Source organism: Candoia aspera, chromosome 3 (genome assembly GCF_035149785.1).
Source record: "Candoia aspera isolate rCanAsp1 chromosome 3, rCanAsp1.hap2, whole genome shotgun sequence".
NCBI lineage: Eukaryota > Metazoa > Chordata > Lepidosauria > Squamata > Boidae > Candoia > Candoia aspera.
In genome coordinates, this window is record NC_086155.1 from 73,264,424 (window position 1) to 73,552,781 (window position 288,358).

Below are 288,358 nucleotides of genomic sequence, written 5' to 3' on the forward strand. Positions count from 1 at the left end.
GCTAAAGGAAACAGCTTATAATCAGAAAAGTGCCCATGTTTTTTCCATGTTTATGATGTTCATTTTGTTTTTGTCTTTTAAAGCAATGATGTATTATTTCCTTGTTGCACTTTCCCATTATCTATATCAGTGTTTCTCAACCTTGGCAAGGTGAAGACGTGTGGACTTCAGCTCCCAGAATTCCCCAGCCACCATAGTGGGAGTCGAAGTCCACACATCTTCACGTTGCCAAGGTTGAAAAACACTGACCTATATCTTTTTCCATATTTCTTTTGTAGTACACTTTCTCTTATAATGGTTGGTCTTACTTAATGTAAACCCACTGAAACCACTGGAAATTAAGTTAGTTATTATTCATTCCAAGTAGAATCAAAGCCAGATTTAATCTTGGGTTTGGTTGCTTGTTCCAGCAAAGTCTACTACTTTTTCTTTTTAATGGGCTACAGTGAAGAAGGAGATGCACTATTTTGACATCAGGACTATTGTTATTAGATTTCAATTTACTCTTTTTTAAGAACAGAAATGCAAATATGGCTGTGTTTGTGGAAAGAAGAAAATCAATAAAAATGATTGACTTAGGTCACAAAGGTATAACTTGTTTTTTGTCCATAACAAAATAAGAATTCTTATCAAAAGATAATTAGAGAAGGCAATTAGGGGAAAAGGGGAAAGGATCTAATGTTCTGACAGGTCAATAAATTATATTAATTTGTTCACATTTTCTCTCATGAAGAAAGCACTCAATTCCCCCCTCCCAAATTAAGCTATCCATTAATTAAACTATGTTTCTTTGTTCTGTATAAGATTCTGGCTTGGGAACTATAGAGTTCTTCTTTTAGTGCTTTAATAATAATAAACACTTTTCAACTCATTGGACAACTCTTTGAATTTATATTTGTCTCTACTGAGATAATCTTCTTACTTAATTGTATCTCAGTTGCTTTGACATGTTTTGCAAGATATCACAGATCCAACCATATGACACTATTAACTGCTCAGAATATGAATTATTATGCTTTAGTCATATACACTTCTGCATTTAAACCAGTTAACCTACACAGAAAAGGTAAAGTGGTCCTATTACTTTTACTTAGAAATAGAGTTCAGATGTTTGGAGGACTCTTGTGAAAATGCCTTCAGTAAACATGCTACATTTTAAAATTCAAATGTTGATCTAAAAAAATAAAAAAATCAAAAGAGCAGGAGGAAAAAAGGACAGAAAAAGGGCAAGAGGAAAAAGCACAAAAGCAAAAACTAAAAGAACAATCTAGAAGTATGCATAGATACTTTCATTATCTTAAGAAGAAATATAATTATTTTAGCTAACTGTATTCAGAATTTCTGGTGAAAAGTAATTGAGGAAATTAGAAAAATCACTTGCATGGTATATAATGCTGTTGGTTTATTGTTCATAATTTCTAACAGTAACATAAGTAACAGATTAATTTTTTCTTGTTTACTGCTAGGTTCATTATCATGAAACACTGGAATATGAAAATGGGACCAGTGGTATTTAAAGTGTTGAACCTGAAACATTAATACAACAACAACAACAACAACAACAACAAGAATTCTGCAACCTTACAGCAAAGGACAATTTTATTCAAATCAGACCACATTTGATAGCTGTATCAATAATCTTTCCCTTTTTCAGTACAAATCTTGCCTATATTAATTATGAATATTTGAATATTGATATTTAAATTGCTTGTATTTGCCTTAACATTATCTGAGTAGGTACTGTGTCTGACAGTGTTTCAAAGGTGCACAAAGGAAGCACCTTCATTGAAGTGTTGAGGTAGCTGTGCTCTACAGAAGATTTGACTTTCCCAGGTCATATTTGCATACATATCCCAACAGAAATTTGGTCCCATCTGGAAACCATTTCCCTGAGACTTCTAAAATGCTGTCTTGGTGCTTTGAGAAATGGTGTTCCATTCATGCCTAAGGGCTCCAATGGGTTCCTTTCAATATTTTGCATGCACCTGATGGGGCTCAACAAAGCAGAAGTGCTTTGCCTAGAAAAGGAGCTTAGAATAACTGTGGCAATCTGTTCCACTTCAATACCTTGATTAGCCACATCTAGGCAGGAATGATCTGTCTCAACCAGCTCCTGAAGAACTGGATACCTCCTCAAGAAAAGTAGTTTCTGTATATATGCTCTTACAGAGCAAGGGAAGAGGCATTCTGCCTGGGTGGGATGTATAATTTGAACCTTTGTCAATGTGAAGCACCCTTTTTTACAGTTCCTTTCTAAAAGAAAGAATGAAAACTTGAACATGGGTATATCAAGCTTTTGTTTTATCCCCTTTCACTTGTTTTTGTTTCTGTCTATGGTTTATTTTTATTTTTTAATCGCTGTACATTTTTTGTTTTTGTCTTGTTTCTTTAACGAAAAAAATAAGAAACACCCCAATTTTCTTATTTGTTTTCCTCCATAAATATTATATTATGTACATTTATTCACTCTACAGCACTTAGAGTCCATGGCGGAACTGGTACAGAGATCTCATTTATAAATAAATTTCCCTTCTGAGGCTCAGAGACTCTGCAACTTGCCTTGCTTAGATCCTACTGCTTCAAAATTCCATCTTGCTACTGCTCTGCTTTACTTGTAGAAGCTGGAATGGGGAGGCATTGCTTTGTAAAGCAATTTCAAAGGGGCCACACAACCCTTTGTTGAAGCAAAGCATGCCTTCAAAACTTTGCACAGCCTAGTGCAGCCTTTCTCAACCTTTTGACCCTGGAGGAACCCCTGAAATATTTTTCAGGCCTCGGGGAACCTCTGTACGTTCAGGCTCAAATATAGACCAGAAGTTACAAAATTATTATATTTGTTTCATGCATAGGCCTGTAATTAAAGAATGAAACTTACCTCTTTAATGTGAAGTTGCCCAAATTTGAAATAAATTTTAAAGAAATTGTGATCACGCCGGCTCCAAGGCTTTGAAACGGAGATGAGCACCGCCCCCTAGAGTCGGACACGACTGGACTTTACGTCAAGGGAAACCTTTACCTTTACCTTAGGGAACCCCTAGTGACCTCTCGAGGAACCCTAGGGTTCCACAGAACCCTGGTTAAGAAACCCTGGCCTAGTGGGTACATTTAAATTAAGATACAGCTATATTAAAAAGGCTGTAATAAGGCTATAAAAGGGGGAAATGACACCCCCTTTCCTTCCACTGTTAAACAGTTCTTTCCATTCTAATATACAGCCAGCTTTACCTTGATGAGAGCTTAGCACCATGTAGGCAACATGATTTGCTTTGTTGAGGCAAGGAGGCAAGACAACTCTCTTTCAGCTGTGTCACCAGGAGGACTTGTCCAGCAGTACCATTAAGGGAAAGAGGCTTATGTGTCAGTTTTGCACATGCATAAAAATCTTACTCATTGCACTTTCGATTGGTGCTGAAAAATATCAGAAGAAGCTTCTCTGCACATAGAGAAGACTCTGATCTTCCAGCTATTGAAACTGCCTGAGGATGCCTTAGAAACAAAGCTTTGCATCATGAAGGTAATAATAAGGCAAAGAAGCAACATGAGTCTCCTTGTCAAGGTACTTTACATTGCCTCAGGACTTCATCTGGCAGTACCATAGTCACAATAAGGAAGTGTTTCTCATCCTTGGCAACTTTAGGATGTGTGGACTTCAACACCCAGAATTCCCCAGCCAGCTTTGTGGAATTCTGGGAATTGAACTCCACACATCTTAAAGTTGCCAAGGTTGAGGAACACTGCAATAAGGTTTTGTCCATGTGTCGATACGATCTAATATCTTTCCAGCTACTAGATCTGCTGGATGAGGACTCAGAATGAAGCGAAGCCACATGGCTACGTCACTTTAATTTGCTTGTAGAAACAGGCACTACATTGCTTCACAGATCAGTTTTGAAGGAAAGGGTTCACACAGCCTTTATCAAAATGAAGCACAGCCCTACAACACACACATTACATTTCATATATAAAACTATATCATAAAATGAAAGTGAAGGATGAAACTTCTTATGGTTGAGAAACCTCCCTCTCAGAGGAGCTGGATACACAGAAGTGTTTGAAGTTTTCTTTTCTTAATTCTCTAGTTGTGATTGGTTGAATTCATCAGATATGACAGAGGCACTTAAAACAAAGACCTAAGAAAGAAAAAGAAAAATGAGCAAGCAGATACAACAGTTGAGTCCATAACCAGCCAAAGTGAAGCAGAAGCTTAAGAAATATAGGTGGAGTCTTGGGGATGGAAAAATTATACATATTTCAGAAGAATGGAAGAAAATTGGCCATTAAAAAGGCCTTGTTTTGAGTACTGTATTGAACAGTATCTAGCCATCATTCACCTGGAATGAAGTAGAGATTTGTCTCAATCTTTTTGACAAGGAGGTCCAGCACAGAGAGGAGAGATCTAAGCTTGAATAAGAAGGACAGGCTTGTCCATTCAAGAGAATTATAAACGCCTTGTTCATTAAGCACTGCTGTCAGAAAGCAATATCAGTGCTGACTTCAGAGAAAAATAATCTGACAAATCTGCAAAAAATGTGACTTTTTAAAAGGATAACATCCCAGGCAGATTCTGCAGACAGACAGTGAATAACAGACTGTGAGCTACATGCAACTGCTCAAAATGGTATATATTGTGAATGTTATCTAGAGTTATCTAGATCACAGGAAGGAAGGACGCTAACTTATCAGTCTTGGTATCAAGTCCATTGTCTATAAGAACAAATCATTCAATGATAAGTTTTACAACTTGTAACTATCAAGTAATATTTTAAGGGGTCTAGTGCTGGTCATCTATGTACTGAGATAGCTTAGGGCAGTCCTGGCAGAAGTGCAAGGCTGATCATTATGATGCTGATATTTAAGGTTGATTGCATGCACCTTTTTTATACAACTAAAGCAAATAATTAAATTTGTATGAACTGGAAATATTCATGTCCAAACAATACATCCACATGTCTCTTTCCCTGGGGAAATGAGGAAAGGGTGTCAACAAATGTACACGTTTGGTATGTTGGTGGGCTACTTCTGCCATTGATCCCCCCCCATGCAAAAATGGCTTAAATAAGCATCTGCCATGGGTATGAAACTTCTGACGCTTATCTGACTTATTTGGATAAGGCCTGTTTATTAGTAAAATACCTGTAAAAATAAATATTCCCTCAAGTTGGACTCCTGATTTTTGCATGTGCTCATTCATGTTGTTTTCTTGGCAGGGTTCAACATTGCCTTCTTCAGAGATATGTCAGATTAGGTAAATATATATTTACGTCCTGGACTACACTGCAAGTCTGAAATTTTTCGTAGGATCCAAATATCAGCCAAGATTGGCTAGGTGCTGCTATAGGATGTCAACATACCTAGTTATTCTGACATAAGCTGAAAACATACCCCAGTACTGAAAGTCTGTGATTTAAAGGCTATCCTCTGAATGTATTGCTGTGATTCAGTGCCCAAAAGTTGCCAACTGATGTTACTGTTTCATGTTCAGCATTAGCTGCATTGTGCACATTTATGAGATATTTAGATTTGGAAATGTGTTTTGAATGAAACTTTAAATAGAAGTGACTTTCCAAATGGAAGTACTAAAGTCATTCCTTGTCAGGAAGAAAAGCTGCCTTTGATGTTTCCTCTTCCTAATAATACATTAAACTCAAAAAAAACCCTTCCCAAATAAACAGCTGTGCATTTTATGGCAGCTCAACTAATTAAAATGTCTGTTTATCATTTCAGACCCCCTCCTTCAAGTGACCAGTCAACTAAGGCTGTGGATGATTAATATCTTAATAATAGCTTGTAGCTGTAGTGGATTTCATATTTTGTAATTCAGTCTAAATGTTTCATAGAGTTGCAGGTGAATTTTTGGTAAAACAGATACTTAGGTAAACCAGTCACACTCTTTAAACCACATATATTTGGGGTCTCTAATACAATTTGGTCTCAGTATTTATTACAATACATACTTTACTAATGAATTTGCATACTATATACTTTTTGGGATACAATATGTCTCTAATTCATAGAAGCAAATATATCCACTTAACTAAATTTATGGGTGCGTAGAATGTCCACAGTAATTATGATTAAACTGCTGGTTCTAAACTACTTGCATGAATGTTCAACTTTATTATTAGAAAGAATTCAGTTGCATTCAGTACAAGACACAAGCATTTGCAGGATTAAATATTATAAATATGTAAAACTTGTCTTAAAAGCACAAGGAAAATGGGCAGTCAACAAGTACAAATGATTAGATTCCAACAAGAATAACATTTTGTAATCTTTGTCAAGCTTTGCAATATCCATTTAAATGATTTTGTCAATGACATTTAAGACTGTTTTATAAAGATTTAAAAATATATAGCACTTTAATAATTTGCATGTTTTTGTTATATCTATTTTAAGCAACACGCACACACATGCACACCCACCCACCCACACAAATAAATAAATATAAATAATCAGATTTATAAAGGCTGCCCCACTCAGCACAGACTCTAATTTCTGTTGCAGGGAAACTCTATGAATCTAGTAATAAATAAAAGATGTATGTGATATTTAGATTTGGAAATGTGTTTTGAATGAAACTTTAAATAGATGTGACTTTCCAAATGGAAGTACTAAAGTAATTTGAATCATCAATTCAAATTGGACACTTTAAATAGCTTTGGATGTTTCAATGGCTTTAGTACATATGTAAATGTTTGCTGAACTGATTTGGAAGTCAAAATTGATTTGATTTGACCTATCAGTACAAATATGTGAATCAAAATCAGACCAGTTTTCTAAATCTGACTGATTTGAACTGGATCACCTCAGATCTGCATAATCCTAATAAATAACAGCTGAAATTAATATGGCTTTTAAAATACACAACCATTATTTTGTCAATGACCATAACTCTCTTTTCTAGATTAGAATGAGGGAATCCATGCTTCACTCCAAACCAACTCTTTTTAATTACTGTCGGAGATCATTATGATCAGGCAAAGTTCATGACTCAAAGCCATATGATTGTGATTAAAACGATAAAAGCAGATACTACACTTGATCTTAGCCAAAAGGCTGAGAAGCAATATGATGACAAGACAGCTAGTTCCTATTGATAATGCACATGCACCTAAAAATCAAACATCTATGTACCTACACTAATAGGTGGTTTCCACTGAAAATACGTGTTCTGTATACACGTAGACATAATACACCAAAGCTGTTATTTGCACTGGGAGAGAAACATCACTTGGTACTAATGGAGTCTGCCAGTACAAACAGCATCACTGCTATGTGTTGATTTCAGCCTCGTGTGTATGTATTTGTTTTTAAATTGAGGAAAGCTGAACAAAGATTCTGTTGAAATGGGGTGAGAATGAAGAAGATGGATAAGAAAGGAAGCACAAGCCTGAAATCAATTGGCTCCCAGCTCACAAGTTGCAGGGGAATTATGTCCAGACAGATCAAGTGGTATAGTGGGGATAATTTATTATAGCTACCTGTATATATGTAGTGTTAAAATTTGTGCTGGATGTTGTCCAAAATATAGTCAGAATAAAATGTCCTTTCACTTTGACAGGGTTGTGGATGTACCTGTTGACTTCCTATCAGCCTGCTAATGGTACAGACCCTCTGCATCATCTATCTTTTTTTCTTGGAAGAAGAGATGGGATCCTATTGGTAGGAGATTTGTTACTGAACTGGATCACAATGGCTTTGATTAACAAATGCAGCCACTCACCAAGGAGTGCGGCAAATTGGCACACCCTTTAAGCTGCAGAATAGCACATACCTTGCCTTCTTGAACATACTCCTAGGTAACAATCTCTCATTAGCTGATAAAGTGCAGTTAGAGACACTTTCTGCACCTTTAGCTCCTGTGTCTTCAATCACTACCATCTGTGGCATTTCAAAAAGTCAAGTGGGGAGGATTAGTCTCAGCTGGGAAGAAAAATAACTGCAAAGATAACAAACACCAATCATTTATAAGGATAGAATCAACTATTTTCCACACCCTGGTTGAATATTTGCAGCTTGAGAGAAGGTGGATTCTTCAAATGAGCAAGAATTGGATTCTTGAATCTTTTATTTCTTTATTATTGTAAAAAATCATCAGTATAAAGAAACCTATTTACATGCAGAATGGAGCTGTAGTAGCTTTACTAGTTGAATATGATAAGACAGACCAGGTGTTTAGGGCATTTGTGGCAGTTCCCTAGATTTTCTGAAGAAGTAGAAGTCTGGGTGCTTGGTTAACAAATAGAAGTGGAAGTGACACAGCAGAGGAAAAAAGAGGCTGAACCTGGGGACCATTATCTCCTTTTAAGGAGCAATGACAAATCTCAATAAAATAGTTAAGAGCAGAGACATCACACTGACAACAAAGGCCCACATAGTTAAAGCAATGGTCTTCCCCATAGTAACATATGGCTGCGAGAGCTGGACTATGAGGAAGGCTGAGCGAAGGAAGATGGATGCTTTGGAACTGTGGTGTTGGAGGAAAATTCTGAGAGTGCCTTGGACTGCAAGAAGATCAAACCAGTCCATCCTCCAGAAAATAAAGCCAGACTGCTCACTTGAGGGAATGATATTAAAGGCAAAACTGAAGTACTTTGGCCACCTAATGAGAAGACAGGACACCCTGGAGAAGATGCTGATGCTAGGGAGAGTGGAGGGCAAAAGGAAGAGGGGCCGACCAAGGGCAAGGTGGATGGATGATATTCTAGAGGTGACAGACTTGTCCCTGGGGGAGCTGGGAGTGTTGACGACCGACAGGAAGCTCTGGTGTGGGCTGGTCCATGAAGTCACGAAGAGTCGGAAGCGACTAAACGAATAAACAACACAAGGAGTAACTGATTTTTTAAAGATCCGTCTAATGCAGGTTGATCATGTTGCTTCACAGTTTATTGAAACGGCATGATGATCTTGCTGAACACTTAAAATAAAGGATTGCTAAACTTTGTTATGAAATCTATGTTACAATTCCTACTGGTTGGAATCAAATTGTTCATCTTGTTTGTCTGGTATTAGAATCAGTGTTAGCTGTTTGGCCATTGTTGGAAATAAAACCCAAAGTTAGTGAGATTCTCAGTCTCATTCCTCTGGGCTTCTAGCTAATGATAACTTTGGGGTTGTTGTTAAATTTGTACAAAAATAGGAAGAAAATGAGGATATTCCCCATTCCAGAATAACTTAGTGGCCCAGAATGCTGAAAACTGAATTTAAAAAGGCTAATATTGTGTGGAAGGTGAGGGGAATATAATCCAATGGCTAAAAAAATGCCTGCATATAACATATATAATCATCTATAGCAGAAGTACCATTTTTTGATTTGGTCAGGTTTTTATTCCCAGCTAATGTTCCACTGTGTAATTGGAATAAAAAAAAAACACAGGGAAACGAATTATAATGTAACAAGGATTGAGTGCTAATGTGCTTATCTGTTCACCCATAAAACCCCAAGCTCTTATTTAGTGTGACATGCATGATGTTCAGAGCTTATGAGTGGGCAAGAGTGAAATAATGTTGGCCTCATAGTGTAGTTCCTGCTGTATACTATAAGTCAGATTGTGATAGTTTACTCCATAATCTTGCACTGTAGGCCAAAGGTATTAGCTCCTCCCCTTCCCCTCAGGTTGATGGTTAGGCTAAAGCTAAAAGAAAAAAAACAAAACCCTTGTCTGTATTCTATGGTGAGCAGAACTGGATTGCAAAAACCCACATGGCACTGGATGGCAGCAAAGACTTAGAATTTTCTGTCACTCTTTGCTGTCATCTAGTGGATGTCTGGATTTTTTTGCAGTCCAGATCTGGGAGTCAATTGTATTCTCACTTACAATAAGAATACGGCATATAGCTCTGCAGTTCTCCAGCATAGCTTATTATTTTCAGACCACAGATGAAGCTATTTAAGTTCATCCCTTAAATGTCGCCATGGGCTAAGCCAAGCATTCATTTAATTGCATGTGGATGTCTCATGCTTTTTGCATTTGCCTGCAAATGAGTTGTGCTGCTAAATATGAGGAAAGTGTATATGTTTCTTTTGCACCCAAGGAGTAGTGACTAGCATCTTTGATGTTAACATATTTCATAATACCCTTACCTGCAGTCTCAAGAAATATATGTTCCATGAGGATGCATGGTGAAGATTATCAAAAAGCCTGATTGCTATGCCTTTAATAGCAAGCTCACCTATATAGGAGTGTCAATAAATGTTTTGTTGCTGTTTATTCATTCAGTTGCTTCCGACTCTTCGTGACTTCATGGATCAGCCCATGCCAGAGCTTCCTGTCAGTTGTCGCCACCCCCAGCTCCCCCAAGGTCAAGTCCATCACCTCTAGAATATCATCCATCCATCTTGTCCTTGGTCGGCCCCTCTTCCTTTTGCCTCCCACTCTCCCTGGCATCAGCATCTTCTCCAGGGTAACCTATCTTCTCATTATGTGGCCAAAGTACTTCAGTTTTGCCTTTAATATAATTCCCTCAAGTGAGCAGTCTGGCTTTATCTCCTGGAATATGGACTGGTTTGATATTCTTACAGTCCAAGGCACTCAAAATTTTCTTCCAACACCACAGTTCAAAAGCATCGATCTACCTTTGCTCATCCTTCCTTATGGTCCAGCTTTCGCAGCCATATGTTACTACAGGGAATAACATTGCTCTAATGATGTGGACCTTTGTTGTCAGTGTGGTCTCTGCTCTTAACTATTTTATTGAGATTTGTCATTGCTCCCAAGAATTAAACGTCTTCTGATTTCCTGGCTGCAATCAGTGTCTGCAGTAATCTTTGCACCTAGAAATACAAAGTGTAATGGTTGCCTATCCCAAATTGTACTCAGACTCACAAGCAAGCGCTTGAATCAAATCTGGTTTATTTAAGAATAGTATGCAAGTACAAAGAAAGCTGAGAATGAGCAAAAGCACGCCAAATACAAACTAAAAACCCTTGGTGCGAAAGTAAGCCCTCCCCCCGTACAACCGTTTCAAATTCCCCATCCCAGGTGCTCTTAACGAGTTCTGCTAATCAATGGGTAAAAAGACCTTGAACACAAACGATAACCCAAACACATTCCATCCCCATGAAAACAGATAGACAGCCTGGTACAAGGTCTCCCAGCAGCTCCCTCCCAACCGGAATGCACGTCAGCACGATAGCATGCGAAACGTTACAATGTACATCAAACATTGCAACGGCGAACATGACACAAAGTCTGTCACTGCCTCTACATTTGCTCCCTCTATCTGCCAGTTATCAATCAAGCTAGTTGCCATAATCTTCGTTTTTCTGAGGTTTAACTGCAACCCAGCTTTTGCACTTTCTTCTTTCACCTTCATCATGAGGTTCCTCAGTTCCTCCTTGCTTTCAGCCATCAAAGTGGTTATCGTCTGCATATCTGAGATTGTTAATGTTTCTTCCAGCAATCTTAACCCAGCCTTGGATTCATCCAGCCCAGCATGTCACATGATGTGTTCTGTGTACAGGTTGAATAGGTAGGGTGAGAGTATACTACCCTGCCGTACTCCTTTCCCAATCTTCAAGCAGTCCGTTGTTCCATGGTCTGTTCTTACCGTTGCCACTTGGTCATTATAAAGATTCCTCAGGAGGCAGACAAGATGAGTTGGTATCCCCATACCGCTAAGAACTTGCCACAATTTGTTATGGTCCACACAGGCTTTAGAATAGTCAATAAAACAGAAATAGATGTTTTTCTGAAACTCCCTGGCTTTTTCAATTATCCAGCAGATATTGGCAATTTGGTCCCTGGTTCCTCTGCCTTTTCTAAACCCAGCTTGTACATCTGGCAATTCTTGCTCCATGAATTGCTGAAGTCTACCTTGCAGGATCTTGAGCATTACCTTACTGGTATGTGAAATGAGTGCCACTGTTTGAACATTCTTTAGTGTTTCCCTTTTTTGGTATGGGGATATAAGTTGATTTTTTCCAATCTGATGGCCATTCTTGTGTTTTCCAAATTTGCTGGCATATAGCATGCATTACCTTGACAGCACCATCTCACAAGATTTTGAACAATTCAGCTGGGATGCCATCATCTCCTGCTGCCTTGTTATTAGCAATGCTTCTTAAGGCCCATTCAACCTCACTCTTCTGGATGTCTGGCTCTAGCTTAGTGACCACACTGTCAAAGACCATCCCTGACATTATTATCCTTCCTATACAGATCTTCCATATATTCTTGCCACCTTTTCTTGATCTCTTCTTCTTCTGTTAGGTCCTTGCCATCTTTGTTTTTGATCATACCCATTTTTGCCTCGAATTTACCTCCAATGTTTCTAATTTTCTGGAATAGGTCTCTTGTCTTTCCTATTCTATTGTCTTCTTCCACTTCCACACATTGCTTGTTTAAAAATAATTCCTTATCTCTTCTGGCTAACCTCTGGAATTTTGCATTTAATTGGGCATATCTCCCCCTATCACTATTGCCTTTTGCTTTCCTTCTTTCTTAGCTACTTCTAGTGTCTCAGCAGACAGCCATTTTGCCTTCTTGGTTTTCTCTTTCTTTGGGATGTATTTTGTTGCTGCTTCCTGAACAATGTTGTGAACTTCTGTCCATAGTTCTTCCAGGACCCTATCTACGAAATCTAGTCCCTTAAATATATTCTTCGCCTCCAATGCATATTCCTTAGGAATATTAATGAGCTCATATCTAACTGACCTGTGGGTCTTCCCTAATCTCTTTAGTCTGTTCCTAAATTGTGTGATAAGAAGTTCATGATCTGAACTACAGCCAGCTCCAGGTCTTGTTTTTACTGACTGTATAGATGTCCACAGGCCCGCAACTAGGGTGGGTCACCCAGGGCAAACATGGATTCCACACCCATTTTGGCACCACCCAGTGCTCATTTTAGCACCCCCAGTCCTCATTTTGGTGCCCCCCAGCACTGTGTCTGGAGCACATGACCCACTTGTCCCCCCCCCCACCAGTTGCAGCCCTGGATGTCCGCCACGTTTGGCTGCAAATGATGTAGTCAATCTGATTTCAGTGTTGTCCATCTGGTGAAGTCCATGTATAAAGCCATCTCTTAGGTTGTTGGAAGAGAGTGTTCGTTATGCAGAGTGAGTTGTCTTGGCAAAATTCTATCAGCCTATGTCCTGCTACATTTTGTTCTCCCAGGCCATGCTTACATGTAATTCCAGGTGTCATCTGACTGCCCACCTTAGCATTCCAGTTTCCTGTGATGAAAGCAACATCTCTTTTAGGCATATTGTCCAGTAGGTGCTGCAGATCCTCATAGAACTGCTCTACTTCAGCTTCTTCAGCATCTGTGGTTGGGGCTTATAACTGTGATGTTAGATGACTTGCCCTGAATTTGAATTGAGATCATTCTATCGTTTTTTGGGATTGTATCCAAGCACTGCTTTAGCCACTTGACTATTAATTATGAAGGCTACTCCATTTCTTCTGTGGTCCTCTTGTCCACAGTAGTAGATCTGGTGGTCATTTGATGTGAAGTGGCCCATTCCAGTCCATTTCAGTTCACTGATGCCCAAAATGTCTATCTTTAATCTTGACATCTCACCAATAACCACATCCAATTTGCCCTGGCTCTTACATTCCAGGTTCCAATGGAGTGTTGATCCTTAGAACATTGGATTCGCCATTCACCACCAGCACCATCGGCCGCTAGCTGTCCTTTCAGCTTTGAGCTAGCTGCATCATCACGTCTGGGGCTAGTTGAACTCATCCTCTGTTCCTTCCCAGTAGCATGTTGACCATCTTCCGACCTGGGAGTCTCATCTTCTGATGGTATACTGACATATTTCTGGTTGTACTGATCCATTTAGTTTTCACAGCAAGAATACTGGGGTGCGTTGCTCTTACCTTCCCCAGGGATTGTGTTTAGTCTGACCTCTCTGTCATGACCTTCCCATCTTAGGTGGCCCTTCACGGTTTAGCTCATGGCATCATTGAGGTGCTCAAGCTCCAGCACCACGATAAGGTAAATATCCTTTGCTGGAGGCCAATAAATGTAGCCTGTTATAAAAATGTTGTAAAATGCCAAGGATATCCCTACAGTTGATTGAGGATCATGCTCACTCAGTACCCACTAAACATTTGCTGGAAAAGGAAAATGGAAAAGCGGTGCTGAGGGGAATAGAATGGAATGCTGTGCTGTTGCAGTACTGAATACTTTTATAAAACAGTATTGTGTATGTCTCTGAGGATCACTTCTTGGTTATTGGGTCTAAGAATGTGAAGTATAGGACTGCAAGTAGCAAAGCATGGTTTTATTGTAAATGTTCATTCCTCAAGTCCCCTTTTGTTCACCAAATAAAGTTATTAAGACCTCTAATATAAAATGTATATTAAAATGAATTCTGTACTGCCTATATTGTGAACAATGGCAGAGTTGGAGGCTGGAGAAGTGGCTGGAGGAATTGAGAGAGAAATTGTGTAAAGAGGCAAGAATCCATCACCATATTTTGTCCTCAGCTTTTAAAGTTCAGCTATCATGCTGAAGGAGTAATTATAAATACTAAACATACATTCCTTCAGAGGGAGTGTGATCACTTCCAGATTTCTGTAAAATCCAATGTATCAGTTTCACCATTTCTATTACTACTCATTGCCAGCCATCAGCCTCCATGCTCTTTGTAATATCAGACAGACACATTTGCAGATCAACATAAATATAATTCATTTTACCCACTGCATTAGTAAAACAACATTCCATCCATGAGTCTGGTTTCCAGATTTTAAAGAAGAGTACCATTAAAACATATGGATCCATTTCACTCAAAGCTTTCTCAAATATATGTTGTTGTAAATTTCCAAAGAAGGCTTCTTCAAGTATGTTCACTATTCTTCTGTTGATGATCACTGTTATGTAAATTTCTTCTTTTTTCCATAATTCATTTTTCTGTGTTCTTTTTTTGGATGTATCATTAATAAGCATATTGCATATATGTGTGCCATATATTGGACTAGAGCAACAGTGGACCTTATTCAACCCCATTCATTTCTCCTGCTCTGTGGATTCATAATACTATGTTGTTCCATGTGCTAAGCCCATCAGTTTCCATCACAACTTTGTTTGTGTGAGGACATTGCTAAAAAAATCATAAACCTTGTATTCAATGTGACTGTGTATGTGCTTCATAATGGTATCACAGAACAAAGGAACACAGGAAAAACTGTACTGTAACAGCAGTGTGAAGCAGAACCTATTTTGATGAAATCTGATCCCACACACATTTGTGGTACATTTATTTTTATCCCATATGCCATGTGTAAACTTAATATTTTAATTCCATCCATGTATTAGTTTTGACAATAGCTAAGCAATCAATGCATGGCATATTTTGATGAATCAATTTCACTGTCACACTAATAGAACCAAATGTCATTTTTTGTCAGTCATTAAAATTATAAAAAATTATATCTGGTTCTCAACAAGAATATTTTATTATGAGTTCACCTCTCCCACAAAGTCAAGTTGAATGACAAATAGTTCCCTCAGTGGGACATTTAGAATAATGCAATTTCATGTTTTTTATAAAAATGTAGCTGTTTTGGCTAGGAGTGAGAATATCCACCATTATTGGTTTCTTAGCAACAGACAGGCACACCTGTTTCACCACTGACCTGCTGCTAATGCTGTACATCATTTAGAAAGAAAGTTGTATTAATTATCAAGAAAGAAGAAAGTATAAAGAAAGTACATTGCCCACAATCCCAGTAAATTGTGTTGAAATATTTAGAAGGGTGCCTGCATTTTATAAATTAAAATTAGGACAAAACCTTTTTTTAAAAGAGCCAACAGAAATAATCCATTTGGCACTTAATTAATTTTCCTATAATTAAAATAAAGCTTAACAGGGCTTCAAAGCAGCTCTCAGTTTCCCAGAGTGTTTGGTTTATAACTAACATACTATAATTTATTATATGGCATTCTACCATATTTGAGATTCTTCTCTTGCATCTTATAATGCAACATTCCTTAACATAGTCCCTGTTAGACATTTAGGATTGCCACTTCCAGAATTCCTTCAGCCATACTAGCTATGAATTATAGGAATTATGTCAATAGGTGGGCACCAGGATATACTGTATAAAACAAAGCTTTTGGTGATCAGAAGCTACTACTGTCAATAACACAGCTTCATGCCTTTGTCTCTTTTCTACCCAGTTTGGAGTTTCCCATATACAATAGAATAGATTGATTTTTAAAAAAAATGTATTTATTTATTTATAAGATCTATAATCCACTTTATTCCAGAGCCTCCAGGCTCTACAAGACAAACACAGTGCAAAGAACAATATAATAATAATAATAAAAAATAAAGATATGGAAAGGGCAGCCTGGTTTGGAAAATAAGCAACTCTGAAATGTTCATTTACAATAGTAAATCAACAGCTATTCAGACAACTGCAGTGGAACATAATATCACAATTTTGAAATGAAACAAATATAATTAATAATGCACCTATTTTTATTTTCATTTTTATTATTATTATTATTGATGGAATCAACTTTATAAGATGTTGCCAGATGGAGCCAATGGGTGTATTTCTATATCAACCTTCAAGCATTCGGAGCACTATTCCCCCTTACTATGGGGGTGGCCTGTGGGGATCATTATTTACCCAACTATAAACTCCTACCCCTCTGTTTTTTCAGAAAGCCACAAAGCCTGGCTATTCTAGAGAGCCTTGGGAGTTGAATTATTTTTAAAAATTGCCAAAGCATTCTCGGTGACTTTTTCAGTTCTGAATTTCCAATGAATTTTTGAGGAGACCAGATTTGAGTTGGTCTGTTTACCCTTAAAAGAACACAAGCAAAGTTTTCTTGGTTAGATTATCAGTCTTGCCTTGAAAATGAGGATTTATCAAAATGGGTTAGGATTGTAAGAGGAACAATTGGAGTAGGGGTTTTCTTCTTCTGGGAAGCCCTCTTTCAATTTGGGCATCTTCTGAACCAGTCCAATTCTATTTGGGATTCAACTGAATCCAATACTTCTGTTAGATATATACCACAGACTATATAACACTTTGTTTTAAATTATTTCATATTTATCATCTTTGGTTGCACAATCCTTCAGGCCTATATTTACAGTGAATGACACAAATGAAATAAATCTGAAACTATATTTGCTTAGTAAATAGGTCATCCCAGGCAGTCTATAAAGAGCAATTCCTTCTTCAGCTTGAAATATAATCTCAGTCACAACGAAATGGGAAGCTGAAGTTACAGCTCTCAGTTGCATAGTGATATCTCATTAGTGTGAATTTACTAAACAGATTTAATGCACATTTTACCTTATCACTCAAGCCTGCAAAGAAGTAATCATAATTCAAAAAACTTTCTCTAACACATGTTCACAGAGATGTTTTAAGCATTAGGCAAAACTTTACTATGATGTATAATTCACTTAATTAGATGCACTCAAACAGAACTTAATTAATGCTGCCACTTGTTTGATCTGTATTTCTAGATCAGTGTTTGCAGCCATGGCAGTTTCCAGATATGTGGATTTCAGCTAGAATTTCCCAGCCAGTATGACTATTTTTGAGATTCTGGGAACTGAAGTCCATACATCTGGAAGCTGCCAAGGCTGGGAAAAAAGACTATTGTAGAACAGTAAGCCTTTAACATATTCCAAAGATTTAATCTTGTGTTCTACTCCGACTGGCTTCCCTTTGCTTCTTGTCAGTGTTTTTGCCTCTTATTAGAAAACTAGGACAGATAAGTCTACCCACAAACAGTTCTCTTCTTTCTTGGATTAATTTAGTTCTTATTCCCAGAGAAACAAGGATGGGAAATAATAGGTTCTGTTGGCCAGTGCAGTTGATTTCAGTGGTACCCAAATGTAAAATGTATATGATGGCTGTCTGTGATCACCTGAGACGATGAGAGATGCCATAAGGAAACAGTCACTATTTCTTATTAGCTTACAGATCTGATCAAACTGGTGCCACAGAAGCATTGTTCAGAGGATTAAAATAGGCTCTGTTTCAAACAAAAAATGTGTGCAAATGGCCTCATGAAATTTTTCATCCTATCCATAGGATGGGGTAATTATTTCAGTATATTTTTTTCAGGGCAGGAACAGGTCTTCAATAATTTCTTGGAGATGAGGGTTACTATTAGAAGCAGCAGGACCATGCCATTCTTTTCTTTTTATTCCTTTTCTTTTGCATTAAACTGTGTTTGTTTTTATTGACAGTGGAACAGTGTCACATAATTTGCACAGAACCCAGTGAACTAGATTTCCTTTGAAATATCCACTTTTCTAACTTTTCTCTCTAACTTTTTCTCTCTCTCTTGTCCTTTTGCTGGTTGGTGGGTTGGTTAGTTTTGTGCTGATAGATAGATAGATAGATAGATAGATAGATAGATAGATAGATATGAATTTATTTTAACCTTTGTTTTTGCTTTGAGAATTATATCTTGAAAAGTGAGTTAAAACTTTATTTTTTAAAACAAGGTATTGGATTCAATTGTCACACATTTTTACTATTTATCAATTGATCACATATTTCTCCTTTTTGTATGTCAAGTTAATATCTTAAAGTGTGTGGGGTGGTGGTGGTGATAGTTCAGTTCTAAGCTGAGTTACATTGTGGTTTATAAGAACCACAAAAATAATAGTATGTTTACAGTTAAAATGATATGACTTACTGGATATGAATAAGACACATTTCAGGCCAGGCCAGAGCAACTGATAGAAGTCAAGAGAGAAAATAGAAGTGTGATGATTGTCAGTGCATATCATATACATTTTGCTGGGTCTTGGCCATTGTACTTTTCAGATAGTAATTCTAAGCTGTATCTAAGCAATTCTTTCAGTTTCTACATTTCTATTCCTTATAATGAATTCTTTATCCATACAATAAAGACTGTATTGCTTTCATCTTTAAATGGTCTGAAACAAAAAAGGTGTGCAATCTTATTATGCCTAGAGCAACAATTGGCATTTGAGTGGTGAGGTGGAGACAGCTCTCAAAAAAAGTGATTGGCACTAGAACAAAAAAATGGGAAGAACCAGAATAAAAACTAAAGTTAATTTGCTATAGAGTGAAGCAAATGTTATTTTTAACAGTATAATCTGGGAGACTGTCAAAATAGGCAGCGTTAAAATTCTATGCACACTTATACAGGTGTAATCCCTGTAGCTCAAAGAGATTTACTTCTAAATTAATATGCGTAAAACTGCTACGTAAGACAATAAGGAAACCATAAAGCACTTCACAAAGATTGTTAAATAACAGTTGGTAATAACATCTCTTCACCTATATGTGGAATACTGAAATTCAATTTTCTATCTCTAGTTCTGTAGGAGATAACCAAATAAAGTCAGTGAAACTGGTGGAGCAGATGCAGAGAAGGTAATTGCAGGCAGAACAGGGGAAACAATAAACAGAGCCAGGGACAGGGGAGCTGGGAACCATAATAAACAGATCAATTTAAAGAGGCAAGTAACTTTGGTATTATAAGCACAAGAAAGGGGAAAGACATGTGACACACACACACACACCACTTTCCATATTTGTGGAGCTTATTTTGTATTCCAGTATCAGGGAGCAGTGTGTTCTAACAAAAACATACACCCCCCCCCCCCAAATCACAAGGTCAAGGAAGATTTTGGTGATCTGATCCATATCACAACAAAGCATTCCTTTAATCCTACGTTTTCCCACATTATCAGCAGATTTCAGTTGGAAGCAACAATACTCATCTGAACCCAATTTTCAAGTGGGTTGACAGTTCTCTTGAATGTTACTAATTTTCAAGATCAACAACAGCCCATCTTCTGGGTTGATTTTCAGACAGAAACACTACTAGATATAGATGGGAATAATTTATTTGATCTGCCCTTTATTAGTAACTGACCAAAATCTGTCTTCTTGAACTGAATCAGAACTAAGGTGTTCTTTTTTTTTCATTTTTGCAGTTCCCTGATTAAGAAAAAAATGTAGACAAATGTGTATATAAATGGAGGAAATTGTATACCAACAAAGTAGGGAATGTTGGACAATTAGTGTGGGAAATTTCACTTTATTTTGCACCCAACACACTACCAGTTAATCCCTTATCTATCAGAGCAAGCACATGCACTACACAGTTCAGCTGCCAAAAATATGCACTGATTTTATTTATTAAATATCAGCAATAATAATAATAATAATAATAATAATAATAAACAGTTAAATGGCAAAAAGGAAAAAAAAGCAAGCAGAAGCAGGACAGAAGAAAGATATGAACAACAGGCAAGGCAAGGGAAAACCATCAGCAGGGACTCTGTGCTTGAGCCTTCTTCTTGATGGCCCCTTGTTCCTGCCTCTGGAACAAACTACCCAAAGATATTTTGGCCAGCTATTCCATATTATATTTTCAAAGAGCCTTGGTTCTTCAGAGAGAGAGTACAAACAATTTTTTTTTAAAAAAAATGTTTGTACTTTGAAATAAATGGGAACTGAAAAAAAAATGGAACGAAGATTTTAAAATCCCACTGGAGAAAATAAATAAGCAAACATCTTCTGTAAAAATAGATCCTCTTAATGGTGTTCCTCTTCTACCAGGCTGATACTCAAAATGGAGAAGTTCAAGACTCCTGCATTTTACTAATTGGAAAGGACAGGTAAAAAGTTGGCACTTTGCCTTCTGGCCCAATCAAAATGCTCAGTGGTGGATAGGTGTCAAATGGTTTATTCTATTGCTTGATTGGGACTTGTTGGCTTTTTGCCGAGGTGCCCAATTAATGCTCACTTTCTGGATTACTAAAGCAGAATAAGAAAGATAGTCATTCTTCCAGCTTGCATTTGTTATGTTGTTGTGTGTGTGTGTGTGTGTTTGTTTAAAGATTTTACCTTGGTTAGTGATAGCAGCAGGAGTGGATGACTAATTAAATTTACGAGGTAAAAAAGCAAGAATACTTGAATATAAAGATGGGGAAGGGTGAATAGATTCTCAATAGATTCCATTTAATGAAACCATTTAATTTCCTGTGTGTGACAATCTTTTTAAATGAAATCCCAAGTATTTCTGGACACATTTTATTTAGGCTTTGGACAGAGTAGATGAACCAGAAATGTATTTTACAAAGTGAGCCCTTTAAAATATGGGCTTGGTAGACTTTGGAGTGCATGGGCTTGCAATTTGCATTTGATAGGTTTTGTACCTTTTGAGCTTCTTTGCTAAATCAAGAGATTGTTCTCCAAAGACAGTCAGCTGAGTAAATGTCAGGAGCTCAAAAAGTAAATTATACTGCAAACAGCTTTGATATTTCTATGAAATGAAAGTAAAGCATACTTATTTCTAAAATACAGAATTTTATTTAAAGTAAGTGCAACACCCCCACCCCTTTTCTTGTGACCTTTATGAGATTCCAAACAGTGACGAATTTGGTCATTACAAATAACCTTTTCCCAGCAAGTGCTTTACCAAATGGGACATTCTCTCGAGTAATGTGTGAATTCATTTCCTTCAGCAAAACAGTACTAAAAAAGAATAAGAACCCTTTAGGTTATCTTCAGAACAGCAGCTTTTACTAACACCAAAAATAAAACAAAATGAATGCTTAATACTGAGTTGCTGCTTTTAATATAGTTTTTAAAGAGAATCATATCACAACTCACTTATAGGTGGGTTGTGGCATGCTGGCACCTTTGTTTCCAAGTAAATTATCGTACATGCACAGACACAAACCCTCTCATTGTATGGCAGCCACTTAAAACATGACGTTGCCTCTGAAGAAAGGTTAGTGCCCACAAACTAAAAGGAACTCCTTTTGAACCGAGTTGACACCAGATGATCTTACAGCGTATCAACCCTGGAAACCATCTCAAGGAAATCTTCAATATCTTTAAGCAGTTTAATAAGCATTTATTTCCTTTTCTCCATTGGATTATTGGGCTGGTCTTCTCACTTTGATAAAACTATTTTTTTTAATTATTCCCTCTTTCAGAAAGTGTTTTCACTCCCTTGATTTGAAAAATAGCCCTTTTTGGATCCATTTGGAAGCCATCTAATGTAATTCAGAGACTGAATCTGAATCTTGATTTGCAAATTTGAAGATTTGTGCTTTTCAGTGACAGTGGAAATTTATAAATAGCTCTAACTTTTAAATAGAGTTTAGAACTGGATGAAATTTGCAGACATAATAATACCTTATGAAAAGAAGCCTTCTAATCTTGAAATAAATAAGTTGAGGACTTTTTGTTCTTTTTTTAAATAATAAAATGCTAATTACTTTAGCAATTATATGACTTCTGCGGGAATAATTTTTCCTTCTGAACAAATAGGATTTTTTGTAGTATAATAACACTTGCGGACTGAAGATCCCTCCTTCAAAATGCTTATTCTCCCATTATTATTTGTAGACAACTGAAATAAAAATGCTATAAAGAGGAGATAAGCTGATAGTTAGGAAATCTGATAAAAATATGCTAGTAGCAACATTTTCTGTAAGGGCAATATTCAAACTGTGGGACGATGACATGTTTTCTCTGTGTATGTATGAACAATCTGTTTGAAAAAGTTCTGTATTAGACAGTCCTATGGAATTGCAGAAGGATATAAATGCACTAAACAAACCAATAAATAATAGAGGAGATGATGATGATGATGATGATGATGATGATGATGATGATGATGATGATGATAATTGCATGCCACCTGATTCTCAATAACTCTAGGCAGCTCACAACAATCAAACAAAGGAATTACAATAAATATCTAGCATTTCCAAGTGTTTGTCCAATGTTTCACTAGTCTTAAGAAGCACAGAGTCCTTAGAACTCTCTCAGTGTTTTTGTCCCTGGAAGAAAGGACTAACAAAAGTCTTTGGCATATCCCGGCAATTTGAAAGGGATTTTAATTTTTTTGTCTTTTGTTATTTCTTTAAGTGTTAACTGCCCAGAGTTATTTTATATAATATGGGTGGCCATACAGATCTTTTAAATAAAATAAATACATAAAAAGATCTCCCCAAAACACTTGGTTGAAGAGGGAACCCAATCACCAAGCTAAATCTTCACCTCCCTTTCCCCCTTTTCTTCTGTTTTGGTGGTTTCCTTATATGGAGAGTTTGGGGAAAATGTGTCCATTTTTGCATGAATATATTTTGTTTCATTGTGTTTCTTTAAATCTCTAAATCCAAAGGTAACCTAGGTTAGATTTACTTAGTATTTAAATGGGAGGCAACCAAGAAATTCCAGGATTGTAGGATAGAATGTAAAGTCAAAGAACATCCCAAAAGGAGACAGTGGCAAATTGCTTCCATATTATTGCCAAGAAAAGTACATGGATGATCCATGAAGTTATCAGGAATCAAGCCTGACTCAAAGAAGATTTGATTTATTAAACTGCTAATGAAACATTAGATGGTTTAAGGTTCAGATTGGTCAATTTTGGGAGAAACCTAGATATCTTGTGAATTTTCACAAATCAGTGCAATGCAATAATATATTCAAGTTCACCAGAATCCAAAGCTCAACCCTCCTTTTTCAGAAAATTGTTTATTTTCCTAACACTGATCCCAAAAAACTCTAGCTCCAACATTAACAATTGGTACTCACAGAAAATTGGACACTCACAGTCCTTCCAAATTAATTTAAAAACACCAACACCAGTGCCAAAACATTTCAGTGCCCACAAATTGCAATATTTTAAATCATATGAGAAAAGAGTACACTCAAATATTTCAGCATTCTCACATAGTACAAGATCACATTGTACAAGAGGGCTAAGACTGCTGAAATGTGGTCAATACGCATTCATAGTGCACCATTTGAAGACCAGAAACACCAGATTAAAGACAGATCATCATGGAAAAAAATGATCTATATGTGTATGGTTGCTAAGAGTTGACAATGACTTGATGGCACATAATCAATCAATCAATCCTACTTGTCAGCATGTATATTTGCATTTTAATAATCATACAATGTGTTTATAAAATTTTGTGGGCTCAACCAATTCTCTTATTTGTTCTGAATTCCAGAGTGTCAGTTACTTACTGATATATTTAGTTGGTATATGTCTCCCATTTGGTACTGGAGAAACTCCTGAAAATACCATGGACAGCCATGAAAATAAACCAGTGGTTCATTGAACAAATCAACCCAGACTTGTCACCTGAGGCCCAAGTGGCCAGGCTCAAATTATCCTACTTTGAACACATTATGTGAAGAACTAGGTCTCTGGAGAAGGCTCTAATGCTGGGAAAGGTGGAAGGAAAGAGAAGAGGACAACCAGCAGCAAGGTGGAGGGACTCAGTTACAATGGCAATGGGTGCCCCATTGGAAGACCTGAAAGACCAGGTTAGGGAGAGATCATTATGGAGAAAATCTATCTACGTGGTTACTAAGAGTTGACACCACCTTGATGGCACATAATCAATCAATCAATCAATCAATCAATCAATCAATCAAGATGTCTCCCATGGCTTTAAATAGTATAATACTTTTCCATGCTTTTATCTGTAAGAACTTTCTGGTTCCTACTCTTATGCATAGGAAATATCAGCATACTAGCTCAGTCTGAACAGCATGAAATAGGGTAGAACTATTTTAGGCAACCCTTCCATTCTGCAAGTTGCATCGTGACATCAATCTACAAATACAGCAAATTGCAAAGACATCGGTTGTGCCCACAGTTGCTCTGTCCTTGCAGGCAACTGGCTCTTCAGTGATGTCATAGTTTCACTTCCAGGGGAAGGGGCTGCTTAGCACTGCTTGCCTGGTGATTCTATCCCCTCTTGTATTCCTTGAACAAGGCTAAACGTATCTGGGATCAGTAGATTTGATCATTCTTTTTATTTTGCTCTTGCTCTCTCTCCCCTGGTCTAACTTTCCTAAAGGAGGACATGGACCAGAAGCTCACCGCTGAGATGTTTAAACACTGACCTTCAGGAAGTGGGATGTTGATTCTAAAAAAAGTCTTGAATGTGAAATATAGCTGCGTTTTTTTTTTTCATGCTAATAGGCTCACAGCCCGGCTAGGCCTGCTTCACTTCCTGTTCTAGTGAATTCACCCCTGTTCTTACTCACCGGTTGGAGCCTTCTCCACTTTTTAGATTACAGGTAGTTACTTTTTCATCACTGTTGTAACTGCAAATATTTGCTAAACGAATTAGTAGCTAAACAAGTACTACCTTTTATTCACTTTGCACAGGAAAAAATAAGTAGCAATGGCTGCTATTGTTTTTTGCTTGGCCTTCAGTGGGTATTCAGTTTAAACATTATGTTTGGCAGCCCAATTGCCCACATGTGTGCACATACATTTACACTATATGTGTGTATGTATATGTATATGTGGACGGGTATGTATATATGTGTATATGTATGTCTATACATATACATACACACACACAAAAACATACATAGATACATACACACACACAAGGACACACACAGTCTACATATACCCCCCCATACACACACACACAAACAGAAATCTCCACTTATGAATCTTGCACAGTCCATGAGGGCATGCTCTTATTTGTAAATAGAATTGTTTCATTTTCAGAGCCCACATTCATGGAATCCCTTCTTTTCTTTATATATTGATGTGTGATCTTTTTTCTGTTTTGATTCTCCTTATCGTAAGGCTGGAGACATGTCTCTTACCAATCATATTTTCATGTTTCTCCCCTTCTAGTCTTTTTATATGGATAGTATTATCTTCCTGTAAGTATATTTTTGCTTTCTTCTTCAAATTTTTTAAATATGTTATATGTCCTTGATTTCGAGAGCCAGTTTGGTCTAGTGGTTAAGGCAACGGGTTAGAAACCAGGAGACTGAGAGTTCTAGTCCCACCTTAGGCATGAAAGCCAGCTGGGTGACTTTGAGCCAGTCACTCTCTCTCAGCCCAACTCACCTCACAAGGTTGTTGTTGTGGGGAAAATAGGAGGAGCAAGGAGTATTAGGTATGTTCCTTGCCTTGAGTTATTTATAAAAATAATAAAGATAGGATTAAAAAATCTAAAAAAAATAAAACAACACTGTATAACAATATTATGGAGAAGTAAACTGTTCAAAAGAATCTATCTGTGGAGTCCTTGGTGCTCTCTGAGCCTTGTTGTTTTCTTGCAGACATTTCATTGCCAGACTAGGCAACATCTTCAGTGTGAAAGAGGAGTGGGACTTGCTCTCTGTTTATATACCATCGTTTGTCCTGCTTGTGTTGGTGGAGGTGTTGTTCTCTCCTTGGGGGTTCCTTGATTGGGCTGTGCTTGCTGCTTGGTTGATTGACTGAGTTAGTAGTTCCTTGATTAAGGTATAATGTACTGTTTGATGGTTCATCTGGGGTTAATCCTGACGTCAATCTTTGCACATCTAGGTGTTGATTGATGGTAAGGAATCTATCTATCTATCTATCTATCTATCTATCTATCTATCTATCTATCTATCTATCTATCTATCTAATTGAGCCAGTCACTCTCTCCCAGCCCACGACATCAGGCTCAGGCGACAAGCGGGTTGATCAATTCCTGTCACAACCAATGGATCAACATTCAGTTGATCTGAAAAGTGGATCCTGCACCTGCAGGACAAATGCTAGGAAGGAAAAGAAAATGTCCTTGACTTCTGGTGATGTCTAGGCAGTGCTTCTTCTTCATACTGGACTCCTGACATGTTAGCTGTGGATACATCATTCCCATCTACTAATTTTTATCCCTTTATGGAGCAGAGCAGAGAAGGGATCACCTGGTGTCCTACTTTGTATCTTTATTCTGCTACTGTCATGTGCATAAAACGGTTAAGGCTGGAATGACCAAGAGCCACTTCCTTTGGTACTGTCCATGTTAATTTCCCACAGTATTGTTTCCAGGGGTGCTGGAAAATTATGTACCTTTGGTATAGATAGCTATAGCTATAGATAATGTAGATTGTTGATATTAAATCTTCTGCTTTTTATCTCTTGCCTGTTGTTGATTTCACTCTCTTCCTGCTTTTCTCTGCTTTTTTTGTTCACAGTCACTCATGTCCTCGTGACCTCCTGTCTGGATTACTGCAATGCGCTCTACATGGGCTGCCCTTGAAGAGCATTCGGAAGCTTCAGCTGGTGCAAAATGCAGCTGCACGGGTAGTAAGTGGAGTCAGATATTCAACACACATAACACCGCTGCTACAGGAGCTCCATTGGTTGCCGGTGTGCTTCCGGGTGCAATTCAAAGTGCTGGTTGTCACCTTTAAAGCCCTTCATGGCTTGGGACTGGGTTACCTAAGGGACCATCTTCTCCCAGTTGTTTCTGCCCATCCAATTCGATCTAGTAGGTTGGGTATGCTGCAGGTCCCGTCAGCCAAGGAATGTCGGTTGGCGGGAAATAGAAGGCATGCCTTTTCAGCCATAGTGCCTGCCATCTGGAATCTTCTCCCTACAGAGATTAGGATGTCCCCGACTCTGTTGGCCTTTCGTAAGGCTGTGAAGACCTGGTTATGTGCCCGGGTCTGGGGCCCTGAATGTGTGAAAGGTCCCATTTCTTGGTTATATTAACATCTATGCACTGCTTATTTGATGGCCATGTATATTTATTCTGTAATTTAATTGTTTTAATTGAAATTGTTTTAATTGTTTTATAGTTTTTATTGTTGTAAGCCACTCTTAGTCACTTGCTGAGATGGGCAACGATACAAATGGAATAAATAAATAAATAAATGAATAAAAATAAATTTTGCCATTTGTATGGTCTTTTTTTTTTGGCCAATGTTTAATAAATAAATATCATGGTGTAATTTTGGTAGCTGCCCTGAGTGGTCTGTATGCTTGCTGTAATCCAGATATAGGGTTTGACTGGGAATGGGTTGGGTGCAACAATAAACTGAAAATTACCTAAAGTAATTTTCCAACATTCACAGCATTTCATATATATCAGCTCCGTAGTCCTAATAATAACTCAGAAGGTAGATCAATATGTTGCAGCTTCAGGATGACTATTACTTTGTTTAAAAGATGATGGTTAGCAACACAATCACATCCATACAGTATCTCCTCAGAAGTTGGTCCCACCACATTCAGCTGGAATGTCTCTCAGATAAACAGGTATAGGACTGTTGTCCTAAGTTCCTAGTTTATGCCTCATCTATGGGACTTATTGAGAAACCAGTGTCACACAACCTGTGCATGGGTGAGGTATAAGGTGGGGAAGGGCTGCACAAAGCTGTACCATTCTCCTAATATGCACAAATCTTCATTCCATCACATGCAAAGTATATCCCAACACATTAAATATTGTTTTACCACATATTTCTGTCATTAGTTTTATTTAATGTGACAATCATTCTAAGAAGAAGAGACTTATACACTTTTTCTGACCATTTTTTAACTGTTTTCTTGGCCTTGATAAATAATTTTATTCTCTTAAAACACATAGGGGGTGGCTAGACTGTTCCTATTTCCATACCTGAATTTTTCAATAAATGTAAGATTGCTGAAGCAACTTTCAGCTTCTCCAAAATCACCAAGGACGTGCAAAACTTCCGTAAGCCTATGCCAACTTACCTGAAAATTATATGAAGGAGGTTTCATTTTAAAATCTTATTTACTAATATATGTGAAGGGAGTTCATTCTCTTTTTGAAACAAACAAATGAAGAAACAAAAATATTGTCTTTTTTAAATACAATTTTTTACAAAGAAAACTCCCAGATCTGGGTAAGAGAGTGATGAGGCAGAAATCAGATATCAGAAATCAGAAATCAGTGCCTGCCCACTGGAACAGCATCCCCCCAGAGGTTCATATGGTTCCAACCCAAAAACATCCAGAAAGTCATTGAAAAATTGACTGATCTTCCAGGCCCTGGTGCAGATGGTGACTGAGCCCCTGTAGGATATTTTGTTTGTAAAAGAGAGTAGATGTTTATGACCTGTTTCTTTCTTTTTTTCCTTTGTTCCTTTTTTTTAAGTGTAAGCCACCCAGAGTTGTTTGTAGTCAGGCTGCCTTTAATTGTAAATCCTCCTCCTCCTCCTCCTCCTCCTCCTCTCCATGGATAACCCCTTGTTGTGGGGGAGGAGCTTGTGATGCTCTGATGAGGTTGAGAGCTATGCTGGCAGTAGTGTATTCTACCAGAAGGGTCACCCATGCCAGACAGGTCTCAGCAGAAGAGCCAGACTAAGTGTATCCATCAACCCACTCACTATGGTGAGAAAACAGAAAAAGAATTCTATCAACCCATTTGATGTGAATGAAGGCCAATACCAGCTAAAGGACTGGCAGCTGTGATTTCATATTGTTGTGTTAATAATAATACTAATAATAATGAGGGACTTGATAGATGGACAAAAATGCCAAATCCAGTCTAAAAATCTGGGTAACTATGCGACCAACCATGGTATTATAATACCCATTTGGTATTGCTTTGTGCCTAGATTATCTTGTCTTTTGTGGCAATAGGCCATGGTTGCAAGATTGCAGAGAGTGAAGTAAAACTATGAAACAGTATCAAAGTTACAATTTTTTTCTAGTCTATGAAAGTTACAAAAGCCATAATGAACCAGAAAAAGTGAAAGCAATAGTTCACATTCAGGGCCCCCGGGTCTGGGGCCCTGAATGTGTGAAAGATCCCATTTCTTGGTTACACTGTTCACACTGAACAATAATAAATGTGGAGTGTAAAAGTACTCTACACATGGAAGTACCACCTGATAGTTAGGAAGTAAAATCCAATGCCACTTACTCTCCTGCAAAAAATAGAGGAGAGCAACCTACATTAAGATTAATAAGACTATTGCTTCATTATTTTCTAAAGAAAATATTGATTTATGGATACCATTTAAGGATGTTCCTTTCTCTTAGTGTTGTGTAGCTAAATCTGAGAATTAGGCTGGGGAACCCAACAGACTAGAGAGGAAAACTGAATTAGCTTGTTTAATCTGACAAAAATGGTTCATGGCATAATGCATATTTTTCACCTGAGTTAAATTCTGGGAAATTGGGCTTCAGGAAAACAGCCACCAGTGGTCGCCTTTCAGGCCTTTGACAGGAAAGTCAATCAACTTATTGTATCTGGTAAATCTAAGTTATTTTAAATTAAAAAACAGGAAGCTGTACTTAATAGACTTGCCTTTTTTCGGAGCCGAAATGTCACCTTTTCATGCTGCAGTAATCAAGAAATCTCTTTTTTTTTTCCTGGTGTCAAATATATGCAAACTAAAATCCATCACTTTTACCCATTGTTAGTTGTCAGGTACAATTTTGGTTTTAATCACTACATTCAAAATCACTATGCACTTCACACCATCATTTTAATTTAAATGTCATTTATCTGCTAAAGGCAAAAAAAAAAAAAAGAATAAATAGAAAATAAGTGAATTCATTCTTAGGTGTAAACCTTTCCTTCCTTAATGTGCCACTGTTGGAGCTTTTAAACAGTCTGGCAATCAGACTGATTTTATGTTGCTTAACTTGCAATTATTAATAAACCTTGGCTGGTTCCTCATGGCAAAATGCACAACAGCTCACATGTACTGTAAGGTGGATTTGTAAATCTTCACAGCATATAGCAACACTTCCTTTTGTGCTATAAAACAGTGATTCCACTATGGAAGATAGGTGGTCAAGTATAATAACTAAGATGAGAAATCCTAATTATTTCCTGTGTTACAAATCTACTCCTGTAAACAAGATGAAAATGATCTACTAGTCTGTCAACTTGGTAAAAGGGTATGTTCCAATTCATGCATATTACTGAAGTATACCTTGGAAACGTAATGCATGCTGTGGTAGTTATTTCCAAACTTGTGTATCATGTTGTCATTGTTCCTGTTTTCATACCTGAGATTATGTTTTTTTTAAAATTGTGCATCAACACGAATCCAGTACAAGCAGAAGCAGTGATTATAGCAAGTTACCACATAAACTCCCTATCACTTATACTTGTTGAGATCAGGGGTGTGGAAAGAGTTACAATTCCTTTTCTTCCTAAGAATAACATTGGGTTGTCCTATGCTATGCTATGCTATGCTATGCTATGCTATGCTATGCTATGCTATGCTATGCTATGCTATATATATCCTATACTATGCTATAGTGGAGAACACCATTTAATCCAGCAATGTCTAATGAAATAGGAGTTCAAAGATAAACTGACTTAAATAACAAACTGACTACCTTAGTTTTAAACTGAGACAAAATTCTTTGGACAAAGAATTGTAATTGTCTACACTGCAAATGGGTTGAATAGGCATGTTAATCACGACACAAAAATAAGGCAAGCCCTAAAAAGGGGTCACATTTGAAAAAAGAACATAGTGCCTAGGTGTTTGTATGCCAGTTTATGAGCCCAGATAGGAGAGCTAATGTCTTGGTTGTAAACAAGAATATAGATTTATTGATAAAACTCACAATTGTAGAATTAGTGGGATACATTCATTCCTTGATACAAACTGTATGAAGGAGGTGATGTTGATTATATCAAAGAGGAGATAAAATCTAACATATTCTAAAATACTGGAAGTCCAGATTCCCTCAGGAATCCCTATGGATGACAATATCTGTCAGCAAACATAAATTACATCTAAAGGTATGCTATGGCTCACATAATTAAAATGCAGTAGATGAACTTAGGATGGTAAAAGAAATCAAAGACAAATGCTTGTAATAATAGAAGACTGCAGATACCCTTACACAGAGTGGATATGTTCATTTCTCAGGCCATGACAGCAATATATGGAGATTGCAGAGAAAATGAATGAATGAATATTTTTTTCTTCTGTCTTTACTACAGAACAATAGGATGGATACCTGAGACATTACTGACGTTCTTAGGGAGGGAATGGGAACAACTAAACAAATTACAGATAACAAGAGAAGATATTCAAGGATATAGTGAGAAACTACACTTAACAAAACATCAGGTGCTGATGGCAACCCCACTAGATTTTTTAAAAAAATGAAATTGTGATATCCTTGCAAAAATATATGTGTCTCTCATATTGCACTCATTGCACATATTGGAGGATTGAAAAATAGACAATGTGACACCAAGCTTAAAAAAGATCCAGGAAAGATTTTGGAAATTATAAGATGTTCAGTTTAATTTACACCAGGCAAATCTGGGAAATAGTAATTAAAGAAGAAGAAAAAAAAAACCCTCAGCTCATAGAAGAACAAGCTTAAGACAACCTGTGTGGGGACTGGTGTTTTTTGAGTTGTTCCTAAATCATCTTGATTTGGGGTAAGCAATGAGTTGGCCAAGTTTGCATATAGTACTAAATTATTTAGGGTGGTGAAAATCAAGAAAGATTGTGAAGCAGTCCTGGTGGATTGCTTTAAATTGATTGAATGCTCAAGCAAATAGCAAATGTATAAAATAATGCATCCACTTCCCTGCAATTCACAAATATATTGATGTATTTGTTTGTAGCTAGCCAGAAAAAAAGATCTTGGGATCATAATGGATAGTATAATGAATATCCCTCCCTCCCTCCCTTAAGACAATCAGATTATTTGGAAAGAGATTAAATATAAAACTGCCAACATTGTTAGCCCTTATATGAACCTAAAGTACACCCACATCTGGAATACTTTGTACAGTTCTGGCAGTCACATTGAATAAGGATAAAATAGAACTGGAAAATAGAAGACAGCAATCAAAATAATCAGAGGGCTCAATCACCTTCCTCACTAGAAAAGGTTTTAGAACTTTTTACTTCAGAAAAAAAAAAAGGCTGATTGAGGAGAATAAATCTATGCATGGTATGAAGAACATGGAAGGAAAGAGTTTTATTCTCAAAACTCTAGGTTTAGGAATTATGCAATGTAGCTCATTTGAAGGAGTTTGAGAACAAAGTATTTCTTCACCAAACATAAAATGTAGATATCATGGTAAAATAACATGACCCAATTTTACCATTGTATCAGGGAAAGCATTCCTCTAAGTACCAGTGATAGGGAACAATGGTGGGACAGATGTATATTTCCATCACCTGCTTGTGAGAACCCAAAGGCAATTGGATATACTTACTATACACTAGTGAGAAACAAAATGTTGATCTGTTCTTATGATTGGGGTATGGAGTCACATCAACCGTTGTCATTTCCTAATTGCTGCTGATACAGAAATAAACATCTCTCTCTCTCTCTTTCTCTCTCTCCCTCTTATCTATCTTTAGTCCTATAGAGGTATGATTCCTCATTCTATGGAATAAAAGGTCCACTGCTACTATATTAAAAGACTTTTCTTAAGTTATGCTGTACCCTCAAGTACATCAAAATAACACTGTTGCTATTGTTAAAGGTGTGAATGTTAATCCGATGGGACTGTACTTCATGTAAACCTAACTGTGTTTGTTAGCAAAGACTCATTTTCCTTTTTCAATGATAGAAATACATTTTATTATTTTTGTAAAGAATTTCTATTTACTTTCTTTTTCTCAAGTCTCAGCTTTCCAACCTTTGAAATTATTTTAAATTGACTAGCATAGTTTGTTTGTTTGTTTGTTTATTTATTTGTTCTATCCCACCTTTATTATTTATCATTAAAGGCAAATCAAAACAGTCTATTTCTATCTTCTTGGGTCACAACGGCTAATGTATGACAACTGCAGGCACACATCACAATTTTATTAAACCCAAATTCTAATAAACTCCAACCACTCTCTATTTTGCCACACATGCCACCATAATGGGACAAGAGATATAAAGTTAAAGGGGAGTATATCTTAATAATGGGAAAAGTGGAGATGTCTTTGAGGAATGGGGCAAGGCAACAGCGAGATATCATTCTACAAACTCGTCTGGTTCAGGAGTATTCTGGATTGTTGTCCTAGAAACTCTGGAAAAATTTAAAGGCAGTCTTGCAGGTTATTGATCTTCATGAAATATATCAAACTGAACTGGATACGTACTTCTGTATTGCTCATTTTTGTTCACTATTTCTGCTCTTTTTGCTTTCTCCAAGTTAGACTTTAGATTGTTATGTCCTTGGGGCATCACCTTAGGAACCAGCTAACTAACTAATATATTTGACATCTTTCTTCTATTGCCACTTGCCTACCTGTGCTTCTTTTTGTCCCTATATAGATCTTGATCTCCATGTTACTTTTTGGTGCTGCCTGTCAACAACCTATCTTAACAATTACTGAGAGAGTTGAAGCCAGTTTTGTTCCAATATTAGCAATCGTAAACCATATTGTCCATTTATGAAGATCAGTTATCTTGTTATGGAGTTGTAAAGCGTTTTTTAAAATACATTTCATAATTATAATGGCCAAAAAATTACTCCCTATGCATATGGCATTATGTCTTTGATTATTCATTCAGCCACTCAATATACTGAATTAACATTTGGCAATTTCTGTCTACACCACTGCCCAGCTGTCCTGAGTATAGAGGCATGAGGCTATTCCTATAGCAGACGGAACTCTCTGAGCAAGCAGAATGATTTGGATGGGTTCTTTTGTTTTTTCCAAGTTTTGTCCATAATTGGAGAACCCTGTTTCTGGATGTCAAGCTTTAATTGCATACAGTATATGTGGAAATAAACCAGGTCAAAAACTGCTTTGCCAATTAAAACACTCTTTTCATGTTCATATTAATTATGATATTTAGAAAAAGACCTTGATGTTGACTATAAATTGGCTAAAATATTAAATTGCCCATTTGCAGGGAGAATCATGTGTACAAGCTAACATATGGGATACATGAGTTCACAGCTCAATAATGAGTAGGATTTGGAAAGACTCTTGTCTTGGTTGAAGTCTTGAAATTCCAGTGCCAATCAGTATAGACAAGACATAATTAGATGGACCAATAATCTGATTTAGTAAAAAAAAAACAACCCTACTTCAGTCATCAGCAGTATAGAAAGTCAAATAAATAATATAAAATAAATATAAAATAAGTATTTTACTTAATACTACATCAATCTACAATGAATAGAATATATCTAGGTTGTGCTAAAATATTGATTACAAAACTCTAATATTCAGCAAAGAATATTTTCCAGTTTGTACCATATGCATAGTTCTGCCAAGACAATCAAAAGATAAAATATAATTTACAGCCAGGGAAGTAAATTCACAGGTAAGAAGTAAACAAACTGTAAATCTCTGCATTCAAAAGCATTATACCACATTTATTAAATAGTAATACAATTTTTCAGACCACAGCTGACACCAATTGTACAAAAGACATAAGCAGGATTAACATTTAGCAACATCTGCAAAAGCCATGTGATCACCATCAATCTGTATTTTAGAAGAATAAGCAATGCTCCCATAGCCAGGTGCTCTAGTTAATAAGAATTCCTTCTGTGAGGCATTCTGTTAAAAATAAATGTTGGGACATTTTATGTTCAAGCTCCTGTCAGACTGGATAAACAAAATTTTAAAAGAGAGAGAAAGAGTGGGAGGGAGGGACAGAGGGAGACAAGACTGAGTTTTGTCAGGAAAGCAATGAATATTGAGCCCAAACTGCTAGAAAAACCAACGCCAATGAGGTTCTATAAATAGTAATGCACAGAGCTAAGAACAAAGCTCTGGGGAACTACATTAACTTCAGCCAAATACTTCAATGCATAAGATACAAATTGAGATCAGTTAAGTAAATCAGTCAAAAACTAGGTAAACACTGAACTAGCCATGTTTCAATTGATCTGGAAGAACTTTATGATCTCTCATATTAAACACAGATGACAAGGCAAAGAGTTTGATTCTCAGATGTGCAGGCAAGCATGTCTGCATAACAATGTTCAGTATGTCAAATCTGAGACACTGGTTCGTATTTTACAGTGGCTATTGTTAATACATTTTCTACTACAGATTAAGGTTACTATGGTAACTAATCATTTTGGCCAGGTGAAGAGGTTGAATTTAATTGTCCCTTTTTCAGATGTTAATTTTTGCACCTGGGGAGAAGAACTTGCCTGGACTTGTTTTAGTTTCAGTTTCTCTTCTGTGTAGGCATGTAGAGAGTTAAGCAGCTCTCACTGAGAGCCTGTAAATATGTTTGCTTTCTGTAAATAAAATTATTTTTATAGAAATGCCTGGTGTGTGACTTTTCTGATCTCTCCTGGGCCAAAGGCTTTCCTAGCAATCTGCTAACAGGTTATGGGCCCAGTAAGCAGCCCAGTAAACCCAGTAAGCCCAGTAAGCCCCAGAGAGAATAGAGAGATCAGCTCCACACCTCATGCACAATTTAATGGCAGGTAGCAAAGACCTGTGAAGATTTTCTTTGGAGCCACCTGGAGATTTTCCAGCAACTGCCAGTCTACAGGACAAAGAAGCCAGCTGAGGTGACTTGCAAAAGAAGGAAGAAGCCATGGCTACCTCCCAGCCCTCAGTGATGCCTCTGGAGCACCTATCAGAGACCAACTATTTGAATTGGGCCCTCAGGATGGAGATGTATCTTCACAGAGAGAATCTTTGGCTGCCAATTGGTGAGCAAACCCCCCAAAATCCCAGTGCTGAATGGCTGAGACAGGATGAGCGGGCTAGAGCCACCATTATCCTGGGAGTTGAGGACAATCAGCTAGTCCACGTGTGAGGTATGCAGTCTGCAAAGCAACTTTGGGATGCTTTGAGAGACTTGTATGTAAAGGCAACAGCAGGGAGTAAAGTTACCCTGACAAAAAAGCTGTATAAAGCCTACCTTGCAGAAGGAGATAGCCTTCCTGAGCACCTGCATTATATTCAGCAGCTGTTTGTTGAGTTGCAGGAGAGAGGAATGGAATTTACACCTCTCACAAAATCCTATATCCTCCTGTCCTCACTGAATGAAACGTGGGACATGCTTTGTACCCTGGAGGCTATGCCTGAAGCAGACCTCACCCCATTGTATGTTACACAGTGCTTACTCGCTGAATGGGAGAAGAGAGAGGAAAGATCCCCCCCATTTCTTCTGGAAAGCTGCAGTACCAGAAAACAAGGGAAAAGAAGGGAAAGGAAGCTGAGGCCACAGCGCTAGCCAGCCAGCGATGCTTCACTTGTGATTCAGCTGGACATTTGCAGAAAGACTGTGCCTTGAGACCCAAGAGTAGAAAGACAGAGAAGAAGAACACAAGGCCAACAAAGAAGGCTCTTCAGACAACCCAAATTGCACAGGTTGCTGAGAAGGGTAATTCTGATGTATGGGTGTTAGATTCTGGGGCCAATTGTCATTTATGTAATTGTAAAAGCTCTTTTGTGTCACTGTCTAAAACTGAAAGACAAAGTGTATCTTTGGCTGATGGGTCTGTGACCAAAATTATGGGACAAGGTGACTTGTATTTATCCTGCTTGGGAAAAACTGTAAAAGGTGTGTTGTATGTGCCAAATTTACAATCAAACCTTTTATCTGTGGCACAATTGGCTGCAACAGCATGTAGAGAGTTAAGCAGCTCTCACTGAGAGCCTGTAAATATGTTTGCTTTCTGTAAATAAAATTATTTTTATAGAAATGCCTGGTGTGTGACTTTTCTGATCTCTCCTGGGCCAAAGGCTTTCCTAGCAATCTGCTAACAGCTATCTTATTTCTGTAACACTACTCAACCTAAATAAGGACTAATCTTCACAATGCTTTCATATAATTACTTTTTGCATCTGGTGACTTTGTCTTCATTTTCACATTGTGTTTCATTGGGCTAAAAGACATTGTCTATGGCTTGCAGTGCATTCTCCAAAGCTGTGGTTATGCAGAAGCTGATGCTACAAATTGCCAATTGCATCATTATCCACTATGGTGATGTCATTGGTGGCATGCTAGGCACCATGCCGATATCTCTGTATTTTGCATCATCAATAGATTGCCAGAAGGGCAACAACTCTGCTGTATCTCAAGTCTGACAACACCATCTAATAACCACATGCAGCTGGAAGGAATCCAAAATCGATAAAATCCTGTCCTATCATCCTGTTTCATGCAATGGTCAGAAATATAGGAAAAAATACATTAGAAAAGCTTCAGAAGATAAAACTGAAAAATCTGTGAATATTTTTATTACCTTGATGAAAACGATATCAGAGAAAATTTGTTACCAGGTAAGTGAACAGAAAGAAATCTCGTACATACTAAAATATACTATTTTATCTACTATGCTTTTTGGTGTGCTACCTGATTGTTTCATATAGTTCTTGGATCCTTTAGTACACAGTATACATAACAGCTTAAACAGAGATGCCGAACAAAGAAACAGCAAAGGTTAGAGCACAGAAATTATGGAAATTAATTTTAGGTAAAATATTCTGAAAATTACTGTTACTTATTTCTTAAAACATAATGCACAAGGAGATGAAATTTAGGAAGGCAGAAAACAACCTATAGGACTACTGTATTTTCCCCTTCCCAGTTATCATCATCCATCTGGCCCAGTGAAAAAGCCCTATGCAACTGATCATCCCAACGATATGGCTCCTTCTTTCACATATCATTGCAGTGGTATGCCAGATCAAAGACTGACAGTTTCCATACTACCAAGAAGAGGGATGCAGCTTATACTTAATTCCACATAGAAGGCAAGTCCTGCAATGACTGGAACAGCAATCATATTATCCTAGAATCCCAGAATCATGAGGTGGATGGGACTTCGGAGGTCTTTTAATCCAATCCCCTTCCCAGTGCAGAAGTCCTCATACCATAACACCACAGACAAACGGCAGTCCATCTTTTACTTGAAAATCTCCAGTGATGGAGCACCCATGACTCCAAAGGAGAGGCTGTTCTATTGCTTAATACCTCTCATGGTCAGGAAATTCCCTTATTTTGAGTTCCGATCTCTCTCTTTAAAGCTTCCACCAATTGGGTTTGTCTTACCTTCAGGCACTATGGAGAATAAATCCACACCACCTTCCCTGTGATAATCCTTCAAGTACTGGAAAACTGCAATCATGTCTTCCTTTAGTCTTCTCTTCTTTAGGCTAAACATATCCAGTTCCATTAACAATTCTCCATTGGATGTAGCCTCGAAGCTCCTCAACCTTCTTTGATTTTCTACCCTGCACTCTTTCTACTTCCTCAGCATCCTTCTTGTATTGTAGCAGTCAGAACAATATTCCAGTGTGGTCTGATCAGGGTAGCATAGAGTAACATTTTATTGATGCACTGGATCTCAGCTGTAGCATACTGATTTGTGGTTAAAATGTGGTCTACCAGGACACCCAGGGTGTCCAGCAACTAGAACTAGGACCCTGCCACCTAATCCATCCCTGAAGCTGTTTAGTAGAGAAGGATGGTGATAGAAGAAAGTGAAATCGGGAGATGAGAAGTGAAGGGAAAGAAATATCAGCTTTAGTACACTGTCAACTAAAGCTACCCATTATATTAGGCAGAAGGTAGATGTTTATGAGTGAGATGGGCAAAAGGGGCAGCCATATAGTCATCTTCCATTGTCTTGAGCCAGTATCTTTCACAACTCCTATTTTCACTGCCACCGTTATCTAAGCAGAGCAAATGTTGATGATGGTGGGAGAGAAGGATGTCTCTGTAGCAAATTTACCCTATCTCAACTAACCATAATCTGCAGGTTTTAAAATAAGAAATGCTTGCTAGGGAAGTACAGTTCAGATGTCTTTTGGATCTTGTCAGCGTCACATATATTCAGTTTTCATTCTGTGAAGTTTCACACTGTTCTATGAAAGAAAATTAACACGTACATTTGCATTTATTTTCATATGCAATATTCATGTCTTTTTATGCATCTTATGCCAATATTTGTGTATTTATGCTACTTACTCAAAAAAGACATTTTTACACACAGCCTTGGAGCTGATTGAAAATGCTAGCAGATTCTGCTTGTGCTACAATAGATTTCACTTTGGCAGGTAGGACTGTTTCACTTGAAACCCATGAGATTTTTTTTTTCAACCTCTGTATTTCTTTATGCACCATGGACCATTCTTGAGTATTAACTATAGCCACCCAGTAGTTCCGATGTTCCTGATGTTTCAAGCAGAGGTATCTGCAGAGGAGGCAAATAGCAGAAGCAACATTGCCATCATAATGGACACCAAGCCCTTTGGTACACATGTGTACTGTCATGATATATATACAAAAGGGCAGAGCTTGTGTTGTGACAGTGGGATGCTGCCTTCATCATTTGGTTCTCCTTATCCCACCCCTGAAGATTCCTCTGTTTCAAATAAACAGCAGACACTGCTGCATTATAAGTGTATTGGAGACTGCAACCTTTAATTTCACCCAAGACCTGAAGCCAGTATCCTACTGCATAATGTGGGCCTATATTTTGCTTCATGGTCATGCTAGAATTTGAGGAACTGTTGAAAAACAGGACAGAATACAGTATGTGTTTATATAAAAATAATAATTCATGAAATTTGCTGAGGAAAAAGCTGAGACAGATCAATGCTCCAGACACAATATTTATCCATGTCATCAAACACATGCACAGTTTATATGTGTGTCTGTGTATACACACACATATACTGTATGTGTTTGTATGTATGTGCATTATTTATACACACATATACACAAGCATATACTGTATACACATGCATGCATAGACACACAATTGTTAACGTACATCCATGCTCACAATTTCAAAACATCAAACAGGATTTCAGATAAGTTTGTCCTGAATCAGGGAAGGATTCCATTAATACCTAAATGTACATCAGAGACATTAACAAAAGAAACACAAAAATGTTTCTTTAAACAATGTTTCCCTTTCTACCTTCTTTTGCTTTCTTTCCCTTCCTTCTCGCTCCACCACTCATCCAGTTATCCACAGTATATAGAATAAAGATAAAAGAATATAATATTCTTCTATGACTATTCTAAGAGGAGCAGTATCAAACTCCTCTGTTGATAAATATTTCTGATTTATATTCTAAAATGTTAGATAGCTTCTATCAGTTTGGGTCTCTACTTCTGTTATCCTTTTGTACACCATTACACATTGTATTAACCTCACTGAGAGATATGCATGACACAGTTATATCTCCCGTCAGTTCCTTCTTTATTTGATATATGAACAAATAGCTTTTTAAACTTATTTAAAGTGACTGTGTTACATGGACTAATTTGCTTGATTTTCTGAATATTTTTGTGTCAGAGACTACCCATGTGATTATGCTTCTGTGTATGGAGAATGTGTTTGTGTATGTGTTTGTGTGTCTTTTTGTATCAGAAAATTTGTGTAGCTTCTAGCTGGTTTAGTCTGGTATAATATAATATAGCCCTGTACAAAGCTAAACCTCATTAACCTTAAAGAACGTTGTTAGTGGTTCTATGGCAAATCCAAGCAGTGATGAGAATCTTTCTGGATGAATAGAATTACAGGTAGTCCTCATTTAGGAACTGCCTCATTTAGCAACCATTCACAGTTATGACAGTGATGAAAATGTAACTTTATGACCCATCCTCGCATTTATGACCTTTGTAGGCCTGTAAAACAAAGAAAAGCTGAAGTAAGATCATAAGCACAGTTGTTTCACTTAACAACTGCTTCAGTTAACAACCAAGTTGCCAGTCCCAATTGTGATCGCTAAATGAGGACTACTTGTATAGTTTATTGAGGGGATTATTTACAAGAGGGGATACAAACAGAATGGATGCTATATGTGCACAACTGTCTTCCTCTGTGTTCACCCTTTTTTCATTGCTTTGATTTTCCAGGTTGATATAATTTTTAGTCCCTCTATTCCTTTCTCTCTTTCTGCCATCTTCCAGTCCTAAGCTCTAGTGTGAGCTTGAAGATTCACCACTGATTCTTTCTACCTCAGCCACAAGTTCTGGCCTTCAGATATTTTTCAGCAGGCTTCTCTCAGACTGGAGACCTTTCTTCTCTCTCAACTCTGATTTCTCTCTCCACTGCATTTTCACAGACTAACTCACCAAGATTTAAGTTTTTACAAATTGACTTAAGTTCAATTTAACATTTTCTTTTTTTATAGTAATTTTATTGACCATTACAATTAAAAAGATAAGACCTAATACAAACTAAAAAAAGAAAACAGAAAAGAAGAAAAAGAAACAGAAAAGAAAGAAAAAAAGGGAAAAATATATAAAGAAATGACTTCCCCTTTATAACAACAAGTTTAAACAATTTTAGAAACTTAACACTCTCTCTTAAAATTCCACAAATGATCTCCTCTGCCCATATCTTCTCTTATCTATCAACAAATCTTTAAAGCCTCATCATTCAGTCCTGATCAGCAAAAGTCCATTAAGTTTACCAGAGATAACAACATATCTATTTTAACCTTGATCAAATAAACAAACTTTATATTCCTTCCTTTTATTTCTAACAATCTTGATCTTTAGTCCCTTCAAATAATGTCCTAGAACTTTATTTCTTTTCATTTTTTCTTTGTCACTTCTCACAAAATTCTTCAAAGCTTTAGCAAGCCTATTTTGTATATCCAATATAGGAAAAGTATCCAGGTCACTCTCTTGATTTGTTATTTGTTTATCCCTTTTAGTTACTAAGACATCAGCCTGTTTCTTTTGTAGCTCCAGTGTAGCATCTTTTTTCCAGATCATTCTTGCAGCCTGTCATTTTTAAATCCACTTTCAAATCAGTCTCAATCTTGTCAGGTAAAATGCATTCTTATTTCATAACATTTTTGAAACATAGTCTATCTGTAGAGGCAGACACTCTTAAAATTAACTTCTGGGTCCATTGTTCAAAAATATCCTTCAGTATGTCCAGTGTTAAAATATTTTGCTTCATTCTGTATTAGTAAGTTAAATTTAAGTGTTCTTCTCCTTTAATTGTAATCTTTAGTTCCTTCTGCTTCCTTCTAGTATCCAACCTTCAAAGTCTCATCCTATCATTTTTTTAAAAAGAATTCAAAACAACAGCATTTTCTCCCAGGGAGGATTCTTATAATTAATTCCAAAATCTTATTTCAAATTTATCTGGACCCTTAGTCCATTTATAACTTTCTAGAATCAAAATTATAATCATCCTTTTGCTGTTTATTCCAAAAGAAAAAATAATTAAGTCCTCAAACTTGTATTTAAAACTAATTTCACCAAGGATTAAAGGAAAGTTACCCAGTACAGTAAAACTTGTTGATCCAAAGGTTCCTAATAGCTGAAAAGCAGTTAACAAGCAATTTCCAAAAGTGATTAGAAAAGGAAGTATGCAAATCCAGTGTCCTTTTGAAGGCACTGACTGTGGTTTGAGCAAAATGATGTCTATTTCTTCATCTCCCAGAGGTCTAAACCCACCAAAGACCAATGTCATATGCTGTCTTTGCAAGGAGCAACTGCATGGAGCACTTGTGGGCAATCTCAAATCCTCTCCTTCTCCGGAGAGGAATTATGAAGACCCGGTCTACTCACAGGCTCTTTATTCTGCCATGGTCATGGGCTCAGCTTATAGTGGAGCCATTTTCTGTTCACCATTTCTTTCCTGGAAGTCTCCAATTTATTTTCTTGTTCCATATTCCTGGCTAGAAACTTTGACCAATCATGTTCCTTAAAGGGCTAACTATCATTGCAGATTTGTTGCTCTCTTGTCCATTTCAAATCGTATTTTACCATCTCTGAGTCATTTTTAAAGCATCACTTGAAACCTCCCTTCCATAGCAACAGTAACCAAGGTAACCACACTGTCTCATGCCCAATGCAGAATAGTAAAACAGGGCCATTGGCCTATGCAGTTATATTATAACCCCACTCAGAGGTCATTCACAGACACAAATATCACAACGTGTAAATAAATACAAATATAGTATTTCTTCACAGACTGGAAAAAGACAGGTCAGCCTTTCCTATTCTGAGCTCACAAGGCCAACTGCATGCAGAAGTCCTGTGTGTCCAAGAAGAAAAAAAAAGGTGTAAATCCCTACTAAGTAATATGGAGAAAATACTGTATTGATCAAAGCATGGAATTCTGTCAGCCAGATTCTTCTGTAAACTGGCAAGCATTCTTATTTTGGAAAAGAACATGGCGATGAATATTTACATAGAAAAAGTTACGATTAAAAAAACTGTAAATGGTTATAAAAAATCTATAGATTTTTGATCAGATTACCTGAGGATCAGGATCTTTTGGGGGATTCTGCAAATTAATTGACTGAACACATTCCTTTAAACTTTCTATCTGAGTAAGTTGTCTATTAGCTTTATAAATGACATTGAAACTTTATGTTGGAGATGTCCACTGAACTATCCTAGAATATGGGCAGTGAAGCTATAAGGGACATGGTTTTGCTGGTTAATCTCACACATACTTGATCAAACAGAAGGCAGCATTATGTTACATGGAATAGTTTATTACATCAGCCAGAGGTGCATAATTTCTTTTTTTAAGCAGCGACTTAACACTTGGTCTGTCAGTGTTGTGCTGGGACCACACTTAAAAAAAAACACTGGCTAAGATGAGGTACAAATTAAAACAGTTTTCTTTTTGGCTGTGTTCTCACAAGTTAAGCCAGGAGTAAGCAACAGAGTATCCATGGGCACAGGATGCTCCAGATTCCTATTTTGGTGTCCAATAATCTCTGGCATCACATTTACTTCACCACGGAACTGAGAAAGTCTCATTCTAATAGTTGAAGGTGTCATGAGGAAATCCTGGTTGTCTTCTATTAAATTAGTACTTTGGGACTGGCAAAGCCCATCAAACAGCTTTTTTGCAAATAGGCAAGCCTCCCATTGTAATCATTTTATGGATGTACCTACCTCATACTCTTCAATTATACCCCCCCCCCAAGCTTCTCTGCCTCTGTGTCAAACCAAGAGGACTGCTTAATGAGCATTCCTCAGTTCTTCTGCCCTCCCCACCTCACCCATTTGTTGCTTTTGAACTAAGGCTTCACATATCACCTGAACTTGAAATAGCTATCTTTGGGATGTCTACAAACTCACAAGTTTTGGCCTCAAACTCCAGTTTCTGGAAATAACAAATGGAGGCTGTTTCAAGTTCAAGGAAGAATAGGTATTATGTCTAAATTTGTTAATGAAAAGCTACATTTGATGTAATTTGATGTGGAGACAGACAAGATGGCAGCATATTTTTAAACAGGTTTTTGGACTATGTCTTGCAAATAACCCTTTGTTTGCATATAAAGTTAATTAAAATTAGAAGTAATATAATTACTACACATTCATCTAAATAAATAATTTCCCTTTTCTGCTACGTATTCGTACTCACATGCAAATGTGAGTAGATTAATTGGTACCGCTTCGGCGGGAAGGTAACGGCGTTCCGTGAGTCGTGCTGGCCACATGACCCGGAAGTGTCTATGACAACGCCGGCTCCAAGGCTTTGAAACGGAGATGAGCACCGCCCCCTAGAGTCGGACACGACTGGACTTTACATCAAGGGAAACCATTCGTACTAGAGGTACACATTTAATTCAAAAGCCTAATATTGCCAGTGCAATGGAATGGTTAGAGCGTTAAACTAGGGCTGGGGAGACCTAGGTTCTAAACTACCTTCGGCCATGAAAGTTCACTGGGTGACTGTGGTGACCTGTGGCCTCCATTCAGCCCAACCATATTGCTGTGAAGAAAAATAGGAGGAGGGAGTGCTACTTATACTGCATTTTGCTCTTGAATGAAAGGCAGGATAGAAATGTAACAAAAAAAAAAAAAAAAACAGTAGACATAGGTACCTTACAACCTGAGTTGAATACTTTTCATACACTAGAAGCAAGACAGGTAAATTTTGATCTACATTTATTAAGCTAATAAAATGGATTAAAAAGTTGCAAAAATGTCTTCAGCAACAACTGGATTTCATATTAGCCCAAGTGGATTTAGTTATTTAAGTAATTATTAAAACAGATTGGCACTAATTAAATATACATCACTTATGACCTTCTTCAGTGAATAGTTTAAACAGAATTTAAAGTCATAACAATCTTTATAATTTCTTGGCAGAATAGCTGAAATTAAAATGACTGTTATTTCTAAAATGTTGATCCTGCTTCAACATTTTCAATTCCTTTATGTATTATTTGCTTTTTGTATATGCCAAGGAACAACAACAATTCTTCCTTCCTTCTTCCTTCCTTCCCAAAATAGTAGATCAGGGAAAGAAAAACTTAACATAAGATAAAGTATGGAGATTTATGTATATCAGACCTGATACATTACTTTTATGTTTTTCAACTGTAACAATAAATTCACATTACTATTCAGAATTCCAAAAAATACAAGGTGTTAGCACTAATTCTCACTCTGTTATGGCAAAACTATTCTTCCTGAATATTAAAAAATAAATATCTACTGTCCTAAATCTTAAACTCATGAGATATTATCGATCAAGAAAATAAACAAAGATTTTTTAAAAAAATATATCCACATCATTTAACATCAAAGGAATATCTTAATTATTATATATAAATATTATATCAAATATAATAGGCTCTTCTGGAAGACTTTAAAAAGTGTGAAAAAAAATCTTGATATGTAACTTGTTGATGAGTCACCTTTGAATTCTCTAATTCCCTTTAAAACTATTCCAGGAAATCCTCAAGAATTGACTGTAAAATTGCATTATGTAAGTACCTTTATAGACTGTGATATAATTAAATCAATACATATTACCACCTCTGATAGCAATGTCCATATTATTCAGTTTGACTAAAGGTTTTTGAAGAAATTGAAAACTATTACTCAACAGTCTTTAATAATTAATTCTAGTATAGGTTTAATATCTATTTTTCTCAGGAGATACAAAATGGGGCAACACAAGAAATTATTTATGTTGTTTTTGTTGTTATCAACTGGCAGATTTACTATATCTATGCAATGAAAATTTAAAGTACATCTTTGTCTGAGTTAATGGTGTTTAAAGGTATGGGAAATGACATTAGCTAAAAAAGTAATGCATGAGTGAAGACTCTGGGAGAACCTTTGAATGAATTATTCTTTTGTTCACATTCATTCTTTGTGCTTGAAAGATATATGCAAAGTAATTTCCAACACATTACTTCATCCCTACCTGTATATTTTTAATAGAAATATAGAATATGACTATTTAATTTTTTTCTCTATCATTTTAAGATGATAAATGAATGTATGCATGTATTTATTTATTTATTTCCAAATTATATGATTATATTTTCGCTTGGCTAATTTTGCTTTCCCCACTTTTTTTTGTTTAGGATGCTTTTTTGAAAGCAAAGCAAAACAAAACAATGTATTATTGCTTACCTAGTTTCTTTTTTAATGTAGTTGGATAAATTAATATTAAAATGTGAGGAAAACAAATTCCCTTTCCTTATTTAGTGGACAGTGAACTCCAAGGACTGTATTTTTCTTTGTTCAGCCAAGCTATACAGCTTCCATCCTTTAACTGATTATTTCTTCATTGTTCTATATGTGTATCAGACCATCCATCCAAGTGAGCTCAGTTTAGTTTAACTGATTTTTATTGCAGTCACTGACCAGTGCTCACATGCATATACACAACACAGACAGTATAAAGTTCAGATAAATCAGTAACATAAGCTTAAATGGTTATAAAAGTCATTACTCTTTTTAATTATACCTCATTCTTCCCTTGACAATGAACCCAACTTACAGCTGGATAGAATTTTGCAACTTGCCATATAATTTTGGGATCTTGGTCTGCAAGTATATAATGTAAATATTATATGAGTCACCATAAACATTGCAAAAAGAGCACCATGAGCCAGATATTCAATTATATCCTCTCTGGAAGGGCAAATGTGACTCCTCTGAAAGGACTCCTCCTTTTGGAGGAGTCTGAAGACCTGGTTCTGCTGCCTCGCTTGGAGTGGAGAGGGGAATAGATCTACATGGGGATGGCTGCTATAGACCACTCCTCCCACACTTGGACTGTTTTAGATTCTTTCGCCACTTGGACTTTTTGTCTTTATTCTTATTTATATTATTTATTATTGTAATTTTATACTGTATATTTTATGATTGTTGTTTTAATTGATTGTTGTAAACTGCCCAGAGTCCCCCGATGGGAGGAGATGGGCAGGGACAAGTTGGATAAATAAAATAAAATAAATAAAAATAAAAATAAAAATCTTCATAATAAGGCATTTTAATGCCTGTTTTCTAGAACTGCTGAGAGAAGGATATTCTACAATATTTCACTATAAAGATATCTTCCAAGTATCCTGCCACCCAGGGGTGGAACATCCTATTCCAGTTATTAAATGTATGAAAATTTTACCATGGTCTGACTATGTATCAATATTGATTATCCTCTGCTTTAACACTGCTGTAGCTTCTTCATATCCCATTCTCAGGGGCTTAGCTGTAAATAAGTACCAGTGGTTTGTGTAGCAGTTCTATGCTTATTTACCAAAGCCCAATTCTTTCCAAGGTAATTTCATAAGATTCTGCTGAATGATGTGTAAATAAAAATATACTAGCTTTGTAGTCAATATTCTGTATTTTGTAAAATTGATGCATCCTTGCCTGACAACAAGTACTCAATTGTACAGGTTGGAGATTGAACTGATATATTAAAGATTCCCTACACTTTCTCCAGAATGGAGGTACACAAAACTACATTAAAAGTACAGAAGAGAACCTGGACACTAATATGCTCCTGGGATGTATCATACAAAAAAGATAATGAGCATTTGCAGAGATCCTACTTGTGATGTGATGATCTCATACTTCATTATAGTTTGAAAAGGCATAGCCTATTTTGAATTAACAAAACTACTCACTGCCAACCAAATCTCTGTTCATTTATTTATTTTTAATTCCTGGGTAGATTTCGATGAGTTAATAATATAGAACTTCAAAGTTGATATTTAAACCTAAATTGTTATATCCTTTTGCTCTGATATTTTTTCTTTTAAAGAATTTAAACTCAAGTGGTTCTAAAGGGGTATATTATTAACAGCATAACAGTTGGGATATCAGAAATGTGAGTAAGATGGTATTTCATAGCATGCCAAGATACAGTACTTACAAAGATATATGCTTACAAATACGATTTTCAGCCTCTTGTCATCTATATTTTTCTCAGAAAAGCTGGTGTTTGGTTTTGTTTTTTTGGTCAATGCCAATCAACCAGATTTCTGAATGAAAGACATACATATGAATGTGTTGTTCCCTGGTGTAAAATTTTACACTGCAGATTAAATTAGCTTATTTCTCCTTGAATTTATGAAGTGATAAATGGAGATACTTATTGGCAATAAATATATCTTCAATATTTCACACAAAAGTCTGAATGTGTGCACATCAGTGCAATAATATTCCATATTGTATCCCTTTCCCCTTTAATTTTTAATTAAGCCCTAAATTATACTTCTCCAAATTCTCCCTTTCTTTGTTGACCTATAATGTCTTTTATAAAACAAGTGCTTGCCTTTCATCCATCAATTCCAGCTACTCATAGCCATCTGACTGGTGTTTATCTCAACTTACAGGAAAGGTGTCAAGAGCAATTATGAGCAAATCTGAGAAATTATCCCCACCATAGTTTTTCTCCACTCAACTTTTTTTCCATTCTATTTTATCTTTTGAAACTATCTCCAACAGGATCTGTGACTTCACTGGTTATTTCTTTTTTCTGCTTTATTTAGAAATGAGAAGAAGCCTAGTATTTCCAGCACTGGGTTAAAAACCAATTGTTGATAATCTAATTCTGACAAACTTACTTAATTTACTTTTTTAGAATTACTTTTGTCAGAAAGGATATTTTCAGCACCAAGGCTTCTTTTTCAAATATCTGCAATCCTTGTCTTTTCTTAAATTAAGGTTCTTCATAGAAAGGAAGTTGTGTCCAGAACTAGAAATAGAGGTGAGTCACAGATAAATGCATTGTGCTGGGTCATATTTAAAGAGATGAGTCACAGGTTGAATTAGGGTCATATTTACTTAAGCTTAGAACACATTTTGAGACCAAGTGAATGCCAGATCCATCATGTATAAAACCAGCATGCAACATCCGTGCAAGTGAATTAATAGTCTAGCAAGAAAAAAGAGTATGTGACTGGCTTATAAGACATTTAGAGTATTTGAGACAAAGGTCTTAATTGTTATGCCATATGTTTAGGGACTGTTTGGAAAAGGACAGAATATATTAATCCAAGCACTGAAAGGAAACCCTTGAGGAATTCTCAATTATTTGATTATTCTCAGGTCTTGCTAACAAAACAAAATTAAATATTAGAAAATTATTGTTATCTTCTGGCCTATTATGAAGTGGTAGTGCTTCAGGACTGGCCTATTTTCTTTCTTTCTTTCTTTCTTTCTTTCTTTCTTTCTTTCTTTCTTTCTTTTTTTCCTTCCTTCCTTCCTTCCTTCCTTCCTTCCTTCCTTCCTCTTCTCTTCTCTTCTCTTCTCTTCTCTTCTTTTCTTCTTCTTCCTCTGGAATGGTAAATACTAAGTTTTCCTGATTATTGTCAGGAAAGAGGTTTGCAATCAGATAATTATTGTTTAAAATCCTTTCTGAAAGATTACCTTTAATATGTAATCTTATTTCCACTTACTCTTATTCACTTCAATAAAATTTATTTATGAATGGTCACATATAAGATTGCAGGAATGGTGGTATTTATTCTGTAACTTTTATTAAAAATTTTCACAGAAGTAAAAGGTAAACATGAAATAATATAAAGTAAGATTTAGGAAAAGAAAAAAGAGAAAAGATACAAAAAAGTGTGAAGAGTAATACAAATAGAAAAAGAAGAAAAGATAAATAAAGAAATGACTTCAGACCTTCTTTACAGCAGTTACAAACAAACTTATTATTTCTCCTCTCTCTTTAAAGTTACATCATTTCCCTTCTTCCCATATTCAATCCTTTTTAATCAGCAAATCCATAAATCACCATTCTGGAAGTTTATATGGCCACTCATCTCAATCAAATAATTTTGTGTGGCTAATAAAGGCATAAAAATGATAACAGTGAAAACATAAAAGGAATAAAAAGAACAATTAAATATGCCAGGTAAAAATTCTCAATTCCTCATTCAGTGTAGGACAAAACATAGGAGCTGAGCTCCACTAACATCCTGACCATAAAGCCTGAGGGAAAAGCAAAGTTTTGCAGGCTATCTGAAGGGGTTGGGGCCATCTGAACCTCAGGGAGAGGATTGTTCCACAGGGAAAGTGCTATGACAGAGAAGGCATGCCTCCTAGGCATAAGATGACATTGTTTCACAGAAGGGACTTGAGCCTGCCTATTCTGCCATGTCTGCAGGATGGGTAGAAACTACAAGAGAGAGGTGGTCCTTCAATATCCTGGTCCTTATCATGTAGGGCTTTAAAGGTAACAACCAAAACAACCAATAGGTTGAATTGAAACCTATTGGAACCTGTGCAGCTCACATGGCACAGATGTTACATGAGTGTACTGCAGTATGCCTTAAACTGCCCATGCTACCACATTCTGGATGAATTGCAACTTCTGAAAGCTTTTTAAGGGAAGACCATGTTGAGCGCATTGTGAGGTGACCAAATTATGAGTGACTGTGACCAAAGACCAATCTAGAAATGAGCACAAGTGGTGCAGAAGATGGATTTGTGCAAAGGCCGTCTTGCCCATCGCTGCTCTTTCAGGAGCCATGAGTCTCAAAGGCCCCCCAGACTGTGTACCATCTGTTTGGGGGAGTGGTACCCCATCAGATCCAGGAGATAAAACCCATGCTATCTCAGTAGGGTTGAGTCAGAGCCTATTCCCCACTTATCGAGACCTTCACAATCTCCACTGGAAAAGAACCTCTATAGCATCCCAATTATATAGACATACATAACTGAGTATCATCAGTATACTGATACTTAACTCCATGGTAAAGGATGACTTCATCCACCCCCTTCACTTCATCCAACAGTGTCCATTTTCTCAGGACCAACAGGCTCAACACTGCCCAGATAATTGAGCAAGGCCATGCCTCAGCCAATTTCATAGCAATTTGGATCATCAGAATCTAACTCTGAGTGAATCCAAGTGGATTCATCCAACATATGTGGAGAATAATCCTCACAACGACCCCATAGTGGGTCTTCTAGGCTCTCCTTACCCAGAAGGTACTGAGTCTCCTGAAACAGAGCTGTTGGCCAGTTATGCAGATGATATAAAAGTGGAGATATACTTATGTTCAGTGATCTTGTCACCACAAGGTATTTCCTAATAAAGCCTCTTCCTATACCCAGTCTGATTTGTTCTTTGTTTTCCTCCTGTGACACTCCAGACACCTCTTGTTTTAGTAATTCATATTAGGCCAGCCCTCTCTTCCATGATTAAATCAATTAAATGATTAAATCATGGATGAGGCAAGTCTTATTACACACTGACCTTGCATTCAGTAGCAGCAGCTGGAAGCTAGGGTCACCAAAATTCTCTCTGACATTTTTTAGAATGTTCAAAACTCCTACAGAGTGTTTTTAACATTGATAATCCATATTCTAAAAACATATTACAAGCGTGTTTGTCCATTTCCCCTGAAAGTTTATTGATTCAGGTACTGGATGTATTGCCAAGTCTACTTTTCAATCTGTATTGCAATTTGCTCAAGATGAAGTATCTCAAGAAGCCAGCAAACTTGAAACCCCTGGTGGATTAGTGAGTTCCAAACCAGATTGCTTGAGTGAGGTTGTTCCTTTCTAGAAGTCTTACTAGACCAATAAGACACTGGATCATTGAGATACAGCTCCCATTTACAATAGAAACGGATGAGTTGCACTTTAGTTTTCTAAAATTTAAACTATTAGGGTCTAAGGGTACTTGAGGGACCGTCTCATCCCTATCACATTGTCCCATCTCACCCAGTCATGCAGAGAGGGCATGCTATGGACACTGTCAATGAGGGAATTCCATCTAGCGGGGTCCAGGAGGCGAGCCTTCTCTGCAGTGGCACCTGCCCTTTGGAATAGTCTGCCCCCAGAGGTGAGGCAGGCACCTTCTCTCCCGGCGTTCTGGAAAAATGTGAAAACCTGTTTCTACCACCTTGCCTGGGATGGGAAGGGCAACAGCTCTTCCTGGGGGTGGTTGGCACCATGGTGCCCTCCCCATTGAATGAGAGCTTTTTGCCACAATGGATAATTTTCATTGTAAATTAGGTTTTATGGTTTTAAATTATTTTGTTGTAAACCGCCCAGAGTCCCCCTTGACAGGGGGACAGAAATTGAAATATAAATAAATAAATATTACATATTTATAATGACAGTGCAACACCCTGGCTATTCTGGAATGTTCCAGCATCACTTACTATTGAGTACCGTCTGCTCTCTTAGAACATATTGAAAGAGATACTTTATTTTCCACTCAACCTGATACAGTGGGAATGTGGTTTTGTTTCTAATTTCCTTTTTGCTGCTATTGATACTATTATGAAAATGAAGGTAGTATTTTGGTACTTGGGCATCAAGACAGTTTATATCATACATCTAGTTAAGAAAGTAGAAGAGAGTTAACAGCTTAGAAAACGTAATTCAGAGATGGCTTGAGATATATTTGATGGCTATGTATTCAGTGATTTTTATTTCTTGGTTCTCACTCTAATCTATTCCATAAGTTTGGATTCTAAAAACATAAACACATGAATAAAAGCTGTTGGCTATAAATGGATCTCACCTACAAGTAAAAAGCTATCTTTCCTCAACAGTATATTCATATCTCAGAAAGTGGATGCTGGCAGCTTTTGTACCAAACCCATACCCCGCAGGAATTTTTAAATACACATGGTGCAGCATCTAATATATGTAAATAAGCAGGCTCCACTCGCAGAAGAACCCTAATTAGCAAGTCCTAGTGTGGTCCTGGCCAAGATATCTTTGTGGTACCTTTAAGGAAAATGCTATTTGCATGCTACTGCTGAAGAATCATTGATGTCAATCCATAGATGCCCAAAGAATTTCATATTTTTCATCTGAATAAAGAAGTAGAAATAACATAGGGTACTTGACACTGCACCTGCAATTTTACATCTGAGTGATTTTAATACTTCAAATAGCAGATATCTAGCATCATCATTCAATTTTAAGAAAAGAATGGCTTGTAGTGCTATGATTTTGTCTGCAATTTAGATTCATGAACAAGCAATTTATATTTTGCTATGGTTGGAATCCAGGTGAGCTGTTGTCTGAATTCAGCACAGCATTCATAATGCGAAGAGTATAAATTGTTTGAGCTTAGGCTAGTGATCCTCCCTGGCCTGTACCCTTTTACAAAGAATAGCCAGAAAGATTCTTGAGGAGGCTTAAAACACAAACTGTCCTATAATTTATATATGCAACAATAACTTTTTGAAGTGGGTTTCATATTACAAATCCATACATTAATGCTTGTATATTTGTCTCTAAAGGTGCCTTCTATAACCTGAGGCCCTAAAAAAGATAGTCATCAGCTCCTGTATTGCCTAGCCATTAGCCATGTCAGTGGAAGGCAATGACTTCCTGAAGGCTGATCTAATGGCAGGAGACTGTGATAATTAGGTATCATGGCATGTGAAGATATATTGTCTGTAAAAGAATTGCTAATTACTTTTTATGTTGAATGTGAGAGTTTGTTGGTCTTCCTATGTTAATTTGCCTTAGCTCTGGATTGTGATTCTGAGATAAATGTCAGGAACTGAGCAGAAGAGAGGAGCTACAAATGAGCTCAGAAGTTGTATGGTTGAACTTCTACATTTACACATGGCTGAAAGACTGTAAATGAGAAAATTTCAAATCTCAGCCAGAAATTTACCCATTTTTAATCTGAAATATGGCAAGAAATAGCATCTCTGTGATTCGGTGGTTTGCTAATAAATTTTGGTGGTACAATCTCTGGGAACTCTAGCAGCTGCCCAGAAAAACTGGGGGGAACTAAAGTTGTCCAATTCAGCATTTCATATGTATATAAATATGCATATTGACTTGTTTCATTTGTTTGCCAAATGCATAGGGAGAATGGCAGGCAGGATTGGAACAATTCAATGTCATGGCTTCAACTTCTTCCCGCATGCTTTATAACTATAGGTATGTAAAGCTCCATGTATGAGCTACATTCAGTTTGTGAGCTGAGGCATGTCTTTCAACCATCTCTCCCCACCTTAATTATACAGATGTTTGGATATGAAAATATTTGAGTGGAGATGAATATACATAGGATCTAAAGACTTTCAGGCAATTTTTCTTTATGTGTGAAATGTCTCTTCTGACTATCACCAGTAAATCTTGACTCTGCAATCAAGGCAAGCATTCTGACTTTACCTCTCCTTGAGGGCTGGCTTTGAAAATTGTTTACTTTAAAATTAAATGAAGACCAATATACTCTCTTCAATTGTTTGATTGCCTAACAGATTAACAATAAAACCTCAGCTCTGTCATGTTTTCAAGCCACTCATGGAGTCTACATACATTTAAACATTTTCACTCATCTTTGGTTCCCCTCAACTCACTCTGTTCTGAATGAAATGTTGAATAATTAAAACTATTCAGAAAAATCAGTGAATTACAAAGGTTTATTTATTTGTCATATATCTTTACCACCCAACTTGTATTATAACAACTCTCTTACCTAGACTATTGTGTAGAAGAAATATATTGACAAAAAACTAATAGATATTTATTTCCATGGTATATTTACCATAAATCAATAAGAATAAAGTCATCTTTAAGAAATCAATTTCGACTGCATTTATTATTCTATTCTATTCTATTCTATTCTATTCTATTCTATTCTATTCTATTCTATTCTATTCTATTCATGACTATATAATATTGTTGAAAGACACTTCACTTTGGAAGCACCTTAATGTTTTATTAAAATGTTTCATACATTGAATGAAGTAGAAAAAAATGTAAGTTGTTATTCTGTGTTGAGTATGCATGCATTTCAGAAACAATTGGGAATCATATAGAATCCATGAAGAAATACTAATTTATAGATGTGAATAACCAAACCATGAAGAACTCAATTCTACACTGAAAAAATTACTATGTATTAAGGTCTAATGTTTTATATAGAAAGAATATTGTTCAATATTTTCTATTTATTCTATTTATTATTTTATTTCTATCTGTGTTTATAAAGAGGGGACTTTAAAAAAGAACTACCCAGATGATATTTCAAGCAAATCATTTACCATTTTTTATTTAATTTTCCAGCTTTCTCGAACATATAGGCCACTAGGTTCTTTATCACTGGCTAGAAAAAGTCACATAAGATACACTTGAGAATTCTCCTTGATTAATTTTGTCTTAGTTGATTGAAAGAATTAATAAAGTTTGTGTAATGTATGATGTGATAAATATGGGTCCCTTTTGGTTGCTGCCTCCAATTCTGGCAAACACCTAAGTGAGCAAACAAGTACTCAGGAAGTTAGAGCAAATAATACTAATGAGGGTTGGGGTCAATCAGTGAGAGACAGACCTACCAGATTAGTGCTGAACCAAAATGTTTGGCTCACTGCTTTTTCTGTTAGAAAAAGTTGAGAAACTGAGCAGAAGAAAACAGTTTATTTTAGAGCCAGGAGAACTTCTTAAAATATTCAGTCCCTGGGAGGAGCTTATTTTAATATCTTTTTAAACTTTGTAGAATGAAATTACTATTGGTACCCCGGTCATCATATCTTTTCCCAATGCTTGTTCAAGTTGACTTGGCTGTTATTGTAGGGTTAAAATTGGACACAACAGTGCTATGTAGGCTACTTTGTGTTCCTGGAGGAAAGATGGGATATAAATATGGTAAAAAACAGATATTTTATTTATTTATTTATTTATTTATTTATTACTCAAATTTAGCCACCTCCCATCTCTCCCAGAAGAGGGACTCTGGGCGGTTTACAATAAAATCCCACATAAAACATAAACATTAAAATCACATAAAACAATTATGATAAAACACAATAAATAAATGAAATCCAAGAGAGATGTGTAAAAGAATAAAAAGAATAAAATATATGTCTATGTTTAAAGGTTCACATAGTCCTCATGCTATAGATCAAATATTATATCCTTTTTAGCTTTTAAACCGTGGGGTGGTCATTGTTTTAAGTATATTTGATGGTTTATTTAGGCAGTTTTGAAGGTTATTTTACAAGCCATCGAGCAAAACAGCAACCTAAAATACTAAAAAGGAAATAATAATAATGCACTGCAGTGCATATTCTGTTCTGTTTGGGGAAAGTTCATATAGTATTCATTTCCATCGTGAAAAGACTGACATAAAAAGGAAAGGAGTTTTTTTGGGTAGCCTTAAAAAGTACCTTCCTTCTGCAAGTGTTCACTTACTCAAGAAACTTTCTTTTCACTATAAATTGCATTTCTGAATTTTCTATGATATCCATACATAGCCAAGTTGAATGGCAATAGATTGCTTTAATGTCATCATCTTCATTATGAGATTATTGTCATGAATAAGTTGGGAATATTCATATGGCAGATCCAAAAGGATTCTTCTTCTTCTAAGTGAGTTTACAGTATAATTTACCATCTAGTATAATTTGCAGTATAATTTACTATCTTTATGTAGTCAGATCTGATTGTTGATAGAGCATCATGATATTGCCCCATTATTTTAGTAACCCACAAATGTACAGAGATTGTCCAGATGAAAATTCCAAAAATAAGATGAATAATGGCTACAAAAAAATAATAATGGTGAAATAGCAAAAGTTATGAAGGGCATCAACAAAATGAACAGAATAGTTTTAGTAAAGTATTTTGGGATAGGTGACAGGGCATTTACATCTGACTTTCAAATTGAAAGAGGTAAGCCTTTCAGACCTCTTTACTTGAAACTGAAAACTTGATAATTTGTTTCCTAACATTTGATCGAAATGGGCTTCTTTAGTATATCTCTTATATATGCATTTTTAGGGACATATAAAAAGGCTTTTCCAAAATGATATAGTTTCTTCTAAGAATATGCAAAAGATAAAGTATTATATTCAAATAAACACATATTCCTGACGAAAAAGAAATAAGTGACATTCTCTTAAGCTTCACCCTCTTCTCAAGATGCTACTGATGGGAAGGGAAGGCTGTTGAAAAGGTAGTCATGCTGCAGCTTCAGAGAACTCTGGAAGATGTAGATTGTCTGGACCCCTTTCAGTCAGGTTTCAGTCCTGGGTACAGAACTGAAGCAGCATTGATTGCCCTTGTGAATGACTGGCAGGATAGGATGGGAGTTGGCACATCCATTCTTGCTTTCCTTAACCTTTCACCAGCCTTCAATACCATTCATCATGGTATCTTTCTGGATCTGCTTTCAGGGTTAGGAGTAGGGGGCTGTCCTGACTTGTCTCCTTCCTCTGGGGTCTGTTCCAGTTGGTGGTGATAGGTGGGGAGAGATTTAGCCCAAGGCCCCTTCTCCATGGGGTCCCCCATGGTTTGATTCTTTCTGCACTCTTGTTTAATATTTACATGAAGCTGCTAGGTGAGGTCATCTGACAGCTACATGTCTCTGTGCCTGGCCTAGGAAACACTGCTGTGGAAGTTCTATCTCAGTTTCTGGTGCCAGTGGAATTCTGGATGGGGAAGGGCATCCTTCAGCAAAACCCTAGCAAGACTGAATGACTATGGGTGTTAGGGCCTCTGGGTTCCAGAGATTTATTTCTGGATGGGGTTGCAATATGGACATAGGTCGATATACCTTTGTAACACCTCTGCTTCGCAAGCAGCACTTTCAGTATGCTTCTGGGTGCAATTCAAGGTATTGGTTGTCCTATAAAGCCCGACATGGCATGGGGCTGGGGTATTTGTGGGAATACCTCTCTGCAATAGTTTCTTCTTTATTTATTTACAGGACATATATGGTCACCTACAGTATCTCATACAATAACTCTAGGCAGCTTTAAACAATCCAGTTGTTGTTGTTAGTTGCCATCGAGTCATTTATGACTCCTGGAGTCCCTACGTATAACAGAATGAAATGCTGTTCTGTCTTGCGCCATATGCCTGACTGTTCCAATGTTTGTATCCATTGTTGCTGTAATTGTATCAATCCATCGCATTGAAGGTCTTCCTCTTTTTCCCCTGGCCCTCAACTTTACCAAACATGATGTCCTTTTCAAGCGATCGGTCTTTCCTGACAATGTGCCCAAAGTATGAGAGTCTAAGCCTAGTTATCTTCACCTCTAGGGAACATTCTGGTTGTATTTCTTATAAAACTGATTTGTTTGTTCTTCTCAATTGCCACATATGCCTGTGAAAGTTGGACATTAAAAAAGGAAGATAGGAGAAGAATTGATGCATTCAAATTGTGGTGTTGGCGAAGATTATTGAAAATACCATGGACTGCCAGAAGAACAAACAAATCAGTTTTAGAAACAATCCATAAAACATAGTAAAAAACAAAGGTACCCTTCCCCCCAGGTTCCAGACCAAACATCAACCCCCGACCTAGCCCAATGCTTGGGAGAAGAGCCAGGTCTTCATAGCCCTCTGGAATATTTAATGGGTAGGGATCCCTCTGATCTCAGGTGGGAGGCTGTTCCAAAGGGCTGGGGCAGCCACTGAGAAGGTGCATCCCCAAGGTCCCATCAGGTGACAACATTTAAGGGAGGAGACCTGAAGTGTACCCACCCTCCCTTTCTACTCATCCCACAAATTTGAACAGGAGGCACATGCTATAGGTCCCATCAATCAAAGATTGTCACCTAGTGGGATCCAGGAAGTGGGCCTTTTTGGTTAAAGTTTTGGTTAAAGTGCCAACCCTTTGAAACATCAAACCCTTAACATTTGACTTGTTCTGGTCCTGCCAGCTTTTCAGAAAGCTATTAAGATTTTATTGTATACCCAGACATGGGGGTTAGGAGGTTAGTTAGAGTCCATTAAATGTTGTGGTTTTTATTGCTGTTGTGAATATTGCCTATGATGGCCAACTAGGTATATATGATATGGATTTGGGGCTGCACATTTTGTTGCTTATGAGGCTTTTTCCCCCCATTGTTTTTGTATATGCTGTTAGCCACCCAGAGTCACTGTTGTGAGGCAGGCAGCAAAACAAACCAAATGAACAAATGAATGAACACATAAACAAAATTATCTTGTTTTATTAAAGACTATGCTCAAATTTTACAAAATTTCCTACTAAGTTTTTATATAAAAAACAGATTTTCATGAATTTTGTCTTGGTTCATAGTGCTACAGTATGAGATATGCATATGCACAATTTTATTTTTCTATCAGAAATGCAATTTAGTTACTCTTGAACCCATATGAAAGTTATAGTAGAGAACTGCTCAGACATTAAGGCTTGCACGTAGATTCCAAAGAACAAGAAGGGTTTAGATCTGAAGTGAGGCAAATGTTTTTAAATGGTTGATCACCATAATTATCACCACCATTATTCAACTAGATTATGTATGAAGTATAAACCAATTATGTTATTAACAACTATCAATGAATGTTCCATAGGTTAAACTTAAATTCTGCATGTAAACCCCCTTCAGGGATTACAATCTGAAGTGTTCACATGTGAGTATTCTCAATAAAGTTTGTCTCTTGTTAGTATCACTTAAATGATTGACTTCCTGCAGGTATTTGCCTAGTCATAGAGACTATCTGAAGAAGAAAAGCCAACTTGTTTACAGCCATCCATTTGTTGGCTTCCATGCAAGTCAGACTGCATTGTCAGAGACTTGGCCAACATGGAAGTCAATGCAGCTTCTTCCCAGCAGGCATTTGTGCTGGACAATATACTTATGTCTGCAAGAAAGTTGATTTCATTAAAGGAGTATCAATGGTCTTCTCTGAAGTGCTCTGGATTTATAATACCCAAATAAAACTATTTCATAGAAATCAATGACTCTTTCATGAAGGTTAAATTAAATAACATTGTCAAATGATCATATACAGTATATGCCAAATACCAAACCCCCCCCCCCACTATTTTTTTGTTTTTTTATGCTAGTCATCATTGCCTGAAATAAAGACCTATTGATTTACTATATGACAAAGTAACTTATCTTTGGGCACTTTTTCTACTTAATGCTGCCTATTCATATGCAGGCTGTTTTAACTTTCCAAGCCAGAAACACATTTCTATGAAAAATATAAATTAAAAGACAGCCAAACATGCTGAGTTAAACCAGTGTATACACCAATATATACAATATATACAGCTAATAATTATTCATGTTGGCAACATCACTTTAAAAAATAACATTTTGCCCCCCCCTCTTCCTTTTTTCTCTATTCTTCTTTTTTAATGATAAAGATCTTCATGTTGCTCCTGCATTATTCAACCCTTGATTCTTGTCCTCTTCTGATACTAACATTACATAACATTAGATAGATGAACAACGGCATGATTGGTCATTGCTTATCTCAGGAACCTGACATACAGTAGATAGCATTCTCAGTTATTTTTTTTTCTTTTTTGTTCTTTAATCTAACTAAATAAAGAAGTATTTGCCTGACAGCAGAAAGTCAATAAAGAAGGGTAAATAATTCCAGCATCAATGAACCAAAAATTTGACTGATCTAAGGAAACTTCATCAGTTCACAGGTATGTGGGATAGAAGGAAATACCAGTTCTAGTGAGTATATTTCTTCTTCTTTCAGTCTCACTCCTGGCAAATGCTTTCTGAAGAGAGAAGGAAGGAAGGAGCGGGATATGCTAGGCCAGGCTAGGCACGCTCAGCCAGCAGAATATGATGCTATTGAACATACAGTGAGATGAGCAACACTGATTGTACCAATCTATCTATTTTGATGGACAGTTATCAGATCCTACTTTTTTGAGGACCTATTTAATTTCAAATGTGTAGAAATTGCCAACACTTAGCATTTGTAGTCATGCAGTATGTTTGCCCTCCCCATTCTCAGCTTCTTCACCTCATTATTGCCATCATTTTTTCTTGCAGCTTTTTTATTTTTCTTCCTGTTCATGGAAGCACTGAAGAATAGGGGAGGTGTTTTCCATGTCATTTGCCATTCCCAGAAGCCATATTCTTCAAAGAATCCAACTCTGTTGTCAGTATGCTGTTTAAAATTTAAATAATATGATAGATCCTTTGGCCACCTCATACAACTTAGATACTAAATGAAACCCTAATTTGTCTCCAATGCAGTTCTTCTCTGCCTTATATCTACTGGCAACAACATTTGCAAGTTTAAGCCAGGAGATTCACTATGGAATTCTTTTTAATCCCTAGAGAATGACAAGGAGAATTCGGTGGGTTAACCTAAAATAATTTCTTAGTGTCACTTGAATATTCTCAGTGAATATCATTTTGGAAGCAAGGCTCGTTGAGGATATTGAAATGATAAGTTGACAGCTTGTGAAGGATAATTAGTATTGCTGGACGAAGTAGGAAGAAATGGTTAATGCCTATATTTTAAGAAAGACAGATTTTATTTTCTTCCAGGAGCCATAAACACTTTCTGATGCAGTGAGCTGTGGAGCTCATATCTGCTTTTCTCTAGTTAGAAGGATCATGGGTTAGGCTCACACATGGTAGTTTGGATTTCCATTAGCACTTCAAACACTTCCTGCTGAATTAATGGGACTAATTTTTTCCTACTTTATTTTTAAAGAGATGCTCACTGCTGAAATAGCAAGGTTGCTTCAAATTAACTCTGAGGTATGTTGGCAGAGCTAGAGGTAGGGGGCAAAGTTCATACAGTTCCTGGCAACTACATCCCTAACATTAGCCAACGTTCTCATTGTCTCTTCACAGTTCTTGAAACCCCTGTCAATTCAAACTAAATTGAAAAATAAAAAGATACCACTATTGCAGTTCTTGGCTTTATAATTAGCTTTTCTGAAGGCTAGGAATATTCCTTAATACTGGCAACACGTCTGTAAAAACACGTATTATGATCCAGCCACCTTCCTACTCTGACAGCTGTAAAACTGCTTGCATTATGCACACTTGTATTTTGGGGGGGAAATACAAACAAAGCTTAGGCCATATGGATCTTCAGCATGCCCTGATTATAGTCTTCAAGCTGACTGAGCCAGACAGGCTAAATTTCCAGGCTGGGTTTGGAGTTTTTGACTGTCATACCTGCTCCTCTGTTCAAGAAAACTGGTGCCATTTCATCATCATTCTTTCTTTGGGCAAGGACTTCTTAGGTACATTAGAAGCCCTCAGACTGACACAGTAAAAATATTTACAAGGAAATCAAATCAGTTGTTGCTGCCTTTGGTGAATAGTTGGAAAACAATTGCTACCGTGTCTCCTGCAATGATTTAACTATGTAACAAACAGGGAGCCTCAGGCAGACTTTAGATGGTAGGAAGCTATCAATATTCATATTTAATATATATGTATTAAATAGCAAAATATTTTCTTCTTTACTTTTTTTCCACTTTGCTTCTTTCTAGTTGCTGGAGAGGTAGACATATTAAAATATTAATTTTCCGCTTTACTGGAATGAGTTCAGAGTCAAGTGGCATTAAAATTCTGAATGTAAATATGAGAAAGGAAGATATGACTTGCACTAATACTCCTCATTGAGTTTTCTTCTAAAAAAAAAATCTTATTTATTTACACCAGAGTTTTAAAAATGCTGCATTTTAAAAAAGGATTTTCAAAAAGACTGCATCTGTTTTTCAAAGGGCTTGGTAGTTCTATGAAGTACTTTTTTTCCTTCTATTTTTTGGTGGTAGGAATAGCAGGCTAGCACACATCACAGCTTTTTAAACTCCACTTTGCTGGATATTTAATGTTTTCTGCTTATTTGTATATATTTCCTAGGTATATGTTCCTAACAGTACTTTTTGAACAAATACGTGCTGCTGAGATAAGTTTTTTTTTTTTTTTCCTGATGGCACTGTCCTTCAAATTTTGTACTGTTCAGTTTTTCACACCAGAAAAGTAAGCAACACTCTTGCTAAAAATAAAATAAATATCCTGTAAGTTAAATGTTCTGTAATGACTGAATATAATGCTGACATTTCAGTTACAGATATTTTGGGAACAGCCATTACCCCACGCTGTGACTCCTCAGAATTGAGGAAGAATGGAATCAACGGTACCCCCATGAGGCATGTTGGCTAAAGATTTCATTTTTCCTTGGGAACAGTGAGGTAAATGGTATTGTGCAGCCTTCTCTGTGCTACTGTGGCACCAGTAGAGTATTGGAAACCACAATAGCTTTCTTCCAATCCCTCCAAGTTCAATGGCACTAGCACCATGCCACCCTAAAGGCCAGAATCTACCTGTTTGGGAACAGTAGTTGCTCTCCAAAAAGGGCAAAACGTTTAAGGCCAGTCTATCTTCCACTACTCATTGTTTGGCCAAGGTACAGTATAGACAGAGGAAAAATTTGCACCTATCCTGGCCATCTGCTTGTACACTGAATATCTTATTAGCATGTTGTTGTTTATTTGTTTAGTCGCTTCCAACTCTTCGTGACTTCATGGACCAGCCCACGCCAGAGCTTCCTGTCAGTCGTCAACACCCCCAGCTCCCCCAGGGACAAGTCCGTCACCTCTAGAATATCATCCATCCATCTTGCCCTTGGTCGGCCCCTCTTCCTTTTGCCCTCCACTCTCCCTAGTATCAGCACCTTCTCCAGGGTGTCCTGTCCTCTCATTATGTGGCCAAAGTATTTCAGTTTTGCCTTTAATAACGTTCCCTCAAGTTAGCAGTCTGGCTTTATTTCCTGGAGGATGGACTGGTTTGATCTTCTTGCAGTCCAAGGCACTCTCAGAATTTTCCTCCAACACCACAGTTCAAAAGCATCGATCTTCCTTCTCTCAGCTTTCCTTATGGTCCAGCTCTCGCAGCCATATGTTACTATGGGGAACACCATTGCTTTAACTATGCAGACTTTTGTTGTCAGTGTAATGTCTCTGCTCTTAACTATTTTATCAAGATTTGTCATTGCTCTTCTCCCAAGGATTAAGCATCTTCTGATTTCCTGATTGCAGTCAGCATCTGCAGTAATCTTCACACCTAGAAATACGAAGTCTTTCACTGCTTCTACATTTTCTCCCTCTATTTGCCAGTTATCAATCAAGCTGGTTGCCATAACTTGTTTTTTTTGAGGTTTAGCTGCAAGCCAGCTTTTGCACTTTCTTCTTTCACCTTCATCATAAGGCTCCTCAGTTCCTCTTCGCTTTCAGCCATCAAAGTGGTATCATCTGCATATCTGAGATAGTTAATGTTTCTTCCAGCAATTTTAACTCCAGCCTTGGATTCCTCAAGCCCAGCTTGTCACATGATGTGTTCTGCATACAAGTTGAATAGGTAGGGTGAGAGTATACAGCCCTGCCGTACTCCTTTCCCAATCTTAAACCAGTCCGTTGTTCCGTGGTCTGTTCTTACTGTTGCTACTTGGTCGTTATACAGATTCTTCAGGAGGCATACAAGATGACTTGGTATCCCCATACCACTAAGAACTTCCAACAATTTGTTATGGTCCACACAGTCAAAGGCTTTAGAATAGTCAATAAAACAGAAAGAGATGTTTTTCTGAAACTCCCTGGCTTTTTCCATGATCCAGTGGATATTGGCAATTTGGTCCCTAGTTCCTCTGCCTTTTCTAAACCCAGCTTGTACATCTGGCAATTCTCGCTCCATAAATTCCTGAAGTCTACCTTGCAGGATCTTGAGCATTACCTTACTGGCATGTGAAATGACTGCCACTGTTCAGTAGTTTGAACATTCTTTAGTGCTCCCCTTTTTTGGTATGGGGATATAAATTGATTTTTTCCAATCTGATGGCCATTCCTGTGTTTTCCAAATTTGCTGGCATATAGCATGCATCACCTTGACAGCATCATCTTGCAAGATTTTGAACAGTTCAGCTGGGATGCCGTCATGTCCTGCTGCCTTGTTATTAGCAATGCTTCTTAAGGCCCATTCAACCTCACTCTTCAGGATGTCTGGCTCTAGCTCACTGACCACACCATCAAAGCTATCCCCAATATTGTTATCCTTCCTATACAGGTCTTCTGTATATTCTTGCCACCTTTTCTTGATCTCTTCTTCTTCTGTTAGGTCCTTGCCATCTTTGTTTTTGATCATACCCATTTTGGCCTGGAATTTACCTCCGATGTTTCTAATTTTCTGGAAGAGGTCTCTTGTCCTTCCTATCCTATTGTCTTCTTCCACTTCCGCGCATTGCTTGTTTAAAAAGAATTCCTTATCTCTTCTAGCTAACCTCTGGAATTTTGCATTTAATTGGGCATATCTCCCCCTATTGCTGTTGCCTTTTGCTTTCCTTCTTTCTTGGGCTACTTCTAGTGTCTCAGCAGACAGCCATTTTGCCTTCTTGGTTTTCTCTTTCTTTGGGATATATTTTGTTGCCGCCTCCTGAACAATGTTACGAACTTCTGTCCATAGTTCTTCCGGGACCCTATCTACTAAGTCCAGTCCCTTAAATCGATTCTTCACCTCCACTGCAGATTCCTTAGGAATATTAGTGAGCTCATATCTAGCTGATCTGTGGGTCTTCCCTAATCTCTTTAGTCTGATCCTAAATTGTGCAAGAAGAAGTTCGTGATCTGAACTACAGTCAGCTCCAGGCCTTGTTTTTACCGACTGTATAGATGTCCGCCACCTTTGGCTGCAAAGGATGTAGTCAATCTGATTTCGGTGTTGTCCATCTGGGGAAGTCCATGTATAAAGCCATCTCTTAGGTTGTTGGAAGAGAGTGTTTGTTATGCAGAGTGAGTTGTCTTGGCAAAATTCTATCAGCCTATGTCCTGCTTCGTTTTGTTCTCCCAGGCCATGCTTACCTGTAATTCCAGGTGTCATTTGACTCCCCACCTTAGCATTCCAGTCTCCCATGATGAAAATAACATCTCTTTTAGGCGTGTTGTCCAGTAGGTGCTGCAGATCCTCATAGAACTGCTCTACTTCAGCTTCTTCAGCATCTGTGGTTGGGGCGTATATTTGGATCACTGTGATGTTAGATGGCTTGCCCTGAATTCGAATTGAGATCATTCTATCGTTTTTTTTTGGATTATATCCAAGCACTGATTTAGCCACTTTACTATTAATTATGAAGGCTACTCCATTTCTTCTGTGGTCCTCTTGTCCACAGTAATAGATCTGGTGGTCATTTGATGTGAAGTGGCCCATTCCAGTCCATTTCAGTTCACTGACACCCAAAATGTCTATCTTTAATCTTGACATCTCCCCAATAACCACATCCAATTTGCCCTGGCTCATAGATCTTACATTCCAGGTTCCAATGGTGTGTTGATCCTTAGAACATCGGATTCGCCATTCACCACCAGCACCTTCGGCCTCTAGCCGTCCTTTCGGCTTTGAGCTAGCTGCGTCATCATGTCTGGGGCTAGTTGAACTCATCCTCTCTTCCTCCCCAGTAGCATTTTGACCATCTTCCGACCTGGGGTTCTCATCTTCCGATGGTATACCGACATATCTCTGGTTGTACTGATCCATTTAGTTTTCATGGCAAGAATACTGGGGTGGGTTGCCATTACCTTCCCCAGGGGATCACATTTAGTCTGACCTCTCTGTCATGGCCTTCCTGTCTTGGGTGGCCCTTCACGGTTTAGCTCATGGCATCACTGAGGTGCTCAAGCTCCAGCACCATGACAAGGTAACAATCTTTTGCTGAAGTAGCATGTTGCAAGCATTCAATTAAACAAAGAATGAGAGGTTTTACTGTGAAAAATGTAACATTTATTCCTATACATTTAATAAAAAGAAAAATTTATTGTATGCTAATTTCCAAGTTTATATATGATTACTTTTCCACATTTCATATACAAAAGCCTATGTATTCCTTCTTCTTTTCTAGTTTTTCTGAACATAAGATCAAACCCTTTGTAAATATTTCATCCAGACTAAGGACAGTAATTCTATATCACTTACAAAATATTAAGTTCCTGTAGGCTAAATTTCTTTACTGATTTATTCTCATTGGTATAAAATCAAATACTGAAGTTTCTTGGCAGTTTATAGTAAAAGCAAAGTTAAAATCAAAACAATAAAAACCATATAAGCCAATACAAATATCAGTAGTTAAATGCTAGTTAAAAATATATTTTTCAATGGCTTTTTAAAACAATAATAAAGAGATTAGGCCTTTCAACTCTCTGGTGAGTTAATTCTGAATAACTGGGGCAAAAACAGACAAGAACTGATCCTGAGTTGCAGCCAGATAAGCTTTGTAGGGAAACTTTTTCAGATGATCAGATGTTCATATGGAAAGAGGCATTTCCTCAAATAGCCAGGATCTAACCCACATTGGGCTTTAAAGTTAATAGCTGGGACTTTGTTGTCCAGAAACAAATTGTCAGCCAACACTGTGGTTTCAACCCAGATGTAGTATGTTCTCTTTGCATTAATTAACTCTTCCCAAATTCAGTCAAGTGAATTTGAATTCACAAAAGCTAAAGAGAGAACTTCCACACTGATCAGCCACTGTCATTGTTTACTATAAACACTAACAGCCTAAATATGTTGGATACTGAAAGGTGTTCCATAGTTCCATACTCACAGTGTGTCTGCTACACACACACACACACAATCTGTGAGGTTAGCTGGCATGATATGCCTCCTTCGTAGGAAGTAATTAAAACTGATCCAGTCTAACTAGATAAGTTGCACATTCAGATACTTGTGCAAGAAATGTCACAACAGTCATGTCCAAGTCAGATTAAACACCAGCAATTTTATCAGCAAAGTGTTTTGCAAACTGATTGCAGCAGGCTGTTGAGCTGTGTAGGTTAACGTGTGTGTGTGTGTGTGTGTGTGAGAGAGAGAGAGAGAGAGAGATGTATGATATGGTAGCTCTGCAAAATAGCACTGAGCAAATGCAGATGGAAAAAACTGTCTTTGCTATATCACTACACCCACAGATGTCTTCAAATGAGTTCTAAGCTTTACTGAGCAAGATTTGAAGCATACGTTCTTCTACTTGGATTCTTTTTTTAAAATGTATTTGTCAGATGCATATCCTATCTTTCTTGCATAGTACTCTTTCCTCTCTTCAGCAAAGGATCATTACTTTGTCGTGGTCTGGAGCTTGAGCACCTCAATGATGCCATGAGATATACTGTGAAGGGCCACCCAAGATGGGAAGGTCATGACAGAGAGGTCAGACTAAATGTGATCCCTAGAGGCAAAACTAAAATACTTTGGCCACATAATGAGAAGACAGGACACCCTGGAGAAGATGATGATGCTAGGGAAAGTGGAAGGCAAAAGGAAGAGGGGCCAACCAAGGGCAAGATGGATAGATGATATTCTAGAGGTGATGGACTTGTCCCTAGGGAAACAGAGGGTGTTGATGACTGACAGGAAGCTCTGGTGTGGGCTGGTCCATGAAGTCACGAAGAGTCAGAAGCGACTGAATGAATAAACAACAACTCTTTCCTCTAACTTATCCCAAGAACAGCATGGTGAGGTAACTTGTCCCAAATTTCCACTGAGCCTTCAGGGATGAGAAGGACTTAAACCCAGGTCTCCATAGTTTTAGCTCACATCCTTACCCACTCTACCACCAGGTTCTTTCTAGGTCTTTTGATAGGCAGAGAAAGCTATTTAGTTAGAAGGTTCTTCAAAGTAATTTTGTTTTTGTTGTCTGTTTTTGTTATGATTTTTCATCTGTTCCATATGCACTAGCTAGGTCGATGTCCCATCTACTAAACTGGATGGGAAAGAATAAAATTAAGATATTTAATTAATGCAAGTAGAGTAGGTGTGAAAGTAATAATACAGTGCACACACACACACACACACACATGCATACACAAACACAACAAGCCATATTCAAACAGTCAAAGGAAAGACTTAAAAGATCCGAAGGCATAAGACACATCCACACACTGACACATACACACAGAGAACAAGAGGGTGTGGCAACGGAATGTAGATGTCCCCAGAATGGACAGTTGCACAAAACATAATAAAAAGCCTCACAGGACATATTACATGCTTTACTGACTTGATGGAGGCTTCAGATGAATTTGTGACTGAGACTGAAGTCTTATTTCCCTTCCTCTTCCTAACATAAGGAAGCACTTTCTCAAGCAAACAAGTCTTTCCCCCTTAAAATAAAGGGATATAAACATGGACAAAAATAACGTAGATACCTCTATGTAATTCACCTTAAGGTCCCAAAAGAATATTAATATTCATTAATATTAATTCTGTAAGCTTCCTGGAGTCACAGTGTGAGAGTTGGGCAGCCATATAAATTTGTTTAATAAATTAAAGAAATAAAGAAATAAAGAAATAAAGAATTTATTTCAGGGACTATGTAACAGCTGAGTGGTTCCACACATACCCCACCCTCCCCAAAAAGTGATTGGGGTCATATCATGACTGGATCCTAACTGGGATAGAGTTGCTTAAACAAGTTTAAGTGAGATGATGTGCATACCTGACATTGCTGATTTCCCTTCAGTACCGTAGTTTACTGGAACATCCAACGGGGAAATTAACTTTGACCCCTTTTTAATTTTTGCAGGCCTATTGGTATAGTATAGATTCCTGTTCCAAGAGCTTCTATTAGGGATTCTGCATAGTTGTTCCAGGAAGAAATCATGAAAAAATATATCATGCTGCTATAATATTTATGAATTTAAGATTAACCATTTGTCAACTTATTTGCCGTATTTTGAAATAGTAGTAAAAGCTTTGAAACACACACAAAAAATAATGTTCTATGAAAGATGAAACCATACCTTGTGTGTTAGGATAGATTCTAAAAAGAATAAAAATTGAAAGTCACATGTAATCTTAGATCAATTCAGTGAATATTTTATTAATATCTATAATGACTTCTTCGGTTCAAGGCGATGTGTAACTGACAGTTCAGATTGGTTTTGGAATTAAAAGAAGTCTCTAGCGGTTTCCCAAAAGGTTGATGGTGGGGAAGAGAAGAGAGAGCGACACTATTGAGTGAATTGTAAAGGGCATAAACATCAATATAGTGCAGCCACATTATCAGTTATTAGGCAAACAGTATAAACGTTTCCACAATGCATCTACTGTGCTGAGATAAAACTTCCTTATTCCTGAAAAAATTCAACACAGCATGAAATGATCTCTGCTTAGCAAAACAATGAAAAAAGAAACAGGGGTGCTCAAGAATCCAATTTCCCTTTGAGTGACATACTGGGATTGGATTCCAAGAAAAACATGAGAAGGGGCACAACAAAGCTCAGTTTTATTTTCTTTGATTTAAATGGATGTATCGATCAAAAATATTTAATATGATTATTTTTCAATAATTTGTGTCATGAACTCCTGACACATATTAACTATCCTTGTTTTTCGGTTTTGAACTGAGAAGTAGATGAGGCATCCTGAAAGACTAAATATATGCATGAATGTCAAGAAATCATGACTGTCAAATAAGTTTTGCCACTGTTTGTTTGTTTATTTATTCAATTTATATAGCCACCCATCTCACACCAATAACTCTGGGTGGCTAACAATAATAAAAAGCAGTCAAACAATTAAAACAATACAAAAAATTAAATATAAATACAGCCAAGAGATATCAAAAGCCATTGGTGTCAGCACAACCATGACACAGGGCCCTTCATACCCTTGGGGCCCCAGGCCTGGGCACAAAGCCAGCTCTTCAAGGCCTTCCAAAAAGCCAACAGGGTTGGGGCCATCCTAATCTCAGGAGGGACGATGTTCCAGAGGCCAGGTGCCACGGCAGAAAAGGCACATTTCCTGGTCTCTGCCAGATGACATTCCTTGGCCGATGGGACCCAGAACTTGCCCATCCTGCTGGACTGGATTGGATGGGTAGAAACAACTTGGAAAAGACGGTCCCTCAGGAACCTGGTCCCAAGCCATGAAGGGCTTCAAAGGTGACAGCCAGCACCTTGAACTGCACCTGAAAACACGCCGGCAGCCAATGCAGCTCCCGAAGCAGTTACTTGTAAAAGTAGTTTGTCTCATGGGATGGGGCTTATTTGTAGCTGGGGCAAGCAAACTTCATCAAAAGTTAACTGAGACCAAAGAATCTTACTTGGTCCAAATCCTTGGCTCTAGGCCTGGGAATAAAATGGATGCAAACATTTGACCTTTATGTTTGTTGTCTTCTGCTTCCTTTAAAGAAGATAGTAGGGACATAGAAAACACTGTGGGGAGTTAACGTCTGATGAACTTGCATTACACCCCAAAACAGACCTTTCCAATGAGATTGGGAAGAGATTGGTAGATGGTTACTGAGAAGACAAGCAGATGCTTTCTTCTAGCTGTAATATGATCACTGGGTAATTATACAGTACTTTTTATATGGTCACTTGTATAACCTAGCCCTTGACAACTAGCATCTAGGTGTTCTTTGTCCCAAATGTACTATACAGAGTAAACCTTAAGAATACCATGTCATCCAAAATTGCCAGAGAAGGAAAGTTAAAAGAAGCCACAGGTTCTTTCTCTAGCTTCTTTTCACAAAAGAGACTATTACATTGTATTTAAATTACATGGTAATTTACAAACAAAACATGAGCATGTTCGCAGCTAAACCACAGTTGCCACAGCTGCTCAGGTTCTAGTTTTTGAGAGATTTAAGCTGAAAGAGGAGGAGATTTCAAAAACAGTATTGACTAAATTGCTTTTGAGTTTCCAGGGTATTCCATGCAAAGTGAAAAGTGAATACTGATAGTATTCAACATTATACTGTAAGGATAATTCACTTTTTCAATATATTAAAAACTCAGCTTTTATTCCTATGTAGTTGATTTTTTCTTTATAAAAGTTATCTCTGACTTTGCAGTTTACATTTTATTCTAACCAAACAAAATGAATTGTGAAGAGAATATGCTTTAGCTACTACAAGAGTAAATGAATCTCTTTATATACGGTAGATCATTAGTTTTTTGTATCTGATAATTTAAGTTTTCTATATCTGATCAAAGAACAAATCATAATCATTTTCATTTGCTTATTTTTAGTGTGGTCAGTATATATATTGCTGTAATTTTAATTAAAAAAAAAAACTTTTGGAAAGAATAGGGAAGATTTTAACCCCTCAAAAGCAGCAGTGATATATGGCTCAGAAATGAGAAAGGCACACAAGAAAATGTAAACACTGAGAAATGTATTTAGAATATCCATCCATCCAATAATAAAAAATCAATTTTATAAGACTTAAAAGTGAGATATTTTGATTTCCCTTGTAATATAATTTTGATTCATGGTTCAGAGATGAACATTTAATATGAAACTATCAGTTCTCCCTACAGTTTAATATAGGATTGAGTTATAATTAATTGCTATGGATGAGCATCAGTTTTAGCAGAATCCCAAATCTCAAGTCAAATCAGTCTATTTTGTATTGCTTTGCAGTTCCATGAGATGATGCAAGATCTCCATAAAGCAATCTGAACTGAATTGGGATCATAAAGGGGCAAATCAGCATGTCTGAAAATTAACCAATGTTAAACTAATTTTTTCAGTTGTTTTCCCCTTTAGGATGGGACAAGGGGTGAAAGAGAGGAGTTAGATTGACAGTGACAAATCTGCCTTCTAAAACAATCTGATCAATGTTTTAGGATAGGGATATGATATGATATGATACCCTTGAAGAGTATCTGGAAGCTACAGCTGGTGCAAAATGCAGCCGTGCGGGCGATCTTGGGTTTCCCAAGATCAGCACATGTCACCCCTTTGCTCCGTGAGCTGCATTGGTTGCCAGTATGCTTCCGGATCCAATTCAAGGTGTTGGTTATCACCTTTAAAGCCCTATATGGCACGGGTCCAGGTTACCTAAGGGACCGTCTCCTCCCCACCACATCAACCCGTCCCACCTGGTCATGCAGAGAGGGCATGCTATGGACCCCGTCTGCAAGAGAATTCCATCTGGTGGGGTCCAGGAGGTGGGCCTTCTCTGCAGCAGCTCCCGCCCTTTGGAATATCCTTCCCCCAGAAGTGAGATTGGCTCCCTCCCTCCTGGACTTTAGGAAACAGCTAAAGACCTGATTCTGTAATTATGCCTGGGGCGGGAGAAACAGTAGCCATTCCTGGGGATGGCTAGTTTCCAGAGAAGGACCCTGATCTGTGTGCAAATCATAAAGAACCTCTAGCCATCGAGGTTTTTATTATATTTATTTTATTATGTATTATAGTGTTTTACAGTTTTATACAGTTTTACGGTTTTATATTTTTATTTATGTTTTATTGTAAACCACCCAGAGTCCCTTTTGGGAAATGGGTGGTGATAAATTTTATTAATACATAAAAATAAATAAATAAATAAATATTGAGTATTTTTGCCTGCAATTGTCATCAATTTTGTCTAAAAAACCAAAAGGTACATGAATTCAAAGAACCATACCTATTTTCCATCTGAAGCGCTTCTTACACTCAAATTATAATCCTATTTTATTAAAATATTTAAGTTACAGATTTTTTTATGCTATTTAATGGGACACAGAAAGCTTCAATGTCCTCTTTTAGATTTGTGAATTTACTTTGATGGGCTGAATCAATCACAGCTCATTTGAATTGAAGCACCCTTTCACACCTTTGCATAGCCCTAATGACAAGCAGTTTGAAGTTAACAATTCCTTTTTCTTTCCCCTGGCTCAGCATCCTGATATTCCAAGTGGCTTACAATAAAGACAATATTCATGATTATGATCATGTCTGTAACTAGTGCTGGAGCTTTTTGGTGTTCAACGGGAGCTTGGGAGCTTGGGCTCAAGATCTGAAGGTGGAAACTTGCAAGGTGAAGGCAGTTGGAAAGCCTACTGCTTCATACTGAGGTCAAGATTGATCTGATTATATAAGAAAAAGTTATATTTTGTCAGATTTAGTCCCATATGCATTCCAATTTTCATTCCAATTAATACTGGAATGGAAAAAAGAAAACCAAGATGAGAATCCTAGACTATGTGCAAAGGACTTCTTCTTAATGTTTGTTTTGGGCTGACAATATGCCATTGTAAAGCTCAAAAGGAGACTTGAAAACTGAGATTGATAAAAATCACTTAAGAACTTTATTTAAAAATCAATTTTCCCCTACAATAGAAGCAAAAAAAGAGCAGACCATCAGAAGAGTAATGTAAAATGAAGTGATAATTTCAGCATAGATAAAAATATATTTTGTAGCATTTTGTACATGTATCCATTATCTTACCTTACCCACCTTTAATCTGCATAGCAAGATTCAGTCTTTTGCCCCTAATGTAAACTTTTAGAACTTCAGGTCTGTTTATAACCTTTCAACCAGCAAGTGGAATGTTGCCATCTGTTAGGGTAACTCAATACATGAGTCTGATTAAATTCATAAATCAAACAAATTACAAGACAAATATTAAAAATGTAATATTAAGTAAAAAAAAAAAAAAACCTTCCAGTAATAAAAGACATTCAGCAATGTCACAGCTTTTCTGGCACTAAAGACCTAGCAAAAAAGCTAAGTAGAATGCCAGCCATAGAATCTGAGAATTTGAGCATACCAAATAGTGTATTGATTTGGATATAGATGGCAATGAGGGAATACACTGAAGAATGAGACAAAATCTGGTCTGAAAATATGGGCTTAGTGGCAGAATAGATAACAGAGAAGGAAAATGGTAGGAAAGATAACCAGAAACAGAAAAAGCCAAGGTAACCCTAGGAACCTATGTAAGTATTTGTCCACATTTTGCCACATGATCAGAAGAAAAGTGTTGATCCTGGGCTAAAAGCATAAAAAAAGAACAACCAAAAATTCAGGATTGGACAAATATCGGTAGCTTGGGTAGCTTTCTATGATTTAAACTGTTGTTCTGCTATGAGATGGCATCGCTTCATGATTAGACCATATTTTATACCATGGTTATGCACCTGGCAGTTTAAAGGTCCTTATTAGTTGACCAGGGATGGTACTTTCTAGCTGAGGAAGCATTTGTCTGCATTTAAACTCCCCAAGCTTTTATAGATTTTTAGGAAGGCAACACCTTTGATTAGCTTACAGTAAAGAATACATAAATCAATGAATTTTAATTACAGGAAATGAAGATAGCCTAAGGAATTACTGATAGGATCCTTTTGTTCAAAGATGTCATGAGCACTTGTACAACACTCCTAGTATGTAAAGTAATAAGAAAGAGGCACAGTTTGTGGCCAACAAAGTCCCAAGTGTAACTTCCAAGCTAGATGCCACTGAGTATAGTTAGGTTTAATGTGAAAGAGAAATTATTGAAAACCCAGGGAATAATCTCATTTACCATAGTTAACTATTTTACATTAATGTCACATAAATTGGTATTTCCTTGGAATTAAACCAAATTTAGTTTTTTGTCTTGGCTGTATCCACTTGTTTGCCCTGGCTTTGATCACTTTAAGACTACATTCCCCCTGTCCCCCAACACACCATTCAATGGTCAGAGGCATATTTAAGCCCAAGAAATGCTGTGCATCCATGTGCTAGGGTGATACACAGACTGCACAGTTATGAAAAGCAACCGAGGATGTGCATCAAAAGAATGCTGTCCTTTCAAGGGCTGACATAATATAAAAGCAGAATATCTCCAGGCTGTTGGTTTCAAAATGATAGAAGATGAGGTATTTTACAGACTTATATACACTTGGAAGGTGTTTATATACATAGTTCAGAAAATCCAACTACACAAATACAAAGAAAAAAAAAAGCCTAAATGACAAGGCAGTTATATTGCTGAGAAGGATCTTAGGATTATGTAGAGGAAGATCCAGTGAAGAACATCCATGCACAATAACATAGTTGATAAAAGGTTTAGCAAGGGTTTACAATGCAAGAGACATAAGAGGGACTGAAGGAAGCGGGTATGTCTGACTCCGAGAAAAGAAGATTAAGGACACAATCCCCTGAGCCCTGGTCCAGTCCGAGCCCTATTGAAATGAGTTATTTTGTGGATTGAATTTAGAGGAAGAAAACTGATAATCAGTTTTGAGACTTTAGATAGGATGCAAAGAGAAGGCAGATAATCTTGCTTGCATTTCCCGAAAAGGCATGAGGCAGAGTGCTGAACCAGAGTGACATTTTGTAATAGATACTTTATAAAAGGAAGGAAGAAGGAAAAGGCAAAAATTAAACAGGTTTGGAAGTTTAACTTGAGGAATTCTCTTCTTTTATTAAGAGTTCCAGCCTGTATTCCTTGGAATGACCAGGGAGAGGCAGAGTAAGTGAAGTAAGTATCCAATAGATAAGATATTTATATGCTGATGTTCATGCTTGGAAAGTCTAACTATTGAACCTGCAGCTTCATTCTTACTTTGCCACAAAATGAAGATCTGCTTCATTTTGCCAGTCTGTCCTCTATTTGCTTTCTTTTATATAGCTACTTTTTCAAAGAAAATCTTTTTACTATAGTTTCCCCAACTGTTTTCCTGATTGCAATTTGATCGTACACATGGTCTATGTAGCAGAGACAATTTGATCATATACATGGTCATGGTATACATGGATTTGCTGCAACCACATTTTAAACAATCTCAAACCTACCCAAAAGCAGAGATGCTCCTAAGAATAAGTGTTTCATTTCTGACATTTGAAATATGGCTATTAAGCAAGCGAAGCAGCTGTTCCAAGTCACAGATCTGGGTTCCACGAGGGAGGCGACTGCCAGGCCTGTAGGCTTCTTCAGACATAAACACAGTCAGGCTGGGAGTGATAGTCCATTGTCGGTGCCTGTCTGTTGACTCTGCAGCAGATAATCCATAAGGTGTGATGAAGAGGGAGAGGGAGGGAAGCAGGGACAGAATGAACTAGCCAAATGGCTAATAATCAAGCAATACAAAAATATTTACCAAATTAAAATAATTGTGGTTTACTGGAAGAGAAAAACATACAAATCCACCTTTGCCAGTTGACGATAATGGAATTTTTTAAATCATAGAAGACAGAAATCAATTGGATAAGATTGCATTTTTTTCTTTTCCTTCTAGGATTGTTCTACAGAGAATGTTGATGACTGTATTGCAATGGCATTTGGCTTCTGACATTTAAAAGTTTCAGTAGATGCCAACATTTTGAAATACAGGGTGAAAAAAATAAAATAAAACCAAAGCAGCAATCTTAAAAATGCATTTGTTTCAAATATTTGAAAATACCCCTTTCAACTCTAGAGATCTACCACTGAGGTAAAAGGGATTGGTAAAAAGGGAACTTTATCTTACTCCTGTGTCTATGCCAGTATCTTTACTCAGGAAAATCCCCTTTGAGTTCAACAGAGCTTTGTCCCATGAAAGCAGAAGTAGTATTGCAATGGATCACTGCAATCTAATGCACGTCTGCAAAGAAATCAGTATTATAGGTTAGTGAAATATTCTGCCAACACCCTCAGCACAGGATTGCAGCCTTAATCAGTTGTTCAGAAGATATTCTGAACTCACAGCACAAAAGTCATGCCAGGAGTCTTAGTCTATTGTCTTGTGGATGGAGAGAAAGCTTAAAGAAGAGAATTGGAAACGGTAGTAGTTGGGACATCTTACATGTCATTTCAAGCCCAGAATAAATTGGCTGAAATCTGTGGTCAAATGCTGAGAAAATTATATTGTGGAAGCAGCAAATGCATCAGTAGGATTTTCAATTTTAGCTGATGAGACTGCATATTGTCGAGAGAGAACAAATGTCGCTGGGAGTGAAGTTTGGTGAACTGAAGCGTGGAGTGTCTGAATTTATGAGGATTTTTTGGGTTGTGTCCCAGTATTCTCACTGAGTGCAGCAGCCATAGCAATAAAATATTCCTGATCATAGGCTTGGCCTCCAAAATTGCTCAGTCAAGGAGTACGTTGCTTTCTGTAATGCAGGAGGCTTTAAAAAGTAGATGTCAAAAAAAGAAATATCTGACACAAATGGCTTCCGGTGGTGGTGTGTTTAAAATTGCAGTAGTAATGAATAGAACTGTCTAAAGGAAATCAATTACACAAGTGGAAATGTTGAGTTTTGACTTAAATTTTAAAAAATATATATTCAAAATTATTTATCTTCCAATGTAACACTTTATCACAAGAGTGGGGAATTTGTGGCCTACCCAGATGTTTCTGAATGACAATAGCCATCAGATTTTGGAAGCCTGACTAGCAGTAAAGACTGGTGGTGAGTTGTAGTTCAAGAACACAAGAATGGCTAATTTCTGCTTTCATTTAAAAATTGCAAAGGCAAGCATAAACCAAAGGCTTCTATATTTTAGTTTGACTACACAATGGCTGAGTTGATTGTTAAAAATTATAAATGTTGTGGTCCAGTTTGCAGTCCAGTTCTATGACTGAAAGGAATATAATTATTTTGGCTGGGATTAAAATTATACAGAATCAACCAAAGACCTGAAAAATGTCCTGGAAGATCTGACATTTTAGGACAGAGAACTCAGATCCAAGAAACTGAACAAGGGCAGCAAAGACCACAAGGGATCTTTAGAGAAACCCTCATGGAAAGTGCAGGAAGAGGAAAGGTATATTTGAGTCTGTGAAGTGAGGCAAGAATATAACACAATGTTCACAGGAGGGGTAGTGCACTGCTAGAAGGAAGGTATTAGCCCAAGAAAGAAATTAATGAAGCAGAGCATTCATTGGTTACATGCATAAATCTTCAACCTTATAGAATGATTGTGTCAGTTGTAGCTTCTACTGTAACTGCAGGTGAAGCTGAATTTCATACATGGATTTGAACTTTTTTTTTTTCTTGGCCACAGCCTTCTTGTTGTCTATGTACTTTTCAGAACATTTTGTACAGAAAACAATTAACACTGAAAGCTTCTAGCCAAATAATTGTGTGTAAGCTTAAATACATTTGAACAATTTAGGCCCACTCACCCACTGCTTCTTGGCCTCTTTGCTACCTAAGCTTTGCAAGGAAACAATATTGAAATGAAGCTATCACTGGTGAAAAAAAGAAAAAAAATGAAAGAAAAAGAATTAAATCTCTCCAAGGATGTTTATTATACTTTAAGCCTCCCTTCTTTGCTTTCCTGTTTTTTGCCTGCCAAATATGAACAGCCCATTCTTTCTCTGGGACAGCTGTATTCAGTCTGGTGTTCTCCAGATGCACCAGGACAAAAACATTCAGAATTTTGAAACAGCTTGCCAACTCATCTGAAGAACAAATTGGGTAAGTTTGCTCTAGGCCACATGTAGACTTTGTTTCAGTCCTGCCTTCTGTTTGACTCCTTGTTCTGTAGTTCTTTTACAATGACTCAAAGAAGTAACTGAGCCAGAAAGCATTACTGTATTGATCTATCAGGCAATCTCCTTTGGTTAAAAGTCATTGGTTCAAGGGATAGAGAGAATGAGGTTGAAGGGGATTGTTGAATGTAGAAATCATAATAGCTCCATCCCTGTTAATGTTCCATAAGTCCCTCAAGACCTGGCTATGTCATCAGGCCTGGGGTTCCCAGGGGACCAATGACATTCTAAGATGGCTCCATTATTGTGGTTAATATTTACTGTCTTCTGTGCCTGGTGGTCTGTATATTTTAATAATGATTGTTTATATTTTCAACAATGATTGTTTTTTATATATTTATTATTTTTCTTAATTGTTGTATGCCACCCAGAGTCACTTCTTGTGAGATGGGTGGCCATATAAATGTAAAAAACAAACAAATAAATCTACAATTAGCTGCAAAAGTTGTTATATTTTATAATATTAGATTTTATCAATACAGTTATAATACCGTATATCTTGTTGCTATCTGGTGTGCTTGCTAGCTTATCTGACTTGAATATTTTTATCTTGAACAACAGGTTGTCCTGTTGTCCACCATTATTCCTCTGAGACTATAAAACAAACTTCAAGTCCTCTCATATATAAAGCTACATCATTTTCCAACTGCATCCTGTAGAATGAATTCTTATAACCATAAAAGTTCTAACATATGAAAAATTGGCATTTTAAAAAATAATAAAATAAGGACTAAACTCAAATAAAAGAGATTTTCATCCATGAAAGGGTAGACATAATTTTTTAGGCTGGAGCGATGGTTTAATTTTTAAGAGAAAAAACTGTTCTGAAGGCCATGGGTATGTGTCTGGTGATATAATAACATCAACAGAGCAGGTGAGACTGAAATTTTCTCCCTGATATGTAGGTGGATTTTATGGTTCAGGAAAATGGGTTTCAAGTAAGAAAGATGTATTAAAACTACCAGCCTTAAAGTAACAAGCAACATTGTTACTTTAACAACAACAGCAAAAACCCTATCCAAAATCAGCATTAAGGCTGTCATCAATAATTTTATACCTCTAAGGGTATTCTGCTTTTCTCCAAGGTTGTTATGACTCTTGGCATCAAATACTTTTTTCAGAATGTTTAATAGTGTGTACTACAGATGGGTCTTCTTGCATATATGGTCTCTTGTAATTCTATATTTTAGGTATTCTTTGTGAAGTAAGACTTCACAGTATTAGTTATACAAATACAAAGATAGGCACCAATATTACTCATTGATGCTCCATTTTTTTCTAGAAACTGAAAATTGTAAAATAGCCTTCTCCAATCTGATGTCTTCTAGGCTGCTAAACTTCATATCCCGTAATCTGCCGATCAACAGTTGTCTTGACTGTTTTTCCCTTCTATGCAAGAAACAAAAATAGCATCTGTTTGTTGTTTACCATAGTCTTTCAAATAATTACTTCTCTATGAAACAGAGAACAAAGGTGCCTTTAGTAAAATATGTTTTCTTAAAAAAATGTATTATAACATGTTAACAAAGGAAGAACAAGTAAAACAATTGGGATTAGCAGCCAAGATAATTGGGGCAAATAGAAAAGGTTTGTGGATCTAGAACTATGTGGGTCTTCTTTGTTCTTCAAAAAGAAGACAATGCTTTCTGCTGGGAAATGTGATCATGGCCATGACCATGTTTCACCAAAAATGAAGCATGGTGTGATTACAATTCATCTGCTGCCTTATTACTGAAACATAAATTAATTAAAGAAATAAAAGAAAAACAAATACATCAATAACGATAATTAAAAATTTGTGGGGGGGAGGGGGATGAAGGAAAAAATGGAAAAAGATAAGATGCACCCTCTCATGCCAAAACCCACCTGATATCATTTGAAGTATCACTGGAACCAAGGAGGTAGTGGTTGTGTCTCATCCCTATATATGAATTGCCTCCTCTTGCCTCCTCTTGTTTTACATATATAAGCAGGCAGAACTATATTATTTATAGTAGTTTTCTGAATTACTTGTTCAACTCAAAGTAATACATTTTGAGTCAAAATAATGTATTTTGAGGGAGCAAATCCCACACTCACTCACACTGATGCTACCTAGTCGGGTAATGAAACGTCTGCAAGCAAACAGCCAAGCTCAGAGAACACCAAGGACTCCCCAGTTCAACCATGAACTATATATATTCTCTTCTGTTGGATAATACATTCAAGATGAGTAACCACAGTAGCCTCTTGCAAAAAGCAAGGGAATCTTCCCAAAAGATCCTTTCTTATTCATCCCTAATGTGAACGTGGCCTGGCTAATAGTTTCATTCGTTTCATTTTCTATTTTTGTCTGTTTAATTTACATAACATTTAATTCACATTATGTATGAAGTCAAGCTGTTGCTGTAGCTGGCATCAGTAGGCAGCAAACAGTTACATCATGCAGCGCTTGACAAGTGTCTGTCATGAAAAGATTAAGGACAGAGAACAGAATCATGGTGAGACTTCTGAACCACTTCAGACTTCATACAAGGTGACATCATCTCCTCTGTAAGAAATCAGCTTCAGCATAAGTTAACAACTGTGCTATGGTTTTATACGTCATTAGGCTAATGTTCTGTTTAACTACAGCTATCAATCATTTTGTGATTAAACCATTTTATGCCTGGTAGCAAATTAGAGAATTAAGCCCCTTATAGCTATATTCTAAATGGATGACTATTGTTTTCTTTTCTCTGAAGATGACTTTTTTTGTTGTTGTTGAAGGAAATAACTCTACTGATTCTTAATGGGGAGTTCAACTCATTTAAAAGAGAATGCTTGCTATTGCTAAATTCAGATGAACTATTTTATAGCATAGTACCTTCTCAGTATTGAAATTCCTGTTGACTAAATGAGTTAGGTACATAAACATGCAATGGGATAGTAAACTGGTTTTATCCACTGGGAAAATCCCAATCAATGTTATTCCACAAGTTTCTCTGAGCTTGGCATGCTAAATCTAAACATTTACTTTGGGATCTGTACAGTCCTGGCACAATTCCAGAAAACCAGATGTAATATCACAGTTTTATGATGGATTTTGGCAGCCAGTCTTTTGCTTAATCCAAAGCAATTATTTTCTGTACAACAGGTCTTAAGAGGAGAAAGACCCTTGGAGCATCGTGGCCAAGTGTATATAATTTTTATGCACTATTATTCCTTTTTTTCTTTTTTTTTTTAAAGGGGGGGTTGAATCATGTGTCTTTGTTTCCAACAAACAAGCCCACATTAGTTGCTTCATTTAAAAATTGTTCTGTTGTCATGGCAACTAAAGCCCTAACTAGGAATACCCTGTAAACAGCTGTACTGGATTGTTATGTTAATAGAATTTTAGAAGTAATTAGCTCACAAAGATGTTTTGTTTTGTCTAGTTCGGAGCTCTGTGAAACTCCACTAAACAAATTATTGTGAAAAGAATAACTTGTTTATTTTAATAAGGCATTGTCATATGAATCTTTTATCAGCTGTCTTACAATGTTCAATCATGTACACATGGCAGAACTGAACACCACTAAATTGTATAACTTGCTTCTTATCAAAACATGGTTATTTTAATTTTCTGCAATTCCATTCTGCTTTTGTTACTGCTAAAATGGGCTAAAATTATAGGTTCTGGGTGGATTCAAATGCTGTAGTAGAAGTCGTTACAGTTAACCAATTCTACTTCTCAAAAAGTCCTGCTGGATATAACTTTCCTCTCAGTCCAGCTCTTTGTATTTAAACTCAATATAATGAGGCAGTGAATCTTGTTCAACATGTTCCACCTATTTCAATTTGATTGTACTTTAGGTGAGAGAGCAAACCTACCTCTTAGACTTTGTAGTTATGACCATAGAAAGCACATGAGACAAGCTAATGGGAGGGAGGGGTGAACTGAATTTTTAAAAAAATGCAGCCAACCACCTCCTCTCATGCTTTTGCTGGGGTAGAATGAATCATTGGGGCTTGGAAGTGGTGGATTAGCCACCATTTTGTTTCTTCCATCTATATTCCTCTTACAACTATAATGCAAGTCCCTCAGTAACTAGCAGCCTGCCATTCTTTTCTATTTAAGAGTGTTTTTTTATAACTACCAAGATGCCTCATATTAGTGAAGCATTCATGTGTTAGGTTTTTGTCTGCATTTTGCTTATACAGGAAATGGAAGCAAATCAACAAACTCTTTAGGCTAAGCTGTGAAGAAATCCTTTGCTTTAGAAAAGAAATCTGAGCTGGAGTTGTTATCACCAGTCACTGAAAAAAATATATTTGCAAACCACTAGGGAAAATATCTCCATTTCAAGATTTGTGTTGTTGTTTGGTTGATATGAAAGTTATTACAAACAGTACAAGTCAATGATCTAAAAAAGCTTTTTTTAACTTAACGTTCTCCAGATGTGCTATACTTCCATATCTGATACTAGGCTTGCAACAACCAAACAACAATCATAACTATCAGCAGATTATGACTAAGGGTGAGAAGTTTCCTATATTCTCATCCTTATTATTTGTCTAGTCTGAACTGCCCTGAATCCAATTTAACTAGCCACCCAAAAGGACATCTTTTTGGGACAACATTCATCACTGCATGAGAATGTGCTCTGTCACATGTTTTATGAAAGCTCAGAACTGCATCTGTAAATCAATAAAATCCCATGCAGAAACTTGTTGCCAGTAACACATAACATCACATAAACTATTATTTAATGTTACGTTTCGCAATAGTTTATCCAAACACATACCGTTATTTAAAAGTGGTTTAATGTGCAACAATTAGTACAATGAGTTGATGCATTGTTGTTAACTGTTGTGGTTATTGTTGTTATATTGCTGTTTTTTGCTCATCCTTCAAAATCAATTTCAAAATCGATTGTTTTATTCAAAATCGGAAAATATGTGGTTTCTATTTCAGCTCCTCAAAACTTGTAGCATTCTTAGCATGTAATAGAGCTTCAAAACCTGACCTGTTTTGTAGTGTTTTGTTTGGTGAATCAAAATCATTCTCAAAAATCTCCGTAATTAGAACTGTTTTAACACAGCTACCTAAGTCTCTTGTATTGCAGTTAACATTTGTTCTCCTCCATCAACGTGGAACTTTACTTTGAAACAAAGGACAGAGTACATATAGCTCTACAAGATCACTAATTAAGGGAGAAAGGAAACTCACTGATTATAGTCTTTGGTATATCATGGATAGGCTTGTGGAACAATTAGTGTGAAGTAGCATAAGGAGATGCTCACTAATTATTGAGAAAATTGGATGTATAAGGTATGTAGTCTTCAGGCAATTTAAAATCCTGCTTCCTAATTCTCTTGCTTATTCAGTTCATAACATAAATTACTGAGTCAATCTTACAGAATATAATAAGTCAACATAATAATATAACTAAGAGTTTCGTTTTCTCTGAACAGTTGTTTAAAGTAAAAACTTTCATAAGTGAACATCTCCAAGTGAATTTCTCACTGGCTCTTTATGTGAAGACCCAGCTCTCTGGAAAAGGTTCTAATGCTGGGAAAGGTGGAAGGAAAGAGAAGAAGACAATGACCAGCAGCAAGGCTGATGGACTCAGTTACAGCGGCAATGGGTGCACTGTTGGGAGATCTAAAAGAACAGGTTAGGGATTGTCATGGAGAAAATCTATCTATGTGTCACTAGGAGTCAAAAATGACCTGATGGCACATAATCAATCAGTTAGTAGATTGGACTGAGACATTTCTGGTGTTCATCTAAGTTGTGTCAAAAAAAAAAGTGTGCCTGTTGTAATTGCAAGCAGAACTAGGGAATTAATTGCAAGGTTGGAAACAAAGAGGATAAATGTGATAGACATTTGGATCTGGATACAGCCCTGCTTTTTCAACTAGAAAGGTTAAAGAACCCTTCCATATCTGATTGGCATGAAGGTAGATGGACAATCCTTCCTTGTTTTTAATCTTGAAAACTTGAAGTCAAACTTGTTTTCAAGTTCATATATTATCAGACATCTCTCACAATAAGAAGGTATTTGTTGGGTTCAACATTTTCATAAACTTACCTATTTACAGTAAATCATTTTGAACAAATACATACAATGAAATGAAGTTATTATTCAATATTTATACTACTTCTCCATTAAAAAATCATACAAAATGCATATATTAGCAGAAGGTTCACAGTATTTGGTGAAAATATGTTTAAAAGAGGTATCTGATCCTCTTCAGGATGCATTAGATATAATCTGACATTTTTATTACTTCCCTTGAATGTCTGATTTTTAAGAATATATAATATTAACATTATATACATTTATTTATTAGATTTATATCCTAGCTTTATTGTAAGATCTAAAGGCATAATACAGAGCAGTCCCTTCTCCATTTTTTTTTCTTGCAACAGTAGACCTTCAGTAGGTAGTCTGAAAGAGTGTGGCTGGTCCATAGTCACCCAATTGGGTCCCACAAATATTAAATCTAACATATTACATGCTATATTATGCTGCTTCAGAATTCCACATTTTTGGCAAAAGGTGCAGTGCATGTAAACACAAAGGAGTTACAATGTTGGTTATATTTCCTCTGAAGAATCATCCATCAGAATTATTAAATAAATATATAATGCTTGGACTTGCAAATATATAGAAAAAACCAGAATGTCCATGCAAAAAGAAATCTGCACATCTGCAATATATATGACTTTAAAATATGACTAAAATGTGTATTGTTGAGAAAATACATGGGAAAGTACTTGGAAAATTCCATGTTATTATGGAAAAATTGCTTGTGAACACAGAGTCATCTTCAGCTGAGGAAGAGGACCAAGGCAAGATATTCAGAGTATCAAGTCCTTGAAACAACAGTGAGATGACTCTGATTCTTGTGATTCAGACTCTGAATCCAAGTCCCAAGCATCCAGTTCATGCAAATGCCACCTGTGGGAAAGGCAGAGAATAGGGAGATGGAGAAGTGTTTTGCTGCACAGAGGAAGATTTGGTGTAAGTCAGTCTACACTGTAACAGCCTGGGGCTGGAAAACTGAGCTGATGTTGCCGACAGTGCTTAGATAGAGACTGAGATCATCCTATATTTAAAACTTCACCTCAGTGCTGTCTCTCAATTCCAACTTAACTTTGTATGCTGGATTCCATTTAATTTTGAACCATACCATACTGCTGCTTTCTTGGAAAGCTTGATTTTATTTGATTGTGTCAATGAACCTTGCCTTGCCTTGTGAACTTTGGATGCCAGTATGAACTTTGGATTCAGATTGTATTTTCCACTATACCTTGGCCATCTCTATTTCTAGCCTTAAAAATGTAGGTTAGCTGCCTCCAACCTGAATGGACCAGGTTAATATTTATAAGCAGTACATAGGAGATTGTGGATGAATATTCATGCATTTTTTTCTTATTTTTTAAAGTAGATCTAGCAGAATTTGTAAGGTTATACGACTGCCTATCCCTACTTCAAGACACATATGTTAGTTGAAAGATTTCTCAAGTCTGAAACTGTATTATAGTTTGGACTTATGAATCAATGATAAGCCACCATTTAACACAATAATTATAGACTTTAGTTTTTAGGGATGCACTGGCTCATATGCTTTTTAAAAGACCACGTGCCTGCTAGCAAACCAAGAGAGCATTTCCATTGAATCAGAAGGTTTCAGAACAGGCTAAAATTGCAAAGGATTTCATAATGTTTCACTCCTCAGAGTCCATTCATCTCTTCTTTCATGGGGAATTTATGCTGTTAACTCCTATTACTGCTAACAGGAGTTACGAGTGTAAATGTGACACATTGCTGGGCGAATGGACTGCCTGCATAAATGAAGCTAATTGTTCAGAGCATTTGGCGCTTGAGATAATAGTAATGTCACATTCTACATTCCAGTCACTGGACCAGTTTCTTGGAGATAATGATGAGCACCTGCAACTTCCTTTCCTCAGCCAATAGAAATCAGAGGTGCTTAGCACCTCTCAGGATTCAGTCAATTGATTTTCACAGAACTCTTAAATTGAACACCAGTGCAGAGGCATCTTGTTAATGGAAGGGAAGAAACATCTTATATATCTGGGTCTTGGGCTCACTAGACCTTCCAACTGCTTTTTATACTAGTACTATTGTCTGCAGACAGCAGAAGACTTGTCCTCAACAGTTCCTTAAATCAGGCATGTAGAGTATCTTCTCCACCTACACTTGATGGCAAAGATGGTATCTCCCTTTAATTGCCAAATGTTTAACAGGCAATAATTGTTGTTTTTTTATTCCTCCTGCTTTCACAGTTATCATATCCTTTCTCTACATGACTCAGTGTCTGTAGGCAATAAAGAAAATCTAGATAGGCTGATATCTTGGCATGAGTCCAGGTTACCTGTGGGACTGTCTCATTCCCATTACACTGACCCATCCCAGAGAAGGCACATTATGGGCCTCGTCCATGAAAGAATGTTGATTGGCAGGGCCCAGGAAGAGAGCCTTCTCTGCCATTGCCCCTGCCCAAAGGTGAGGCAGGTCCCCACTCTCCTGGCCTTCCAGAAAGGGGCAAAGATCTGGCTCTGCCATCTTGCATGGGGTGTGAGGAGGGGTAACCAACTCTGGGGGTGGTTAGCACCCTGAAGATGTTCCCATGAATTAAGAACTTTTTAACATCTATATGTTGGAATGTGTGTGTGTGTGTGTGTGTAAGAACACTGTTGAAATATAAATATATAAATAAATTTTCATTAAAACAACAACAACAACAAATCAGAAACCTTGGATTTATCTATGCTTAAGATGTTAGAGAATTTTTCCTGGATATAGTGAACCAACCTGGTTTTGTGTAAAATGGTAAGTTTTTATTAAAAGGTGTGCCTTTGGAAGTCCTGGAAAACTAATATTTGTTCCAACTGTTTCTGTTTATGCTGGGTAAAGGAAGAATTTTCACTTACCAGATTTTTCTCACTTCATTTTATAACAATCATGAAAAGTTGACTGCATATTGGTCTCTACCTCTGGACAAATTTCCCTTGTTCCTTGAAAAACAACCATGTGGCATCACATATTAAATAAGGCCCAGTTTGAGTTAGAGCAGGCTACTATAGATCACAGTAGATTATTCTTCAGAAACACTTGATTATTTAATCAATTGTGTGTTCAATGACTTGTATAAGTGGTTGTATATGGCATGAGGCAGCCCAAACTATGCATTACTAAATACATTTGTTTCAAGAGTTATAATTTATTTGTGTCATTCAGTTTTATATCCCATCTTTCTATCACACAGGGCTCAAATTGGCATCTTCAGAATGTATTATCCTGCAGAAAAGCTTGTAAAAGAAGAGGCGCTCACTCAGTTCATCAGACCAAAAGCCAGGGACACATAACTTTTGAGGAATCATGAGCTGCATTTTGACGGGAAGGTAACGGTGGAAAGGATAGTGACCCATAGTGAGAGGGGCCTGAGACTTGGAAGGGAACTGGGGAAGAGGTTGTATTTTAAAAGAGAACATCACTATTTTAGAGTTATAGTGATTCTGGAATATTCAGTAAAGAGATGTCTGTGCCTCTTGGCTACAAATTACTCACCTATGCCCTAGACCAGTGCTTCTGACATTATTATAAAATGGCATAGAAGAGAAAAACACGGGAAAAGGCACTTGAAAAGATGCAGTGTTTCTGCAGTTTCATCTTGAATAGTTTCAGAGCAGTCTACTGAATATGACTATAAATCTTGCCATGGACTATCCTCCTATAAACACATATTGAACTCTGACATACTTCTTTTGAAGTAATTGGGATTCATTATTTAATTGATCCCATTATTTGGTAATTTCCCACAAGAAGTGAGTGTCTGCAGAGGCTGTTAAAAGACAAAACCTTGTTTATTAGATTTGGTGTGGCTAAAAGGGTTTCATTTCATTCTTAGGGATTCATGATCAAAACTGGGTTCACCTGTAGCCTCCTTGGTTGCAGTTCAGAGGTGCTGTTGTGCCAATACAAAAATACTTCAATATTTTTTTGGAACATATGGGTTTCCTTTAGATAGAATAATAGGTTCCTTCACCAGAGTTTGAAAGAGACCAGGAATTCTTAGCACAGTCTTTTAATGTTTTGTAAGGGCAATGGCACGAAGACTATTTAATAAAGCAAAAAGAGTTAATTTAGAAGCAATTTTGGAAGTTCCCATGTGTAGCAAATATTCATCTTAGCCTTATAAGGCACCCTAAATTTATGAGAACTAATGGAAACCATTATGTTGTGAGAACCACATCACCAAGATGTCACCAGCATAAAAGAAGGGGTAGGCTCCCACCCCAATTTATGGCAGTTTTTCCACTTGCTTTTGACTGTTCAGCACCTCTTAACAGAAGGTTGCTCCATCAATGAGTCTCCTCTCAATGCTACTGCTGCTGGCAAGATTAGCAAGCCATACGCACTTCTGTGATGAAGCATACAATGTGATAGATTAAGAAGCAGAGGGACAAATTGTTTCTTATATATCTGAGGGGCCACTCTCTTATTTTGCTCACAATGTTCCACTTCTAAATTTCAACTAAGGTAATTACTACCAGGGACTTAAGGGACTTGGTGTAGATTAACACTCTAAAATGGCAACCCAATGAGAAGACATATGTGCTAATGAGGGAGTAGAATGAAGATTATACACACACAAATCTATCTATGTACAGCAGCCTTTCTCAACCTTTTGACCCTGGAGGAACCCTTGAAATATATTTCAGGCTTCGGGGAACCCCTGTACATTCAGGCTCAAATATAGGCCAGAAGTTACAAAATTAGTAGGCCTGTATATATGCATTAACAGTGTTCTTAAACTAAAAATAAAGAATGAAATTTACCTCTTTAATGTGAAGTTGCCCAAATTTGAAATAATTTTTAAAAATAGTGATATCCCAGGGCACCCCTAGTGACCTGTCATGGAACTATAGCGTTCCACAGAACCCTGATTGAGAAACCGTGATCTACAGTATCTAATTACCTTGAACTTTTTATCAAAACAACATTGGATCAATAGCTACTACATGCTGTGTTCTGATTTACTCAAAGTGACACTACCATCACCAACTCATATAAAACATAATAGTTGCCCTAGATAAACTTTCGGTATTAAAGGCATCAGAAAAAAGATGTGGTGATGGAGAGAACAAAGTCTAGTAAGAAAAAGCAGATTGTTGTTTCCCGAGAGAAGCTACATGAAATATTTACTTAGAATGACTCAGTGTAATCTGCATAAATGTACTTTCCAAATACTGTACAGTTATCAGCACTGCTGATTCATTATCTATCTATCTATCTATCTATCTATCTATCTATCTATCTATTATCTATCTTCTATCTATCTATCTATCTATCTATCTATCTATCTATCTATCTATTCCTTCTTTTCAATGATAAAAGTGTATAGAAAGGCATTTGAATCTTTCAGGGAGCTTTGATTCCTGTGATTAATATTCACTGTTACAAGACAGGGAAGAGAGCAGAGCAGAATGGAATCAAATACACCATTTTTTATCATCACTTATCCAGGGATAAATCAGAGTGTGATGTGTTGAATTTGAGGAAAGTATCACCATTGGGGATCATGTTGCCAAGAAGAGCTCAAATTAATACAAGATTCCAGAAATCTCTGTATATTAAATAAAAAGTGCCATATTTGCATTTTATTTATTTATTTATTTCTCACATTCACATGGCCACCCATCTCACACAAGGTGACTCTGGGAGGCATACAACAAGTTGAGTAAAAACAGCAAATAAGTAAAAAAACAATAATTATAAAAGAATAAACATAATGATTAAAATAAGAATATTATAATATATATATATATATACCAACCCTGTGGAGAGAGCAAGAATGTCAATCATAATGGAGCCATCTAGCAAGGTCTACCTTCCCAAAGACCCCCAGGCCTGACAACATAACTTGAGGGACTTCCTAAATGATACCAGGGAAGAAGCAAGCCTAATTTCAGAGGGGTAAAGTTCCACAAGGAAGGAACCATGGCAAAGAAGGCCCGCTGCCTGGGACCCAGTAAATGCAAGTCCCTCACCAATGGAACCCGTAACATGCCTTCCTTCTTGATCTAATGGGATGGGCTGATGTAATCAGGAGAGGCAGTCCCTCAGATAACCTGGCTGAATGACATGAATGGCTTTAAAGGTCAAAACCAGCACCTTGAATTGGACCTGGAAGCAAACTGGCAGCTAATGCAGCTTGCAGAGCAGAGGTGTAATATCTGCTGTTCTAGGAGCACACACATCTGCCCACGCCACTGCATTTCACACCAGCTGAAGCTTCCAGATACTCTTCAAGGAAAGTCTCATGTATTACAGTAGTCCAATCTGGAGGTGACCAAGGCATGAGTGACAGTAAGCAGAGCCTCCTGATCCAGGAAGTGGTGCAACTGGTGCACAACACAAAGCTGTGCAAAGACCCTCCTGGCCACCATTGCCATCTGCTCTTTGAGCAAGAGTCATGAGTCTAGGATGACCCCCAGATTGTGCACCAGATCTGTCTGGATCAGTGCAAGTCCCAGAACTGGCAGGACCCAAAATCCAAAGCAGTCTTGCCAGGGTTCAGCTGAAACCTATTGTTCCCCACCCAAAGCCTCACAGCCTCCAGGCACCAGGATAAGGCATTCAAGACATCACTTAATTCACCAGGGGCAGAGATGTATAGTTGATTATCATCAGCATACTGATGATACCCCACCCCAGGGCGATGGATGAGTTCACCCAGAGGCCTCATGTAGATATTAAATAGGAGAAGGGAGACCACTGAATCCTGCAGCACCCCGCATAGTAGGGGCCGAGGGTGGGACCTCTCCCCAGTCATCACCAACTAGAATCAACCCTGAAGAAAGGAGCATCACAACACCATACCACCCAGCCCCAATCCTCTGGCCTGGTCGATGCTATCAAAAGCTGCTGAGAGGTCAAGAGGGCAAAGATAGATGCACTGCCTCCATCCCGCCCATGCCAGAGATCATCCAAAAGCATGACCAATGCCATTTCTGTCCCATACCTGGGTCTGAATCCTGATTGAAAAGGATCCAGATAATTTGCTTCACTCAAGGCCCTCTGAAGCTGTTGCATAACCACCTTTGCAACCACCATGCCCCCCAAATTGTCCAGTATGGTAGAGTCTAGCAATGGCTTCTTGAGGAGGGGGCGAACCAAAGCCTCTTTAAGAAGTAAAGGAATAACTCCCTTATTCAAAGAGGAATTGCAACCACTAGAATCTACTCACACGACAACCCCCTGGCTGCTTTCACAAGCTAGGAGGGGCTTGGATCTAGAGAGAGGGTGGCTGAGCTCATATTCCTAAGGGCCCTGTCCACTGCCTCAGGTCCAACTGGTTCAAACCATCCCCAGATAAATGGGCATCTCCTCTGGACCTGCAACAAGGCCAGTGTCCAGCTGTGAGTGAATCTGAGCAATTTTATCCCACAGTTGCTGAGAAAATTCCTCCGCACATCCCTGCAAAAGCTTCCCTGAGCCCTCTTTACCCAAAAAGGCTTATGTCACCCAAAACAGGGCTGTGGGGCAGCACTCTGGGGATGCAATAAGGGTAGAGAAGTACTGCACTTTGCCTCCCTTAACACCACAAGGTAGACCTTAATAGCGTCTCTAACCCATGTTCGATTGAGCTTGTCCTTGGTTGAACACCAGTGATGCTCTAGATATCTCTTTTCTCATTTTATCTTCCTCAGCTCCTCTGTAAACCATGGGGAGTGATGGGACCCATGAGAGGAGAGAGGTTGCATGGGCATGATCTGATCCAAGGTCTCAGCCACCCCCTTATTCCAAGCAGCAACCAAGGCTTTGAATGGACTGTGCAGAAGACTAGCAGGAACAATCCCCAGCTCCCTCTGGAACCTATCCAGTTCCATCAGTTGCCAGGGGCAGACCATTCTAATGGGTCTGGCCTCCCTGTAGTAGATAGTGGCACTAGAAAATCCCATGGAAATCAGGGTGTGATCCAACCATGACAAAGGAGACACCAAAAGCTTCCCCAATTTCAGTTCACATAGCCACTGATCTGACAGGAAAACCACATTTGGCTGTGACCACTGTCCTGTGTTGGGCTGCGGATGACCTGGGATAGGTCCATGGCTGTCATGGTGGCCATGAAGTCACGAGCCACCTCAGGCCCCACTCCGAGAGAAGGCAGATTGAAGTCCCCCGGAACCATAAATCCAGGGAACTCCACTGCCACCCCCAAGATGGAGTCAAGGAGCTCAGGCAGGGAAGTTGCTATGCAGCAGGGAGGCTGGTACAACAGCAACAATCCCAGCTGATCCCTAGATCCCAACTTAATGAACATGGTCTCACATCCAGTAACCTGTGGTGCAGTTCTCCTGAAAGCCATAAGGGATTCCCGGAAGACGATTGCTACACCCTCACCCCTGCCCCAAAATCTTGACTGAGCCACACCCGAAACCCCACTGGGCATATCTCAGAAAAGGCTAACCCCGCTTCTGGACCCAGGCAGGTCTCAGTAATACATGCCAGGTTGGCCTTCACGGCAATGATTAAATCATGAATGATGGAAGCCTTACTACAGACCGACCTGGCATTCAGTAGCAGCAGCCAGAGGCCAGGGCCACTGAAGGTCTGCTGACTGGGTACTGGGGCTGAGATAAAGGAGCTGGAAAGGGGACCAGTACAAGACACCAGTCCCGCATTCCCCTGGAATGGCCTGGTCCCTGTCTCCTACCATGTTTCCACATGCCCATCACCACCGTTATATTATGGCTCACCTCCATCCCCATCCCCACACCCAAGCCCCCCAAGCCTCAAGTCTGGGAACCTCCTAAAATCCTCCCCAAACCTTCCTAGGAGGGGAAGCCAGGCACCCTGAGGCACTTTAGTTGCAGAAGCTCTTAGCGCCAACAGGGGACCCAGTCCCCACTCACTACCATACATACCAACACATTCATACCCTCCAGCAATCACAGGAGCCCTCCCCTGCTGCCCTCACCAGCTGGTAGGGGCTCCCTACCAATCATTCCCTACCAATTCTTCTGGCTCTCATCCAGAAGGAAGAATAACATCCAGACACAGGCAGGAGATGAGGCCAGGCCACTTCCTCTTTCCTTCCTCAATGCCTTTCTGTACAGGGCAAGCCTGGGGAGACAGGTGATCTCTACAGGGGAAAGGGGTCCACAGCAGCCTGCTGTAATGCTCCCCCCAACCACTGCCCACACCTCCAACCCCCACCAAGAGAAGAGAAGCAACACAGGAAGGAATAGTCAACATCAAAGTGTCCAGAATCCAGCAGCATCCAACAGCATCCTGCAGCATCTAGCAGCACCCACCAGCAGCAATAACAAGATGTAAAGATATAAAGCGGACCGTCTCCATGCAGCTGAGCCACCTGAATCAGGCACCAGGCACAACCAAGTCCATGAACCCAGTGGTAGAGCAAGCAGGAAATCAGGCATGAAAGCAAACCAAGAGGCAAGCCAAGCTCAGCTTGGTCTGTCCATCCTCCAGACTGCCCACAGCCCATTCCCTTGGGAAACAGCCCCCAAACACTGTGAAGTTCAAAAAGCAGCCCAAAGCCACTGATAAGTCCAGGCAGGCCACTGACGAGTCCAGGAAGCCACCATCCAGTCTAACAAGCCCCAAACAGGAGCAGCACAGAGAACAATGCTGCAAAGACACCAAAAAGCAGCAAATACAGCAACTGACAGGTATGGCTGTCTTCTGCTTTGCATCGCTCTGTTCTTCTCCAACTCCACTCATTTGACCCGTGCCGCCACTCTACAATCCAGACAAAGCCAGGCAACCATCCCCAGCAGCATCCTCACAACAACACAACAACAAACAATCACAGGGACAGCCCGGCAACGACTCCCTTTCTCCCCGCCATCTTAAACCAGAAGAATTTCACATTTCATTCATTTGATTGGAGAAGAACCACTCTCAATATTATTGGCCACCTGAACTGGTATAAATATACTGGGCTTTTTGAAGTGATACTATGCACACAGAGTTATCCCCATGCAGGTTGTGAAATACACTAGCAACAGTTATTCAGTGCAAATGGACTTTTGTTCTGGTGCTTTAATTATAAGATAAAGTAGGAGAATGCTGGGCTTTAAAGTCACTACATTTTAAGTAAGATTTCAAATGACAACAATTTCAAATGGCAACAAATAAAAAATGAACTCATATAGTTATTAATAGATATAAACAGATGCCCAGCTCTGTGGTTGTTCTAGGCAATACCCCATGATGAAATCTGCTGAATTAAGTGTAAGACTTTCTGAAATTAATTTGGAAGTAGTATATGTGCCACAACATTGTGTTCACAAGTACGTTTTGTTCACCTTAGAGGTTATGAAAAGAGGAAGAGCTCAAACGGGCACTTATTAAATTAGGGGAAGGGAAGGGAAGGGGAGGGAAGGGACACTGATATCCTATTTAAAAATATGAACAAAGTTTGGAAATCACAAACAAAAATCTTAAATGCAAATATATTTTTGCCACTATGCCAACAAATCATGCTGATTCATAAGCCCAACATTCAGAGTGACCTTCTACTTAGTAGAACTTTGTAAAGTAGTAGTAGCATTAAACATATAGTGAATGCCTACACAAGTCTGCTGAGTGCCATTGAGTGCCACTGGTTTATGCTTAGGAGGGAAGGTATATAGTTGCAGTTTTGGTAAGGCTTTAAAGCAGCAGAAGACTCCCTGTTGTTCTGTTGCAATAGAACCAGATAGCTAGACTTCTAGGCAAAAGTGCTTTGATTAATATTTATTAATATTAGTGTATTTGTTGAACTGTGAAATTTATCAGTACAAATAATAACTGTCAGGCAGAACGCCCACAGCGACAGTTCATCAAATGCAGATAAAGAAATCTAGTGCTGATTTTCAGGAAAAGAATTAGTAACTCAATGTCATTTAAAACTATTCTGTCTTCTCTACAGTGGTCTCACTTCACATTTTTCTTTTTAGGAAAAAAAGATGAATATCTATGAAACCCATAAGAAGTAACTAATTAAATCCCGTGTAAAGTGATTATTTTGCTTAAGAACACCCCCCTTTATTTTGAAGCCAAATGAAGAGCTAGTAGAAGAGATAAAGACTTGGCCAGTCATGTTCGTGGGAGTTTAGTATGCACAAACAAAACAACAAAAAAGGGATGTTTAGACTTCTGCCATGTGAGATTGCAAAGAACAGTTAGTCATATCCCTGTGTGCTTCACCTTACATTTTGAAGACTACTGCTCTAGTGTGTTCATCAGAAAATGCTCATTTTCTATACGTAGTGATCATGAACAAAATGACAGCAATTAGGGACACAAGTTCTGCTTCAAATGAATTTTAAAAAATGCCTTCAATTTCTTCCCTGGCTCCAGGCTTTATGCCAAGGTGATACAGAGTCTTACTTGTGTTCTAAATGGGGTTAGCTGTGGCTGTTTTACTAGTATGTTGGATTGCTGCAATTGACTGGCGGTGTTACGACTTTTCTTTTTTTTTAGTTGCTTGGCAGCCATTTATGAGCCAAATTGTATTATTTACCACTTTCAAGGAGTTATACTGTAATCAGATGACTTGTTCATAGCACTTTCTCTGATGTATGCATGCACAATAAAATAATGGAATCAACAGATATGATTTGGTGATGTTTTTGTTATGCATGTTCGTTTTTGTTATGCATGTTCGTTTGATTCCTTGCAGAACAATGCCATATTTTTCTATTGAAGAGTGGCAAGTGAAAGGCAAATGGATATAAATAGAAGCAAAAGAGATTCAGACTTAATTAATAACTTCTTACTTCAGAAATAATTGGGCAAATAACGTAAGTGGTGTGATGAAACTATGGGAATTGAGAGTTCTTCCTTTCTAGTGTTAAGTGTGCACCAATGGAATCTAGAATGAGACTTGAGGAAGATCTAATAGCTTTTGAAAAAAATGGGGAAGAAGTGAAATCACTGGGAAGTAGTTTGTAAACTAGGGCTGTGTGAAAATTTGGAGATATGCTTCATTTTAATGAAGCTTCAGATTAAGCACCTTGTCAAGGCAGATTCATGTAATAAACCTGGACACGTCTCTTTTCTAACTGGGAGGGTGGAGCAGCTGCATGTGGACAATACCACAGGCATCTCCCCAGGTACATATATAGCCTCTCAAGTGTTAATACCCTTGAGGAGCGCTATCACATGCATCCAAAACTGGTTAGGCCAGATGTCCCTTGACTGATACTGAGAGGGCTTTGGAAGAGGTGCTCTTGGGGCTTCCTTAAGTTCCTAGCCATCTAGCCTATGCCACCTCCTTTCCCCAGGAAGCCTCTATCAGCCAGCCCATACAGGCCACAAAATCTCTCCAGAGCCTCCTAAGCAGCCACAGAACTAGTGGTCGCTATATCAGATTTCCCTTGACAAACCAATTTGGATTGGAGGAGGAAGCCCAAAGCCTGCAGCATTGCCCAAGTGATTCCAGGCTGGGCAGCTTTGGGATTGCCCTCACTGTTCACAAAGCTTCATAGAAGACCTCTGGTGTGTGCTGAGGTGGCTCCAGGAAGGGCAAAGCCTCTTGCCTCCAGGAATGGGAAGGAGGCAGGGAGACAGCAGGTGAAGTCCTGACACTAGTTCATCTTCTCTGTGATGTGCTGGCCAAGATCTTGACCAGCAAGTGCTGAAAGGAGGTGGACAGATGGCAAATGAGGTATAAGGAGAAGGCTTAAGACCGTCAAATGCTTCATTGGTGCAGATTGTTCGGCTTCTTCATTTGGAAAACAAATCAGCTCTCTTCCTTTAGCACCCATAACATTGTCAAAGTGAATCTTAGTTGCTCTGCACAGATTTAGACTACACTACTTTGCCAGTGGTACTGGTTCCTTGGTCTATTGTTCAAAAAGGATGCAATTGTTTTGATCCATTTTATAATATTTGTGCCCAGACACTACTTGAAAGATGAGATCTGGTAATTTGACATAAGGGTGAAATATTAATTTTATCCTTGATCAGATATGAGGATCAGATGTTCTTCTATACTGAACAATTAGCAATGCTTCCCATAAAAACACTGGTGCCAAAGAAGCACATTCATGTGGAAGAGAAAATATTTGCAAAAATAATTCCCCAGTTTTCCTAAATCCTATTAATATGCCTCTTATATAGTAATATCTTGGAACCTTTACTGTAAAAAAAGTTTCATATTCTTTTCAAACTCTAATTGTAGGGTTCATGCCTACAGTAGGCTGGGAGTACTATTAGATTGTGAGGTTACTACACTAATTATTCTTGTTCTTAAATAGTAGGATAATTACTGGAGCAATATTCTATTCAAAGTGAAAATTAGATACCACCCCCTGGCAGACTTAAATTAGGATTTTTTTTTCCTCCACTCTCTCTCACACACACTTTCCCCCCATCGTTCCACTTTTCTTATCCTTCAAACAAGCAATTTAAGTTTGGAAATGGGTTGGAGTTTAGAGCTTTCTAGTTAATTTCTTGCTTTCCTGAAAATCTAGTGAAACTTTTTGCAGTTAACAAAGAATTTATTTTAGCAAAAAAGATCTGAGGGCAGGTAATGTATATAAGGAGAAGGGTATTCATAATGTATATAGAGAAATGTATAATTGGAGAAGCTTTCCTTCAATCTCCAGCATGATGTACCTACAAGAGCAGGACTTACCAGCTACAAGCTTGATCTATTTTGCTTCCTGCAAAGGCTAAAACAAACAAACAAACAAAACAAAACCTGAAACTGATCACTCACAGCCAGGATGGATAGCAAACCACTTTTGAACCATTCCCTGCTGAATCTCTTTTATTCCATGGTTTTTAATCTAAGCATAGATTATATTAGCCTTCCATAAACTAATGCATGCCAAAAGTACCCTAATCCCCAGGCCACTTCCGAGATATTATTTAAGAGAAGAAATCTTCAGTGCACAAAAAGCAAATCACTCAATCCTAACAGAGTTAGAATACGATTTTCCCAATGAGGGTACCTCTTCTTCTTCTGCAAATAGAAGATGCATAAGACAACTGACATTTGTCTCTGACCCTTACTTTATTGGCTACAAAATCACATTGAATAGAGATTTCCAAGGGCAAGAGGTTACGACACCACTTTTGAACATGTTTAAGTCACTAAAATCAACTAATCCCAATGGGCGTCTAAACATAACCGAAGATACACTAGCCTCACTCACATCTTACCTCTTAGGCCTGGTTCTCACTGAGGTAGTAATATTTAGCAAAACATAACAAACCCTTCCAATAAATTATTTATTAGCTTATTTTTGGTAGCTTCCAGAGAAATCTTCAGCATGTCTAGCTGAAAGTAAGTCCCACTGAGATCAGTGGGACTTATTTCTTAATAGGTTTGCATAGGGTTGCAGTTTTAATGGACTTATATTTTAAAATTTGATTTAATGTATATTTTAGAAAAGTGAGATGAGCATTCTCCCACTTCTCAGAATAAAAAGGAATCTAAGACAGAGCTGAAAGTATCAGTTCTCCACAAATATAACTGCATCATTGCATAGTAAAGGGGGAAGGACAAAAATAAGTTATTATTTGAAAATATTTTTGTTCTGGGCCACAGCAAAGACCAGGACTAGCAACTGGCAGAAACTTCTCAGCCCATTTTACTCCAAGTTCAGAAATATTACCCATGTTTGTTTCATACCCTAGAAGTTATGACAGATGATTACTATTTCTGGGCCTCTGTTTGCTCTTTGGACTCATGATACATGTTATTTTCATGGATTCATAGCTTGGTGGAAGTTGTGCATTTTATGGAAGTTGCTGCCTTGGATAAGTCTTAGCATACTTCTTGTGCAAACTTGGAGATCTTGTGTGTATGAGGTGAAAGTTCAAGCTAATTATTTCAGTAAAAGGAATGTTTTACAATCTTTTAACCAGGGAAAGTCAAGCATTCATTTCACCATGTAAAAAAATTCCACAGATCAGGTGGAACTCTGCTGCCACTGAATGTCTATGTGTAATCATGGTGAGGCACCAGGCTAGAAACCAGGAGACCAAGAGTTCTAGTCCCACCTGAGGCATGAAAGCCAGCTGGGTGACCTTGGGCCAGTCACTCTCTCTCAGCCCAACTCACCTCACAGGGTTGTTGTTTTGGGGAGAAGAGGAGGAGGGAATATTAGATATGTTCCCCACCTTGAGTTATTTATAAAAAAATAATAAAAGCAGGATTTTTAAAAAATCTAAAAAAAAATGAAAAAAAAACTATTATTAATAGTCAGGACTGTTACATTTAAAAATGTGTAGTGTAGTTAAGAAAAAGACCTATACTAGGTCCACTATACTAGGAAAACTAAAGCTTCCTGAGTTTTATAAAGGACTGTGTTTTAGATATTTTGATGTTAAATATATAACCATTCCTCCTCAGACTTATATCCCTGAGCACTTAAAATAAATGGTTGGGTTTCAAAGGCTTTACTATGTAATAAACCTCTCTGATAGGAGGCCCCCAATGGTGTCTTTAAGAAACATTTTTAGTGAAGTTAAAACAAATACTCTTAGGAAAGAGTTGCTCAGCTGTGCTTTGTCTTAAACTCTTTGGGCTGCTAATTTATACTTGCTAAGGAGTTTTGCTTCCATGTGCTAACAATGAGGTCAATTACTTTTCCCTAGAACAGATTATATCACTCTCACTGGTTTTTCTCATCCATTATTTTTATTAGTTGTTGTCATTACAACAAAGTAAGGAAACGAGAGAACACTATGTTTACAACAAAAGATGACTCTATATTATTGATTAATTCTGGGCTGTCCATGCATATGCAAAAATGTTTGATTCCATATAATTCCTGAGAAAAGTAATACATAAGTAGAAATATTAAGTTGCATGGAAGTTCTCCATATGATATGGACCACTCAAGCCTGGTCACTTCCTGAGTGGATTACTGCAATGTGCTCTGCCTGGGGCCACCCTTGAAGAACATCTGGAAGCTTCAGCTGGTACATGGACACACCTCAATATGCCCATGTTATACTTCTGCTCCATGAGTTGCAGTGGCTCCCAGTGTACTTTCAGGTGCAATTCAAGGTATTGGTTTTCACTTACAATGCCCTTTATGCATAGGGTCAACTTATTTGTGGGATGGCTTTTCTCTGACTGTTTCTACCCACCCAACTAGGTCCAACAGAAGGAGCATGCTCTAAGTCCTGTCCATCAGGGAATGGCATCTGGTGGGATCTAGGAAGCAGGATTTTCGGTTGTAGTGCCTGCCCTCTGGAACACCATATCCCACAAGATTCTCATCACTCTAACTGGCATTTGGTAAAACCTTAAAAATATGGATGCTTTCCTGTATATGGGGCTTGGGAAGTTAATTTGGCCCCCAAGGTGAATGTTTATTTATGGTGATTGTTGTTGTCTCAGCTGTAGTCATCCTCATTGTATTGTTGTTGTTTGATTTCATTGGATTTTTAATTTTATATTAGCTGCCCAGAGTTCCTGTTGTGAGATGGGCAAGCCATATAAACTGACTGAAATAAACAAACAAACAAAGGTTATACCAATCATATATCCCACATGTCTGGAATTAAATCCCTAGCAGGAATAAATTAAACACATGTCTCAGGTATAGTACAGATGTGTGGGGTGGAAATAGAGATGGAAGAACATCTTCTCCAGGCCAGTATATTTTTCCTGATCCAGTATTGTGTAGTGGGTTAATTGATGCAGAATTCAGGTACATATCCACATTGCCTTCCATCCTTCACAGGAATGGGAAAATCTGCCACTTACTATTGGTCTTTCTTCCCCCGTATTGTTGACATTGACTGACCACAATCTCCAGAATCTTTTCTAACTCTACAAGGAATTGGCAGGAATTGAACATGGGGCCTTTTGCATGCAGAACTTGTACTTTAACACTAAGCAATTGCATTCTGATTCACAATGTGGCGTGCATTGTAACATATAGCAGATGAGCAATGGGATGTGCATCCAAATGGGGAACTGTTTGTAGGAAATGAAGCTATTTTCAACAGTATCGTCACTGAAACCCTGAAAAGCATTTGATGAACTCTAAGCCCAGTTCCAAGTGAGCAGATCCTTCACATCCTCCCAATGAACTCATAAGGATCCATTTACTAGTACCAGTGATTGCTGTAGTAGCAGAGGCAATGTTGACAACAGTTATAACAGGGAGAGATTGTAATCCAATAGAAGAGAATATATATAGGTCAGGGTTGAACTGTGGTGTCCTTGGTGCTGTCTGGGCTTGGCTGTTTGCTTGCAGACATTTCATTACTCAACTGAGTGACATCATCAGTGCTTTACCCAACTAGGTAACATCATCAATGCAACACGAGCACTGATGGTGTTACTTAGTCGAGTAATGAAAAGTCTGCAAGCAAACAACCAAGGTCAGAGCACCAAGGACTCCACAGATTGTGATCCTTCTAATCTTCTTGGAATTGAGTAAGAAATCTTATTTTTGAGAATTGGAGGAAAGTGACTAGGTAACTTTGAGAGGACACTGAGAAATAAGCCTTCGAAAAGGCTCCAACATGTTCCATTATACATAACTGGCTTTTTCTACTGCCCTTCTCTCCCTGAATCCACCTGCCTATCCATTTCCGTTTCTGGAGGAGGGAAGAGAATAAGGTGTACTAATTGCCCAGCCTTAGTAATACTGCTTCCTATCTCATATTGGTTTCTTCATTCCTTGGTATTGTGAAGGCTGGGTACCCATATGCCTCAGTTTACCCTTTTTTCAATTCCATTTTGTCATGAGGGCAATGCTAGGATATTTTTTAAGATCTTAAGTCAAGCCATCAGATAACCAGATCTAGTTGGATACATGATGGCAGTCAATAAATAAGACAGAGGGGCCTGCAGATTATAGCAGCATACATAAATGTAAGATCACATTTAAAAAAAAAAAAGCTTTTCAAATATTTTTTTCACTCTTTGAAAGCTCACCTTTCAGCTTGAAAAGCATCCAGGCTGAAAATTGGGAACCACCTCTCTTATTCTTACTAAAAAAAAAAAAAATGTGAGGTGGGGAGGGAGGTTTGTTAACAGATAATTCAACAATATGATCTGAGCTTGTTCATCAAGTTTGCGTTAGGGTGTGAAACCAGGCTTCTCTTGCATAAGTTTCAGTCCAGAGTTCTTCAGATATTGGTTATAAAAGAAAATACCATAATATAGACCCCAGGCCTTACAACTCAATTCACTATGATCTGGAAGGGAAACGGTCATCATCTTGTTGATTAAAATTACAGACAGAATGTTGTTCCCTTTTTGTGGGGGGGGAGGGGGAGGAAAGAAAAAACCCTGTTATCTTCAATCCTGAAAATTATTAGATGAATGTGTACATAATACGTCTAAGAAGAAGGAGCTGTATACGATATACTTAACTACCAACCGGTGTTGGATAATAGACATTGTTCAACTATATTTTATACATCCTATTCCATTATACATTTTACAGATTCCAACTCTGAGGAAGAGAGAGGGTGGGGGTGTTTTCAGAGAGGTGAAAAAAAATCAAGATGATGGTCACACCCATCAATTGAAACCCTGCCCTGTTTTCCATGTGTTACAACCCACATAAAAAGGGAATGGTGGTTTAATCACATGGGTATGACTGTCATCTTCATTTTTTTGACCTCATTCCTATGGACACCTCTGAGAGAAGGGAAAATACATATATGGATACATTTCTAATATTCTCCATGGCTATTGAAGATAATGCCATTATCTAGGATGGAGATGGACAAGATACTTATTTCTGGTTGATGTTCATTTCTATTCATTTTACTCCCGTTATGTTTGCTTTACAGTGGTTTCATCTGTGATTTTTTTTAAAAAAACCGCTTTTTAAAAATGTTAAATAAACAAACAAACAGTTAAATGTATATATAAGTATATATTTAAAAAATTCAAAATGCTTATGTAAATCTGGAGTCTCCAGATCAAGAGAATGCTTAGAATTCAACAGGTTTTACATATTTCCCTATTTCCCAGGTCCTGTTATATACATTGAGCAGGAAACATGCACAATCCCCCTTTTATGGGCTGATTATTTATTTCTCATACTATTTGGCAAATGCATGCAGTGGCTGGCTTCAATGCACATTAATCATATAAAACATACTAATCTAATAATAATAACGGCCCTGAGATCCAGGGCAACTATGATACTCTACACACAGTGTGAGGTTATAGAGTTTAGCATAGCACAATTAGGAAACAAAACTGCTGTTTTAAGACTTGCAATAAAGATATGCTGCTTTAATGATCTGAATCATTAATGCAACTGCAGCTGGCTAGCACAGAAGCCATGGAAGAAAACATGCTTGCTTACTGAATAGAAGAGAGATACTGTGCTTATATAAGGTCCAAAGCACTTCTTCCACATCACTTTCTAAGTGTGCATAGCTTGACTGCCAAGCTTTTCCACCAATGGACTTTGCTACAATAAAAATGAGGAATTGCTTCATTTAGTTTATAACTCTGCAAGAGAAGATGCATTTTATGGCCACTGTTACAAATACCTAGTGCCTATGCTGAGATTATGTACCACTGGCACTCAAAAACAAAAATGCTGTCTTCCTTTAATTGAAGTGAAGCAAATATACTTGTTATGCTAAGCCTGGTTTACTCTCCTTTTACAAGATATACTTAACTAACTCATAAGTCCCACTCAGAGCTGACACAAGGCAGATATGCTGTGTGCCACTGCCCTTGTTTAATCAATCACTTTAATCTTTCGGCAGTGACTCAAAAGTGAAGAGAGACTGAATAATTTAGGAGAGACCAATTCTTAGCAGCTGAATTTATTAAGGCAAGGAATTACACTGTTTAAACAAAATAATCTCTAGAGATAGGGAAAGAACTCAATTAGTATTTAAGGCTAAAGATGCCATTTTGAAATAATTCATTTTAGCTGTTCTGCTGAAATCTGAATATAAACCACTGTATATTCTATTTCTGGAACCCAAGTGCCCTAATATTTATCCTTCATAATTAAAAGATGAGAAACCTGGACAGTTCCTTCCTTTCAATAAGGAGGAGGAGGAGGAGGAGGACAAGGAGGAAGCAGCTACTGTTAAATAGGGGTGCATTTTTGTACCAAGAAGATAAAAGCATATTCTCCTATGACCTGCTGTGTTATTAATAGTGCTGCCAAAGTCATTATAATCTAATTTAAAGACACATCTAGCAGAAACACATGAAGGATAATTTAACATCAGGGCTGACAGAAAATTGCTTGAATCTTGATCTAATTACTCCTCAACGTTCAAATTTGAGAGCCATCCTTTGAAAGTGCATTTCTGCATTATTACAAAAAGATTCCAATGAAATGAAAAAATATGTAGGGGCTTATTTCTCTTTGGGTCTTTGTCCTCTGCTTCATGTACATATTCAATAGTAGGGCTCCATTCAGACCCCACCAGCAGGACCAATGATCATGAGTGATAAGGACTGCAATCCAACAACATCTGGAAGAACATAGACTGTTGCCCCTAGCTAAGCTTTCCACAACTTGTTTAAATCTCTTTGCATCTTTGGATAGAAATTGACCCAGGATTACATGTCCTGGAAATACTGTAGATGCTACTGTTCGAAGGGCTCACAGGCAGGTGCTGCACTTCCATTCCTACATGCTTCAGAGCACCTCTTCCAAACTGAATCTTAAGCCTTGCATAGCCCTATTAAATTTTAATTGGAAGAGACTATTCTAGCAAGAATTGTTCCCCATAAATCCATGTTGACTACTGTAATTACTACTGTTTACAAAATCTGTTTCAGTACCCTAAAATGGAACAGGCCTGTTGCAGATCTAAACAGGAAGTCAAGAGGTCCTTCCTGACCATGTTTCTATCAATCTCAAATTTCAGTTCTGCCTCTTCATTTTGGTCTTCAGAGCCAATACAGGAGTTAGGAAGCCTTGCCTTTTCCTTATTATTGGTAGCAGTTTGCCATCCTCACTGATCAGCTGATGTACAGATTCTTTTATCTACTCTTTATATTGAACATCTATATTGTTCTTAGCACTCTTCATCAATCTTCATCAGCTTCAGTCTATTTGTATGTAATCCTTCTTCAGTTTTTAATTTACCTTAAAATTAAGAACTCCAGCATTATATAGTAGGTGTGCTTGCTACTTCCACTGTACTGACTAAGTCTCCCTTCAGTGGTTCTGTTAAGGGAAGGAGATGCTGATCCTCTTATGCCTTCTTCTACTCTCTTCTACTCCCTGAAGGAGACATTTATCAATAAGCCATCTCAGGTATTTCCTCAAAGAACCATGCTTGGCAGAGTTTATCTTCCGAAAGATAGCAGAGTAATTAAAATGGCCTATCGCTACAATTTTGTACCACTGTGAAAGATGTGCAATTTGCTTTTGGGAAGCATTATTTATATCTGTAACTTGGTGGGTGATATTAAACACCTGTAACAGTATTGCTTTTATTTGGTCCTTCACTGATATGAATTCAGAATTTCAGATGTTGTCTACAGTAATGCCAAGTTAATTTACTTGGACTTCTGGGTAGATATAATAACATCTAGTGGAACTCCTCCCTTTTTTTACTGATTCTATTCCTTTTGGAAAAAAATATGCCTCTTTCAATTACTATATTCCAGTAATGACACTCATTACACCACATCCTCATTATGCCTATTAAATAAAATCTGCTTTCCTTTACTATGAGTTCAGGTTTATCTTGTTCATTTCCCAAATTCTGAGCATTAATCTATAAATAACAAATATCATGAACTTTATGAGCCAACAGGCTTTCAGATTTTTCACTGAGTAAAACAAATTAACACATTAAAAAAAAGAAGCTGGTAAGAACCAAAATTAAAGATTTATCTATTATTTCATAAATTTGATCAATCCATCTTTCACCTCCAGGTATGCTTATTCATACTTCAAGAATTTCATTGTTTCCTGCTGAAGGTTACCCTGTCATCTGAGTTACAGAAATTAGCTACCAAAAATGATCTTTTTGGAGGTGGCACTCTTCCTTTAGAATGCTTTTCCTAGACATCTACCCTGATGTCTTTCCCGTGCCCAGGAAAGATTTTTAGAAAGGGGTCCAGTGACATAAGGCAAAGTTTAAATCTTGTTCATATTGGTGTCCAGGCTCAAGTTATCCTACTTTGGACATATTATGTGAAGACCCAGCTCTCTGGAGAAGGCTCAAAGGCTGGGAAAGGTGGAAGGAAAAAGAAGAGGATGACCAGCAGCAAGGCTGATGGACTCAGTTACAGTGGCAATGTGTGCACCATTCGGGACTTGAAAGAAGAGGTCAGGGATAGATTGTCATGGAGAAAATCTATGTGGTCACTAAGAGTTCGAAACAACTTGGTGGCTCATCATCATCATCACATTAGTGTCACAGATTTTTAAGTATAATTCCAATCTATTTTAATCTGTTAAAAACATGGAAAATCTGGATTTATTGTTGCTTACCACCTACCTAAAAGCCAGAGTTTTATTTGCTTTTAGACAACTTTTTATTGGACCATCCCCACATATACCCATTGTAGTTTTGAATGGAGAGTGACAGATGGTAACAGATTCGATTTCTGCGAAGCATGGCAGATTCCATTTTACAGATGCTATCAACATGCTCCTGTTGAAATCTACTGTGAGTTTCTCATGTAGCCCTAAACTGACGCAGGAAAAGTCAATATGTACTGGATAGTATGAACCTTCCGCTGGTCTCTATTTTATTCAGCAACAGAAACAGCAGCAGCAAGAAACTACAGTAAGTACATAATGAAGTTTTTAAATCACTAGATTCTTTGAAACATTATGGTGAAAAATGCAGTGGAGTACATTTAGTATCACTTTTCCACACTGAAAAAAATCCAAGAGCTTTTATTCCAGAATAGGTTGGAGATCATTAGAATGACAGGTGTGGAGAGGAGGGAGGATTTGAAACTCAGTTAGCTGAAGAGCAGATCAATGATTATTCATGCCTAAAGTTCAAGCATGCTTTAAAGCTGCAATTGAACTTTTTAACCTCTACCAAAAGCTTTGCCGGCCTGAAACCAGACCAAAAGATGAATTTGCCCAGTGCAGTGGGCGTTTGAGTAATAATCATTCAAGGACCTGATATGTACTATAATATTGCTCTTAATTAATGAGACAATTAAGCTTTGATTAAGATACTACAGCACCGTATTTTTTTAAATCACTTCTGACCCACTCTGGCCAATCTAGTACTTTTTCCTTGTCAGTGCCTGCATTTCAGCTGTGTCTGTTTTACAGTCTTGCAGGTTCTAGTCCACGTAGACTGATTTTTTAAAAAAATGAATCTGGTTTTCAGCTCTCACAAGTGGCTTACTGAGTCTCATTAAGTAGGCTGAAAAAATAAATATCGAATATTTATTTATTAAAAAAATAAAACATGTATTGAATTTATTTAATCTATAGACTACCTGACTCCTAAGCTGTTTTAAGCTCTTAAACTTATTTTATAGGCTGCCTGACTCCTAAGTACTTATCTTTGGTTATTTTTAGCTCGGGTCACCTTTTTTTTGTTTTGTTTGTTTTTAATTTTCTTAATTTAGTATTTTATTTTGCAAACCACTCTGGAGAGGGTGGCTATAAAAAAAATTAATGAAATAAATAACTAAATAAGTGACTCTGGATAGCATTACAGCTAAAAAGCCAATATGTAAAATATACAACAGAGCAGAAGAGCAAAATACCAACACAGATCAAAACAAAATAACACAAAAAGAGGCTCCACAATTACCCTTTCCTCAAGGCTTTTCTTCATGGAGAACAAATGTAAACATTTAGGTTGTTTTTTAACATACAGAAAAAGGACTAATGACCAATAAATGATACGAATTAGGTAGTCCTAGACATGTCTACTCAGAACTGGCTTATTCCCAGGTTGGTGAATATAGGACTGAAGTTTTAGCAAACAAAGGGAGAGGAGAAGAATTAGATTAGCATTACATCCCCTTCCTTGTCTTTATAGCATGTGATCTGACTGACCACAATCCTTTTCCCAGTTGTTAAACCTGGAAAAAAAAAATTACATGGAACTCACAAGGTTTCTTCTGCTAAATTGTAGTAGATTAGAATACTTTTGATTCATCTGTGAATTTTTTGGAAATTCCTGTTTTGTTGTTTTTGTTGAAAAAAAAAATCCCAATTTTTTGGAAATTCACAAAAACTGTGAAGTTTTTGGAAAGCAGATTTGCTTTGCAATTTATTTTGCGATTCAGTCCAACTGAGTTGGACTCAATTGTGATCTGCAATTCTCTAGATAGGGCAAGGGTATGTAGGTAGGCAAGGTACTGCCCATCAGATGTCGCTGAACTACATCTCCTGGCATCCCTCATCATTGGCCACATTAAAGGACATATTTCAGCAGCTCCAGCTGACATGAGACAGGGCCTAAGGTAGACAAAGGGAAGTTGCAGCAAGTCCCACTTCTGACCTCCACTGACAGTTTCCAGGGACCCAGAATCTTTACATTAATGCTCATCTTATCTTTTCACATTGTGTACCATCTCCTGATAAGTGGTTCAAAGTGGCTAGTGATACAATATGGGTCTTTCATTCCATTTGGCTCTTCCAACCATTAGCCAGTGATGAGCAACTAAGAGAGTCTAGCTCAGGGTTTCCCAAACTGTGAGGCCATACCTCCCTTGGGGAGGTGCAGACAGAGTCCAGGGAGGTGTAAAGAACCTTTTGGTTGCGTTGTTATAATACATCCACCTCTCCCAAAGTTTCGTTGTGTTGTTTTCCTTGTTCCTTTGTGTTCCTGTTGGTGTTTGGATTTTTAGGGGATGTGGGTAGATTAAGATTACACCAAAGGAAAATATGATGGCAAAAAGTTTAGGGACCCCTGGACTAGAGGAATAAAAGTCCTGTCACCCCAAAAGATTGTATTTGGGGACTGTTGTGGGAGAAGATTGAGAGGATTCTTCTTTTGCAATGCTGGCCAAACTATGTCCAGGCTGGGGGATCTGTCAATTGCTGTGGGTGTCTCCAGTGTGTGCTGGAGCCCCACAGCCTGGAACATTCTTGGAACATGCTGAGAGTCTTCTAGACTGGGTGGATTTGGCAAACATTGCAAGCAGTCTTGAATCTACCATTCTGGAAGCACATAGGCCAGCCTGGTGGAGAAAACTGAGAGAAGCAAAAACACGAAGTGTTTTGAGACTAATCACATTTTCCAGGGGAAGTGTGCGGCCTTGTCATTTGGTGAGGCAAATCAAGTTAATTTTATTTTATTTATTTATCAAATTTTTATCACCTCCCATCTCCCCCCACAAGGAGGGACTCTGGGTGGTTTACAACAATGAAAGTTGCTTTCATGACCCAAATGACTTAATCAAAGTGAATCAATGTCACTTGACTTAGGCCTACTAGGCAGTGGTGTTCTCAGGGGAGCCATGAATGATAAGGCAGTGTTGCACTAATGGAAAATAAACGCTGTCTCTTTTGCACATGCTTCACAATGTTGCATGCATGCATGAAAGGGTTGGAGCTTCTGTCATGATGGTGTGATGCTGCTTTTGTCATTTTGACAAAAGTGATGGCTCCTGAAGACACCTCTGCTACTATGTACAGTAAATTGAAAGCTTTGTGGTAACTTAAAGTGTTGATAAATTTCAGAAGCCTTGTTCTGTTCAGTGTTCTTATCACCCCTGGGAAATAAACCTTCCATGGTATATAAGTGGGCACTGTTCAGACATGGTGCCTTGCATCCAATGATTCATATTCAGAGGTAATGTGGTGGTATATTTTTCCCTGCCTGTTGGTAGATCTAAAATCTTCCATTCTGAGATGCAGTGCAAGGAGAACCTCAAAATTTCTCAGTGGTCTGCACTTGATCCTTACCTTACATACCTTTGGGATAAGGAAAAGTTAAAAAAGAACACACTTCCATTTCTCAGTCCCCTAAACATTTATTTTATTTCTATATTAGTTTCAAATCCATTGGGAAGCATCATAACATTCAGAAATGCATTTATCACTGCCCCAAACTAATTCTTGCAAAACTTCTAGAAAGGTGGACCTCTGTTACCTCTTGCTATATTGCTCTGAAATATCTTACTGTAGTAGGAAAGCAATGTTCGCTTCCCTTGCAGATTCATAATAGCCCAGAGGATGGAAGATTTACCTGACATTTCGACTATGTAACCTCAACTGATCTAGTCCTATAAACTGCAATACTGGAAGCCATTCTGTTCCCTTCATAGGAAAAATGTGTTAAATATTTTAACTTAAAATAAATCATTGTCTTAGGTTAGTTTTGGATTGCCACAAGAAAACTAGAATGTTGTGAAGTTGCAACCCACAGATTTAAAACTCTCAACAAGTATTCTACAGTATTTCTGGACTGTCATACCATTTATTATGAGATAAATCAACATGAGGAAGATATAGTTTGTCATCAGATTTTTCATTATTTCAGAAAGCTATTATAGATAAAATACACATGCACACATGCACACATATCCCATCCCTACCAAGACCATTTGTTCTAAATGTTTTCAGCAGACAGTCTTATGAAATATATTTACTTTTGAGAATAATGTATGTGGCACACCATTGATTGACAACTGTCCTTCCTTAGCTCACCAACAGCTGACAGCAGAAGGAAAATTGCATTTCATTTTAGCATGTTTCCTGCATTTTAACTAAATATATCTTGTAGAAAGTATATTACCTGTACTAAGGAATCCAAATATCATTAAAAAAATTGGCCTAGGAACAATTAATCATAATGGTAAAGCACTAAGGTAACATGGTTTCTGGTTAGGACAGTTTTCCCTTCTTGCTGCTTAAGCAGAAAATCCAAACTCAGGCAAAAATAATGAGCAGTTTTACATCCACAAACTAGTTCCTATTGGACTAACGTTCTTTTTATAAGTGGCATAAGAGATAGGATTATACTTGGAAGAATCAGGACTGTCAGAAGCCAAAACCATCATGCTGGAATGTTTCTCTGTGACTCTGTGTCATTCTGCTATTGACTACACATAGGGCAGATTCCAGGGAGGGAGGCAGAGCTAGCATTGCAATACTAAAGGGAAATTCCCATGTTCTGGGGGATACTTTCTGAACACCCACAAAGATAAGGGACATTCATTAGATTTTGGTTTTGAGACAGTGCATTTTAGCTGCAAATGTGAGTGTTCCAGCTGGTTTCTCGCTGTTCTAAGGTGATAGATTTCTGAATGAATGTTTTCGGGGACCAACTCAAGGCCTTCGTTGAGCAATGGAATGCTGAAAGACCATGAGCTGACTGCCTATCTGACAGCTAGAAGGCTTCTTGTGAGATCAGAAATTTATTAGAACAATATTGAAGCCTACTACTTTTTAGATATTTTCTGGGTGGCTATGGATTCATTGCCATCTACTCAGTAAAATCTATGCAGAAGATCTTAGAGGTCTTCTGTGGCAAGAGTGTGAGGTACTTGAAGGGTAAAATCTTTTGCCTGTGGTGCTTCTGGACACTGAAGGCAGCATTAAGAATATCCTATTTTGGATACATTTGGCCTTTGGCAGTTGGATGTTATTGCTTTTCTGCTGTAATTGTATGTGGCCATTTCTAGGTTATTGGTCTGGTTTTTATTGTATTTTCTCATGATATTACTGCTCCTGCTTTTAAGTCTTTATTGCAATATTCTTAGCTCTTAGTTATTTATTGTCATTTTAACTATTCTTTTCAGCCACCTCAGATAGCATAAGACTGGTAAAGCATCAATCAATAATTCAAAGGAGGAAATAAAGAAAATTTAAAATGGCACATTCCCAGCTTCTTCCTTTCGTTGCTCCATACACTTGGTTCTTGGAAAAAAAAGACACATGGAAAGCTACTGCATGCTTGAATTAAGTGTGCTTTAATTAGGGGAAATTGGGGGTGGGTTAAAGGGAAACTAAAATTCCATTAGCATTTCACCAGGTGCATTTCGCCTTTAGTATTCTAAATGCAAAAACAAAGAGGGTCCATTAAAAAAAAACGTCAAAGATATAGGCATTGCTTTCCCTCTGTGCTTCTAGAACTTTTTCCATGTAGTCAGGACCCATGAAAAAAACTCAGTTAATTATGACACAGCCAAGGCTGACTGATTATTATTTTCTTTTTAAAGGTTGCATGAGGAATATATGTTTGTATGTGTGGATCCTATGTTTGCGCAAGCCACTAGATCTCCAGACAGGATAACCAGATCTGTGTGACTGCACTGAGCTCCACCGTATTGAATACATGCTATCCAGACTGCAAGCAGTCCATTCAGAATATGCAGTCATTGCCTGAGAAATGTCTCTGTCTACAGTAAAGCAATACTGTAAATGTTTTGCAAAATTAGCACCATGCTAGAAATATTTATAGGGTGTTGTCAAATTGTGGCAGCCTAAAAATTCTGAAAAGAGTCTTGTTTGAAACCTAGTCATATACCATAAGATCCATCAATCCATTACATAAAACTTTAATGAAAATAAGACCTGAAATTCCTCTCCCTTTAATGATATTTGCCCTTATTCCAGCCACCCATCATTTCTTATATAGAGGGGGGGGAGGGGGGGGAGGGCCTACAAATAGGGATATGGATTTGTGAATTGGTCACTCTTTAAAAAGAAAATGTAATGTGGAATCCCCACGGTGGCTGCTTAAAACTTATTTACTATATGGCAGGTGCCTGAAACCTCCATACAGTAACAATTGTTCACAGCCTCCAGTAGGTATTGGAAAGACCTTACTGTAGAAATGGAGATGACAGATTAATGCCATTTCTACCATTCCTGAAGATTCCCAATCAATTCCTTCTGCTCTACCAAAACTCCCTATCTTCCCAGCCAGTGTTGGCCTTATTTTATTCATTTCTTTATTACTGAAAATATGTTTTCTGCTTTCCTACTTTAAAAGCATTGAAAAGGACTAATAAGATAGTTAAAATGGTATTAAAAAGACAGGCAGTGTTTAAATCATGGTTTTGAAAAATACATTGGCTGGGTATGAAATATTTAAAACGTCAATCAATCCAAAAAGTAAAACGAAGTTAGGGAATCAATAGATACAGCCAGGGGGGTGGGGGGGGAGGGGGGAGTCAAGGGATTTCTTTATAGTTTCTATTTTCTGCTTTTTAAAAAATGGATTTTGTTCTTAATGTTGTCTTTAATGTTCAGTGTTTTGTTGATCACTCTGCAGGTGTGTGTTTTCCTCCTATGTCTGAAAATGGAATATTGGAGCTAGCTAAGCGCCAGCAGTTGATAAGGACTTCTACAAAAGGGGAGCACTCACTGAAGTAAATATGTGAATTGTGTGAATATGTGAACATTAATCTAGCTTAAGAAGAGGTGGCAACTCAACAGAAGGGCTCTCCAACTGTTATAGGTCTTGTAGATTTTTGTCGGAGCTGGTAGTACTTTTCGGTTGGAGTATGATACTTTTTGCACTGGTTTTAGCATATCTTAGATCAGTGTTTCTCAAGCTTGGCAACTTTAAGCTATGTGGACTTCAACTCCCAGAATTCCCCAGCCAGCAATTCTGGCTGCAGAATTCTGGGAGTTGAAGTCCACATAGCTTAAAGTTGCCAAGCTTGAGAAACACTGTCTTAGATTATTCATTGGACAATCTGGAGGTTTCTGTACTGTCCTTCCCTTATCTTGGTCTTAAAAGAGGTACAAGTGGAACATTTCAAAAATGTATTGCAGTGAAACCTGTGAAGGTGTCCCACTGAAATCTGGCTGGGTAAATATCCTCTGAAGAAAGTGAATTTCACATCACAAACTCAGATCGAATCATTGATTGATTCTGATTTTGTGCCATCAAGTTGGAGCCCATTGCCACTGTCACAGAGTCCATCCACCTTGCTGCTGGTCATCCCCTTTTCTTTTTTTCCAAATTGAATCTTGCCCTCTTCAAATATCAAATTTCCAATTCGAATTCAATCAGGGCTGATTTGCATGAACCTAATTTTAACCACCCACCTTTCCATTAACATTTCTATTTGCTGTCTGCCTAGGTCTCTAAAAAAAAATTACATTAATGCATGAAATGAAAATGTAGTACATTATATGATGATGTGATCATTTACATGGGCTCATTATCATAGCAATCAGAAACAGAATAGCAGCAACAGTACCTTACATGCAAGTAGCAGATTCTTTAGCTAAAAAGCTAAATGGCTACATAACCCACTCAAGGGAGAATACAGAATGATTATAAACAAAGATTATAACTTCCCCAAACCTACCCAATGCAGAGGAAACAGGCTTAATAGCCATATAATATTGGGCAGGTACTGAGGAATGTGTGTGTGTGTGTGTGTGTGTGTGTGTGTTTGCACACAGGGGGAGGAATAAAAAAATCATCTGAAAGGAGATGTGATTGGCTCCTTGCTTGGAATCCTAAAAAGAAATATGATCCCTGCAATATTTCATTGTGAGTTCAACTGCTTTTGATTAATGGCCATTCAATATACATACAACTGCATGCAGCTGTGATAAAACCTCCAAGAGGAATGCAGGAAGAAGGATAGCTTATCTTTCAATATCATCTGCCCCTGGCAAAAATACAGGGAAAGGAGGCCTGACTTCCTTACCTTTAAATCCACAGCAAAAGGGATATATTAACTGAGAGGGGGCAAAGTATTTTTTCCCTTTTAAAAGGGAGTGCTTGGTTTCAACACATCTGCTGATTTTTCTCTCCTCAAATCCATCTATTCAGATGGAAGGGATGAGATGTTATGATTATCATTGCTCTGAGGGAGGCAATGCTTCAAATGTATTATGACAAAAAGCACTTCTGGGAATTCTCCGTACCTTCGATGACCATTTTAGAAGGCTGCTATAAATTCAAATGAGTCTATGCATTCTGGTTTTCCACCCAACCCAAACTCTTTTGTGTCCTAGCGTGGTGGGAATGGGGACAGGTTGAGGAATCCCACCTCAAGGGTACATTCAGGCTGGGTTTATAGAACAGGCTAAACCCTAAATCTGGGTTCACAAAATAAAGTTGCTATTCACAACTGCAAACAAATAAACCATATTATGACTTAGTAAGTTTGCCTGTTTCCTTTGAAGATTATAACACAACACACTTAATCATAAACTACCTAACCTTTTTTTAGCTTAGACTAGCATCTTGTGTGAACCCAACCACATCTATACCTAAAGCATCAATCTCTAGAGGTTGGTGGTCTCACGTCTATATTTTTCACCTTTTTATACAATGTCTAAATAGAGATAGCACCTATGTGGTTGCTAAGAGTCGACACCAACTTGATGGCACTTAATCAGTCAAATAGAGCTAGATAGGAACACTAATATATTCCAACTGAAGCAACAATTTATCTATAGTTGTAAGACTCACAGTTTCATTGCTGGTAATATGGAAGTTGCCAAGTCTTAGGAGGAATAATTGGTTACACAGCAGACTCAGCTATCACACTTAACATGACAACCGTGTAAAGTAAAACCTCACTTTAAAGGAGTAAGTGGGGAAAATTGGTATTTGTTATTCATGAATGTCCATTAAACACCAAAGTAATTCATTGTGATTTAGATCATTTGAGTGATGATATCATTGTGTAAATGCCATCAATTGCCACAGAAATCTGGTCAGCTGCATGCATAGTCCATTGTACTGAGGTCCGGTAAATCAATGTTTCACAGATCTAATTAGGCCTCTGATCTAATTTACTGAGTGAATTCTTTACAGAAAAATATTCTGTTTCATAGACACAGCCAACATAGTGAATCCTGCTTTAAAAGTCCCTGCATTAAAATGTCCATAAATTTGCATAAACACATTGCAGATATATTCCTATCTCTCTGTGTTAATCTCCATATGTTATTTCTCAGAGTCACTGGCATGTTTGGATCAATCACCTCTTATACTCAGAAAAAAAGTCCTCTCTTTCTTTAATATTGATGGGAAATGATTGCTCTTGCACACTGCTGATACAATTTTTTTTTCCTTCAGGAATTAAAATGCTAGCTTGTGTTTGTTGCAGCTGGGACAGCCAAAGTTTCAGAGACAACTACAGAAATTAAGAATGTATTATTTATACAAACTTTTTACAAGTACAATACATGGTGTTGTGATTTTTAAAATCCTAGTGATGTGGGAATGAGGTCATACCTTGTTCAATCAGCCACATTTATTATAACCTGTCTTCCTGAGTTACTCACTTTATTTCTCCATTTTTTTTCACCAGAAAAGGGGTCAGTCACAACTTTACCATATGCAAATTTCAGTGCTTAAGCATTTTAATATTTTCTTTAGATAACTGATATACACTTTTATTTTGCAGTATCTTGGGGCTGCTTTAGAGTGTTTTAAGTTGGGCAGAAGAGTAGTTTGCATCCTAGAGGCTTGGTACTTTCATCTCTATCCTTAAAGCTCTGGTTTCTGGGTTCATTTCTACCCTAAAACATCCCCCATATGGGCCACAATGTTTCAGACCAGTCCATTCCAATGACTTGGCCATCTCATTGGGAAGTCTTCTACAGGTCTCCAGGAGGCCAGAAGTGTGAATTGCAGCCTCATTTCTTTAATATAAGCACTCAACCCTCAGTAGATTACTCCTCTTGATGCACTTGGTGGGACTTTGAATATGACCTAGATATAATTCAATTTTCTTCATGTCCCTGTTTTCTTCTGGCTCAACTTCAGGCTGCTCTTGAGGTGTGATTGTAGTCCCACTTGAATGAGATTTTCTCAATTTTATTCCTTGAGCCATTGTGTCAGATTCCCCCGAGGGTTCACAGAAACCCTTATCAGAGCATCTACCATCATTTCCTTCTTTAAGGAATGGAATCCGTGTCGCCAGATGGGAGGGGGGGGTGAAGTTGGTGTGTGAAGTGGTTTATTATGGCTATGGAGGACATCAAGGACACAGGATTGAGATATGCCAGGAATACCATCTGGATGGGAGGGGTGTGTGATATGGTTTCATGGGAAAGGGGACTAAAAGAATGTAGTTTTTAATTAGGTTTGAGCGGGAAATCTTTATTCACAGCTTGCCTTCTGTACCGTTCGTTACGCTTCATTAAAACAGTTAAAGGAATCCCAGCCTCCTGACTTGATTGTGTGAACGCTAGAATGATCAGGTGCTGACACATTGAAGCAGTTTACAAGCAAAAGTCACTGCTGATTCACACTTTTTATTGCTGAACTTGAGCAGACACTCAGAAATGATTAAGCAATTTTACTAGGGATTGATATCTAGTTGGTTTTCTGCAATATTCACATTTTTTTGTCTGAAGCACATTTTTCTTTCTGAATCTGTATGTGAAGCTTTGGGTAATATGTTCATGGAAAGGAAGGAAGGAAAATGTTTTTGCTATGCATTGATTTAATAAATTAACAACAGCAAAGGTGAAATATAAGATGGACAAATGCAAAGTACAATTAAAAATAAAGAACAGAACAGTCTATCTGGCTAGTAGCAAAATGTGGAATGAATAAAACAGTTTGCTTACCAGTGGAAAGATAACCATCGTCTTCTCTTATATTTTTATCATGGAGCGAAAAGAAGGATTTTTCTGAAAATGGCAAAATCTTATGAACCTAGGCAGGCTATGCTAGGAGAGATTGACTTTCTTGTCTCACGCAGCTACATTCCCAGGACCCGGACTAAGCTGTCTGTTGCTGTGCCATTTACTGATTGGGCATTCAGCAGCAGGCCATTAACCTATTTTGGCATCTATTAATCCTGATACACATTTTTCTGAAAACAATTTTCCCAATGCATACATTTTTGTAGACAATTTCCTCTAATGTGTGCACTCATTACTCAATCTGAGAACTGCATTGCAAAACTCAGAGAGCTGCAAAACCTGAAAGGGAGATTGCACATTGGGTTTTACTTTGTCCTTTGGAAAGTGTGGATTAAGTTGGTGTGTATTAATATATGAAGAAATTATATTTTCTCTACCCTCCCCATTCGCTCCTATAAATATGCTGCGTGTGAGCATTTCTGGTTCTGGTTCAAAGAGAGCCCTGTCAGGCTTCCCATGCATTGTAAATCACTGTGGAAGAAATACTAATTGCTTAATCTGCAAGTGCAAAGAAAGAGCATGAAGATGTTTTGCACTGCAATGCCTTATTCCTTTGCAATATCCATTGGCTTTGGTATAAATAGTTTGATTGATTTGAGAGGCTAGAGGCACTGGGAGTTACTTTTGCACAACTTGAACTAAACTGTAAGAAACATTGTAGTCCCTGGGAGATTGGCTAAATGTTTATGCCACACTCTTTGGGAACATCCCAAGAAGGGAAAAATATTTGTAATGTGAAGAAGATACAAGCTTGGTCTCTTTTCCTTTCTTCACTGGGCGACAGGGAGTCATTCTTACGTACTACATCTTGCTACAATATGTTGGGCATATAATCAACTCATCCATTTTGCTGTTTCACCTCTTTTCTATATGTACGTCCACCCTCTTTTCCTTCTCACTCAGAAGCAGGGAAATACATGTAAATGTATTCAAACTATCAATTACTGGTGACCTTGCAATTGTGAGATGCAGTGCTATTTTTCATTTGTCAGGCTTTTAGGCTGTGCTAACTGCTGCACGGAGAGATACAGCCGAAATCTCTGCTTAAAGTTTCCCAATTATACTCTATATGTCCAGGTATTTGTAATGGAAATGGAAGTTTAATTTCATCCATCATAACCCAAGCATTGTTCTTCTCTTCGTGTTCAGCTTTTGTAGATGCTTTATTTTAAATTTTGCCGAGTGCTTGGGTGTCATGTAAAGATCAGCAAACACTTCAGGGTGGTCACATGGGCAGCTGCAATCAGAAAAGTCAGTCTCTCATTGACTGAAATGGAAGAGAAATCTTTCGTCTGGAAGCAACAGTCGCAAAAGGAGATCTGGGAAGTGCACTACTGCAGTGCCTCGCTGTTTTCTTTTTGTGCTTCAGCAGCGAAGGCTGGATTTGATCAACTGAATAGTGATACTAATTGTGATTGTGTAAGAAGTATTGCAAGCCTAACCACCAGTGCTGAGGGGCTGCTCAACAATCTTAGAGCCGCAGGAAGCTGCACTGATGAAGTTGAATTACACCTTTCGCAAAAGTTGTCTTTAGCAGCTATTCCCCCCCATCCCCCAATTTCATGGAAATGAATTTTAAAATCCAATCTCTTCAGAGCAAGAGGAGAACATTTTAGCTGTACTAAAGCAATTGGAGCTTGCCATTTCAACTCTAATATGGAATATCGTTTCTTGGAGCATGTCTAAAGAATTACAACGGTGGATTAAGGCTGTTTGTCTCATGAAATCAAGGTTACAGTTTCATGCACATTTATCTGGGTGAATGCCCCATTGAACAGAGTGAGGCTTACTTCTAAGTAAATCTTCTTAAATTTACATTGTAAAATTATTATTTAGAATCTATAAAACACAAATGTTGCATTTAATGCTAGGTTTATTTTATTCGAACTTCACCAAGTATTGATATTCTATGCTTTATGGTCAATGGTGTAAACACGCATTTTTCAAATTCACATCTTCTTTCAGTTAATTTAATTAAGAAAGCTTTTGAAAAAAATGACAACTTTGAGCTTAATCTTCTGCTTACATGCATGACAGTGGCTCTTCATGGACAAAAGAGGACATACTCCTGAGTAGGCATGGACATTTAGGATTATACTGTTCACATTTGATTTCAGTATCTAGGGTTTCCCTTCACAGCCTCAAACATGTGAAATCTTTTTCTTTAGTGTTAAACAAGGATATCTTGAACAATAAGGCCAATACATATTCCAAGAAGAGTCATTTTTAAAATAGGATTTTTTTCACTTAGATCAAATGATTAGGTATCGGTTCCCTTATATCTGTAATCCAGTTGTTTGGTATAAATTTTTCAGGAATGGAATGTCTTCATAGCTAGAAGATACAAGTATGGTTTGAGGGGGATCATTCTGGGCATCCAGAAAGAATCTGTGTGTCTTGGTGGATCCAAAGCTGAATATGAACTCAACCAACAGTTTGATGTAGCTGTGAAAAGCAAGGCAAAGCAAAGCAATCCTGGGCTGTGTCAACTATAATATCAAGAACTATAATATCAAGATCAAAAGAAGTCATTATGTCTAATGCTCAGCAATCATGGACACAGCCAAGATGAGAAAAGAGGTCTGGAAGGAAAAATGGTTGGTGGTATTGAGTATATTTAGCCTGCAGAAGAGAAGATTCCAAGGGAACATAATAGCTATATTCAAAGAACTGAAGGAATGTTACACAGAAGACAGGACAGAATTGTTTAGGTTGTTTCAGAAGGCAGGACAAGAAACACAGAGTTTAAATTATGAGAAAGTAGACTTTGGCTGGACATTAGGGAAAAAAAAAACCTGAGAGAAAGAACTATCCAATAACGAAACAGAGTGCCTTGAGAGGTGGTGGTGGACTCCCCTTTCCTGGATCGAAGCTGGATAGCTATCTGTCAGGTATGTTGTAGTACTGGATTCCTTCACTGAGCAGGTGGTTGGACTAGAAGCTCTCCAAAATACATTCCAACCTTTATATTTTATGATTCTATGAAATGAAAAATGAAAGTGATTTTTATTTTGGGAGAAGTACAATAATAAAAGTACAAAAATCAATTTTAATAACAATGGAGCAAATTTAAAAACAGCGTAAGGAGGACTGAACAGTCACAGAATTAGAGGTGTACAATATTCAGATCCAAAATAAGCAAAAGTTCTTTGGTTCTGGTGTTGGGCACCTTTGCGATTCTTCTTGGCAGATCCTTAAAGGAGCCATACTTTTCTGAGCTCATTTACTACCTAGAGGCTCAAGAAAATACACATTTGAATCCAGGAGATGTTACAGAGGTTGTTCGTGTTCATGTCCATCACCCTGTCAGCATACTCTTAACACTTCCTTAACTCAAACACATATTTTTCTGAGCCTGGCTGTCTATCATGAGAGTCTAGGAAAAGTCATGGATTCTTTAACGAGCTGTTGACAGGTACCATGAGGGTGCCCACCCTGGATCCAAATGCTGTACACCAGTACACAGGAAGTTGATAGCCAGTTAGGAAGAGAAAAAGAGATAATATAATGAAAAAGGAGGGATTGTGAGGAAAGAAATAGAAGTCTGCATAGGACCACTATTATTCAGTGTGAATACATTGCAACAGTTGTTGCCACTCCCATGTTGCCTATTCCATGTCTATTCATCCAATCATTGAGCTGAATATTGAGATGTCATTGATGTCATCTCATTACCACCCCCTTCCCTGGGACTATCTTCACATTGCTAATTTTTCATTCCATTAGTGTTCTGCTTTCTTTGCCAACTGAGCATTTGGATGTTACTGACCCTTAAAGAACTTTTTAAAAAAGTAAAATAATTTAAAAGAACATATATTTCTGAAGGAAAAAAAGGAAAAAAAAAAAGCCAAATGTCTCAAACTAATTCTACCCCTTCAGGTCACTAGTGTCATATTACAGGGAAACTTACCCTGTATGTTTGATTATGTGTTTTCCTTAAAAATATTTGTTTCATAGTGCTTTCTACTAATCATTCAGTTCAGAACAAATTACTGGGCTCAAAATGGTAAAACTGTAATAACACAACCTATGCATGCCCAGTCAGAGAAGTATGTTCTATTCAATTTCAACATCATTTACTGTATAAGCTCATAGTGAACACATACACGTTGAACAATACTGAACACGTCATGTATTAAGAAATAACTAATAATTTAATTGCTGCCAACAAAATGTCTCATAGGTATGGAAGAAAGGAAGGAAGGAAGGAAGGAAGGAAGGAAGGAAGGAAGGAAGGAAAGAAGGAAGGAAGGAAGGAAGGAAGGAAGGAAGGAAGTCCTATATGTGCTACTTTTCAACGAGAGAGACAGAATATCAAGGATTATTATTATTATTATGGTTGATCACAGTCAACCAGATGTTTAGACTGGATTGGCATTTTTGTCCACTTATCAGGTTCTTCCCAAGGACCTGGAATAGGCAGATGTTGTTGTTTAATAATATTAAAGGTATCATCACAGGATGTAAGCTGTTCCAAGTAAAGCTGCCTTTTGCAATTGGCTGATGGTGATTTTGTCAATGCCGATGGTGTTCAAATGGTGCTCCAGATGTTTTGGAATTGCTCCCAAGGCACCTACTGCTATTGGTACTACCTTTGCTTACTTTTGCCAGAGTCGTTCTACTTCTCTTTGCAGGTCTTTATATTTTGTGATTTTCTCCAGTTCTTTCTCTTCTCTTCTGCTATCTCCAGGTGTTGCAGTGTCTACTATCCAGACTTTTTTGTCGTTCTTATCAACAACCGATAAGTCTGGGCTGTTGTGTCACTGATGCTTGTCTCTTTGAATTCTAAAGGAGCTAGTTGCTGCAAGAAGATCGCACAGCCTGATTACAAACAACAGCAGGACAAAGTAGCAACAACGGTGCATTGGAATATCTGCAAGAAATACCACTTGCCTGCAAGCAAGAACTGGTGGACCACAAAAGAGACAAAGGAATAGAAAATGAAGAAGCTACAGTGTTCTGGGACTTTAGAATTAGATGATGATGATGATGATGATGATGATGATGATGATTGTTATTATTATTTTACCCTATCTTTTATATGTATATAACTTAAGGCAGCAAACAGACCTAATACTCCTGCCTTCTATTTTCCCCACAGCAACAACCCTGTGAAGTGGGTTGGGCTGAGAGAGAGTGACTGGCCCAAACTCATCCATCCAGTTTATACCTTAATTAATCAACTGACATTACATTATCTGCATGGGTATACAATGGTCAGTGCTGGAAGGCACAAGACTAGCTTGTTTGCAGAAATGTGTGACAATAAGACTTCATGAGGAAGAAATGGCAGACTGAAGATGCGGAGCCAATGACCGTGGTAAAGAACGAAGAGCTGGTGAGTAGATGGGCTCTTCAAATCTCTCTGGACAGAGAGGATGGGAGAACACTAAGCGCTCCAGACAGTTACTCACAGTGAATTACAATGAGACTGCATGACAACAGTCTTCAGCAGGCTTTGTGCACTGGAAGACAATGGAATAGCCATCTTACTGAAACCATGGTTGGCACCTTTAAAAGGACACCACATTTGCATACTTCCTTTTCTAATCACCTTTAGCAATTGCTATTAACTACTTTTTAGACATTAGAAATCTTTGGATCAACAAGTCTAAAAACACCGGGGAAGTCTGCCTTCAATCCTTAATGAAAGAAAAATTTAACTACAAGCTTAAGAACTTTTAAAAAAATTGAAATCAACAGTAAAAAACTAATTAAGATTTTGATTTTAGAAAGTTAAATGGATTAAGGGTCCAGATAAATTTGAAGTAAGATTTTGAAATTAATAATAAAGAATCCTTCCCATGGGAAAGTCAACTTGTTTTGAATATTTTTTCTACGACATAAAAGAGATAAACAATTTAAAAAATTGGACACTAGAAAGAACTAAAGATTTTAATTAAAGGAGAAGAATACATAAACCTGATTAACAGCTACAGAATGATGCAAAATATTATAACATTGGAAATACTGAAAGATATTTTTGAAAAATGGAATCAGAAGTTAATATCAACAATGTCAATAGTGATGCTTGCTTCTATGGATAGACTGTCCAAAAGATGTTGGAACAAGTTTTATCTGACAAGATAGAGACTGAATTGATTCTGAAAGTGGATCTACAAATGACAGGCTATAAGAATGACATGGAAACAGTTGTTTCATTGGACATACAAAGGAAATTGGTTGATGCTTATAAATCAAAAGGGAATTGCAAATAATAAACCAAGAGAGTGACCTGGATAATTCTTTTACATTGGAATTACAAAAGAGGTTTGTTAAAGCTTGGATGAATCTTGTAAGAAGGGGCAAAATAGAAATGAAAAGAAATCAAGTTTTATGACATTACTCCACACAACGGTTCAACAATAGTTTGGGCCTTCTGGAAAGGCAACTTATTAATATTCTCACTTTTTCCTTGTTTTTTTTTTCCCCTGTAGAGCCAAAAATTGGCAAGGGACTCACTGAGGACAAGACAGCTGTTCCATAGAAGCAGCTTTGGAAAGAAGGAGTGAATGGAGCAGGAGAATCCACTGGTGAATGTTTGCTGATAGAAATATATTTTATCCAGAGGAGCAGCTTTGTTGTTTATTTGTTTAGTCGCTTCCGACTCTTCGTGACTTCATGGACTAGCCCACGCCAGAGCTTCCTGTCGGTCGTCGACACCCCCAGCTCCCCCAGGGACAAGTCCGTCACCTCTAGAATATCATCCATCCATCTTGCCTTTGGTCGGCCCCTCTTCCTTTTGCCTTCCACTCTCCCTAGCATCAGCATCTTCTCCAGGGTGTCCTGTCTTCTCATTATGTGGCCAAAGTATTTCAGTTTTGCCTTTAATATCATTCCCTCAAGTGAGCAGTCTGGCTTTATTTCCTGGAGGATGGACTGATTTGATCTTCTTGCAGTCCAAGGCACTCTCAGAATTTTCCTCCAACACCACAGTTCAAAAGCATCGATCTTCCTTCTCTCAGCCTTCCTTATGGTCCAGCTCTCGCAGCCATATGTTACTATGGGGAACACCATTGCTTTAACTATGCGGACTTTTGTTGTCAGTGCGATGTCACTGCTCTTAACTATTTTATCGAGATTTGTCATTGCTCTTCTCCCAAGGATTAAGCGTCTTCTGATTTCCTGACTGCAGTCAGCATCTGCAGTAATCCTCGCACCTAGAAATACAAACTCTTTCACTGCTTCTACATTTTCTCCCTCTATTTGCCAGTTATCAATCAAGCTGGTTGCCATAATCTTGGTTTTTTTGAGGTTTAGCTGCAAGCCAGCTTTTGCACTTTCTTCTTTCACCTTCATCATAAGGCTCCTCAGTTCTTCTTCGCTTTCAGCCATCAAAGTGGTATCATCTGCATATCTGAGATTGTTAATGTTTCTTCCAGCAATTTTAACTCCAGCCTTGGATTCTTCAAGCCCAGCATGTCGCATGATGTGTTCTGCATACAAGTTGAATAGGTAGGGTGAGAGTATGCAGCCCTGCCGTACTCCTTTCCCAATCTTAAACCAGTCCGTTGTTCCATGGTCTGTTCTTACTGTTGCTACTTGGTCGTTATACAGATTCTTCAGGAGGCAGACAAGATGACTTGGTGTCCCCATACCACTAAGAACTTGCCACAATTTGTTATGGTCCACACAGTCAAAGGCTTTAGAATAGTCAATAAAACAGAAATAGATGTTTTTCTGAAACTCCCTGGCTTTTTCCATTATCCAGCGGATATTGGCAATTTGGTCTCTAGTTCCTCTGCCTTTTCTAAAGCCAGCTTGTACATCTGGCAGTTCTCGCTCCATGAACTGCTGAAGTCTACTTGAAGGATCTTGAGCATTACCTTACTGGCATGTGAAATGAGTGCCACTGTGCGATAGTTTGAACATTCTTAGTGTTTCCCTTTTTTGGTATGGGGATATAAGTTGATTTTTTCCAATCTGATGGCCATTCTTGTGTTCTCCAAATTTGCTGGCATATAGCATGCATTACCTTGACAGCATCATCTTGTAAGATTTTGAACAGTTCAGCTGGGATGCCATCATCTCCTGCTGCCTTATTAGCAATGCTTCTTAAGGCCCACTCAACCTCACTCTTCAGGATGTCTGGCTCTAGCTCACTGACCACACAGTCAAAGCTATCCCCGATATTGTTATCCTTCCTATACAGGTCTTCTGTATATTCTACTTCAGCTTCTTCAGCATCTGTGGTTGGGGCGTATATTTGGATCACTGTGATGTTAGATGCCTTGCCCTGAATTCGAATTGAGATCATTCTGTCATTTTTTGGATTGTATTCAAGCACTGCTTTAGCCACTTTACTATTAATTATGAAGGCTACTCCATTTCTTCTGTGGTCCTCTTGTCCACAGTAGTAGATCTGGTGGTCATTTGATGTGAAGTCGCCCATTCCAGTCCATTTCAGTTCACTGACGCCCAAAATGTCTATCTTTAATCTTGACATCTCCCCAATAACCACATCCAATTTGCCCTGGCTCATAGATCTTACATTCCAGGTTCCAATGGTGTGTTGGTCCTTAGAACATCGGATTCACCGTTTACCACCAGCACCGTCGGCCGCTAGCCGTCCTTTTGGCTTTGAGCTAGCTGCGTCATCACGTCTGGGGCTAGTTGAACTCATCCTCTGGTCCTCCCCAGTAGCATTTTGACCATCTTCCGACCTGGGGGTCTCATCTTCCGATGGTATACCGACATATCTCTGGTTGTACTGATCCATTTAGTTTTCACGGCAAGAATGCTGGGGTGCGTTGCCATTACCCTCCCCAGGGATTGCATTTAGTCTGACCTCTCTGTCATGACCTTCCCGTCTTGGGTGGCCCTTCACGGTTTAGCTCATGGCATCATTGAGGTGCTCAAGCTCCAGCACCACGACAAGGTAACGATCCTTTGCTGAAGAGGAGCAGCTTAGTTTCTGCCTATTCCCTCCTCTCTTTGAAACTCTGAGTATATTCCAGAAGTTGGGAGATCTTTCAGAAAAGTGTGGAAGGTGTCATAAGGGCCACCTTAATGTACACTGCTTATTCCTCCTTTAAACTGAAGGTCATTACTAGAACAAAGACTTTTCCGTTAGCAGAGAAACATCTTTGGACCAGTATCTTTAGAACTTCTCTATCCTATGTACGCCGTATGCATATAACAGCAGTGTTAATAATTTACAAAAGGAAAAATAAGGAACCTCAACAATGCAAACAAGAAAAGCAGAAACTTTTCCTCAGTTTCTTAATTTTTTTACCTTGGATCCTTTTTTTTTTTTTTTAAAGTATTTTGAAACCAGTGACCTGAGGGGCAGCCATTCAATCTTACTGAACCACAATTTGCTTCCTAATAGGGTAATAAATATTTTGTTTGTTGTGGGTCAATTATGAGCATTGAATTAATAAGCATTCTCTGCTTTTTGAATGTAGCTGATAAAGATTAAATAAATGGAATGGTTAGCTGAAATTGCTTTCAGCAGAATCAGAAGTTGAGGAAATGTTGGAACTGGCACAAAGCTGTTTAAAACAATGCTTATGACACTGATGACAGCTTTTATTGGAATACTGCAAATTTTAACAGTGGATAATGCAATTATTATGGCTGCTTTATTTTTGTATTTAGCATTATTTTAGACACTGTTTTAGGTTTTGCAGAAAGTCGCAATTTTTTCTTACACTTTAGAATGTCTCCTAGTCAGAACCCTTCGAGTGTTTCATAAATAAAGCTAAAACCATTAAATAAAGATATGTATTTTATATACATAGCAAAAGAAAATGTCAACTTTAGAAAGTAATAAAGTCAATATACATTAAAAGTGTAACTGACACAGTGGAAGAGTCTTAAAAATTCTTAATATCTATTTAAAGCTAAAGACTGGGTTCTGAAAAGAGATACAATAAATAAATAATAAATCAGTATTCCGCATAAAAATGAATGAAAATGTAAACTATATGTTTAATGTATTCTGTAAACAATACAGAATGAATTTCAGAATATTTAAACAAATCGTCTTAAAATCACATCAAATATTAAGGCTGCAAGCCTATGTTGTCTGTTGTTGTTTATTCATTTAGTCGCTTCCGACTCTTTGTGACTTCATGGACCAGCCCACGCCAGAGCTTCCTGTCGGTGGTCAACACCCCCAGCTCCCCCAGGGACAAGTCCGTCACCTCTAGAATATCATCCATCCATCTTGCCCTTGGTCGGCCCCTCTTCCTTTTGCCTTCCACTCTCCCTAGCATCAGCACCTTCTGTATGTTGTCTGTATGTATATCCAAAGCCATATTTTGGATTTCTGTCTTAAAAATCAGACACACACACAAACTTCTAACTTCAGAAGGAAAATGTTTATTTAAGTACAGAATGTGGGGAATGAAATAAAAGTTGTAAACTTTCATGTTTTTCTGGATATAAAAGTACAAGTAGCACCTGAGATATCAAAAAGACTCTATTTACTGTTGGCAGAGTGCTAGGAAAGCATTTGGCCCAGGAGAGATCAGAAAAGTCACACACCAGGCATTTCTATAAAAATAATTTTATTTACAGAAAACAAGCATATTTAAAGGCTGTTTGCTGAGAGGAGAGATTTCTCTCAGCTGCATACTCTCTGCAAGCCTACACAGAAGGGAAACTGAAACGAAAACAAGTTCAGGCAAGTTCCTCCCTTAGGCAATGCAACCATTAACACGTGAAAAGGGGACAATTAAATTCAACCTCTTCACTCGGCCAAAATGATTAGTTACCATAGTAACCTTAATGTGCAGTAGAAAACATATTAACCTTTACCACCCTTAGTGTGACAAGGGTAGAAACAGAACAGGATTTTCATATTTTGCACCCTTCAACCTCAGAGCACCTACTAAGGCAATCATGACTTTTCAGCCAAGCTTTGTGACTTGTACACAACTTTATTTTTATCTTTGCAGTCTCTAGCAAGGAGGGAAAACTGTTTTGTTCAGTTTTGAGAAGATCTGCCTTATTCAGTCCTGGGTCATAAATTCTGTTGAAGTCCAGTTATCTTTTTCTTACCTGGGGTTCCTTATTTCCATCACTGTCAGACATTATTTTCCTATATATCTGCTTATTTCTCTTCAAGATCTCCTGTCTTATGAAAGCCTTTTTCAGTCTCCCAAACCTCACTTTCTTTTTTCTTGACTATGCTTAATCAAATTTAGTGAAGAACAAGGCAAGTGATATAGCAAAGAAACAGTTCCGATTTTACCTCAGTCCTTTTTTTCACACTACATTCATGTTTTTGTATCCCTTCTCTCTGGAATATGAAAAGTCTTAAAACATGCAAAAAACCTGCATTTGCAAACAAATGTATCCCACAATTGTCCCCACTGGGGCTAGAGATGCAGGTGTTGCATCTATGGAGGAGCCAGATTAGACTCCTTATTGATTATATACTCACTATGGAATCTATAAAAATATGGCCTAATATATACTGTAAATTAGCAATTGGTATTTCCAAAAAAGTTTCCATAGTTATTGTTAGATCTTAATTTCCCCAAATTAAGCATAGTTTTTTGCCATTCCACCATGACCTGCTAAACTGGAAATGACATTTATTGAAAGATAAAAGAGAGATCTTATTATCCTGCAACTGGTGAAAGTAAGTGAAGGTCTCATTATTGTACAGTAGGCATTTTTCTGGAGCTTACCCATGACAGCACTCAGGCACACTAATATTGTGGCTTCTCCCAAGAGCACCTATACTTCAGAAAATGATAAATGCTTTGGTAAATTCTGAACAGCTCTTCATTATTCTCTCAAAAACAGCATGTGTTGATATGCTTGTTTCATAGTTTTTCACTAGAAGACACAATAGAAATATCTGAAAATTCTGTGAATATTTCATGAAGATAAAAGGTTAGGGTCTGATCAACAAGCCAGGAGGTCCCAAAGTTTGGCATGTTGGAGTAGAAGCTCACACTTTTCAAATCCTTGGTCAGCTATGGACTTAATGAATGACCTGACACTTTAGCCTCATGACATCTTATCATCAGTTTCGTATCTTTAATGTAGGACTAGTGGCTACTGATAAACAATGGTTTGGGAAGCAAAAAAGGTATCAGCTGTAAGGTTACTCAGAACCTTGATTACCTTTCTTTGATAAAACTCAGAAGAATGTGAACGTGTAACATGCAGCATATAGTACATTGCCCTTAGAATGAATGTATACAGTGATAAATGATAAAGAAACATTCGTTTTCTTGCATATTGCCCTAAAATATGTGGACTATATGAAAAAGCTACATTTTCCTGTTATGCATATTTTAACACAACATTTTGAAATAAGCATGGCACTATGCTTCTGCTTCCTATTATAAGCACCATTTCAAAACTCATGATGACCAACCATCATGTTACCAACAGGAAAGTACATATATATAACTAATATATACACATTTTCATCTCTATTACATTTGGCACTATATAGTTTTACACCAAACCAGAATTAAATCTACTGCATGACCTATCAGATGTGACATTATTATTTATTGACAGAAAATGTCAATATAGTTGATGTTAGACAGGGTAAAGAGAGGGGTTCAATGTCCTATCTTTGTAATTTATAACAACATTATTGATTTATAGTTCAATGACACAGTTTTCAGAAATTCACAGTTAATTTACTCTTATTTGCATAAGGATACAGTGCAGGCAAGAGTATTACCCGGTCTACATTCTTCAAAAAAATAGCAAAAACCTGTATATTTGATCGCTTACTAATTACTCTTGCAGATTTGCTAGCAGAGCCTCTCTAATTTACCATTGTAATCAGTAATCTAGAAGAATGAATATTGAAATGAATTGAAGAAAATACTAAGCAATGCAAAATTTAGAGAGAGTAAATGAAAAGATACAGTATGACCCCACTAGAAACTATGACAAACTTTACAGGTAGTCCCCATTTCGCAACTGCAATTGGGACTGGCAACTCAGTCGTTAGGCAAAGCAGACTAAGTGAAAAATCACATGACTGTGACTGTGCTTACAATTTTACTTCAGCTTTCCTTTTCTCTTAAAAAAATATTTTTTTATCCCACTTTTATTATTGTTTTGTAAATAACTCAAGGCAGCAAACATGCCTAATACTCCTTCCTCCTCCTCCTATTTTCCCCACAACAACCACCCTGTGAGGTGAATTGGGCTGAGAGCGCGCGACTGGCCCAAGGTCACCCAGCCATCTTTCGTGCCTAAGGCGGGACTAGAACTCAGAGTCTCCTTTGCTTTACAGCATCAGAAGGATACAACCCCAAACAGCTGGGTGAGCCCAAGTGGTATGGAACTTGACTCATGAGGAAGCTGGGTAAAAGGGCAAATCTTACAGCCCTTTTTCCCCACTCCTTGCCCTTTGACGCGGTGGCGCTGCGGGTTAAACCGCTGAGCTGTCGATCGGAAGGTCGGCGGTTCGAAACCGCGCGGCGGGGTGAGCTCCCGTTGCTCGTCCCAGCTCCTGCACACCAAGCAGTTCGAAAACATGCAAATGTGAGTAGATTAATTGGTACCGCTTCGGCGGGAAGGTAACGGCGTTCCGTGAGTCATGCTGGCCACATGACCCGGAAGTGTCCTATGTACAACGCCGGCTCCAAGGCTTTGAAACGGAGATGAGCACCGCCCCCTAGAGTCGGACACGACTGGACTTTACGTCAAGGGAAACCTTTACCTTTACCTTTACCTGCCCTTTGAAGTGCTCACCCGTGCTGGGATAATTAGCAAGAAGAGAATTGAAGTTTGTACTTACGTTCATTGAAGAGTAAGAGACTGCAAGAGAGTAAACTGGCACACAATGGGGAATACACATCTAAAGGAATGTGCTAGTGCCGCTGTTTGCCCAGTGGGCTCACCACCAGCTGCTGACTGGGCAAACAAAAGCCTTTAGTGTGAAACTGATGAGGGTCTTGTCAGTGTCAGAACCCTCCACCCTCAATGTGAGCTGGTGGAGGGTTCTAATCAACTAATTAAGGTCACCGAGCTGAGCTTGTTAACTTGCAGTTAGCACCTTTTAGGGATGTGCTGCATTGCAGAAAAAAACAGGAAAAAATTGCTTGTTTAGGCAATCTCTTCATTCTGCAAGGGAGAGAAAAAGGAAAAAAAAAAACCAGGTCAGGCACAGGACAACATGTACTAACTGACTGTAATGGTGAACACGTGACTGAGAGAAAGACACTGCAAAGGTCATAACTTGGTCACTACATTATTTTTTCATCACTGTGATAACTGGAGTGGTTGCAGTCTGAGGCAATCACTAAACAAAGACCCCCTGTTTGCCCAGTACACTTCATACAGTGTAGAAATTAAAAAGCAGACGAAGGCAGAGTCAGAAAAACATTTCTACTTCAGAAACAAACAGTAGTTCAGGAATGACTTTAGAAGGGAGGAAATCCGAAGCACCCCTGTATCCTTCCAAAACACATTCATTAGTAAAGCTTATAAGAGTTGTTAGATCAGGTTGTGACTGTTCAGTGAAAGAAACACAATTGGAAACAGTGAGAGAGATCTGCTTATCCAAGGCATAAATAGTTTCCTTGATTACTTGGCAGATTTGATGCAATGGTTTTGCTCACATTTCATGACTTACTTACTGTCAGGGGACCTGCAGCACACCTCCTGAAGTAACAATCACACGTGCCCTTTGATTTCAGACAGAGGTGACAACTACTGTAATATGGTTCTATTTCCTTTACTGAGAAGCTACTTTTGTCGTCTTCTCTATGAAAAAAAAAATGTTGATTTTTTTTTCCTACCAAAAAAATTAAAGTTTTTCATTGTCAAATCAGCAAGTGAAAACTATTGGAGTTATAGTTCAAAACACATTAAATGTATCACCAAAAAAAAAGAAAAAAAGACATAAAACTCTGGCATGGCAAGTGTCAATACAAGGAAGTTACAGAATATAGTCAGTATAGTCAATATAGGAAGCTACACAAGGAATTGCAGTACACTCCTTCCACCTTTCTTTGATTTTCTTTGCATCAGTTACTATCTGTTCATCGGCATCCTTCTGCATACCAATTTGAGGTTGTGACTTCCTTCTGAGTTCTGAGATCTTTTGTCTTTGCAGATGTTTTGTAATATTGTAAAACTGCTTCCAAAAGCTCTCTGATATTCTTTGTTAAGCTCCTGAGATCATTGTCTTTCTTGGCTTTGGATTCTTTTTCTTTTCTTCGCAATTTCCACCATTTCTTCTGACATCTAGTTTGCTTTTTCTGTTTCTTAGTCTTTGGCAGCCCCTCTTCACATTCATTCTTAACAAGCTATTTGACACAGGTTCTCTGGTTCTTATCAATGAGGTTCAGGACTACAAAGCACCTTCTTGGTAGCAGTGCCTGCCCTCTGGAATGAGGTTCTCCCCAAGATTCAAATGTACCACATCCTACTGGTGTTTTGGAGGGACTGAAGTGTTGGCAGAGTGCTAAGAAAGCATTTGGCCCAGGAGAGATCAGAAAAGTCACACACCAGGCATTTCTATAAAAATAATTTTATTTACAGAAAACAAACATATTTAAAGGCTGTTTGCTGAGAGGAGAGATTTCTCTCAGCTGCATACTCTCTGCAAGCCTACACAGAAGGGAAACTGAAACTAAAACAAGTCCAGGCAAGTTCCTCCCCTAGGCAATGCAACCATTAACACGTGAAAAGGGGACAATTAAATTCAACCTCTTCACCCGGCCAAAATGATTAGTTACCATAGTAACCTTAATGTGTAGTAGGAAACATATTAACCTGAAGATCTGGCTCTTTCCTCAGGCCTTTGGTGAGTGTGGAGTCCTTGGTGCTCTCTGAGCTTGGTTGTCTGTTTCCAGGCATCTGCAAGCAAGCACCAAGCTCAGAGAGCACCAAGGACTCCACAGTTCAACCCTGAGTTATAGATATTCTCTTCTGTTAGAACTACTTTGGTGAGTGTGACTGAAGCCACATTTTCTTCTTCTTCTTCTTTGTTCCCACCTGGGTTTGCTATTTCTCCAATCCTTTTTCCTTTTGTGTGTGTGTGTTGTGTTTTCTTGTTTTTAAATGTTTTAAACAATTTGTAAACTGCTGAGTTGCTGGGAGTTGTGTGGCATAAAAAATTAGTAATTTATTAAATTGTTGTTAAAGCAATTTCTTATGTTCTCCTTGAAAACAGTGGATATATGCTCATGTTCATATTTTTGATTGGCTTTCTTCTTCCTATTTAGCTTGACTTAGAACTTGTAGATGAGCAGTTCATGATCTGTTCCACAGTTAGTCCCTGGCCATGTCTTTGCTGTTATAACTGAGCTCTTCCACCTCCTTGTACCAATATAGTCAATTTGATTTCTGGGTGCTACATCTGGTGATGTCCATGTATATTGGTGTGATTTTAGTTGTCTGAAAAATGTGTTAGAAATGAAGAAATCATTGGATTGGCTAAAATTGAAAATTTATTCTTCTGCTTCATTTCCGTTTCCTAGATCATACAGTCCAACTTCATTTTCCTCCTTACTGTTTCCAACATGGCATTCCAGTCTCCAACCACAATCTTGCTTGCATGTTCTGTTGATTTCAAATTGAACTTGACCCTAAGACCTGTGAACCTCCTCTTCTCCTGCATTATTGGTTGGACCATAGATTTGGATAACCATCATATTAAAGAGTTATCTGTGGAATCTAAAGAATATTATTTGGTCAATGCTTGCACTGTACCCCAAGTATTGTCTTCGCTATATTTTGTGTAACTATAAAAGCAATGTCATTCTTTCTGTGTTTTTCATGTCATGAATAGTAAACAATGTGATCTTCTTACTAAAAGTGTCCAAGTCCAATCCATTTTAACCTGATGATGCCTAAGGTGTCAATATGAGGCTGATTCATTTTGGTTTTTTTACTCTGTTGAGCTTTCCCATGTCCATGCTTATTTTGTTCTATGTTCCCAATGTATTTCTGTCTTAGCAGATTTGGGTTTTCTTTTCCTGCATGACAGCATAATCAACTGGATGTCCCAAAGGCTTAAATCCAGGCTCATTATAAACATCATTAGTACTCCAAAGCATCCTCAGCTCTTCTTCAGTAGCAAGTTGAGTGCCATCCAGTCTGAGAGGCCCATCATCCAGCACTGTATCACTGATTACTTTATATTTTCTATCCATGTAGTTTTCTTGGGAAATAGTGGTTTACCACCACCTTCTCACACACAATATGAAATGACACCTTTGCTGTTGTCAGTAAAGTGATCATTTGCCTCCCGAATCTTCCTATATTGATGCTGTCCAGTATAGGAGTCTGCTTCTTTAGCTGGGCAGCTTCATGGCTTGGTGACCTGACTGGGAATATATCCTCTTGCTGTATACTCCTGGCATTCTTTGCTCATCTTTCAGAGGAATACCTTGCACTGCCATTACAAGGTAACATAGCAAGACTTGGTGGGGGAAGGGAGCTGAGGGAGAACTATAACCAGCAAAAAAAAAAAAAAAAAAGACATCCTGAAAGAATAATAAACACACCTAGGGTCTGGCAGGAAGATCCGAGTCTTCAAGGTTCACATAAGCAAGGTCAGATTAGGGCCTTTCCAATCTCTGGAGGGATGCTGTTCCAGAGCTCAGGTGCTATGACAGACAAGGACTGCTTCCTGGGTCCCATCAGTTGGCACTGTTTAACCAATGGGACCCAAAGTATGCCAACTCTGTCCAATTGAACAGGACATGCAGACACCATAGGAGAAAAAGTCCCTCAAGTAACCAGGTCCTATGCCATGAAAGGCTTTGAATTGCACATCTTAAATTGTACCTGGAAGCATACTGACAACCAGTGCATCTTATGAAGCAGAGGTGTCACATGAGCATAACATGGCATGCCCTTTGCTGCTCATGCTGCTGCATTTTGGACCAAATGCAACTTCTGAATGATCTTCAAGGGCAGTCCCATGTAGGATGCATTACGATAGTTCATCCATGAGATGACTAAAGAATGAGGGATTATGAAGTCCAGGAATGGGTACAACTGGTACACAAGATCAATCTGTGCAAAGGCCTTCCTGGCCACAGAGGCCACCTGATCCTCAAGCAGGACCTGCAAGTCCATGAAGTTCCTCAGATGGCACACTAGTCCCAAATGGGGCACTGCAATAACATTCAGGACAAAAGATGGATAGTTCACAGACCATTTTAAATGCCCTGCACTTTTAAGAAGATGAAGTGTTAACAAAGCCCTCTTTGCAGGATAACAAGGGGATTCATCTCAATGAGTTCAATAGCTTGGTATTTAAAGTTATTCTTGTACTTGTGTGACATTGTCTGTTCATTTGTATCATTGCTGTTTATTACAAATAGAAAAGCTGTTGTTTGTCCACCATCAGAGATTTTATTTTTTTAAAAATTGGGTATGCAGGAATGGTAGAAGGAAATTGCTCCCTTAAAGCCAATCTCTCTTCACCCCTACCCCCACACCAAACTAGTTTGAAACTCAGAACTCAGTTTAAAGTTACTTGCAAAAGGGCTAGAAAGAACTCACTTGAAACTCTCAGGGGTGGGGTGGCTTCACCAACTCAGGACACCTTTCTGTTTAAAGCATGTGTAAAGCTTTGAAAGGGTACTTTGATTCTGTGAAGCTTTGATTAAATCACCCATTGAAGCAAATTCACAAACTGAACCAGAGACCTACAGTAGTTCAATACAACAAATTGAATCAGGTTGCTGTGAAAACACTTTACAGCCTTGCACAGCATTTTGCATCCAGAGTTGTTTTTTTCTGCTGCTTCTAGATAATATACAATGCAGATAATACTGTATACAATGTTGTAACTTCATTACTATATATGGATGGGGGCCCGGGGAACCTTAAGTGGTGCTGTGGGATCTCTGAGATTAACAAGGAGTTTTACCACCTCCTTCAACTCTCTATTTGAGTCCATTGCTATGCTTCACTTTAAACTCTCAGTGCCTTTAATGTGGCCAGCCAGAAGACTTAACTTGGTTCTCTTTTATGTGAATGGAATATTACATTTCCTTGCTGGTCCAGCCAAGGAAGTTCAACAAAGCATTCTGCACTCCAACCTTGGGTTAAGCTTGACTTTTAAATTCTGCATAATTGGGGCAGGTTTAAAACTCTTGACAAGGAGTGAATGAATGTTAGGCTAATTAAATTGAATAAAATAAATAAATAAATCCAGGCATTGCCCCCAGCCTTTACTGTTTACTGAATGGGGAGGGCAGGTAGCAAGGCTGCAAATGACATTTTTATTGTTCCATCCTCCTTCTCTGTGGACAGTCTGTCCCCATGGCATAATATCTCACTGTGCCAACCTGCTTCTGTTGCTTGCCTGCTAACAGAAGAGCATTTCCAGCTAGCTCCAATACAACTAAACCATGCCCAGAACAAGCCACATTTTTGCCAATTATGTCCCATTCAGCCTGGCAGTTCCCTGAAACCCATGATGAGAAGGCTCTTTCCCAGGAGGGCCAAGCTTGCCAACCAGCTAGGCCATTCTCCCAGGAAGCCCAGTGAACAGAAGCAACAAAGCATGCCACCCTTCAAGGACATGTCATGGAGCATTCTTCCATCTTATGTTGCCTGGCGCTGCAGAATGAAATGAAGGGGGGAAAGTTACAACTTAATTTTTATAGTTTTTAAGATATTAAAGATTTTATTTATTTATAAGCCATCAGACAGTAACAGCAGCTAGCTGACCTTGTCCTGGCTTGGAAGCCAAACAGAGCAGGCATGGTTAGTGCTTGGAAAGGAGACCTCCAGGGAATAACAGGATTATAAGCTAGACAGGGGAGACAAAAAAAAATCCCATAAAAAGTCAAACTACTTCTGTATTTTTTGAATAAAACTTGATGGACATACCCATGAAGTCAGAAGTGTTGCACTCTTGACCCAAAGCAAACTTGAACTTACTTTAAGCTCAGCTTTAAGTGCAGATGTTTGTGCAAAATTTCAGTTGCACGTGATTTTTCTCAGATGCTTTTTCTGCAGTTTTCTGATCATGGAATGAGGAAATCAAAAGACTGTTGCTGACATTTGTGGTGTTATGACATCTGATGGCAGCAGAATGCCTACATGTACTCTAATTTGACATGTAATGGAATTCACTTTCATCCCACGTCTCCCCTTCATATTTGCATGATAAGCCAGACTGGAAGACATCATAGGTGTCTCTAGCAAGGACAAGAGGAGGACAAGTGATTAAAGAAGTGTCACAATATTGCAATGCATATCATAGGACTTATGTACATAAATCCAACGTTAGAAGCCAAATACAAAAGCCTGGGAGTTGTGCTGTGATGCACATTGCATTATTTTTCATCATTGCAGTTAGTTCTGGATTACCTATGGAACACAACCTTTATTGGTTTTTGGAGGTAGAACTGACAGTGACTCCATAATTAATAACTTTAAGCCTAAATATGTGATTAATCCAGGATCACGTTTGCATTTATGGGTAAGGAGAGGCTATAAAATCAGAACATGATTTACCAATTGATCTAGATCAGTGTTTCTCAACCTTGGCAACTTTAAGATGTGTGGACTTCAATTCCCAGAATTCCCCTGCCAGCAAGAATTCTGGGAGTTGAAGTCCACACATCTTAAAGTTGCCAAGGTTGAGAAACACTGATCTAGAACATGGTGAAAAACCTATCCACAGGTTATGGCAAAAAGCCAAATCAACTAGCTGAATATATTTCTTTAAGAAAGAAGCAAAGGCAAATTTGGAAAGTGACAATTGACTTTCAGAAAATATAATGAAACCAAGAATTAGTTGAATTATGAGGAACCTACAGTATGCTTTAAGATTAACTGAATATAATAGATTTCAGACAACCTGGATTCCTGAAGTTGGGGAGAGAGGTTTCTGTAGGAGGCAAATACTCCTACAGGCAGCTCCAAAATTCATAACAGTCAGTAGACTGCAAAAACCAGATCAAGACACCAGGTTATTATTCTATGTTCTGTACCTTGCAGAATAATAATGTAGATTATAGTATAATAATGTAGATTATAGTACTTACAGATACTAGTGCAGTATAGGTAAGATTTATGGTCAGAAGGGAGGGAGAAGAAGTCTGTTGTTCTCTCTCTCTCTCTCTCTCTCTCACACACACACACACACACACACACACAACCCTTGTGTGCTTGTGACCTGTGCCCATATAATGCAGTGTATAAAGCAAGTTAAAAAGCATTGAAAACATCTCATAGTGGGAAAAGATCAAAGGTTTTAATGAGTTATTGTGAACTTGCCATGCTTCTGTGAAGCAGCTTTATTCTCATGAAATGAGTCATCTTGTAGTGACCAGTAAATTGTCAGGTAGACCTCTGTAATTTGTGGAAAGTGAATGATTAATTCATAATTCTCAGCAAGCTTACCTTTTGCACCTTTAGAATTTCCTTAAGCTTGGTTTTGCTTTCTTCCTCTTTCTTTTCCCTTCCTTTCCATTCAAATAATAAATCACCACTCCAAGTCCCTTCATTTCTAAATTGCCAAGCAAGGCGGGGCTATGACCTTCTAACATATACTTCTCTAGTGGCAAATTTACTGCTGTTGCTATGGTAAAAGGAGGTCCCAAATTGTTGAACCTTGGAATTGTTTATTGGTGGGGGAGGTAGGGATAATTTCCCATAAAGGGAAGCTCTGTAAATCATCAGATGAAGAGTTCAAAAATCATTGCAAATTAATCTGCTAATTTGAAATAGTGTTAGCCCTGTGTTTATGACACAAAGGCAAGGAGGCCATAATATGTCACATACATTGTGCACAAAGGGTGGGGTGGTGCAGAGACCAATAAATGTAAGAAATAAATATGACCAGATTATCTGTCAAGGAAACTGAAAACTGCCTTTTGGGATTTAATCAGCACTGTAAGAATGCAGCTGTGCTTTCAGCCCATAATGTCTGAGCTGGTATCCAATATGGCATCCAAAGACATGGCTTTTGATGATGGGGAACTGCTGGACCACCAGCCCAAAGCAAATCCTTCTTTTAAAAAATGCTTTGGGGCTCCATATCATTCCAGAGGTATTTTTAGAAAATACAAATTATGTTTTGTTTGGAGGTGTCACCATCTGACAAAGAAATATGAGACTTGTGGGAGATGATAAAGAGTGCTGAATAGCATCCACACCTGTATGGCTTCTGATAAATGTTTTATGGCATGCCATGCCCCATCATGGCAGCTTTTTTGTGACAAAGCCCATAATATGTCCTCAGAATTCCAGAGGTGTCCGCTGGGTCACACAGATTGGGGAACCTATCCTAATTCCTTTTGCTACCCACAGGCATAGCTGAGAGTGTTGTCACCTGTGAAGTACACCAATTGGCTTCTGTCTATGGAATGAGAAATAGTATGTTTTTTTACCCCTTCAGGCTTGAAAACCCTTAACAATTCTACTTTAGAATTAAGGAGGGGTAAGTAATTTGTTTGGTTTGCATTTTAATGTAAACTGACCCAATTAGCACTAACCGGCATGCTATTATTCAGTTTTCACACATCTTCAGACCTAACAATACAGTTCTCTATTTATTTATTTTTAAAATACAAAAACATGTGAAATAAATACATATATTAAGGAAATATGCATTTGAAATGCAGGCAGATCTTTATGAAAACAAGAATATGCCTGGAAAAATGTACAAACTTTCACAAAGACATTTATAGGAAAGAAGCATATTATACTACCCAAACTATGTGCCAGAAAAAAAGCAACATATGCCCTCAACTTAAAGTATATTGGTAACTTTGTGCTTGATGACAGTATCCACAAATTCAATGTTCCTGAAGATCAGATCTATAGGCCATTTAAACAGTGACCATTTTTACACTTCCAAATGTTGCATTTTCCTGGGATCATGCAGCTACCAGTCATTATGGAATGTGTCCCCAAGCATATCAAATCATTTTGTCCCCTTCAAGTCTGGATCACTGCACAGCCCTGTCAGCAATATTGCACTGGGTAGCATTAAGGGCCTAAAGGAAATCTTCTGTTTAATTAAAATAATTACTGGATTTAAAACTGAATGACTAGTTCATGGTGGACCTTCTAAACTGGCCATTAAAGAAGTGCAGTTCTTTAGTAAGAGAATTATTACAGTTACAGGGAAAATAACAACTTACATTAAGAGGCTAGAATTTACCTGGTTACTTTTCACACAAGAAGGTATGGTGTTCCTCTCTTACTTCTCCCTAAGAACTTCCAGACGAGCTCACAGTTTTGAACATGACATATATAGGACAGACTTTTATGTTAGTGAAACACTGCCAAATCAGCAATCTTTTTGTGTTTATTTTGCTCATTAGGAATTATGTTTATCATCATCATAAGAAAGAGAAATGTGAGGAGAACAGTTCCTTCTCTGGATGCCTGGGTGGATAGTCTAATCTGAATCAATGATTTTAGGGGTTCGGGAACTTATGCCAGTATAAGGATAGGCAAGCTGATGCTATCCAGATATGTATGACTGCAACTACCATGATTTCAGGGTTTATGCAGAGTTGTAATGTCAAAGGTGATATAAATAACATTTTGATGCAATTTTATATGTGCCTGGAAAGGAACATTAAAAAGATATATAGTATGACTGACTATGTGCCATCAATTCGGTGTTGAAGTTTCTTAGATTCTTTATTGGGCAATCTGGAGACTTTGGTACTGTCTTTTCCTTATCTTTGTCTTTAAAAAAGTGCAGCTGGAGCATTTCAAAAATATATTTCAGTGCAACCTATGAAGGTGTCCCACTGAAATCTGGCTGGGTTGATATCCTGTAAAGAAATTAAATTTTGCATCAGAAATTCAAGTTGAATCATTGATTGATTTTTATTGATTATGTGCTATCAAGTCGGAGTTGAATTTCAGTGATGGATTTTCTCCATGACAATCTGTCCTTAACTTGGTCGTTCAAGTCTTTAAATGTTGTGCCCATCAACACTGTAACAGAGTCCATCTACTTTGCTGCTGTTCATCTTTTCTCTTTTTCTCTTTCCTTTGAAGGGTAACATGGCAACACTTTTTAAAATATATGAAAGTCCTTTATGATACAGCAGGTATATGGTTTATTATTTCAGAGGACAGGACTAGCGGGATGATGGGCAATCATTTCCTGGAGCTCAAGGGTATTATCTAGCTGTTTGACTCTGATTTGGGTCAACAGGTTGTTAAATAGTTCTGTTGCACCTTTTAAAACAGTATAAATGGGGATAGACAATCTTCTTCTGGCCTGGGGCTACTATAAAAGGGAGAGGTTCAGGGACAGTCAAGGAGGCACCCCAAGTGACTGGGACACTATGAACAGAAACTGCCTTATTTCCTGGGTGGACTCCTTCTGTCAGCATTCCAGGTAAACCAGACAGGAAACACGATGAGATGAGCTAATTCTATTTTAATTTATGGCTACATGAACAGAATCTTGCAAGTCTGAAAGTACAAGTTTCCTGCCCTCCCTATTTATCACCTGAGTTGTTAGGACAGGCCCTTCCTAAGTTTCTTCCTCTGACTGTTACTCTGTTGAGGGCTCCTTTCTCTTTTATCTGATCGTTCCCTAGGCGGCATCTCTTCTCCCCATCTTCCAAGGTCACCCTCAGATTGGTACGCATGGTTCCTTCCACCCCAGGACCTCTCAGTAACGTCGGTAACATGTGATGATAGGACTCCATTTGACTGAACAAGAAAGTGCAGAGAAGTGGGAAGCCCGTTTCCCCACTGAATTTCCAATGGGGAACTTAGAAATAACCAAGGTAATACAAAACGTGGCTAGAATAAACATCACCTATCTTATTGCTGATTGCAGGAGGGCAGCCTGTGGCTGGCTGGCTGCAGGAAGGTAGGATGAACAGAAAGTAACTGGGTGACTATTGTTCCAGGGCAGTGGCAGGTGAACCCCAATGTGTATATTCACCCCTATTCTGCATTGTGGACAGAAGGTTTGTAGCAAAGCTTGGTGCCTCTACTAGGGCCAACTCATTTTGGAGGAGGAGGAGGAGGAGGAGGAGGAGGAGGAGGAGGAGGAGGAGGAGGAGGAGGAATGCTTCTCAGCAGGTCAGCCTCAAAATGCATCTACTGACACTAAGGAACCAAGAGCCAAAAACCTTTGCAAAAGCCCCAGTTTTCAGAATATTTCCACTTTCTCTGGCCTGGGACCTCTAGATATGTCTGATTGCATCCATCATCTCCAGCCAGCATTACCATAATACCTGATGAAATTATTGTCAGAACTGTTTTTTTGGGGGTGGGGGGCAGGGCTGATTTATATAACATCCCTGCTGGAAACATTCAGACATACTAGCTGGATGACCAGCTCCCTGGGATATTATAGCTGCAATGCCAAATTGTTGGACTAATGATTTCCAAAGTACCTTCAAATTGTAAGCTCCTTAAAGAATAGGATTCTCTGTTTCAAACATTGTAGAGTACCCCTTACTGTTTCTACCATTAAAAGCAAAGACTAATTCTTTCAAAATGCTGCTTGAATTAGCACAGAAAATGGCTCCATAAACTCTCCAGTTAAGTGCATAAATAAGCAAATACCATCAGAGTGTTACCTTTAGGTGCCTGGAGGTATCTAAGCATCTGAGTGGAGAATGAGATTTGTTAAGTATGAAATCACACTAAAGTTTCATTTTTCAAGATATACACCTCTCCTTCAGTGGATGCTGTTGCTTAGCAAATGATATTTAGCAATGTATGTAATTGCTGAGCTTATTGCTCATTACTACTTTTTTTGAAAAAAGCACAGAAATAGTCACAGGACTTTGATTTCCTTAAATAAGAAAATAATTTTCATTATGAAGGTTGCAACAAAATAAACGATATTTCTTCTAAATTAATGGTTTAGTTACTGTTTCTGTGTGATATTTAAATTTGTAGATTAGCATCTCAATTACAGTTAAGTAGACTTTTCAAAGGCTGACTCAAAAGGTGAACTATTAATTTTATTCTGCAAAATGATCACCCCCACACACATTTCCATATAAAGTTTTCTAGAAATCTCCTGAGACAAATAATGTCAGATTAATTTAGCAAAATAATTTGGTTTTTATTTGTGCACCATTTAATGGCATATAATACAGTTCAGCTTTTCATCTGCTGTTTATGGAGATGTCCAAAGCAGTTTGAATTTGAATAGCTTTTCCCATTTTGTCATGAAACTGCCCTGAAAGACTAACGGCATGCTAAGTTTAGTGGAGTAGAATGTGGTAATTATTAGGTATTAACTATGGCTGAGCATGCTTCAGAAATGATGAGGAAGAAATGCTTCAGACTCTATTGGAGCAGATTATCTCTGGGATTCATTAAAGTAGGCCAACTTTTTTCAGGCTTCTGCACCAAGTGCAAAAAAAAAAAAGGTGTTGCTGCTTTAAGAGTGCCATTAACTATAATGAGTAGATTCCTTATGTGCCATTAACTATCATGAGTAGATTCCATAAACCATTTATGCACTGCATTTATATATACTTACATAGAGCTATCATATCTGGGTGGTAAAACTCCTATTTTGCTGCCATCTAGTGATTATCCAGATTCTTTCCTAGTCCAAGACTTACATATATCAAGGGTGGCTAATCTGATGCTCCTCAAAAAAATGGCAGATTAGTAAATGCAATATTTTACTGCTATTGCTTTGAGAAGAGATATTTGTGGGAAGGGACAAAAAGGTCAAGGTGGTGGTAATAATCAAAGACTCACCTGTCCTAACAGCCAGGAACCACGCTGAGACAAGGAATAGGTCTCTAGTGTTTTATTACTGCTACATAACAGAAAATCCTAACAAACTGAAGAAGCGTGGGAAAAACCCAGACATATAAACCCCAAAGACTAAGGCGGGCCCGATCTGTGTCTCTTTGAATGGCCACCTAATTCCTCAGTACTACACCTGAGCTTTACAGCCTGAATGGGAGCCCCCTGCTTGCCATCCTCACTCATGACATCACCCCTTTTATGTGCATCATGTTCTATCTAAAAGGGGGCTTGGCTTCAGTCACATTGTCAAAGTTACCATCTTTACTTTTTTTATCTTCCACAGAGATATCTTTGTTCATTCCCCCACTTTTTTTTTTTTTTAAGGATGGATGTGTTAAGGGAAAGGAAGTTAGTAAGTAGAGGGGAAAAGTCCCTTTTCAAAACACAGTCAATGTTGCATGTAGCTTATTCAGATGAATAATGTTTCATGTTGTTTGTATTTTGCTGTATTTTATTGAGGTTTCTTATTTCTTTTTAAGTCTTTCTGATTATGCATTTTAGTCTCCTTGTAAGCCTCCTTGATTTATTACCACTGGATTTGTACATAAATCTATTAAATAAATAAGAAATATTGTGGCAAGAATGGTTGGATTATATTTACTAGGGATACTTTTTTTTTCTGGAAAAAAAAGATGAAATGTAACATTCAAAGCTGTGGCATGGTTTAACCCTAAGTTATGAACTAAGGAAAAAAATGCCAGAGGAATGTAAATATTTTCGCTTAATAGAAGGCAGCTAAAGGAGAAATACATGTTTAATTAGAACAATTTTTTAATCTCTGTCACCTAAATATGAGCTACATACTAAAAAACCTAAGGGGGGAAAAATCACAGGAAGCTTCAGGGAAAAAGAAAACTTGGATATTATGACTGATGATGTCACTCTTACATTTTCCTTCAGCAAAACTGGGGAAACTTAAACTTATTTTTAAACTTAATCTGGTTCTACCATAAGTCTAAGACACAGGTGGACAACATTTGAAGGACGGAAGAATCACAATTCAGCCTCCTTACCTTTTGAAAAGCTTTTCAAAGCTGTGCTTTGACATCACCAGAAGGGGCACATCAGACATTTTGCATCCTGTTTTCATCCCATTGATGGAAGGGGAAGGTTCAAGGATAAGGATTGGATCTGAAAGCCTTCCTTAGAGAAATTGCTCACATTCCCATCTAAAATTTACCGACTGCCTCCCCAGTGAGCAAACACGTGCTGCTGAAATTCAGACATTCTGTTGCTGAATTTCAGGCTCTTAGGCTCCTGATGTGACAAATGGGCTGATGAGGACTACAAGCAGCCAGTGGTCCATGGAATGTCTATTCCTGGTCTAAGGTGATCCAGGAGCAGACCTTGAAGCATTCTCAAGCAGGGCTCAAGGTGGCCATCTCTTCTGCCTTCATTCTTGATATGTTCCTGACAGTACACATACGTCTAAACAATTTGCAGAAGGCAGTATTACTTGGAATTCAGAAATCTGACCAGGATTGAACACAAATTTATGGATGATCTAAAGCACACATGATTTTATAGTTATGTTTGATCCTCACAATAATTTAATAATACATTCCAGCTTCAACAGTGTAAACCTCTATAGCAAGGAACTTGAATTCCCATATTTCCCTTGAATTTCCCTGGTTGTGATCACCAGGTCATGATTATTGAACTTTACCTCTTAACAACATCTAATCACAACATCTGTCTGTCTGTCTATCTATCTATTTACCCATCTCGTATAGGTGACTCTGGGCAGTTTACAGGATTGAAACTCACAAATCCACCTCACATAATTCCCTGTTGCCCAAGGATGAACAATAACCTCACTCACCATCAACAATAACAGAGCTCATCTACCCACCTGACAGTAGTCCTTAGAGCCCTGGAAATCCTCCCAATGTCCTTTTGCTTCATATTGTAAAAACATCTGGCAAATCTCCCAGATGACTTTTGGTGCTGCCATGCATAATTCCCTCCTTTGCCTTCTTTTTATTCATCTTTTGACACTTCCCTGCTCATGTTACCTTAACTGCAAGATATCAGAAACAGGGAAAATGGGGAAGGAAAAGATGCTCTGCAAACTTGTTTCTGATGCAACTTCCTCCTCATAGATACCTAGGAATATTTAGGAATATTTATTCCTATTTAGCTGGGTGATGGACTAATCCTGTCCTGTCATAAATGATTTGCCTCTGGTATTCTTCTCTGCAGGTGAGGGAGAATGGACTCTTCCAATGCTGTAGCATTAATTTTCCATATTTTTTTTTCTTCTTTCTCTCCTTTTGTAAAAAAAAAAAAAATCTATTAACTCCTTTCCATACTTCCTAGAGTATATTACATTTGACAGGAGAGAATGATCGCAAGTTATACATAAATGAAGAAAATAGATGAACTTCTGTATCTTGCAGAATTTTTACTAAGGGTGGGAAAAAGGATGGCAACAGAGTCTACATAGCTTGGTCAAGGTCGTCTTCCTTAACTCTCTACAGAAAGGTTTCGGGAATACTATACGTAAACTAGTTTCTGCTAAGTTACGTTTCATTTTTGTTATCTTATGCCTCTAACTTATTTGCTATTTCTTACCTCTTTTCTCTGTTCTGCATAACACTACTTATCCTGAAAGGGAATAGCATGATGAATATGTATGAATGTGCCTCCTTAATCCTAACACACACACATGCTCCTATATTCCCCCTTTCTCTTAAAGCTGTACCCTGGAAGGGACAGAGGAGGACAAGGAACAGCTGATCTTCCCCCTTCCCTGGAGACATCTTGCTATGCTGCTGCAGATCATGGAAAACTTAATCAAGCAACATGCATGTGCACTGGGTGCTTATTACTGACTCACAGGAAAAATACAACTACAGCAAAGTTCCTTAATTCAAAGCAGACTAATGGGTTATTAATACAGAGGAGTAAGAAAATGAAGTTATCTGAAAACCCTAAAACCAGGATGAACAGAAATGTGGGTAGAAAGAGTTGTATTTTGCTTTTGATATTGTGTATTTTCTTTCATAAGTTAACTTACGAGATGACATTTGAGTTCAATGAAATATATTCAGCTTATGTGGAATGAAGACAAATGTAAAGATACCTAAAAGAAAATAAATCTGTTTAAGCTATGGATATGAAATATATTATTTATCATCGTATGTTCTGATGAAAATAGAAATTCTGTGGTAAATCTAGCACTGCTACTGACAATATCAGTGTTTTGGGGAAGCATGTACATATGGGATGCTTGTAGAATCAATCATTTGCATGTGTAAATCGGTACTTACAGTTTAAACATCAGAGGCAGAAGAGAATAACTTCACAGTTGTGCTTTCAGTTTTTTCTTCTTCCACATTCATTAAACAAAACAGAGCAAAACATATCATTTGCAAAGATATGTGTGAATTTTGGAAAGTTCTTATCATGAAATGAAATTCTCTGCCAGCCACAAGAGCCCAGTTCAACATATACAGCCATTTCCAGTATGAGTGAATCAGGTTGTGCCTGCCTGCCATGTAGAAATCTGCATACATACATGCAGACATACTGTTTCCTTTCAGGTTAGATATCAGGCTGTTTCCTTTCAGGTTAGACAACATTATGCAAAGCATATAAAAAGAGTCACAAATAGTAAGCAAAATAAATTGAAGGCAGGAGATGAGAAAGAGGAAATATAATTATATCTAGCTTACACCAACATCGACATTATACCTCTCCACACTTTTCTTCCATTCCTTCCACCATGCCCTATATTGCCTTTCGTTTTCAAACTTCTCACTTTTCTTTGAGGTTCTCATCAATTTCATCCAACTGCGACTTTCCCAGTTTTCTTTCCTGCCACACCATTCACTCTTCCTTGAAATATTTTTTTATTATTCTTATTCATTCTTTCTCTCTATTTGACCAAACAACTTCAACAGATTTCTTTCATATTAGTTGCTCATGGATTTGTATTTAATCCTTATCTTTTCTGCACCCATTCTACCAGATGCTTCTGAAATAAATAATTCCTATGGTGTTCAACTCTGATGTTTCTTCCAGCATACCTCTTACTTCCATATAGCAAACTGAAGAAAAACACTCGTATACAGTACATCCATCATCAAGAATCAGTTTGGTGTAGTGGTTAAGGCACCAAGCTAGAAACCAGGAGATTGTGAGTTCTAGTCCTACCTTAGGCACAAAGCCAGCTGGGTGACCTTGGGCCTGTCTCTCTCTCTCAGCCCCAGGAAGGAGGCAATGGCAAACCACTTGCAAAATCTTGCCAAGAAAACTGCAGGGACTAGTCCAGGCAGTTGCCAGTAGTCAACAATGACTCAAAGGCACCCAGAGGGGGGGATCCATTATCACTTCTTTCAACATACATTAATACATGTCTTCCACTACCTTTCTATCAACATTTGGACATTTTAACATTCTCTGTCAAACGCTAATACCTTGGTGTTTAGTGTACCAATTGACTGATTGATTTGCAATGGTTTTACATAAATTGTATGATGCAAGGAGAATATTCATGACAGTTTATGTAAAATCATCGCAAATCATTTGGACTGTCACTGAATTATGTGGCATTGTCTACCTACAAATGTATACACACATTCATGTCCCCAACAAAACACCTCTAATACTATCACAAGCATTCCTTTATATATTCAGCCAAAAATTAATTACACAATCTTTGTCTTACTTCTTGCTCATTATCAAACAATTTGCTAAGCATGCATTTTTTAACACATGATTTACTTCTCTTATGTACCACTCCTATCATATTCAGGAGTAGGGGCACCTGCAAGTGGGGGAGGAATGGTCCAATAAAATCAAGATGGCTGCTGCAAGCTTGATCAGGGCTGCCATCTTGATTTTATTGGATCCTCCCTCTAAAACTCCAATTCAGGAACCAGCTTTCAACTCTACAGTCATGCCAAAGTTTCATAATTAAAGTCTATTAACTTTGGCTTACACTTTATAAAAACCTATAAAGCCAAAATAAAATTTAAAGAAGTGTATGTATAACATTCATATAATTAGATTACAAGAGTAAACAATGCTCTGGTATAATCCTTGGAAAAGACACACCTTGAAGGAATTGGCAAGAAGTAGTCATATATGAGCATCCCAGGCACTCAAAAGCACCTTTTTCTTTTTTCAGTCTGAAAGTCTGCACAGTCCCAATGATTATCAATGAGACTCCAGCCAACATTAGCACTTCCAGAGATTAAGCACTTTCACCAAACTATGAACTGATATCTAGAAGGCAGAAGGGTCAAACAGGCACCTATGTCATCATCTTCAGTTGCCCACATTTGTTAGGTCTTTATTCAAAATGCAAGGTAATGCTTGCTAATATTGTTGTTTATGAGATCAACACACACACTCATATGCTTTTCAGTGAAACTTACACTTGGGAGGAATTCTCAAAAATACAAACAGCCATGATTTATAGGCTTGCCATATGGTGTCAGTAAATAAACTTCAGCAGGTATCTTGTATTCCCTGAAACATACATCAACATATATAATTAAATACCAATTAAATTACTATTTGAAAGCAGGTGCACAAGAAGCAGGTTTCCCATTAGTCAGCTGGAACTGGCTGGCTCCTCTTGCAATGTATGCATGATGAGTGACCATTTCAAATACATGCAAAGAAGACAGGGAAACAGTAGTCCATAAAAATGGTTAGTGCTATAACTTCTTTAGTAGACTGATGAGACCATCCACTGAAATTTGAATGTGGCTTTCAGTACAAATGAACTGTGGCTATCAGAAAATAAAGATGAATAAACTCACACTTAGAAGTGCAGAAGTCCATAATGGCTTATAAAATTTCATTTCTGTTGTGATGCTTAGGTAGAAAGCAAAACGGTCATATTGCCACAGCGCAGCATATAAAAGTAAAGCTTGTTTGCACAAACAGTGCCAGAAAATTGTTGAATATTTGGAAAGACCATAAGTAAATCACCCACTCTCCATATTGGGCCCCGTTCATTAAAAGCATGTGTTAAAAAAACTGCTCCCTGGGGAGACGACACCTGGCACTTTTTGTACTGTACTGACTTCTTTATTGCCTTCTTTTGTGTTTGTTCCATATTTTAAACAGCTTTAATGCTAGGCAACAAGTAATTTCAAAAATACATACAGTTACGGAATTGGTCCTGAGTAAATGAATATGACCCATTCTTTTGCTTCAGTAGAAACCTTTCCCCAAGCTGATGAGAGTGGTGCCCTCCACATGACAGCTAGTAGAGTAGGCCAAGAACATAACAGTTCACTCTACCCTCAGCTATAGAAACTCACTGGCTAACTTGGGTTTAGCCACTCTCTTTCAGCTTAACCTGAAAGTTGTTATAAGGAAGAATTGGGAGGAGGGAATGCTCTTTACATTACTTCAAGTTCCTGGAGGAAAAGCAGGATGGAATGGAAATGGGAAGGGGAAGGGGAAGGGGAAGGGGAAGGGGTGGGAGGGGAGGGGAGGGGAGGATCACAACTCTTGGAAGTCCAGGGCTTTGTGCTATGGCCTGGGTATTCTATGAATTGGAGAATGTGGCCTGATGATCCAGGCTTGGATTTATAACATGAAAATATCTATTATATGTTATATTTGTTCGAATCAATCTTTTGAAATATAACGAAGTTTACTCTAGCTTAATAGCAGCGTAGCAATGGTGTAAAAATGAATGTAACCCAGGTCATGATCTGCATGTATGTCAGTTTATAACTTGTCTTATCCCCAAGGCTAAGAAAGAGTAAATCAATTATATATAAAATACACAAGCCCCTGTTCTTTGTAATGCCATTGCTCACTGTTCAGTGGAATAAATAAAAAACTGAATAGATAAATACTGAAAGATGGCATTGACAAAGAGCAAGGCTGGCTCAGGCAGACCAAAACAACATAAATCCAGAAAGTATATACACAGTTATCTCCCACTCAAACCCCCTAAAATTAAATTAACAAAGGGATACTTCAGACCCAAATACTCCTGCAACAAAAGCAGCAATAATGTAATATATTCTCTCCACCTAGCCACATCAGCCCACACAACAGTTTTCACATATGCCTTTTCCAAGCACCCCCATTTTGTTCAGAGTTGATTATCACATGTATTTATTTTGGCATTAAAAGGCATTAAAAACAAATTTAAAATGTACAAGGTGTGTTTTAGAATAACTGGCCTGATCTGCTAATAGACATTTGTCCTGTGTGACGTGGCTGTGATTTGCTTGGAGGAGGTGTTTTGTACCACATTTTTGTTGCTGTTGTTTTGTTTTCTGCCTTCAAGTCAATGTTGACTCCTGGAGACTGCCTGGACTAGTCCTTGCAGTTTTCTCGGCAAGATTTTCTGAAGTGGTTTGCCCTTGCCTTCTTCCTGGGGCTGACAGTGAGTGACCAGCCCAAATTCACCCACCTGGCTCTGTGCCTGAGGTGGGACTAGAGCTCACGGTCTCCCACTTTCTAGCCTGATGCCTTAACCACCATACCAAACTGGCTCTCAACCACATGCCTGTTGCAATTAGCCTTCTTAGTCATAGCAGTTCAAAGATAAACTTTCTCAAGGTGCTTTGTGGTGCTTCTGGGGCCAGCTTCAGCACACCCAGTTCCTCAGTGGAAATGCTAAAAGTACTTTCCTGTATGTGCAATGCACATGCAGAAGCCTCTTCTGGCTACCAGAAGAGCTGGAGGATGTTTCAGAGGTGGCATGAAGTGAAGAAACAAGGCAGCTTTGTTTTGTTCTTTAGAAATGGAGGCTTGAAGTCAGTGGTGTGCTTGGAGCCGTCTCATACCAGCTTGCAAGAGATTGTTAAATTTTCTTGAATTTTTTGAGCCAGTTGAGAGCACTGCTGAACCCTGCTGCCTAGTGAGTCGATCAGCTAGCAGCCTGACCATGGAGCTGGCAGAGTCGATTGTTATACATTTACCAGCTTGAGGTGAAGATGTGATGATAGTCAATAATGAGGGTGGCTTCAAAAGGATTAGATAAATTCATGGAGTACAGGTCTACTTATTTTGAAGGCTCAGTGTTACCTCTGGATCGGGAACAGCATGGTTCCAAATATCAGGTACAGGATAACAGCTGGTGGAGATGAGATATCTCTGTCTCCTGCATCTGGGTAGGCACTGAGAGAAATAAAATGCTGGACTGAGATGGGCCCTTGGTCTGATCCAGCAGAACTGTTCTTCCATTATGTTCTTCTCTCTACCCCTTTCCTTGAATAAACATGCATTTTTCATGAATCTCAGAAGAAAATCAGATCGGCAATTTCTACCAGAGAGAAAACATCAGTTAATCCCTTTACAACATGAAAAACAGGAAGAACAGCAACAATAACAACACTTGTATTCCATTGTGCTGAAATCTGTACCTGCTTGTGACATTTCAGGAGACGGCTCCAACTCTTCACTATCCCACTTCAAAACCATCCATGAAATAACACAATTTGTCAATTTCTTGCCCTGGTGGTCATATAAAAGAAGAATAAAATTTATGTTTATTTTAGTGTGTATAAAACACCATGGTTGGTGTTTAACAAGAAGGGAGCATGGATTCAGGGATAAATAAGCCCATCCTTGTTCTCAGGTCATTAATTCTGGGTGGGTGGTTATCTAGAAGGGAGCAGATTTTTTTAAAAAAATGCATGTTCTTGATCACTTTCTAAGATTAAAAAAATAATATACTGTATGTTATGTATATAGGTGTGTGTGTGTGCATATATATATATATCTTCTTCATAAATATGTGTGTGTGTGTATACATATACATATATATATATATACACAGAGACAGTGAGAGAGACAGTTAGTGAGTGTAAAGGTGATTTAAAAACAATTCTATAGGGTTAAATCTACCAGCAAGACCAGAGTGCCATTGTTCCTGAATCATGTTTCAGGAAGAAAAACAAATAAAGATAGAATATACTCAGGGCCACCACTGAGAACATTGGATTATAGCTTGAAGGAGTGGATCGGGCTGTCTGGGCACAGCCATAATAATAGGAGTAGTAGTAGTTTCTTCCAGTAGTCCTGCAGCTACTGGTCCTGGTTGCTCAGCCAGCAGTCCTGGGTCCTGTGGCCCACTTGTCACCAGATGTCCAGGAACTTCAACACCTAGCGCAGTCCTTGTAAACCTGGTCAATGACAATATATTTTCTATATGTTACGTCTCTCCATATTGTTTATGGGAGACCCACTCTTTGTCTGGCTCCTCTGATGAGACCCATCCAGTATGGTTAAACCTCTGGCATAGCTCTCATTTCCTTCAGTGCAAGCAAGCCCCACAGCCACATCAAGGTAGTGCCTCACTGGGGGATGATGTCAACAGCATAAGGTAACTGTCTGTAGTATTTTGTGAACCTGCAGCACTATGAAAATGCCTTGCTATTGTATATTAAGTCGGGTCTCTTTGTTCACTTAGAAGGTTATTAGAATTTTTGGGATACAGGGGTAGGCAATGCAAAGGGAAAATCTCTATAAATGCATAAAATACCACACACAGTGATCTGAATCTAAATTGATATCTTAACTGGTGTTCTTGGGTTGTATTTCTTGAATCTCATCATGCTCTCCGAAGCTCATGAATCCTCCAAGGCTCTCCTAATACTATGGGCTGTTCCTATCAGCTAGTGCTCTTTCCTGGATTTATGGTTTATAGGCATTGTCTGCATCTTGTTGGAAGTTTTTTTTTTAAACTAAATGACATGTGCCCATGACATTTACAATGGAAAGAAGAAATGATTGGTAAGATATATTATTATATTTATTTTGAACACAGAAGAACTTAAGAGAAATTCTGATCAGGAAGCTAGATCAGAATGTAATTGTTTCTCCAGGAAGAACCTTAATTAAAATGCTGGCTTATGTGTTGTTGTAGAGAAGCTGTAGGTGTTATTTTCTTATCTCTCTGCTTCAAATAGATTTCAGATTAGAACAAGAGCTGGTCTAAACAGCAGGCTATATAAACAGTTACAAAATGATAGTGGAATGAATCACCCAAACAGTCAAAGAAGAAATGGGAGGTTTAAAAAGAAAAAGACATTTTTCTTTCAATGCCACAAGATTTACTATGGCACTCCATCCAGACCTTCTTGAGCACCTGTCCTTTAAGTTGTCCAAGCATTTTTCTTCTTGTAAGCCTCATCAGCTTATGATGGGAACAACTCTGCACATCTAAGAACATAAGAGTAACCTGCTGGAGCAGGCCAAGGCCTACTTCAGTCCAGCTTCTTGCTTCTCCCCTACAACTGGGGAGAAGCAAGAAGCTAACACTGAGGCTTCTGCTTCTTTTTGTAATGACTGCCTATTCAAATCAATAACCTAGAGGTCTATGGAAATCTTATTTAATGATGAATAGTGTGCAGAAACACAGGCAAAGCTGAGAATACCAAAAGCGCGGGATTTCTCCCAGTTAAACCACAAGCGATCCCAGACCCCTCCCCCCATTGTCAGTGCAACTTCATTCCTCTGCAGGGGTTCAAACGGTTCCTGGCAATCTCCGGGTAACGACCTTGGCCAGGCAAGATAGCCCAAACATGAATTCCTTCACACTCACATCATCCATCTCTCTGCCTGGTACAAACTAGCAGCAGGCCCCTCCTGTTCAGCAACACGTGTCAGGACCAACATGGCATAGAGACTTGTTATGATGTTTCAGGAACATTGGAACAGGAACCAAGACACTTTTTCATCTTCCCACTTCCTGAAGGGAGCCCTCTTAACTTTTACAGTTTCAGGGATAGGACTATAAAGCCACATTACTCTCCTTCTGGATTTTGAACGAGTCTTTCTTACATAGCAGATTACATTCTAGTTGAGCTCCATTATTGTTGTTTTTAATAACCTCTAGGCATTAGGAAGATATTTGTCTCTCTTCACTTTTCCTTTTGCTCTCTATTTCTCCAGTCCCCAGATTTTTGAAATAAATTTCCCCTTTTGTTATCATATATGACTGTGTCACACTCTGCTGGCAATTTGCCACTTGCATTTATGCTAATAAATGTGTGGAAATCTATAAACAAGCAAACAAACAAACAAACAAACAAACAGATATTGTATCTTCATAATTAACGGTGTCCTGTTGATTCAAGATTTCCATCTCTAACCAAATCATGGTCCCCAGTTGGGATTAAATCTAGGACTGCCTCTCCTATAGTTTTCCCCAAGACAAACCATTTTAAGATGCAGTCTTTTACAGTATCTAGACATTTGATTTGAATTACCCAGTCTATCTAAGGGCAATTGGAGTACCCCGTTATTGCAATTTATCCTTTGTATTTCTCCCAGGTTTTTTTTTTTTTTTACAATCTCAAGATCACTTTCAATATGTTGATTAGGTGGGCAATAGTTTATTCCTAAATCTAATTTACGTTTGGGGCTAGCTATTACCCACCCATAGTGAATCTGTAGAAATATCCAGTCTTCTGATGTTGTCATATTAGATTTTATATAAACAGCAGCACTGCCCCCTTGTCTGTTCAATAAAGTTTGTAACCAGAAATTGCCATTTCCTCATGATTCTTGCCATTCCAGCAAGTTTTTGTTGTAGCAACTATATCTGTATATCTGTTTGCAACCAAACACCTTAATATTTCCATTATGGCTTGGGGATTTCTAGTATTGGCATAGAAATAACTATATACCATGACCCTTTCAAATGTAAATATGAGCCATTTTCACAGCTTTTCAGTCTCCTTTTTCTCTTCTGACTGTGATGTCCACTGATTAAGCCATTTCTAACATTGGACTATTTTGCACAGTAGCCTTAAACTGTTGGTCCCCCATGCTGGAAAGGAAGTCGGCTTAAGAAATTGCTGCCAGGATTTCAGTCTTTTCTTCAGTTTTGACAATAATGCTAGCCAGGTGTTTTGTTTGAACATTTTTTATCACCATCCTTGATTGATGGATTCCCTGCTTCTTTAATACACCCACCAATTATTTTCCATCCTGTAGATGGGTCTTTAAGATATGTAGTTTCTCTTGACAGACATTCTGGATGAGCCCTCTTTGTTGACTCCTCACACTTGGACCCTGCAATTGTTCCTTCCATCTGGCATGTCCACTGGTGAATTGGGAGAAAACCAAAATGAAAAAGCTACCATGATGTTATTGTTCTTCCTGTCATCCTCATTGTCCATTTGGGAATGGTTAAAAAAAAAATCAGGGTTTCAGTGGTCTACCAGTCAACAGTGGAGACTCAGAAGAAATACATGCAATGCTTAAGACCTGCAAAATCAGATTCAAACTTTAGAAGGGCACATTCCTCTCTTTGGATGCAGTCACCCCAAAAGTGGCCAAAGAGGGCAGTAACCAGTACCAGAAAGGAGTGGGCATGGCAGCAGGTTGTTCAGCAACCAATGGGAGTGCAGATATTGACTTAACTGAATAAAAGTGCAGCACAGAAACCCTGTCTCAGGCTCAGGCCGGCAGAAGTTGGAAAACACCACTTTTGAAGCAGAGCAGAAAAGCACAATTGCAGGCTACCTCCAGGTGATATCAGCCCTTCAAGCTCTTTTAATATCACCACTGAAGTTTTGCCCATCTCCATTTAGTGGGTCAGGTGAAGAAGCCCATTGACTCAGTCCCTTCTATTGTTTTCTGTAACATGTACACCTTCTGAATTAGATGCTGCCTAGAGCCAATGCTGTCTCTTTTTTATCCCATTTCTGCAATAAATGCAACTATCTGCTTAATGCAGACTTCCTAACTCAACTGCTAGATGTATAAGAATTGCAGCCCACACAGATTTGGTGAGAAATTCTGGAGTTACAGTTTCATCGTATTTAGACCAAGCCAATATCTACTGCTAGACTTACATCCCATGAAATTATCACAATCCTTGGTCCTTTACATAGACCAGGTACAGAGAATATAGTGCCCCTTTGTGCCAGAGTGGCTGTGGAGAAATATTTTGGACCCCATAAGATTCTCTTCGCCATATGACTTTAATTTTTAAAAAATCAGAGTTGGCAAAACAAAGCCTGAGCCACCAACATCATATTTATTTACAAGAATGCCTTTGGACTCCATTCAGTTTCACAGGAACTGAACTCTCTAGTGGTTGCTTTAATAGGGCCCAGCAGTGATAATGGGATCTCACTGGAGCACAGCTACAGATCTCATTGGAGATCCCATTATCAGCCAATTAGTCAGTCTGATTAACAGGAATTGTATATACAGTACTGCCCCCACGAAAAGTATGAATCCTTTCACAGATGTTGAGTTAGCTCAAGAGGAACTGTCCTAATGACCAGTCACTTAAACAGTACAAGATATTTTATACTTGGTGCCCTTGATATTTATTAAAAAGGGGAGATTTAACCATGGTGTGGGCAGTTATTCTACTATATTAATGGAAGAGCAACCCCCCCGCCCATTCTATCCTTTCTACACAAGAATGTATTGTTTAGTAACTCCCAGCAAAGTGGAAAATTGGCTAACACTGTTCCTAATCATCATATGTAGTTCTACTAGTACAGACTGTTTGTGCCTTGAGTGCTCTAGACAGAACAAAATTGGTTCTATATGTTGCCTGCCACTTAAATTCCTGTCATAAAAATCTGCTTCATTCAGAGTTTTAGCCAGACATCTCCGCTATTGACAGTGAAGAATACTTTTTTTAAGGCAAAAATTCATCTCCTATCTATCTGCCTTCATTAGTCTGAGGTTCTAAAGCTGAAAGTGGACAGGCATAAAAGATACAGTGTTCCAGGGGAGGGGGAAAAACCTCATATAACTGACTCCTATCACTGCTAATAGTAAATTACAAACGACTACAGCCTTCCTGGTGCTGTCTGTTTTCTGATATTAGCATGATATCTCTTATGGCTTCCTACTTAATTCTGGCACTTGAGTTTTAAATCTGCTTGGATTTTTTAGACTTTTGGAAGCTTTTATCCCACGGGTGCCAGTGACAGGACAGTCGACCTTATTACACATAGTTTTGTATTCCAGGTGTCACCTGCAGTATCTAGAAATAGATATGAATAAAGCATATTAATGATCAGATCCTAGCTATAACCTAGCTTTAGGATTAACAATGGGAAAAGATAATTAGATTAATTCAGAATGCAGCCCACAGACCAGCCAGTAAAAACAGAGCAGAGGTTGAGAGAAGTGGCTTTCATAATGTGCCATGTGCAATCTTACATCATCATCATCATCATCACCATCACCATCACCATCATCACCATCTATGCCTAAATGAGGGATTTCTTTTCCAGTACAGATCTAAAAGAGAAGAGGAATAGATGAGCAACCTATAAGTTCCACTGAATTTGGGCAATCATTCACAAGTAACAGAGCTGGCAATTTTGGCGGAGCTCTGGCCTGCAATGTTTTGGGTAAGTTTTGGTTGACTAGTGAGCAAACAAGTGACACCAAACTCTCAAGTGAGTGGGTGGGTCTGACTTTCTAAGTGGATGGTGTTTTGGATTTGGATAGATTAATGTGTGTTTGTATGTGTGTGAGTATCTGTTTAAAAGCGTACCCAACAGCTTGTACATTGTTTTTACTTTCTTCTTGCCAAATTTATGAAAATATGCCTCTATTGTTAAGCAGTTGGCTGACATCTCCCACCAGCATAATTTCTGTGCAGCTATTAAAATGGAGTTGAAAGGCTGTTCCAGCCATGTGCCAGGAATTGTCTTCTCTTTGAAGTATGTAAAATATAGCTTTACATTACAGAAACTAGACATTTATGCAACATTTAAAATACTGAACCAGCTTTATCTATGGTGTGTGTGTGTGTATGTATGTATGTGTGTATATATACACACACACACACCAAACTAGCTCATGTGCTCCAGCAATGAGGCTTAAAGCTAGTCTCAAGATGGAGAATACAGACTGAATGCTTTGTAGACCAAATGTGGATTTTGATTGGTCTAAAAAAAGGGTTAATACAGAATTATGTTTTGGGGGATTTGTGTGTGTGTGGGGGGGGGAGTTCTGTGTGGAGCTTTTATGAATATTTTAGCTGCTACCTAAATGAAAATCATATTTGCCATAAGTTGCTGAAATGCAGAAAATGTCCTACAAGAATGGCAGAAGTTGTAATATTGTCCTTCCCTGTAGATCTTTGATAAACCCTCAGTGGTTTCCTGCTGTATAATTTATCATTTGGTCCTTTAACAGTATACCTCACACATATGGTAGATCTAAGCAATTGTGACCTATATTTCTTCTTATCTCTGGAGCCAAAAAAAGGAGAAATAGCACTGATAGCAAACTTCTAGTACATAAAAAGGCAAAGGCGGTGCTCTTATGAAATGTAAATTTCCTACTGTCAGTAGCCTTTTCAGAATATGTCTATGGGCTGTTACCAGTGAACTAGGGAAGGACCAATTGTATGAAATCAAATTGCCAACTGCATAGAAAGCCAATCCACTGTAGTATTATTTGAATGCTGTCCCTTGGGTTGCATCTGAAGCGGGAGATGGGGTAGATGAACCTCGTTCATAGAGCTGAATAATAAGGGAGCACAGAACTGTATGAAATCTTAATAATGCAACAACTAGGCACTGTGTCAAGCATTTAAGACACATTATTGTTTCCTGGCACCTGCCCTGGGTAATAAATTAAAAGGTGGTATTTGGCACCAAATAATGATGCAGTTTGCAGATGAATGAGAAAATGCTTTAGGTGGTTTCATCCAGTCATCTCAAACCTCTCCATGATGATAAAGCATGATTGTTTCAGATAGTCTGAGGTGCCATAACCAAACCAGACATTAAAAAAAGAAAAAATCAAATATCTGTCATTTCACCAGACTTGAACTGTTCATTTTAATTTATAGGCATTCTACATGACCTTGTAATTTTAAAAAAAATCCTAGTTATGATTTATAAAATTAAATACTTATGAAAATGCTGAAATAAAAATAGTCAATTATAACTAGCTTCAGTGCTCCAGCTATAAGCAAATAAAAACAGATCCAGATTGATGTGGTACTTGAGTCCAAGATTTCAGCTGGTAGTATGGTCTTCTCTGAAGCCCTTTGTCTTGGAGGTTTCAAGGAATTAATATTCTGGTGGCAACAGTCTTGCAGAATAGAAGTGAGAATAGAAGTTCTCTCTATATTCTTCCTAACATTAAAAAAAAAAAAAAAAAGTTCCAGGACAGGGTGGAAGAGGAGGGCATTTTAGGATTAAGGGGGTTCCAGTTCCTTCCAGCAAATGCCCTGTTGATCCTGCTTGTAATATCATATATTGCTGAGAAATACGTAAACAAAATAAAACCTGTTAAGCACAGCAGGGTCAAAGGAGTCTTACATGTGATCAAGCTGATTGTTCTGTTGTAGTAATATGCTTTCTCCCACCACAATGAAATATTCTCAGACAACTATTGAAAGAATATCTAAATAGTGCATAATTTATAAAGCAACGAGAACCAGAGCGAACCTCTCTGTGTGTATAATATAAATGTTTCACCTTTACTTTAAAATATTGTGACTAACTACTGATACCAATTCAGGCAAAAAAATGAAGCATTTTATCAAGGAGTAGCATTTTTTTTTCAATGAGCCATCAAAAATTCATGGGATAAGGGGATGGACACATCTGTAAACTTTGCTTTCTCTCGTGTCATTAAAGTGAAAAAAAGAAAAGCTTCTTCCTATCAAGCTTAAGGACAATTTTACTCTTTTTTTAAAAAATAATTTTATTAAGTTTCAAGACAAGGGTAAAAGCTACGAAAAAAAGAAAAAAGAAACTAAAAAGGGGTGAAAACAAAAGAGAATTTTATTTTTTCCAAGATTACAGAAAGATGTGACTTCTGACTTTTAAAAGCAAGGATATATAAAAAATTTCCATAATCAATCAATTACTCTATATTAAACTAAAACTGCATTATTTCTATAAATCATTCCACTTTAGAACATTATAAAAATCACTAACTACAGTTACTTCCCCCCTTATATTAAAATAAAAAAGAACAGTCATATAGGCCTCCTAAACACCTCCCCCCCTTATTCCCTTCCTACTACTGTTCTATACATTTCTGTCTATTATAATAAGAATCAAACTAAAATGCACATAAATTATCTGCCATTATGCTTAATAGTACAACAGTTTTAATAATCTTAATAAACCCAAAAAACAAAAACCCAAAAAACTATTCAAAACAGTAGCCTTAAATCAAATCCTTAAAACCATCCAAATAAACATTTTTAATACCCTAATAATCTAAATCCAAATTCTTAAAAGCAAATAACATCAGTTGAACCCTTAAAGCAATCCAGATAAATTCGTTAACCCTTATTCCACTTCAAAATAAACCAGAGCATTTACATATCCCAAAATATGCACGGAGCTTTTCTCTTGAAAAAAATCAAGCATCCCAACTGCCCCCCTCAAAAAATCCAGCTTCTCTTCAAAAAAATCCCATACATAATGATCCCTTCTTTTTCATGGCATTCCACCACAAAGTCAATTTCACTTACTGCTTGCAGATCAATCTCTCCCTTAAATTTCTCCAACTCAACTATCCAATCTTCATCCAGCATCTCAATAGAAATCTCGATCTCACTCTTAGAAGAAACATTTCTATCACTATTGAATTCCTCAATTTCATCCACCACATCCCCAACCTGATGGCACATTTTAGACCTCATATTTTCCACAATGTCCTGAATATCTTGCATAAAAGCTTGGTAGAAGTCAGAAGAAATCTGTTTAAAATCTTCCATGTCTCACACAGTAGGTTATAACGCCCACTAGGAGCTTAACCAGTGAAAATCGAAGATATGGAAAAGTTCCAAAATGTATTTACACAAGCAAGAGTGAGATAGGAAGTCAGTTCTCATGGGAAAAAAAGAAACAGAAAGCTGACGGTTCAAATCAGCTGATTCAACATATAGGAAAATGCTAATATCTTCAAATTTAGTACAAAAATAGTAACAGAAAGACAATTGTCTACTCTCAATCCTCCTTTATATTTGGAAGGAAAACAAAATCCAAAACTTAAAAAAGATTTTTTTTAAAAGTAATCCCAAAAATAACAATAAGCACCAAGACAGCCAGCTTCTCCTTGAGATAGAAAGCCTCTCTTAGGTTACGCATACTTAAAAAAACCATAAACTTCGTGATTTAGAAATGGGGTGGCCGGTCTTAGTGTCCCTTTAAGGCTCCAGTGCAGGTTGGAAAATGTCCTGCCTCCCAGCTAGCTCTTACCAGTTGAATGCAAAATTCTGTTTGCAATCTTCTGGCTACAAGCAGCTGTCTGGAGGACAGATGGGATGATTCTGGGTGTTATCCTTTTTCCAGAGAACATTCCTGGGCTTCAGTAAAACCTGCCTGATCCTGAAAATATTGCCGCATTGTCAGCTCCACCCACTACGCCCATGGGCACAGCCGCTCAGTCCTCCATGTCCCCACCAGAAGCCAATTTTTTTACTCATTTTTGAAAGTTTGTTTAAAAAGGAAACTGGAAAAATCCTGCCCCCACTCTAAAATCTTTGAAAATAGATTACCATGAAGTCTGTGCTTGTTGGCTTGGATTGCTCCTGATCTAGAGTTTCATCCTACAAAGGCAATGCAATTTCTCCTCACTGAGGCAGAGACAACGTGATCTGGTCAAACAAGATAATTTGCATTTTCACAAAGACTTGAACAACAGTTGCAGTTGCTGGAAGGGGCTTTTACAAGCCTGAAAGCCTCTTTTAGTTATTGCAACTGCTGAAGAACTGCTCACAAGGAGAAATAAAGCAATATAGCCATTCCACTTCACTTGTGAAAGAAAGGATTGCTTCATAAAGCAGCTTGGAGGGGCTTCTAGCCTTCATTGAAGCAAATTGCCCCTTCATAACACCACACAACCTTAATCTTCATCACCATATAATTGTAATCCCAGAAAGACATTCATGCGAGAATTGTAGCCCATACATGAACTAGACTGACCTCTGTTTGGGGATTTTCACTGGGAACATATCTTTCTTGGTAAGGAGACTGTCATGAGTACTGATGGTAAGCAGGAGGGGGCCCCTATCCAGGGGGGAAAACGCAGGCGTAGTAGCGAGAATTTGAGCTGTCATTCAAAGAGACACAGAACAGACCCGCCTTGAGTTTTGGGGTTTATCTGTCTGGGTTTTCCCACGCTTCTTCAGTTTGTTAGGATTTCTGTCTAATGTAGCAGTAATAAAGCACTAGAGACCTATTCCTTGTCTCAGCGTGGTTCCTGGCTGTTAGGACAGAGACAGCATCCTAGCCTTGCCATACTAATGTAGAAGGAGTTGTATGAAGATATACGAAGAGCCTGTTTGTTGTAGTGGCTAAGGTGGTAAACTAGAAACTAGGAGACTATGAGTTCTAGTCCTCCCTTAGGCATGAAAGCTGGCTAGATGACTTTGGGCCAGTTGATCTCTCTGAGCCCAACCCACCTCTCACTGCTTTGAGTTATACAAATAAAGGTAGGATATAAATCTAATAAGAAATAATGCACATGATCTATGCACAGGAATCGGACTTGACAGTGTCAACACAAATATTTCCAACATTATTTATTTACTTATGTACTTACCTAGTTATTTGTATCAAGGCTTTTATGCCACTTCAGTCAATACAAATCCAAGTAGTATACAATAAAGCAATACAAGAATAATCAATATAAATCAATGATGATGATGATGCTTATGTGCCATAAAGTCATTGTCAACTCCTAGAAACCACAATGATAGATTTTTTCCATGATGATCTGTCCCTGACCTGTTCAGATTAGGAGACAGCCAGGAAGGTTTTTAGAAGAAATCCTTTATTTACAATTAAAACTATTTACATTGAATACAAGTCTGTCAATTAGACAAATGCAGTTCAATCAACCAAACCGGGCAGTGGAGGAGAACAAGGCAAGGCTGCAAGACCAGGCTTGAGTAAATATTATGTTGAATCCATGAGGCAATGTGTGGAGGAAGTTTGTGGCAATATAGCAAGGCAGAACTCGGCTAATTCTCACAACGAAGCAACAAGGCAGGGTGTAGCGAGAGCACATGGCAAGAAGGGAGCATGACACTTGGCAGAAGCTGGTGACGAGGCAACAGGGCAGGACTCAGCTGAAGTGCAGTGCAAGATGACAGGACAAGGCTCGACTGAAAGGCACAGCAGGGAGGCAAGGCAAGACTTGGATACAGAGGCAAGGCAAAACTCTACCGGCAAGACAAGTCTTGGCTGGAGTGACAAGCTTAGGCTCAGCTGAAATGGCAAGGCAAGGCTGAGTCAAAGCGACAAGGCAAGACTTGGCTGGAACGACACAACCAGACTCGGCTGGAATGGCAAGGCAAGGCAAGGCTTGTTGGAAATAATGAGGTAGGGCTCGTCTTGAAGGCATGGCAAGGCAGCAAGACAAGACTTGACTGAATCTCAAGGCAAAGGGATGGGGCGAGGCTCAGCTTGAGATGAGTGCAATGAATGCAATTCTGAATTGGTGAAAAGCGCTGACCCTGATTCCATGGCAGCTACATGGCAGGCTCTTGAAGACGGTTCCAGCTCAACTTCTGCTGAAGAAGTTGTTAGCTCAGTGGAACTGTTGTCTCCAGTGGCTGGTTTCTTACGCTGGTGCCTTTTTATCCTGTTCCCTTTGTGCCTTTTCTCCTCGGGGACCAATCAGGCTTCTTTCTGCTTGGCGCTCTTCTCAGCTTGCCTCTCCTTTGCACTGATTGGCAGCTTTGTACCTGCTCCCAGTTCTGGACCAATCAACTGTTCAGAATTTTCCCACTCTGCTGAGTCATCCCCAGTTTCAGTTTCCTTTTTTCTCTCTCTATAGGTTTTGATTTCCTTCAAACATAAGTTTCGATTTCCCCTTGCTTAGAGTCAGAGTGAGACTCAACCCTTACAGTCCTTAACCTGGTCCTTCAGCTCTGAACTTAGCCTATTCAATACTATTATTATAAATTGTGTTCTAATGATGGATCTCAAATCCTCTTTAATAGCATTGCATCTTTACCGTGACACCATTCACCTCAGGCACTCACATCCCTCATTCAGAAGAGCCTAATTTTAAATAGTTTCCTAAGTGCCAGGTGGGAGGGAGCCACTCTTTTATACAGTGGTAGGGAATTCCAGGAGACCCCCTGAAGAAAATGCTTGTCCTTGAGTCCCCTCCCATCATATTCACTGGGGAGTGGGGATCTACCATACACTCTCTGAAGGCATGTCTTGGCTGGCCAGTTTCTATCTGGAATAAGCAATGACACAAAAAATCAGGTCTCAAACTACACATGACTTTAAAGATTATAACCAGCACCCAGAACCTATCTGGCAGCCAATCTAACTCCCACCATATTGATGTTACATGGCTATACTGAGTAATCATAGTTTGAATGTGGGCAAGTGTATTTTTGTATCTGATGCAATTTCCAGATGGTATTCGAGCACAGTTTCATATACAGTGGATTACAGTGATCTCACCATGGGGTAACAAGGGTGTAATTAACCACAGCCAGCACTTCCTGCTCCATGACTACAATCGATGCACCAGCAGAAGTTGCCTTGCCACAGTTTCCACCTGCTACATGGTTTAAACATAAAGACTGGGCAGCCATTTGTCCAAAATGGTATGAGGATTCTGCACTGGGCAGGCAGTTGGACTAGAAGACCTCCAAGGTCCCTTCCAACCCTATGATTCTGTTTTATGTTTAAAAACATAAGATGTTATTGACCTCATCCAATTCAAAGGATGCTGAAAAGTGAGAGAAGATAATATAACCATTGTACTGGACTTGCATGTCAAACTCAGGGCTGTTCAAAAAGACAACCCAACTGCACCAAATGTTTTGCATGATATAAAGATGGAATTTTAAATATTGAAAAGTAACTTTACAAAGTACCTTATATTCAGCCAGAAACAAAACAAGAAGATAAAATGGATGATACAGCATTGTTGGATGGTGAATTTCTTTTCCAGTCTTCCATTTGCAACAGTATCTTTGGACTGTTCAGAGTCTCCTTTTAATAATTTTAAAAATGCATGCTTTGTTCCAGGTGTTAAATATCACAAGAACCTGGTTAAGACAAGGGAAAGGTGGTTTATTTTCCATGATTCATCAGCTCTTGAAGATTTTGTTGTTGTTTTTGTTGCAAAGCCAAGAGTTGCCTATGTTCACATGGAAGGAGGATTGCAGGGATCCGTCCTGGGGCAGAACTCTTCAACGTCTTCAGAAATGACATAGATGAGGGAATAGAAGGGATGCTCATAAAATTTGTGGATGACACAAACCAAGGGAGGATTGCTAACACCCCAGAAGACAGGCTCAGGATTCAAAAGGATCTTGATAATCTTGAACATTGGGCTCTATCCAACCAAATGTTGTTCAGTTGTGAGAAATGTAAGGTTCTGCATTTAGGGAGGAAAACTAAAGATGCACAGGTGCAAGTTAAAACTACAGGAAAATGTTAACTGGCACTTAACTCCAAGAATAAAAACTGTGCAACCCTTCTTCTAGTCCATATCTAACCATTTTAATGCTAACTGGACTTCATTAAAGCCTTTGTGATGTGGGGGGCAAAAGTGAATCTACCAGGGCCCCTCTGCTGTCCACCCAATTATCAGTCACCCTTAGAGAGGATCTTGTCCTGATTGGGTAGTGCCATTGGGTAGACAACGCAGGGTGGCCAATCTATGATAGTTCTGGGGTTGTAACTCAGTCACTAGGCCTTCCAAAAGGCTAGAAGAAGCTATCTAGTGATGTTGTAATGTCACTGAATGGAATGGAGAGGGAAAGAGATTTTGTTTTTTAGGGGTAGTTTGGAGTTTTAGGCTAAGAAAGAAGTGGGAGGCCTCAGGGAAGCAAACCATTCCCACCAAACAAAATAAAACCAGCCCTAAATAACGCCTAGTGTAATGAAGAACTGACAATAATCAAGGGTTTAAAATCATGCAACCAATTTGCAAGAATAGAATAGGCTTTCTGAGGCAGACATTTGCCTTCAAAATTCTGCTAGCAGGCACAGAGGGGGATGGTGGGATACCGAGCGTGCATGCTTGCTCCCGTGTGATTCTAATTGTGTGAGAGAAATTAATGAAGCTAATTGTGTGAGAGAAATTAAATATTCTAATTGAAGAGCAGTGACTGTGTATCAGCTGTTAAGAGTTCCACCCCCTCATTCTTCCAGGAAGGTCAAGGCAGTCTCTGTGGGAGTGTTCCTTTCTGACCTCATTAGGTCAGCTTGAAGGCCAGGCTGATGCTTGCTTTAAGCCATTCATGAGCAAAAGAATGTACACAGTCTAATGAACTGAAGTCTAGTCTATAAAAACATTGCCATAAATCTGTTAGTCTTTAAGATGGCATGAAAAGCTTCATTATAGCATTTAGTGAGGGGTCTTTGGTTTCCATGATTCTTGCACTTTTCAGTACAGTAGATCAACCAACAAAACACACTTAATAGCCTTCTGTTTTCCCAAAAGCTATTAGAATTCCATTAATGCACACCAGCTTCTTTGGCTTTAAATGAAGTATGTTAGAATGACTTGAGCAGTACTAAAATTCTGTAGTTTATTGCATAGTTATTCAAGGTGTCAGGTGGCATTAGAATCCTTGTTTCTGGAACACTTTAGTTAAAAGAATGGAAAGATCATGAATCTATCTTCAGAAATCTTAAGCTGAAAGCAGGGAAATTACTTATAGTATAATGTCTACATAAAAAAGTAGGGAACTTGTTGCCACCAGATATTGTCAAATACCAGTGGCTAGGGAACAACTATCACCCTCATGTCAATGTGTGAGCCTTCTGAGTTGCACCTGCTCAGCCACCCTGGGACATCAAGTGCTGGTCTATTGGGCCATTGCCTTGATTAAAAACTCTTAAGTTTTCATGATCAGCTCTGAATATCTAATTCAGTTTCTGAGCAGTTAAGGGTATTGTTATTGACAGAATGATTTTCTTTACACTTGATCAGTCTGCTTCTTAGTAAACATATAAAGAGGCATATTAGATTATTAGCATCCTCATAATTTCATATGATCTATCTGACCTCATGGACATAGAGCTAACATTTTCTTATGAGGTCAATAGGCTAAAGGCAATAGGATTAAGACTATCATTAAAATGGCTTTTCATTGTTCTTTAAATGTAAAATACTCAATTATATCCATAAAGTAGGCATTTGTACTCCCTTCCCATAAGCAATGCAATTAAATGATAAAAATACAATTATTTCAAGAGTAGTTTAGCTTTGTTTCTCTTTCAACTCATCTTTGGGTATCTTGGAGTTGGTGAATAAAGGGATTCTGGAGGTAAGCTTTGTTGAGTTTTTAACTGAGAATTTTAGGGATGATAAATGTATACCATACCAAAGTGCATGTGAGCTATACTTTATTAGTGCAATACATCTGCAGGGCTCTTTAATCATGCCTGCATACCTTATCAATATCAAACAAACAAGCATGTGGCTTCCAGCGTGCTTTCACACATCTCCAAATATAAGGGGAAGTAACAGCACAGCAAGTAGCTGGGTAGCTAATCTTCTTATGGAAGCCCAGCAAGGTCAAGTATTTGATCCTGCTAATGTAAACCTGTGGCTAAATTGATTGTTCAGAAATCCACTAGGCACCCACCATAATAAGGAGAAGGAAAGCTGCATAAATACTAGGGTGACATAAGAAGGAAGAAACGTTTTTACTGTAGTTCAGCTACATACCCAACTTTTCAAATATTTCATAAAAAGCAAGCAACAGTTCACTTTCACAGGAAACAACAGTTGATAATCATAAATAATTCAGAATAGTACGTGTTATGGGTGTGCAGACCATGAGCGATCTGCCTTGATGAGGTACTTTGCCTTACAGAGAAGTGTCACCCCATCTTGACAAAGAGTCAAGGCAGGCTGATCTGCCTCTGTCAGGAGATACGCCTTGTGAATAATGGTTTGTGAATAGGCACTGCCCACTGAAGTAGTGTGTATACTCTTTTCATTGAATGGGACCAGGGTACTCCTTTAAGGAAATATTTGAAGGAGTCATTCACTTCAATATCCATTGAAGCAAAGCACTGCTTTAAATCTCTTCACAGCCTTCTATGCATAGGAGAGACCAATATAGGATCCAGTTGGATCCTAAATTGATTCAGTTTTATTTGGTCATATGTACAAAATGTCTGAATGAAAACTGAGCTGCTATGAAGTAGATGAAATCTGACAGTGAAGACTACAACTGAATGGCCTATAGGATCAACAGTTTTTAAAAAGCGTTCCTTAAACCTGCATTTTTCCTTTATAAACATTTTTCTTTTCATCCCTTCATATTTATTGGATGAATATGTGTGAAAGAGTGTGGTCATTATGCTAGCAAAGCCCCACAGCTACTTAGATATTTTATAACCATATTCCTTCAGTAAGGATACATCTGGAAGTGAGCTTCCCCACAATTCTGTTTGTAGAGAATTCCAAAAAGCAATGCTATTACAAGACTGTGTTGTATGACAACGTTGCGAAATTAATTTTATACATAATCAGTAACAAATAATACAAATAACTATAAATTGCACTTCAGGTACAGGTTTAATTGGACAGCAACTTCCTATTACAAATGCTATATTGTTCAACCCTGTCCTGTTCAATCTTTCAACTACACAATTCATAGTATGTATACTTTCATTCTAACCTGCAAGTTTGGCTCCTTGACTTTCCAATGTATTTGCTATAAAACAATAAAAACTATTTCCTCTATTTTCTCTCTCCTCCCTCCCTCAAATACTGTCACGACTGGAAAGTGTGGAACAACTATCTCACAGAGTCTAGCTTTACGTTTATTTTATTTTATTTTTTATCTACTTTTGATAGATTTACAACATTGCTAGGAGCCTAAACTCACTAGCAGTTATACTTCTGCACTGATGAGTCATCACTGGGCCAGATTTTTCGGGGAATCCTTGAGGAGGCTGCATCTTGTCTGCAAAGGCTACAGGAAGTGGTGAAACTGCTTCAGTAGCAAGGCAAGTTCCTTTAGTGTTGAGCTGAAAGTGACAAGTTTCACCAATAAACCAGGACTGCATAATTCTTTCTGGTCCGAGGGATACATCTCATGTTAAGTAGTGAAATGTACTCAAACAACATTTGTTACACTTTATTAAATGTTTAATACTGCTCTCCAGTCATGTGTTTAATAATTTGTTCTCTCTGTCACATTAAAAATTACAATGGTGACAACTTTTGAAGAATTCTGAGGGCTGTATCCATAGATCTCTGGGCCTCATGTTGTGCCTATCTCATTTTGCCTGATCAGTGCCTGTTTCCCAAATCATCAGGATATCTTTTATGAACATTTCAATTGTATTCCTGTCCTAATAAATTCAATGTTCATTCATTTCCCAAATAAGTAGACACAGACTGCAGCCTCCAGTTCTCTGCTGTTCTAGGGCTGGTACATATTTGTAGTTGTGATAGATTTCAGGAATTTATTCTTTTACTACAATTTTTCAGCATATGTACTGTTGAATACTTGTAAAACAATTACAATAAATTAATGTTAATGCTTGCTAGTTGAACAAGTCCAGCTTAAAGTGTTTTTTTTTTTAAATGATGGATTAAAGCCTGATTACTTTTCACACATGAGAATGCAAGTATGGTTCTTCCAAAGGAGATGATCTAGCATATATTTCTTTTCAATTGTTTAGTCTGGGAGATCTGACAGCTCATTAGGGAGTATGCTGGTAGATGAGTGTGCCTTCACTGGACTTGTATTAACTTCCTTATGCCTAGAACTATTAGAATCCAGCTCACAAAAAACTATTAAGAGCTGGAAATTCTAACACTGGCTACATGCATTTGCCTTGTGTAAAAATAGTACACCTCATTCATTAACTTCTAGTTTTACACAAATTCGGGGAAATTGGCTGGAGCAGTGTCCCAAAATATGCAAGGAGTCAATTTATTTTTCCTTAAATATTGAACAGATGTTGAGACCTTAGTCAAGATATTAGAGTCTAATAATACTGTTGATTTATTTTTTATGTTTCATATGGGTGCTGCTGGCATAATTTCTCCATCACCCTGTCCCAATAGAACTTCAACTGTTTCTATTGCCCAGAAAATGGCCAGAACAGTTCTACATATCTCTACACAGAATTTCTACTGAGCTTAATAGAATTTCATCCCAGCTAAGGTTCTATATGATTACAGCACTGAAATGTTTTTAGTATTTAATAATGAGAGACTACACCAAACTGGCTCTCTGTATCAAATATAGTGTATGAATATATATGAGTGAAGATAGAGATAGATCATCTGATATAGGAGCTATAGGTGATATAGATATAGATCATGAGATATAGGAGATATTATGTACCATCAAGTCGGTGTCAACTCTTAGTGACCACATAGATTTATTGGAGATATACAGTAGGCTATAAGATATAATTAGACAGATATATCAACTAAACACAGCCAAGGACTTTTACAAAATTCTTCTTGGAAGTGCCTTTTATTTTCAACATTTTGTTGTTCATTCCTGATTCTTCAAATCCTAAATGGACTGAAATAACAATAATAATATCACCCCATCAATCTACTGTATAGTCTGGGTGACCCAGGAGACAGAAGGAGATGATTATGGGTTTGAATCTAAGTTTCGCAAGGAAAACAATGGCTGGCTGTTTATAGAGCTGGGGTGGGCAAGCAGCCTTCCTCTCTCCACATGAGGTCACCCAGCACACCTTGAAGTGCTCAGTACTCTGAGACTGCACAACTGAAATTTGGTGGAAAAACAGTCAATTTCAGTGGTATGTGTTTTCCCCTCCCCGCCCCAAAAAGGACAGGAATGGGGCAGAAGGCTTCTAGGAGGCACAATCTTCCATTCCTTCCATTAAGCCCCCTCAGTCCATCCAAACAATTCAAAACCAGATTACCAAAATTTATTTGCTGCAGAAATTTGGCTGCATAAATTTTGCCCAATTCTGGAGTTCTTGGAAGGGTTAAGTATGGAAATGGAAATTGTTTGCACCAATTCCCACCCATAAACCTGACCAAAACAGGTTGCAAAATTCAGTCACTCTCTTTCTGATGACTTAATCATGTTTGTGACAGATATCCTATGGCTCCCAGATGATTAAGAAAGTGAGTTGCTCCTTCCAGTCCCCCCATACAACTCTTTATAGTGATGATCTCACCTCTGCCTTTCCCTGCAGTCCTGCATGGCTATCGGCTTGTAAATTCAACAGATGGATTTTAATAGTTGTATGAAAATGCTCACAACTGTGCATTGAACTAGAAGAAGTAGATGATTTAATTGAATGTCATGCCACAACAAAGGAGTTCATTTAGTATGATATTTCTGCCAGACATGTTCTTCTCAGGTGGGCAGATAATTTGGCTTACTCAGAAAGCACAGTGTTTATTGATCTGTTCAAAGCAGTGGGAAGTAAAAAGCCACTGGGCAAACTGGGACCACCTGACCATCACTTCTATACAATGGCCAAATGTTTAATGAATTGGGACAATACAAGTCCCAAATAACATATAATTGATGTTGAATGTTTCCACAGCCATTGCTTCACCTGAAAAATGCCCTTTCTGATAAATTTCTTGGAAACATTTGTTCCTTGAGATTGCAGTTCAGAAAGATTGGATTTCACATTGTTCCTTTTTATTTCCATATAAAAACACATCATGGATTTGGAATGGGCTATGGAAGCCAGCCAAAATAAACAAACAAACCAAAAAAAAAAAAAAAATGGAGGATGCTCTCTGTTGAAAGTGTGTCTGTGTACATGTGTATGTGTTTGTGAGTAGAGGAGGGGTAGTACTAACAGTAGTAAACCTGATTCTTGTTTGCAAGCCAAAGCGACTAGGAGTGACCTTTCATGCTGGCATGACATTTTGTAGCCACATGCCATATGGGCAAAATGCAAAAGGCTTGTTATTATCCTGAAAGCTCTATGTGGCTGTGATGTAGGCTATTTGAGACAAAGCCTCTTTTTCTCTTCTACCTGCCACTTATTGAGATAATTGAGGCTCATGTACAGGTCCTGCCCTACTTCTTTGGAATGTACTGCTTGCTTTAGTTAAGGAGCATCCCATTTTTGTTAACTTTCTAAAAGGCCTTAAAACACATACTTTTCAAAAAGCCATTTAATTGTTGGTTTATTTCTAACATCCCTGGCTCTGATTTTGGTTTTATTGTAATCCAGGAAGAGCACTTAGCATGGATGGTATAGTAAGCAAATGAATGTAAGGAAAAGGGGTCTAGCTACCTATAGGAAAGGCTATTTTGAGGCCAGGAGTATGAGAAGTGCACTTTCTACCATCTCTTCCCACCTAGCAGACATTTTGGATTACCCAGAAACTCTGAAAATGTACATTCTTCTGGGGTATGCCAGGCAACCCTAAAAGGAGGGTGGGGCCGGCATCAGACAAAAATGTTTTTCAACTCTTCTTGGATGTGTGAAATACAGCAAGTAGTGTCACTTCAGAAAGCAAGTGGAACTTACATGTTTAAGTTATTCCTTCATTCTGTAAGAAAATAGGTAGTGATGACCAAGGGCATCACAAAGTCTTTTTCCTAATATGCTCAAGTTCCCTTTGCCATTATTTTAAAATGGTCATGATCATTCACTCATGAGAGTCTGCATCACTTGTTAGATCATCTCAGGAAGAAGTAGAGCCAGTTCTTTTTCTGTTCCTTTTCACATGCAGCAACCAAGGTGATGATTGCTTTCTGTGCCACTTCCTAGTAATGCTACTTCGTGGACTGGTCTTTGACAGGAAGCGTTTAGAAATAGAATAACTCCTGAGTACTCTAACATGTTAAAAAGGAATGCTATTTTATCTCTGAAATTGTAGCAGATGGTAAATGAGCTCCCTCTGGTTCAGATGGTAGAGATAGTAGTTCAGATAGGAGACATTAATCCTTCTATCACTGAATTCAGGTGACTGCAGGCCTATCAGTTTACTGGTATTCCAAAAGTGGTGAAATGCATTCCTTTTTCTCCTTTTTCATTTTCCATATTTACCATCCATTTTAATCCAGGAAATTGTCAGTGCTCATTACCAAAGTGGGAATTACTGACAGCTTTGAAAGAGGCCATTCCTGGTTCCAGTGGTGTTGGATAACTATTGGCCAGTCTTCAACCTTCCCTTTGTAGGGTATGTTGTTGAGTGAATGGTCGCAGATCAACTTTGTAGCACCCTAGAGGAAGTGGATTATTGGAACCTTTTCAGTCTGAGTTCAGGCCTGAGTTTGGGATGAAGATGATGTTGGTCACTCTCTTGGATGACTCATGTTGACACCTGGATGGGGACAGTGCACACTCTTGGTCCTACTGGATCTCTCAGCAGTTTTTGATAGCATGAACCATGGTATCTTATTAGACTGCATGCAGGGGTTTGGGATAGGAGGCATTGTTTTACAACAGTTCCACTCCTTCCTCAGTGGGTGATTCCAAACTGTGGTGCTGAGGAAGGAGAGATTGGCTGGTGGCCCTTGACATTCAGGGTACAGCAGGGATTGGTTCTCTCACCCTCCTTTTTTAACAACTACAGTATGTGATGCTGCTGAGGGAAGTTACTGAACTGTTTGATAACATAAGTATCCTGATGATACCCAATTGTACAATGCTATCCTGGGCTATTTTGTCAACATTCTTTCTTAATGTCTGGAGGCTGTCAGGGACCGGACAGAAGATATTGAAACTGAACCCTGGTAAGTTGGTGTTGATGTTGATACATCAGAGTCCTCTATCGCCATTGGAGTTATTCCTTGATGGGCAAGCACTACCCATCAGGAAACAGTTTTGGAATGTGGGAGTCTTTCTGGACTCATTGTTCCTGCTGGAACAGCAGATGGGAGAGGTGGCCACAGGGGTCTCTGCCCAGCTTCAGCTGGAATGCCACTGGGCAGGAGGATCTAGCTGGAGTAACTCATGCTCTTATAACCACCCAGATAGACTACTGTAATGTGCTGTAACTGGGGCTGTCCTTAAAGACTACTCAGAAATTATAATTGGTCCAAAATGCAACAGACTACACAATTTTTGGCTCCCAGTTTTGGGAGCACATAACCCTGTTTTATAGACTCTGAGCTGGTTGGCAGTTGGCTTCCAGATACAATTTAAGATGCTGGTTTTGACCTATAAAAGCCTTTATAGCTTGGCTCCTGGATATCTGCAGGACCTCTTTCTCCAACCACTACCCACCCAACTGATCAGACAAAACATAGAGAAACTGGTAAAAATCCCACATTTTCAGAAGGCTTGGGTGGATGAAATGAGAAGGCACTGTTCTCATATTTGCAGGGCCAATGCTGTGGAATAACTTCCTGCTAGAAATTAGGCTCACAATTTTTTGTTGATAGTTTGATAACTGTTGAAGACAAAGTTGTTTCAGACAGCCTTCTCCTGATTTTATGATGCCATCTTTAACCTTCAATTGTATCACCTTTTTGTTGTTTTTGGTGTGGTGCTGCTTTTATAACTGTTATTTATGATGTTTTGGTGTAGCTTTAGATGTTACCATGGATGCTACCATAGATGTTTTAAATTCTCCTTTTATATTCAATCTAACCTCCCAAGAATCTTTGTGATTGCAGTGGAATAGAAATACAATAAATAAAACAACCAACCAACCATTGGATAAAAGTAAAACCAATAGCTAGACTGATCCACATAGCCTAGCCTGTGTTCATAGAGAATAACATTTGAATTGCCTATGACAATTACATGGGAGATAAAGTAAGAGATACATCTATGGAAATAATATACAGATATATATTTTTTTTGTAATCATGGATTGGAAGTGAGCTCCCATAAACTTGTCCCAGCTCCTGCTAACCTAGTAGTTTGAAAGCATGCAAATGCAAGTAGATGAATAGGTACCACTTTGGTGGGAAAATAACAGGGACGTGAAAGAAGCCCCTTTGGGCATTCCCTGGGCAAAGGAGATGTCACCGGCAAATCCTTTCAATACAGAAGCACCTCGGTAGGTGCTTCTGACATACACACACACACAAACACACACACACACACAATGGATTGGAAAACAATTACATCAAACCTAGCTTGTATTTGGATAATAGGTGTTCATCTAGCAAAATGAGATCCCTTGCAAATTTTCAGGACAAGTTTCTCTAACTCCAATGATGAACCAGTGTGGATATCATAAATCTAGCCTGCTCTGGGCCACAAAACTCGATTTCCATGCAAATGTCATTCTCTGTATTTATTTCTACATCAGTGGAACATAATGCTCATGGTTCCCTTTTTCCTTATCCTTTCTTCAAAAAATAAAAGCAACTTTCTTAGTGTCTGACTAGTATCTCTGAAATAGGTTAAAAGTACTGAATGAAACAAAGTGATCTTTTCTTTTCAGTGTCATTAGTCATGGCTCCTTGGGGACAGTCATGCTGGTTTGCTGTTCTGCGACAACATGGAGAGAAGAGTCATTGGCGTTTCTGTTGTTGCTGACTTGCCAAAGATACAGACATTGCTTTCACTGTATCTATTTTTTTTTTCTTCCTATCCTTCTACCCCTTTGTCTCTGACTGAATAATGAGCAACTGTTTTAGCTGTAGTCCTCTAGTGCTTTATCCTGTCAAAATAATGTTGCCATTGGTGCTAGTGTAAGTTGCGTTCCCATGCTGTTTTCACTGGCAAGTGAAGTTAAAATGCAGCTATTATGGCTTATAGCCATTGGTGGCTGAACCACTGAGGGCCTTCTGGGCAGGGTGGTAACCCCAGAAGGCTTAGTTCTGATTGGATGCATTTCACAGTTTTCTGATGCTTGATCTTTGCTGCTAACATTGGAAAACATCAGCTAGTTATCTTGCAAAAAGAGAAGAAGGGGCAGAAGGAGAAAGGCATTTTCAAAAGGGTTGCTTATTAGAGATATGCACTCAAAAGTGTGTTTGAATTTTCATGCAAATAGTTTTTGGAGTCACAAACTGACATTGAAACAGCACTAAAATAAACTTTTGATCAGAGGGTGAAAAAGAAACTGGCACATTCATCCTTTCTTAGTGTGGATTACTAAATAGATTCCAGTGCTCATTCTGTTAGTATAATTTTACTGAGCAAAAAGGCTGGGCTGTTTGTGATGTTGGAACAACTTCTATACAAACTTTAAATCAGGGATAGAGAATCTTTGGCACGCCAATTTTGATGAACTACAATCCTCAGCTTCTTATGATATTGGCCACGTTGGTTGTGAGATGTAGTTTAGCAGCAACTGGAGGACCAAAGGTTCTGCATTTGTGGTTGAAATAACATTTATTTTCATGCCCAACTTTTGAGAGTCAACTCCCAAGAACTTGAGGAAAACTGAGGTTCAGGAAAAAAAAAAACTGAAGATCACTTGATAGCCTAAAGAAGGCTCAATTAAACAGAATTACTGTAGCAATTACACTGAATACTTGCCATTAGTCACTGATTCAAAAAGTCCCTTTGGGGAACACTCCCATTAAAGGTTTTCTGTAGTTTATTTTCTTATCTGCCTGGAAACGCTTATCCACAAAATCCAAGCCGGATCTAATTTTGCCATGCATGTACATGCACCAGACTTCTTGTTTCTCATGTCTGTATCCAACCTAGTCCTGCCCAGAAATTTTGTACCATGGTCTCTCTTTTTTTGCAATAATTTAATTAAACATTACAATTTAAAAAATAAAAGCTAATACAAACTAAAAAAAAAAAAGAAAAGAACAAAAAGTAAAAATAGAAAGTGCAGAAAAAAGAAAGAAAAAAGAAAAATATAGTAAAGAAAAAGAAAAGAAATATATAAAGAAGTAACTTCCCACTTCATCACAACAAGCATAAAGAATTTTAGTAACTTATTATCTTCTCCTAAAATACAACAAATGATCTCTTCTTCCCTTATCTCATCTCTTATTTATAAACAAATCCTTAAAACTTCATTTCAGTCCTGATAAGTAAAAGTCCATTAAAGGTTACCAGAGACAGCAACATATCCATTTTAACCTTGATCAAATAAACCAACTTTATATTCCTTCTCTTTATTTTTAACAGTTCTGGTCTTTAATCCCTTCAAATAATGACTTAGAACTTGATTTCTTTTCATTTTTTCTTTGTCTCTTTTCACAAAATCCTTCAAAACTAATAAGTCTCTTTTGTAAATCCAATATAGAAAAGTTATCCAAGTCACTCTTCTAGTTTGTTATTTGTATGTCCCTTTTAATGATTAAGACATCAGCCAATTTCATTTATATATCCTGTATATCATATTTTCCCAGATCATTCTTGTAGTCTGTCATTTTTAAATCCATGTTCAAATCAATTTCAGTCTTGTTTGGTAGAACTTGTTCTGCTTCCATAACATCATTTACACACAGTCTATCTATAATGGCAGACATTCTTAAAATTAACTTCTGAGTCCATTGTTCACAAATATCCTTCAATATATCCAATGTTAACATATTTTGCTCCATTCTCTGTTAGCAAGTTGAATTTATGTGTACTTCTCCTTTAATTGTAATCTTTAGTTCCTTCTGCTTCCCTCTAGGGTCCAACCTTCAAAGTCCCAGTCTATCATATTTTTTTTCAGCATTTTTTTAAAACAGCCATTTCCCACTGGAAGGATTGTTATAATTAATTCTAAAATCTTATTTCAAATCCATCTTGACCCTCAGTCCGTTTATAACTTTATAAAAACAACACTCTAATCCCCTTTTGCCATTCATTCCCCCCAAAAAGATTTTTTCTAAATCCTTAAACTTGCACTTAAAACTTCTTTTGCTAAGGATTGAAGGACACTCATCCAGTGAATGCCCTAACATTTGCCATTCTGAAGGTCTTAATATTTGAAAAGCAGTAAAAAAAGTAGTTTCAAAAGTGATTCAGAACTGAAGCTTGGCTGAGCTTTTGACTGTGAGCTTAGTTGGAATCCCTCAACTCCCAGCCAATCAGCTACCCAGCCAAGTGCAGAAACCTTGGTTCCTGCAGTCTACTCATGAGGAGCAGCTATCCAGAGTACATGTGGGTGATCTCACAATCTCTCCTTTCTCCAGAGAGATTTTGCTGGCCAGGGTCCACCCTCCAGCCACCACTCTCTGCCATAATACTGTCTCTGCTTCTTCAGGGATGTCTAGCCCCCACATCCTCACCGGAAGTACAAAACCATAGAAAATTTTGTCCTATGGTCCTCATCATCTTTGACCAGTATAATGCTGGCTGTAGCTGATGGGAATAAAAACAGAAAAAGCCATTGTAGTACTACTTAAGATGAGCAATGAATGCTTTCACCCAACCAACTTCTATCTTCTTCCTTAACTTTTACTTAACTCCTCACCCACATTTTATCAAACCTCCTACCCCAAACATACCAAACGAAGCTCTTTGTAACTATGAAGTAGTCCTATAGCTTAATTCTATTATGAATGTTTCTCACTCATTTTTACGCATGCGCTGTGATATTAATTGGTTGCTTTTACCAACATACATTAGCATCATTAGGGACTGAAATCTGAATCATAAATATTTTCACCAACAATGATAAATTTCAGCAACTTATTCTACTAAATGAAGCAGATAGTAGTTGAGATATATTTGTATATAAGGCATATTATAAATTCAAACTTACACTTGTCATGCCTTCTGGAATCAATATCTCATAAAGAATATCTTATAATTGTACATTTATAGTAACCAAATTTAGATCCAACATAGAATTCTATAAGGGAAATGTTATGATAGCTGTTCTTGATTTCTGCACTTTAGGATTTGTACTGGAAAATTGATTTTCTGGCTCGGTTAGGGGTTCATACATTTATGACTTCACATTATTTGTCTTGGATTTCAATATAGAAAATTCACATACTACTTGCCAGATTGAAAACATGACATTTCTGACACAAATGGATCATTTCTACCTGAAACACCTTTTTATGGAAAATGGCAGTGTTATGCCTAAAATGACAACAACGTTTAAAAATCAGTGTGTAACCTGCTATTATCCAAGACATGATAGTGGATAATAAAATAACATGACTGTTTGGAGAGTTACCACATCAGTACCTTCTTCTGTGTGGGAGCATTTCCATCTGGTCTACCTGCATTTCAGTTTACCTTGCCTGCCCAACTGTTTTTGACAACAGGTAATTTGATTATTAAAAGTAATCTTAATTGATGCGTGTGTGTGTGTGTGTGTGTGTCTATCTTTATTGTATGCTAACTGTTTAAAGTTCACATGACAGATATAATGAAACGTTTGGTAAAAGAAAAATCATACAGTAGAGAGTTCGACATAATTACTTGATGCGGTGCCTAAAGTACAAAACAGATTTGCTTAGCAGAAATCAATGAGAAAGAAAACTGAAAGGATAGTGTGAAAAATGAAAATTGCCATGTAGATGTAAATCCAAAGGCAATGCGTGCACTTCCAGGGAAGGGGCAAGCTACTAGATATATTGTATCAATTGACGATGAGGTTCTCCCTTGGAATAACTGCATCTTTTTGCAGCAAACGAGAATTTGGGTCTTAGTAACAAAAAGGTTGATTTTCCAAAGCAAAGTGAGAAGGCATGAGACATGGATCACTGCCACAGGGGACCATTATCTCTCTTCCTGCAAGAGGGGGAGGGTGGAGGGAGGCAAGAAGTGGAAAGGGAAGAAGAGAAATTAGAGCAACAATGTGAAAGTGAGTTTAAAAGGGTGGAAAGAGGAGGGGAGTTAAAGTAGATTTAGGAGAGAGCTGAAGCTGGAAGGCGAGATTGCAAGGAGACTGGCAGGAGGAGGAGAAAGAAAATACAAAACAGCATCTTAAGCAGAAGCACGATAGATACAGAGCTGGGAGGCAGGGAAAAAAAACAGAAAAGGCCCAGCAGTCTGAACCTCAGGAGATTTAGATGAAAAAAAGAGAAACCAACCAAGCAAGAAGAGTCTCAGGAGAATTAAACAGACTGGAAACAAACTATTCACACCCACTCATATCTATCCTTTCCTGCAAGATATTAGATCTGGTGAGCAGAACTTTGTCATAACTTATCTGAGCTATGGGTGCTGCTACAGCCAGTAAATGGTCTTCAACATAACCACCTCAGAAAAACAAAAGAAAGAAGGCTGGGAGGAATTTCCTTCCATTTCAAGACCTTTCAGGAGACATTTGAAGAGCTGGTAAAATATTGTGCCCTACTTATATAGTATCCCAAGAGATGTGGTCAGCCTTAATGAAGGGCTATGCAACCTTGGGAACCACATTAAGAAAAAAATCTTCCTTTGGTGTATGAAGCCAACAACCTCATTTTGCTTCTCTACTTTAAGGCCCCTAGATGCATGCATTGTAATAAGAGGGCTAAGACGTTTTTTGAATGGCTTTGAGAAATGTTAATATTGTCTCAGAATGCCGTGTCCTGTTATTTGTAGATTATTGTAATTTTTAGATGATTATTGTAGATTGAGCAACCTTGGAGACAATTACTTAAATACTCTTGATTGTCTTCCTTGCAATAGTACATGGGTGGCATTTCCAGGTGGTCCCATTTGAATGAATGGAAAGTGAACATTTTTGATTCTAGGCTGAATCCCTTATTATATCAGAGTTTAGAGTAAATCCCATTCTTACTATGAAATACATGTTTGGCTTCTTTCTTCAAGCCAGTATACTTTCAGAACAAATCTTACCTACTTCTCAGAATTGAAATGGCTGAATTTCAGAATTACAGATCAGGAATGCAATGTGCAAACGATTGAAGCTGGTACAATTACATTTCAACTGGCTAAGCCCCATTGGCTTCAATGGGATTGGATATGCATTAACTGATAGTATAAATGGGCTTTAGATTGCAGGCTGCATCTTCTATCAAAATTTTTTCTTCAGGAAAATGGTTTCTCAGAGGTCAGTGGAACATTGGTGGGATTATTCCAGCTCAAGTGGTTGTGGATTTGCAGTCTGAGCATCCCACAGAGTATAAAATGTAAAAGGTTGTGCAGTATTTAAAAGGGCTTAGACTAGCTCCTCTATACCCTGAACCTTTGTGGGTGATAACTGTGTCTTGCTGGAAAGCTGGAAATCATCATTTAGAATATATCAGCATGCAACTTCCAGTTCTGTTGATGTATGAGATTTCAAGTACCCCATGGTGACATATTTTTATGTCAAAACCAGATTTGTAGAAAACAAAAGTTACAGAGTGAATATTAGAGAAAGAACAAAAACAATGGACAACTCCAGTGAAATTAGAGTTTATTTGGACAGAAATGTCATAATTTGTTCAAAGTTTATTTTGAGGTCTACATACCTATCCTCTGCTAGCTCCCCAGACCTAATAAATTTGGAGTTCATATATTGAAATTTTATCCTATATTGATGTTGTTGCCTCTTTTATCTGTTTTGTTTTGTTTTGTTGTTTTCTGGTAGCATGCTGTCTTAGATGTGTATAGTTGATGGGGGGAGGCATTATGTCTCCCATTTATTCAAAGGACAAATAAACAATTTGAACAATTATAATTTATGAAACAAAAAAAAGTGTTATGAGCAGATAGTATAGAATATAGTCCTCTTCTTTAAAAAGTTTTTCAACAAAGCTCTTTCATGCTTAGTTACAGGGTAAATGCCTTACCTTGTAGCCTGACTGGTTACAAGAGTTTATTACAGTCTCCTTTTTATTTTCTTCATGTTATTTGTTTTCTTTCCTTTTCCCAATTTTTACTTTTTTTTACTATCTTATCCTCTTCTCTTCAAGTAGTCTTCATTTTTCAGCTGTCTCCCTTATAAGAAGTGATGTTAATTCTTTCTTTGCATTCAAAGAGAACAACACATTACTTTTCTTGATGCTGTCTGAGCATTCACCTTTAAAGCCCTACATGGCATGGGACCAGGATATCTGAGCGACCGTCTCATCCCTATTACATCGACCCGCCCCATCTGGTCATGCAGAGAGGGCATGTTGAGGACCCCATCTATAAAAGAATTCCATCTAGGGGATCTCAGAAGCGTGCCTTCTCTGCTGTAGCTCCCGCCCTTTGGAACATCCTTCCCCCAGAAGTGGGACAAGCCCCCTCGTTCCTGGACTTTTGCAAAAGATTAAAGACCTCATTTTGTCTGCAGGCTTGGAATGGGAGGGGGAATAATTACACCTGGGGATGGCTAGCCCCGTAAAGTGATTCTGAGGAGCCTATTACACTCAAGGACTGATCTTTTCGCCATGTAGATTTTATTATATTTATATTTTTATTGTATTTTTAATTGTAATGGTTTTATATTTTAATTTTGTTTTATTGTAAGCCGCCCAGAGTCCCCCTGTTGGGGAGAGATGGGCGGTGAAGTTTATAAATAAATAAAAATAAATAAATAAAAAATAAATGGTTGTTTGCTTGCAGACATTTTATTCCCCAACTAGGTAACATCATCAGTGTAAGTGAGTGTTTTGCTGCCTGTTTATATATAGTAGCTTGCCCTGCCAGTGTTGGTGGGTTTCTCCTTGGTGGTTCCTTGATTGGAGTATTGGTTTCTGCCTGAATGTTTGTCTTGTGTTGATCCCTGCTTATTTGAGTGTTGGCTGCTGGTGGGGATGTGTTCTAATCTTTTTGTTTCCTTCCTAGGTGTTTTATTGTCTCTTTTGAATGGTATGTAAATGTGGCCTATCTCTACATGTCTGTTGATGGCTGATTTGTCTGAATGCCAAGCTTCCAGGAATTCCCTAGCATTTTTGGATTTGGCTTGATCTAAAATACCAATAGTTTCCCACTTGAAACTGTTGGTTGACTTGTCCATGTGTTGTGAGATTAAGGAGTTTTTGTCACGTCTACTGACTGCTAGTTGATGTTCATGGATCACTCTGCTACTTTTCTGCCTGTCTGTCTGTCATACATAGTGGCTGTTACAGAACTCCACAATTCAACCATAAGCTACATATATTCTCTTCTACTGGATACTCTTCTACCCAAGAGACTACAATACTCTTATCCCAAGTTCTCATGGAAGAACTTTAGAACTTTAAAGAGTAGATGTTATAAAGGTATGTTACCTATTGGGATTGTAACTACCCACTGCAGCAACTCCAAGACTTCTGATCAATCATGTTTTGCCTAGGATTCTTCCAATTTTCAATTGTGGCAGTTAAACTTTGAGTGAACTCGGTGACATTCATGGTAATAGAATAGACCTGAATAACTATTATTTCTCAACTGTTCATAGGCAGTTGTTTCAGGACTGATGATGAATGTTGAACTAGAACCATATCTAACTTATAAACATCAGAAGTATTTCGCATTATCATATAAATCCCTTTCTCGTTATAGTCCAAGCCATGCTGTGCCATTCAAATATAAGTATAGAGAGTTGAGTCTTTCATACTTCCATCCAATATTTAGTTGAAATGTTCCGCTGCTTTGGAGAAAACAGTCCATTGGATCCTAAGCCCTTTTCATGATATCCTTCCTTAAATTCCAAGCTGCCTCTTTGGGAACATTCCTATATCAGGTTGTTACTGGATTTTAAATTCATATTATTGAGACTTTAATACATCTTCTTTCAGAGAGAGACAGAGAGAGAGAGAATTTTGATTATAATAATAACATCTAATACAAACTATAGAAAAAAGAGAACAGAGAGAAGGAGTAAAAAGTGCAAGGAAAAAGAAAGAAAAAAGAGAAGAAAGAGAAAAGTAAAAAATATAATAAAGAAAAAGAGATATATAAAGAAGTGACTTCCAACCTTCATCATAACAAGTATAAACGAATTTAGTGACTCTTCAGGCCATCTAAGGTCACAAACATTTAACTCTTCATCCCGTATCTCATCTCTGATCTGTAAACAAATACATAAAACATCATCTTTTCAGTCCTGGTGTCAGCAAAAAGTCCATAAAGGGTTGCCAGATTGCAATCCAGCTTTTGTCCTTGAAGGGGAAATGAAATATATATGTGGCCCCAGGAATGCTGACTGGGATTCCATGGGATTGCAGCAAAAGTAAGAAAAGATTTTTATACTGCTGACACTTCAGCCAAAGGCACCTTTGTCACATAGAAGATGCTGTGACTGTTTTATAGAGCATCTTTCATTGGGAAAACAAATAAGAACCTGCCAAACCTTTCTCATTCTCTATTAAAGATGAGTCGACTTAGGGATTGCCTGAGCACTAAATTGTATTTATAGACCACTTAGGATTGATGAAAAGTCACAAAACATTGACATGATATTTCTCATGTGTGTATGTGCATTCAAATAGTTCTACCTGGGCATATGGACTCCAGTTTTTTTTTTTTAGTTGATTACTTCACCATTTTGCTCATCTTTCCCAACAGACATGATTCAGTACCTCAATTGCTTTAAGAGCAACCATCTTCAAAAAACTTATCACTTCGATTTTTCACACATTCTGTTTGTGTGTGTTTAGTATTTCACCTTTATCTCATCTCACAGACCACTGCACTAAGCCAGTATTCCTTAACAATACCCCATTTTCAATCTCCAACCTAATAAAAAGGGGAAATTGTGTATTACAAGAAAAGAAAGTTGCCTTTTTTATTAGTACTAAACCTCTCCATTGTTTTGCTGATAAAAAGACCACTGTTTGAAAGAATTAACTACCTTTGTATTAGTTATGATCATTCTGGCTCTAATGAGATTTTCTTTTTTTACCCTAGTTTAAACAAGTCCCAATGACAAATCATGAATGTGAATGATATATTTAGATCTTTCACTCCCACTGTTCTACCTTGGTGAGGCAAAATTTATTCATATTTTCATTTTCATTGTAATCTGATTTTCCCTTAGCAAAGAACTTTGACAGTTGCTATGATCTATGTAAAAATATACATAAATATGCATAAAGCCACAGATAAGAAATGGAGTCACATGTCATCATTCATGCTACTAGACCTGATGGCTAGTAAGGATAAAATCATTCATTAAATCTTACTTAACAGAATAAAAATCTACTAAAACCTAAGTAAATATAATTCCAAATGTTTCTTATATTATATTGTATTTATCTAACCCATAAAATTTAGCAGGCTGCATCAGGCTATTGCTGATGTCATGGGGGATACAATTCTGACTGAAGGTTAAAGCTGCATGTTGTCTGAAAATTGTTCAGAAAAAGTACTTCAAACCTCCTATGAGTACAGCTACACACATTTCTGCTATTTATAAAAGTAGCCTGAATTCTTCAGGCTTCTGCAAAAGTCTGGGGGAAAAAAACCCTACCGCTTTAAAGAGTCACATTAACTTTTATAAATGGATTCCTTAAAACAATAGCCTCTTTTCTTTTTTTAGGAAGTCTGAAAAAAGTTGGACAGCTTTAATGAAGAATAGAGAAGTATTGCAATTGCATGAGGTCTGAAATACATCTTCTGAATCATTTCCAAAGCATATGCAATCCTCCTGGAGCTATCCTAGCCCCAAATTCTACTGCAAGCTTTATTTAAAAAATACTTCTCCTCCCTCCACCCAAAAGCCTCTCTGGCAGTTGCAGGTTGTACGCCCTGATCCTACAACTGTGTACTGTTATGAGACTCAGGAGATGATTTTTGGCCAGTCAGTCTCTGTACTCCACCTTCCTTGAACTGGGAATAAAACAGATGGAGAAATAAATTATGCAAAATCATGTGAAGAGCCTTGAACCATTTGGAAGAATGTAATAAAAGTGTAGTAGAAAGAGGACACATTTTTGTGGGTAACAGGAGGCACGTATAATCAGAGGAGAATTGAATCAGATAAAGTCTGAGTTCCAGTGATGCTGTGCTGACAGCACTGAAAGTCACCTTCTGCTGTCTTGGCTACAGTTCTACTCTGGAATCATTGCCCCATGTAAGATGGATTTGAACTGTCCAATTTCATTTTATCCCTAATAAGGTTATATATCACAACAGCTGGATGAGTTTGGAGAAGACAATACAATCAGAATAGACAATACATAATTAAAAGGGCAAAATAGTCTGATATGTCTTATGACAGCTTGCTTATGGACTTTGCAGATGTCCAGCTTGAACGAAACAATAACAGGAATAATGCAAACAGGGAGAAAAGCAGTCATCACACCAAGTAGCACTAGACATCTATATTGGTGGGCGGCGTGAAGCAATGATTCAGATAGCTGTTGCCATGTGCAGTGCAGGACTGGCTCCTGTTGCCATTGCCTGCAGTAGGAAAAGGTGTGCATAGGAAATGGAGGAAAAGGAAGTGTACAGGTGAAGCAGTTAAAATTGGGCCTAAGGCTCTGGGACTGGGAGAAGTTGCCATCAAAGCCTTGCAGGTTAGTAGGCCAAATCAGCTCCACTGGCTGGAATTTTGCCAACCCTGCCATGCCCACACAGAAACATCATGGAGCTATATGATCTTGTTACTTTGCCACTCCCACTTTCATATTCTTTTGCTTCCTAACAACTTGAATTACTTTGGGTAAAATGCTAAGCTCTGCTGAGTTTATGTTCTTTTAACAATAAAGTATGCTTAAATTCTGTCCTAAAAATGAGCAAACTGGGGAGACTTGAGGATTAAAAAAGGATGAAACTGGCTTCCCTTTCTCAGCTTTATGAACAGAAATTTTCAACCTTTTTTGTCTCACGGCACACATTGCATAGGCAGGATTTCTGGGTCACAAAACCAGAAGTCCAATGATGTCACAGGTTGCTGGGACTCAGAAGGAGAAATGGAGGCAATCCGCCCCGATGATGTCATGGAGGCAGGGTCTTGGCTGATGCAGCTCACCTGCAGACCTTTTGTGGCACACTAATGTGCTGTGGCACAGCACTTAAAAACTGCTGCCATAAAGGATAGCAGCCTTCCAGGATGGAAGCCACTAGTATGTACCATATTTGTTTCACCAGAATGTTTTGGAGAAACATGACATTATGATTTGCTTACAGTTACATCCAGTCAGACATTCTGGGCACCATGAAGAGATGTTAGCCTAGAAGTCTTTTGAAGTAGGGCTAATAATAATAATAATAATAATAATAATAAGAAGAAGAAGAAGAAGAAGAAGAAGAAGAAGAAGAAGAAGAATAGCAGCAGCAGCAGCAGCAGCAGCAAAGGAGAGAGATGCATAGTTGCAAATTTATATTTTTGATTCAGTGAAGCTTTAACTGAAATGGCCCTCGGAAGAGGATCAAAGCAGTACTTTCTTTTGAACCCAATGGACCAGATGTTCAGCCTATATGACTAAGGGGGCTTCTAGGATTTCATGCACTGAGGTCACTTCCTACAGACCAAAGTGGCTGAATTGAGTTTGTACATTTTGTTGCTTTGACGTGAGGTGTTGAGGGACAGCAACCCTATTTTTCAGATCAAGGTTTATATTGAATTGGATTGTATTTTTTCACTTTTTTGTTAAAGCACTTTTTATGTGTGTTTTTTTCCCTTTAACAATGTGTGTATTTCTGTCATAATTACATTTTTCTTTTCTTTTCTTTTTCTTTTTTTGTTATTATTTTAAAAGCAATAAAAATTAATAAAAATGGTGTCAGGTTGATAATATTATGCTTGTATGTTGATGTTAGTCCCCCTGCCCTTTAAAATGACTATAAAATGAGAATACTGGGAGGTAATGCATCTGTTTTATGCCTATGTAATATGTAATGTCTTCCTTAGAACAGATATTCAAAAAAGTGTATTTGCTGTTTTGGCAGTCACTATGGACATATTCTTTCAGTGTTGAAAGTGACTTGATGTTTGTTTTTAAATGGGTGTATAATTTAAAAAGCAATGTTCCATGTGTCATAGTCAACAGGATTAAATATAAAAAGTTATATTTATATCATAGACACATAACTTTTTCAAACATGTAACATGTTGTTCTAACAACAGGGTTAAGAAAGTTGGATGAAAGCCTTGTGTTGAAAGCAGTGAGTGGTAAGTGAATCAATTAACTTCTAAAAGCTAAGAGACAAACCAAAACGCTACTATTGAGTGAACAAGTTTCAAAACTTGGGACACCCTCAGCACAACAATAAATCGGGCATAAGGATGTCAAGACTATTAATCTATTAACACAAATTTTCAACCTTAGCTCATTTGCCCTTCACTGTTCTAGAAATACCAAACAAGATTCTTGAAGTTTGCATTTCTTCTCATCCTGTGTGATTTAGAAAGACTTTCTCAGATTAGAAACAAGCTTCAGCTACCTACAAAGTTCCTATTTTCCATTTTGTTCTCAAGCCTTGTTCCCCAAATGGGTAAACCATACTTTTATACGTACGTTTGTCTGTTAGCTTTTAGAAGTTAACTGATTAACTTAAGACTCTCCCTTGTAGTTGGATGCACCTTTTCAGCCCTTGCAGGTAATGTTTTATTTATTTATATTTATTTATTTATATTTCAAATTTCATCACCGCCCATCTCCCTCAGAAGAGGGACTCTGGGCAGCTTACAAAAAGGCAGTTTTGCCTTTCCAACTATTTCATTGATATCAGCAATGATAAAACATTGAAAAAAGCTGATTGTACATACAACTGACCACATTTCATCTCTTTTTGACTAGCTGTCTTTGCTGAAACAAAACATTGTCCAAAGATGGCATCACAGAAACAATGCAGTATTAGATTTTCTTTTGGATTGTTTTGAATGCAAACCTATGAACATGTTCAAGGTATTATGGCCCCATAATACTAAGGTATTATGGCCCCAGTTTTGTATATATTTTATGGCACCATATTCTTATAAAAACTATGAATATGTCCAATACTTAGAATGCCACCACATTCTTATAATACATTGATAACACATTTTGAAGCAAAGAGTACTCTGACAATTTTGTTGTTTATTTGTTCAGTCGCTTCCGACTCTTCGTGACTTCATGGACCAGCCCACGCCAGAGCTTCCTGTTGGTTGTCAACACCCCCAGCTCCCCCAGGGATGAGTCCGTCACCTCTAGAATATCATCTATCCATCTTGCCCTTGGTCGGCCCCTCTTCCTTTTGCCCTCCACTCTCCCTAGCATCAGCATCTTCTCCAGGGTGTCCTGTCTTCTCATTATGTGGCCAAAGTACTTCAGTTTTGCCTTTAATATCATTCCCTCAAGTGAGCAGTCTGGCTTTATTTCCTGGAGGATAGACTAGTTTGATCTTGCAGTCCAAGGCACTCTCAGAATTTTCTTCCAACACCACAGTTCAAAAGCATCTATCTTCCTTCTCTCAGCCTTCCTTATGGTCCAGCTCTCGCAGCCATATGTTACTACTGGGAATACCATTGCTTTAACTATGTGGACCTTTGTTGTCAGTGTGTTGTCTCTGCTCTTAACTATTTTATCGAGATTTGACATTGCTCCTCTCCCAAGGATTAAACATCTTCTGATTTCCTGACTGCAGTCAGCATCTGCAGTAATCTTTGCACCTAGAAATACAAAGTCTTTCACTGCTTCTACATTTTCGCCTTCTATTTGCCAGTTATCAATCAAGCTGGTTGCCATAATCTTGGTTTTTTTCAGGTTTAGCTGCAAGCCAGCTTTTGCACTTTCTTCTTTCACCTTCATCATAAGGCTCCTCAGTTCCTCTTCGCTTTCAGCCATCAAAGTGGTATCATCTGCATATCTGAGATTGTTAATGTTTCTTCCAGCGACTTTAACTCCAGCCTTGGATTCCTCAAGCCCAGCATGTTGCATGATGTGTTCTGCATACAAGTTGAATAGGTAGGGTGAAAGTATACAACCCTGTGGTACTCCTTTCCCAATCTTAAACCAGTCTGTTGTTCCGTGGTCTGTTCTTACTGTTGCTACTTGGTCGTTATACAGATTCCTCAGGAGGCAAACAAGATGACTTGGTATCCCCATACCACTAAGAACTTGCCACAATTCATTATGGTCCACACAGTCAAAGGCTGACAATACCTCACAGCAATCAAAATACAACTGTGCATGTAGGATAAATTCTCAGATTGTTAGATGGAGTTAGAGTCTGATCCAGTGGATAGGGTCATCATCAGTCCCCCTGGTGGCTTCATTAATGGCATCCAGTAACTATTTTGGCAAGTGTGTGACTTCCATCATTTTAATTTTATTAGTTTCTTGGAAGAGCTTCACTCTTGAAGCAGCAAATAACATATGATTTGCAATGCAGGAACAATAAGGATATATAGAAATTAAAATGGCAGAGCAGGACTCTGATTTCACAATGACAGGAAGGAACTCTAACAAGTTTGAAGATGCAGTATGGACTGGTAACTGCAGACTTTTTTCAGCAAGACCTCCTGTGTTGTTAACATCTGAGCAATAGCAGAAATCCAGAATATTCAGCGCTTCCTGAATCTAAAGGCTGATCAAAGTCCTATCTCTTGAATTTCAGCTTGTCATAAAGCTTGTAAACACAGGATCACTTCCCTAAAAATCACTGACAATAGTAGGTTTAGATCCAGTGAAATATGCTGGAAAAGAACTTCATTTCAATTCTCAAAAAGGCCAAGCCAATTGGTTTTGTGCTCCTGGAGCCAAGAGATTACTGCCAATCTCTATTTTGCTGGATTTCTGAATATTATTATTTATGAAGATGGTCTATTTGGGAAGCCTGTAAAAAGTAGCAAATACCAGGGAGGCAGAGGAAGGTAAGGACCACTTACATTAATAACACAAGTGGTCATTGAAACAAGAAGATGCTTACAGCCTACTGCTTGTTTCTTGTTGATATTGCTGAGTTATAGTTTAAGGTGTATTCGAGATGTGTCTTGGCTGTACTTGCTGTATTTTACACTGTAGTTACCAACCTGCTCATTTTGTAATGTATTATTCTTCAGAACACCAAAGAATTGAACCTGTACTACAGGTAGGCCTTGCTTAGTGACTGCCTTGTTTAGTGACCATTCGCAGTTATGATGGTGATGAAAAGTAACTTTATGACCAATCCTTTGCAAGTCTATAAAGCAAAGGAAAGCTGAAATAAGATCACAAGCATAGATGTGGTTTCACTTAGTGACTGCTTCATTTAGCAACAGAAATGCCACTCCCAATTGTGGTCACTAAATGAGGACTACCTGTACTATTTGCTCAAGGATATTTAGAAACCATCATTTCAGTGGCTCAGGCCCCTATGTCAAGCCAAACCATGACCTTGGCCCTGACAGCATCACTAGAAGAAACTGCAGGCAACTCCTGCAAAAATTCAGAAAACCACTTGAGTATACAAACCAGTATCTTTTTTATATAGACAGAATAAACTAAAATATATCCATTACAATCGTTCAGCATGTAATAGCATATAGGTAATAGGGAAAAACAGAATTTTAATATCCTAGTTCTTTCCTCTCTGACCACTAAGGTTTTAGAAATCTCAAATACTTAGATGACAGAGATCTTTGCCATAACAAGTAGGATTCCTATGCTTATCTTCAATCTTATCCACATATTTCTTGAACTTGGGGAATATTACTTCAGAGGAGACATATGTAATATTGTGTGGTAGATGCCCAAATTCTTCTAGGAATTCGGGGGTGGCCCAAAGAGGCAAGAAGACAACTGTTCTCTTTTTTAAAGAAATGATCACTTGTGGTAGATTTCCATGACTCTGTAAGTGCAATAGATGATTAAGTCAAAATTACAATAGCTTTTGACTCTGAGCAAATATATTGCTCTACCGAGTTACTATATTAGAACTGGGCACATTTGGGAGGACTAAGAGCAACTGGCTTGCAAAACTCAAGAGATCACCTTCCAGGTAGATCTGGTGCACTCTGGTGCTTCTTATCTTAGAAATCAGCCAGTGTTCAGAGGTGCCAAAAAGTATCCCTACATTTATTTCAGAAGGAATCATTTCAAATAAATTTCTGCAAAACTTGCATTATTTCGTATCCTCCAGCTATCTTGTATAGCTCCATGCAGATAGCTAGCAGTCAGTTGGAAAGCCAATTCAGAAAAGCATTTATAATTCAGAAAAGCTTTCATTACCTCAGACTTTCAGCTTTGCATTGCACTGACAGCTGCCAAGAGGGGGGAAAAAAAACAACAACCAGAAATGCCTGGCTTAAGTGTCACAGTTCTATTATTTGGGACGGGTTGTGCCCTGACTCAAGGCTATATGATCTCTTGCCCATTATCAGCACAGTTTGCACAGAATAACTCTGGCAAGGTTTTAAGGTATGCATTCAGCCCTGTAACAAAAATAACCACTCATATTTCAGTCTTCTGTCCCCATTTTGGAAGTATAAATGTAACATGTGTGCATGTATGCATGTGCTCTCTTGCTGAAACTCATGCTGCATATACGTATAATGCATTTATTGAATAATCTTCCTGCAAAATATTTGTAATGCTAGTGGAAGATATTTTTAGCTCTCTCTCCTGCTCTTTTTTCCTGCTTTTGTAATAAATCGTGAATACTGAAGTTCTTAGCTATAGACTGTATTTATCATCTTCAGCCTAAACACTATTAAAATACAAGACTTCTCAAGATGTCTCTCTCATCTATCACACTCAAGATTCAGAGTGCAGTCAGCATGATATGACATGATTTGCATTCAGAGCGTAACCTATACAGCTAAACTTCACATTCTAGTGTCAAGCCATTAGAAAAAAATCCTTACTGTAATAACCAATGTACTACTTAGAATATTAAGTCTCCCAAGAAGTTTGCTATTTCCAAACAGACCTTAAGATTTTCAGGTGTCAATACTGAAATCCTTTTATTTGGGGCTATTTTCTGTTGGATTCATATCCGTGAAATTGAGTGTGCATAACCTGTGGACTCAGAGTCACGTATGTACTCCATTTTGTAAAGTTTGGGGTATGGTTCCAAGGTTTTCTAAAAGCTACCACAGTGTATTCATTTTATGGTGACCAAAAAGGAAAAATGATTAAGATGGAATTTAAGTAACACAATTAGCATTTGTGTAAATCTAAGACTAACACGAAAGGACGTGGTGGCGCTGCGGGTTAAACTGTTGAGGTGCTGAGCTTGCCGATTGGAAGGTCAGCGGTTCGAATCCGCGTAACGGGGTGAGTTCCCGTTGCTAGTTCCAACTCCTGCCAACCTAGCAGTTCGAAAACATGCACATGTGAGTCGATTAAGAGGTACCGCTTTGGCGGGCAGGTAACAGTGTTCCGTTTAGTCATGCCAGCCACATGACCACGGAAGTGTCTACGGACAAACGCCGGCTCTTCGGCTTTGAAACGGAGATGAGCACCGCCCCCTAGAGTTGGACATGACTGGACCTAATGTCAAGGGAAACCTTTACCTTTACCAAAGTCTAACACACCTGAACTTCAGCGATCCACATGATCACTAGAAAGCAGCAAAGAAAAACAGAAAGTGTTAACTATTTCCTGCTGTCTACTGGTAGTGCAGATAATTGTAACCAAGATCTGAAAGCTCTACCTATCATGTCTTTTCTATCTACAGGTAGTCTTCATGTACCAACTGCCTCAGTTAGTGACCATTCAAAATTAAAATGGTGTTAAAAAAAAAGCAGCTTTGCAACCAATCCTCGCATTTATGACTGTTGCAGTGTCCCACAGTCATGTGATCACCATTTTAGTGCTTCACAACTGGCATGCAATGACCATTGCAGCATCCCATGGTAATGTGATTGCCATTTGCATGCTTCACAACTGGCTCCTGACAAGCAGAATCAATGGAGAATGTGGAAGTGAAATCTTAAGTCACTGTCATGTGAAGTCTCACTTAATGACTGCAGCAATTCATTTAATGACCAAAGCAGAAGTGATATTGTAAGTCCATTGTGGCCACCTAATGTTTCACTTAATGACCACAGCACCTAGCAACAGAGTTGCAGGTCCCAATTGTGGTCACTAAGCAAGGACTACCTGTATAACTGGTTTTATAGTGCTATCACCCTAGTCTACATGCTATGGGTAGTAATATGAATTAAGACATCTTCTGCTACTGTAAGCATCATCTTCATCAGCAAAGGATCATTACCTTGTCGTGGTGCTGGAGTTTGAGCACCTCAATGATGCCATGAGCTAAACCGTGAAGGGCCACTCAAGATGGGAAGGTCATGACAGAGAGGTCAGACTAAATGCGATCCCTGGGGAAGGTAATGGCAACCCACCCCAGTATTCTTGCCGTGAAAACTAAATGGATCAGTACAACCAGAGATACGTCGGTATACCATCGGAAGATGAGACCCCCAGGTCGGAAGATGGTCAAAATGCTACTGGGGAGGAACAGAGGATGAGTTCAACTAGCCCCAGACGTAATGATGCAGCTAGCTCAAAGCCGAAAGGACGGCTAGCGGCCGACGGTGCTGGTGGTGAACGGCGAATCCGATGTTCTAAGGATCAACACACCATTGGAACCTGGAATGTAAGATCTATGAGCCAGGGCAAATTGGATGTGGTTATTGGTGAGATGACAAGATTAAAGATAGATATTCTGGGCGTCAGTGAACTGAAATGGACTGGAATGGGCCACTTCACATCAAATGACCACCAGATCTACTACTCTGGAAAAGAAGACTACAGAAGAAATGGAGTAGACTTCATAATTAATAGTCAAGTGGCTAAAGCAGTGCTTGGATACAATCCAAAAAATGACAGAATGATCCCAGTTCGAATTCAGGGCAAGCGATGTAAAATCACAGTGATCCAAATATACGCCCCAGCCACAGATGCTGAAGAAGCTGAAGTAGAGCAGTTCTATGACGATCTGCAGCACCTACTGGGCGACACGCCTAAAAGAGTCGTTATTTTCATCACAGGAGACTGGAATGCTAAGGTGGGCAGTCAAATGACACCTGGAATTACAGGTAAGCATGGCCTGGGAGAACAAAACGAAGCAGGACATAGGCTGATAGAATTTTGCCAAGACAACTCACTCTGCATAACAAACACTCTCTTCCAACAACCTAAGAGATGGCTTTATACATGGACTTCCCCAGATGGACAACACCGAAATCAGATTGACTACATCATTTGCAGCCAAAGGTGGCGGACAAGACCTGGAGCTAACTGTAGTTCAGATCATGAACTTCTTATTGCACAATTTAGGAACAGACTAAAGAGATTTGGGAAGACCTACAGATCAGCTACATATGAGCTCACTAATATTCCTAAGGAATAGGTAGTGGAGGTGAAGAATCGATTTAAGGGACTGGACTTAGTAGATAGGGTCCTGGAAGAACTATGGACAGAAGTTCACAACATTGTTCAGGAGGCAGCAACAAAATACATCCCAAAGAAAGAGAAAACCAAGAAGGCAAAATGGCTGTCTGCTGAGACACTAGAAGTAGCCCAAGAAAGAAGGAAAGCAAAAGGCAACAGTGATAGGGGGAGATATGCCCAATTAAATGCAAAATTCCAGAGGTTAGCCAGAAGAGATGAGGAATTATTTTTAAACAAGCAATGCGCAGAAGTGGAAGAATACAATAGAATAGGAAGGACAAGAGACCTCTTCCAGAAAATTAGAAACATTGGAGGTAAATTCCAGGCAAAAATGGGTATGATCCAAAACAAAGATGGCAAGGACCTAACAGAAGAAGAAGTAATCAAGAAAAGGTGGCAAGAATATACGGAAGACCTGTATAGGAAGGATAACAATATCAGGGATAGCTTTGACGGTGTGGTCAGGGAGCTAGAACCAGACATCCTGAAGAGTGAGGTTGAATGGGCCTTAAGAAGCATTGCTAATAACAAGGCAGCAGGAGACGATGGCATCCCAGCTGAACTGTTCAAAATCTTGCAAGATGATGCTGTCAAGGTAATGCATGCTATATGCCAGCAAATTTGGAGAACACAAGAGTGGCCATCAGATTGGAAAAAATCAACTTATATCCTCATACCAAAAAAGGGAAACACTAAAGAATGTTCGGACTATTGAACAGTGGCACTCATTTCACATGCCAGTAAGGTAATGCTCAAGATCCTGCAAGGTGGACTTCAGCAATTCATGGAGCGAGAATTGCCAGATGTGCAAGCTGGGTTTAGAAAAGGCAGAGGAACTAGGGACCAAATTGCCAATATCCACTGGATAATGGAAAAAGCCAGGGAGTTTCAGAAAAACATCTATTTCTGTTTTATTGACTATTCTAAAGCCTTTGACTGTGTGGACCATAACAAATTGTGGCAAGTTCTTAGTGGTATGGGGATACCAAGTCATCTTGTATGCCTCCTGAGAAATCTGTACAATGACCAAGTAGCAACTGTAAGAACAGACCACGGAACAACGGACTGGTTTAAGATTGGGAAAGGAGTATGGCAGGGTTGTATACTCTCACCCTACCTATTCAACTTGTACACAGAACACATCATGCGACATGCTGAGCTTGAGGAATCCAAGGCTGGATTTAAAATTGCTGGAAGAAACATTAACAATCTCAGATATGCAGATGATACCACTTTGATGGCTGAAAGTAAAGAGGAACTGAGGAGCCTTATGGTGAAGGTGAAAGAAGAAAGTGCAAAAGCTGGCTTGCAGCTAAACCTCAAAAAAAACAAGGTTATGGCAACCAGCTTGATTGATACCTGGCAAATAGAGGGAGAAAATGTAGAAGCAGTGACAGACTTTGTATTTCTAGGTGCAAAGATTACTGCAGATGCTGACTGCAGTCAGGAAATCAGAAGACGCTTCATCCTTGGGAGAAGAGCAATGACAAATCTCGATAAAATAGTTAAGAGCAGAGACATCACACTGACAACAAAGGCCCGCATAGTTAAAGCAATGGTGTTCCCCGTAGTAACATATGGCTGCGAGAGCTGGACCATAAGGAAGGCTGAGAGAAGGAAGATAGATGCTTTGGAACTGTGGTGTTGGAGGAAAATTCTGAGAGTGCCTTGGACTGCCAGAAGATCAAACCAGTCCATCCTCCAGGAAATCAAGCCAGACTGCTCACTTGAGGGAATGATATTAAAGGCAAAACTGAAATACCCTGGCCACATAATGAGAAGACAGGACACCCTGGAGAAGATGCTGATACTAGGGAGAGTGGAGGGCAAAAGGAAGAGGGCCCGACCAAGGGCAAGGTGGATGGATGATATTCTAGTGGTGACGGACTCGTCCCTGGGGTGTTGACGACCGACAGGAAGCTCTGGCGTGGGCTGGTCCATGAAGTCACGAAGAGTCGGAAGTGACTAAATGAATAAACAACAACAAGCATCATCTTATATCAAGTTAAAACCCAAGAGGGTGTTTATTTAGTTAAACAAACTAGAAAAATGCAGTTGGTTGCATTTTCATGTGTTTAAAACATATTTCAGGAAAGGCAGTGTATGAATTAAAAGTTACTCATTATATCAGAGGTGGACAAGATCTTGCATCCTGCTCAGCATTCCCTCATTTTCAGATTATACCACTGACATTCAGTATCAAATGCACCAATTTTTGCCCCCTTCTTTGTACAAAAAATATGCTTTCTTAGACCTCAATCCCCACAGAAAAGAGTCTAACTATTTTAGCTCTGGCCACTCTGGTGATGTAATCATGTCACTGGTCATGTCCTCTGGAGCTTTCAGAGGCCAAACTATGTTTTTAAAAACTGAAACATGGTTTCCAGCCATAAAAATGTTATTTATCCCTGTGGTTCAAGCTCTGTTTTATTTATTTGTTTTCAAGACTTTTGGATTGTTTCTCCACCAAGTCAGCAGTAGGAGTGATCCACAACTAAAAACAAAATGCCATAAATAAAAGTAGCTAAATATCTTTACTTGAATAAAGTAATAATTGAATAAAGTACTTTACTTGAATAAAGTACCACGGAGTAATAATGTTATCAGAGAATATAATTTCAAGTACTCAAAAGTCCTTCTCCAATCATCTACAAATAACAAAGTGGAGGAAGGAAATTTCACCTCCATGGTACTACTTAAATGCTCCTACTTCCACTCAAGTATCCACCAACCTTAGCTCTCAAGGAGATGAGTCACACATAGCAGGATCTAAGATAATGAAAATCATTCTCCCACTTGAAGTAAACAGCAATTTTCCATAAAATTGAGTCATAAACTGTAGAAATGAGCAAATTGAATTGGTCACAGAAAAACCTGAAAGCCAGTGCAGCTGTTTTAAGACTGAAGTCATATGGGCTGTGCCTTGGTCAACAGGATCACTTGGTCAAACTTGGCCAAAGCGATGTAGAGCCAGACCTAGTTTGTACTTGAATTGGAGACCATTGGGAAAGCTCTGCACCAGAAGCTAATCTGGAGAGCCAAAAATAACATTCCAAAAGAAAGAAAAGGCAACTTACTTCGATATTATTACTAAGAAAATTACATGGATGTTTCCATGCAGTCATAGAGAGACAAGTTTAATTTAAAGGTGTCTTTATCATTTTATATGGACTATAAAATGCACTCAGATGACATACTGATGACTATGTTTTGCTCAAACAATGGTTTCTGGGAAATTCTTTTTAAGGGGTCGACTAATTAAAGTTCATGGAATTTAGGCTCACACAGATGCCTGAAATAATCAGGCGACAGTAATAAATAGCAGGAATGGGTTGTAGTTGGCCAAGATCGGAAGTACTTTGCATGAATAATTTCCCAAAGCATGTATAGACACACTGGTCAAAAGCCATTTTAACCCTTAGTGTTCTGCGAACCCAGCTCATGTAGTTAATATATTGTTCTATGTTTTGTAGAAGCACATAGTTTCAACAGGGTTGAGTAAATCATGGCACCAAGGTAAATATTTCAGGCAAACACAGCCAGTCAGCCATGAACCTTCACTGGGTGACTATGGTCTTGTTGCTATCTGCATAGCTTAACCTACCTAATAGGTTTGTTGTGAGGAGAACATTGGTGGGGGAATGTATTACTTATACCTGCCTTCCCCAACCTGGTTGTTATCCAAATATGTGGACAAACTTATAATCCCCATAAATCTAACACTTACTGTACTTCCTAACTTTTTTTTAAACTGGACGCATGCCTTTGGAATGGAGGAACTCTTACTCAGCAAGATTTATTCATGTTTGGAAAAGAGATTTCCTTTGTCTACCTGCCTGTCTAAACAGGAAATCTTAGTGAAAAGAGAGTGGGAGTTGACAGGCAATATGGGGGGTGGGGGAGTATGGAAATCTGTGGCTTGCAACACCCATTGGATCTTTAAAAGCACATATTTGATGGCAATCAGAAGCAGGAAACCAGCCCCAAGAAAACTATGTTGGGTAAATGCAGAAAACCATGATGGCTTCCAGGTAAGTGTAGTTTCTAGTGGCATTAGCAAAGAATGCCACATCCTTATTTAGCATTGTGGGAATGGGAAGACATCAAAGCCAAAGCAAGGATATCTTGATTGCAGGTTTTGGTGAGCTAGACCCCAGAGGTTTTCCTCATGTTTTGCAGCAGCACCCTTTCTTTCATACTGGGTGAATTCTAATGGCTGACCTTGCATGCTGCAGGCTTTTTCTATTGTTAGCATTCAGTGACAAATGCTAGATTCTGCAAACATTTCCTCAATGACAAGATCCATGGGTCCTGCTTAACAGTATGTTCACTAGTTTGCTCTGGTCAAAAGTCTGAGAACATTTGTCTTACCCTGAAATTTCTTGGAGGCCTTTTAAACAGCCATTATCATTTGTCATGGGCACAAAAACAAATACAAATAGAAGCAATTTGGCAACATTTTGTGTGTTCTTCAAAAGTGTGCACATTGTGTGTGTGTGAGTGAGAGAGAGAGAGAGAGCATGTTGCCATCCATCCTTCCAATCCATAAAGAGGCCCAACTCCATTCATTTTTCTTCCTTGACCTAGTTAAAATGCATCACATATTTTTAAGAACATTTGACCTTTGCAGTGGTCTTTTGCCCTTTAGAACTGCTTATCTTTATGAAAAAGCACTATTCCTGACTCTCTCTCAGAGTTTGTTTTCCATTTGATCAAAAAAGAGATATTCTGCATTCTGCTTCCCTCCAGACTCACATTTCAGATGGTTTTTGCAAGGGGAATGCCATGGTGTTTCAGCTTCTTTTGTCTCTCACATGCTATGCCTTTTCAGGAAAACATTCAAAGAAAAAATAATAATCTGTCATTCCAATCAATGATGAATTCAGACTGTTTTTGCCATTAAAATAATTATTTAAATTAGGTCATACTTATAACCAAATGTAGTATCTTAAATAGGAAGAATTAGGTATTATTCTGATCCAATGCAAACAGTATGTCATGCGGATTTGTGCCTTGGCAAGGTCAGCCAAACTCTAGCATGCCGAACTTGCTTGTGAACCTTTTCCCCCCTTTTTATTTGTAAAATTGCAAGATAGAAAACACTAGTTTCTTCTTCTGCCATGCAAGGCTAATCATCTAAGTGGCATTTTAGTTCAAGCTTACTGTGCTGTACGTAGCTATACTAGAATGCAGCTATGTTAAAGCTATGCTAAGTTCTCTCCTTAGAGTTAATCGAGGATATTAATTACACTGAGCTGGCAATCTCCCATGGCTAGTGGCATATTGATCTGATTCTTTCTCCCTCTGGTCAGGTAGGCATGATCCCTTGAAGTCTTGTTCTCCCCCATCTCTGTTAATTTTCCCATTATCCTATAACTCTTTAGTGGTGTCCCTTGATCCTGGAAGCAGCAAATCTTCAACAGGAAATGCTGTCTAAATACATCTTGGTTTGCTAGCCTTCTTTTTCTTCTCAAAAATTCCAAGTCCAATAACACGTTGCCTGCCTCTTACCTGTTTCACTCCTGCTTATTTCTCAGACCTCAGCTTAACACCTCCAGGGACAGCTGTTTGGGAGTTAAGTGACAGGAGGGCTGACAATGCTTATCTATACCATTCTCCCACACATTCATAAATAAATTTAGTTACCATTTTGTTCCTTTTAAAAAGCATTAGACATTCAAGACATTGTCCAGTTGCTACATAAATAAGTAAAATGCATATAAAATACATAAAACCACACTTTTTTTGGCTATTGACAGCCCAAGTAGGTTAAAAGAATGAAAATGCTTTATTTCTGATCTGGTCCCCTCAGAAAAATGGACACAGTTTGTGTTCTCTGTCAATTTAAAACACAAAAGTCATGCATTAATGCCGTTCAGGCTGATTGGCTAGAATTCAGTGGGCTTTTGATTCTTTAATCCTATTTTCCTTGGAAGGTTCTTCAGCAATGTGAAAAATATCTGTATGTATCTTAGTTCTTTCATTCCTGGACAATACATAGGTGGGTTCATTAAAAGTTGGTTATCTGCCAACTAAGTCATGAATCATTTATATGGTGTGGCCTGTTAGACCACAAAAGGATAAAAAAGATTGAATGTTTTTCCCAAAGTAGAAATATGTTCTTTTATTTTCTTTTGTTTTAAATTCTGAAGAATAAACCAATTTCTCTATAAGATTTTCAAAACTGGTTCTGGATTCAAAGTTTTTGAGGTTATCAAAGTGCAAAAGATGTGTTATGTTAAAAGCTGCTGGTAAATAGACACTAAACCCTCAAATGCTTATGGGACCACAAAAAGGAAAATAGGAGCCATCATATTGCAAAGCGTGTACTAAGAATGGATTGGGAAGGGATGAAATTCATGGTATAAGTCACCTTCAGAGTAATAACTGCTGCTTGAAATGAAGCCAGCATTTTCAGGCACCCTCTATCCTTTTGTCTATATCTGAGTATGACGTATAAAGAGGGCTGCATACAATTATGGAGAACATAACTTACATTTGGAAAATCAAGGTTTAATATCAATTTATATGATCTATGCAGTTATTCCAGAAGGTTTGACATCTTCTCACACCCATCCTTTCAATGAACATTAGGAGAGGTTTGGAATATTTCAGTCCCATAATATTATGATTTTTAATATATATGCCAATTTTAAGCTGCACTGGTTCAGCTAACGTGATTTAAATTTGACCATATTTTAAACTTGGCACATATCCTTCTGTGTGGTTCACCAAAATCAGAAAACAAAAGGTCTGTACTTTTTTTGTGGCCATATTGGATGTAGAAATGGAGCTGCTGAGCTTGGGAAGAGGCTGAACTCATTCCTATCATAATATGCCCTGGTTTGCGCTAATGTATCAATTTAATAATTAATCAATGCATGCTTTTTATACCACAGACTACTAAAGTCTCAATGCGATGGCAGCAATTAAAAACACTTGCAGTTATTTCATATTTTTTAAATTAATTAATTAACTTATCAGATTTATTCACTGCCCATCTCAAGTTGCGACAACTCTGGGCAGTTTACAAGTGAGTAAAAGAATAAAAAAATAAAAGATTCATTATAAAATATAAATATACATATACATAAATATAAATATAAATATATAAATATAAAATACAAAATATAAAGTATAAAGTATAAAATACAGAGTATAAAATCCAAGATGGTCTAGTAAATTTTCCAGGGCCACATCAAGGTACCAACCACCCCCATGATCTATTATCCCCCCTCTTGCCCCAAGCAAGGTGGCATAGCCAGATCTTAACTCCCTTTCTGAAGGCCAGGAGAGTGGGGGCATGTCTCACCTCTGGGGGTAAATTATTCCCCCAGAGGTAAAGGGTGGGGGCCATAGCAGAAAAGGCCCTCTTCCTGGACCTTGCCAATTGACAATCTCTCATGGACAGGGTCCATACCATGCGCTCTCTGCCTGAATGGGTGGGACAGGTCGATGTAATGGAGGTAAGACATTGGTAACCTGGACCCATGCCAATTAAGGCTTTAAAGGTGATAACCAACACCTTGAATTGGACCCAGCAGACTGGCACCCAATGCAGCTTGTATAGCAAAGGTGTTATATGTGCTCTTTTCAGGGCTCCTGAAACTGCCTGCATGGCCACATTCTTAACCAGCTGTAGCTTCTGGATACTCTTCAAGGGTAGCCCCATGTAAAGCGCATTGCAGTAGTCTATGCGGGAGATGACTAGGGCATAATTGTCCAGCATGGTGGGATCCAGTGACAGTTTCCTGAGAAGGGGGTGCATCAGTGACTCCTTAAAGGCAGCCAGAAACACTCCCTCCCTCAAGGAAGAATTTACCATTACCTGGACCCACCCACATGTCACCTCCTGAGCTGCCTTCACCAGCCAGGAGGGACAAGGATCTAATTGACAAGTAGTGGTGTTTACAGTCTGGAGAACCCTGTCCACTTCCTTGGGCCCAACAGGATCAAACCGTTCCCAGATAACCGTGTAAGTACATTCCCCAGGCATCTCCACAGACCATGCCTCATGCTTGGCATCAAACTTGGAATGGATCAGAGTGATTTTATCCTCCAGATGCCCAAAAGACTCCTCTGCATGGCCCTGTGTAGATGAATTGCTAGATCCGCCTTCCCCAAAAGTGATTGGGTGATCTTAAACAGGGCCGCTGGGTGGCATTCTGCGGATGCAATACAAGCAGAGAAATAATGGTATTTTGCCACTCTTACCACCACAAGGTAGGCTTAAATAGCAGCTGTAGCTTGTGTTCAGTTGGATTCGGTCCTTGTCTTCCCCAGTGGTACTCTAGTCATATCTTAATCCTCTTCAGAACCCTCAGCTCCTCTGTAAACCACAGGGAGTGTCAGGTTTGATGGGACAAGAGAGGTCATACAGGCACAATCCTGTCCAAGGCCCCTGCCACCTCCATATTCCAGGCAACAGCCAGGGCCTCCACTGGACCATGCAGCAGATCCTTGCATATAAGCCCCAGCTCCCTCTGAAACCCCATCAGGTCCATCGGTCTCTGGGGACAGACCAATCGAATGGGTCCTGCCTCCCTGCAGAGTGGGGTGGCATGGGAGAATCTCAAGGTCACCAGGGCATGATCTGACCATGACAAAGAGGACAGATGTAGTTCTCCCCTCAGATCATATTGCCACTGCTGACAAGAAAACCAAGTCTGGTATGAGGCCACTGTCTTAAGTTGGGTCCTGAATAATCTGAGACAGGCCCATGGCCACTATGGTGGCCATGAACTCCTGAGACGCCTCCAAGGCATGCCCCAGAACAGCAGGTTGAAGTCCCCCAGAACTGTAAGTCTGGGAAACTCCACTGCCAACCCTGAGACAGCCTCCAGCAGCTCAGGCAGGGAGGTTGCTACGCAGCAGGGAAGCTGGTACAGTAGCAACAATCCCAACTGTTCTTGGGAGCCCAATTTCAGAAACAGGGTCTCATAACTGGCCACTTGTGAAGCAGCACCCCTGAAGACGACTAGAGATCCCTGGATGACAACAGCCACCTCTCCTCCCCTGCCCCAGGGTCTTGGCTGGTGCCAAACCGTAAACCTGGCACATTTCTGAAAGGGGCACCCCCTGTTCTGGGCCCAGCCAGGTCTCAGTAATACATGTCAGGTCTGCCCCCTCCTCAGTGATCAAATATGAGTAGGAATAGGCTGACCATACATCCCGTTTTGAACAGGGCAGTCCCATTTTTCTAACATTGCCCGACTGTCCCATCACTTTAATATAAATGTCAATTTTGTCCCGTTTTTTAAAAACATTGGAGCCGTTATTGGGAAAAGCAGGAAAAAAATGAAATTGAAATTGAAAAGGAGGCTGACTTGGCAGTAGTTCTCAACCTGGCAGGAAACCTGGAGAGGGAACCACAGGAACAGCTGATTGGCAGTGAGCAAGAGGAAGAGTTGCTGCCTCCAATCAGTGCAGTGGAAGATGGTCAGAAAAGTACACCCAGCAGAAAAGAAGCCAATTGGTTCTCAGGCCAAAATGGTGAGAAGAAAATAAAATAAAAGGGCATGACAGAGAGGAACAGGTTGTCAGGGAAAACTGTTCACTAGACTCCTCTGTTCCTGTTCTGCCCCTGCTCGCTGCTGCCCTCAGCCCTCTGTTTCTCAAGCCTGACACTCGTTCCTGTCCTCCCATCCCAGCTCGCCTCAGCCCGTCACTGCCCTCAGCCCTCTGCTTCTCTAGCCTCCTACTGCCTTGTTCATGCCCTCCCGTCCCAGCTCGCCTCAGCCCGCTGCCTCCATCAGCCCTCTGCTTCTGCAGCCTGACACCTCGTTCCTGTCCTTCCATCCCAGCTCACCTCAGCCTGTCATTGCCCTCAGACCTCCACTGCCCTCAGCCCTCCACTTCTCTAGCCTCCTGCTACCTTGTTCCTGTCCTCCTGTCCCAGCTCGCCACTGCCCTCAGCCTGCCACCACCCTCAGGCCACCACCACCCTCAGCCCTCCTGCCACCTCTCCGTTCAACACCACCCCTGCACCAGCCTCTCCGGACCCAACCATTGCCACACCTCCCCCTCCTGCACCTTCCCAGCTTACTGTTGATATCTTTTTTAATTGTCTTTTTTGTGAATACAGAATATTACATAAGTTTAACCCCATCCCATTTTGCCATCCCAATGTCCCATTTTTGTCTCAAGGAAATATGGTCAGCCTACGTATGAGGGGGGCCTTGTTATTAACTGACCTGGCATTGAGAAGCAGCAGCCGAAAGCCAGGGCCTCCATGTATCTGCTGTCCAGGGCCGGGTCTGAGTGCAGAGGGCTGGAACACACCACTGGTATTAAACACCAGGGGTGTCTTTCCCAAAGATGGCCTGCCCTCTGACTCCCGCCATGACACCCCCATCCTGTCACCTCCAGAATGGAACAACCTACCCTAAATCCCCAAGAGCTACTATTTGTATTTCCCCCAGATCCCGACTCTTCAGGTTCCCTGGTTAGGGGTCCCTTCATCCAATCATATGACAGCCACACCCCAAACAATCACAGGGTGGTGGTGAGCTCCCCAGAAGTTCAGCTCCTGCTCTCAGCACTGTGGAAACCTAGCCATCAGCCCCACATCCACCACATCTACCACGCCCCCTTGTCAGGAACAAGGTGAAGGAAGAACGCTGAGTCAGGAATAAAGCTCTAGTCCTTATTGTTCTACCTGATTGACAGAATCTTGCCAAAACTGAACAGAACTAGTAAACTCTAAGGGAAAAACTCCAGAACTCTAAGGCGGTTCCTTTCTGATCTTCTTGGCTGGGAGCCCAAGGCTTTCTACACTGCATGTGCATATTTCCCCCTGGAAAGGGCCCCTTCCTTCTTAGCCAGCAATCTCCATAACACCCCTTTACTGGCTTCTCTTACTAGCTGGCAGGAGTACCTCACTCGCTTCTCCTCCTCCCTGACTCTCACTCAAGGAGAGAGGATCTCTGCATGCATACCTCATTTGCTTGGGCTTTATCCCCATCTCTCACACTAGGGAGGGAGCACCCCACTCATCACACTGAAGGGACCCCAACTCTGGTCTCCACTCCAGGGGGCTCACTCACCCCACTCGGGTCTTCCCTTCAGGGTCTCATCTGCCATATACTTGGCTCCCTGTTCCAATGGACTGGGGGCTTGCACCATGCCTCCACTGCTCTGAAAGTCTCCAAGCCAGGTCTGCCGGGTCATCCGAAAAGGTCTTCATAGCACCTGCTAGCCTTGTCACAGCCACCTGCACCACCTGGCCACCACAGTGCACCTGTACCGCTCTGCCACTTTACCACCCTTGGGAGCTCCATGAGGGTCCATCCAGGCTTGCTGGGCCATCCTCTTTGCTCCACACTAGGTCTTCCAGGCCACTCCAGGGGGTCTTCCCAGCACTTAGCCACCGTGCATCTCCCAACTTCACCACAGCCACCTGCGCCACTCGGCTACTACATTGCACCTCCACTGTTCCAATGCTCCACCACTGTGGGGCACCCCACAGGGCTCCAATTCAGCTTACTGGGCCACCCTCCACTCTCCAAGCCAAATCCTCCAGGCCACCCCAGGGGGTCTCTATGGCACTCTGCTGCCACATACCTCCTGGCCTTGCCACAGTCACTGGAGCTGCTTAACTGCCATGCCTCCACTGCTCCATCACTCCACCACTGTGGGGTGCTCCTCAGGGCTCTGACTGGGTCCCCTGGGCCACCACAGGGGCCCTCCATGGCATTTGGCCACCACATACCTCCTGCCACAGCTGCCGCCACCTTCCACACCATTTGGCTGCCGTGCCACTCCAGGATGCTCCACCACTCCGATGCCCTGGGGGGCTCCACAGGGGTTTGACTGGACTCATCAGGCTGCTCTCTGCTCTCTGGAATAAGTCCTCTAGGCCACCCCAGGGGATCTTCACAGAGCTTGGCTGCCCTGCACCTCTTGCAGCCGCCATGCTTTTTGCCATGGCTGCAGCTGCCCATGCCATTCGGCGACCACAATGCTCAGGGTGCCCCGCAGGGCTCCCTTTGCCTCCTCCAGCCCTCGACACACTGGGACACCCCCAGACATCCACCTCAAGACCACCATCCAGTAAGGTGGGTAAGGAGGTGTCTCCAGGGGTGTCCAGGCACCAAACTAAGTGTCCCCTTTCAGCCCAGCAGCCAGCATTGGCTCTCCTACATTTTGTAGGAATCCCATCAATTACCCATGTGTCATTATTTGCAGATTTCTTTTTTATATAACTTTATTATTATTTTTATAAAGAAAGATAAAAACTAACAGAAACATATATATAGAAGAAAGAAAGAAGAAAAGAAAAAGAGGGAACAAAGTCAAAAGTGCAGAAAAGAAAAGAAAAGGAACTATAAAGAAGTAGCTTCCAATTTTCTTTACAGCAGTTATAAGTATAAATATAAATTTACCTCTTACTCTATGGTTGCATCATGATTTTCATTTTTTTTCCTATAATCTATTTTTTTTTAATCATCAAGTCTATAAGTTTTAAGTTCATCTTTTTCTGTTTCATGCAAAAAGTCTGTAAAGGGTTTCCAGTCAACCATAAACTTAGATAATGTCTTTTCTCTAATCAAAGATATCAATTTGGCCATCTCTGCAAGTTCCATCATCTTCACCATCCATTCCTCCATTGTGGATAATGTCAGATCTTTCCACCTGTGTGCATATAATTATCTCACTGCAGTTACCATGTATAAAAACAAAGTTCCATGACTTTTCTGCAACTGTTTATCAATCAGTCCCAAAAGAAAAGCCTCAGGTTTCAATTGTACATTAATCTTTAAAATCTTCTGAATTAGTGTATGTATTTGAATCTTTGAACTTTCTGGCTTTTTTACAAGTCATCCAAGCATGATAGAAAGTTCCTTCTTGTTCACATTTCCAACATAAATCTGAAGTACCTTTATACATTCTAGACAGTTTCTCCGGTGACATATACCAACAATGCATCATTTTATAAAAATTATCTTTAAGATTATAACATGGTGTAAATTTCAGTCTTTTCAATCACATATTCTCCCATTGTTCCATCTGAATATTATAACCAAAGATCTTAGCCCACTTTATCTTACATTCTTTCACTTGTTCTTCTTCTGTCTCAAATTTCAATAAAAGTTTATGCATTTTAGCAATGACATGTTCATCATTTGTTCACAATTCTATTTCAAACTTACTCTTACGTTGCTCAAAACCAAAAACTCTTTTATTTACCTTAAATCTCTCTGATAATTGTACATAAGTAAACCATTGACAAGCGTATCCTTCCACCACCAAATCTTCTCTCAACTTTAGTTTCCATTCCACTTGAGAGCTATAGTATATTATGATAAGTTAGTAATTTCTGTTTACTTATCATTTTTCTTCTGTAATATGCTTCTTGTGCTGAAAGCCATAAAGGTATTTTCAGGCACAGCCTGGGTTTGCATATATTTCATATTCCCAATATGGCACATCTCACAAAATGATTTCTTAAATCTAAATTAACCTTAGCTTTGTCATACCATAAGTATCCATGCCACCCAAATTTCAGGTCATGTCTTTCTAACTCCAAAAGCCTTCTGTTCCTCAGCAACATCCAGACTTTCATCCAAACAAGCCGCAAAGTATAATTTCAAATCAGGTAAACCCAAACCTCCTCTTTCTTTTACATCTGGCAACACCTTACATTTAACTCATTTTTTTTTTTTTCCCCTACCACACAAATTTAGATTCACCCTTCTGCCATTGTTTGTAGATTCTGAGAATCAGATTTCATGGAATCCGGGTAACATGTAAAATCCAGGTAGTTTGAGAGATTTTACTAGTAACGTCACTGCTGAAAAACATCTATTTTTTCTGTTTTTCACTCTCCTAGTCTTCTAAAACTAGCATCCATCTAGGAAACAAGAAAATGAATACTGTAGTGCTGCCAAAACTAGGTGACTCTATAATTATTGGGCTTTTAAATTTTCCCACAATTTCTCCACTTACTGATAGAGGCTAAATGTATTATAATCATGTCTCACTCAAATGTATTATGGTTCCCCTACTGTGTGCACCCACATCCACATCTCCATGCATGCAGACACACACATCTCCATACACACACACACACATGCAGATATTCACCTTTACTAAACTTTTAAAAATAGGCTTTTGTTAAACCTTAACTGCAAAATAATGGTTTTTTTAAGCTTCTAATCTTACCAGTGTTCTGATTCTGTCGTATGAAGCACATTAACAAAAGAGAGTGAAAGAAAACGCAGCATGTTTGCAGGCTCCAAAGTTATACATGTTATGGCTATTTATTGGACCTTGGGGCAACACAATGGACCTCACAGTTAAGTAAGCAAACAATAAGATAACAATCACTGCACCGTTCCATATGTTTGCATTCAGATATTGATAAGGATGTTATTGCAATGATGTGCTGCACTACAGATGAGATTGGGGGTCTGGGTGGGGAAATCTCAGTAGAAGCTGGTAATATGAATTCTCTCCATGCCAAGTGTAGAAAAAGAATTTAAACCCATCAGGAACTAATCGCATTTCATTTTCAGTTTTTTTTTTTTTCATGGTCACCATACCAGTGTACAGCTGAGGTGCGCGATAATCAAAGTCTTCTTCATGGTTGAATAAATCTAATACCCTTGTTTCATCAATGCAGCGTATTAAAAAGTCCCTTGACATATTTAGCTCGATTGTCTAAGGCATTACACTAGAGCCATGATATTAGAGATTTCACATACAATACAGGGGGGTCTTTGGTTTCATTTATCTGTAACATGACATTCAAAATTGGATGGAAATAGCTTTCTCTATTAAAAAAGAGCAATTGATGAAGTCATAATGTGGTGTAGACTGTACAAGTGGAGAAATAAATGAACATTAATTTAGTATTTGTAAAAGCAGGTTAGAGCAAATAATGCAGGTATTTTGAAGTGTACAAAATAATTCATCCACTCACAATAATATGAAACAGATTTGTTTTTAGAAGCAAAGTAGTTACAAACAGTTTGAGCATGTTTCTGATGTTCAGTATTCTCCCTCCCCAGGAATAATTTAATATGTATATTAGAAATGAACTCTCTGCTCCACTAGAGAGTTCCATTTTAATCACACTTCTTTCCTCTCCTTTCCATTAATTTATGAAAATGAACATTATGTTCACTTCACACAAGAGATTCGTAGAATTCAGGGTGATGGGCCTCTTTTATTTTCCCAGGTCTTTGGAAGATTTTTAAATAGCACACTCCTGTATGTCAGTATTCTAAGGTCTTCCTATATCCAGTAGTATTCACTTTCAAGAAAGCTTGCACCCCACTGCCTCAGTTACATAATTCATCCTCCAGGGGAATATCAGATGGGGTGTTCAGCATATCCCAGAAGATCTGCCTGTCAGATTAATAGAAAATGTTGAATAGAGGCCAACCTTGGGCATTCCTGTGCAGTCTTCCTGCCAGAGGTAAACATCTGGCTGTAGCAACCGACAGAAAAATGTCAAACAAATAGAGATGGCAGAGATGGTAAATGCTGGCAACCCAGAATGCAAAAACAGATGGAAATCCCTGTTCTTTCTCTCTTCTCTCACTTGTGAACATGAAAATCTATACTTAATACACTGTGAAACATTAATACAATGGCAAGATAGCCGTGGTCAGATGGGAATTAAGAGCCTGAAAAAAATCTGGAGAGATTGGAGAGTTTAATACTCAGTTTGAAGTGTGAAATGTTGTCTTATTTATCATTCTTCTCTGATCACTGGAAGTCTCATTTATCTGGTAAAACAACAGAAATATTCGGTGTCCAAAATAAAGTACCAAACATCAAAGGCCTGGCAACCTTGCTTTTGTTTTCCTTGGTATTATGTCAAAAATCCAACAGTTTTACTGTGACTGGGTGGAGGATGGAGAATTTTCTGCAAATTCTTTCTTCTACAGTAGTCCATGTTACTCCACACTTGGCTGGAAGACCTCTAGCTTTTAGAAGCAGGCTGGGGATACATAAAGAGACAGTTGTGAAAGCTGCCTTCCCCCCTTAAACCAAAGGCTGGAGTAGGATACAGCCATTTGTCTGAGCAATCCCCCTCCCAAATTCAGTTTCTACCTCAAGTACGGAATCAGCTGAGACAAAATTACTTATGTATTAGAAATGTAGCAAGGTTCATAATTAAGCAGACTTGATTTTCAGTTGGGGAAAGTCAAATACAGACTTGTTTGTTTCACGGAAATAAATGAAATCTAAATGTGCCTGGTTTTAAGGATCAGCTTTAAAGTTGACATTTTAAATTAACACATTACTTTTTCATTTACTTTGCCATTGAAAATGGCTTTGTAAAATTAAATCTTAAGACTTGGATGAATTTGGGGATAGAGAGGTTAGAGAGCAAACTATTTTATTCAGGTTCTTTTAAAAAAAAAATGGTCCTAAATGTAATTATAAAAGAAAAGAAGTATAAATTAAATAATATAACTTAGATTTTTAAGAATCACATCTCAGATAGAATGAAAGGATTTGAGAAAGTGGAATTAAAAATATTGTTGAAAAAACTAATATGTGAAGAGAGAAAAAAGATATGGATATAAATATCTGGGGGTGGGAGAAGAAACACAGAGGTAACAACAGCAAGGTGAGTTACGCCTAGACTTAAACATGGAAGTGAGATTTTAATGTACTGAAACTCAGTGGCTTCTAGATCAACATCAGTCCCTGGGCTCTGTTGACAGAATATTGTTTAAATAAAACAAAAATTGAAATCTTCTGCACTTTAATGGAAAGATAAATATAGAGTGACCTGGAGACAATCACTTCTACTCCCTGGAAATAACAGATCTATTACACACCATGCTGCAAGTTCATGAATCTCAGACACTTTTCAAAATAATTATCTCTTCTTATTCCAGCAGGAATCCTCCTTAAGAAATCAACGGCAGGGTCCTGCATGTGAAAGCATCTGATTTGTTAAGCTGAGCATTTTTTTTGCAAAAACAGGGGGTCTCATCAAAGAAAAAGGTTGTAGAAGCCAGGGTTGCTTTAGAATGCAAATAATTTAAGTGTTCCTTTACTTTACTTTCCTTTATTACTTTATTTTATTTTTTTCCCTTCACATGCAGCTGAAAAGCAAAATCAGTTTTTGAAATGGAGGGCAGAAAAAAGAGAAAAAGGCTAGTATCTAAAAACTGCAAAAATAAAAAGAGATAATCTTCCAGTAAGAACACTGCAAGGCCTAAAATCCAAACTTAGGTTCAGAAGCTTTGACTGAAAGTGTTCCCTGGATGTGACACAACTATATGAAGAGGAATGATTTTCCATGCTAATTCAAATAGTTCAGGAGATGAACAGTGGATTGTCACATTCAAGTATTATATTATTGATAGAATGCTAAACAGAAGAACGCTATTCTTAGAGACCCCATTTGGTAGAAACACCATGCATTTAATCTTTCTTGATGTCTCCAAACAACAACAGCCAAAGGATGTAAATGCAATGAATGGCAGGCAAGAGAAGCTATAGTCATTCATAGCATCCAAGTCCCTAAATGGAATCTTCTCTGTCAGCTCTTTTTACTTCCTACTAGTCTTCTCAGAACAATACGGTTAATGTACATCACTGATGCATTTTGCAGATATTGCAGACTCAGTTGATCCTGATGGATCCACAGAGCTATAATGTGCTACATCCCCAGCCCATCTGTCTTTCAAACCATTGCACCTGGGAATCAACATTCAGTTAGGGAAACTCTTGGTCCTGTCACACACTGTGAAGCCCAGAAGCAAGACACACCATTGTTCCTTGTCTAGCCATGGAAAGGTCTCATGAGATACAAGCCAAACTGAATGGTGGGATGCTATTTCCACTTGACTAGGGTGCTGTCAGATCCAGTCTGACTGAGATAATGGCTGGATTAAATGTATTGTGTGAATATGCTAGCACCCAATCTTGTTATTGTTGTTCAGTCCACTACAGCATTTCTGCATTAAGGGTACCTTTTTGAGATAACATTGAATCAGCTGTGTTGAATATTGAATCTATGAGCAATCTAAAATATATATATTTTAATATTATTACAGATATTTTTGTGCTGCTTCAGTCATCAAGAGTCTGTGAAAGAATGGCTTTTTTCCTCTTGTAAAGGATAGATGACCTTTATGGGAAATTCAATTAAAAATAACAATATCCATTTTCCTGGCTCATCTAATACAGTGGATAGTAATGACCCATTCTTAATAACTTTAAACTCTCTTTGGGATACACTTCAGGGAACAAATTTTCTTACCATTAATAAAGGATTTCATCTTTTAGTGGTTCAATATATCTGTGTTGGAAATAAAGATAGAACTACTAATAATTGCTATAGTTATTTCTTCAAAGGGGTTAAGTTAACATTCTGCTTCTTTGGTAGGCATAAGAAGTACATTACCATGGAAAATCCATCTTCCTTTTGGAGTTTAAATCAGTGTCACTTCAGACATTCATTACTGCTTCTGGTTATTTCTGCACATGCATTTTCCAAATACTGCCTCAGTGCATCATGGGTTATGCATTCTTTCACTGACTTAAATAGATAGTTTTAGTGGACATTTATGGGTTACTTGTAAAAGAGTTTGGCAGGTTGATATATGGCTTACTATATGACAAATATGCAGATGGCATGTTGCAAAAAAAGAAAAAAATCAAGAGAAATTGTAGATGACTCAGGCCAACAAACAAACAAACTCTGATATATCATGTAAATGTGGGGATTACCACATGCTCAATCATGTATTCATTGTTTTAAGGCCATTAATAGAAATAGGAAAACTCCTGCTTGGCTTTTAGAAATAGGAATAAGTTGATATCCATGATTTCTATAAGGATATTTTATGTATAAATATCTTGGATAAGGAAACAGGTTTTCAGACTTCTACTGCTAAAAAATTTAGCTGAGGTTTCCTGATATTTTCTTAGTAATTGCCCACAAAGGGCGGGTGGTGTGCGGGGACAGAGCATGTAATAGTCTGCAAATATTTTATTGACAGGACAGTTCATTTTTTCAGTACAAAATTATGAATCACTTGCCCAGATCTTTGGGGTTTTCTTGGTGTGTGTTGTGTGTGTGTTTTGCAAATTCATACTTGACAAATAGACCAGAGAAACCTCTGAACAGAGGCATGTGTGAGAGAAAGAGCAAATGACAAGAGAAGTCTTCTTCCATTGTGATATAAGTTCCACCCCTTTTCTATGTGTGCCATGATAATCCCACACATCTATGAAAGAGGTGGAGCTTGCATCGGAAGGCCTGGTTCTGAGGTTGGAATCTTCCAGTTTATTCATTGGAGTTGGTCCTTAAAGGAACATAAGTGTCCAAGCAGAAGCCCTGAAGTAAATCTGAACTCATTAAGAAAAAGAGATGTTTCTGGTCTAAATGGACAAGTTTATTAAGGAAATGGCCTGCTTTCCTATTTCCAAACCTGCATCTCTGTTCTTTCTGTAGGAAGTTGGTTTACTGCAAAAGCCAAAAAGTATCAGTCTTGCAAACTGGGAAAGCAAAGCAGAAACAGAGGGGAGAAAAGTGCATCCATTTTTGGCTATCTCTAGTTTGGGTTCCCTCATAGAAAGAGTAAATTCTTCTGGAATTACATCTCCAACAATAGTTAGATGGCTCAATAATGTTGCCTCTTAATACAATCCTTGTAGATATTTTAATGAGTTCATGCTTGCTGAAATGAGGGCTACCTGATAATCTATCCTTGTAAATTTAAACAGAGCTAATCTGAACACCCTAGATGACATTACAGGTTGGAAAATGGGTATCTTTGAAATTTCCCAGAGACTTTTCAATGAAAAATATGTGTAAAATATCTTTTTAAAATGCACATTTTGAGTTTAAATATATTTAGAATTGTGTTTAAAGGGACAGCTCACTTAGAGAAATATTTAAATGGACAGAAGTAAAATGGTTTGTAATTTCCTGCTCATAAGTGAAAATGATGTATTTATTTATTACAACTGTATCCTGCTGCAATCAGTTTGACTCTCAGTGGCTTACATGAGAGAAAAAAAAAAATCCACGGTAAATTTAAAGCATAAACAGTCTTAGAAGCACTAAAAATAACTAAAAAAATAAAGCAAAAAAATGGCTCCAAACAGGTTAGAATCCTCTCCCGAATCAACTTAGCTTTAACATATTCCTCAATGCAATCAGATAGGACCAGCCTGATCTCCATAGGAAGAATATTTTAAAAACCTGCACTCCCACTGAAAAGCAGTATTTCCCTTTATTTCCTGAAAGTGGGGTATGAGGAGCAGTTTTTCCCTAGATGGCCTAGTTCTGGCTGAAGAAGATGGTCCTGTAAGTGCCAGGGTGCCAAGCTATAAAAGGGTTTTATAGGTCAATGCCAGCACTCTAAATTACACCCAGAAGCTAATCAGTAGCTAGTGCAGCATAGATGTAACATTGTAATAGTATGTGGGAATGACCTTGGGAGACAGGGCAAAGAGACACAGCCAAGGGAATGGTCACATAAAAGGCAATTAAGCCTGCAGCAGGACTGTGGGTAGGGCAAGAAGCTCAGAAGAGACCCTTCCTAGTTTCTTGGGCTGTGAAGGAGACAGGGGGAGATTTGTACTTTCAGATTTACAAGGTTTTGTTAACGTAACCTTACAATAAAGACAGAGCTAGTACTTCTGGATATGCTTCTTGTATGGCTGACAAATATGTTCCCAAGGATGGGGACCAGTTAACTCATGGGCTACTGCATGTTGCTATTATTTTTTTTATTATTATGTTTCACACAAGTATATAATAATAATAAAATACTGATTACAGTAAGATACAGATGTAGTGAATAAACCAACTATACCTTCAAGCAATCTTTAATAGCAGCCCTATGTAAAGTATATTGCAGTAGTCCAATTAATGACATGAGTTACTACAGCAAGGACCTCTTCTGCCAGATAAGGTCACAACTGGGAGAATAGCTGGAGCTGAGCAAAGGCCCTCTAGCCACAGTTCCTGATTTGAAATGTGAAATGTTTAAAACCGGATTTTAAGCTTGAAATGATTGTAATGCCCTGTTTTGAATTCAATATACTCTAATATGATTTCAGAACAGCTGTTCCAAGATCAACACATTTTTGGAATGATTGGAACAATACTGTAAAACTTTGGGTAAAGTCAGAACAACTTGTTCCAAACCTGGCACAAATGCTTTGATTTCAAGTGTTTCAAAATTTAAAACAGTTTGCATACCCTTATCAGAGATACTGTAAACTGATTTTCCATATTTAGCTGAATTTCTTTCAGTTTCTACCACATTCACTTGCAGAGAACAGAAGTTGTGCTTCAGAGCTATGCACACTTTGTGTCAAAGTGGTTACAAGGATTACAAACATTTACACACCATTCAAAAGACAGTAAAAAAGCTAAGAAGGAAACAAAAGAGCAGAACACATCCCCTCCAGCAGCCGACACCCGGGTAAGCAGGGATCAACACCAGACAAACAATCACACAAAACCCAATACCCCAATCAAGGAACTACCAAGGAGAAAACCACACCCCAACCAACACTGGCAGGGCAAGCTACCGCACATAAACAGGGAGCAAACCCCACACTCACTCGCACTGATGATGTTATCTAGCCAAGTAATGAACATCTGGCAAGCAAACAACCAAGCTCAGAGAGCACCACAGTTCAACCCTGAGCTACAGATATTCTCTTCTATTGTGGAGTCCTCAGTGCTCTCTGAGTTTGGTAGTTTGCTTGCAGACATTTATTACCCAACTAGGTAACATGATCAGTGCTAGAGGGTGTGGGGTTTGCTCCTTGTTTATATACAGTAGCTTGCTCTACCAATGTGGGTCAGGTTGTGGTTTTCTCCTTGGTTTTCCTTTCCCCTTTCTTCTGTTGGTTACAAAAAGTTTGCTTTTTAGTCATTCAAGTCTCTTATGTCAACACTGACATCAGGGCAGCACCTGAGAAAACTACAATATGCACTATAAGGTGAGGAAGAAGAGGCACAATCTATCTTCTATCCCAAAGGTCCTAAGCTTATACAATGCTCTGCATTCAAAAAGAAAAACCAGCTGGATCTTTTCCTGGATACAAGATGTAAATACGTGTCTGGTTTGAGGAGCTGCTGACAGGTACTATGTGCATACTGATACAAATGCTAAAGAATTGTTCTTCAGATCCAAACACTACACACACAGGTTACCACCTACAATCAGCTCAGTTTCCCTTATAGGGACCAGAGAGAATGTTCTTGTGGATGAACCAAATTTTTAAAAAGAATCAGTCATCTATAGAGACTAATATAAATCTTCTTAGGAAAATGGGCTAGATATCCCTGAATACACTTAGCATATTGATGATCTTGGGAGATCAACTTTCCAGATTGATAACTAATCCATTTCATCAGTAGAAAAAGATCTAGGTCAACAGGGTGAAATCTCCCAACACTATTTTCTTACAATGACCCTTAACGCACTATCTGAAGCAAATGTAAAGTGAGAATTTAATGACATCCACATATCACTCAATTGCCTCTGAATTTCTCCTAAAGGTAACTTTGGGGGAATTTTAACTGAAGAAAAAAAGAGGAATTTAGATAAAAGCAAAATGACTTTTACTAGCAGAATGTCTGAAGGCAAGTGTCAGGTCTGTGTGAGGTGATTACACCACCCCTCCTGATAGCCAAAAATGCAAAAGATCTGCAAGCTCTAATAATAAAAGTCAAGGAGCACAGTGAAAAACTTGGGACTAAAATTAAATATAAAGAAGACCAAACTAATGACAACAGGTACAACAATCAGCCTTAGCATTGGCAATGAAGATAACAAAGTGGTGGATAGCTTCTGCCTATTAGGATCATCCACCAACAAGCAGTAAAGGAACCAGCAGTCAGGAAATATGCCTGAGACTAGCACTTGGTAGAGCAGCCATGAAGACCTTCAAAAGATGTCCAGATGCTGTGGATAATATATGTGTCTATTAACTACAAAGTTTTGAATAGTACAAGCAATAGTATTCCCTGTGGCATTCTATGGAAGTGAAAGTTGGACTTTGAAGAAGCAAATAGGAAGAGCATTGATACTTTTGAACTTTGGTGTTGGAGAAAACTCCTGATCATACCATGGACAGCCAAGAAAACAAACAAATAGATCATCGAACAAATCAACCCGGAGTTCTCACTGGAGACATAAATGACCAGGCTCAAATTATCATATTTGGGACACATTTTGCAAAAACCAAGCTCCTCTGAGAAGTCCATAATGCTGGAAAAAAGGGAAGGAAAGAGAAGAAGAGTAAAACCAGAAGCAAGATGGATAGACTCAGTTATAGTGGCAATGGGCAGACTCTTGGAAGACCTGAAGGACCAAGTTAGGGACAGATCATCATGGAGAAAATATATCTATGTGGTAATAAGAGTTGACACTGACTTGGTGGCACATAATTAATCAAACAACCTGAGTTAGCATAATTTATACAAAGTATTATTGCTTTATTATATATCTATACTAAAATAGATAAATAATCACCTAACTATTAGGGCTTTATTAGTTTCTCAATCATCAATGGTGCCTTTTTGTCGGACGGCTTTTTTAGAGATCTTATGATGTCCCTAGAGGTGCTAGAATGATCTTGTTATTGTTATTGTTACAGTTGTTTGGGAGTTAGGATGTCTCTGTCGATGTGTTCAAATTCAAATTAGGACAGTTAAGCTGATTGGAGACTTGATGTAGCTGTTCTCAGTCCTTCTTTCTTAGGAAAATATTAACTGTCAAAAATCAGCAATATGCTGTCAGACTTTGGTAGTATGATTCTCAGGACCACAACCTAGTGCTGGGGGGAACTGCATGTGGCTCCTGAGCCATAGGTTGCCCATGACTGAAGTAAAGTGAAATTTCTTGGAAGTAGCAGAAGGCGGAATATTAGAAATATCAGTGAGACTACAGGGAGTTTGAATAAATGAGAAGCATTTCTCATGGGATTTTTAAAAAAACATCTAGTCTCTACTACCAATATCCAATTAAACAGTTATTACATCAGACAGTGAGTCTGGCTCACATTTATAGGTACAAACAAGATATCTATTACTGATAACGCTTTACTGATTATCTTTTCTCTTTTTCCTGTGTTCTTTCATGCCTATTTATCTTTCATCTCTGCTTTCACTATATTCTCTTCTTCACTGTTCCTACTCTTCTTACACTTTCTTCCATTTAAATCTCATATTTCTTCCTCTGTTTTGCTTCCCCTGCCCCTTCTTTCATTTCTTATTTGTGGAATTTTTTTATGGTCAATATTAAGTTCATTGTTTCTTCTTTTGTTGTTCAAAATATTGGTGGGTAAGAGTCATTTATTTCTGCTAGCTTTTGTGTAATTGAATTGGCATTCTCTAATTTGCAAGGCTTTTTAACTCCCCACACCCCATTTTTTACCTAGATAAGATTAATCCCATTGTATATAGCTAATCTTTTATATATTGGATTCGTTAATACTGTATACTAACTTTAATGGTGGCTCGTCTGTTTATTCAATGATGTCATCAAAGTAAACAACCCCATGTGATGCAGACATCACCAGGTCATGACCCTAACTGGATATTACATGCATACCCCCTCCCCACATGATGTGGGAGTCACAAGGTCACAGCATCTGCTGCACATGACACGTTGAACCTAATCCCATCAGGAAAAGAGTGACAGTCAATCCTAGAGTGCATGATTAGCTTAACCCTAATCCTATGTGGATTCAAACCAAAACTAAGTAAAGTGAATACTTAACAGAATCCTAGGCTGTGCTGTATTTGGGAAACAAACCCTATTTTTTGCATTGTAAAGTAAGTAATAGCCTAATGATGCTTTTAATGTTTGTGGAGTTTTAATGATGCCTTTAATTTTTGTGTGGTTCTGGGGAGGGAGTTAAAGTCACCATTAAAGTTAGCATACACTTTTACTACTCTCAACATACAGATTTTCTTAGAGAAGGAAGGAAGGAAAGAAGCTTAGAAGCATGCAAGGATTTGAACATAGCACCAATCCTCAACTCTTAAAACCAGGTGGTTCTTGCATGAATAGCTTCTGCAGCTGTGGCTAATCCCAAGAAAAGATGCAGCTTTTTAAAGGGCTATATCAGTGTCCTTGCATGCTCTGAAGCTCCTCTTTGGAATCAAATGCAAAGCATTGCACAGCTCTGTTGTTTGGAGAGGAACAGCTTGCTTTCCTCTTAAAATAGATAAGCCTTCATATGTCATTAGGCTGATGCATAATGCTCCATCATACTGTTAAACAACAACAACAACAACAACACAAAATTGAAAGAACGCGTTATAAAGGGATAGCCTGGTGTAGTTCAGCCAAAGACAATATCAATTTTTGTCTTACAGCTGGAGAATCTGGGAAACAAAGTGTAATTTTAAACCTTTAAACATAGATTTTGTTGTTATTATATATTCTACTTAAGGTCCATTATTAATAGGATACTTAGATTATGAATTGTGTCATTGGCAAAGGGCTTTGAATTATACTGTTACTGTCTCCATGATATAAATGCAGATTTTGTAATACCACACATCAAGCAATTAGCATCCTTTCTTATAGCTATCAAATTGCTTAGCCCAAATGTATTACTGGGAATAAAACAGAATGTTGTAATCAAAGTCTCATATTTCAGGGGTATATTATAGGTCCAAAGGGAGAAGAAAGGAACTTCTGTCCTTTGATTCATGATTCAGTTTTAGCTTTTGACTCTTGCAACACTGGAACATTGAAAATTGGTATAATTACTTTCTGAAGCAGGGGTGGGGGAACTTCTTTATCTAAAGATTAGTTATAGGTATCCCCTTTCTCCCTGCTTCTCTCTCTGTGTTATCCAAGGCCACAGTAGCAATAACACTACTTAAGAGGTAGGTCTGAAATTTGTGAATCTTTTAAATAGGAATGGAGGGTGTACAGTAATTTCATTTAAAAAGGTGCAGTGAGCCTTCCAGAGTTTTGCCAAGCTTATTTTGGGTTGTTATTTCACCAAAAAAAAAAGCATAAAATGCAATTTATTTATGCTCATTGACCTGCTCAAAAACATGAAAATATGGTGCTGAAAATTGGTGATTTCTTACCAAAATTCAGTGGCATAAACTTGGGGCAGGGGGTTCCAGGGGCTGCAAAAATAGAGCTAGGAATATTAATCACTCCTGTTCTAAAGTAAACTAGAGTAAAGATATTTCATGTTAATGATGATCATCTCTGTAAACTCTTGATGTATTTATGGGCAAGTGGATCTCCTATTTGAGTATGAACAAGTAGAAGTCTGAGAGTGGCCCACTTCCTGGGTACTGCATGTTCTGTCACAAGGCTACCATTTAGCTCTTCAGTAGGATAGCAAGGTCATTCTTGGATAGGCTGATTACTGGAAGACTGTCCAGATCATAGCTGGTATAAGAAAAAAAATATCCCCATTACCTTTCTCCTCCTGTAGATTATGTTCTTCCCAGCTATATAATAGGTTGGGAAGATCATCATATCTGCCTCTCTTAAAAGAGGTCATTGGAGCAACATTTTTCAAACTGTCTAGTATTCTTTTGATGCTGTGATCTCTGAGGTTTGGTCACCTGTGGGCAAGATTCTTGCCGTACATAGTTCCCTTGGGCAGCCAAAGATAGCGTGAACAACTGCCCCTTTAAGGGAGGGGCTTGTACCTTTCTCTTGAAAGAAGTAATGGTGAACCATCTCAATGGTGCTGGATAAATTCTACCCAGTCTCTATCCTTTCTCTTTTAGGGAACGTTATAGAGAAAATAGAGGAACTGTAATTGCAAAGAGTCCTGGATGAAAAAGAGATCTTTATTCCTTTCAGTGAGGGTTCAGACCTGGGCATGAAAAAGAAGCTGCATTGTTCATACCCCATTGGGAGCTGGAGAGAAGGAATGTGGATTTCCTGGTATCCATAGCATGGCATGGCATAGCAAATCTATATCTCAAAGGTTGAAGATGGGAATGTATCTTCAGTACTGCAGATTTTAAGTCCAGAGTAATAACTTCTTCACAGCACAGAAAAATAATTGTTTGACTGGTGATGCTGGTCCTATTAGATCTCTCTGCAGTGTTTGATATCACTGGCCATGGTACTCTTTTGGACCCCTTAAATGCCTGGGATTTGGAGACACTGTTCTACCTTCCATTCCTAAGTAGGTAGTTCTAGTTGACAGGGATAAGGGGTAAAATGCTCAAATCCATAGCCTCTCCAACATGGGATGGCACAGGTCTTGGCTCTCTCCCCCTTATAATTTAACATCAATATGAAGCTGCCAGGAGAGGTAGTCTGCCAGCCTGGGCTGAGTATGGTGAGAGTTATACATCACTTGCCAGACCAGAACAGGAGATGCGCTATGCCTTAACAGCAGTACATGACCAAGGAAGCAAGATTCACACAGGTTCTCATTAATCAGGTTTAATGTCAGGAAAAAAGGGGTTAGGATACAGAAACTTTGAAACTGAATAAGTAAAACTCCAAACTTCATTCATGAGTGGATACATTAAGGCAGGGTCTCAGTGAGTTGTTTAAACTTCTTTCTTCCAGCATCCTTAACTAAAGGACTCTTTTAAGAGGAAAGGATGAAACCCCCATCTGCTCTGTTTGTCATGTTTTGAAGTACCCCATTTTCTTTCTCAGACTCCAAGACTTCACTTACATCTCTCTATTCATGATATCTGCCCTCCTCCTCCTCCAGAGAATCCAGAGAGAAAAAAATCCCTTAAGGCAACTAATCCAAATCATGCCTGCACTGTCCAAAGGCAGGAGGAGGAAATCTGTACTGGTTACCTCCTTCCCACAAACAATCTTTAAGTGAGAGGATGCAGACTGGTGTAGAAGAGACAAAGAAACAGGGAATAGCCATTGTCCTTCCCACCTGAGTCAGATGAGTCTGCATTCCCATCCAGCAGGTTTGGCAGCTTAGGTTTAAGAGGATACTGTAGATGAACCTGATGGACAAGTTAGGGTTCTTGAACATCAGCAGCAGCTTCCCAGGAAGAGTCAGAATAGCCTTTCCAGTGAATCCAATATTATAATATTCCTCTCATATCTGGAATCTAAAATACATTCCACCTCAAATAAAAACAGGAGGCATTGATAAAAGAGCACAGAGTGTAAAATACTGATGGATCTTCATTGTGACCAGCAGCTGCGAGAAAAAAAACTGCTTTTGGGAAAGGACCAATACATTTCAAAGAGGGTAAAACTTAATAGAACCCAGATGTGATCCCCCACAGCAATAGGAGGTCCTTCTTGCTGATGGGAATCTGCAGCATGTTTAAAGCAGTTTTGGCAAGATGCAGCTGTTACTTTAGGAGGAATTGTGCTACTTGCAGCTTTCGTAGGGCAGTAGAGGGTTGAACAGAAGGGAGCAGTCATGGAAGGCAAGCAGCAGGGGTGAGCTCAATAAACTGGTTGGAAAGAGGACAGGCCAGTAGAAGCATGCACAGAATGGTTATATCCAAATTCAGCTAGAGGTAATAAGTCAGGTCAATTGTCCTGCTGGTAATTAACGTAGCAGCTTAAGTACTGCTGTAGAGTTGCATTTGTTTTCTCTGTCCAAGGATGATTGGCCAAGAATAAACGAATCTGAATCTCAAGTAACTGGTATAAATCTTTTCCGAAATACAATGCAAATTAAAATGCCACAATCTGAAACATGATTAACCATCTCTCAGTACTAGAAGACATGCTCAATAAAGAGTCTGGAAGTCTCTGGTGCAAAAGAAACAAAGTGTTTCTTTACAAAGTGAGCCATCTTGGTAAAAAGATCCACCACAACCAAGATAGTGTTTAAAGCTGGAATATTTGGAAAGTCATTAATAAAATCCAAAGAAACAAGTTTCCCACAGGCCTGTGGGAGAGGGAGAAGGATGTAGCATCCTAGTTGCCTTAGGTGTTGCAAGCTTGACCAGATGGTACATATGACAAGAAGAAATATACAACTTACTGCACCTGCTCTGGTGTGTGATCACTGAAAGTTCTGAAATGCAATAATTTTGAAGATGCCAAAGTGTCCAGCAGTTTTACTGTAATTTTAAAACTGCAAAACCTCTAACCTGACAGGAGTAGATGACTGTTGTGGAACAGATGTCTTCGTCCCAAGAAAAAGGGAAGAAAGTATTGTATGAGACTCCCTGAACATCATCCATCTGAGCCTGGAGCCATAGGTCTTTTTTTTGCTGCAGGTGCATACATTCAGGAAGGTCAGGAATGTACTTCCCCACCCCCAGTGTCTGAAGAGATGATGTTGATGGAGTGGGAGTGGGGCAAAACTCTTAGGATCCAAATAGGTGGTAGAGGAATAATCACAGAGAATATAGAATTCAAGCTTTCAAGAAAGCATTTGGCTGCTTGTTTTGTGAGCTGGGAACACAGATGATGTAAACAATAAAATGGGAGGAAAAATTGTGCTCAGGTGATTTGACATTGGGTGCATTTCTGTGAAGTCAGGAGATATTCTGAGTTCTTCTGATCAGTCCCAAGTTGGGCAGGATGAGTGGTCCATGCCAAAAGATGTCTCCAGTGTTGGAATGCCTCCTTTACAGCTAAAAGCTGTTTATTAAAAATATCATAGATCATATGATATAAGCAGCCTGAAGTAAAAAACACAAGGTAATAATTATTTTTGTCCTGTGGCACCTAAGAAAGAGCCTGATGCTTAATTTTGAACAGTGAAAGGGTCACTGAGTTCTGGACAATGTAACAGGAGTTGGGAGGTAAAAGTTTGCTTAAGATCCTGAAATACTTCTTGAATTTGAGTAGTTTCCACTTAAGCAAAACACCTTTTTTAATAAGGTGAATTATGCTTTGTGAATTCAGCAAAATTAGATACAAAAACACTGCAAAGTTGCAAAAGTCCCCCAAATGCTGCATATCCTTGACCGTATTTAGCATATTCTAGGATAAAATGGAGTCTGTCTTAGAAGAATCTATCTAAATATCATCTGCAGAAATTCTGTAGCCCAAATAGTCTAGGAGAAGGAGATCAAATGCACATTTTCTTCAACTTAGTGGAGAGCTTGTGTGTGCAAAGTCTCTCCATAGCAATTCTGATACATGCAGTATGGCAGCTGGGTTTTCATAAAAAAATAAAATAAAATAAAAATCTCATCTAAATATACCATGAAGTAAGTGGCCAGGATGTCAGAATACATCTTGTTCATGAATTTCATAAATACTGATGGACAATTAGATAAGCCAAAAGGCATCACAGTATACTCAAACTTCACATAGTGCATGTCAATGGTAATTAAATATTCATGGCTCTCCTTCATATGGATCAATTGTAAGCCCTTCTCCAGTTCAATTTAGTAAAAATGTGTACCTTTTAGAAGTGCTTCAGAAAATCAGAAATAAGTGACAGTGAATAGTAATCTGTAATAGTGCTCAAAAGTCTGAAGTCATGAGCCACCCCCCAAGACCGATCTTTCTTTTTGACAAAGAAAGTAAGTGCAGAAGAAGAATATGATGACATTCTAATAAATCCTTTTTTCAAGTTGTCATCACTAAATTCCTTCAAACAAACCAACTTTTGGATATTGAGATGTACAGACTTCCTAGCTCCAGGAACCAAAATAACCATAAAATAATAGTAACAATGGAGGGCAATAGGTTAGCTTCCTCTTTACCAAAAACAAAAGTGAAACAGAGCCTTTGGATCTGTAGTGATGGGAGAATGGGGTCTTGGTTCCTCTAATAGGTGATCCTGATATTTTTGGGTTGTAAAAGATATGGTCCCTTTATCACACTGAATATCAGGACTGGGTGCTTGTAGCCAATCCATCCCTAAGACAATGGGAATTTTTTTAAAAAAGTTAAATTCAAGTGTAACATTTCCAGGTGATCACTTCTGGTGATCAAAAGGGTGAATATGTTCAATCATGGGATCAGAACATAGAGGTCTTCTATCTATGGATTTCAGATGCATTGGATATTCCATTGAGTCGGTAAACTGCTGTACAATATCAATGGAATAAGCCATTGGGGCTGAGTCTAACAGTGCTGAAAGATGTACGTCAGAGCATTTAAGCAGTGAGAAATCAGAGGCTATCTCCTGGTGTCAGATGACTGAGCTCCCTTTAATAGCTATAAGGCCCTCTTCTAAACTGTTGGCTTCCTGATTCTCAGGCTTGAAGCAGATAGGTAATTTAGCTTCCACAGGTGTGACATTTCACAGCTGATTCTGAATGAGAAAGTTTAGCAGGATAGACAAGTGCTAGGTAACCTAAATCACCACAGTTAGGGCATAAGCCAAGAGTGTGTCTGTGTTGTTTCTCTATATTGGCAAGGAAGTTCTCAGAATTCTCAATGCTCCTAACTACATAGGTTCAGCTCCAGCACTGCCTGAGGGGAGATAGGGATTGGGTGTAGAAAAGTATACAATTTTCAGTTTCCCATCCCCATTTGCCTTAACATTTTTTAGCTTTCCATCTACAATCACATATGAAATTGTTGTTTATTTGTTCAGTCGCTTCCGACTCTTTGTGACTTCATGGACCAGCCCACGCCAGAGCTTCCTGTTGGCCGTCAACACCCCCAGCTCCCCCAGGGACGGGTCCGTCACCTCTAGAATATCATCCATCCACCTTGCCCTTGGTCGGCCCCTCTTCCTTTTGCCTTCCACTCTCCCTAGCATCAGCATCTTCTCCAGGGTGTCCTGTCTTCTCATTATGTGGCCAAAGTCTTTCAGTTTTGCCTTTAATATCATTCCCTCAAGTGAGCAGTCTGGCTTTATTTCCTGGAGGATAGACTGGTTTGATCTTCTGGCAGTCCAAGGCACTCTCAGAATTGTCCTCCAACACACATATGAAATAGCTCTTCTATATTGCCTGGCATGGCTTAACCACAAAAATTTCCTCTTCAGTACAGGTGGATTTCATTCCACAAGATTATAATTAAATGAAATGCAATCTTCTCCAGCTCTACAATTCAGAATAAAACCATAATAGTGTCCTTTCTCAAAAAAGGGGCTGAATCCCCACTTCATTCAGAGCAATGCCAAATATAAAACAAAACAGCAACCATGTTCTCTGTTCTCCATCTCATACTTTCACAGTTAACAGCAGTACTGACTTTTTTTTTTTTCCTTTTCGGCACAAGGATTGTGCTCTTGGTCCACCAAGCCTACACACAAGTTTATTTAATCTTTCCTTTTTCCGTGAGCATAAAGGAATGAAAGAACTGTTTCTTAGTCACAAAGTCAGTTTTCAAAAATGACTCAGAAGACTTTCCTTTTAGGAACAGCAGCCAACCTTATCCTTGAGTTTGGTATCAGTGACTGAACTTCATTTGTCTCTTCAGATCTAGACACTTTACAGCAACTCCTGTGCTCTCAGGGGCACCAATTTTTTTTTCCCCCTGTGGAGATTCACCAGGCTTCTTTCCTCAAGTTTCAGCTCTCAAACAATGATTGCAGTAAACCAGAGTCAAGTTTCCAACTGTGCATCTCTGGCAGCCGAAATTAACTCTCAGAAGACCCTTGCTTAGATGGAAGCAGATGGTACACGTACATGGGTTTTACTTTGGACTGTATTGGTTCTGAAATATTCAAAATCCCCAAATCTTCAAAACTACCTGTTCTTATTTCTCAGTTCAGCCTTCTTCCTTTGCTTCAGAAATAAATAACATTTCTCCTCTATAGTTCTCTTGCTCTGGGTTGATGGTCATATGCCTGGTGCTGTTATAGGTTATGTTTTTAGACAACCATGGCTTTAGACTATTAAGATGCTTTTAGGAACCATTCTGTTAATTGTCCCACTTCCTCCATTTGCAAGGATTATTGTAACTGCAAACTGCATGTTGGCCAAATGAGGTTTTCAATGATCTCCTCTTCGTGGCGTCTTATAGAATTATTCAAAGAGATTTTGCTTTCAAAATTATTTTGTTTGTTGTTATTATTATTAGTTCTTGTTGTTTAGTTATTTTGTCTTTAAAAAAAAAGTTTCTGTACGTTTACCGCTATATTTTGTGCCAATCGGGTTTTATCTGGCATTTATTTTTAGTTACGATTTCAATAACTATAATAGACATTGTTCATGCAAATGATGACACAGGATATTGGCCTCTATTAAGAATGATTGTGAGCTGTAATTGCCCAGGAAAGAACATAGGAAAAGCTTAACATGATCTCCAAGAAATGTTGAATCTGTCATTGTCTGACAGTACAATTTCATTAGATTGTAACTGAACAACAACCACGGGAAAAGCTTACTTTAATTCATTTAGAGAGATGCAGCTTTCATTCAATGGAATAATGGAATTGTGCTTTTAATATTGAATTGGTTTTGACAAGGGCATCAGTACCCAATTTCAGCTGAGAAGAGCCTCAGTTTATACATATCTGTTTTCTGCATGCTTTATCTTCAAATACCTTAGGACTTCAATAATCAGGGGTTCTTCCCACTTCTTGGAGGCTCACTCTGATGGTACCATCTGGATAAAATCATTTTATTAGATCTAGCAGACATCTTCCCATTCGCATAAATGAGATAAGTGGATAACTGGCTGTCCGTCACTCCTGGGTTCATTTGATCTTTTCTACATGGGAGTGATTAAACGTTTGCTTTGAACATAAACATAAATCCAACATGGAATAAAATAATTGAGCCTACACTCTAGAACTGAATATGCAAATGTCCACAACAACAAGAAACTAAAGAGGTAACTTCTGAGGTGGACCAATGATACAGATATATTGACTACCAGGAGGCAGCACATGACTTATCCTATATTGGGCCTTATCAGATGTACACAATCAGACCTTCCTATGGGGTTCAAATCGTCTGCTGGGAATTGAACTTACGGACTATTGGACCACTCAGAATTTACGCTGGGTACAAACAGAGAAATTTCTTGCCCTCTCCCAAAGTGAGGAGTACAAGTCATGTAAAACCTTGTACATGGGGACATGACATAATGTAACATCTGTATCTTTCTGTTCTGAGAGCTTAAAGGAAGGTGGACTGTATACAGCATGCCATTCTAATAGGTAGAATGCTTTGTAGGCACTGCTTTGTAGGCAGTGTTTTGTGGGTTTCTGACTGATGTTCTTCTCATTCTTTTATCTATTTCTTTACACATGTCGTTCTCCTTTTCCTCATCCTTCTCCTCAGAATGACAATCTCCAATGGTGATACAAACTTTTCTTCTACTGGCTGCTTTCCATATCAGTATACTTTGGTTCCTACACTTCCCTCTCTTTTTCTACCATTCTTCCAATGGAGCAGCTCCCACTCCCAGGGCAAAATCTCTAAGTGAAGGGGCAACCAGACTTCTAAGGCACTGAGCAACAAAATTGCTTTGCTTGATTCAGAGAAGATGACTTCTGTGCACATGCAGAACATGGGAAGAAGTGAGGTCACCTGGTCAAAGAAAATTAGTGTCATCTCAATGGGTCATGAAGCAGATGAACTGAAGCATTAAGGCAGAGTGCACCTATCTCTCTCTCTCTCTCTCTCTCTCTCTCTCACACACACACACACACACACACACAAACACACACACACACACACTACTGTGGCTATTTCTATACTAGTGACTTATAGCATCGTAGCATCATCCAGCTATTACTGTGGTGATATATCAGTATAAAGACAAGCTTGATATTGGCACAGGAATGGCTAGGCAATGTCTTAAGATGCTAAACGTTGCTGGCATGGAAATAGCCAGAAAATTAAAAAGCAGGGGAAAAGGACGAAATATCTTTGGCTCCTGCCTTGTTTATTCTCTTTTAGTTGGAAGCCAAAAGATTTTGCCTGAATGTTTAATGATCCTACCACACACACATTACTGTTACTACAGTATCTGGAGTTTCTTAGAGAAATTGATCATTAAACTGGATTATTTTTAATATATGCTTTTAATCAACAATGATATTTTTGTACTCCAAAGGTAGGTGATATTTATTTTGGATATATATTGAAGGGCACGCACTGCTGGGAAATGGGAGGCAAGAAGTGATGAAATGCACATTGTGCCAACCCAACACAAATAAGAAAGGTGGAACTCACATTATGATGTCAGATATCATGTGATTATTTTGGCATTATTATGATTTGTTTTTAAGCTTATAGTGTTTCATCTGGCACTGAAAGTGGATTTTGTTTTAACAGCCATGAATCCATGTGCTGAAAGAGGTAATAGTAATTATTTTATCTTTGACCAATCTGGTCATTTCAGAGATCAGGATGAAACCAGACTAGAACTAAAAATCAAAAGTACGCTTTGCTGAGAAAGAAATGGTTGAAAAGAGGCATGTTAGGAAACTGTTATACTAGCAGTTGATATTCTCAGTTATCAGAATTATTGTTCTCTGCTGGTTGATTTATTCTTTCCCTAAATATTTTAGGTTGTTTCAGTTGGGAGTCCTGTACTGATCAGGAGCTGAACTCAATGACTTAACTAGCTCCTTCCAACTCTATGATTCTAGGATGTACATCCAAAATGTTGGCTTAAGTAGTGCACATCTCCTAGGGGCTCCACTCCTTTCCAACTCAATCCTAGTACATTCCACCCCCTTTGTTCACAAAATTGCAATTTGCACAAGATATAGAAAAGAGAGGAGTGAAAAAGGGCAATACAAAAAGTGAAGTGAACATCATACAAAGAAAGATGAATGTAAAATGTAAACTTGTCTCGTATTAAAATAAGAAGACTAGGAAGGGAAAGGGGAAATTGCTCTTGAATGTAAGGTCAGTAAAGGTCTTTGTTGAGAGGAGAAGAAGCATAGTACTTTACAGGAGACTGCATCTAAACTGCTTAGCTTAAATATGACCCAAAAAAAAAATACTGTAATAAACATTATGTAATGGAATTCTATCAATCAGTGGGAATATAAAAGAAACCCATTACAGATTTCAGGGGGAGCAAAATGGCACAATGGCTCATATTGGAGTGGTTGTATTTTTAAAAATGTAGTTTGGGGAGAAAATGTATTTAGAACTAGGTGCATTATGAAAAGTTTCAGATAACAATGAATGCAAAATTTCCTTTCCTTTTTTTAAGCCACAAAACTAATAGAATGGAACGATCAAGGTCTGTGACACAGTCATGGCTTAGGTGTATGTTTATATCGAGCTTTACATTCCAACTAATTAGTTATAGAACTGGGCCTTAAAAACCAATTCTCATCAAAATTTGGAAATTACCTTCATATACTCTGCAATTTATGTTGCTATGAAATTTAATTTGTTTTTTATATTGTGTATTTTATGTATTTTATTTTTTTTATTATAAGCCACCTAGTGTTAGGTAAATGTGAGATGGGCGGCTATATAAAATAAATAAATAAACAAATAAATAAAATGTAATCTAAACCAGGTCACATCATAACCACCATAAAGAGCATATGACCTGCCAGGATTTGCATTACTGATGAAAAATCCCCCCAAACAAAACTGAGCTCTGGCAATACCTCTAATGAACATTATATTAAAAATGGGATTAGCCTATTCCAGAAATAATTTCAAACTAAGAAAGGGCTCTCAATTTTTATGCTATTTATTCAAAAGCTCCATTAATGTAGTGATGTTTATTAGAAAATTGAGAACCAAAGCAAAACAACATGGATGGGTTATGTTCAGAGTCAATGGATTTTACAGTGTAACAAAGCACTACTGGAAGAGATTTCTATACATAAAAAGTAATGGAAGGGAAGGGGAATTTCTTACCATCTGTAAGACTGTGATTAAATAAAACAAAAACAATAGCACGAAGTAGTAATTAGCACTGTATGTCTGGCTAGGGATTATGCTATGTAAAATTTGCCAGATAATATTCCTATGTGATGCTTCAGATGGTGCTTTGCTTCAGTAAAGGTTCACACAGAGCACATTTTGCTAGGCTGGTTCATAGAGCAACACTCACCCCTTTAATATGACACTTTCATATTGCTTACTATGCTTCATTTAGAAGGACTCTTCTTGTAGTTCCAGTAGCTGGAAAAGACTTTTGTGCATGGATAGCATACGATAGCATATCAGATCTACTATCTACTGCCAGGTCAAAACACCTCAATAAGACATTTCTCAACAAGATAACTTGGCCTCTCTGGTGTGAAACACTTTGTCAAGGGAAATCAAGGCTGTCTCATCGATCCCTACTCAACAAGGTTCTTCAAAAAAGTAAGGACAAGACCAAGTTCATAAAACACTCTGAGATGTGGATTCTTCTGTAAGAAAAATCCAGTGTATAGAAACATCTTTCATTTTGACTAAACTCAATTAGCTATTACATTAGGCTACTGCAAATCTTCATTCTCCATTTCCTGTCAAGTCATTCCTCTATCTGGCTTCTTCCTACATCATCTGGGTTCTGGAAACAGGCATCAAGTCATACCATAGCAGAATGAGTGAAAAGAAATAGGGCAATTTTAGTCCTCTTTCCTTTTTGAATTTCAGAACTTTCTGGAAAAAAACAACAACTAGTGCTTGAGTTTGGGGTTTGTGTGTGCTCACCCTGTTCCTTCTCAATTTTCTCTTCTTTGTTTAGGGATAGAGCTTATCCCTAAGCTGCTCTTGTAACCATGTTTGGTTAAAGAATAGGGCTCAAAATCTGAAGATAAATCATAAAATCAGTTACAGAAATAACTTTATATGGAAATACATATTTGAATCAAAATAATCCACTAGACCACTTTGTTCTGAAATTCTGAAGGGTCTAATGATAGAACAATCCAACCTGGGATCCAGTCCCTGCCCTGTCCTATTCTTTCTCCAAAATGCCATATTCCAGAACCTTGTGTCCTCAACTGCCAGAGAAGGTGGTTTGTGAGTTTCTGTTTGTGGGTTTTCTAAGCACTGAGTGGAGCCACTGCATGTCGATGAGGCCTGCTGTATGCCAGTCCTGCTAGCATTGCCTCCTAATCCTAACCATTTCCAGTGAGAAGCAAGTATTAAGGGTTTGGAGATAGACAGACAGACAGACAGACACACACACACACACACACACACACAAGTTTGGATATCTATCTATCTCCAAACCCCTAATACTAAAATATAAGTATAAATATAAATATATAATATGACATTTACTTGCCTCCCCAAAAGGACACGGTTTAACTTGTAAAAATTCATTATCCAGAAAAGTAAAATGCCTTTGGATCATTATAGGGTCAGCATCGTGAGATTCGTTTCAAAATGTGATATTATCACTTGATAATATTAGCATGCATCGATTCCTTTTCCACCATACTCCCATTCCATTCCTGAAAATGGATTCGTGTTGTGACATTTTCTCGTCTTGCTACAATCTTTGTCACCAAAATGAACTACCTAGAATCACATTGTCTCATTTCCACATTACTGTGCTACATGTGCCTGACCTTTTTAATATTCAATACTTTGAATAGCTGACCATTCCACTCCCCTTCTTTCCATTAGCAGAAAGAAACAGAAAGAAAAGAAAAGCTAACCTGTTGCCAGTGATTGGACTGACCAGCTAGTTGAAACAAAGCATGTTGAAAAGGTCAAAGTTGTGCAGAAGCAGAAAATAATCCATTTCATGAAATTTATTAGACATGAGAACACCAATGCTTTCCTTGTGTCACAAGAGCTGCAACTGAGGATCAGTATTGTAGTGCGGTAATAACAGAGCCACATCAAGCAGGTGTAAATATAGGCAATTATCCATTACTATTATGTTTTCAAACCATGATTCTGACTCAGTGAAACATTCTGTAGACAAAGAGATGGAATTGCATCTGGTCAGTCAAACCTATACAGACATTTAGCTCCATTAATCCAACACAGGGACAAAAGAAATAGACATCAAATCTATTTTACTTCAAAATAGATTTGTGATCTACAAAAGTGGGTGCTACCATGGTGGAGATGATACCAGTGATTGGAGTCCATTGCCTTCCATAATTCTGGGCTAGAGGTTCATGGATGTATTTTCAGAAACATCATAAAGATGAGTACGTATTTAAAAGGAACATATTTATGATTTATGGATTAGACTTATATCCCACTTTTTTCCAGGAAACCAAGACAATATTTTCTCATTAAATTTGATCCCAATAATATCAACCCCAATAATATATGAGTGTTTAGCTCTGTATCCTACCTTTCTTTAAAAGCACAAGGCAGCATATAGCCTTTCTTATTCCAGGTTTTCTCCATAGCAACCTGTGAGGAAGGTTAGGCTAAGAGACAGTGAATTACCAATATTGCCCAATAAACATCCATGCTGAATGTGGGCCTGAACTATGTCTGTAACTAGAGTCACGTTGAGAATCACACTGATTCTCAAATCTCTGAGGTTGCACTAAAAAAAGTATGTCTGTATGCATGTATATATGTGGGTGTGGGTTGGGTGTATAGGGTAATGCCAATTGCAAGGAAAAAACATACAGCTGGATCTTTGGAAAAATATGTGAAGAAATTAGAGGTGTGAAATATTTTTGAACAAATAGTTTAGTGAAATGAACCAAATTTTCATTCTTAAACTAAAATATTCCATGCTCCAGGGCAGAGGATATAGAATCATAACCTAAACTGATTGTGCAAGATATAGTTGTGGATCATTTGTACAGATTCCTTAAGGTTTTTTTTTTTTTTTTAATAAATATATATTTAGTAGTGGAATACAAAAACTACAATACCAACAGGGAAAAAAAATACAATAAAAAAGCTGCTTACTTGCTGGTGATTAAAATAAACTAAACATAGTTCAGAAAGAAAAGGGGAGAAAAAGAAAAAAAAGACCCATATAATATCCTCTATTTAATATCAATAGATAATTAATTAACCTTATCATTAAATCTAGACCATACTTAAACAAAATATTTCATTTTCTTATTTTTAGCACATAGATAACAGACTCATATCCTGAATCCTTTCCTTGGTATCAGGATGATAAATTTCTTTCAGGTACATAAGATTATCTTCTTTGCCAAGTTCCAGATCAAAGCTCTTCATAAAACAGAAATTCCATATGTAATCCAAAAGTTTTCTTAAATGACAAGTATCCTGAAATCACCTTTTTAATTGCTAAGTTTTGTGCCTTAGCCATAAGGCTAGGTCATATCCAGATTAGTTAACAGAGGCACACAGTGGATTAAACTATTATGTTATATTTCTGGATTGTACTTGGGTTGTTTTATGTTATACTGGTCTTGGGCCATAATAAAGATGTTACTACAGGTAGCCCTTGCTTAATGGCCATTCATTTAGCAACGGTTTGGACTTATGACGGCACTGAAAAAACTGACAGCCAGTCTCACATTTATGACCATTGCAGTATCCCACAGTTATATGATCACCATTTTTTACCTTCCCAGCTGGCTTCTGGCAAGCAAAATCAATGGGGAACCACATGATTCATTTAACAACCATGTGGTTCACTTAACGGCCATGTGGTTCACTTAATGACCACCACAAAAAATGGTCATAAAATCAGGTAGGATTTGCTTAATGACTGCATCAGTTAGCAGTTGAAATTCAGGTCCCAATTGTGGTTGTTAAGCGAGGACTCTGTACATATTTTAGGAATATAGTTTAACATCACATTGCATCTTTAGCTATTATATTTATTTTAAAACATGTATTAATATGTGCTATAATCTGAAACCAAAACAAATCTATAGCTTGGTAAGATCAAATGATATGAATTAAAGAACAGTCAAATTTCTTATCCCATCCAAAAAAATCTGATGTCCAACCCTTTCTAAAAGTTCTCTGAGGGGTCCATAGATATGAAATAATATTTTCTGGTGAATTAAATTAATTCTGAAGTTTGTTTTACAGGTTTTACATTACTTAAAACATTACTAACTTAAAATATTACATTACTTAAAATCTGGACCCATAATTTTACAAGATTTGTTATTCCAATTCCTTATTCCACAGTTCAGATATGTAACTAATACTAGTGTTCATTTTGTTTTTAAATTCCTTATAAAACTGAATTGTGGATTTTGCTTCAAATGTTCCCTCTCTTACAGATTCTAGGATTGTAGGTACCTCTGAGGCTTCTAAACTGTCTGGGCCATACTGATTTCAACAGTATATATTGCCAAGCAAATATTTTAGGTAAAACATACTCAGAATGTGATTTCTCAAATTCTTTAAAAAATATTATTAAATCAACCAGTTTAAGGTATTTATCTCTTTTTGGCTGGGGCATTCCAGCAGAAAGTCTTCCCCACTGTCTTCAGATTTGAGTTATTCCACAACATTAAGTTCTCATGTCAGTTTGGACCAAGTCATAACTGTTTACCTATTAAGAACCAAATATGTCTAACAATGTTCATGGCTGGAAATGTAGATCCTTGTTTAATATATTACAATACTAAAACTTGCCAAGATTTCCAAAGGGTTACACACTTGCTCCCCAAAGAAACCCAGATAAGGCAATATTCAAAAAACTTCTAATCCCCTAACAATTTAGATGTTAAAATGAAAGCGCAATGAGACCAGAAATTTGGTAGCCAAAAGCCTCCCTTATCACATTCTAGTTTCTCTTCAGATCATATACATTTTTGCCTTATACAGATTCCTTAAGTGGTTCTGAAATCTCTGTAGCTTCAGAGAATATGTCAAAAATGATTTCAAACTTCACCCATGAAAGACATGATTTCTCCACTTCTTCAGTTAATTCAGAAATGTTCTGATGAAAGTATCTGGATCAATATTTTCAACAGGTATCTGGTTCTCATAGTGATAAGCAGCACAACTAATCTAGTTTAGTCTATTGAGAACATGAGATAGGATAGACTTTTGTGGAAACCCAAATAGGCAAATCATGCTCACTTCGTTTCAAAAGGAAGTCCACCTTTACAGTGCAAGAAATTCCTCAGCAGCATGTCCAAGAGCTTTTTGTTCATGGAAACTGTACGTATCGTTCTTAGTTGCAAAGACAGGCATGCACCTCTTAACTCAGTTTCCAACTTGTTCAAGATATACAGTAATGTGATGGTTGCCTTATTCCCAAAGAGACACAGACTCACTTAGTTAGGGCTAAGGATTTCCGGTTTATTAGGAATAGAATGCATACACGGAAAAAGACGGGAATGAGCACATGGCATGCAAGGTAGCCGGTAAATACTCATGGTGCGGACCTGGTGCTTCTCCACCCCCCATTGTCCCAAAGTCCTGATCCGGAGTCTTGATGGGCGATCAGGGTGCGGTCCCGGAGTCTCGATGGGTGATCAGGGGATTAGCGCTGATGACCTCTGTTCTCTTCCTGTGTCCGGTGCAGGTGTGTCCCCCGGGGTAATGCAGAGATGTCGGGGAGATAGGATGATGGCTCCTCAGGTCAAGGCAAAGGTAGGGCTCCTTTGTCCTTTATTTGTTATTCGTCTTGCAGTGCTTAAAGGCTTAGCACTGATTCTTTCCTCCTTCCTTCCCTTCTCTGGAAAGGCATGCTCCCCGTTGTGATGCATGTATGCATCGCAATGGGGGACATGACATACTGCCCCCCCCAAAAAAACTTCAAGGTGCAGGTTTGGCAGGATACGCTTCATGGAAGCGTTTGACAAGCCGTTGCGCTGAGACATGCTGAGCCTGCACCCATTCCAGGTGGGGGAAATGTCTCCAGCGTACCAGGTACTGGAGGGTGCCCCATAGCCTTCAGGAATCCAGAACCTCCTTAATTTCAAAATGCTGTTGTCCATCGATCATGATGGGGGAAGGCGGGGGGTCTCGTTGTGCCACTTTGAGGAGGTAACCGGTTTCAGTAGGGCGCAATGGAACACCGGGTGTATATGTTTCAAGTTGTGTGGCAATTCTAACTTGAAAGTTACCGGGTTGATTATTTCCACTATTGGAAATGGGCCAATGAACTCGGGAGCTAATTTCTTTGAGGGCTGCGGAGACTTAATGAACTTAGTGGAGAGATAGACCTTATCTCCCACTTTGAAGTCTGGCTGCGCAGCCCTGTGATTATCCGCATGCTGCTTGTAGGTTGCTTGGGCTTTGGAGAGAGCCAGCTGAATAATTGGCCAAACGTTGGCTAGCTGAGCCACCCAGTCATCTGGGGAACAAGGCGGGGCTGCTGGCTGTGGCAACTCTGGGATCGGAACGAAGTCTCGACCCTAGACTACCCGGAAGGAGGTGTGACCCGTGCTCTGGTGCGCTGCATTGTTATATGCCACCTCAGCAAAGGGGAGTAAGTCTACCCAGTCATCTTGCTGGTAGCTTATGAAAGAGCACAAAAATTGCTCCAGGGTGGAGTTAAGGATCTCCGTAGAGCCATCCGTGTGGGTGTGCCAAGCAGCGGACAATGCCTGCTTGGTGCCAATTAACTTCAGAAATGCTTTCCAGAATTGAGAAGTAAATTGTGTACCCCTATCTGTGACCAAGCGGGAGGGGGTACCGTGCAATTTGTAAATGTGATTTAAAAAGAGGCGTGCCAGCTGTTGGGCAGAGGGAATGGAGGCGCATGGGATGAAATGCGCCTGTTTCGAAAAATAGTCCTTAACCACCCAGATAACCATTTTTCGCTGGCTGCGTGGCTAGTCTACGATAAAGTCCATTGAGATTTCCTCCCAAGGGCGGGAGGGGCTTGCCACTGGCTGCAATAGTCCCTGGGGCTTCCCCACTTTTCGCTTGGCCATAGCACATGTAGGGCAAGCAGCAACATATTCTTTTACATCTTTCCTAAGTGTAGGCCACCAGAATTGTCGCCTTACCAGATGCAGCATTTTCACAAAGCCAAAATGCCCTGCCGTTTTGTCATCGTGAGAACGGCTCAGAACCTCTGCTCGCAATTGCTCCAGCACATACAAGCTATTTTGTTTCCAAGCCAAATCATTTGCAAAAGCAACATTGTGTTTGTTGGTTTGCAACCATGTATTCGTTTTTAAGGCTTGTATGAACTACTGTTGCAATTGTGATGAAATTGACATGCGTCTCCCTCCCCTTGTGGGCAGTTGTGCCGGAGTACGCTGCGTTCCAGTTTGGCTGCGCGTGACAGCTTGGCAACTCAGTTGTGTGTCGGTCCACACAGTACCTACAATGTCTGATGCCTGACTGGCATCCTGGGGCCGCCTAGAGAGAGCGTCCACTAAGAAGTTCTTCCTTCCCAGTATGAACTTCAGCTTAAAATCAAAGCGGCTGAAAAACTGCGCCCAGAGCACCTGCTTGGGGCTGAGGTGTTTTGAGGTGCTGAGTGCTTCCAGGTTTTTGTGGTCCGTCCAGACCTCAAAGGGGCAAGTGGCCCCTTCCAGGAGGTGTTGCCATGCCTCTAAGGCAGCTTTGATGGCAAAAGCCTCCTTCTCCCATACATGCCATCTCCGTTCTGTTTCTGAGAACTTGTGGGAGAGGTACACGCAAGGCTTCAGCTGGTCATTTAAATCCCGCTGAAGCAGGAGTGCCCCAATCGAGAAATCGGAGGCATCCACCTGGACTACAAAGGGCTTGGTGGAGTCGGGGTGTTGTAGAACTGGTTCAGCTGTGAAGAGGCTTTTGAGGTGATCAAAAGCCCTTTGGCAGTCAGGAGTCCAGTTAAGGAGTGCTCCCGGGTTTCGTGCTTTGCGCGTGTCACTCAAACCCTTTGTGCGGAGTAAATTAGTTAGGGGCAAAACAATTTCTGCTAGTCCCTTGATGAACTCCCTGTAAAAATTGTTAAATCCGAGGAAACTTTGTAGTTGCCTCCTAGTGCGTGGGCGCTCCCATGCCAGGATAGCTTGGACTTTTCCAGGGTCCATTTCGATGCCCCTCTCAGAGATTCTGTAGCCCAGATAATCTATCTGAGATTTATGAAACTCGCATTTAGAGAGCTTGGCAAAAAGCTCTGCTTTGTGGAGTTTCTTGAGCACCTGCTTTACCAAGCGTTTGTGCTCCTCTTCAGTTTCGGAATATATCAGCACATCATCTAAGTACACGAGTACCCCCTTGAACAAGTGGTAGTGCAAGACCTCATTAATCAATTGCATAAATACCCCCGGTGCCCCTGCCAAACCAAACGGTAACACTTTGTATCGGAATGATCCCAGTGGGCAATTGAAAGCCGTCTTCCACTCATCCCCCTCCCGTATGTGGCTGCGGAAATAGGCTTCTCGCAAGTCCAGTTTGGAGAATATTTTCCCCTTTGCCAGATGTGCTAATATGTCTTTGATAAGGGGTAAAGGGTATTTGTTGGATATGGAAGCCGCATTCAAACTGCGGTAGTCCATACAGAGTCTCAATGTCCCGTCCTTTTTCTCTCTGAGCAAGACTGGGGCTCCAGCTGGCGAGTTTGCAGGCTCTATGAAGCCTCGCGCTAAATTCTTGTCCACAAACTCCTGCAATGCTGCCAGCTCCTTCTGGGTCATTGCGTAAATTTTGGCCTTTGGCAAAGGTGTGTTGGGGACCAGTTCTATCGCACAGTCCATCTTTCTGTGGGGTGGGAGTTTGTCTGCTTCTTTTTCCCCAAACACATCTGCAAATTCAGCATACTTATCTGGCAAACCTTCCAGGGCTGCTGCTGCCAGATGTGTGGTTGTAGATGCTGCCTTCCCCACCGCAGCACGGGGAACTCGGTCCCCTGTGGGTGCTTGGTAGGAGCCATCTGTAAACGTGATTGTCCTGGTTTCCCAATTTATGTATGGGTTCCTTCGGACCAACCACGGAATGCCTAATATGATTAAGGGTTGGCCCACTGGTGCCATGACAAATTGCAGTCTCTCCCGGCGGCTGCCTAACTGCAGCGCCACTTCTTCGGTGAAGTGGGTGACCGGCCCCCCTCCTGCTGCCGAACCGTCCAATTGAGTAAACACTATGTGGTTCTGAAGTGGACAGCAGCGGAGCTTTAGATCGGCAACCAGGTCTGGGTGCATTAGGCACCTAGAACAGCCCAAGTCTATTAGGGCCCAGACTTCAACCGATTTCTCGGAGGAAGTTAACTTGATTTTCACGTACAGGGTGGGACAGTTGGCACTCACCCAGACATCACTGCGCCCATTCTTCTCCTCCACCTGCCCTCTGGCACTTCTCAGGGTAGGTGGCTGGCGTTTCCCACCGGTTCTTCCTGGTCGCTCTCCTCCTCTTTGATGGAATAAGGTAGATCTTTTGGTCTGATCTCTCCACTAGCCGCTGGCATCTTTTTGGGTGCTGGGGGTGGTTTGCCCGGTGTTTTTCCCGGCCTGTCAAATGCCTTTGTTTTCGGGCATGCTGCTGCTTTGTGGTCCTCTTTCCCGCACCGAAGGCACTGACCCTTGGCGAACCGTCACTCCCTCTCCTCTCTCCAGGGTTGGGGTGCTGGTCTCACCGGTCCTGCAGCGGTTCGGGGCCCCTTTACCGACTCTGCTTGCTGCGCCGTCCTCTTGGCTTGTAGGAAGGTTTCCTGGGTGTTTTCCGCCTCACCGGCCAGCAGAATCCACTCAATTAGAGTTTTAGGGTTGTTTCTGCATAATGCCCACCTCAGAACATTCAAGTTCAGGCCCTCTTTGAAATGTTCGATGAGGGTAGACTGCGACCAGTCCTCCGCCTTTCCAGCTAGTGCTTGGAATTCCATGGCATAGTCTGCCACGGATCGTTGCCCCTGGCTGATTTTCCTCAGGGCTCTTTTCGCTCTTTCCTTTTCCAAGGGATCTCTGAAGTGCAGATCTAGTGCCCAGAGAAACTTGTCACAGTCCTCGAGCTCTGCGGCATCTGCCTGGCATAGCTGCACATACCAGTCAGCTGCCCGTCCTTTAAGTTTGTTCTCAATGGTATTAATTTTGCCCTTTTCCAATCAGAAATATGGCCCCCATTCTTCCATGTAGTTCTTTGCATTCGTTAGGAAGAAGGATAGTTTTGCTGGGTCCCCGTTGAATTTGACCCCTAAGTCTTTCACTCCCGCTCTCGGTGGGCTCTAAGCCACATCTGGGCGTCTGGGTGTACCTCGGGCTGCTGGGGTTCTCCGGTCTTGGTGTGGGGATTCCCTCAGCCAGACTCCAGGCGGCGTTGCCTCCGTCTCGTGCCGGCTCCAGCCTCTTCCCAGTGGTCGCGTCTCCAGGGTGGGAGGGGGGGAAGATGATCTCCTGGCAGGTTCCTTGAGGTGAACTCTGCCCAGCGCTGCCTCAGCCTCCTGCCGTCTCCTTCCTCTCCCCAGCTGTTGCGTCTCCGGGGTGGGACGGGGGGGTGACGGACTTCTGGTGCCTGGTTCCACCTCACCCCTTCCTCGGGATTCCCACGCCACCGACATCCTCAGGAGCAGCTGCTCGATCGACTCCAGTCTCTCTTCCATGATGCTCAGCCTCGCAGCTGTCCGTGAGCCCTCCTTGGTTCGGCCGCTCCAGCGTCTTCCCTCAGCTCCCGACATCATGGATGACAGCAGGTCCCGTGACTTCTTAGATGCCTCGCGCGTCCTGGGCAGGGATCCCAACATCTCGTCCACGGTGACCCACTCGCCCTGCGACTCTCTGGTGGCTTCCAGCGTCCCACTCCTCATGGTCTCCTCCTCCTCCGAGCTCGATCCCGAACTCTCCTGGACCTCGTACCGTCGGGGAATAGGGTTCCTGCCGATCGTCCGTGCTGCGGAGTCGGGTGACCCGTCGCCGGTCCCCTGGTAGTCACTTTGTTGTGGGTTGAGTCTTTCCATCGCCAGCTTGGATCCCTCACAGACGAAAACTGGAATGGTGCTAGCGGGAAAAAAATTTTTGATTCCTGTCTTTATGTGATGGTTGCCTTATTCCCAAAGAGACACAGACTCACTTAGTTAGGGCTAAGGATTTCCAGTTTATTAGGAATAGAATGCATACACGGAAAAAGATGGGAAGGAGCACATGGCGTGCGAGGTAGCCGGTAAATACTCGTGGTGCGGACCTGGCGCTTCTCCACCCCCCATTGTCCCAAAGTCCTGATCCGGAGTCTCGTTGGGCGATCAGGGTGCGGTCCCGGAGTCTCGATGGGTGATCAGGGGATTAGCGCTGATGACCTCTGTTCTCTTCCTGTGTCCGGTGCAGGTGTGTCCCCCGGGGTAATGCAGAGATGTCAGGGAGATAGGATGATGGCTCCTCGGGTCAAGGCAAAGGTAGGGCTCCTTTGTCCTTTATTTGTTATTCATCTTGCAGTGCTTAAAGGCTTAGCACTGATTCCTTCCTCCTTCCTTCCCTTCTCCGGAAAGGCATGCTCCACGTTGTGATGCATGTATGCATTGCAATGGGGGACATGACAAGTAAGACTTCTGGTAAGCATTCAGGAAAAAAAAAATGTTCTGAGAGGTCATTCCCAACCCAAAATGGACCAATAATGCTAGTTTCAGGAATGTTACTATGTTGCTCTCTAGGAAGTGTTGCATGATTTCACCTAACCTGCGACCACCACACAACTCCAGCATGTTAGAAAATTCCTGAAATTCAAATGCTCTTTTCCTTCCACCCCTCCCCTCCCCAGGTATATGAGAATGGCTTGGACCTGGATTGGAAACAAAAGTCACTTATAGAACGTGGTGTAAACTATCAAGAGAATTGACACACACACACACACCCCTGAGAGAAGGATTGATAAAATGGTCCATTTTGGATCATGTTGCAATCTGCCAATATTTTATCAATAGGAAGTGGTCAACAGTGCTGGCTTTATAGTTCAGGTAGCTTTTCAAAGAAGTTTTCATGGAGACTTCTGAAAGAACATGTATGGGATGGGAAGACTCTGAACAAAGTGACACATACTGATTTTGCAATGATCCTTTTCCTACATGTTCTGCACACCTATTATCTATGTATTGATTTGGGTTTTTCATTTGAATAGCCCCTCACATTGACATGCCGACAGCCATTTTACCTCTTTCCAGAACTGGGGAAATAACTGATTTCAGTGGGACAAGAGGAAAAACTCAATACAAGTAAAATGTAAACAAGAAGAATCTGAAAACATTTTCCCCTTAAACCTTATCTTTGTATGCATAAGCCAGCATTTGAATATTTAATGATGAATGATGATTTGGGCTATCTGGCACCACACTGTGCATTCCTTGCAATGCTTTTTCTGACAGAAGGACATTCCAGTCCTCCTAGTAATACAATTACAATATTATTGTTGTTCTGAAGATACTGTCATACACAGCGTCCTGATACAGGTATAACACTGCCTAAGAAAAGTAGTGATACACTTTAGTTTATATTCTCTCTAGCTCAGCAAATTGCCTTAATAGGCTGTAAGACGTAGACTGAAGTTTCAATAGCTAATAAAATACATTAGTCCTCCTTGCTCCTTTCTTTAATGCCATCTCCAATTCTATTTTTAAACCTTCTTTGAGTTTGTTATAGTTTTGTAATCTAGCCAATCTGCACCATTTACCATTTTACTTCCACTGCCACAATCATCTTTGTAAGAAACAATAACATGCCCATCCTCCTTTTTCCCCTGTAGAATTGAAAGTTAAAATTACCTTTCTGCCTCTGCCATTAGCATGTCCCAGTCATCTTCCTGGAAACTATTTCCTAGATGTATTTGTAGCAAATTTTAAGGCTTTATTACATTGACAGAAGCCAAGAATTATAGTCAATAAAAGAATGTACAAGGAAGGAACGGGACCTCATAATACAGCTTGTCGGCTTACATGGTAAACATTTTACACCTTGTCCTATCAAGAAAATACCACACTTTTGATGTAAGCACTTTTGTAACTCAAACGCAGCCATGCAAATTGTGGAAATAGCATTGGCTTCTGCAGGATTGACCAGTGAGTACCGATGTCTGCATTCTAATTTATTCAAAGTCAACATGGCAATTACTATTTTTTATATCTTCTAATTGTTGTGAATTAATACAGTTACTTATTAACTGGCTGTTGACAGACATGTTGCTTGGGAGACAGCATATGTTTTTAAAAAAATCAACTTTGTATTTATGCTGATTGACCTTCTGTCTCAGTTCAGCATGACAATTAATGGTGTGCTGATAGTTACCATCAACAACCTAGAGTTCAGAGCTAAATGTAATTAGTCCTGTTATAAATTGGATGGAAAAATTAAAATGCTGGTGCCAAACAGTTCTTCTTTTTAATGTAAAATACAAAGCACAGTCATAATTTCTTTCTTTGTGTAGTAATTCATTGCTAAGCCTTGAACTCTATGAACCAGTTATGTTGGCAGGATGCAAAGGCAGGGTGCTTCTCGGTTGTTACTTCTTAATCCTTCAAGTGCAGTGCACTTACTTATTCCAAGCTGGTGTCCTACAATCCCAAAGTTCTGATGTCCTATATAAGGGCATATCCACACATAGTGTTTAAGCTCTTCTTGTCTTATCCTCATGCCAGCTTGTCTCTAAGCTGTTTTAGAAAATTCTGCCCAGACTGATGCACTTTAACAACAGCTGGCATGGTATTAAGTCTGGACTGCAGGCTACCATGTCTTTTCACTGAATGATTCCCTTACAACAGTGGCTCCCACTTTTCTTTACATGGAAGGCTATGGCCAATCCCAGGACATACATGCTTTTGTATGTTATTTATTTATTTAGTGCAGTAATGTGCCATTTAGGAAATGTGCCATTTTTCCATATATTCTTCATTCACTGGGGGAACAAGTCAGATACTCTTCTAAGATAACTCCAGTGGAATGTAGATTCAAATTCTGGTTTCGATGGCAACATTTTTAATGCAACAAACTATATAAGAAAAGGGTATCAGCTCAACAGTAGAATGTGTATTTTGCACATATATAATCATAGGTTCCATTCATGTCATCTCCATTTACTGCTGAAAATGGAAAAAGCAATTGCCCATGTCAAGCTAGATGGTCCAGTGATACGACTTTATCAGGATAACTCTGTCTCATCAATTGTTGCCCATAAAGGGGTTGGCCATGAAAGGAATCTCTCAAAAATTGGCATGTGAACAAAACAAAAAGATCCAAACAGTCTTCTTATTAAATGGCATCTGGAACATTGCATTGTAAAATTGTACATCTTAGCAATATATTTTTCTTCAGGCAGATGGTTTCATCAGGGGTACCACCGGAGATAGCTCATCTACTTCATTCATTCATTCATTCATTTATTCAAAATAAATGAATAAATGAAATGGCTTTGCAAAGGTTAAAAACAATTAGCTTGTATCTCAGATGGAAGAAGAAACAAAATGCACCAAGGAACCAGGAATGCTACATAGGCATACAAAAATCCCCAAGTCCAACACACGCTTTGATTTGCAGTGGAGATTTACAACTGTCCAAGTTATCCACTCATCACCTACAGCAATATATTTTTGCATGCTTCTGTCACCTAGTACTTTCAGCAGTGCTAAAAGATGGAGGCACCTGACTCAGCTGCTAATGGCTTGGAGTATTGCTAAATAATGATGTTTCTTTGCCTTCAAAATTACCTCTTCAAGCTGTTCCTTGGCTGTGGCCCAAGAAGGCTATCTTGAAATGTTTAAAATGATATTCTGGAACATGAGGTAGAATGATTATATTTCTTACACAGCTTTTTGTGTTCCCTGTTATATAGGGTTTAACATAATGATGCAATTTAGGGTAAAGATTCTATGGTGATATAGGAAATATCAGTCAATTCATCCAATATATTTCAGTGCTCATTTTTCTGTATTTAAGAATTCTGCTTGTGGAAGAGAATTAAAGTCCCTCCTAGGGTCAATATTGAAACAAATACTTTTTTGGCTTAGAATTTTGTGTCAGTCTGAGCATTGTGGGTTATGAATCACAATGTAAGACTTAACACAATGTGTAAACTCAGGAAATGGTGGTTTATTGAGCAAATCATAGTTAACAGATCATGACTTAGCATGATACATGATCTGTACTGTATGTACATTCATTCTAGTTTCTAAAGCTTTCCAAGTTTCTTTCTGCATATGTACTGGGGTTTACTCTATTAATATTTTTAAAAAAATGCTTTAAATATTTACAGCCTACCTTTGCATGAAAGCAATTTCATGATCTTAAAGAGCATTCTGACTATTTAGAGGCTGTCAGAAAGGGCCATACAGGGGAAAGAAGGTGTTGATCAAACAAGGAAGATTTAGACATATGTGTGTGGGAATCTGATAGTTCATAGTATATCTGGGCTGCAAACATCTGAATGACCACTAGATGGCACCAGATACATAGAAAATTAACTCTTTGATGCCATTCAGTGGTTATTTAGAGTTTTGCAGCCCAGAGAAGGTATGTCTAGCTTAACAGCAAAAGTATTCCCAACGTAATCTATAACAAAATAAAGAAGAAATAACTAATACTTAGTTATGCATTCCTTTATTCATGAATAAAAACAAATACCCATCTAAAATACCTGATGGACTCATTCCCCACTGCAAATAACATTGGGTCTGTCCTCCTCTCCCTTTTAGCTCTGTATTAATCTTGCATTTAGTTAATTTCATTCTAGCATGACAGAAAGCTTTTGTTTTCAGTAAGGGCACCTCACCTCCTTTGCACTTCTCCTTCCCCTCGAGTATATAACTGGAAATGCAGATAATTATAGGGAAAGGTTTTCAAACACACACATTTTCTAACTGACACATACTAGGCTCTTGATGTGTTCTATGCCTGTTCTCATTAAATTTTATACACAGAAAATCCGAACAAAAGCTTGTGCAGTGTTAGGGAACAATGATTCCTTTTTGCTAGTAAAGAGGAGATTTATAGAGAGAATCACTTGAACCTGACAGCAACTGACATAATTTCTTAGTTCATGAAAAGTGAGTGGGCCCTGATGAATCCACCTCTTTTCAGAAAAGCTGAAAGGTCCTTTTTTTTTTCTTTTTTTCCTGCAGAGTGGCAAGTGAATAGTTATGACTGTGGTAATTAAGCAATCCTATCTTTTCCCTCAAACAATTCATATTTCCTTTTAAAAATCTGATTATACCCATCCTCCCCAACCTGGTAGTCTCCAGATGTCTTGGGGATTGTGACTTCCAGAATTCCCACTCAGCATGAGGGGCACAAGGCTGGATGAATAATATAAATTGTTGGGTTTTTTAAGCAAGTAAATCTGATTTAGGGAACCCTGAGGATGTGATTTAGTTGATAAATATTTAATAGATGTTCTTCTTTATAGATAAAAAAATTCCTTGCATTGTCTGTTGTTATGAACACCTGGAGGTGGCATTCCCAGTAAAGCAACTGAAAGCCTAAATATGACCCTTTATCCAAATTTGAAGCAACCTGACTTTCACATTTTAAAACTTTTAAATGTCAAAGACTATTTTAAGAGGGTATGCATGCATGTATGTGGGGGGGGGGGGTGTCTGTGTGTATATATACATATACATATACATATACATATACATATACATATACATATACATATATATATATATATATATATATATATATATAATATACATATATAATAACTGGCAGCACAGCTTATGCCTGGTATTTATTTTCCTATATTTCATAAATCCTCTAGAACTAACACTTCCTTCAGAAAATTTCAAATAGTTAACCATAGTGTCTCAGGCCACAAAATGAGATGTTTGCTTTTCATATTCCATATGAATATGATATAAATGTTACCTATAGCCTTAATAAGGACTGCTAGAAATCAGTGTAGCCCCTAATGTACTCTAGACTCTGTTAATTATAAGATGTTAGAAGTATAATAATAAGACTGAATTCTGTTCATACTTACCTGGCAGTAAATTATATCAAACTCAGTTTAATTTCCCCTTGAATAATTATGCCCGGGATTATGCTACTGAAAATTTTGCATTAATGTAACATTTAGTCAATGTAGGCATTGTACATTCATAGCAATAATTCAATAACTATATTTTTAGGTGACCTGGGTATCCAAAATTGTGCTCAGTATTGTGGAGGGGGTGTCAACAAAAAGAAGGATAGAATTTAGGTCAGTGAGGCGGTGTAGGCTAGTTGATGCTTTTGCTGACCCAACCACACCATACTAACAATACAATAATATTACTTTGCTGGTTGGCTTTGAATACAGACAGATTCAAGTCAGAATGGAGTAGGAATTTCTATACTTTAGATCATTTGATGTGGCAGCAAACAAACCCACAAAACATGATGTCTAATTGTGAGCAAATATAACTCCCTCTTCTCACCTGAGGTTAGATAGCCAGGGAAGAATTTGCTCAAAGCTTTTTTTATTATTGATTTTCAGGGAAGAAATGGCAAACTGAAGACTGCTCTGCTAAAAGCAGAGCTCATGACTGCACCGGAATGAAGAGCCAGCAAGTAGACTGGCCCTTTGTAATTCCTCTCCAGACAAGGAGAGGACTTGAGATCACCCACAAGTGATCCAGGCAGTTGTTCCTCATGAGGAGACCACAAGACAGAGGTCTCTGGGGGGTTTAGAACTCTCAGAGACAAGGGAATAGCCATCTTGCTCAAACCATAGCTGGTGCCTTTAAAAGGACACTGGGTTCGCAGACCTCCCTTTCTAATCATTTTCAGAAATTGCTTAACTGTGTTTCAGCTATTAGGAACCTTTGGATCAATAAGGTTTACAGCACTGGGTGAGTTTCCTTCAATCCTTAGCAAAAGAAGTTTAAATGCAAGTTTAAGAAAAAAAATTTTTTTTTTGAATAAACAGCAAAAGGGTGATTAGAACTTTGATTTTGGAAAGTTATAGATGGATTTGGAATAAGATTTTGGAATTAATTATAAGAATTTTTCCCATGGGAAAATGCTTTTGTTTTGAATTCTTTTTTTTTTTTAAATAATGAGATAAGATTAAAAATTGGGCACTAGGGAGAACTAGAAGGAACTAAATATTACAATTAAAGGAGAAGAACACTTTAATTCAACTTACAAATACAGAATGAAGCAAAATATTTTAACATTTGACATATTTTAGGATATTTTTGAACAATGGACCCAGAAGTTAATTTTAAGAATGTCTGCCTCTATAGATAGACTGTTTCAAAGATGTTATGGGACATGTTTTACCAGACAAGACAGACTGATCTGAAAGTGGATTTAAAAATGACAAGCTACAAGAATGACATGGGAAAAGATGCTACACTGGTCATACAGAAGAAACCAGATGATGTCTTAACAATTAAAAGGGATATAAACATAACAAACCAAGAGAGTGACCTATATTGGATTTATGAAAGAGGCTTGTTAAAGCTTTGAAGAATTTTGTGAGAAGGGACAAAGAAAATATCAAAATAAAACAAATTTCTAGGACATTATTTGAAGGGACTAAAGATCAAGATTCTTAAAAGTAAAAGGAAGGAATTTATTTGATCAAGGTTAAAATAGGTATGTTATTATCTCTGGTAAGCCTTAATGGACTTTCAAGGAAGGAAAAAGAAAAAGAAAGTTAAGAAATATATAAATGACCTCTGACCTTCTTTTCAACAGATAATTACAATCTTATTGTCCCTCCTCCCTCTTAAATGTTTTACAGAAGAAACCTAAGACTGGATCATGGAAAAGTGAAATGTCCCATGATCTAAAAAGGAGAAGTCACCACATCCAGGTGTTTTCCCTGAAGCTTCATCTGCATTTTGGATGGAGATGTCCATTGTTCTTTTTTTTCTTTTTACACTTTATCTTTGAATCCTTTATCTTGTTCCTAGAAGCCCAACACCCATCAATGTTTCTCTTTTCTATTATAGCTTAATAAATACATTTAGCAAACATTTTATAGTGTTTTGTTTCTTGGGGGTCATAATTTGGTAGCATTCCTCAAAAGGCTTTGATGATTGACTACCAGTCTTCAAAGCTTAAATAGCATTTGTGCCTTTTCAATTAACAGAAAGGAGAATGTATTTCCTTCCTTTTGGCCTTGCTCCTATGACTGAGTAGAAGGAAAGGAGTTTGGTGGTAGTGGATACCACTGAAATCAGTAATGGTTGGATCACCATGGTGTAATGATTGCCTATTCCAATAAAAGGAGTCTCATCAGTAATTACTAGAGAAAACTAATTTATTGAATGAATAGTATGCAAAGTACGAAGAAAGCTGAGAATGAGCAAAAGCGCGCCAATTACAAACTTAAAAAGCCTTGCTCCCGTTGCGAACCCTCCCCTCAGGCTAGCATAGCAACCACCCACCCCAGATGCTAGCAACCGTTAGAATCGGCCTGAGAAAGTAACCTTGAACAGCAGAGATAACCCAAACATACATTCCAGAAGATCACAAGTCAGCACAAAGGAAATTTACCAGCGTGGCCAGGCAGGCACGCAACTGCAGATATGACATGTGAAACGTTATGAGGAACCATAAACATCGGAACGGGAACATGACACATGGTCTCTGCTGGCTGTATGGAGAAATCTGGTAGTGAGTCGGACCTTTATATTAATATTCTGTTATTGCTTTCATTCTGGTTCACACAATTTAAATCCCTGGTTGTAAATAACAAGGAATTTTAGCAGTGTCATGACTGACATCTTGATTCCAAGACTTTTGCCTTACTCATCACAAACATCTTGTTAGAGGTTTTACCAAGCAGGGTAACACTTGGCATAAGTTGGATGCTGGGTTAGGCTTAGGGTTAAGCTAACCCTAACCCTAACTCTAACCCTAACCCAACCCATACCCCCTGCTACTCCCCCTATTCACAGTGATGGCAACTGTGAAAAGCCCAAAGAAGCATTCTTCCCTGAATACCACCCAGTAGCCAGGCTATGGGGAACCAAGAACAAACATACGTGGTCCAGGCTTCACCAACTCTGTTGGAAAATAATCAAATGTAAGTTTGACTTGTTTTAAGCAAGTTTGGTATTTTTCCCCTCTCAAGTTATTCCTCATTTACTATCTTCTTTCTAAGAAATTCATGGTCAGCAATCTGTTTCCTATAGTACCTGAAGGAGAAAAAGAAGGCAGAAATTGGTATTGGGAGAGAATAATAATTGTTACTGAAGTACAGGATTTCGGATTCTGCTTCAGCAGAAAAATAACTTATAAATATGTCTTTATTATTCATCATGCTGTGCATTCACAAGTAGTGTGTAAAATATATTTATACAATATTTATATATATATTTATTCTTAAAACAGAATAAAACAGAGAAAACATTTAACAAAATTAAAACATATATAACATACATAAAACAAATATACTATGTCTTTATATATTTATTTCATTTTCAGAACTGTATTTATTTGGTTAGAAGTAGTGGAGCAGTACCATCATGAGATGCAATATAACTAAGTAAATACAAATATTTTTAACAAGTTCACCTGAAATTGAATTAAAATGTGTTTGGTCCATGTTTACCTCTAGGAGAAAAGTAGTCCACTGTAATGGTGTGTGGGAATGACATTGGGAGACAAGGCAATGAGTTGCAACCAAGAGAACAGTCAGATAAAAGGCAGCTTAGCCTGCAGCAGGAATGTGGTCAGGGCAAGAGGCTCAGAAGAGACCCTCCCTAGTTTTTTGGGCTGTAGAGGGTAGTGGGGAGAGAAGTACTTTCAGACTTGCAAGATTCTATAATGCAACCTTACAATAAGTTAGAATTTGCTCCTCTGTTTGTGTTTCCAGTCTGTGTAAGGCTGACATCCCCAGAGTGGATGAATTGACACAAAAGATCTTCTTCCTTGTTGATGCCAAGTGAATCTCCACAGGATGTGGTGCAAGAAGGACTCCATTAATGATTGCATCAATTAATTAAGTGGATCTATATAGGTGAAAGTATTCTTTCAGATATCTTAATCCCATGTTGTTTAGAAGGAAATTGACAGCCAGTGCAGCTCTTTCAACAATGGTATTATATGGCAGTGGTGTGCTAGAGATATAGTCATTAAGATTGAGGTTACCAAAGCTATGCTGAGCCAATATTGGAGAGTTTTAGCAGCTCTGGATGCAGAAAATCTCACAAAATATTTTTTGGTTTATGTGCGGTAAGGTTAATGTGTGTAGATGGATTTCCCTAAAAAAAATAGTATATCTGACCCTGACTTCTTGGAATACAGATGGAAGCATTCACTGTTTCCATATAAATATAAATTCTCAACTGTATATAGCCCCTTATTTTCCTGTTCAAAGCTACTGTGCTGCTATAACCAGGTAGAATGGTTTTTTGCAGTTCCACCTGTCCCTAAAAAGAAACAATCCATCTTTAAATCAACTTTTGTGTTCTTCTAGTCTTTGCAATATTTGATCTCCTTTTTCTTTTACTTGTTAACCTCCTTTATCAAATAAGACTTTGTCCCCCAGTGTTTTAAGACAGCAGCTGTATGAAAAATATCTCTTGGATTCCTTGCTCACTCTTTCTGGATAATATTGCCAACCATGTTGGATCAGCCTCTTTTATAGTTCACACCTTTGTCAGAACAAGCAGTGTTACATCAATGGCCAGTTGTCATTTATAATTAAAGTTGGGCAGGTGATAGTTACATTAACTAGCCCCGTCCTCCTGGATCTTCTTGATTCACACTCTTGGGCTATGTAAGCATTGTGAGGATGTACCTTGGGGTCTTGAGAAAAGCAGCTTAACCCCCTCATACAATGTAAAAACTATGCTATGCTATACTATGTGTTTATTTTGAGGGTCAGGTTTCCAGCCATGTTTATGAATGCCACAAGGGAAATTTGTTCTTGTTGCCTTTAAAATTAAAAATTGAAGCCTAGCAAAGGTATCATTTTGGGCTAAGATCCATTGCTTTGACTGGCAGGCCAATCATCGCTTGAAGCCAGTTGGCCTCAGTCAGTGAAATGCCAGGAAGGAAAAGAATGAGGATATGAAGAATATCTGGCAGTGTATACGTTCTTTATGGATACTCTCTATTTTTGTAACTGTCTTAATATTTTAGTCATCTGTACAGAACTACCTTAATTTAAAAGGAAATATTTGAATAAGGTTACTTGAATGTGTGATGTTTGAAAAACATCTGTGTTCCATTTCATCTTTGCTAGAGTACAGTAATTAACAATTTGCCCACCCACTGCATATACACTGCTATGTACAGTATTTTCTTCTCATTAAAGCAAAGTGTAGGGTTTGCAGGGGGAGGGGGGAATTTCATCCTTAAAAACAAAATGGTCTTACTTATTTGTGTACAGAGCTTTTAGGAAAATACAGTGAAAACACAGAAAAGAAAATAATGAGACATGAGGAATACTGGAAGGAAAATCTGAGCATGGGATGGAAATAACCTAAAAAGCCTCATATTATAACCAAATAATGCATATCGTAGTGGAATCTAGCTTTAGGTGATGAACTGTCAGTCATGCAGCACTGCATGTTGGTTCTAAGTTTTTCCCTCCCCCTTCCCCTTCCCCACCAGGATGAAGTATCGTGGTCGGTAATATTATGGACTATAGTTTCTCTGAAAAACAAATCCCATATTAAATCCCATGACTCTATTGAAAGTTCAACCTGCCTGAGGCTGCATTGCTTATGTACCTTACTAGAGAGTAAACTAGATTTAAATTACAGGGTTTTTGCCTGAGTAGACTTGCATAAGAATGCAATTTTCCACCCTTCCATTTATTAACTACCAAATAACATCCCATTATTGCTCTTGAAAACTGTCTCACAGTTCAAACATGTTCATATTTATTTTTGCTGCATAAATACCCAGGTTAATGCACGGTGAACTTCCATTTCCTCTGGCTGATGACTCAACAATAATACTGGTAAAATATTTTAATTGCAGTATTTTGTTTTAACTTGATAGATTAAGAGTGATCAGCTAAATTACCACAGTATAAATGCAAAGGCAATATATCTGTTAAGTGCCCACTTTCTTTGTAATTAGGAAATTCAATTTCAGATTCTGTCTTCATGAGCAGCACACTGGCTGAAGGCAAGCTGAAGAGCCAGTGACAAAGGTTATTACATTTTTGAAATTATATTTTAAGGATGTTTAATAACTGTGAAGAAAATACTTTTATGGCCATGAAAACAGGAAGAGATTCAACAATGAGAAAAAAGTTATATTTGAAAAATAAAAATGAGAAGTAATGCTGAAAGATGGTTTTCTTATTGTCTCTATGAGGCCCAACATGAAATAAAATTTAAGAACAACAGTTAAGGTCAGCCACTCTAAGGAAACAGTATCCATTGCTAGAAAAAGTGTCAACTCGTTCTGTGCACATAGCCATCCCTAGCATCAGAGAAGATGTGGTAGACCTTTTCAGGTGGCAGATTTGGAGTACCATTAATTGTAGCCAACAGGTTGTTGTTTAATTATTGCAGCTTTGTCACAATGGCAAAGTATTTGGATTTTCTGCCTCAAGGATCAACTCCTTGAGATCATCTCTATTCCATCCCATGACTTTTTGAATTACCTAGCAGTTGGCTAATGTTGGCAAATCTTCCCCAAACTGGTGTCTTCTAGAGGTGTTGTTGCTCTGCCTTCCAAAATATACAACACCACTTTGAGGAAGACTGGCTTAAAAGATGAAAATCTTGTGCATGTGAAATCCTAGGATCACCAGATTTGGGTTAAAAAAATCCTGACAATCACCAGGTGGCCACAAAGAGGTAGTTTTCTGTATTACTTTACTATGCTGTAGTAGTCCTCTGGATTTTTGCAGCCTATATCTTGCAGCCCCATGGAATCCTATATGCCCACTCAAAAGTTAATCTCACTGAATTCCAAAGGTCTTTCTCTGACATAACGACTTTGCAATTGCAGCCTTAATTAAAAATGCTAGTTGGTTCTTCAGTTAAGAGGCTTTTAGTTTCTAAGTTGGGTTAGGCAACCTTTTGGGGCAATGGGGCAATTTGGAATTATAAGAACAGGTCATGGGTGGTCTTACAATATGGCTTTTATAGGGAACCTGCTTATTCACAAGGTGGCTACTATGATAGATGTCATTGATGCAGACTTGGTGAGATTGGTTCCCACCAAATCTCATCCTCAGAGTATGTTCTCCCCCACCCACCCCAGTTTCATTTTGCCTTTCTTTTCTTCCTGCTTTTGGTTTTTTCAGAGTGCTTATGATGCTTCTGTGGATCAGAAGAATTCTCAGAAATAACAAACAATACTAGATGCCAGTGTCTTGCTTTACAGCATGGCATCTCCTTGTTTATAAGGAAATGAATGAATGAATGAATGAATGAATGAATGAAAATGAATGAAAATGAATGAAAATGAAAGAAAGAAAGAAAGAAAGAAAGAAAGAAAGAAAGAAAGAAAGAAAAAGAAAGAAGGAAGGAAGGAAGGAAGGAAGGAAGGAAGGAAGGAAGGAAGGAAGGAAGGAAGGAAGGAAGGAAGGAAGGAAGGAAATCAGGTAAGGAAGGGATGATAGTATCTATTCCAGATTTAGCTAAGATGTGTTAAGTCCAACATTAGCAGAAAGAAGCAATATAGCTAGCTGAGATATATTAATAGAATTGTAGGAGGCCCATTTCTGATTCCTGAACCTTTGAATAGGAACATCCCTCCCTCCCCTTCCTGGTCCCATCTCGTGGTCCATTGCAGTAGAGTGCAACTTGCCTGCTCTGATAGGGCCATACCCATATTTTAAAGTCTTCCTCTGATCTTAAAGCAAAATATCTTAAAGCAAATTCTGAGAAGGAAATTTTTAAAAAAGAAACTATGCTTTGCAATCCATTTCTTACAAAACAAATAGTGATACAGTATGAATACTGTAGAAATTCAGTTTGTATCTGTTTAGGGCTTGGGTTTTTCTGGGGGGAAGGGTATTCACTTTAAAAAAAAAAAAAAGAATAAATGCAAAATTGTGAGTGTTGCTAGCCACTCTCTGGAACTTGGGAAAATTCTGCTACAAAATAAATTCACCCACTGATTGGCCTCTGTATTATAATGTCCAACTAGTGAACAATGAAATACATCCAGGGGATAGAACCCAATATGGATGTCCTTAAATAAAAGCACTTGTACTGACTTTCCCATTATTGTTGCTGAATGGTTTTCATCTTGCAGACTGCACTAAATAAAATAAGAAGTAAGTGAAGGAGGAGATAGTGTCAGCTCTATAGCAGCTGCAATTGGGACAACCCAAGAGGATAATTCATGTGCTGAAACAAAAGTAGATGTCAATAAAGACAGCTTGTCTGGTTGTTCAGTAGCATGTGTCAATGGGACAAGGTTGTCAGACAGCCAGTGTTGTGAAGTCCTGTTATCTGTCTTAATCATTTGTATGGGGGAGGTGACACTTTGCTGCAGGCAATGAGAAAAATGGGAAAGCAGAGTAAGGACTGTTCAGAACAAAGCAATTTGTCATATTTCACTCTTTCGGTATTCTTGCATGGCCAATATTAGCCCCTGCTGACCCAAGTTTATTGCGGTGAATATTGCTCTAATTTGATTCAGGCTGTAGATAGACTATAAACATCTACCTTACTAATCTGAGCAATCATTGTAAAAAGTCGAATCTCCACTATTAGCCAAATGCTATATACCGAAGCAGCTCATAATAACAGTCTTGAAGCTGAAATAACTTTTTATTTCAGGACACTCTGACAGCTGCATTTTTATTAAGGGATGTTCTTTCTGGGATGTCTGCTGGTGATTAAAGAACAATATCTTAGTGTATAAAAACTGAATTCTGAGATCCACTTCTCTTTCAGAAAGTTTGACCATGGGGATATTATGAGTTATGCCAAGTGTTCTCAGTGAATATGGTAATGGCTAAATGCATGCAGAGTTTTGCAAACAGTTGAGCACATGGTGTTATAGGTGTTTAGAGAATGTCTTCATTAAGTCTCAAAGATCAAGATAGTTGGCCGTAGAGTCCTGGGTGAAGGGCCTTTGGCCTTAAGACAGAGGGAGACATGTATCTACTGAGATATGCCAACTCAGGAGTAGATCTACACTCCTGAGTTAGATATGCATCTGAATTCCCACGATGGCACAGCTGGCTTTTAGAATGGGGGGCAGGACTATGTTAACAGTCTGTTTGGCCTCCAAGCACCAAGGCTTTATAGTACCTTGAATCTCTTATCCTATTCTGTATAGGCTACAGGTGCTAATTCTTCAAGAGATCCATCTATAAACAAACAAAAGAGGCATTGAAAAATATCTTTACCAAAATTTAGAATATAGTAAGTCAGATAAATTCTCCCAAGCACTCAAATGTGAAGGTTTGAACCAGTCACCAATCCTAAGCAAATCAAGTGTCTTACTTTTAAAACCTGGGGAAGGGGGAGGATGGGTGGGATGAAAAAAAAAATCTCTGGTAATCCTTTGAATCATGCTTGGTAGCTGCTATCTTTCTGCGTGTCTGAAGCACCAAAGCCTTCTACCGCATCTGAACTCTGTTCCTAGCCATTCTAATCGTGAGTCCTCAGTGGGTCTGCAGCCCAATAGCCAAGCACTGCAGCGAGTGGAGTGTGACAGCAAGGCCCCCAGAGCAAATAGCTGAGTGGACTGGTGAGCCCCCTGGAGTGGAGAGCCAGGCACCATGACAGATGAGAGAGGCCTGGCGGTGGGTGGCTGGTGAGCCCCCCATGACAGTAAGAGCTGTGCAGGACCCCTGGAGCAGGTGAGCAATGCAGTACAACAGCCGAGGGGTGCAGCAAGCCCCTGGAGCAGCCAAGTGGTCTAACGGCCCGGTGGTGAGCTCCTTGGGACAATGAGCCCCTAGAGCAATTGAGTGATGAGTGGCACGTTGGCTTCCCAGAGTGACCAAGCCAGGCAGCAAAGCAGTCGAGGGTTGCAGTGAGCCCCTGGAGAGGCCTAAGAAGTGGCCTGCACTGCAACAAGCAGCGCAGCAAGGATTGGGCTTTGTGGTGCAGATGGTGCAGGCAGTGGAAAGACCTGAGTTCCAAGGACTTGATTGCACCCCCCCAGGCTGGCTAGAGAGGGCAGATATGCACTGGGGTCCCTCCAGTGTGGTGAGGGGGGTACTCCCTCTGCAGTGTGAGGGATGGGGGAGGGAGTCTGAGAGTGGATGTTTGTATGTGAGGACACTCACCCCTTGAGTGAGAGACAGGGGATGAGGAGTAGTGGGTGCAGTGCCTCCTGACGACTAGTGAGAGAGGCTGGGGAAGGGGGCACAGTGGATGTGGGGTGACAGTTGGGTTCCAACAGCACTGAGAACATGAGGTGAAGTGCTGGGGAGCCCACCATCACCCTGTGGTTGACCAGGTGTGTCTGTGGATGCATGATTGGATGGGGGGACCCCTAACCAGAGACTCTGGAGGTCTGAGATTGGAGAGAAATGGAATTAAAGGCTCTAGGGGATTTAGGGCGGGCTATGCTATTCAGGTGATGACAGGGAGGGATGTCATAATGGGAGTCAGAGAGTGGGCCATCTTTGGGGAAGACACCCCAGTATTTGATACTGGTGGCGTGTTCTGGACCTCTGTACTCAGACCCAGGGCCTGGACAGCAGACTCATTGGGGCCCTGGCTTCCAGCTGTTGCTTCTTAATGCCAGGTCAGTTAACAACAATGCCCCCCTTATATGTGATCTGATCACTGAGGAGGTGACAGACCTGGCATGTATTACCGAGACCTGGCTGGGCCCTGAAGGGGGAGATGCCCTTTTTGGAAATGTACCTGGCCAGATTTATGGTATGGTACCAGCCGAGACCCCAGAGCAGGGGAGGAGGGGTAGCTGCTGTCATCTGGGAATCTCTGTTGGCCTTCAGGGGTGCTGCTCCACAAGTGGCCAGTTGTGAGACCCTGTTTTTGAAATTGGGCTCCTGAGAATAGTTGGGATTGTTGCTACTATACTAGCCTCCCTGCTGTGTAGCAACCCCCCTGCCTGAGCAGCTGGAGACCATCTCAGGGTTGGTGGTGGAATTTCCCAGACTTATGGTTCTGGGTGACTTCAACCTGCTGTCCCTGGGGCATACCACAGAGGTGGCTCAGGAGTTCATGGCCTGTCCCAGATTATTCGGGATGCGACTCGGGAAAGTGGCCTCACACCGGACTTGGTTTTCTTGTCAGAGCAGTGGCAAGCTGATCTGAAGGGAGATGACCCACCTTCAGGGCTACACAGAGGATTTTTCTGGGCATCTGCAAGATAAAATAGCTCAGATCCATTCCAAGTTGGATTCCAAGCATGAGGCATGGACTGTGGACTCTGACAGGTCAGTCTGCAGACAGTGGAAAAAACCAGCTCAATCTGCCATTGTCCCCACCGGGAGTCTATTTCTTCTATGTTTCTTCAAGATGCCATGCATCTGAAATATGTCCATAGAAGAAAACAAGAAGTTGCTATTGGGAATAAAGAAGACATTTCTTTGGTTCATACATGTTGCCTAATTTCTATGCTAAAATCTTGCAAGTTCTGAAAACATTTCCCCCTGTGAGCAAGGCTACTGTTGAGAAGGTTTTAAATTTTCTTTCCTTCTCTCTCATAGCTTACTTCACCCCTGGAGACAGGAAGTCCTACTGTTTCAAATCTTTCCATTGTTTTGAAGCCTCCTTGGTTTTCTGTATAACTTCCTAATCTGAAAAAAAGCATAGCGGGAGGAATTATCTCAGGATGTCTTTCCTTAAGATATAATTAAAGTATGGGAAGCCAACGGGCCTGCAGGTCACTGATTATGTTTATTGTACATTGCAAAACAAGATATCCCCACATACCATTTGGTCATTTCTTCACTCAAGTACGCTATACCCAACAGTGAGAATTTCATCAAAATTATCTTTCCCTTTGAAAGAAATCAGCAGAATGTATTATTTTCCCAAAATGAATGAGAAGTGGCATAAAAGCAGATTTCACATTTTGCAAACAATATGTAAAATGGAAAGCACACTTCTCTGACTTTAGCAGTGCTATTCTTCTCACCTTTTTCAAACAGATGTATATGAAAGAAAGGGGAAACAAATAATTCATTGGGCCCTGTGCTGAAGTGGAATTGGGAATCACAAGAACTAAGTGCTAGGCCTTTTTAATATTCCATTTTTTTCCTGGATAAGGGCATCACCTTTCTCAAGCTCCCTTCTGAGATTAGCTGCACTCGTCACATTAGTTTAGAAGGAATTTGATTTCCCAGCAACAATGTATTCTTACGAACTATCCTGTTTTTAAGGCTACATTTTTGCTGTATAATGGACAATTTAGACCCATTACCAGCTTCTTGTGGAGGTAAAAATGCTAAAAATGTATGTATTGTTTCTCTTTGTTTATGCAATCTTCCTGGTCTACTGCATGTCCCTCTGACATGTATAAGCACAAGCTTCCATATCCTTGTTACTGGCTATGAAAAAGGGAAGAAGGAGGAGGATTTTTTGTGTGCATTTTGAGATATCTGATCTATGCTGGAGTTTGCTCTATGCTATGCTCATTCATCTTTCAAGCAGGAGGCCTCTCTGTGCTTTTTCTGCTTTTTAAATGACACAGGTGTTTGCCCTTTACATCAAAGTCATGTTAGAAAGTATCATAATTGTGTTATAATGATGTTACAGTTCAAGATGAACTTCCCCAGCATATTAATTGGTAGGCTTATGCGACAAGATGCATGAATGCTTATATTTCCCCCTATTCCTCTACTGAGCTCAAGACGGCTTTCAGAAATATGGTTTACAGCCTCCCACACTTCATGCCCAAATAACCCTGTGAGCTGTTACAGACGCAGTTGTGTCTTATCAAATAGCTAAAACTTTTACCTCAGTATTCTCAAGCATCTCATGCGATGGACTGTAATGATACTAGTCCACTGAAGCAAAAGTCGCCATAAGTTTTGGTGTTTTTTAAAAAAAATTGGAACAATACAAGACTCTGTTGTTTTTGTTACAGCAGACTAGCATGGATACCTTCCTAGAAAGTATTATTCAGTAAAGCTGAAGGAAGCAAGATGAAGCACAAGATACAGACTGAAACTAATACAATACAGGACAGTGACAGAAAGAGAGAGCCCCTCCATCACTATCTGTATTAAGTGCCAAATAGCTCTACCTTCAGTTTTTCTCTTTCCCTTAATACAGTGAGTCTTAAAGTACAGCTCTTCTTGATTCGGATGGGATCAGTCAGGATGTCAGTGACTCATCCATGGTTGCCAGGAGAATATAATGGTGGGTTAAAAATATGAACCCAGATTGCTCCAGCAAAAATTTCACCTGCTAACCATGAGAGAACCTTCTGCCAGCTCACACCTCTCTCCAAGTCAATGGAGCATGCTAAATTGAGCATCATGCCACATACTACTGTTTGTGTTCTGCTGTATTTATTTATTTATCTATCACATTTTATTACCACCCATCTCCCCCCCAAAGGAGGGACTCTGGGCAGTTTACAGAAACAAAATTTAAAATTCAGTGTCAGTATAAATATAATAATAAACAATAAAAATATAAAATATAAAATATAATAAAATCCAGATGGCTGTTGTGTTTCAGTCCATGAGTTTAAAAGATCGTCCTAGGGCACTAGCCATCCCCACGAATGGCTGTTCCCCATCCTGCTCCAGGCATGATGGCTAAACCAGGTTTTTAGCTTTTTGCAGAACCCCAGGAGCAAGGGGGCTTGTCTCACCTCTGGGGGAAGAATGTTCCAGAGGGCGGGAGCTACTGCATAGAAGACCCGCTTCATGGACCCCATCAGATGGAATTCCTTTATGGATGGGATCCATAATATGCCCTCTCTGCATGACCGGATTGTGCTGTATGTATACTGTATATGTGCCTGAGTTTGAATAATCTGTATCCAAACACATGTCCACTGAGACAAAGCAGGGAGAGAGAGAGTGCAAACAAGCTGCCTGCCTTTGGGGGGCCAGTCACAATGAGTGACTGTAGTTCAAAACTGACCTCTGCACTACTGATTGTATTGTGGAAGACAGACTGTGAAATGCATCAGTTAGGAAAATTAGACCAAAATGGTATGGTAATGTTTATGCAAATGTTTAGTTTTCAATCTTAGAAGTGATGGAAGTGGACCACTAAAACTTTAAAATGGAAAAATGAAACTGAAAAAAGGAAAATCTGATATCTCTACTTCATCCTTAGCTGGCACTGTACAGGTAGTCCTCACTTACCAACTGCCTTGTTCAGCAATCAGAGTTATGACAGCACTGAAAAAGTAGGTTTATGACCAGTCCTCGAACTTGCAGCTGTCACAGTGTTCTGACGGCCACATGATTGCCATTTGTGACCTTCACAGCTGGCTTCTGAAAAGCAAAGTCAATGGGGAAGCCATCAGGAAATTGCAAGTCATGGTCATGTGATATTGTGTTTAATGACCTGCAGTGATTCACTTAATAACCACAGAGGAACTGACATCATAAGTCTGGCACAGTAACATGATGTTTCACTTAATGATTGAATCACTTAGCGACAGATTTGCTGGTCCTGATTGCAGTCATTAAGTGAGGACTACTTGTACAGTATAATCAAAGGAAACTTTGCATCTTATTTCTATAAAATGATATATATTTTTTAAAAAATCCTGAATCAAATAGTCCAAGAGCTCGTTATAAAAGGAGATGGCAACAGTTACACTGTCTTCCCCAGTGCTCACTTTATGATACAAATCCATTTAAAAATATTTAAAAATCCACTTACCCCACCCTGTAACATACCTGTTTAGCTTCCCTTGTTTGAAAAATGTTGTTCAGTCTCATGCATCACAAATAAATGCTGTTTATCAGCATTTCAAAATATGAATACTGCTGGACAGACTCTCAGCACCATTATCATTTTTAAATGGCAATTATCATTTCCAACTATTAATGGTTTGGAAGCCTTCTTCCAGTTCTTCTCACATTCCATCCCAGCTTAGACACAGCAGTGAACAATATCCTTTGGCTGAGCCTGATTCCCACTCCTATTTTTCAAGGTTTCTTTTGAAAGCTCAGAAGAGGGGCAAAAAAACAAAAAGTGGGGCGGAGGACTAACATTTTTTCAAGAAAAAAACACCAGACTCTTCTCAGTACTTTCTTCAGGACCGTGATCACCTACCTCCTCTTTTATTCTCACCAGGGTCCTTGAGATACAGTAGTCTCAGAGAAAATGACTAGTCCAAGGTCATCCACTGAACTTTGCAGCTGAACTGGGATCTGAACTCTTCCTACTTCTTCCCTATCCTGACTAAAATCTCAGAGAGGTATGGATTAGTTATTTCAGTAACGCAGTCCTGAAGAATTTTAATTTTGTTTCGTTAATGGCCTGAATGATTTTCCTGTATAGCTAAGTAGCAGGAAAAGCTGTTCAGAATCTGAGTTTAAAACAGAAGGTTCACTGAAAGCTCCTGAACATGAATATGTTGTTACTGAAGTTGTGCTGAGCCCTGAACTAAGAATACGACAATCCCAGTTTATCATTATATCTACTATATTATACTTCCTCTTGACAAGATGCAGAATCATGGAGTTGAAAGAAGTCATTTAGGCATTTGAACCCAACATCCCACTAAGTGCCAAAATTCTGATTTCCCATCCACTTCCCAGGGACTTGGTTTCACTTTTGAACTGCCCTTACTGCTAGGAAGTGTTTTGTTTTTCAATTCTTAATCTTCTTTCGTGTATCTTAAATTCATTATTCAGTATCCAGTTCTCTGGCATGAGAGAGAATAGATCTTTCTTCTATGAAAAGTCCTTTCAAATATTTGAAGAGTGTTAGTCAGTTGTCTTTTCTCAAAGCTAAACATACCCAGTCCTTCTAATTCTTTTCATGGGTCTTAGTTTCCAGACTTCAGTCAACTTTGTTGGCCTTCTGTAAACTTGTTCCAATCTCTCTAAATCCTTCTTAAAGTGTAGTGCTCAGAACTGGACCCTGTACTTGAGGTGGCATCTGACTGAAGCAGAATAGAGTGGAATAATTACTTTCCATGATTTGAAAATTATACTTTTGTTGATGCAGGCTAAAATTGCATTAACTTTCTTTGCAATTATATCACACTGCTGGCTTATATTCAGATTGCAACCCACTACTGCTTTTTTTGCAAGTACTATTACCAAGCCAGGTATCACCCATCCTATATCAATACATTTCACTTTCATGGTTAAGTGAAGAACTTTGCACTAATTTCAGTTATATTTCATACTGTCTTTTCAGCCCGTTTCTCCTACCCTCATAGTTATTTTTAATATTATTTTTGTAGTCTATTTCTATCATTCGCAAATGTAAGTTCTCTGTCCAGCAATATTCAAATCATTATTGACATGTTGAAGGTTAGAGGACTTATGACTGATCTTTGTGGCACTCCATTTAACACCTCCCTCTAATTTGATGAGGAACCATTGATGAACACACTTTGAGTATGATTTTCAAGCCAAGTATATATTTGCTTATTTGTTAAGCCATCTAGCTTACACTTAACTAGCTTGCTAATCATATCATGGGATGTGTTGTTAAATATTTACTGAAATCTATAGTTGTCTACATTATTCCCACAATCTATTAAGAAAGTTAGCAAGATAGGAAGAGCAAGATAGGAAGAGTATTGACGCTTTTGAACTTTGGTGTTGGAGACGACTTCTGAGAATACTGAGGATAGCCAAGAAAACAAACAAATGGATCATCAAACAAATCAAACAAGGTGTCTCATTTGAAGCACAAATGACCAGGCTGAATTGTCCTACTTCAGATTCAATATGCAAAGACTTAGCTCTCTGGCAACCAGCAGCAGGATGAGTACACTGTTGGAAGAAGCTGAAGGACCACTTTAGGGATAGATCATCATGGAGAAATTCTGTCTATATGGTTGCTAAGAGTCAACAATGACTTGATGGCATATAATCAAGCAAGCAAGAAAGCAAGAAAGCAAGCAAGCTATCCAATAAAAATGAATTCAGATTAGTCTGGCAAGATTTATTACTGATAAATGTATCCTGACTTCTGATAATAGTGCATTGTTTTCAAGGTATTTAAAGGTCCATCTCTTTAGAATCTGTTTAGAATCTTCCCAGACTGACTGATTTGTAGTTTGCTGGATCTTCCCTTTTCTCTCTTCTAAAGAGAGGGTAATCGTTATTATCTTCCTGTGCTCTTTTACTTCACCAGTTCTCCAGGGTCTCTCAGAGATGTAAGGATTGGCCAGACCATCAGAGATTTCCTTCAGTAGCCTACCATGCAGTTCATCTGATCCTGAAGATTGAAAGTAGAGACACTCCTGATCATGCTTCTATCAGTCTCAAGTTTCTGTTCTGCCCCTGTCATCATGCCCTTCACAATGTCCTGCTGGAACATGGAGGTGTGTGTGTGTGTGTGTGTGTGAAGATTCTTTGATATTGATTAGCATTTTGACTTTAGTCTACCAGAGGATTTTATCTTAATAAGCCATTTTTGTCATTCTGAGCATCCTTTACTAACCTCAGCTCGTTCAGAGCTTTTTCTGACACCAGCTCTGCAATTTTGGGTTATCTGTCTGTAATCTTCCTTTACAACCTGGGTCTCTTTCCATTTTCTTTTTGGTTTCAGATCTTCATTAAATTTTCTGCATGGCCAAGTTGGCTTCTTTTGTTGCCTTCCATTTTCTCCCCTCACTGGCATCCTTTATAATGGAATGTTCCCACGTCCTTCTCTTCATCCATCTTGAACTCTTTTTCCAATTAGTTTTTTCCTGCCATGGGATCATTACTGTAAGATTATTAGAATTCCCCCTTTTCAAAGCTGAAGATAAATCCACAACCCAGTTTTAGTTTTCCTTAAAAACAACAACTTCAGGAATCACATTCAACTAAGCCCTCCTTATTCATGAATATCAAATCCTAAGGACAGCTGAACTTCAAGACAAGAGGAAGCTGTCATCAAGACAAGTGAGGAATTTCTGGGAACAACCATGCTTGGCAGAGTTTATGTCCCACCAGATGTCAGATGATTAAAGACTCTCATCACTGTAACCATGTCCCTTTGAAAGAACTGCAATTTATCCATTCTATCCAAAGTTCACTAAACTCAGGTCTAGCAAATGGGTTTAGCTTAACTTTTTTGTACATATATCTAATAATAAGTATTTTGCAAGCAACTTTCCATAATGCAATTGCCCATTTTGTCCATTTCGATTCATGTATTCATTTTTTTCTGCTCTTTTCTCTTATAGGCATATTTTTGTATACATTTTTTTAAAATTGTAGAATTGCATTTCAAAAGTTGGCGAATGAGAATTTCAAAACATTACCAAAATTTAACTTGTGTTCTTATTTGAAAGTGGGAGATTAGGTAAGTTCTAGTAAAATGAGAACCTAACCATTTCTCCTTCATCATTAATTTTACTATCCACTGTCCTCTGAAGAGTCACTCTTATTATTCCAGATAGGAGTTAAAATGGCTAAAGAAAAACTTGAAGAAAACTAACAGTCAATAACTCTCAAGAGAGATGAAGTGCAAATAAAGACATCCCAAGGAGGACATGTTTTAAAATGTTGAATGTGTGCAAAAACAAGTTTTCTGAGAGCAGAAATTGTTATTTATGCTTTGTTCCTCATTATCTCTGAGCTGTCCCAAATAATAATAATAATAATAATAATAATAATAATAATAATAATAATAATAAGCCTATTGACACATTGAGGAAAAATTCTACAGCTGCTTCTTGCAGGGCATAATATATAGAACAGTGATTCTCAGGGCTCGCATTAACATGTGGATTGTAACCTGAACAGTCACATTACATTTGCAACTTCAGGACTGTATCACTTCCCCCCACTCCATCCAACAGTAGTTGTTACTTGGTTCTTGCAGCTAACGTCTTTGTGGAATATTCCTTTGATGGAAAGTATTATCACATACTATAAGCAACTTCAGTTTTGGAAACAGTCAAAGCTTGAAACCATCCAGTTTGATTCACAGCCTACAGCAAGCCTACTCAGAGTAGTTCAGTGAGATTTATATCCAGAACCATGTAGGGGACTTAGAATACTATTAAAGTTTTTGTTGTTATTGCTGTATTGCACAGGCATGCAACACTACAGAAAACAAAGTGTTGACCAGCCCCTAGATTAAAAGGCATATACCCTCAAACAGATAAAAGAAGCAGGTAGAAAGTAGGGCATAACAGAAATAGAAAACAATAGTGTATAAATGTGCATATTTCATTACACTTTGCAGGTCATTGACAATATATAAATAAAAACTGAAAACGGTTACAATGCTTACTTTCCCTTTTATCTCAATACTCTGTTCTATGTTCCAAAGGCTTTTAAGAAAAGGTGATCCTGGAAACCCTAACTGGAAATAAGGGCTCTAGTTTCATCCAGCAAATGGAAGGTTGGCTGAAGATGACAGGAATTACAGCCTAATATATACGGAGGGTAACCAATTGAGAAAGGTTCAGCTAGTTAGACAAAATCTTCTGTTGCGTAAATCATTGATTTGATTAGGGACATAGCTGACAGAAACAAAAATGGGATAACCATGAAGGAAAACATAAATATATGAGTTTCCAAAAATTATCTTCTGATACAGTCTCCTTTAACTAAATTCTATGAAGAGAGTTAAAGGATCTGGGGGATATTTAGCCTGCAGAACATAAGTCTAATGGTGGGCAGCTAGAGTGCAACCACACTCTTGCAATACACAAAACATGGTACACAGAGGAAAGCAAGACTCATCCTCTGTCATCCCAGGGGACAGGGCAGCAAATAATGAATTTAACTTACAGGAATACAGATTCCATCTGAATGTTTGGAAACATTTCCTATTATAAGAACAGATACTAGAAGAGGTAGTGGTCTCCAGTTCACTAGATGTATTCAAACAGATCAAAAAGAGGCTGGATAGCCTTTGAGTTGGATTGAGGTTTATGGGCTTTAAGTCCCTGTCCAAATCTATGATTCTCTGATGTGATACAAATTAAGAAAAGCACATCAGGCTTGTCCTATTCTCCTGTGATCCAAGATAAAACCAGGCTGATGTATATCAGGATTTTCTTTCATTTTAAATATGTGTCAATCATATTGAACCCCCTGGAATGATGTTCCCACCCTTTTGGTATTTTGAAGGGCCCTGAAGACATTGCTCTTCACCCAGGCCTTTGGCAAGGATGGTTGACACCCCTTTTCTTCTTTTTCTTTGTTCCCATCAGGGTTTGTTTTCTCTGCTATCTTGCTTTCTTTTGTTTTGTGTATTTTTCTGGGGTTTTTTTTCTTTTTTTTTTTGGTGTGTATGTGTGTTGTCTCTTTGTTTTTAAATGTTTTTAACAATTTGTATATCACCCAAAGTCACTGGGAGTCAGGCAGCATATAAATGTAATAAATTGTTGTTGTTGTTTCCCTCAAAACTTCTCAGATACTTTGTCCAAGCAAGAAACTTCGCATTTATTTTCAGCAACACTTCTTTATGTATGTTATGATGTTTCTCTTACACTGCAATGTACAGAGGTTAACAAATTGTCTACAGTTGAATCCATCTGCTCTCAGTACAAATAATGATCTGATGTTTTTAATTACCAAAGTATAGGCCATTCATGGGTCATGGGACTCACTATTGGGATGCAGGCTAACTGGGTTTCATCAAGTTTGATTTCATCCCATTTTTCCAATCTTTTATTCTATTTGCATCTTTAAAACAAGCTCCCTGTTTTACCTTTCTGATAATATGCCTTTTCTCATACATCCATATTCATGTACTCATATTTTCTCACATACTGTATATTGAGCTGAGGAGCAATTAGGGCCATGTATGGTAGAAGTTTAAATTTCAGGGCACCTGCAGATACTGTAGCTCTTAGACAAGTGATCCTCTTGTTCAAATACAGTGAACAGATTTTAAGTCAAAACCTTTCCCTCTACCAACTTTGAGGGAAAACATCTCTTTCATTATGGCCTGCCATGAAATCTAGCATTACACTCTACATTCCATGGTGGTTAAGAGTGGGGAGTGGGTAAAAAATGAGGCAGGGAAATCTTCCATTCCTACATGGAAATGCAAGGATATCCTTGCCTCCCTCTCCCCCATCAGGAAGACAAACTCTCAGACAAGATGGTTGAAAATTCATAGTGCACAGGATTATCCTGGATAAAATCTTCCATTGACAGAGATTGTGATTTTGTCAGCCTAGGTGTTAATACTGTGTTCATATTCTGCTTGCTTTCTATACTTTTTCACTACATTCACTACATTAGCGTTTGACCTTCTGCATTTCCACCTTTTAGAAAGGATATTCCATTGGGCAGGTTCTGAGTTCTTGCTTTCTTATTGGCAGTCCTTTCCTGTCATTGACTACTCATAAAGGTTCAGATATTATTTCGTAGGAATTCACTGGGTAGCTGAACTCAGAATAAATGTTGTATGCATAGTTGACTCTCACTGCAAGTTTCAAAAACATACAAGTTCCTACGGATAATGTTGCACCTCTTAGTTTTATCATGTTTCATTCTCTACTTGAACTATTCTATATTTGAAACATGATTTAGAGTTAATGCAACTCAATATCAATACAATGAACTACTTCGTTATTCCAGCTAATCTTTTCTTACATGCACCTAACGGGAGCATGTAACTTTACATTTCAGTGGTTTAATAGGATTGAAGAATTCATGTTGTTATATTTGCATGAGCCCCTGATACAAACTAATTATGACTTTCAAGAAGCTCATGTCATCGTTATTGCAAGCAGAATGCAATCATAATGACCACATTGTGATAATGATCATGGAAACCAGTGCTGAGAGGTTGTATTTTAAAGCAAAGTAATTCCCAGTTTGTTCTTCAGCTTTTTTTTTTTTTGGCTACAAAATAAAAAAAAATGTCAAATGTACTACAAATGCACATTAAGAAAACACCTTACTGAACTACCAATGCCCAAAATCAAGAAAGAGAAAATTAGGGGTTGGATTCTCTGAATCCAACTCAGTGACTCAAAAAAGAAACACAAAGTGAAATAACTGGAGAATAAATAGAAAGAATTGTGGGGAAACATGATTTCAGGTAATTCATAAAGAATTTCAAAACTCAAATTAATAATAGGAGAGAATAAAAGAGAGAAGGGTTTTGTATACTTGGGGAGCATCTGCACCTGCACACGCATCCCTGCATATACTGTAGCAATGTCACAGCATCGTATCATTTAGTGAAACTTTAGTCTGTATGTTATTTTTGGTTTATATATTTCTCATGATTAAATCTATTCTGGGGATAAAAAGTAAATTTAGAAGTGGCCATGATAGCAGTTTTCCATTTATTTATCAAGCTTGGGGTTCATTCTCTCATTCTTATTCTTTGCACTACAGTAAACAAGAATTATATATAACCTTCACAAAAGTTGATTAAAAAGCCCATTCCTTCAGTTATCTACAAGCTATATATGAGTTTTGGGCTATTATATAGCTATATAACTGTGGTTTTTCAATCTTCAGCTATAAAAACCTGTGCTGTTATTTCTTGAGATCACTGGGTCAATTCCAGATGTGTTGTTAGTGTGATAATGCCACGCCAAGAACTTTGTGTTTCTTTCCTTCATACTTTAACCTTATTATCTGACAGTTTCAGCTTATAAAGATGTATACAGCTTAGCTTGATTTGCTGTAGGCTTTATTACTGCAGTGGTTAACCTCAGGATGATGATTGTCTGTGAAGAAGCATAAACATTGTTTCTGAGCAAGGCCAATAGGAGTATAAAGGAAATTCCACAGGCAGATCATTGTACCATGCTGACATCCTTCTCCTCCTTGACAATCCTGGCCCATTACTACGGACATTAAACAAAAAACAAAAAAACCACACAGCAAACAGTATAGTTAAAAAAAAGCAAGTAAGTTTATAGAAAGCCAGTATTCACTCAGCACATGGTATTTCATTCAGTGCACAAATATATGTCCTTGTTAGATGTTGGGATGAACATTTCAACATGATTGCACTTGAGCAATGATCATAGTTCAGATAGTAAGATAGAAAAACTCAGCTTTGTCAAGGAGGAGGAGGAGGAGAGAAAGAGAAGGAGAAGAAGAGGAGGAGGTGGTGGTGGAGGAAGAAGAATCCAATAACTTATTGCATTTGGCTAGCTGAACACTTCACTTTCTCCATGACCAATTTCTGCTCTCATGAGGCTTTAAAAAGGCTTCATGAGTTTATTTAAATAGATTACTTAAACTAACAACAGTGTGGAGGAAGTAAAAAGGAACTAATTTTCCTAAAACTAAAGATAAGAGATCAGTTATTTCCTCTAGGAAGAGTCAGTGTCTTATAGGATTTATCTCTACTGAAGATAACATTTTATGTAACTTGTTTTCAGCCATCAGTCTAGTCAATCTTATCAGGTCTTTCTCACTATTCCCATGCACATGTAGTAGATGTTATTATTATTTGCACAGCCATTTTCAAGTTATACATGTGAATGTTTAGAACCTTTTCCCATTAATCTGGTGTTCACCATGTGTGGTACATTTTCCACTGTGGTACAGTGACATTCATGACATTCATAAAGTGGTACAGAGATGGTAATTTATGAAAATTCAGGTGCACAGATTCACTACTATAGATGGGACACATTGAAACTGTTGGAATGCTTTGATCTTTCTGAAGCTTTGCAAAGATGTTGATGATATTTATTTATTTATCATATTTTTATCACTGCCCATCTCCCTCATATGGGGGACTCTGGGTGGTTCACAATAAAACATGGTTCTATCAGATAAGTGGTTCTACAAGCACACTCTAAATAAAGAGAGGAACTGAAGCACATGCAGTTAAGCTACAAAACCAAACTGAGGTCTATGCTTGATGCAAATATCCATACCTCTCTGTTGTCTTACTCAGGGCAAAGAAAAAGCTGGAGCAAATTGAGGCCAGTCAGCACAGATCTGAGGTGGGTCAAGAGCTTTAATCCACCATAATCTGATGCTGAAACTTCTGTCCTTATTAGTTGTTCCTGAAATCTTGCAAATGGCAATGCCATGTTAAAAAGAGATTTTTTTTTTAAAAAAAAGGGCTGTTATTGCTTGAGTACAATACTTTTGGTGGGAAAGGAATGTAGTGGGTGGGGTGGGAGGAAGCAGAAGGAGTATTGGATTTAGTGATCAATAGGACTTTTCCATTTTCAGAGATTTGACCACCACTGATTGCCCCAAGTGTAGCTTTTTGGATGGATGTTAAAATCATAAGGACCTCATCTTTCAGGCACTGCTTGGGCAGATTATGGGGCTGATTAGAAAGATCAAGGATAGGCAAAGCAAGAAAAGGTTATTGGGAGCAGATGAGATATGAGAGATGTAAATAAGTTCCTAGAAGGTCATGCAATATAGGTCACATTTGTCTGTACAGAGTTCCTTCTGAGAAGCTGTGAGGGAGTCGATAAGAAGAGATTAGCTGCTTTGGACGGGCTAGGCTCTAACCACTTTCTTAGTTAAAGAATAAAGGAAAGTAACACACATCCCCAAAGATTTTACAAGAAAATGTCTTCTAATTAGAACACAGCTCTTTTCCAGAATCATACTCTCAAACCAGGAATGAGATAGGACAAGGTACCTTCTGGAGCAATCTGGAGTGAGGAGAGATATTTCTGGAGCATCCAATCTGATTCTCAATTTGGGTTGGGTACCTCCTTATACTTCAGCAAAGGATCGTTGCCTTGTCATGGTGCTGGAGCTTGAGCACCTCAATGATGCCATGAGCTAAACCGTGAAGGGCCACCCAAGACGGGAAGGTCATGACAGAGAGGTCAGACTAAATGCAATCCCTGGGGAAGGTAATGGCAACCCACCCCAGTATTCTTGCTGTGAAAACTAAATGGATCAGTACAACCAGAGATATGTCGGTATACCATTGGAAGATGAGACCCCCAGGTCGGAAGATGGTCAAAATGCTACTGGGGAGGAACAGAGGATGAGTTCAACTAGTCACAGACGTGATGACGCAGCTAGCTCAAAGCCGAAAGGACGGCTAGAGGCCGAAGGTGCTGGTGGTGAACGGCGAATCCGATGTTCTAAGGATCAACACACCATTGGAACCTGGAATGTAAGATCTATGAGCCAGGGCAAATTGGATGTGGTTATTGGTGAGATGTCAAGATTAAAGATAGACATTTTGGGCGTCAGTGAACTGAAATGGACTGGAATGGGTCACTTCACATCAAATGACCACCAGTTCTACTACTGTGGACAAGAGGACCACAGAAGAAATGGAGTAGCCTTCATAATTAATAGTCAAGTGGCTAAAGCAGTGCTTGGATACAATCCAAAAAATGATAGAATGATCTCAATTTGAATTCAGGGCAAGCCATCTAACATCACAGTGATCCAAATATATGCCCCAACCACAGATGCTGAAGAAGCTGAAGTAGATCGGTTCTATGAGGATCTGCAGCACCTACTGGACAACACACCTAAAAGAGATGTTCTTTTCATCACAGGAGACTGGAATGCTAAGGTGAGCAGTCAAATGACACCTGGAATTACAGGTAAGCATGGCCTGGGAGAACAAAATGAAGCAGGACATAGGCTGATAGAATTTTGCCAAGACAACTCCCTCTGCATAACAAACACTCTCTTCCAACAACCTAAGAGACAGCTTTATACATGTACTTCACCAGATGGACAACACCAAAATCAGATTGACTACATCCTTTGCAGACAAAGGTGGTGGACATCTATACAGTCAGTAAAAACAAGACCTGGAGCTGACTGTAGTTCAGATCACAAACTTCTTCTTGCACAATTTAGGATCAGACTAATGGGATTAGGGAAGACCCACAGATCAGCTAGATATGAGCTCACTAATATTCCTAAGGAATATGCAGTGGAGGTGAAGAACAGATTTAAGGGACTGGACTTAGTAGATAGGGTCCCGGAAGAACTATGGACAGAAGTTCACAACATTGTTCAGGAGGCAGCAACAAAATACATCCCAAAGAAAGAGAAAACCAAGAAGGCAAAATGGCTGTCTGCTGAGACACTAGAAGTAGCCCAAGAAAGAAGGAGAGCAAAAGGCAACAGCGATAGGGGGAGATATGCCCAATTAAAAGTAAAATTCCAGAGGTTAGCCAGAAGAGAGAAGGAATTATTTTTAAACAAGCAATGCACGGAAGTGGAAGAAGACAATAGAATAGGAAGGACAAGAGACCTCTTCCAGAAAATTAGAAACATCAGATGTAAATTCCAAGCAAAACTGGGTATGATCCAAAAACAAAGATGGCAAGGACCTAACAGAAGAAGGAGAGATCAAGAAAAGGTGGCAAGAATATACGGAAGACCTGTATAGGAAGGATAACACTATCGGGGATAGCTTTGACAGTGTGATCAGGGAGCTAGAGCCAGACATCCTGAAGAGTGAGGTTGAATGGGCCTTAAGAAGCATTGCTAATAACAAGGCAGCAGGAGACAACGGCATCCCAGCTGAACTGTTCAAAATCTTGCAAGATGATGCTGTCAAGGTAATGCATGCTATATGCCAGCAAATTTGGAAAACACAAGAATGGCCATCCGATTGGAAAAAATCAACTTACATCCTCATACCAAAAAAGGGAAACACTAAAGAATGTTCAGACTATTGAACAGTGGCACTCATTTCACATGCCAGTAAGGTAATGCTCAAGATCCTGCAAGGTAGACTTCAGCAATTCATGGAGTGAGAATTGCCAGATGTACAAGCTGGGTTTAGAAAAGGCAGAGGGACTAGGGACCAAATTACCAATATCTGCTGGATAATGGAAAAAGCCAGGGAGTTTCAGAAAAACATCTATTTCTGTTTTATTGACTATTCTAAAGCCTTTGACTGTGTGGACCGTAACAAATTGTGGCAAGTTCTTAGTGGTATGGGGATACCAAGTCATCTTGTATGCCTCCTGAGAAATCTGTATAACAACCAAGTAGCAACAGTAGGAACAGACCACGGAACAATGGACTGGTTTAAGATTGGGAAAGGAGTATGGCAGGGCTGTATACTCTCACCCTACCTATTCAACTTGTATGCAGAACACATCATGCGACATGCTGGGCTTGAGGAATCCAAGGCTGGAGTTAAAATCGCTGGAAGAAACATTAACAATCTCAGATATGCAGATGATACCACTTTGATGGCTGAAAGCAAAGAGGAACTGAGGAGCCTTATGATGAAGGTGAAAGAAGACAGTGCGAAAGCTGGCTTGCAGCTAAACCTCAAAAAAACCAAGATTATGGCAACCAGCTTGATTGATAACTGGCAAATAGAGGGAGAAAATGTAGAAGCAGTGAAATACTTTGTATTTCTAGGTGCAAAGATTACTGCAGTTGCTGACTGAGTCAGGAAATCAGAAGACGCTCAATCCTTGGGAGAAGAGCAATGACAAATCTCAATAAAATAGTTAAAAGCAGAGACATCACACTGACAACAAAGGTCCGCATAGTTAAAGCAATGGTGTTCCCAGTAGTAACATATGGCTGTGAGAGCTGGACCATAAGGAAGGCTGAGAGAAGGAAGATCAATGCTTTGGAACTGTGGTGTTGGAGGGAAATTCTGAGAGTGCCTTGGACTGCAAGAAGATCAAACCAGTCCATACTCCAGGAGATAAAGCCAGACTGCTCACTTGAGGGAATGATATTAAAGGCAAAACTGAAATACTTTGGCCACATAATGAGAAGACAGGACACCCTGGAGAAGATGCTGATGCTAGGGAGAGTGGAAGGCAAAAGGAAGAGGGGCCGACCAAGGGCAAGATGGATGGATGATATTCTAGAGGTGACGGACTCATCCCTGGGGGAGCTGGGGGTGTTGACGACCGACAGGAAGCTCTGGTGTGGGCTGGTCCATGAAGTCATGAAGATTCGAAAGCGACTGAACGAATAAACAACAACCTCCTTATAGCATTAAATACTCTATATCTATCTGTCACATACCTGCCTGACTTCTTCCTTTCTATCTCTGTCTAGTAGCTTTATGACACCTCTGTTTTATTTTTATAGAAAAATTCCAAAATGCCAGCAAATAAGAAATTTGGGAAATAACATAAAGGGTGAATGAAATAAGAACTTGCCATATGGCACAAGTGTCGTTTTGTTTGCCTGATATTGAGGTCAAACTTCAATATGACCTTGTGCATCTTTGTTCTCTGGACAGAGGTGAATATGCTCTGAAAGATGCTTGAAACAATTACAGAGAGTTAGGGGAATTCAAGCAAAGAACTGGGAAAAAACAGTTCATGCCTTCAGGGCCTCATCTCCAATAGAGATTGGAAGGAGAAATAAACGTGGAAATATAGAGTGCAAAGAATAAAAGAATTGGGGGGAAATATAATTGAAATAGCAAGTATCCCATATTGGGTGATCCAACCAAACCAAAATTATTCTTTCATTTTGTGTTTTCACAATATGCTAAGCTCACTTTTTCTATTTGGTACGACACCCTCTTTAGTGACCTTATAGGAGGAGAGCATGTTAGTCAGAAAGAATCTGGTAGCACCTTTTCAGACAACTCAATTTTATTGAAAGGCATAAGCTTTTGTGATGAAGCTCACTTCATCAGATGTGTGGACGGAAGAACTACCACTTATCCTCTTTAGTATTTACTAGAAATTAGGATATTAAGATATAAGGGGAAGTGAAAGAGAACAATGAACACCACATAAAAATTAGGAAGCAATAAAAGGAAGTAGTGGAGTAATAAATATAGCACAGTGCAGGGAGTAGGAGACATAGAAAGGTTTTAAAACAGGAAATATCTAGAAAAGGAAGTGTCCACACCAGAAAGAGACAGAAAATTAATTTGACTAGAAATAGTTCCTTTTCTCAGTCAAAGACAGTGACACTTCCCCACCCCCATCCACCTAAAACCAGACCAAAGATAAGGAAACTTGAAATACTGAGAATTATTTTTTTTAAAAAGGACACAAGAGAAAGGCTGATTTTAAAGGTTTTCAAAGGACTGGCTTTTGTATGTGCAACTGGTATCTACTGAGAATCATAGTAAAGATGTCTCTGATCCTCAAGCATGTGGTAGTGGTGGAACCTTCTCTAATTATATTACATATCTTACCTTAAAATGTGTAGGGATAAACAGAAAGTGAGGGCTTTAAACATTTGGCAGAAGGACTAAATGCCCAGCACATTAGCATATCTGCTTAAGTAGAAAATGTGCGTGTCTATTAAGATAGGATAAATCTGTACATCTTTCAGTGCAATATGCAGTTAAAGCTAGCAGAAGACAAGGGAAAATAATTAGACTTGGAAGAATTCTAGAAGATACCTCCTCCCAGCCTACTGTGGAAAAGTAGCGCTGGTTACTGAACAGGAGTGCTCTGCAGCCAAAATAAATTTCAGGAGCTTGAAGTAAGCAGAAATAGGGAGAATCATTGCAATCACTGCATTTGTTTGGTGAAGAAGCAATTTTTCTATTAGGCCGGTTTAGGACCAGAATTTGCTTTGGAGGTGGGGTTGAACTGAGAAACTTCTAAAGGATACAACTATTGGTATCCTCTCCCATCCCAAAATGAAAGGGATGCACTGCTGCCCTCTTCAGCATGCTGTCAATAACCTCATCCTCTGTGGCATAGTCTCCATGCTGCCATAGCATTGGGTTAGATACAGCAATTATGACATCTCCTCCATTTTCAATTTTATCAACCTCCTCATCCTAAAGAACAAGACACATCTGAGACTGAATCTTAAATTCACCCTTCCGCACAAAACTATGATCAGTTGAAAGGACTTAGACAAGAGAAACCAAAAAGCAATGTTATCTCTAAATTCAGTTCTGTTGTCTGGCTTTGGCCATAGCTATTTCATTAACAAATTGCTGTGTTGGGGATTATCTTCCTGTATTACATCATACTATTAAAACTGAACAACCAGCTTGAGATTTCTTGTATATAAGAGAGTTTAGATAACTCTAGAATAAAACATATTTATTCTTGAAAGGACCTAATGCAAGGTCTAAGGGCAATCTTTCACATTAAGGAAATATTATAGCTATGGCATGTATTTGTTGTTTTATTTCCCAGTGATATGCTATTAAGCAGACAATATTGTGTCAAGTTCTTTTATAGTTTCATCATGGATGCTTGTGGACGCTCATGGGTTTCTCTTAAATAAAACCATGGAAACATATGGAATTTCCATTTAAAGCTGAACAGAGACACATTTTCAAGCAGTTCCATAAATTATTTCATGGAAGTCCATTGTCAAATAATTTAATAATTATACTTGAACAGGATGCTATAAGCCAATGCTCCAGTGGTTTAGAATTTAGTCATAGTAACTAAATCATAAGTGATTCCTTGTCAAATTATGAAACAGCAGGCAATTTCTCTCTCTTTTTTAATAGTAATTTTACTAAAAAGTACAGTTGCAACATTAAAAAACTAATCCAAACTAAAAAAATTAAAAGAAAAAAAAGAAAAAAATAGGAGCAGAAAAGAAAAATAGAAAGAAAAATAGAAAAGAAAGAAAAAATAAGAATATAGTAAAGAAAAAAGAATTACATAAAGAAATGCTTTCACCCTTCATCACAAGTATAAACAATTTTAATAACTTATCACCTTCTTGTAAAATACAACACATGATCTCTTCTTCCCATATCCCACCTCTTATATTTAAACAAATCCTTAAAACCTCATCATTTCAGTCCTGATATCAGTAAAGGTCCATGAAGGGTTACCAGAGATAACAGCATATCTATTTTAACCTTGATCAAATAAACCAATTTTATATTCCTTCTTTTTACTTTTAACAATCTTGATCTTTAGTCCCTTCAAATAACGTCCTGAAACTTGATTTCTTTTCATTTTTCTTTGTCCCTTCTCACTAAATTCTTCAAAACTTTAACAAATCTCTTTTGTAAGTCCAATGTAGGAAAATTATCCATGTCACTTTCTTGGTTTGTTATTTGTATATTCCTTTTAATTATTAAGACATCAGCCAGCTTCTTTTGTATGTCCAGTGTAGCATCTTTTTCCACATCATACTTGTAGCCTGTCATTTATAAATCCACTTTCAGATCAGTCTCAATCTTGTCCAGTAAAACTTGATCCTTTCCATAACATCTTTTAACACAGTCTGTCTATAGAGGCAGATACTCTTAACTTCTGGTCTTTTTTCAAAAGCTTCCCATTTATTTCCCATTTGTTAAAACAATTTCTGAAACATCTGGTGTAACTATTTTTTATGCAGGTTGCTCTAGCGACCACCCCCCCAACCCTCTCTTGCCATTTTTCTAGTAGTTGCCATTGTATATTGCAGTGTTTCTCCACCTTGGCAAGTTAAGATGGGTGAACTTCAACACCCATCTTAAACTTGCCAAGGTTGAAAAACACTGGTATATTGTAATCCAAAAGTGAAAGGGTCTTAAGCAAGCAAAAGGAGAAGGCAAGCCTCCCTTATTTTTAACTGTTTAACTTTCTGTGGCTTTAACACTTTCAATCTAATGACATTGCATAACCTCAAGCCACTGTCAGAACCAAGCCTGCCTCTGACTCGGAAAGTGAAACTCTCTCAGAGTCAGAGGAGGAATTGGAAACTTACCAGCCTGAAATTGGGAAAATGAAACTCCAGGCTGAGCCAGCAGCGTAGGAAGAATCCACGGCGCTGATTGGGCAAGATTCGGAGGAGGATTTGAATACACCAATCAATGCGCACCAACGACGAGCTGAAAAGCGCGCACAGGAGAAAGCAGCCTGGTTGGCTGCAGGAGACTCCAAGCGCGCCAAAGAACAGAATAAAAGGCAGCTGTGCAGTGAGCGGGCTGCCGGAGACAACCAATCCTCTAAGCCTGCAGCTTCAGAAGAAGAGTCCTTACCAGCATCAGAGGCAGCATCTGCTTCAGAAGAAGAGTCCTTACCAGCATCAGAGGCAGCATCTGTTGCTGAAGAGGAACCAGCACCTGAGCTGCACTCCAAAGAGGAATTGAATCTTGCATCTGCTGCAACCAAGAAACCAACATCAGCCGAGCCTAGCAGCCTTCACCTTGCATCCAGCCTTGAAACTCCACAATCTCCTCAGCAACGTAGTCAAGCCAAGAGGTTCCTGCGCCGCTGTTTGTCTGCAGTCCTGTGCAACTGCGCTTCACAGACTCAACTGTGTTTTGGACTTTCACAACTATCTTGTCCAGGATCTGGGTCCCTGGTCACTTTGGGGGTTCCAGCCAAGTCCAGCCTTGATTCGGGTTCCAAACCTTGCTCCAAGATTCCAGTTCAGAGAATTCAGCCTAGTCTGGAGCTTCCAGCCGAGTCCAGCCTTGCTTCCAGTTCACAGCTTTGTTCCAAGCTTCCAGTCCAGAGAACCCAGCCTAGTCTGGGGCTTTCAGCCAAGTCCAGCCTTGTTTCTAACTCCCAGTCTTGTTCCAAGTTTCCAGCCCAGAGAATCCAGCCTAGACCTGGGCTTCCAGCTGAGTCCAGCCTTGTGTCCAGTTCCCAGCCTTGCTTCAAGTACCGAGTCCAGCTCCAAGATTCCAGTCCTGAGAAATTCATGTAGACCAAGTCTTTTAGCTGAGCTTAGCCTTGTTCCGAGTTTGAGTCCTGCTCCAAGCTCCAGTTGTTGTGTCTAGTTCCAGTCCAATCCCAGATTGCCTGTCATGAGTAAGGATGGCGAGCAGGGGGCTCCCACCCAGACTGTCAAGAGCATGCGTAGCACTGAGGAACTGTTCAGCCATTCAAAGAGACACAGATCGGGACCGCCTTAACCGTTGGGGTTTATATGGCTGGGTTTTTCCCACGCTTCCTCAGTTTGTTAGGATTCTTGTTAAGTACTACTAATAAATATTAGAGACCAAGTCATTGTCTCAGTGTGTTTCCTGGTAATCAGGACATTGCCAGTGATTCAGTGCCAGATTAGCTCCAGCTCTCCATTCCAGTTTGAGATGTTGTTTCCAGAGCACTGTGTTCTAGTTGTATCCAGACTTCCTGTCTCATGAGAGAGTCCTGTTTCACTGCCTGTTGTGCCCAGTTGGGCTTTTGATTTGAGTCTTCATACACAAGAGACTTAATTATTGTAAATAGTTACTTAATAAAGTGTGTTTTAAGATCTTGCTTGGTTGAATAGTCTGAACAGGACAGCCACAACACACACCATGTCTTCATGGCCAGTCTAGTTCATTACCTTATCTTTTGTTATGTAGAGTCTGCCAATTAGATGCATTCTTAAACAATAAATAGAAAGCATTCTCATTAAGGTCTGGTCTCTTTAACTGGCTTAGTGCAAATTTATACCAAAGCACTTTCTTCAAAAGTTTGTGTTTATTTGTTCAGTCGCTTCCGACTCTTTGTGACTTCATGGACCAGCCCACGCCAGAGCTTCCTGTCGGTCGTCAACACCCCCAGCTCCCCCAGGGATGAGTCCATCACCTCTAGAATATCATCCATCCACCTTGCCCTTGGTCAGCCCCTCTTCCTCTTGCCCTCCACTCTCCCTAGCATCAGCACCTTCTCCAGGGTGTCCTGTCTTCTCATTATGTGGCCAAAGTATTTCAGTTTTGCCTTTAATATCATTCCCTCAAGTGAGCAGTCTGGCTTTATTTCCTGGAGGATGGACTGGTTTGATCTTCTTGCAGTCCAAGGCACTCTCAGAATTTCTTCAAAAGTAAAAATGATAAAAATTTAAATAGAAAATTTAAAAAAAAATGACTGTCCCCTTTATCCATTTTGAAACTTTCTTAAATCTTCTTGTTAAGCTTTTTGCTAAAAGTTATTGGATCTTTCAATCCTTAAAGTGTCTGTCTCTCTCTCTCTCTCTTTCTTTCTTTTTTTGTACTCCTGAAAGATTTAATTTACTACAGGGAATCTTTTCTTTGTCACAGAGGAAATCTCTCTATATTTGTAGATTAATTACTTCCCAAAGTAATGAAGAGATAAGGAAGGCAGAGCTTAATGTCTATATAGGCTACACTGCAATTGTGAGCAAAGATGGAATCTTGGGACTCCCAGCAGCACAACTCCCAAGCTGACTGCAAAAATGTTCAGTTTCTGCAGTTTACTCACAAGGAGCTGCCTTCTGGAGTGCACATGGGTTATCTCATGGTCTCCCTTTGATCCAGGGAGATTGCACCAAGCAGAATCCACCTTCCAGCCGGTGTTCTCAGCTGTGATGTCTCTCTGCTCTTTTGGAGATGTCAACATGCCATAATTCCCCACCAGAAGCCGCAGTTGTTGGCTCCACTTTTCACAGAGCTGTCTTCAGGTCATCATTTCTTCCCTGGAAGTACAGAAATTTCTCCCTTTCCATGCAAACTGGAAGATGGATATATTTTTAGGGCTACTATATCTAAGTTGAAAAAATCTCAGACTACCACATGATGGTACCAAAGACTCATATTTGTCTACATCTTTGTGTTGCCATCTACTGGTCATCTGAGCTTTTTCATCTCAGATATAGTAGCCTGGATCTGATTAAGTCACTGTGTTATCCACTTATCTCAGCCTTCTTTATTTGATGTTATGATTTCACAGGTTCATGCAGCCATAATTGTTGGAGTACAAGAGGATGATTTTCACAAAAATGTGTTTCTTAGATGGCAGGATGCTATCATTTTATTTTTAGACTAAGAAGCATTGGGGGTAGTAAAGCTTGTGGAATTATGGAGGCAATGCTATTAAGATAAGTGAGAAAAAGATAATGCCCCAACGAAGAAGTGTAAGATATTGTCACCATTGCTGCAAATTGGGAGTTATGCCCTGCAGTTGTACAGATGACCAACACCTTAATCATAGTTGTGGACTAATCCATAATTATGATCTAAACCACAGTTATTTAATTTTCTTATCCTTCATGGCAGCTTCAGAGAACAAATCCCTTTCTTTGCAACAAATAACTGTTTCTAGTGAAGGCTGTCTAAGATTGCTGGAAAGCATTTGGCCTGAGAGATCAGAAAAAATCACACATCAGGCATTTCTATAAAAATAAATGTATTTACAGAAAGCACAAAAACATATTTACAAGCTTATCCATTCACACGCGCTCAGAGAGGACTGGGAGGAGGCTACAGAAAGGAAAACTGATACTGTAACAAGCCCAGGCAAATTCCTTCCAGGCAATTTCCTTATATGGTCATTCTTTTCACACCCAAACTGAGGATACTTAAGTTTGAGCTGTTCACCCTGCCAGAGTGATTTGTTACCATAGTAACTTAGTGGCTTGGTCCTTGCAAAACAATCAAGGAAATGTCAACACTCCCCTTTGTTTTGCTAAGGAGTAAGACACAAACCAATTTTCTTTGTCAAATCTGTATGTCTTGGTGTAAGAGGCTTGGTTAACATGTCAGCCATCATATCTTTTGATTCACAATATTTTAACATTATTTCCCCTTTGGCTATCATGTCTTCGATATAGTGATATCTGATATCAATATGTTTTGTTCTATTCTTACAAGCTTCAGATTTTGCCATTGCAATGCAAGCTTATCCTCATAAACAGTTACAGGCTGGTTCACTTCCATGCCTATGTCTTTTAACAACTGTTTAAACCATACAACCTCATTACAGGTTTGTGCTAGGGAATAAAACTCTGCTTCTGCAGTTGAAATAGCAACAAGTGTTTGCTTTCTAGAATGCCAGCCTAAGCTTGACCCAGCAAATTGAATAAAAATCCCAGAAGTGGATTTCCTGTCACTGACATCTGTTCCCCAGTCAGAATCGGCAAAAGCCTGCAATTTCTCTGTTCCACAAGCATTTAGCTTCAGGCAATAATTCTTTGTTCCTTGCAAATACCTCATTAACCTCTTCAATGCTGCTTTTCCAGTAGATGTAGGCTTCTCTACCTGTCTACTTAAAATGGCCACAGAATTTGAGATATCTGAGCAAGAGTGATTTGCAATGTATAGTAAACTTCCAATTGCAGATCTATATTTCTCTGCCTCAGTTAAATGAATTTCTCCTATTTCTTTCTGAAAATCTGGTATCATAGGTATAGAGACTGGCTTATAGTCTTGCATGTTAAACTCCTCTAGGAGCTTCTGAATTTTACTGCATTGGCTTAACAGAAAGCTACCATCCTTCTCTCTGTTTATTTCCAAGCCTAGGTAATTTGTTACTGCTCCAAGGCTTTTTAATGTGAAATGGCTTTTCATGTAGGCTTCAAATTCAAGCCTTTGTTTTTCTGTTGATGTGAACAGCAGTAAATCATCAACATAAATGCACAGATACATACAGCCTTGTTTGTCTTTCTTCATATATACACATGGATCTGCTTTTCCTTTTTCAAAACCAAAATTCTGCAGTTTTTCATCTACTTTTTGGTTCCAGGATCTAGCAGCCTTTTTTAATCCATAGATTGACTTCTGCAGTTCACAGACTAGATTCTCCCCTTTTTCATAGCCAGAGGGTTGCTGCATGTATAATTTGTGGTCTAAATCACCATAGAGAAATGCAGTTTGAATGTCATAATGATGAACTGACATTCCTTTGAGTGCAGCAATTTTTAACAGTAATCTAATTGATTCACCTTTAGTAACTGGTGCAAAAGTCTTGTCAAAGTCTAAATCTTTCCTTTGAGTGAACCTTTTTGCAACCAACCTTGCTTTATATTTTTGGATTTTGCCATCAGCATCCCTTTTCAGTTTGAAAGCCCACCTACAACCTAGGCAGCGTTCATTGGGAGGTAGATTTACTAGTTTCCATGTTTTATTTTCTTTCAAGGATTCTAATTCCTGTTGCATGGCAGAATGGCAATTTTTTGCAATCTCAGGTGGTAAAGCATTCACTTGCTCTGAGGATTCAGGTTCAGTAAAGATGTGAAAAGCCTTTACTGTTTCAGCCTGAAAATGTGATGGAGGAATGCCTTTATTACTCCTCTGAGATCTGTGAGGTAATGCAGCGCTTAAATTTTGACTCCTATCATTTTCCTGAGAGGCATCTGTCTCATCAGACAGATCTTCAGTTTGCTTTTCTGGCTTAATGTCCTCATTAGGCAAAAGATCACCATCAAATCCTCGTTGTTCTGTTGTAGTTAAATCAACTGGAAAGCTAGAATTTAATGTGCCCCCGTTTTGCTCAGCAAAAGAAGCACTTTTGCTAATTATTAATTTCTCTCCCACTATGAACCTGTAGCTCCTTTGGCTTTGTTCATAGCCAACAAAGATGGCT

At 38.7% G+C, this 288,358-nt stretch overlaps 1 pseudogene; it reads right to left on the minus strand.

Annotated features, from left to right (window-relative positions):
• Window positions 1-6,946: 6,946 nt before the first annotated feature.
• LOC134495067 (U2 spliceosomal RNA) lies at window positions 6,947-7,068 on the minus strand (annotated as a pseudogene).
• Window positions 7,069-288,358: the final 281,290 nt, after the last annotated feature.